Source organism: Drosophila subpulchrella, chromosome X (genome assembly GCF_014743375.2).
Source record: "Drosophila subpulchrella strain 33 F10 #4 breed RU33 chromosome X, RU_Dsub_v1.1 Primary Assembly, whole genome shotgun sequence".
Classification (NCBI taxonomy): Eukaryota; Metazoa; Arthropoda; class Insecta; order Diptera; family Drosophilidae; genus Drosophila; species Drosophila subpulchrella.
The window spans coordinates 17,987,130-18,271,330 of record NC_050613.1 but is presented as its reverse complement, the minus strand read 5'-3'; the positions used below and the strand labels follow the sequence as shown (position 1 = coordinate 18,271,330).

At 41.0% G+C, this 284,201-nt stretch overlaps 26 protein-coding genes, 2 long non-coding RNA genes and 6 other non-coding genes across 60 annotated transcripts; 19 read left to right on the top strand and 15 right to left on the bottom strand.

Annotated features, from left to right (window-relative positions):
* Positions 1-35,049: 35,049 nt before the first annotated feature.
* Trnas-aga lies at positions 35,050-35,131 on the bottom strand. The gene has a single exon. It is a non-coding gene; the product is annotated as a tRNA-Ser (tRNA).
* Positions 35,132-62,565: 27,434 nt separating this feature from the next.
* Positions 62,566-62,647, bottom strand: Trnas-cga. The gene has a single exon. It is a non-coding gene; the product is annotated as a tRNA-Ser (tRNA).
* A 503-nt stretch (positions 62,648-63,150) lies between these two features.
* On the bottom strand, positions 63,151-63,232 carry Trnas-cga. The gene has a single exon. It is a non-coding gene; the product is annotated as a tRNA-Ser (tRNA).
* Positions 63,233-63,535: 303 nt separating this feature from the next.
* Trnar-ucg lies at positions 63,536-63,608 on the bottom strand. The gene has a single exon. It is a non-coding gene; the product is annotated as a tRNA-Arg (tRNA).
* Positions 63,609-64,492: 884 nt separating this feature from the next.
* On the top strand, positions 64,493-64,574 carry Trnas-aga. Its single transcript has one exon. It is a non-coding gene; the product is annotated as a tRNA-Ser (tRNA).
* A 6,747-nt stretch (positions 64,575-71,321) lies between these two features.
* On the bottom strand, positions 71,322-71,403 carry Trnas-aga. Its single transcript has one exon. It is a non-coding gene; the product is annotated as a tRNA-Ser (tRNA).
* A 43,302-nt stretch (positions 71,404-114,705) lies between these two features.
* LOC119557557 (MICOS complex subunit Mic10) lies at positions 114,706-115,111 on the bottom strand. Its single transcript, XM_037870342.1, has one exon. It carries the CDS (start codon positions 115,020-115,022, stop codon positions 114,798-114,800), a length of 225 nt encoding a protein of 74 aa, XP_037726270.1. The 5' UTR covers positions 115,023-115,111; the 3' UTR covers positions 114,706-114,797.
* A 15,603-nt stretch (positions 115,112-130,714) lies between these two features.
* Positions 130,715-132,720, top strand: LOC119557750 (paternally-expressed gene 3 protein). The gene is given in 4 exon segments (XM_037870636.1): positions 130,715-130,766; positions 130,769-131,160; positions 131,254-132,003; positions 132,085-132,720. Coding segments are annotated over 4 exon segments (1,830 nt in total).
* Positions 132,721-134,838: 2,118 nt separating this feature from the next.
* Positions 134,839-135,812, top strand: LOC119557752 (cuticle protein 16.5). The gene is made up of 2 exons (XM_037870639.1): positions 134,839-134,897; positions 135,036-135,812. Exons 1-2 carry the CDS (start codon positions 134,895-134,897, stop codon positions 135,666-135,668), a joined length of 636 nt encoding a protein of 211 aa, XP_037726567.1. The 5' UTR covers positions 134,839-134,894; the 3' UTR covers positions 135,669-135,812.
* Positions 135,813-138,001: 2,189 nt separating this feature from the next.
* On the top strand, positions 138,002-139,027 carry LOC119557753 (basic proline-rich protein). The gene has a single exon (XM_037870640.1). The coding sequence runs from the start codon at positions 138,020-138,022 to the stop codon at positions 139,025-139,027; it is 1,008 nt and encodes a 335-aa protein (XP_037726568.1). The 5' UTR covers positions 138,002-138,019.
* Positions 139,028-142,721: 3,694 nt separating this feature from the next.
* LOC119555897 (extensin-3) lies at positions 142,722-144,989 on the top strand. The gene is made up of 4 exons (XM_037867563.1): positions 142,722-142,731; positions 142,788-142,804; positions 142,889-144,337; positions 144,419-144,989. The coding sequence occupies exons 1-4, from the start codon at positions 142,722-142,724 to the stop codon at positions 144,884-144,886; spliced, it is 1,944 nt and encodes a 647-aa protein (XP_037723491.1). The 3' UTR covers positions 144,887-144,989.
* A 1,477-nt stretch (positions 144,990-146,466) lies between these two features.
* Positions 146,467-147,703, top strand: LOC119557751 (cuticle protein). The gene is made up of 2 exons (XM_037870637.1): positions 146,467-146,486; positions 146,620-147,703. The coding sequence occupies exons 1-2, from the start codon at positions 146,484-146,486 to the stop codon at positions 147,694-147,696; spliced, it is 1,080 nt and encodes a 359-aa protein (XP_037726565.1). The 5' UTR covers positions 146,467-146,483; the 3' UTR covers positions 147,697-147,703.
* Positions 147,704-149,734: 2,031 nt separating this feature from the next.
* Positions 149,735-150,097, top strand: LOC119555896. The gene has a single exon (XM_037867562.1). It carries the CDS (start codon positions 149,735-149,737, stop codon positions 150,095-150,097), a length of 363 nt encoding a protein of 120 aa, XP_037723490.1.
* A 3,730-nt stretch (positions 150,098-153,827) lies between these two features.
* On the top strand, positions 153,828-155,024 carry LOC119555895 (putative protein TPRXL). The gene is made up of 3 exons (XM_037867561.1): positions 153,828-154,797; positions 154,846-154,869; positions 154,930-155,024. The coding sequence occupies exons 1-3, from the start codon at positions 153,828-153,830 to the stop codon at positions 155,022-155,024; spliced, it is 1,089 nt and encodes a 362-aa protein (XP_037723489.1).
* Positions 155,025-155,692: 668 nt separating this feature from the next.
* On the bottom strand, positions 155,693-156,854 carry LOC119557115 (prisilkin-39). The gene is made up of 2 exons (XM_037869694.1): positions 156,753-156,854; positions 155,693-156,224 (listed from the first exon to the last, which is right to left on the bottom strand). The coding sequence occupies exons 1-2, from the start codon at positions 156,852-156,854 to the stop codon at positions 155,853-155,855; spliced, it is 474 nt and encodes a 157-aa protein (XP_037725622.1). The 3' UTR covers positions 155,693-155,852.
* A 1,767-nt stretch (positions 156,855-158,621) lies between these two features.
* LOC119556229 (putative vitellogenin receptor) lies at positions 158,622-166,538 on the top strand. 2 transcript variants are annotated; one of them, XM_037868249.1, is made up of 6 exons: positions 158,622-159,129; positions 160,187-160,600; positions 161,033-163,582; positions 163,713-165,816; positions 165,881-166,141; positions 166,199-166,538. In XM_037868249.1, exons 1-6 carry the CDS (start codon positions 158,748-158,750, stop codon positions 166,356-166,358), a joined length of 5,871 nt encoding a protein of 1,956 aa, XP_037724177.1. In that variant the 5' UTR covers positions 158,622-158,747; the 3' UTR covers positions 166,359-166,538. The 2 variants fall into 2 exon arrangements, with proteins under 2 accessions (XP_037724177.1, XP_037724176.1); XM_037868248.1 differs by having other exon boundaries at positions 158,623-159,129; positions 163,713-166,141.
* Positions 166,539-168,078: 1,540 nt separating this feature from the next.
* Positions 168,079-168,814, top strand: LOC119557887 (protein CutA homolog). The gene has a single exon (XM_037870890.1). It carries the CDS (start codon positions 168,168-168,170, stop codon positions 168,762-168,764), a length of 597 nt encoding a protein of 198 aa, XP_037726818.1. The 5' UTR covers positions 168,079-168,167; the 3' UTR covers positions 168,765-168,814.
* Positions 168,815-169,476: 662 nt separating this feature from the next.
* Positions 169,477-197,098, top strand: LOC119557884 (pre-mRNA-splicing factor ATP-dependent RNA helicase PRP16). Of its 2 annotated transcripts, XM_037870885.1 has the most exons (5): positions 169,477-171,435; positions 171,694-171,887; positions 195,196-196,108; positions 196,178-196,319; positions 196,370-197,098. In XM_037870885.1, the coding sequence occupies exons 1-5, from the start codon at positions 169,626-169,628 to the stop codon at positions 196,965-196,967; spliced, it is 3,657 nt and encodes a 1,218-aa protein (XP_037726813.1). In that variant the 5' UTR covers positions 169,477-169,625; the 3' UTR covers positions 196,968-197,098. The 2 variants fall into 2 exon arrangements, with proteins under 2 accessions (XP_037726813.1, XP_037726814.1); XM_037870886.1 differs by lacking the exons at positions 169,477-171,435; positions 171,694-171,887 and adding an exon at positions 182,461-182,584.
* LOC119557886 lies at positions 172,513-181,053 on the bottom strand. Of its 3 annotated transcripts, none has more exons than XR_005220123.1 (4): positions 179,961-181,053; positions 175,642-175,820; positions 173,905-175,090; positions 172,513-173,853 (listed from the first exon to the last, which is right to left on the bottom strand). XR_005220123.1 is itself a non-coding variant. In XM_037870889.1 (4 exons), the coding sequence occupies exons 1-4, from the start codon at positions 180,604-180,606 to the stop codon at positions 174,141-174,143; spliced, it is 966 nt and encodes a 321-aa protein (XP_037726817.1). In that variant the 5' UTR covers positions 180,607-181,053; the 3' UTR covers positions 172,513-174,140. The 3 variants fall into 3 exon arrangements, 2 of the variants coding, with proteins under 2 accessions (XP_037726817.1, XP_037726816.1); XM_037870889.1 differs by having other exon boundaries at positions 172,513-174,176; positions 174,986-175,090; XM_037870888.1 differs by having other exon boundaries at positions 174,986-175,090.
* On the bottom strand, positions 185,265-186,584 carry LOC119557889. The gene is made up of 3 exons (XR_005220124.1): positions 186,522-186,584; positions 186,315-186,417; positions 185,265-185,625 (listed from the first exon to the last, which is right to left on the bottom strand). It is a non-coding gene; the product is annotated as an uncharacterized LOC119557889 (long non-coding RNA).
* Positions 197,009-198,907, bottom strand: LOC119557885 (multiple epidermal growth factor-like domains protein 11). The gene is made up of 2 exons (XM_037870887.1): positions 198,385-198,907; positions 197,009-197,644 (listed from the first exon to the last, which is right to left on the bottom strand). The coding sequence occupies exons 1-2, from the start codon at positions 198,848-198,850 to the stop codon at positions 197,073-197,075; spliced, it is 1,038 nt and encodes a 345-aa protein (XP_037726815.1). The 5' UTR covers positions 198,851-198,907; the 3' UTR covers positions 197,009-197,072.
* Positions 198,908-199,475: 568 nt separating this feature from the next.
* LOC119556187 (39S ribosomal protein L38, mitochondrial) lies at positions 199,476-201,156 on the top strand. The gene is made up of 5 exons (XM_037868130.1): positions 199,476-199,694; positions 199,751-199,906; positions 199,972-200,329; positions 200,389-200,687; positions 200,751-201,156. The coding sequence occupies exons 1-5, from the start codon at positions 199,544-199,546 to the stop codon at positions 201,035-201,037; spliced, it is 1,251 nt and encodes a 416-aa protein (XP_037724058.1). The 5' UTR covers positions 199,476-199,543; the 3' UTR covers positions 201,038-201,156.
* On the bottom strand, positions 201,072-209,252 carry LOC119556186 (inositol polyphosphate-4-phosphatase type I A). The gene is made up of 9 exons (XM_037868128.1): positions 208,950-209,252; positions 208,635-208,767; positions 208,358-208,516; positions 207,991-208,293; positions 206,911-207,447; positions 205,697-206,246; positions 203,951-205,265; positions 202,682-203,415; positions 201,072-201,595 (listed from the first exon to the last, which is right to left on the bottom strand). Exons 2-9 carry the CDS (start codon positions 208,753-208,755, stop codon positions 201,463-201,465), a joined length of 3,852 nt encoding a protein of 1,283 aa, XP_037724056.1. The 5' UTR covers positions 208,756-208,767; positions 208,950-209,252; the 3' UTR covers positions 201,072-201,462.
* Positions 209,253-210,002: 750 nt separating this feature from the next.
* LOC119557635 (F-box/LRR-repeat protein 4) lies at positions 210,003-212,806 on the bottom strand. Its single transcript, XM_037870469.1, has 10 exons — positions 212,473-212,806; positions 212,316-212,409; positions 212,025-212,229; positions 211,319-211,960; positions 211,151-211,260; positions 210,927-211,091; positions 210,701-210,866; positions 210,451-210,642; positions 210,314-210,377; positions 210,003-210,251 (listed from the first exon to the last, which is right to left on the bottom strand). The coding sequence occupies exons 1-10, from the start codon at positions 212,776-212,778 to the stop codon at positions 210,174-210,176; spliced, it is 2,022 nt and encodes a 673-aa protein (XP_037726397.1). The 5' UTR covers positions 212,779-212,806; the 3' UTR covers positions 210,003-210,173.
* A 1,191-nt stretch (positions 212,807-213,997) lies between these two features.
* LOC119556767 (tRNA-dihydrouridine(20) synthase [NAD(P)+]-like) lies at positions 213,998-215,818 on the top strand. Its single transcript, XM_037869193.1, has 3 exons — positions 213,998-214,269; positions 214,335-215,297; positions 215,361-215,818. The coding sequence occupies exons 1-3, from the start codon at positions 214,059-214,061 to the stop codon at positions 215,609-215,611; spliced, it is 1,425 nt and encodes a 474-aa protein (XP_037725121.1). The 5' UTR covers positions 213,998-214,058; the 3' UTR covers positions 215,612-215,818.
* A 399-nt stretch (positions 215,819-216,217) lies between these two features.
* On the bottom strand, positions 216,218-219,078 carry LOC119556766 (mRNA-capping enzyme). The gene is made up of 6 exons (XM_037869192.1): positions 218,688-219,078; positions 217,654-218,616; positions 217,449-217,587; positions 217,114-217,387; positions 216,843-217,039; positions 216,218-216,528 (listed from the first exon to the last, which is right to left on the bottom strand). The coding sequence occupies exons 1-6, from the start codon at positions 218,901-218,903 to the stop codon at positions 216,350-216,352; spliced, it is 1,968 nt and encodes a 655-aa protein (XP_037725120.1). The 5' UTR covers positions 218,904-219,078; the 3' UTR covers positions 216,218-216,349.
* A 1,293-nt stretch (positions 219,079-220,371) lies between these two features.
* LOC119558315 lies at positions 220,372-223,832 on the top strand. The gene is made up of 4 exons (XM_037871723.1): positions 220,372-220,760; positions 222,054-222,105; positions 222,997-223,142; positions 223,219-223,832. Exons 1-4 carry the CDS (start codon positions 220,554-220,556, stop codon positions 223,738-223,740), a joined length of 927 nt encoding a protein of 308 aa, XP_037727651.1. The 5' UTR covers positions 220,372-220,553; the 3' UTR covers positions 223,741-223,832.
* Positions 223,833-225,507: 1,675 nt separating this feature from the next.
* LOC119558313 (trichohyalin) lies at positions 225,508-239,706 on the top strand. Of its 5 annotated transcripts, none has more exons than XM_037871718.1 (11): positions 225,508-225,877; positions 225,951-226,122; positions 227,237-227,821; positions 227,902-228,008; positions 228,083-228,190; positions 228,531-234,203; positions 235,583-235,678; positions 235,750-236,075; positions 236,133-236,232; positions 236,633-236,908; positions 238,049-239,706. In XM_037871718.1, exons 1-11 carry the CDS (start codon positions 225,839-225,841, stop codon positions 239,303-239,305), a joined length of 8,739 nt encoding a protein of 2,912 aa, XP_037727646.1. In that variant the 5' UTR covers positions 225,508-225,838; the 3' UTR covers positions 239,306-239,706. The 5 variants fall into 5 exon arrangements, with proteins under 5 accessions (XP_037727646.1, XP_037727647.1, XP_037727648.1 ...); XM_037871720.1 differs by having other exon boundaries at positions 225,510-225,877; positions 239,416-239,705; XM_037871721.1 differs by lacking the exon at positions 238,049-239,706 and having other exon boundaries at positions 225,511-225,877; positions 236,133-236,439; positions 236,633-236,773.
* Positions 239,707-242,830: 3,124 nt separating this feature from the next.
* On the top strand, positions 242,831-247,293 carry LOC119558282 (tyrosine aminotransferase). Its single transcript, XM_037871657.1, has 4 exons — positions 242,831-243,498; positions 245,060-245,574; positions 246,108-246,401; positions 246,829-247,293. Exons 1-4 carry the CDS (start codon positions 243,162-243,164, stop codon positions 247,171-247,173), a joined length of 1,491 nt encoding a protein of 496 aa, XP_037727585.1. The 5' UTR covers positions 242,831-243,161; the 3' UTR covers positions 247,174-247,293.
* A 134-nt stretch (positions 247,294-247,427) lies between these two features.
* On the bottom strand, positions 247,428-249,168 carry LOC119558283 (plasminogen receptor (KT)). Its single transcript, XM_037871658.1, has 3 exons — positions 249,000-249,168; positions 248,697-248,937; positions 247,428-248,162 (listed from the first exon to the last, which is right to left on the bottom strand). Exons 1-3 carry the CDS (start codon positions 249,084-249,086, stop codon positions 248,029-248,031), a joined length of 462 nt encoding a protein of 153 aa, XP_037727586.1. The 5' UTR covers positions 249,087-249,168; the 3' UTR covers positions 247,428-248,028.
* A 113-nt stretch (positions 249,169-249,281) lies between these two features.
* Positions 249,282-264,601, top strand: LOC119558280 (sodium leak channel non-selective protein). Of its 2 annotated transcripts, none has more exons than XM_037871656.1 (16): positions 249,282-249,595; positions 250,977-252,291; positions 252,806-252,918; positions 252,983-253,093; positions 253,153-253,296; positions 253,368-254,897; positions 256,546-256,677; positions 256,775-257,113; positions 257,763-258,513; positions 259,227-259,526; positions 260,370-260,564; positions 260,699-260,885; positions 261,028-261,282; positions 261,756-262,029; positions 262,113-262,275; positions 262,855-264,601. In XM_037871656.1, exons 2-16 carry the CDS (start codon positions 251,023-251,025, stop codon positions 263,752-263,754), a joined length of 6,663 nt encoding a protein of 2,220 aa, XP_037727584.1. In that variant the 5' UTR covers positions 249,282-249,595; positions 250,977-251,022; the 3' UTR covers positions 263,755-264,601. The 2 variants fall into 2 exon arrangements, with proteins under 2 accessions (XP_037727584.1, XP_037727583.1); XM_037871655.1 differs by having other exon boundaries at positions 256,748-257,113.
* Positions 264,602-264,933: 332 nt separating this feature from the next.
* On the top strand, positions 264,934-273,182 carry LOC119556417 (mucin-2). Of its 15 annotated transcripts, none has more exons than XM_037868626.1 (2): positions 264,934-266,517; positions 267,451-273,182. In XM_037868626.1, the coding sequence occupies exons 1-2, from the start codon at positions 264,991-264,993 to the stop codon at positions 273,094-273,096; spliced, it is 7,173 nt and encodes a 2,390-aa protein (XP_037724554.1). In that variant the 5' UTR covers positions 264,934-264,990; the 3' UTR covers positions 273,097-273,182. The 15 variants fall into 15 exon arrangements, with proteins under 15 accessions (XP_037724554.1, XP_037724555.1, XP_037724553.1 ...); XM_037868627.1 differs by having other exon boundaries at positions 264,934-268,134; positions 269,467-273,182; XM_037868625.1 differs by having other exon boundaries at positions 264,934-268,551; positions 269,467-273,182.
* A 22-nt stretch (positions 273,183-273,204) lies between these two features.
* LOC119556418 (antigen 5 like allergen Cul n 1) lies at positions 273,205-274,771 on the bottom strand. The gene is made up of 2 exons (XM_037868630.1): positions 274,008-274,771; positions 273,205-273,626 (listed from the first exon to the last, which is right to left on the bottom strand). The coding sequence occupies exons 1-2, from the start codon at positions 274,739-274,741 to the stop codon at positions 273,323-273,325; spliced, it is 1,038 nt and encodes a 345-aa protein (XP_037724558.1). The 5' UTR covers positions 274,742-274,771; the 3' UTR covers positions 273,205-273,322.
* Positions 274,772-280,197: 5,426 nt separating this feature from the next.
* LOC119557126 lies at positions 280,198-281,829 on the top strand. 4 transcript variants are annotated; one of them, XR_005220045.1, is made up of 5 exons: positions 280,198-280,486; positions 280,537-280,638; positions 280,769-280,938; positions 281,000-281,133; positions 281,560-281,829. It is a non-coding gene; the product is annotated as an uncharacterized LOC119557126 (long non-coding RNA). The 4 variants fall into 4 exon arrangements; XR_005220043.1 differs by having other exon boundaries at positions 280,200-280,486; positions 280,701-280,938; positions 281,560-281,826; XR_005220044.1 differs by having other exon boundaries at positions 280,199-280,638; positions 281,560-281,827.
* The last annotated feature ends 2,372 nt before the right edge of the window (positions 281,830-284,201 follow it).

Genomic DNA, 284,201 nt, shown 5'->3' with positions numbered 1-284,201 from the left:
TGCGAATGCGACGCTTGCACTCGATTGGCCCAAAAACAATTGGCAGTCAGCTGCAAAAATACAACAACAAGAAGCGGAAAAAAATTCACTACTCGTCGATGTTGTTGTTGTCGCTGTTGTTGCTCTCTTGTTGTTGTTGTTGTTGTTTCGAGCTGCGTTCGGCAGCGAGGCAAACAAAAGCAACAACAACGTCACCACCGGAGCAAAAATCGCCCCTTTTGGCAAAAAACGCAGCAAAGGAAATGGGCAGCAACAACAACAGCAACAACAACACACACACACACAAAAAATGAAAAGAAAGAAAAACACAGAGAAACAAAAACAAACACACACACACACACAAAGACGGGCAACAACAACAAACATGCGACGAGTGCAACAGCAAGCGAACGAAAGAGAGGGAGAGAGCGCTAAGAGAGCGACAGAGAGAGCGAGACGGTGAGTGAGAGAGCGCATTGGGCATTTTGGACAGCGCAGTCGGCAGCGCAGCCGGCGTCCTTTGCGTTTCGTTTTGCTGCGTTTTGTGCGTCCCTTTGCCACCCACTAAGCCCACCGCCCACCGCCGCCCACCACGCCCCCTTAACCACTATGATTGCCCTTGCTTTCGGTCACGTGTCGTCGCAGTCCCAATCGCAGTCACACTTGCCGCACCAACTGCAGCCACTGCACTTTTCTCGCTGTGTAGTGCCGCCGAAACGGGACACTTCTCAGCTGACTTCCATTGGTGTGATGGGCTAAGAATTTGACCCTCTTCAAAAAGAAGTATTTGCATGTAGAATTCAACCACAAACTCATAGAGGTATCCCACTTCAAAATCGGAGTTCAAGAACTCACGTTATGGAATCTTGAAGTGCAGTTTTGGGTCACCTTTCTGAAAACCATATGAAATAGGGAAAAATCGAACATGAAAATGGGTCAAAATTTGGACCATCTTGGAAAAGGTATATTTGAGTGTAGATTTTTAGAGAACTTAAACACAAACTCATAGAGGTATCCCACTTCAAAATCGGAGTCCAATAACTCAAGTTATGGAGTCTTGACGTGCCATTTGGGGTCACCGTTCTGAAAACCATTGGAAAATCGAACATGTAAATGGGTTGAAATTTGGACCCTCTTTGAAAAGAAATATTTGAATGCAGATCATTAGAGAATTTAAACACAAACTCATAAAGGTATCCCACATCAAAATTGGAGTTCAAGAACTCAAGTTATGGAATCTTAAAGTGCCATTTTGGGTCACCATTCTGAATACCATTCGAAATTGCGAAAAATCGAACATGAAAATGGGTCAAAATTTGAACCCTCTTTGAAAAGAAATATTTGAATGCAGATCATTAGAGAATTTAAACACAAACTCATAGAGGTATCCCACTTCGAAATCGGAGTTCAAGAACTCAAGTTATGGAATCTTGAAGTGCCATTTTGGGTCACCGTTCTGAAAACCATTTGAAATAGGGAAAAATCGAACATGAAAATGGGTCAAAATTTGAACCCTCTTTGAAAAGAAATATTTGAATGCAGATCATTAGAGAATTTAAACACAAACTCATAGAGGTATCCCACTTCAAAATCGGAGTCCAATAACGCAAGTTATGGAATCTTGAAGTGCCATCTTGGGTCACCATTCTAAAAACCAGGAAAAAAATCGAACATGAAAATAGGTCAAAGCTTGGACCCTCTATGAAAAAAAAAATTTGAATGCAGATTATTAGAGAATTTAAACACAAACTCATTGAGGTATCCCACTTCGAAATCGGAGTCCAATAACGGAAGTTATGGAATTTTGAAGTGCCGTTTTGGGTCACCATTCTGAAAACCATTGAAAATTCGGACATGAAAATGGGTCAAAATTTGGACCCTCTTTGAAAAGAAATATTGGAATGCAGATCATTATAGAATTTAAACACAAACTCATAGAGGTATCCCACTTTAAAATCGGAGTCCAATAACTTAAGTTATGGATTATAGAAGTGCAGTTTTGGGACATCATACTGAAAACAGTTGGAAATAGGAAAAAACGACTATGAAAATGGGTCAAAATTAGGACCCTCTTTAAAAAGAAATATTTAAATGAAGATCATTAGAGAATTTAACCACAAACACCTTAAGGTATCCCAATCCAAAATCGGAGCCCAATAACCCAAGTTATGGATTTTAGAAATGTACGATCTTAACGATGTATGACATTCTATATTTTGCATTTATTAAGTGAAAATACTGATACATTTGTGTGAATATTCAAGATAAGGACGTTCTACTTAATAATCTGACCCACAACTGAAAGATGGAGACCCTTAAGCAACGAATACGGTTTCAGTCTTCTTTGAAAGAATTTCATACTCAGGGTATCTTAATATCCGCTGTGATTTTCTTTCTGCTAGATTTTTAGTTCCTTGTGCCCTGTTATCTGCCTTTCACTTCTCTTTCTTTTTGTTACTTATTTAGTTTTATGCAGGGGTATTTTTTCACCTTCCAGTTCTTATTTTTTTTTACGGCTACTCGGTGAAAAATATTTTTGTTTGCCTGCCAAAAAAATGCGCTCGATTTTTGTTGCCGTTGTTGGTGTATTTTATGTTGTCGCTGGTGTATTTCAAGCTCAGCTTGTTGCAGTTGTTGGTGTTTTTTGTTGGTGCCATTGTTGTTGGTCATTTTTGTTGTTGCTGTGTTGTCGGCATCGTTTGTTGTTGTTGTCGTCAATGACGTCGGTACAGGGAGAATAATCAGTGATAAGTTGCATAACATTTTTATTGGTATTTTAAAGGAAAGGGTTTTAAAAAAGTGTTGCATACTTATAGGAAGATTTTCTAAATAGAACGGTATTTAAACTTACTTAAGAAATAAATCTTCCTATCAACAGAAGGAAAAAAAATGTATGGAAGAGGATTTTTAATTTAAAGAGGGAAAACTTTATCTTAAATATAAAATGATTTGTTTTTGGTGTTCATTGATAAGTTTTATTAAATGTTTATTGGTGTCCAAAAACCAATGGTCTTAAAAAGAATGTTGCATACTTATATGTAGATGCTCTAAAAGGAGAGATATTAAGAGTTACTCAAGAAATAGATATTAATATCAACAGCAGATGGTAAAAAATGTATTGGTTGGAATTTTTAATTGAGTTTCAATAACTTTATCTTACATTTAAAATTATATATTTTAGGTTTTCGGAGATACAATTTTTCTATTTAATGTTATAACATGTTCAAGCACGTGTTATCTATACAGATTATAAGTTTAAGGATTATCCCTTAAGGACCGATGATAACTAACTCCAGCTCTTGATTATTTTGCTGCTTTTGTTTTACTACTACCTTTTTTCCCGCTGTGTAGCTCATTTTTTTGGCAGGGAGTCCTGCCAAGTTGGGGTATTTTTGCCGATAGTTGTTGGCGGGCCTTTGTTGCTGTTGCTGTTAGTTTTTTAGTATTATTGCCGTCGCCTCGCATCGCGTTGCATTGCGTCTTTTGCCACGTCGACAGCAGTTGATGTTGTTGCCTATAATGAATGCTGTGCTTTTGGCCCAACTTGCCGCCCACTAAAGAAATTTTTTTATTTCTAGTTTTTCTTCTTGTTTTTTTTTTGCCACAGATAGCAGACAAAGGGAGTGCAAGCGAAACGGCAATATAGAGGGAGACAACGTAAACACTTTTGACATTTTATTTTTCACTCCAGTTTGTGTGTTCCCAGAATGTGTGTGTGTGTGTGTGTGCATGTCCTTTGTTGCCACTTTAGTTGCGCTTTTCCAGCATTTTTTTTTTCCAGCGTATGTGTGTGTGTGTGTGTGTGATGTCACCCCAACGGCCTGCTTTCATTATTGACACGAAGTTTTCCCCGCTGCATTTTTCCGGGCGATGTGACCCTGTGCAAGTGATTAGCTTGGAGAATGTGCCAGGAAAAATTTCCATATACTTATGCATGAATATTATTGGGTAGATAGTATGTGAGCACGTCAAAATTAATCATCGTAATAAGGGAAGTTTTATGAGCTTAAAATAAAATCATGTTACTTTATTTTCTCTCTTACCATTCCACAGCCTTTAAACTTTATTAGCTTAATTTTAGTATTTTGTTAAAAAGCTAAATATTTATAATAGAACTGATAGCTATAATAAATTTAAATTAATTATTAGAACTAAGCAAGGGAGCTGTAAACATATGTTTTCTACTCAACTTAATTGTGTAGTGAAATGATATAAGGTTATATAAAGCAGTAATATATATTAAGTATATATGCCACCCATAAGTAATCCAATCTGGGATCTATTTTTAAAAATTACCCAACAGCATAGAGCTGACAGGAATATGTAAGACCGACAATTCACAAAGCCCCCTTTGTTTTTAGCCCATTCCCCTTGACAAGTGCGTTTTCTTGCAATGCATTTTCTTCATTTTTCAACCCCTCCTCAACCCCACCCCCCTGGGGCTTTCCCCCACAGAAGAAACACTTTTTCCCCGAAGTTTGTGCGACTTTCAAATGACTTTTTGGTGCGTCAGTTTAGTTGGGTGCCTTTTGTCTACACACACAGATATATATTTCTATATATATATCTGCTATTTGTTATGATAGCATCCATCCACCCCTCAGTTTGGTTTTTTTTGGCATAAAAAGTGTAATAAAATTGCAGACTCGGACAAAACTGAGATATGAAATTCGATTTACATGGGTATACTTTTAAGAACTTTTAAGGACTTTTATTAAATGTTTATTAAGTTTTATTTGATGTGGTTTTTTAAACAAAATAAAAGCCTTTTGGGGTAATGTAACAGTTTATGGGTAAGGATTTTCATAAGAAAAAGGTATATTTAGTATTTAAAGTTGCACTCAAAAAATACTGAATATTTAAAGTAGCAAGTTTTTCCTTGAATAGTTTGAGTTGTTCATTGACCATATTTTCCTTGTATTTATTTTTGCTGAACATCGTTTGGTTTTTGCATTCATTAGGGAAACAACTCATGTGTGAACGTTTCTAATTAAAAATGGCAAAAATATTCAGCAGGAAAAGAAGGGAGATAGGTGAAATCTATGGTGAAATGACTCCTATATCTTTGCCTTTTCTTGCCCCTAACTCTTTTTCCCATTTTTTTTTTGCTCAGTATCTTTTTGGCTGTGTGTGAGTAAATAAGCGAAACAAAATGTTGAGTGCTTGTAGAGGACGAAGTATAAAAAATGAAGCAATCAGTGCAGGAGCATATGAAGGGTTTTTTCAGTGGGTGGGGCTTATAGTTTCTGAAAAGGCAATCATAGGGATACTCGCTACACATCAATAAATGAAGGAGCCAAGTTTCGAACTCCCCCCATTTGTAGTTTCTGGTTTTTTTTTTGTTTTATATTTTTTGGTGCTTCGCTGCCTCTTCCAGCAATTTTTAATTTGTTTTTCTCTCTTTCTTTGGAATCGTCGCCTCTCTTTCCCTATATGAAACATGCCATCCATCTCGCTCTTTCTTTTGGGATAGTTTCAGCTGGTGCTGCTGTTTCTGTCTCACTATTTCTAATATTTTTTTTCTTTTTTCGTTTTTTTTTTTTCAATAATTTTTACGATTTGTTCGTGCTGCAAATTTTTTGCGGGGGGCCTCGAACCTCAGTGCCCCCCGTTTTGCATATGTGTTGGTGTGTGCAGGCCAATCTCTGGCAATACACCAGAGTGCCCCCCCTTTTTCGCCGCCCCTGTCCCCTTTGGATGCGATGTATGTGTTTATTGAAGCGTAGCCATTGATTGGCAGGACATCTGCACACGGCATTCATTTTGAAGAGTCGACTCCGCCAGCACCACCCATCCAAACGATCCAAAACCACCCGTACTACCCAAAACCACCCATCCCATTCGCTTTCCCCATCATTGATTGCCGGCTCTGACTTTTCCTTCAACCTTCTAGTGTTGCGTGCTTGTGTGCAAACAAGAGAAATTTATTTGTTTGCTTGCCAAATGATTTCCATTTGTTTAAATTAATTAATAGTTTTCAACGGGGCAATGTTTTTAAGGATTTCCTAGGAAACTGGGGCTTGGTAGCCATAACTAAGCTGATCCTTACGGTAAAGTTGTTCTAACTTAAGATATTTTTATATTACAAATGGAGGAATTAGGAAAATATCAAAATTAATACGTTTTCTTATAAGTTTTTAATATACAAAATTTTTACGGATAATGTATATTTCGTTATAGATTTTAATGCAGAATGAAACCCTTTAAAAATAATAATTAATTTGTTAAGCTAATTATTAAAATTCTAAGTAACCTATGACCATTTTCTGTATAATGACCTTAAGATTATTAGATTTACCTTTTTTTTATTTTTTAAAATTTGTTCCTATGTCTAGTTTAGATTTGATGATAAATTTGCATTACCCTTGGGTATTTTAAGGAAGAGAGGCTATTAATGGGAAAAATCTTATTTGCCCTATTTTGTATTTTAAATTTAGACAAAGATAAATTTGTACAAAATAAAGTAAAAATGATGTTATTTTAGGAGAAATATAAATAAGAACAAGTTTTCTACAACATATTTATAGAAAATATAAAAATAGGAGGGCATTACAAGAGCAATGGCACATTTATAAATTTCTTTTTACCACAGTTTCCTGTTCAAGTTTCCATCCTTAACTCACAATCAAAGTAAACCTTCCATTCATGAGAATATCCTTTTGAATCCATGATTGTGCTTAAAACTTTCTGAATCTCTTATTGCACCTTTGTGTGCCATTTACTTTGCCATTTTTCGCAAGCTCCTTTGCCGATTTGACCTTGAGCAGCTCGTGTTTAATTCATTTAATGCCCTCGTACAAGGCGATTCATGTGCTCACCTCAATGATCTGTCCCATAATCGGGATGAGCGTTTAAGAACCGCCCCCCGTCTTAACCCTCCACAGCCCCACCGACCCATTGCGACCTCTCTTCGTGGGTCTTTGGGTTCTTGTGTTTTGGCGTGGTGCAGAGAAATAAAGACGAAACGAGGGCATTATGGTATTATTTATGGCGAAAACTGCGCCACAGTCCGGATGCGGCAGTCACCCACTTGCCACCCAAAATTTCAACCTCCTTACTTTTCTTTTATTTTCCACCCCCTTTTCAACGTCTTGGGGTGCGTGCAGCGTTTTGGGGTAAAAGTAAAAGGAAATGCCAGTAAAATGTAATGTATTAAATTGTTTTGGTTGAAACCAAAGCATAAATATGAGATGGGTGAGAGGGCCAAGAGCACACACACGCACACACTTACAGCCACAGAGAAAAAATAAGGGAAGAACTACCCTTAGCCAGGCCAAAATGCGTTGCGGCAGGTCAGGGCAGCTCGGGAAAATGCGGTGGCTCCTTCGCTCCTTTAGCCGTTACTTCTCATTTTCGTGCTCTTACTTTACCTTATTTTCCATTTTCTTTTCGCCACGATTTTTATGTACGTTTCATTCTGGTTTTCTTTTATTTTTGGGGTAGGTCGCGTGGCAGGGTGGCCATCACTTTTAGCCCTTCGCCTTTTACCGTTCGCCTAATGGCAACGCAATTTCCGCCCGAAACTGTTTAAAAACTCTTCTACGCCTACGAACACGTAGCGTTTAGCACTGAGAAAATTTCTGGGGTACTACTTATAAAAAGAGCTTACTGGCTGGATTGTGTTAGCTCATATACTTATAGAGACTTGGTGGGAATAAAAAGTTTACATTACTTTTTTTGAGTATTTTTTTAAAAGCATTACAGGTAAATATAAAATCATAGCTTTATCAGTAGTCCAAATAAATCACAAGGCCTTTAAAACAATTCTAAAGGTGTCAAAAAGTATGCAACAGTTCTGAAGTATAACGTTCTATTTCTCACAGCATACTTCCAAGCACCTTCAAATTTGATTTTGTGGTTTTAAATAAATTAGTATACTTTTAATTTTGTTTGTTTTTATTTACATATATTTGTTAATAAAGTTTTTTAAAACATTTTGTTTTGCAAGTTTGAATTTGTTTTAAAATTATTTAAGTATTTTAGTTACCCTTATAAAATAATGTTAGTGACTAACACTTATTGTTTATTTTCTTTTGATTATTTTATTGATTTTATTTTCTTTTTTAACCTAATTTAAAAGGTGTCAAAAAGTATGCAAAAATTCAAAAATGCTTTTTTCTATTTTTCATAGCATACTTTTAGGCGCATTTAGAGGTGATTTAAATAAATTTGATGATCTATTTTGGACCTTTTATATTTATTACCAGGCTGTTTCTTAAAAAAAAAATAAATTTATTCAAATTTGTTTGTTGTTTTTAAAAATGAATTAATTAACTCTTACATTTACTAGTATTTTTGTGCTCAGTGCAGTCGGCGCCATTTTGTTTCTGGCACTGCAGCCCCGACAAGTTGCAAGATGCACGGCGCACAAAAACTCCCTTCGAACCTCGACCCTTGGACGCCCACCCAAACACCACCCACCCCCAATATATATACCCCCCCCTGCCGTTTCGATGTCGGGGTACAAATGACATGCATGCAATGCTCATTCCCATTCCCATTTCGCATTCCCATAGACCCGCGCCCAAAATGGTCGCCTCGCAAATGGCAGTTGCACTTGGAATCGAGCATGGGGAGAAAGGCAGCCGGGAAAAGCCAACCCACCACCCAACACCCACTGCAACACCCACCCACCCACAGTCGCACCACGTGCTTCTAACGGCGCCGGCAGTCGACGCCTACATGTCGGAAATGTTGGCATGTCGTTGTTGTATTTCTGCTCTAATATCCTTTATAGCAAAAGTGCTTGACGTAAATTGACTTGTTTTTACTTTTGACTTTTAAGGCGCCCCCCTGGACGAGCGCCCCATTACCCCCCCCCCCCCCCCCCCATTCCACGCCCTTGTTTGTTTGTTTGTTGTTGTTGTGGTTGCAATTTGGGTACACAGGATGTGCAGGATATACGGGGGATATATATGTGCAAGTATCCACACACACACACTCGGCGAACAGAAGAAAACGAGAACGAGGTGCACAGGAAGGCCGTTTAATATTTATTTTATCCATGTTGTCCCGATGAAGGACTGGCATTTTCCCTCTAAAAAAGTAGGGGGGGTGTAGTAAAGGGGGTGGTGAAAACAAGAGGGCGTATATAGGTGGAATTTTCCCCATTGCAGGTGCGAAAATATGCTGCAAATGGTTGCAAGCAGATGTGGATGAATACACGAGATGTGAGTGCTTTCATGGATGGATAATAAAAAATCAAGTACTTCAGGTACATTTTACAAGAGGAGATGTGGACCATCGAAATCCCTAACTCACTCATTTTTTGGGGCAGCTAGAAGGGACCCCATCCGAATGGAACTCTCAATTTTTAGTATATTTTTAGATTTTTAATTTAAATTAAATTTAAATACATGTGCGAAATAAAAACATAAGCCAAATGCCTTACTGGTCTAAGAAGTAATTTCTAAAAATTAACTGAACAACCTTAGGGAAAAGTTAATTACTTTCAACTAGCTGCAATTTGCAGATGATCTTAATTGAAGGCGCGCTTTAAACTCGCTGAGGAAATGCAACTTGAACATTTCGACACTTCCAACGCCATATGCACTGTATTTTTTAGTTTCCTTAGTTATAATTATTTAATTATAAATTAAATCTTAAGCAATTTATTAAGAATTCTTAAATTTTGGTATTTAAAGCTATTCATAAAATACCCGGCTTAAGTTAGTACTTAAACTTGTTGCAATATATATATATTTGAGCATTTATATAACCTACTCACTGTACTTAATAATAATATAATTATTTAATTTTGAATAGAACCTTAGGTATTTTTAGGTTTTAGATGGTATTTAAAACGATTGAAATGTATTCCTTTGAGCCTTTTTTAAACTGAGTTATCGTGCTTGAAACCTCTAACTTATAAAATAATTTACAATTCCCACAAACTTTTCTCATATTTTTCTTCCAGTGATCTGCTGCTGCAGTTGCTGTTACTGCTTGCAGTTTACACGTTTTAAGTTAACAACTGCAGCAACTGCCTATCGGCCGGCACCATCAATTGACCTTTCGCATTGGCCAGTCGTGCCCCTTGCCACGCCCCCTCGCCCCCCTCCGCCGCCTTTCATCGGGGATACCAAGTGCTCCAAATAAAATACGTTGCCCAAAGGCCAGTCCTAAGAGCCTAGTACCCAGATCCAAGTTCCAAGCCCCCCTTCGAATCGCAAGTCCAAGTGCAAGAGGCTTATCTTCTTAGCCGGCTGCCGACGTGCCGGGGAAAATCTTCGGGGCTGGGAAAATGCTGGGCTAGTTTTCCCCCCGGGCTGTCCCTCAGGTCCAGTCAGGTTTTCTCTGGATTTCCAGTCTTTAAGGAGCGTTCTTGCAAAAAGGCAATAAAGTTCGCATAAATTTACGCGCGAAATCAATCTGGTGGGTTGGAAATTAACCAAAAAGCAGGAAAACAAAAGGAGCTATGAACTCAAATGAATTGAATGCTCTTTAAAAAAAGGTTACCGATATATTGTTAATATAATACTTTTTTTTGTTATTACAAACTGAATGTAATAATGTTTTTAAGTCGACATATTATCAAACCATCGATATTTACCACCTAAAGTGAAATTATATTTTTTTTAATTAATTGGAATTAATAAATATATAAAAATGAAATGACTGTTTTGTAGTCATCATAAAAATTTTGAATTATGTCATCTTTGTTAAGAACTTTATAAATATGTAGGTCTATAGATATAATACTAGCAAAACCCAATTGAAATCTCCATAACCTTCTGGAAGGGCATAAAATGCTGAGAGTTGAAGTGGCTATATGTAGTTCCCCATCAAATCGCATTTTAATAGCCGGCATGGTCAGCGTTTTTCGCCTTACCCTTTGGCCCCTTAAGTGTGAAATTTAACCAGCTACCAAGAACGAGGCAGACGACTCAAGTTAAACCGAAGCTGAACAACGCAGCCCGGAAAATGGTCAGGAAAAATTAGGAAAACAAAGGAAAATCCTCCTGCGTGGCTGTCGGTAAATGCAGTGGCTCATAATGACTTGATGCGGCCAAAATGAAACTGATTTAATTAAGGATATGAAATGTTGTTTCGACATGGCCATATCGATATCATTAGCCGTTGTAAAAATGTGAGGTAACTAAGTAAGTAACTAAGGTGGCGAAAATAGTGAAGAAGTTTTCTATAGATATGACTTTTATTTGACCCTTTATACACAGAGGCAAAAACGATCATACAACAGTTTTGATTGAGCCTGTTATATTAAAAAAAAATACATTTTAAAAAGCTTTCCAATAACAATAATCTAATAAAATGCTATTTTTGAGTTTAGTAAATGTATTTAGCTTAATAAAATATTTTTATAAGTTAAAGATGTGTTCTTGTGTCCCTATTATTATTATGTACATGATTCCTTTGAGATTCTCCACCCATTTAACCTCCTTATTCTTCCTTAAAAACCATTAATAACAATTAATTTGTATTTATGGCTGGGCATTCGCGGCACACAGGGTGCCCACAGCAAAATGCAATTGCACAAGTAAATCCTTGTAATCCCCACATTAGTCTCCCCCCTTCCGCTTTTCCTACCCCCCTGTTTACCATCTTTCACTGGCATCTTATCCTCTCTCCTTGGTTTTTCCCCCTACCATTTTGGCTGCCCTTTTTTTTGGTCTTAGCAAATTACCTTCACAAGCCAAGGGAGGGGGTGTGGGAAAATGGGGGGCGGGGTGACAAACCACATGCGATTACCCTGACGAGGTGGGCAGTGGGTGGTGCAGGGGGTGGCTAACAAATCGCTGAAAATATGCGATGCGTGTGTCGTTGGTTGCGGAAAATGGAGCTGGAAACTGCACCAAGGTAATGCATACCCAAAATAACGAACAGTGGGCACTAGATAAAAAGAACACAATAAATAAAGTACAAGTAAAAATATATATAAATATTTTTTATAAATGTTCCTCTTTCATGTATTTGAAAAAAACTAAATTTCGTTTGGGAACTAGTTTCGACCTAAGGAAAAAACCATTTAAAATGTTAAAATATATTTATTAATGTTCATTTAAACTAGTAGAAGTTCTACAATTATTTGAATTTATTTTTAAAAATTTTCTTCCTAATTTATTTAGATGAAAAATTAAGATAACCCAAAGAATTAGTTTTGTAATAATGGAAAACCCATTTAAAATGTTTAAATATAGTAATGTGATTTCATTACAAAATTATTTTTTAAGAAAGTAATTTTTTTATAAACATAAGAATAGCTTTTGTTAAATATTTTTCACTGGCAACTTAATGTTTTAAATAATTATATTCACTGTGGAAATCGCGCATACGCCGTGTATACGTATAGGATCCCCTTTCTGAAAAAAGCTTGGCAAAAGGCGCCCCTAACACAAAAAAAAAGAAAAAAGATATAAGATGGCGGCGGGCAAACAAGTAAAAATCGCATGCAATTTGAAGAAAAATATGCGAGAAGTAAACTTTTGAAACGACGCATTTTTCCAGCTTTTCCGCCCCGCCCTGCAGCCGCCCTCCACCCCCCCTTTGATGCTCATCATAGCCATGAAATGTGCAAGTGCGTTAGCCCCAAAACCAATTTTCAGTAATGACTGCATTTTGCCGTCGTCTCAGCTATTTCCCCCTAGAAACAGCCACCACCCCCACGATGTTGTCGGTTTAAATGCACAAAAGCGCGCCAAAGGACATGCCAAGGACAAACGTTAGTTGAACCGGCAGAGTGGGCGGAAAATTCAGGGGGGTGGCGGTATGGCGCCTTGCGTAATTTGCTGCGGCAATGGCGGCAAAACACATCGCAAAATGGCGACAGATCCGAAAAGGGAGTCTACCACCCCCTTGGTCGCCCCCCCCCTTTTTCGCCTTTGCGGGTTTTACAATTTTAAGATTTATTTACGTGCTTCGGGGAGTTTTCCACCCGCACCACCCCCTTCGGGGCGGATAAATGCATGCGTTTGTTGGCCGAGACGCGCCAAAAAGTTTTTCCCCCGCTTTTCCCGAACGCCAGCTGCATACGAAATGGTTGTGGATGGCAACCCTGCCGCCGCTGCCCTCGCACTGCGACAGCCAGGGTTGGCATGTGCGTGTGTGCAAAAGTCAGCCTGTGACCTGTTTGTCCTCTAAAGTGAAATATTTTGCAGCAAGCGAAATGCAATTTTCTATGTGTTCTGCGGGCAGGATGTTGGGCAGAAAAAGCGTTAAATGGAAGCTGGGGGCGTGACACGAGGCAGAAATCGAGGGGAGTAAATCGGTAATTAAGAATTTATATTTATTTTATTAAATACCAAAAAAATACTCAAATAGTTTATTGATTTACAAGGTTAGTCATGCTTTGTTTTGAAAAACTTAACATACATTTTTACTGTGATTTTTGTGAGCTGTTATGGTTACTTTAGTGCATTTTTAATTTAAATCTGGTCTTAAACTGAATTACTTAATTGAACAACTATGTTTTTTTTTCAAATTATCATTAAAAAGAAGAAAGAAATATCTTCCTTAATTCCAAAAATATAATAATTATGCCGTTAGTGAGATTAAAAAATTGTAAAAATAGTAATTATCGTTTAATACTTTTTTTGAAATCACAAAAAGTTAGGATGGTGGATTCTTCCTTATCCGATAACATTGCCATCTCTATCGGCGTTATCCTGCTGAACTATCGGCCATTCGACCATTGCGTAAGATGTCGCTGGAGCGTCATTTAATGCGCCGCCAGTTGTCTTAGCAGTCGGCTTCAGTGGGTTAAGGGGGTTTTGGCCAGGGGCGGCGGGCTGACAGTAAGGGGAGCTGGAGACGTCGCTGGCATATTTCATTTTCCAGCTACTTTTTTGCCGCTTCATTTGACAGGGAAACCGGGGGAGCAAAAGGGGGCGGGGGAAGAGCTGCTCGGGGAGTGCAATGGGATCTCCATCATAATCTTGCGAATCCCCCCTTTGCCACACCCCTGGCCACTGCTCTAAAAACGCAGAATGTATTTGAAATGTTTCAGCATTGATAAATAGTTTTGCGCTGTCCTGCGGGGATGCAGTCAGCTCCATGGCTTTTCAACCCCCGAATTTTCCGGCCCTCTTGTGTGTGTGTGTGTGTGTGTGGGTTGACTTTCGAAATTAGGAAAATTAATGTGGGAAAATGCTGTGCCCCAAAGTGAAGCGAACGAGGCAACAAACGCATTTCATATATCACAACCGAAAAACGGAAAACGGCAGTGGGGAATTTATATCTGGCATTGATTTTCCACTGAGCTATTTCTTTTATTGAAATTTGCCGAAAGGAAGCCAAATAAAATCATAAATTCTGCCCCTTTTTTTGCTGGGCTCATATTTATGGTTGAGTTATTTTCACAATGGTAGTTTGAATGCGGAAATGGTAACGAGAAATAACAGGAAGAATATTTTTCAATCGAAGTTCCCATTTTATTTACTAGGCAAAAGCTTCTGACCATCGGTTATAGAATGTTAGGAAAATTTAAATATTGAAAATATCTAATAAGTGTTTTTATTATTTATTGGACTTAAATATCTAACTTGGGACAGTTTTTCGACAGAACAGAATACCCTTAAATATATTTTAGATAGTTATGATGTATTAATTTATTTTACTAAAAAGTATATAAAATTATTAAGGGTTTTACAGAAATTTTAAGGATTGTTAAAAGTCATTAATTATCACCTATATATAGCATACCTCAACGCCCCTTCGTCCCATTCAAATAATAACTACCTACAGCTATATATTTGTATATTAAGGTATATAAGTGTAGCCCCTGCTCTTAGGTCGATTAATATCTTTTTTGATGTCTGTGCAAACCGCATCCCTTCTTATTACCACAGACAGCTTACCATTTCCTTTGCCGACCGCTTGTCAAATGCAATAATAGCTCGCACCTCAACACCGATGGCAATAAAACAGTTAAAACCGGAAAAGGAGTTACAAGATATGTTTCAGGTTACTTGTTTGGCGAACAGAAAAATTGTAAGCAATTTGCACGCGAGGCGATAAAAATCATCTTAAACGCGCGATTAATGTCAATTTTATCAATAAAATTATAAATAAAGACATGAAAACGAGCCGAGTGCCGAGATAAGCGCGAATGAAATGCGAACGCCAGTCACAACAACCAGACACTAAGACACCAACAACAACAGCAACAACAGCAGCAACAACTGGTGCAACAACCACAACAACACAGGCAACAACACCGCCAAACAGCAGGCAAATTATGCAGTGTGTGGCACTGGCTCACGTTGCATGGAGCGCACCATCCGAAAGCCAAGAAAAGGGGATCAGGCTGGAAAAAATCGAACTATAAGATACCCTGAAAATATAGTATATTATATATAAGATACAATTTTAGTTTGAAAAATACTCATTTATAAAAAACAAAGATCTAATACATTATTGTAAAACATTAAATAATATATGTGAAGTCGTTTAAGCTTTAAAAATATTTATTAACTTAAATTTTCTTATTATTTTTTAATAGTTTCAAATTTTAGTATTATTATAAAATCGTTTTAGTCCTAAAAAAGCCAGATTTAGCATATTATTGTAAAATACTAGATACTGTTAGTATTTTTATAAAAGTTTCCAAGTTTTGGATTATTATAAAATTAATATTGTTTAAGTTAAGTTTTATAATTTAAAACAAATATTTTTCAACTCACATTTTCTTATTATATTTTTTAATTATTATAAAACAGGCTCTAACAAAATATTAAAGTATTTTTAATTTTATTAAACAATTTCAGATTTCCAAGCCAAACATGTACCGGTGTTATAACCTAAAGACTTTATAAAACCCATGTACCTTCCGAAAGGGTGTGGCAAAATAAAACGCAGCTGGGCCGGCTGCTGGCCTTAATCCTGGGGAGATTAGCCCGGTGAGAAAAGGGGGCGCTGACCAAAAGGGGGGCGGGGCACTGGAGGGCAGTTGATGCAAATGCGCAGCTGCCACATGCTCAACTCAGTTCGGTGGGTTTTTCGGTCCAGAAGCAGAATGCCAGTTGCATTGCGGGTGTTTGAGAGTCGGGAAAAGGGGCATTTGGGGCCGAAAAGTGATCGAGGAGAGTGCCCAAAGCGGCAATTCGGCTAAAATTTATTTCATTTCATTCAACATGCTTAGCACTGTAGGCACAGTGGGTTGATACGGACCCGCTTTTAAATACTACCAATCAAAAATTGTTTATCTCTAGAAACTAATTTATTTAAAATAAGGCTTACAATCTAATGTATCATTATTTTCAATTCGAAAATAGCTGTTACCAGGTTTAAACATTTTTTCTTCACATATGTATTCAATCCCAGAGATTAATATGTTAAACAAACTGTTTTAGGTTGAACAAAATTGTTCTTGCATAGATGGTTTTAATCTGAGGAATTTTAGAGTAAATTAAACTAGACCTAAGCCCTTTATATTTTTTTTGGTAACTTGTTTATTTGATTTTATTGTAATAAAATTGTTTATTTACATTACTCTTTTTCATATTTTTTGGCACACCTTTATGCCACTCTGGCCCACTGTGCCCCATTCGAGGCGTTCGCATTTCCCACGCCAACTGCCAAATGGGCGAGTTCAAAGCGTTTTGTGCACGGCCAAGATTCCGCTTCCAATTACACAAAAGATTGCTGAGAACTCACAAAAGCCGAACAGAATCCGAGTCGAGAGCTGGAGTCGAAGACCAATTTTCCAGCGAAATGTGCAACGTGTCAGCTGAGTGGGAAAACGAAACAAGAAGTGGTAAAAAAAAAATCGCGAAAATTGAAAACTGCTGCTCCAATTGCAGACCGATGACGTCATGGCCGGGGACAAGAAAAAAATAAAAAATAAAAAAAAATTGAGAAGGGGTGAGCCAGCCACTTGTTGCCAATTGAAAATTACACTCGCATGCCAAAATGCCTTTTTCCGATTCGTAATTTTCGCGATTTGCATAAACTGTGCGATTTCGGCCTCAAATTATGCCTACCCCTTCTGTTTTTTTTTTGTCTTTAGTTTCTTATTTTTTTATTTTTCCCTTTGTCGGCATGGCGTTTGTCGTCGTTGAAGCGCGCAAAATTTTCTTAATGAGCTACAAACAATGCTCGTAAAAAACGTCGAGCCCAAAAGCCGGTGTATGGCCAAATTAATCGCCGAGGAGCATGCGATGCTAATTTGTTATTGTTATGGTTATTGGTGTAACTAGTTTGTCGGAGGCAAAGACTCTGGGATTCCGATAGCAACTCCTTGTTTTTCACAGAATTTATAGAGTGTCCTGTAAGGGAAAAATTCGAAGAGGTGCAACAAAGGAGGTTTATAAACTTTCATGCAACCAAAAAAATATTCGGTTTGAATTTTGAATATACGCATTAGGCTTGGAGTTAATAACAAATTTGTGTAAATTCTAGAAAACATTTATTTCATTTTTGACTATTTGTTTTTATTTTAAATTGTTTGTGGGAGTAGGCAATGCTTTAAATTTAGGAATATCGCGGCAGTCCCCAATTTGAATTTTTTCGGTATTTATTTCCATGAATTAATTTCGTAAACTATTTTAAAATCACATGATATATTTAATAGAAACTAAAATAATAATAATTAATTTTGTAAGAATTTCAAATAATCCAATACAATTAAAACCCAATTAAATTTGAGTGGAACAATTGATCAGAAATCTCTTTTCGAGCACATAACCGCGAACTAAAAGATGTTCCTCCTGAAATGTGAGACCCTTTTGGGGATTCCGAGTCGCCACTCCGCCCATCGAAATGGGGTTTCCTTGGCCCTGGCAGCTCAACTGTAATTACACTTTACTAAATCAAAGTGATACCCCCCTTCCAATCGAGTTGACAATCGAAAAAAAGTAGAAAAAAAAGGCAGAAGCCAAAGATCAATGGAGCAAATGCCGCCAGGGGTACTGTGTTCCAAGGTGCGATCCCCCAAACTAGTGGCCACGTCAACTGCCACAAGGAAATTGCAACTGGCAACTTGCAACCGGCAACGTGCAACTTGCAACTTGCAATGGGCAGCAGCAAATTAAAAGCGCTGCGCGGGGCGATGGGCTGGCATATTGAAATAAGATCAATATCGCGGTGAGCAGCGCGTAGTTGCGTTTAAAAATATAACTACGATTGTTCCTGCCAACAGCAGCAGCAGCAGCAGCAGCAGCAGCAGCAACTTGCAACAGCAGCAACTCGCAACAGCAACTTGCAACAGCAACAACTGTCAAACAAGCAACAAGACATATTACGGGCGCGGGCAGAGAACTTGGCCCAGACATCGACCCTCGAGACTCATTTACAACTGACCGAATGAAAGCGCTCAAGTATCGCAGCATCCCGGTATCCAAGTATCTGAGTATCTGAGTATCTAAGTATCTATCTTGCTGCCGGCGTGTGTGTGCTTGTGTGTGTGTGTGTGTGTTCAACACTTTGCGCCAAATCGATTGTCCTGCCCCGAACAGATGTTGAGCATGGGATCTTCGGAAAGTGTTCCTTCCGCCCATTTCCCAGCGATGGTGCAGCCAGAATGTATCTTTTCTCAGGATACACTCATTTTTAAAGTTTAATAAAAATATTGCTACCTTTTTTTACCCATTTTTATGGCAGATAGGGAATCAGTAAATATCTTACTTCAAGAAACTAAATTTTTAAGTCTAATTCAATATTTCTTTGTTTTTTGGCTAACTTTATGGAAAAGGGTGAACCAATACTGTAATTTTAAAATCAATAACTAGACTCATTGTTTTTAAATTTTAATATAACTTACCTGCTCAACATTTTATTATAATTTTCAGAAATAGAGAATAGATAATTTGAATGACTTCTTTTCTATAAACATCTAAATGTTTGGTGGTTCGTAGTAAAACTATGTATATCTTACCGTTTTGAGTTGCATTCCTATAAGAGCTTTCATTTTCTAACAATCTACTTAAAAGTCTTTCATTGTTCTCATGATAAATTATTTTGTTTATTTTTTGTGAACTCTGACTTTTTGAAGTCTGGCAAAAAGGTGACCCAAAACTGAATTTCTAGATATGATATCTTTACCAATCGGATCCGATTTTCAAGTGGAGTACCCCCAACAATTTGTTTCCTAATAATATATTTTATTTTTTCTTACTTTTTCTTATGATATTTATTTATTTGTATTTTTTATATTATTTATTTTTTATGAAATTAAAATAAAAATCGTATACCATAACTGACTAAAACTACAATATACATCTAGCTTGAAATCCCCTAAAAGATCGGTGCTTCCGTAAAATGTTAACTCTGTGGCTTGGGATCGCTTTTTCTGTTGTTGTTGTTTTGTTTACTGGGGTTCTGCTTTTATATATTTTTTTTATTTTTGTTTTGTTGACTGTGTTTGCTGCCGCTTCAGAGGAAACCGCCGCCAACGCTGCTACCATAAAAACAATTGCTGTTGTTGCTGTTGCTGCCGTTGCTGTTGTTGGTACGCAATTTAAATGGAATTTCTGCTACTGGGCCCACGAACGTTGATCGCCATAAATAATCGCGCAGTGGCCGCAGCTTCAGTTCCTGCCTCAACTTTGGACTTTCAGCAGCAGGCAGCATCAATGGTGGCGGTGTCGCAGCAACAACTGCAACAACAGGAGCAACAGCAACTGCAGCAGCAGCAGCAACATCGGTGCAACAACCACATGAACAACGAGCAACTGCAACGGCGACCGCATCTCAGATCGCGCGATAAGGTAATTGGACTATTATGTCAAAAAGTATTTGGCGTTTAAGAAATATGGCCTGGCATTTGACATTTCGGCAGCCAGTAGTCGCAGTCGCCTGTGTATATACATATATATTCCCCCGTCTCACAAGCCCAAGCAATTCGAACTGCAATTGCCACAAGAACAAAAGGTGCACATTAAAAACTGTTTCGATATCGAGATTGCATTGATCTTGGCTGTCGAGGGTTAAGGGGGGCCCGGTAAAGGCAACGCATTGTCACCAGTCGTTGGCTGAAAAGTGTTAAGGGGTCCCAACGATCTGGGTCCCCGAAATGATCAAAGCCAATGTGCGTGGTCATGTAATTGATTACGCTGCGATCTTGAATGGGAATCGCAATTGGGTTCGGGATTGGGATCGAAATCGAAATCGACTGGATGGAGATGGAAATTGCATGGGGGGATGATCGCATGGAGATCCTACCAAGATTAATCATTAAATCTGAAGAATGGTGCGATGATCAATGGAGTCCGATTGTTTAGGTCTCTAATCGGTGTACGCTGCATCGGGGTATTAAAATGATTTATCTCTGGACTTATGTGACATGATTTATATGCACTTTGATGGAATTAGGTAACTAGGAAAGTAGATATATTTATGACATAATGAAAACAGGTAACGAAAGTATTTATTAAGCAATGAATAAATAATACATTTATAAAATACTAAAATATAAAATATTGGACATATATTTTGATATAATAATATAATATGTACTAAATTGAAATATTAGAAAACAGGTAAAGAAAGTATTTATTTAATAAATAAACAATACATATAAAAAATACTGAAATATGAATTATTAAAAATATATTTTAGTATAATAATGTAATATGTATTAAGTATTAAATATTAGATAATCTTAACTTATCAGACACTTTTCAACATTTTTAATATTGTTGGTTTTTTGAAAAACATTTTTTCTAGCACTGATTTCATGATAAGATCATATAACACTATAGGCTTTACATCATCTATATAAGCATATATGTAAAAAGCTATCCACTCGAAACTAAGAATCAAAGCACATCGCAATCCACTTAAATAAAACTAGTAATCAATTTAGCATTCTAATGATTATATAAATAAGGAACTATTTTTCTAACACTGATTTCATCGTAGGATTAAGGGACACTTCAGGCTTTATATCATCTATATATATAACCATAAAACTATCCACTCGAAGCTAATAATCAAGGCACATCGCAATCCACTTAAATAAAACTAGTAATTAACTTAGCATTATAAACATAATATAAATAGGTTTTTCTCTATTGTTTGCATGCGTGGAAAATGCAATAATAAAATACTACTGCTCACTTACTATAATTTAGATATTTAAATGCTACTTGAAAATCCTTTTTATAATTTGCTAAAGTGATGTTCATTACTTGTTCTTTTTTGCGTATAATTGTATGGGATATCAGAGGCATTAAAATGCCTCGCCTGGCCATTTAATTAAGCAGGGGTAAGCTGAATGGGCCAAATTGAACATCTCCAAAGGAGAGAGGGGGATATGGGATATGGTATATGGGATATGGCTATGAGAACAAGATGAATTACCTTTTGCCACTGCACGTGAAACTGACACGCCAAGGTGTGTGTGTGTGTGGACTTAGGGACCGGGGGGATCCACAAAAACCCTTTTTTTTCGAGAAGAGGGGTTCCGGCCATCGTGCCACACATGGCTTTCAACACGTTTTTGGCCATTTCTGCTGCCGCTGCTGCTGTTGTTGCAACTTCTGCGTGACGACTGCAGCGACGACCGAATGATGGCTTAATTCATTTGCTCGCCCGGATCGCCCAAAATGCATTTTTAATTTAATTTCATGAGGGAAAGGAAATTAAATTGAATTATTTACTCTGCCGCGCAACAAAAAAGTAAAGAAAAAAAATAAAATATAAAGAGGAGAAACATCGCGGCAGCGAATCCATTAAAATTAGTTTCAATATGGCCGGTACGCTTTCGATTTGGATTAAGTGCAAGTGGCCGGGTCTCAAGCCCCTTTGAAGGCCCAACTACCCCTACCCTTTTAATTGCCCACCTCAATTATGATAAATAGAAGTTGCTCTTGGCGAAGCCCAACTCTAGTTTTGCATAATATTCTTTTTCGCTATCCGGAGTTGCCGCCGCCGCGGATTATACGCAAATCGTCATTGTTGCCCCGGCTAATTTTCATATTTTTCCCCCTTTTTTGGTTTTTTCGTTTTCATGCATTTAATTGGATTTGCAGTCGGAGTCTTTTAACTGACTGCGATTACATTCTAATTATGAAAAATGCTTAATAACCAAATGATACAAGGCGGAATGAACAAGAGGAACTTTCAGGGAAAAGAGACAGACAGGTGGGAGAACCTTGGGATTACAACTCGAAAATACCGTTCCCTGAATGCATTTTTGAGCTATTGTATCTTTTATCTTTTAGGTAACTATTTTTTTTATAATCACGTTTACTACTTCTTCTTTAGAAGCTGTATAACATATATTTAGTCGTTTTGTTGTTATCAAATTAATTTCAATTTCCAAGGTCATTAAAAATAAATACCTTTTGGAGTATAAAATGCAAAAATATCCATTGTAATACTTAACAATCGCTTGTTTATTTTTTAAATTTCGTTTAAGTCAATCAAATATCTTAATAAGATTAATTTTCAAGCTATAATTACTTGGAGGTATTGTATAAATATATTTTAGTCTTATTGAAGTATACATTTGGGATCCATTCAAAGCTTTACAATTATTTTAGAATTCATTTTAAGTATTTAATTTTTGCCTAAGCCTTTTATATTTTTAAAAATTAATGAGGTATTTCCCTGATTTTATTGCAAGTATTAACCCCTAATTAATTAATTTATATAATCTTAGTTATTTGTTGAATGATCTTAGTATTTAGTTATTTTTCAAATGCAGTCTGTATAAAATATGCCCATATTCTTTCTATGACTCATTTAAACATCCATTTAGGCCCAATTATGTGTATAATATATTTTTCAGTTAATTACGTAATTTGCAATCGCTTTTTCTATTCAGAGGAATTTCCACTTTTGAGAGTTGTCAAAGTCGCGGCTTGTTTGCATATGCCGTTGGATTGTTGTCGCCTTTTATGAACTCAACGTTTTCCTTTGTACCTGTGGTGGAAAACCACAATTGGCCGTTGGGAAAAGCCGCGTGTGTGCTTTATGCATTTGGCCAGCTTGACGTGTTGTTGCCCAAATGCGCATATCAAACATCAAACATCAAAATGTGCAACATTTCAACGTCTTTGGCCGCGACTTCAACTTCAACTGCAACTTCCACAGCGACTGCAGAGTTGTGTCAAAGATTTGAATATCGCAACATTTGTGTCATAGCGAATGAAATGATTTTTCGGCAAAGCGTTTTCCCCATTTTCCAATCGAGTGGCCCCCAAAATGTTGCCGCAACATGTTGCCGGCGATCACCTGTCCAAAAGACACAAAAATGACAAGCAAAAAGTCATTGACAAAAAGCAAATAGAATTGATTGAGTTTCTTAAACGTGGCAAACTATACACTAAACAATAGTTTGCAGAAAATGTATAAATTCTTTGACGTTTTCTATGTAAATATTATTTATTATTTATTCTTAAAAGTAAAAAGAGCATAGTCTTTAAGTAAACTTTACATGGTTTGCATGCCGAAAATGTGTATATTGTTTTACGAATGTATTAATATATATGTATATATTTAATGGGTTCCTAAATACATTTTATTTTTGGGAAAGATTTCCCCAATTTATTTATAGGAAATTGATTGCATGATCGCCCTTTCAACAATCCAAAAACAAATAAAAAGGTTTATAAAAAAGATTTGCTAAATCAAACTAATTTAATTTCATAGAAGTCTGTAATGAAATAAATTAATTAAATTTCTCAATGACTCTTGCTGGCTTTTTATCGCATTTAAAAAAATGCAATAAATTAATTTAATCAAATTGCTTAATGACTCCCAGTGGCTTTTCATTACGGTTAGTGTATGCACACGACGATTTCCAATTGCGCCATTTGACAGACAGACAAAAAAGCTAAGAATTCGGACAATGGAGACGATGACAACGCAGCAGCAACAGCGCAGCAGCAACATCAATTGCTGCAACAGCAATGCGGACATCGATGTGCGTGCCTGACCAAAAAAAAAAAATAAAAAAGAAATATCAGAAAAAAAGACTCTCCACTCTGCTCGATTCTGCAGTTCGCTTTAATTGAAAGATGTCAATTTGCAAACGCACAAAGTGCGTTGCGCAACAAAAACAACCGCGGCAACAACCTCAACAACTGCACATAACAACTGCAGCGGCCACAAACAACGAATGGGGAAAACAACAAACAACAAACGAGGCGATCTGCGGGCTCCAAATAAATTTCAGCCAAATTGCCAACGTCAGCGACGCTATCAGCGGCATTTATCAGTTGGCTTTAAACTCTCAAGTACACAGATGAGCTTAAATGCACTGGGAGAAAATGTTTTAAGGCAAATTAGGTGTACTTCAAATATTTCTGTGAAAGTTTAGGTTTTTTAGAATGCACTTCTAGTAGTTTTAAGTTATTTATTTTGCAATTTAAAAATTAGTTTTCAGTTGGGCAACATTTTTGGAAGTGCTCTTATCTTATAACTAAAATAATTTTGAATTTGTTGTTCTTATTTATATAGGAATTAAGACTATGTTATATTAACAATAGGGTTTCCTTTCCTAAAGTAACTTTTATTTTATAGAGCATACTTTTTGGCAACTTTTCAAATAATATAAAATCACAAATCCTTATTACAACATACGGAATGTTTTATTTTTAATTTATTTATTTTTTATATAGCACCCTGATAATCTTTAAAATAAAAACTTAATCTTATAAATATTTTTTAGAGTGCACCTTTGTGTGCGTGTGTTTCTGTATAGGCTGCATGCTTTATCGCAATATTTAATTGGCAAAATATGCGTCTAAACGCACATAAATTGCATTGCTAACGCGTTTGTACCATCTCCCCTCTCGCTCCCACCGGTCTACCTCTCTCCCTCTCTCTTCCTCTCGCACACGACATCATCTGCTGGAGCCTCTTCTTCTTCTTATTTTTCTTTTGGCCACCGCACGCCAATTACCCCCAACAATAGCAACAACAACATAAACAACATCCACACGCAATGTCAAGGCATTTCACTCAACTGTTGCTGCTGTTGTAATTACAGTGCAGCCTCGGAAAGTGTGATATTTCATCTAATGACCAATGTTTTTGATTCAATTTTAATTAATATACTTTTACCTTAAATAATGTACTTATGTATCAAGTTAAGAACTATTTTAAAATATTAATTTTATCCATAAATTCATTTAAAAAAAAATATTTTAATTTTAACTAATAATAGACAATCTGTTTCCTAACCAATTTTTTATTTCCAACTACAACACTATCAAAATCCATCCAGCTAAAAAGTTGTTAACAATATTTTTCATTAAATTCATTAATAAACTTATGAAATTGTTGTATATTGTAATAGGTTGGTAAATATATAAATTTATAAATACATTTTATTTAGAAGACTTAAAAGAAAACGACACCTATAAGCTCCAAGTATTAAATACCTATTAACCACATTTTTCGTTAGGTTGTTAATATTTAATAATTTATTGGTAAGATCATTTTAAATGGTTTATTTTTCCAAGGACTACTGTACTTATATCGCAGGTTCTTGTGCTGCTTTGACTACTGCTGCTCCTTCAGCAATTTTATCTGTTGCAGTTGTCGCTGATGTTGCTGCTGTGCTGCTGCTGCTGTATTGCTGCTGCAGCGGCAATTGCTGTGCGGTTTGCTATAGCGACATCGGTTTGTATTAGTCTTGGACTCCTCAGATGGAGGTGACGGCGATGCGAGTCTGCAGAATTGCTGAGCTGCACTAACCTGCCGCAAAATGTCACAATTCTCCAGGCCCAATCTTTGAGCCTTGCTTACACTTAAAAATAGGACGAAATTCAAATTTACTAAATCGACGAATGTTATGCAAATTTCGGTCAAAATAAATTGCTTAAGAAGGAATCTTGTACATAAAACCAGAACTAAAAAATGTTTTCAAAACATTTTTTTTTTAAATAAATTTGTAAAAACGAAAGAATCTTTATTTTATAAAGGTATCACTTATAGTGAGTTCAAAATAAAATTAATTTCTTTTTATTATTATTATTATTTTTTTTATTTAAAAAGTGAATGATTCAACAAAGAAAGAAACTCAATTTAACGAAGTTCCTTATTTTGATTTTAGAATTATTGGGTTGCTTAAAAATAAATGTTTTTTAAAACTTATTTAATTTTAATCTCTTTAAAAGTTTGTTAAGTAAGGAATATCTTTTGGCCAAAAAAAGGAGTAAATAAATTAATGATGTGCGTTACTGAAAGTATACTTAATAGTTTAGGTAACATAAATGTTACAGCTACCAAACATATTGTTTTTAATATATGTATATAGATAGCTAGCTTCCATTGCAATTTTGTGGTCAAGGACGTATTGTTGCAGTGTATTGGTGGATTGGACCACTGACCACTTAGAAGTGGAGGCCTGTTTTCGGCCTTTGTGGCTTGTTAAATTGTCGCAAAGTTATGAGTCGGGCAGGAAACTCAATTGCGGTCACTTCGATGGGTTCTTTCTGGTTTTCCGAGGGCGGGGATCGATTGACATGTACTGGAGAGCTGGCTTAAAGCAACCTTGAATGTGCCGAAACATATTTTTATAAACTTTATATATCGCTCGGTGAACTTGCCCCGAAAACTTTTAACCAGCACAACGACCTTCGGTTAAAGTTGCGGAAAATCCACAATCCCCCCCCCCCTGCCGAGTGTCTGTGTGGGTGGGAAAACTTTGTCTTAAAGTTCAAACTGGAGCAAAAACTATTTGCCCCAAATGCGGCGGCCACAATGCATTCCTCCTTCTCGGATCTCTAAAGCAAAACACATAGATACCTATGTGCATTTACGGGGGTACATAGTATAAAGCATGCACTCGGTCTGGAGTCTGAGTGTGTATATAACTCTTTTTTATTTGAATGCCAGCGCATTGCCAGACATTGCACAGTGGTCCACTGGTAGATGGTAAGTGCTTTAAATTAGGGGTTTCCATTAAGAGATTCAAAAATTTCTTAATAACTCACAGAAACCTTACAAAAAGTAATATGATTGTAGTTATAGGCACTCAAATAATTATATAAACTAATATTCAATTTAAATGATAAAAAAAGCCAACTAAAAAAATAATTAATTTAAAAAGATTTTCTTGTTGAAATTTAATAGCCTTTATTTTTACTAATACAATAATATTAAATTACATGAAAGAAACTTTTAGAAATATGCTTGGAAATATTTATATATTTAAATTTTTGTCGAAAAAATGAGATTCGGATTTTAGTCAAAAATACGATTTTTCTTTACGGTTTTGTAATCGTAGTTTAGCCAAATTAAGGCGTACAGCTAAAAGACCGACTGTATTGAGCAGCTTTCTAAAAATGCTAACGATCCCCATCACGTTTAGGAACATTTATTTTTTGACCAATTTTCACTTTTTTTAAGGGGTTACATCATCCTTTTTTGCGAAAAATGGCAAAAATTAAAAATTTCCAGGTTTGAATGCCAATAGATTGGAAATTAAACTACGAGTCCAACGAGATATGGCGTTCCTTATTTGGACCTTTATTTTTAATATAGCATCCAAAAAACTACATTTTTAAGGCGTTAAAATGGGATTCAGATCTTAGTCAAAAATACTCATTTTTCTTGCGGTTTTTTAATCGTAGTTCGGCCAAATCAAGGAGTACAGCAAAAAGACCGACTGTTTTGAACAGCTTGCTAGATATATTTACGATCCTCATCATTTAAGGAGAAATTTATTTTTTGACCAATTTTCACTTTTTTTAAGGGGTTACATCATCCATTTTTGCGAAAAATGGCAAAAATTAAAAATTTCCAGGCTTGAATGCCAATGGATTGGAAATTAAACAACGAGCTCAACGAGGTATGACATTCCTCGTTCTGACCATTACTTTCATTATACCAGCCAAAAAACTGACTTTTTAGGGCGAAAAAATGCGATTCGGACTTTAGTCAAAAAAATTAATATTGTAATAAATGTCAGGGTGTTAAAATATATTATGTATCTATTTTATAATTAACAAATAGTATTTTTTTAAATAGACTTTTCCGGGCAGTTTTCCCACTGTTCGTCAGCGACGTCGCAGCTGTTTTCGCGAGCAACTTGAGCAACGTCCTTGGCCATTCTCCTGCTTGCACTTAAGCCTTTCTCTCGCCGCCCCACAAATCTCCCGCCAACCCCCTGCCCCACCCCCATTTTCACCACCCACCGCTGCCGCCCAACTTTTCCTCTTTTTCCTGCTGCTGCTGCTGTTGTTGTTGTTGTTATTGTTGTTGGCTTGTCTGGCGTTGTCTGAAAAGTTTTCCATATTTTTAGTGCCAGCGAACCAGTGAGAGAGAGCGAGAAAGAGATAGTGAGAGCGAGACACACAGATAGAGTTTTCCAGTTTCCCACTTTGCAATAAGTTTCAAACTTAAATAAGGATAATAAAATGCTGTCGACTGCAGCAGCTTCCTGTGACTCTCTGTGTGTGTGTGTGTGTGTGTGTGTGTATGGATGTCTCATTTGTTCGCTTAGGTACACCCCAACCCACCACCCACCACCCACCGCCACCCACTTTTGCCAACCCCCTAAGCCAACGTCCTTGGGTTTGTCTGCTCGCTGTCTGCTCTTCCTGCGAAGCAACAACAACACCATTGCCGTAGAAAGAAGAACAAGGACTTTTCCCAGCAACCTTGCCATTGCCACTCCCACCCAACCCACCACCACCCAACCGCCCACCGCCCACCATCGCTCCCACGCCCCCTTTTCGCCGCATGATTCACTCGTGAACAACTTTTTAACATAATGAAATCAAATAAAATGTAGGTAGAAAGCTGATGCAGCCAAAGACACCCCATACACACATTCCTATATATCCCATAGATACATTTATATATACACATATAGATATATATATATAACTTGTGCGAGTTGGGGAGAATAACAAAATATATATTCCAGTTGTCTGCGGCTTTAGCTGCTTATTCTGTGGAACACTTTCGCTTTCCTTGGGAGCAGCGGAAAATAATGCAGTCGCAGCTACAGATACAAATACCGATAAAGCTGCGGATACGGATAAAGATACTTAAGTTACTTAAGATACTTCTTCCGGTGTCACCACTTAAACTAAGCGGTTATTGGAGTACATTTATCAACTTTTCAACATATCCTCTTTAAGATGTGGGCACCTGAGTAATCTTATTTATTAGATGTGGTGATGTAAGTTTTAACAAAACCGGAAGACCATTAGCTTTTTAAGACTATGTCAATTTCCATAAAATAATAATTTGGTTCTATCATAGAAATATATTCCATATTATAATGAAGTCGATCCTAAATATTTTTAATTATACAAAAACATAAGCAACTCTACCAAATTTTGCTTGCAAAAGCCAATGGTTTTTCTAGAAAATTTAAGGTCTTCTAGTTTTTTCAACACAATGTCATGGAATTGTATTTAATTATTATAATCAAGTCAATTTTGGAATTAAGCATTTTTGAAAGAAAAGTAAAATATTACAATAAATATACAAAATTCATTTCTAGTTTCTCTATCAAATCAGGTAAAATGTTATAATAAATATCAAATATTATATAGAATACTACAATATTAAGTATAGTTTACAATTAATTGTTACTTTTGAATCTTCAAATTTTCCAATTTCTTGCACAAAAGTGACCAGGAATTTCCCATCCAGATAAAATATTATTTATTTCCTTTTAAATCTTAAAATAACAATATACTGCGCCCTACCAAATTCCTATTACAAATCTTTGTTTTCGGGAAACAACAGACGTTGGCCCTCCGGTCGTATATTATTTTCCAGCATGTGAGTACCATTTTCCCCGCCGCTTGTCCTGCTGAATGGCTCCAATTGAGCCCAAATACAAAGGCGACTCATTTCAGTTCATTTCGATTCGTCTCTGTCCAATTCAATCTTGTCCCTCTTTTCACTGCAATTTAAATATTTTCTAACAATTTGCCCATCCCAATTGCGAAATGAAAATTAGTAAAACAAAAAGAGTGGACAAAAAAAAAGAAGTGAATGTAGAAAGGGGAATCCTGCTGCTCATTTTGGCAAACAGCCTCTGGCAGCTGCCTCAGTTTTCCCTTAGCTTTTCCCGCTTTTCCCCCGACACAATGACAATTGCAGAGCAACTGTTACAGTTGCCCCACCTTCGGACCCCAATTTTCATTTCAACCATTCGGAAACTGCCTCATTTGTGTATGATTTTCTGCTTCAAATGAGCTCGTCTTCGGCATTTATCAGCCGATTTTTTAGATTGGGAAAGCTTTCAATATATGTTGTGGGGTATTTTCTTAAAGTATTATATCAAATGAATCTATGTTTTGTATTTTATTTAAGAGATCACAGTTAAGCTTAACAAACACATATAAAATTCCACTGTTTTTAATACAAAAGATAAAATTATGTGACTTCAAAAACAATGAAATAAAAATCAGCATCTAATATGATAATATTTTTGGTATTTTTCTGATTTCCGATAAAAAATATATCTAAATGTAAGTTTAAATTAAGTTACAGGTACAATTTAGTTTATATTATTCTTTAACTGAAATTCAAACCTTGTTACGGTAGAATCGAAAGATTCTAATATATTTGCTGTTTAAAATGTAACATATTTAAGTTTAAATATCTAAAAATATATTTTTAGTTCGGTTTGATTTTGGCATTTAAAATGTTGTTTAAAAGAAACTTGTTCTTTGTTTCTATATTTTATATCCCTGACTTTTCAGCTTCCAGTTGCGTGCGTCCTGCTTTAAGCTTGACTTGGCCAACTCCCTGTGACCCCTGCCACGCCCCTCCGGCGACCCCGCCCCGACCCGCTGCATCTCCCCTCTCTCCCCTCCCACCTACCCACCGCCCACTCATCCTGCGCTTCATTTCGTGCGCTGTCGTCCATCAGTGAAATAAAAATGTCACTCCCATTGCAATCCATCACGTGACAAATGTCCCTCTGCCGCACTCTGCTTCTTCCTCTTCTGCTTCGGGCGTAATAGCGCCGAAAAAAGGAGCAGTGCCAGGATCGGAAAATACAGAGAAAAAAAATACTGAACTTTTAAGGCAACTATAAAATTTTGTATTTCAAAATCCATGTTGTAATGAATACTTTATAAAGGAATTGTCATACCAATGGTTTAAATTTTTGTTAATAATATAGATATAACTTACAAAATATATAAAATATCATATTGCTTTGTCACAATATTTTCAAAACGAATATCAGAATAAAGTCCATTTTATAATAATAATACGAATATTGCTAGTTATTTTCCGAGTTCTTATCTTAGTAAGTATAAAATATATGAGGCTCTCTATGGAAATCCGGTCATCCAAAACTGAACTTTGAATAGGGTTGCCACCCTATAATTACTAAAAGTTTTTCGGCCTTAAGTCTTTGAGAGGCTACAACTTTTAAAAGAGTGAACCGATTTTCTAAGATCCAATTTTGCAATACATATTTAACTTATGGAATTTATAAAATCTGTCCTTAATAAGTTGGAAATATATCTATAAACTAGTAAACCGAGATAATATTCAGTATTACTCAATTGAAATTGATATTTAACAATGCAATCTCAATTGTTCTCAGTGCAGTGGGCGGAGTGGGAGTGGCAGGCGGCCAAAAGCCAAAGCCAAGCCCAGTGAATGACGTGACATGGCGAAAAACTTTTGGTTCGCCAGCAACACGCAGTGGGCGTGCGGCGGTGGGCGTGGCACACACACACACCCGCACTGCCTTTTTTTTTGTATTTTACCCATTTTTTCGCAATCTTTTTTTATATTCCTTACTCTTTTCTGGTATGTTATTTTTATGCGCCTTAGTCTGAGTTTGTCTTTTGCCTCGCTCCTTTTCTTCTTCGTTTTTTATTGTAGATTGCATCCAAAATTTATGTTGTGTGTATGTGTGTGTGCGGGGCGGAAAATGGGGGCGGTGGTGTGGGTAAAGTGGGTGGTGGGGCGGTGCAGGACTTGGCCAAAATGGCCGCTCCAAGTCGATTATTTATAAGCACTGACAGCGTCGCGTCAACTTGATGATAAACTATGTTTGCCGCGGCGTCCTAATTGAAAATAATGTTAGTCTGCCCACCGCCCAGCGAACCACCCACCAGCCACCCCTCCCCCCTTTTTCACCACCCCCCCAAAAGTGCACTCAAAAAATTGTGGGTTTAAATTGGTTCTTTAAATCTGAGAATTGAAGCATTTTCCTAAAATCTATAATCTATTTTAAATTGTTAAAAAAAATCAAAAACATTAACGTGTATTTTGCAAATATTTTTTTTAGCATTTAAATGTAAACTTAAATAAACTGTAAACTAAAATATTTTCTCACGCTTAAATAGGGCTAATTTTGGTGTGTTAGAAATGTATTCAAAAATAAAATATAATAGATATTTTAATTGTAATTTACTGACGCAACGGTTTTACAATTTCCTTTAAAATTACTTAAACGTTAAGTATACCGATTATAAAATAAATAAATACTACAAAAAGTATTCTTCGATTTCTAATTTTCTTTGAAAAATTTTCATAAAAAAGATAAATAAAAAAGAAAGTATTTGGTTGAAATCTGAGACACCTAGGTTTAAGTAAAATTTTGATAAAAGGCAACAATACGTACATATGATTCATAAGCTTTGAAGAACATAGTTTTTTTTAATGTATTTAATTAATAAAATATGTAATATAAATTTGTATAAAATATAAATTATTTTTTTTAAGCTCTATATTTTTCTAAAATAAATATGGATTTTTTCCGGTGTGATTGCAAAAACTTTTGGCCGGAGGAGCTGTAGGCGCACTGGACGTATACGCAATGTCACGTAGGTGGTGGGCGGGCCAGAAAAGAGACAGCCGTCCAAAAAGGGGGGGAGGGAGTGCGGGGGGGCGGCAAAACAGGGGTGGTGAAGAAAAAATGGCGCAGCCCCCGAAAAATTGCAATCAACTGCAAAATTGCCGACGTAAACGATGGCCAAAAAAGAAAAAGTACAACAAGAATTTTATATCGTCGGGGGTGAAAGGGAAAGGGGGGCGGGGGGAGGGGTGGAAAAATCGAAACTGGCAAGGACCAAGGAAAAGCGAAGGAAAACTGCAGCCAGCAGCTGCCAGGACACGTACATCCAACAAGCGTTGGAGAAGCCTGACGCTGATGGAGTCAGGAGCCAAAAACGATGTTTGCCCCACCCCCTTTTCGCCCCTATTTGGCCGCCCCTCCCCCTTTGCCAACCCGCCCCCCACCCCCCACCCCTCACCCCACCTGACTGCGTTTTTACTTCCTTTGCATTTTTTTTGTGTGTGTGTGTGTGTTGTTTTTTGCGCCAAGCCCGTCGTAAAAACAAACTGAACTGAAAAGCAGCCCAAGGAAGCAGCCAAAAGGAAAGCAACCTCCCGACCCCTCTCCTAAAGTTGCATCTCCTGGGAAATTCAGGGGGGGGGGGGGTGGAGCAGAGGCGCAGGGGGAGGGGGCGCAGGTGGGGCTGAGGCCCAAGGAGCTCCAGCAAAAGGCCAAGGAAGCAACGGAATTTAGTGGTTCGTTGTGTGAATTTCGACATGCCCTTGTTTTCCAATGCGTTCGATTGGGAAAACTTATTTTAATTTAAGGAGTCTAAAAATAATGTTAAAAAATGTTAGATATTAAAATTTAGATATTAAATTATAGGTATTAGATTTTAAACATTTAGAAAAAGTATTGAGCACAATCGTAAATTGCCTTATAATCATGGAAATATTTAAGCAGTTTGTGATAAGCGTCCTTTGATGATAGGTAATTCGTTGTAGAATTGGAATATAAATATTAAGACAAAATATTATGGCAATATTTTTATTTTTTCAACTATAGCGTATTAACTATTACCAGTTGTCTTATGGAAATATTATAAGGCATCTAATGGGATTTTTAGTATTAAGGATGAAATTGGACGGATTATTTGGAAACCTATAAGATATGTATTGTCAATTAAAGACTATAAAGATACCATTGAAAACTAGAGGTTGTTAATTTTTAAAAGTTTTTCAGCTATCCCGCTAAAACTAAAATGCTTTATATTCCGTAGAACTTAAAATAATCAATTATGTTCGGATTTTCGGTGGAAATGGTATTGATGTTCCTTAGGATTCTAGCCGGACTCAAAAAGATTTCTATAACACCCTACCCCCGATATCATATGATTATAAAAAACAATTATAAAAAACTATGAAATTGGAACCTTTTTATATATAAATTACATTTTCAAAATAACTATTATCATTTTTAAAACCCCTTCTTTAATTTTCCTTTCAGCTTCCTGGCCAGCCGCATTAACCCTTGATGGACTGCGTGCCTGTTAGAGTAAAGTACACACACAGAAAAACAGGCAGAAATTCCATTAATTTTTGTCCTTCTTATCGCTCGGTGGCTCAGTGGGTCGCCTATTGGAGGGGGTGGGCCGCCGCCACCACTGATTTTCCCGCTTTTCCCCATTTTCCGCCCACTTGCCGCCCACTGCAATCTTTCGTTTTCAGGGTTCCCTGCGTGCCGCTGTGCAGCAGCTTTGGCTTAGCAGCGTCACGTGCTGCAGCGCAAACTTAACGCATTTCCGTGCCCAAGGAGATGCACCACCCCCCAGCCACCCACAGCCACCCACTGCCACCCAAAACCACTCAACCACCCACTGGAGGAATGGGGGGAGGGGCGTGCTCAAGGGCCTTATTGATGGCAGCAGCGACATGGCTGCGAAAATTTATTGAAGCGTTAAGTTGCTGCCTTCGGAGACTCGGTTTAGTTTTCCCCCAAATCACTCCGATTTTCCTATCGAACCCCCAATCCCCCCACCCTCCCGCATCGCCACTTGGCAGGTATGAAATGCTCTTTTGCATGACCCCTGACCCCCCAACTGCACCGCGCCTTCGAGTGGTTTTCAGTGTACACTCGTCCAGCTGCTGGTCAATACACGAAAAATGCATTACGACTGTGTAATTCCATTTAATTAGTTGCCCCAAACAAAGCCAGCAGAGATAGGAAAGTAAAAACCAAAAAACCATAAAATGGGGGCAAATGGGAGTTTAAAGAGGGTCTTTAGATCTTAAAATACAATAATATTTAAACAGAAAATAGTAAAAACAAATGTTAAAATATGTTCATTATTGAAAAAAAACCTTAATAACATTAATTAACAAAAGGTTAAGTAAGCTTAGTATCTTAGAAAATATATATTATTAATATTTCTTAAAAAAAAATTGAATACAATTCGCAGCCGGTAGGATTCGAACCTACGCTCCCAGAGGGAATCTGATTTCTAGTCAGACGCCTTAACCACTCGGCCACGACTGCTCTATGTTTTGGCCAAATTCCATTTAGGCCATGACATTTTAGCCAGATTACTATTTAATTGTCTATTTATAGATAAATCTGTTTATATTTGACCATAACAATTTTTGCGATGAGTTTCTCAAGGGGTTTTATATAGATAAGATTATACAATCAATATTTTTAAAGAAACTTTAAGGTTAGACACAGGAAATGTTTTATAGATTACTTATTTTATAAATAAAATAAAAAAAGTTAAGCAACAAAAAAAATACATATAAAAATATTTGTCAATGAGTTTTTATTCCAACACAATATATAAACGATTATAAATAAATATTACTCATACGCAATGTTGGCACACGGAAAAATATGTATTTCATTGGAAAGTTTAAGAATAAAAAATTATCTAAAAGTTTTGATTAATAATGGTTTTTGATTTAATTTTTAAAAATAGGTAATGCTTATATTATATTTATCCAAGTTGCTACCTTTTTATCACAGTGCTATCGTCGACTTGTAACTGCAACAAAGAGGCCAAAAGCAAACTCTACTCCATTTTCAACGCTTTCCCTGACGTTTGCCCGGCCAATCAATGTTCGATTTATCCATAATTTATTTATTTTAGTCGCTCTCATGAATATTTCCCCTCGAATGCAACGGATGGATGCCACATTCCTGGGCAGTTATACAATTTTGCATTGGCAGGCGATTTTCCATCGCCATCGGCTGGGGGAAAATGTTTACTCGCCGACTCTTCATGTCTATTAGGGCAAATTAATTGTCTATTTATTTTTTGTTTACTGCCGCCTGCCATCAAAATAATTCGACATTTAACATGGCAGGTAAGCTGGCAGCCTTTTCCTTTTTTTTTTTGGAGTGCAGGCACATGACGATCCAAATCGAATCGAAAACCACTTGAAAGCAAACAAGTAGCTCCCCAGCGTTGTTGTGCCATTAAAAATGAATTAAAGATAAGTTTTGGGGACGGTAGACCTTTGTTTTGGCGATGGGCGCCATTTTGTTTGGCTGCATTATCGATGAGGCGCCAAATTGATTCCAAGTGCAGTTACGTGCATGTAATTTGGCTGGCGAAGGGTTGACTTTGAACTCAAGGGGAGGGGGTATGCGGGAAAACTCAGATCTAAAGACAATTTTAGAATTTTTAAAGAAGAATTGGAGTTATGGTTTTAAAAAGAGGTTATCATTTATAGAGGTTTTAAAAAAACTATTTGCGAAAACGCCCTCATGTATGCAACATATTTTTTACAAGAAAATATATTGACCCTATTGTCAAAAGGTGCGTATACTAATTTTTTTTATACCTACAATATTTTAGCTAAGCTTTAAATTAGTTTTAGTATTTTAGTTTACTTATTCTTAATTTTATTTTAGTGTATACTTAATTTGTGTGAATTTTAAATACCTTTGTGTGTCATATCTTATGGTCAAACATTTGATAATAACCTTTTCTCTATGAAAGGAGATTTGCTTGCAACATTTGGTGTTGCATCAACAAATCAAAGAGCTCAAGAATTGCAGCTTAAGAGCGGCTAACAAAGAGAGTCCCGCTTGAGTGCGAAATAAGAGTGCAAATTGTCCAGCCGCGAGAGCTTAAACTGCAACCGAAGTTCCACTCAAACGTCGCAGCGAGCAGCGCAGTCGGCGTTGCAGCTCAAAGAGAAACACAGAGAGAGAGAGGTGCAAGTCGGAAAAGCCAAAGTCAGAGAAAAGCGAGCTCAGTTTACACTTTGAGTGCAACGTGAAAGAGGAAGTGAGTGCATGTTGCAGGGAAAATGCGAGTAGAAAATGTTAGAAGAGAACCCGAGTGAAATAGGCGTTTTGGAAAAAGAATAGGAAAAGTGTGGGTTAAGATAAAAGGTAAGTAAAGGTTAAAGGAAACTATGACTTAAAAAATAAGTGTGGGTTAAAATAGGTAACTCTTGGAAGAACCTAAGTATTATAATATATTATATTTTAAAAAATTTTCAAGCTTAACTAAGAAAATTTTCTAAGAAAAACTAGGGCTGAAGAGGATTTATGTTTAAAAATAAAGTAAGGGTTATAATAACCAAAGCATTTTGTTTCGAATACTCACTAGTTGGTTTCCAGGGAGTTCCAGGAGAATGTAAGTTTAAGTCAAGATTTAAGAATAATATTAACAATGACAATGATATTTTGAGAACTTATTGAAAAAAACAAACGGGTTAAAGTATAACCGTTAACTAGAAGATTATTTCAAAAGTAAGGTTAAGGAATATGTGAAAAAATTAACTAGAAGTTAAATTTTAAAGTAAGGTTAAAGAATGTGGTTAAGAATTCAGGCCTGCGAAGAAATGAATACGAGACCTATGAAAATCTAAGAAAAATGAGAGTCTTGAGATGAGATTGAGGGCTAGCCCAGGAGTGTAAGTTCTTGACCAGAAGAGAAAGTTAATAGTAAGGATTTGGAGAATAGAGGCTGGTGAAGAATTGAGTGCAAGTAGTTAGGGAGAAGAACGAGAGTACCTTCGGAAAGTAAGAGACTGGCGAGTGCAATTGCAAAAGCGGAAGAGAGTTGGCCTGCGTTTGAGTGCATGGCTGACCAGCTGTTTGTTTGTGTGGGCGTAGAGAAAGGGGGGGTGGGTAGGTGGGTGGCCGTTGGGGGAAGGGGGGCTTGTAAAGTTGTTGAGTGTACGATTTTTGGCAGCGACGTTGACTGCGAAGCCGGCAGAGCGGCAGAGGCATTGAGCCGGCGCACGTGGCCACGAAACTTCGACAACGTTCGACGTTGCAATGGGTGTTAGTCCCTCGCAAAACCCCCCACCCCCTCTTGATACTGCGCCCCTGCAATGCCCAACGACCCCCCCCCCCCCTCACCCCTCCCCCCGCACGCATTCGCAGCCGCAGTTGAGCCCACTGGCCACGCCTACGCAGCGGAGGCGGTGGAGGCGCTGGTTGGGATTGGTGCGCCGAACTGGACACTGCCACAGAAATACGGCACCTCCTCGCTCTTCTCCCACCCAATTCTACAGCACCCCCCTTCTTGCACTTCTCTTCCCCTTCCCCTTCCCCTTCCTCTTCGGGCTTTTTCGGACATGGCGCGTAAAAAGGCGCTGCTGCCGTCGACGTTGGCGTCGACCTTTCCTGTAAAAATTTTTGGGGATTATTGATGCGAGGCGCACCGAAAAGAAGAAGAAGAAGAAGAAAAAGAAGAATAGGGGGTGAAAATAGGGTTAGAAGAGAGGTGTTGGAGAGAGAGAGTTTTTCGGGGGAGACAGGGGTGCCAGAGAGTTTGGGGGAGAGGCGAGAAAGAGGGGCTTAGAAGGGGGCAGAAAGAGAGTTAGGGGTTGGGGGTGGGTGGTTATTAGTGGGGAGTTAGTGTAGAGCGAAAGGGTGCAACGTAACGGTAGGGGTGAGCGGAGACATAAAGAAAGAAAGTGAGGGGTGGGCAGAAGAAGAGACGATAACGGGGGGAATGGGAATGGGAAAAAAATAAAACGTGACCGAGAGGGAGGCTATAAAAGGAGGGTTAAAAAGAAAGCCGAAAGCGGGAGAAAGCAACCGTGGGGTGTAAAACTACTGTTATTTTTCGTTTCTCCCCCGTTTTTGTGTCTTCTCTCCTCTTTGTCCGTGGGCAAGCGCAAAAAGCAAATGAAAAATATTAAAAACTATTGATGAAGCACATTCGAAAGAGAGGCAAATACCGGGCAGAAAGAGAGGGCCTGCTGAGACCCAGAGAGAGAGATGGCATGCATGCGTGTGTGTGTTTGTGTGTGAGTGTGCGGGTGGACATAACGGCATAAATGAGGCTTTAAGCTTGTTAACAGCCAACGCTGGCAGCGCTGCCGACGTCGCAGTCGTAAAAGTTTTTAGTATAAGTTACGAAAACTAATCGTGTGTGGGAGCGAGAGGCAGCGAGGGGTCAGGGGTCAGGGGGTGGGCGAGAGCGAGAGCGAGAGGGGATGATGACCCCACCAAAGTTAATATGCAATTTTTCGCGACCATTTCCCCTTTCACATATTTTGCGGGTTAATTACTCCGAGTTTTCGGTGAACGGTATTTTTTGAGGGTGGACCAAAATGTGGGGTTGGGTAAACAAGGGAATTAACCAAAGTGAAAGTTATTCACATTATTAGGAGGGATTTACGGTCAGTAAGCAAATATATGCTTGTTAAATAAATTAAATTTTAATAGAGGTAGATAGTATTCTACTAAGACCTCATAAACGCTTAAAATATATTTTTATAAAGAAATAATTGGCAATTACATTAATATTATGAAGCAATAAATTAATAATTGGTAAAAACGGAATGGTTAAAAATTCAATGAATGTAGTTTGAATATTAAGTTCGAGATGATCATAACTATACCTATAAGGTATTTTTAAAATTGTAATTTCTAACAGGAAAATATATTTAAATTTTTCCAAAGATCAAAAATAAAATCACATTTCTATAAAATGAGTTAGTTTAGCATGTATGATTTAAATTCCAATTTAAATAAAATATTATTCATATGAATACGCTTATGAATGATATTTGGATTTAAATATTGCCAGAATGTGTAATGTGGAATGGAATGGAAATAAAGGAAAATATCCTTGGTTAAAGTTTCGATTTCCCCGCCCGTCACGCATTCATTGGCAGGACGAATCAATTTCGCCCGCCTGGCGGAACTTACCTGGCCGAGCACAACTGTACCTGGGCACGTCTGTATCGAATCCATTGGCGCGCTCGTCGCGACATGGCAATCGCTCTAAACAAACACAAAATGCAATAAATTCCGAAGCGCCAGCCAGGTGTGAGGTGTGTGGGGCTATCGATTATGGGCCCAAAAATCCGCATTCGCAGACGGACAAAGGAGCAAAAAAGCAGGACCCACCGGGTTTTGCATGTGTGGCCCCGGACATTCAGCCAACACACACGGCCAATAGATATACGCATTGATATAGTTCCGTCCGGGGAATCCCAGACGATCCGGGACTGGGCGGAGTGGCCAACCAGGCAACCTGGCCAACCCGTCGACTCCGGCTGCCGAGAAACCCGAATCCGAATCCACATCCGAATCCGAGTCCGAAACGAACCCAAAAAGGTCTGAAATGGCCCTCTACCCCCCAGTTTTTTCCTTTTGTTAATTAAGTTTCGTTTGTTTTGCAAGAGCCCTCAGACCGCACCGTTGTCGTATTTGAACTTTTGGCCAGGATACGCCAGGATGAGCACGAAAATACGCACACCGAAAGGAAAAAGTTTGAAAAATTTAAATGTATCAAATAATTACAGTCAATTAAGCATAAAAGTCCTAACATATCATCATATTTTAAACTTTTCTAACTGCCTTAAAATAAAGTGTTCTGATAATGTATTTTCATATATAAACTCTTTTTTTGTGTTTAATAACTATCGATATAATATAATCGATATAATCGATTCTTTTTTATTTAAATACCGATACAAAAAGTGTTGCATACCTAAAGGCGTTTGGCTTAAAATAATTTTGTTTAAATATAAAATAAAATGTAATTTTAAAGCAAAAACCTTAAGACTAGACAACTAGAAAATATAGTAATTTACATTAAATATAGCTAATTCATAGAAGTTATTTAAGAACTTTATTTATCTCATTATTAGAATATTCAAATATAATTTTCAAAACTTTCCAGTGCATGTAGGGTGAAGAGAATTAGAGAAAATGTGGCCATGTGAAGCAGGTAAATGAGATTTTATTTTATTTGAGGCTGCGCCATGCGGGTGTTCAGTTTATTTTGAATGCTTCGGCTTTGGTCAGGTCCATTATGCTTGAATCCCTATTTCGAGCAGCTGAGAAAACTGTAGATAATTTTCCAACCAAGTTAGGATCAACTGCTAGATCTGAAGATCCCCACGGGCAGGCGACTCACTCCAAAAACTATTGATTTTTACCAATAAAACAGAAGGTATACGAGGGGAGAAGCGAAGGGAAAGAGGAACGGAGGTTACTTTAATTAATAACTTGTCAGTGTGCAAATGACATGGGAGGAAGCTACCAACTTAGCGCCCTTGGGCCAAGCAATCTGAGCCAAGTTGACGGGGGCCAACTGCAGCTCCATTTTCTCCACTCGGGCCAACATCTCAAGTTGGTTGGCGTTTTGCGAGGGGGGTTGGGGGGGGGGAATATCTGGTGGTAATAGCGTAATAGAGCAAAATAGAGCCAAACTTGGCGATTTAATTCATGGCTCCCATTCGAACTTGACTCGATTCAGTTGTGTTTCTGCGGAAGATACAAATCATATTGTTTGGCATGCGGCCCTAGTTTTTGTATTTACTTTTTCTCCACCCCATACACAAAGAAAATTTTTACTTTTAGATAATACAACAAGACTGCAGTTATAATAAATATTTTAATTTGGAATTTTGCTTAAGAAATTTGTCAGCATTCATAATATTGCATTTTCGTGTTAGACTAAATTTTAATTTTATTAAAAAATATTTTAAGCAATAAGAACGTTAAAATGTAGTATATTAAATTCAAAATGTAGTATTCAAAGAACATTATATTCAATATATTGGGTGGGCAAGAAAGTCATGTCGTTTTTTTTAGTAATCGTTTTTAATCTAATTTATTTACGACTAATCGAGCACCAGGGTCACACTTTTTAGTATCGTTTTAAAGCTTATTGTCTTAGGTACTATCGACGAAAATTTGGTAATTATTCGATAACATTTGTGGAAGCTATAGCAAATTAAACATGGAGGACCAAAGTGAGCATTTTCGGCATATTTTGCTTTTTTACTTCCGAAAAGGAAAAAAAGCGGTCGAAGCTCGCGAAAAATTGTGCGAAGTGTATGGTAAAGATGCCATGAGTGATCGCCAATGTCAGCGCTGGTTTGCCAAATTCAGGCTTGGAGATTTTGGAGTTAAAGACGCCCCACGTTCTGGTCGACCATCGGCCGTTTTTGACGAACAAATTCAGGCTTTGCTGGATGAAAACCGGCGCTATTCAACGCGGGAGATGTCAGAGAAGCTCAGTGTGTCGCATACAACGGTTGAAAACCATTTGAAGAAACTTGGCTACGTAAGCAAGCTCGATGTTTGGGTTCCGCATAACTTAAAGGAAATTCACCTAACTAAGCGTATCAACATCTGCTATTCTCTGCTGCAACGGATTAAAAACGATCCTTTTTTGAAGCGGATCATTACTGGCGACGAAAAGTGGGTTGTTTACAATAATGTCCAACGAAAAAGATCATGGAGCAAGAAAGATGAGCCAGCCCAAGCCACATCAAAGGCCGATATCCATCAGAGGAAAGTTATGCTGTCTGTTTGGTGGAATTGGAAGGGTGTAGTGCACTTTGAGCTGCTGGGACGGAATGAAACCATCAATTCAGATGTGTACTGTCGCCAGCTATCCAATTTGGCGGAAAAAATTAAAGAAAAGGAGCCGGCACTAGCTAATCGCAAGGGTATAGTCTTTCACCATGACAACGCTAGGCCCCACACATCTTTGGTCACTCGGCAAAAATTAACGGAGCTGAATTGGGAAGTGCTACCACATCCACCTTATAGTCCGGACTTAGCACCTTCAGATTACCATTTGTTTCGCTCTCTTCAAAACTCTTTGAATGGTAAAAACTTTGATTCAGATGAGGCTGTCGAAAACCACTTGTCTCGATTCTTTGCTGGAAAAGACCAAAAGTTCTTCGAGCGCGGAATTATGCAGCTGCCCGAGAGATGGTCATTAGTGGTCGAACAAAACGGCCAATACATAATTGATTAATTATAAGTCCTGATATAAATAAATCATCTTTGAAAATATTGAAAAAAAACGACATGACTTTCTTGCCAACCCAATATAAATATAAATATATTAAAGCAATGTAAAAAATATCTAATCAAAAAAATTCATTTTAAAACCAAAGCTTAATTTTCATAAATTAACTATAGGTAACTAAGTATAATATTTCCATGCTTTAAAATAATAAAAACATTAAGGGATAAAAATCATGTCGGAAAAATAAAATCTTTGGGTACAAAACGTTTTCTATATTTCTAATGCATTTCTTTAAACACCTTTCATTCTTCCAGGTATTTTCCTCATCTTCTTTGCCACTTGACCACAGAATTCTCATCTTCTTTTGGCCACTCTGGACGACGTTGTCGAACTTCATCACTTTAAGGTCAAGCAGATGAAGCGGAAAAATAAAACGGAGCATAATAAAATAAAATAAGATAAATAAAAGTGGCGAGTATGGACGCCCCCGCTTTTGAATCCACGTCACAGTGGCCAGCTCCATCTCCCTGAATTTTAGCCATCTCCATGCAGCCATGTTGACCTAATTTTTTAACCCTCTGTCGTTTGTTTGTCTGTCCGTTTGTTTGCGCAAAATGGGTTAAAACTTTTCCCCCCGCTTCCTTGGTATGTGTGTGTGTGTAGCTTTGGGGCTGGCTGACTGGGGTTAAGTTAAGTAAGGCAAACTTAACCGGCTCCGCATCCCCCGTCCTCTTTCGACCCCCACGCAAAATGTCACACAATGACGCAGCGTTAAAATGGCAGTCGCAGTAAATGCGAAATGCGGAGGGGGGAGGGGGGAGGGGGGCTAAAAGAATGTCAGCATCTCTCAAGGATCTACGATCCCCCACTTCCATCCGGGAATATTTCCCCCTTTTTCTGGTTCTGACTTTGGCGTGACAAATGCATGGGGCCAATGTGCAATGTAATAGAAAAAGTTAAATTAGACGCACTGACGTCGTGGGTTTCGGTTTTCCGAATCGGGTCAGTGTACCCAATATTCTCAAGTCAAATTAACACAATCAATTGTTTTAGTTTAAAATGTAATTAATTAGGAATAGTCGTATATTCTTTGTGAATTTTTCCAGTGACCGAAAACATTTATTATTTGCGATTTCTATTTTTTGGCATTTCCATTTACAATTTTTACTGATTTTTTCGCACTTTGTAGACAAGTTTTTGAAGACTGGAATTAAAAGTGTGTTTTATTCTTTAGTACTTCAGAAATAACACTCTAAGATACAAATTATTTTTGTCCACAGAATTTTTCATTCTGTAAGGATTTATTTTTGTTTTAACTCATCTATTTGGATTTTTCATTTTATATATAATTTTCCTTAATTTGCTAGATTTATTTTATATATTCATATTATTTTATTAGTTGTTTTATATATATCATATTTTTTAAATAATAAAAATCGAAGCAAACATTACTTTTATTGCTATTTCCAACACACAGTACCTCAGTTTTTAATTCTACCCACCCTAACTATCAGAAATATTCTTTTCTGCCGTTCAGGATTGTATTTGACAGAAAAATGGTATGGGTCTGGGTTTGGGATGTTATTTGCGACAATGGGGAGTCGTCTGCGTAGTGCGTCAATCGTATGACCCGCTTTCAAGATCTAGCAACAGTTGTTATATATTTCCAGTTGAAACTACGCTATAGTTTAAGGATAGCCAAAAAGCAGCTGTTATAATTAATCTAATCCCTCGCAACCTTTCACTATCCTTGTTTATTTTCCTTTTGCCCTCCAGCAGCATTTGTTACGTCACTCATTACGTCATCGAGTGCATTCTTCATTTTGGCTCAACATGAAAAAGAAAAAAAAACAATCCAGACAATCTGGACTTCTCCTCCCAGCGAAAATACAAAACCTTCATCATCATCCCCAGCTCCAGTGCCATGTTCATCTGCGGACCCCATCATCATCATCATAATCGCGATTAAATTGCAATTTTTCTCACTTAAAGAACGTAATTCGCTCCGAGCCAACAATAATGACGGCCAAGTTAATGTTTTGCTTACCACATTCATTTCAACTCGCAGCAACTTTGGACACGGAATGAAAACAAAATAGGAGTGAATAGAACGGAATGGCAGTGAAGTCAGGGGCGTTCTCCTGACGGTGGTCAGGGGAGGGGGGGTTTCTTCAGGGGGAAGCTCCGATGTGGGAAGGTGCGGAACATAATTAATAACTCAATCCAAGCGGAAACCCTAAGACAGGCATTCAGTGCAGTTTAGTTCAGCTCAGTGGAGTTGGAGTTGCACTTGATTCTGTTGCTTGGGTACTGAGAAAAAACTTATGGAGATTCGGAGATTAAAGATCGTTGGATAGAAGGAAACTTTGACAAGATATCCATGAATCAAATTAAAATCAAAACATGAAGGGTGATTAGTAGGTAACCATGTTTAATCAACAAATATGATATGATAGATTATTAAATGATATATGATTATTATAAAAGATATATTGTAATATATAATATAATATAATATAATATTATATTATATTATATTATATTATATTATATATTATAGTTCCAGAAATATATATATTTTCATTGTTGTTCACTTGTTTAAATCTTTACGTTACAGATTGCTTAAATATTTATGTTGGTATGGCTTGGTTTTCGTCAAATTTTTCTGAGTTGTATTAGACTTTGACTCGGGAACTGTGTGGCTTAAAGTTTCTAAGACCTAGATATGGGTTCTTCAGCTCCTTAAGCTTGTAAAAATTCCCATTAGATCTAATATTTTCTGCGTGTAACCATATAGCTTGATGGCTGTGTGTTTCGTGGCCGATGTCTGTGGTTGTTCGCACTCTGCGTTTATGAAGTGCGTGATCGACTGGGCGTTAGGGATGGGGAAGACCTGTAGTCCTCGTGAGCGGTCACGAGATAATGGCCACAAGACCCACGCACACGCCGAGGGGGCAATTAAATGCATAGAGGCAAGACAGCTTGAAAAGGCGGAAGCGTCACCGTTCTTGACGCACTCATTGCGGCCACAAACCCGTGATTATATGGTAGTACCATCTTACTATTACCATTACCAGGCCCTATATCTTGGCAAAACAAAAAAAACAACCAAACCCCCTGTAATTAGCACTAGAAGACACAGAGAGAGAGAGAGTGCGTCTAACGTGGGGACGTATGTGCATTGCGCACTGTACCTGGTACAGTAAGCACTCGATGCACTCGCCCCAAGGCCGTGGGCGTTTTCGGGTAGGCGTGTTTGATTGTTCAATCATAAGCGGCTGGCCATAATCACAGTGCTCCCAACTGCTCTGTTTGCCTTGGCAATTAGCCGGGATTCCATACACCCCACTCCCTTCTCCAAGATAGTGCAGATTATTGGGATCTTAAATGGGGTCCATTTGGCGGGGGCTGATCTTGATAAACGGCCGATGGATGGTCTTATAATGGATCTCACCGCGGGCAATACGAGCAGAAAAAAACGCACAAATGATATGTATGTTTCAAGTGGGGCTATTATGGAAGGTTAAATTATGAAATTAAAAAGAAGTACTTAAACAACGATAAGAAGATTAAATATAGGGGTTAGGATATTTGGTTTAATACTGTAATACAATTCAATTCTTAAATATAAATCGAAATTGGAATTATTCTGCTTGATTTCCTTGAAAACTTGATCTTTAATAGAGTTACCAATTCTGGCTTGAAAAATAAGCCCAGAAAATATCAGAATACCGGAATATTTTTAAAAATAAAAATAAAATATAGGTAAAATATTGGATCAGTTAGTATTAGGATATAATGATAGCCTATACCTAAAAAGGGCTAAAGGCTCTAGTTTAAAAAGTACAAGTAGATTTTTTTAACATATGAAAAAAGGAGGAAAAACTGTTTTAGATCAGATATTATTAACATTTTATGATTACCAATATATTTTTAATTATTTTAGTGGAATGGAACTATGCATAAACGTTTTTCTAATAATACAAATTAATTTGTTCATACCATCTCCTTTCCTAGGCTATAATTAAAGTGAAGAATTATTATAATTTCACTTTTGCTGTGGCATAAAAGAAAGGGTTGCCATAAATATCAAGTGTAAAGTGGCAGGCAGCTGTCGCCAGCGAGTTCCCCCGATTGATTGAGTCGCCTGGTTGCCGCAAATTATATCGGTAAAAACTGAAATGCCGCGACCGCTGGCACTTCCACGGAAAATGCCGAAGAAATGCACTTCCAATAGCCACCTATATGTGCATATTTCTTTATGTTTATGTCTACACGTCTATATGTCCGTATGTAGATGAGCATTTAACGCGCCGCTTGCATGTGAAACGAACAAGTTGCTGCTGGGACCTCCAGCTGCACCTGCAATGCATTTAATTGCTGTTAGAACTTGGCCACAGAACTTGGCCATAACGGGTGATCTGCCCCTCGGAGCCCGGGCTCCCCCATCCCCTTTTCCTCGTATCCCCCCGATGATGATGAATTGCATTTTGCACACTTTAATTGGATGAATGTGTAATTAAGTTGTGTGCCAGTTCATAAATTGAATGCAGCTCCAGCTCGCAGATCTCGCAGAAATGCAAACTGCAAACTGCAAACTGAGAACTGAGAAAACTGCCAACCTTTTTTTTTTCTTTCATTTTTTTTGCCCGTCTGAAGCCGGGTTTCGGCCACAATTTCCGTGAAATCTTCAAATCAAACAAGACACATGCGTTGCGCATGCGCATTGTCCACTGCCATCTGCACCACGGCAACACAGCCACGCAAGTCCTGCCGGCACACTGAGCGAAATAGTTGCGAGTTCTTGGCCTTGGTTGGGCTGTTTAATACTGGTAAACTTTTTTGGGTATTAAAAGCAACCTCTAAATTTATCACTAAGTCAAACCTTAAAGTCTTTGGCTCATTTGAAGTCATTATAAAAGACTATGATTATTATCATTGTCTTTCATGATATTCTATTGAGCTTTATTGTTAAATACCATAACATAACATTGTAAAATGTCTTCAAGTTTAAATACTATTTTTATGGTTCTAAGGTTTGGTTAGGAATTTTAATATAAGTCGTTTGAAATTGGATAACTTTCATTAAAAATATATATATTCTTTTAATAATCATACAATTTCTTAAACAGCTTTTAATTTAAATGCGCGAATCGCTGATAATAATTGTTATTAAGAAATAATACTACTAAACTAATTCTAATTTATTTTATTTTTAAATTTTATCTTGCAAATATGTTTTTAATTATAATTATGGAATTTACATTTATCCCCGCAGAAAAAAGACCTTAAGGAATCCAACTTTATTTCTTAAAGTACCAGAAATGGTTAAGTTTTTTGACATATGAATGTTATTTATAGATCCTGACACTTAAGTCCTTATTCCTCGTAAGACCCTAACTTTTTTTTCAGTGTCAAGAAGAGGTGACCCTGGCAGAGGGGCTGATCGGAGGGGACTCCTTGGGCCACCTTGCTGGCTGTTCGCTGCTCACTGAGCCATCGTCATCGTCGCGTTCAACTTCGTGTTCATTAACGCTTTGCCCATTAAACTTGAGGACTGGTTCCTGACCCCTCCAGACCTCCAGACCTCCAGTCTCCTGACTCCTGCCTCCTGCCGCCTGCCCCCCGCAAGGCGTCCTGCTCGTCACCCGGCTCCAGTGCTTTTCGGAAAGCGTTTAATCGCATTTACATAGATTAGGCAGAATTTGTGTGAAATTGAAACTGAGCGAATGCAAAAAAAAAGTGAAGGAGCAACAGAAATAAATAAATAAGAGGCGTGCAAAGTGCGAAGATTACAGGAACCCAGGTAATTCCTGATAGACAGACGAACACCTGAGTGGCGATTCAGGATAAAAGACTAAAAGCAGTTAACCGAAAAAAGATACAAGCCAAGAAAAATAACGATAATATTTTTGGACAAGCAGGAAAATAATATTATGTTTAATTACAGATGAATCTAGTATTTATATCTATTTATTAATATTTATAATAAATATTTTTATGTTCATACTCTTTATATTTGAAGTATATATTTGTCATTCAAAATTTTATTTAATATGGATATTTTTAATTTTTTTGTGGATTCGCGAAATTCTCTTTTAAGCTTACCTAATATTTCTAAAATTACTCGAGCAAAAATAAATAAAATAAGTAAATTATATGAGGCTCAACCTTCAAACCTTGTATCTTTTTAGCCTAATAAGACACAATAATGTTCCAAAAAGTTAAAGATACAAATGGTAGCACATTTTGGGAATCTTTGATGGACTAGATATAAATACTTATATAAACAGTGAGCTACTTTTCGATGGTGCAACTACTCAGGTCCTATCAGTCCATTTTTTTTCTTTGGCCGCTGCTTACTTTCTTGTGCATTTCGTTCTGGCGTCCTTTATATTTTGGCATTATTTCTTTTTTTCGACTGCCTTTTTTTTATCACAACCCAAATTTCTTCATCAATTAAGAACATCAACGAGTTGCAGGGAAGGGGCGGGGGAAAAGCAGCATCGAACCAGAACAAAGAGTGGAAAAACAAGCCAAGGAATGGGCCAAGAAATGGGGGGGTGTGGGGTCTGGGTGGAAAATGGCGTCTATGCCTGTCCATACTTGTTATTATCCTTCGAGTCGAGGACGCTGACACTTTTTCGTCATTACTGTTAAAAGCGTTAAGGCAAAGGACGTAGCGAACCCAACAAACAACAAAATGAAAAGAGTTTTATCAGGCAAAATAAAAGGAAAGCAGCCAGAAAAAAGGCGACGGAGGAAAATAACTAAAAAAAATAAAGGAAAACTGCAAGGAGCTGGCATAAAATCTCTGTAGGATCGCGGGGCGGAGGGCGGAGAGGGGAGGGGCGGGGCCGGGCAGGATGTTTTGTTGGCCAGGGTGCCAAAAATTGAGGTTATCGCTGAGCAACGGCAGGACGTTGAGGACGAGAAAAAGAGGCTCACTGGGAAAAATACAGGAATCTTATAATAAATATAATATAAATTATTCAGAACATTATCAATACTATATGGATTTTTAAAAACTTAAGTCTACAGCTTTGAAACCTGAAGATAACATTGATTTTATTGCTTGGTATCAAAAAGAATGTTATATTTTCATATTTCATACGTTTTTAAGAGAGAGTTTTGGATTGGATCTTTTGTATATTTTAAATCAACTTTTATTTAAATAATATTAAAGGTAAGTGTATTGTGGCATGAATTGATATTCAAACAAGCTCTATTTTATTATAAATACTATAATATTTTGGCTTTTTCAGTTCATATATTTATAGATTTATCTATAGTACTAGAAATTACATACCTACAATGAACTATTGTTTAGTGTGTTATTTAATTATTAAAAGAAAATACAAGAAAATAGCTTTTTTTAAATAAAGGCTAAAAATAAAATGGTAACCAAAGAAGTTTTGTTAGGACTAGATAGCTTTAGAATTTCTGGTATTTCAGTTACTATTTAACCAGGTTTGTCTATAGAACTTTAAATTACAAATGTGCAAGGAACTATTTATTTTAGTTTAATATATTTTCTCTGGTAATAATATTTTTCTCACATTTTAAAAATAAAGCAGGAAATAATTTTGTTTTTGGCCGTGCCTCAAGAAGAGCCGGCCCAAGGAGTTGATGGTGCCTCCCTGCATACGGGACTGAAATGCCAAGGCGCGTGGGTCGGCATGTCCTTCATCAGGCTCATCAGGACATGCAGACGGAGGGACAGGGCAGTGAGGGGACTGAGGGACAGAGGGACTCCAGCTGCATCGGGATTCTGGTCGTCCTCGTCTGGTGAGCTCTGTATACCATGGCATCATTCCATCGTCCTGCGTGCTGCACGCGTCGTTGCGCTTAAATGCCAAAATGCAGCCCCCACTGCCATCCCAATTTTTCCTTATTTCTGGACCCCCAAACCCACTGATTACCGTTTTTCCAGGCACTACCCACTCCATCTTGAAATCCCCTCGCCGCCAACACACACACACATCTTACAACGCAAAGCGAGTGACATTTTCCGATGGTACGGCAGGGGTATAAACTTTTTGTGTTAAATTTGCCAATTTTGGGATGGGGAGTACCAAAAACAGCCACAGGAATTTATAATGATTATACATCCCTAAAAAGTATACATAAACTAAACTTCTATAACCAAAAAGCTAAATGCAAAGATGAAAAAAATGTTATTAAAGACAAATTATATATTAAGCAATAAATATTACAAAAATAAATTAATTATAATAAAATGGTGTTTATAATTTAACAGTATTTTGACAATAAAGCTGTACCAATAAATTCTTTTTTAAGTATTAATATTAAACTAGCGAAATATTTAATACTATTAAGAATTTTGGCAATATTATGATTTAATCTTTGAAGTATTGAAATCTACAGTGTTAAGACCGCAATAGTCAAACACTTATAAAATAAAATATATTTTGGCAAAATCTATTACAAATATTTATTATAAGCTTTGGAAGATTCACCAAATTATAGGTAATAAATAATATATAAATAGGCAAACGGCATCGGCAAGTTGTGCATTTATTTCGTTAAAGCTTGGCTTCTATTCGTCTTATTTTTGTGGGAGGACGTAAAGTTTTTCCCAAGTTTTGGCAGAGATTGATGAATTTTGATGATGTTTACGCGCAAAAGGAGAATTTTTCTTCAGCTGTATTTGTAGGTCTTCCACTCCCCCTCATTGTTTTTTTCCTTCTTATTTTTTAAGGAGTTTTGTAGCTGCAGCGGCATCCTTGAAATAACCTTAATCCCCCGGCACGAGGGGCAAAATGAATGATGTTCTATGGGAGGCGAATGGAGATGGGGGGGGGAATCCAGGACCCTCGATGTTGTTTTTGGTGTCAGCGGCCTGCATTCCTTGAGCTGCCAACCCAACCCCCTTTATATATTTCAAGGATATCGTTTCATTTTTTACCCCACATTTTCGTCTTCGGTGTCGTCGTTAGATTTTCATTTTCATTGCAATTTCATTTGGTTGCCGCACGAAACGCAACGCAAAGTGGCCGGGACCCTTTGCAGTTATGCAGCCCCCGCACTGCCACGACCCCCCTTTCACGCCACCCCTGTGTGTCCTTCGGTGCGTGTGCATTGCAAGGACGCATATTAATATCCTTACTTAGCTGCATGAAATGTGCTTAGCACGTTTCCACACTTTCCATCGCCGCCCCTCTATTTTCCTCCCCTGTCACTTGAATAGGTGAAAGGGGTGCGTTGAAGGGGGGGTGCCAAAAGGGGGGCCAGAGCTACCCCTTTTATCTGGGGGACCCAAGAAGCTGCAGGAATTTCCTTCTTTCATTCCCAAAGGGGCGAAACGGAAAGGCCTTGGATTTATTAAAGCGATTCAAAGATGTTTTCGAATTCGAAAGGACTCCAAATGTATTTTAAATGTATTTAAATTTAACCCGGAAATGTCAGTAATAACTGTTGATAAATTTTACGGAAAAGAGTTTTAATAAAATTGAATAAATAAATAATAATATTTACAAGAGACTGTATCTTTTTGTCTTGAATAAATTTAAAGATTGAAAGAAAACTCAGTTAATCTTAAAGGGTTGTGTAGAGAAAGAGTATCTATTAAAAAATAAATATTAAATAATACTAAATTTAAGGTGATGTATTTAATTGTCTTTAATTTGCTTAAAGTTTTTTAAAAAATTCAGTATAACTAAAAGATAAAAAAGTTGGTTTAAAATATCAAATCTATATATTGTAAGCTCTATATTATACAATTAAATTGGAGTGAAAGTGTAAGGTGCAACACAACTAAATTGAAAACTAATTAAAAGTGGAAAATTGGGCCAGGAGTGTCATTCAGATGTTAAAGGAAAATAATCAGGAAAATAAACATTTAAATGTTAAAGGAAAATAAACAGGGTAATGATAAGAAGGATTGGTTTAGAAAATCACAAAATTCGCAATATAAACTTTGGATGGCCGAGCAAGTACATCGAGTGCTGCGTAGGCGAGGCCGAGCAATTAGTTCCATTACGACTTCCGGCCGGCGAGGTCCTGCCGTCCATTCTCGCAGGAACCCAAAGGAATATCGCTCATACCACATGTGGCACGGGGACGCCAATGGCAATCGATGAGAGGCTGCACCATGCAAGAAGGGCAACACAAAGACGACGTTTATGCAACAGTCATTCGCTGAAAATGGCAGGCCAGCGGGAAACAACACAGAGTGGGTGGGGGAAAATGGCAGGGCGGAAAAGCGGAAAAAAACGTCGCTGGAAATGGCATGAAAATGAAAACCTACCGAGCTGCAAGTGGATGCTTTCTGTGTGTGCACTTTGATGCTCTTATTGCGTTTGCCAGCCACACACACACACACACACACATAACACACAGCAAATCAAATGAAACACCAAAACACAGACAAGGGAAAAGCGGAGTAGGAAAAGCGGGAAGAAATTGAGTGCCGCCCATGCAATTTGCAGTTATTGCCCCAAAGCATCGCAGCAGCACAAAAACCCCCACTCGGAAAAAAAAGGGACCCCCCTTTGGCAGAGGCTTTCATTTCGTCAGGATGGAAATGTGGATTCCTCTCTACTTTTTTTTTTACTTCTTTTTTCTATGCCAGCATTGCCAAAAAATCTCCAACCGGACGCAGTTGGTCAGCTAAACCCCTTTTCCCCCCACTCACACACACACACACACACAGGAATATATGCACGCTGGAAAAGTGCAAAAGAAAATGTAAATGAAAAGAGCGTGTGTTTTGCGGGGGGTTGGGAAAAATGGGTAAAAGCAGAGTGAAACACACGAAACAAAAAGAAAGAAACTAATTCGATTAATCATCAGGCCAAAAGGCAGCAGCAGGCAAAAGGCATCCTGCCAGCCAGACAACAACATGGAAAAGCGGAGGCAAAAAATAAGGAAAACTAAATGGAAAGGACCCGGGCACACACACACACACAGATACAGATACTCACAGATACATGTGCAGCCCATTGCAGCTGAACGTCGACAATTGTTGTTGTTTTTGCTGCTGCCGCTGCTGTTGATGACTGACTATAACACCCAGCCACCCACCACCCACCCACCACCCTCCTATTTTCCCGATTCCCGACAAGCCGAAAAAAAATGAAGGGAGTCGGAAAATGAAGAGATGGGCTTTGGGTGGACAGCAATCAGGAACACAGGAAGTCGCATCGATGGAACGCGGAAAATACTCTTACTGGAAAATATATACAATTGCATTTGCAGATACAATTCATAGATATTTGATACCAAAAATGATTTAAAAATATGCCAGTTCTTTGAAATGGAGCCAATCTATGATATAGTTATTTTTGAGACTGATTTAAAAGCTTGTCCTTAAGTAATTTTTATTATTATATTAAACCACATATCGATCTATATTTTATCTCAAGTAATTAATCTCTTATTTATTTAAACACTAGGTAAAGCATATATTAGTATAACAAGTTTTTAACGAATTTGTATACTTTCATTTTAATTTAGTAATCCTTATCAATGGGACTTCCATTTTTAGGAATTAAATAGTTCCTTTAAAAAAATGCACATATATTCCTTCATCTTTCAAAATATGCGAAGTCTGTCAAGTTGTCTTTGTACGCAAGTAATTATATTTTTTATAATAACCCATTCAAATTAATATTTTTTTTAAATCATTAATCGCTTAATTTGTTTTATATTTATTTTTATTTTAATATTAGATAAGTTATGTATTAGAGTGCAGAGCAAAATAAATAAATGTATATTAAATATTATTATATTATAAAAAGTTAAATAATCTTAAAATAGGTGGTATATTTTTTATTATAATAATTAATTAATTGTTTTGTCCTGCATTTGGAAATTTAAACAGTTCCATTCGCACTGTGCCAACTCGATGACCAATTGTTCGTACCCCTTGGCTGCAGCAATTCCCTCTTTTGAGTGCTTCTGGGTGTCCTGGTTGATGCGAAGGCGTTGCTACTGACGCAGCACCACTCCCCTGCCCCCCTTCCCACTACACCCCTGCAATTGCTGCACCACTGGGTGGCCCGGCCTGGCCTAAGCCGCCCCCTCCCGGCCACCCCGCCCCCGGGGAACTCCACCGACGCCACTGTACTGACTCCCAGCCATGCGGATTCAACCCAAACGACGCATGCACAGAGCCATCATTCGAGTGGCATGTGTGTGCCAGTGGCGTGGCAGGGGTTTCCAGGGGGTTCAGCGGGTGCTGGGGCTCCCCCCGGATGTCAGTGTTTGAACTGACCAATCTGCAGGCATATATTGCAATAGGCGCAAGCTGCAGGGTGCAGGGCGCACAGTGCGTATGCGCAATGCCGGAATATCTGAAAGCCTGGAGTCAGGTGAAAATGCTGAGACTGGAGATGAAAAACAAAAACACAACTATACCACTTTTTAGGAGGCCTTCAAAACTATTATATAAGCTATTATTAGGCCTAAATTTGTTTCCTTAAAACATTAAAAATCATAGCTTTTAGGTAGTTAGTACTAGTTAATAGACATTATATTTAATTTAAAATATTTGTATGCATTTTTTTAAATTTATAAAATTCGTAGAGATAAGATAAACTATATGCTAGGTATTTCTAAATTTTATTTACCTTATCCTTCATTTAGTTAAATTAAATAACAAAAAAAGTATTTTAGTTTTTTGTAGAGTTGTGCAACTCTTAACAACTTAAATATTAGGAGTTTCACAACACAATAGTTCAGTTTTCATTACCAAAATAATACAGATATTACGTATAAAACCTCCTCCCCTAGTAAAGTGTAATATTGATGGACCACTCAAGTAAAACCCATTCACTTGACCAGTCCATAGGCTTTTTTCCCTGTGTGTTGGCAGATATTTGGAGCTAGTTGGGGAGCTGAAAGATGGGGGCTGGGGCCATGCAATTAGTCTAATTGCTAAGCATGCCAGCCGGGCTATTTCCATTTGCATTCCCGTCCAAATCTGGCCAAGACAGATCGAAGAGGCAGCAGGCAAACTGGCGCTAATCGTTCAAACGAAATCAGCAACAATTCATTTGCACAACAAGCGCCCAGCCAGAGTTCCATTTTCAGAAACCGTGGTCCAGAACCCAGAACCCAGAGCCCAGAACCCACTACCCAGTATCCAGTATCCAGTATCCACTATCCAGTATCCAATATACAGTACCTCAAACCCCAGGACCAAGTCCAACTGGCAGATTATCTTAATTCACGTTGTGGGAGACTAATGAGTGCAAACCGTCGAGGAAGTGGGAGAATATCCAGCGAAAACAAACGTGAGGCCTTTCTCTCAATCTCAAGCTCGGCAGACGCCTCTCATTTTGGATGTGGGTTGTATTTGGGTTTGGTCTTGGGTCTTGGAATGGGATTTCGGACTAAGTTGCGGATCCATCGGACGTTCATCCATCGTGCCACTTCAACATGCGTGCGTTCGGCGGTTTTGAGTGGAGCAGTTGTACTCGAATGTCTTGTGGAAGCTGCGTCTTTAATTGAATTAGTGGGACCAGTCAGCCAAGCCACGCTCCCTCTCCAAACACTGAACGAAATTAGGGGATATTTCCAAAAATAAAATAGATTCATATTTCAAACGGAATGTAACCAACTATAGGTTCATAAGAAAACCAAATTTTTCCAGCTTCATAGTGATGCCAAAAAAAGACATTAAAAAAATCTTAAATTACTAAATCAATTAAAATAAATTAAGCTTAAGATGCGCCTATTTATGTCATCTTCATCAACATTATTTAAACAAATGAATTTCAATACAAATAATACATTTAATTATTGTATAATACATTTAAATTGATCTAATAAAATATATTATAGAATATAATGTAATACTATAATACAATTTAATAATATAGTATAAAATATATTATTTAATCATAAGCAAACGAAAAAAATATTTGTACAGATATTTTTAATGTAATGAAATCAATTATAAAGTAGCGGATATTTTTTTAACATTTCATTTTAAATGCTACTACATTGGTTTCGAATTTCTTTCATATAATTAATTAAACAATTAGGGTTTTACACAAACAATGGCAGGAAATGTTTTAAAAATGATATCACATAAAATCCGACGTCTATTAATAACTTATTATTTATTAATTTATTTTTGGCGGCGTTACAATATTATTTTCCCAAAGTAAGTTACCTTTTTATATCACCTTTAATAACATACTTTCTTTGAGTGCAGGCTGGTCCCCAACTCTCGGCGATCTGTGCGTTTCAAAATCGCATTAATTGTGCGCGAGTTCCCGAACTCGAACGCGATTGCCGGGCGATTCTGGTGATTCTGGTGATTCCCCTTAACCCGCCGATGGCCCGGCTTCCCTGGTTCCCGGGATCCCTGGGTTCCTGGTTTTCTGGGGCCTTATCTGGGCGAACGCGTTGTGCGTTGCTTGTGACGCCTTGTGTCGCTTTTAATTAAGCATAAATTTCATCACACAAGATACGAGTTGCAGTTGAAAGGGGCACGCAGTGGGCTCTTTCTTTTTATTTTTTGTATTTCTTGTTGCCTTTGGTTTTTTGTTTTTATTGATGTTGCAGCAACATGCAGAGCGGTTGAGGCAGCTGTTTCCCAAGGAGATGCCCAAGAGATCCCGGGGGAGACATTATGACAGCCGCCTAATTGATTGAGCCATTTCACTGCTGCCCCGAAAAGTTTGCGTCTTGCAGGGGAAAGCGGCAACTTTCTTTGGGGGCCCCCATCGTTTGTCAACCGTCCACACACAGATTGCACAGCTGCCGGAGTTGGCCAAGACAAATGGAGCGCCATTACAGTTGGCCAGGAGCAGGTCCCAAGTACCAAGTGCCAGGAACCAGGAACCAGAAACCAAGAGTCAAAGCCAAGAACCCTTGGCCACGAGCCACATCCTGCGGTCAGCCAGCGAGTGAAGCAGTTCCCCCAGCGGGCTATTATCATCATCGGTCAAGTCATCGGGAATAAATCCTATTTTTTATACAAATATATTGCTTAATTATAAGTTTAGTTACCAATAGTGGCAGCAAGGTCAGCCAAAACTGCAATCAAAGAGCCCACACTTCTGCTTTAAATACCCACTTAACTGAACTTATGTACATTTTTTTGTTCAATGAAATACTTTGGAATTTTAAAGAAGACTTGCAAATGTCTATCCCGACATCAAAATGTAAGCCTTAAAATATATGTAACTATCTATTTATTTTTTTCAGAATATTAACGTAATGTAAGCCTTAAAATATATGTAAATATCTATTTATTTTTTTCAGAATATTAACGTTTCCTATCCATACTTCATTCTTAAATAAGTTTGCTTTTTAAAAAATCATGCATATACCATGACTTTAAGAATTAAGCCTTTAAAATCATATTTTTAGATTTTTCCTTTTAATACCTCATCATTAAACATATTTGCTTTTTAAATAAAATCATGCAGAGGCTTAACCCTTGTTAAAAATAAAAGTCTTTAATTTTGTCTGCGCTGTCCTATCTGCTAACCTATCATAAAATCGTTTTGCTTGATGATGGTCAATTCTTGTATGAATGGTTTGTTATGAAATCATATATGTAAGTATAAGTGAGAATTTAAAAATCTATTTATCTACTCAAAAATATTATAGCCTAAATATGAATGTTACTATCTATTATAATGTTCTTATTTTTAACGTTTTCCACTCTTTCCTATCAATACCTCTTAGCACAAGTCATTTTGAGTCGGTAGTTCAAGCTTATCTTTATTTAAAAGGCAGGACTTCCGCCTCCGCATATAATATCCACGTATCGAACGGCTCTTTAAAAGCACCTCCCACTTCCGCTTTTGCTTTTGGTAACTGACGAAACGTGGGTCATTGACTTGGCCAAAAGCTTTTGTTTGGTTATTGCTTTTGTTATTACAACGGCCCACACATGCCCGTCATCCATGGGCCACTTTTTCTTCTGCCATTCTTATTTCGGCTCGTTTTTTTCAGGGCTTGATAAGAGCGACAGACGCTGCCCATCCCGACCACCTGACAAACACCTGTCTGGCCCAGGTCCTGGTCCTCATCCCGATCCTCATCCTCATACCCATACCCATACCCATCTCCATCCTGTTTCTGTTCCTGTTCATGGCTCCTGCGGCCTAGCCTGTTATGTTCTGATTTTTTGCCATCATCGTTTGAAATCGTATCGCATTTTTTTAAAGGATATTGTTTCAAATAATTCAAATTGTAAACACACTCTGCGAAAAAGTATATATTAAATATAGAAAGGATTGGGTTTTATATACTAAAACACCTTTAAGTTGTGTTGAAAATATGGGATTAAGAGCTATGCGGATTTAAGTTATTTTCTTTTTCCTTTTTCTTAGAAAAGTTTTTTTGGAAAGACAATTTTAAGAAAAGCCCATTCAACAAATTAAATTAAAGATTCTTTATTTGACCCATTTCCTTTTTTGGATATCCTGTTAAAAAGTTTCTCGTGAAAAACTTTAAAAAACTTCCCTGGCGATTTTAAAAATTAATAATAGTTTTTTATTTAATTTAAAATTGTTTTTATATACCTTTTATTTTATTTTTTGATTTACTATGAGAATAGAAATTAAGACATTTAAAGAATCTTAAAAAAACAGGCCAATTAACAAATTCAAAAAATGTTTTATAGAGTTTTGTTAATGCTAAACATTGCCGACTTAAGAAATTTCTCTGTTTTAAAATTATGTTTATTGTTATTTTTAGATATTATTATGTTATATTATATGTACATATATTAGTATTACAATAATAGTATCACGTCACATTTATGAAAAATATTTTTGTTTAGTGCAGGATTGGCTCACACTGCGCTTCAGTTAATGTTTGCGCCAATATTTTGCGGGCAGGTGGTTTCTGGTGGGGGTTTGCCAGGGAGGGGCTCCACCAGGGGCGGGGAGCAGAGGGGGCGGGGGTTAGGAGGTCCGTTCCGACGGTCTGGCCTGGTCAGCGTGCGGAGGCGCCTCCATCGGTCGCCGGTGCCAGCGTCGTCGTCAGTGTGTCCAGTGGAGCGTGATGTCGTCTGACATTTACGGATATATGTACATGGACAGCCGATTACTCACATAGGGAACGATCCAGGGGGGGGCGTTTTGGTGGATTGGGAGGGGGGTTGGTTCGCGAATGCGGACATTGCTTTCGGACCCCCTGGCCCAGTCCATCCTCCGCCGGTTTGTGCCTCGTTTTATGTATTCCCGTATTTGCGTTTCCTCTTCTGGTTTTTTATTTTGGCTGCTATATGCGGCTCCTCCTCGAAAATATAGAGGATAACACGGAGAGAAAAAAAACGAGTAAACTTTGCAAAAATTTTGTTAACGTAAAAAAGTCTCTTTGTTCTTGTTTTTTGGTAAATGGCAGAAGGTGAGAATGGGAGGCTTAGGTGGGTGGTAGTGTTCCACAAAAATATGCTAGCCATTTGCTTGCTCTTTTGTAGCTCTCAATCTCTTGATAGGAAGTTACTTCCCTACATTGATGGGTTCGATTGAGTATTATCTATCGATGGGGGTCTGGGTTATCTTGGGTAGATCTCTGGAATATAATTTTTAAAGTTAGGCTTAACTTAGAACTGGCTTTACTTCATATATTATTTATTTCATTTCATTATATTTATAGGTCTCAGTTTAATTGAAGACTTCCAAAATGTTTACTATGGTACATCAGTACTTTCCAAATTGCTACAAAAATAAGATAATATCTATAATATTACTTATTAGATCTATTATTTCAGAGTATTCTCAATATCGTTTCGGCCCCGTAAGTGACTCCTTCAGTAGTTCCGGCTTTTGCTCGTCGGTTTTGGGGACTCAGACAGCCCCCCGGGCGGCATCCAAGCCCCCACCCTCTTTTGGCCATAACCTCTGTGATGTATCGTCAATATTTTGTACCTTTATCAAAATTAAATTCCGGCCAGGAACGTGTGCCTACACGAGTGGCTCTTTCTGGGATTTCTGTTGTGTGTTTTGAATTTTGCATGTCTGATGTCTGGTCCTCCGACAGAAATGGTTGATTCCGCAGGGGGGTTGGCATATCGTTGCTGTTTCACTTTAATTGTGAATCGCAGTGAAGTCAGTGAATTCAGCAAGTTCCGGGGGATTTCGAAACGTGGGCCTATCAGCGATTGGGGTGCAGACGTAATACCTGAAAGATGGATGGATGGATGGATGGGTGGCTGAGTCCCCCTTGCGATTTGGTGCAAACTGCAACCCCATTGCAACGCACGGGAATAACAAAGGCCCAGAGTGCCTGATGGATGTCGGTCCTTTTGGTCCTTTTGGTACTCAGTCCTTGGTCCTTTTGGTCCTGATCCCGTTGCCATCCGTATGTGTGTGGTTGGGCTTCAGTTTCGAGTGGGTGGTTGGGTTGCTGGGTGGATGGGTGAGTGGGTGTTAACGGCTCATCGATATGAGGCACTGTTGGCCACAACCAATCGCAGCGCGAATGCAGCGCTGCAAAAAAACGCAGCTACAGTGCTGACCAAAAGGCTACGCCCATGTGCCCGCCCCCTTCGCCGGCGATTTGCATGCGTCGCATTCGCCCAGCCACCCCCTTTAACCCTTCGCCGGTGCAGGGGGTTGCTTATGTGCCAGCCTTTGCCGCGTGTGCACGTTAATTACTCCGCAGTGGTCTCGTTCTCACTTCCTTTCCCACCCCTCTAAGCCATCTCGCTCTATCTCTATGTGTTGTGTTCATCAATTTGCCATCGATTGCAAAAAGTGAAGTCTCAATCAGTGACAAAAGCAGCAGCTAAAAAAAATGCACAATGACAGTAATAAAACCTGCGAATACCCTGTGGATCCTCTAAAAATTATGTACAGTATTTAGTTAGATCTATAAATTTTGTAAGAACCCAAGTTAGGGTCAGGAACCTTATAAATATGTACATATGTTTAAAAAGAAAACCTTATTTTGTTTAATATTTTGTAACAGTAGTTTTGTTAAATAATACAATGTACTTAATGTTTTAATCCTGAAATGTTTTAAAACCTCCAAATGTTACCTTGATATTATACTAACACAAATTCATTGATCAAAAGTTCGGTTGAAGAACCATTATAACTTAATTACAAATATTAAAATAAATGATTTACTCTTGACATACTTTATTTTCTAACATAACATATCAAAATCAGCTCATGATGCCCTCTCAGAAAAAGTTCCTCATCGCGGACGTAAACCAATCTCAGATCGAACCTTATATGGTATATACGCGCTGGTCAGCCTAGTCGGAAACTAAAAATAGAGCGGGCCAGCAACAGCGCGGTGTGAGTGAGAGAGGGCGACTGCCGCCCCACCAACAATATGTTTCATATGCACCAATGTCGTGGGCATTTACTACCATTTTTTCGCCTCCTTTTTTCTGCACCTCCCCAAACTATATTTTCAGACCACCCAGAAAATGCCAAACGAACCCCATCAACCATTTCCATCCATAATAATTGAATTGGAAAAAACCAAAAAGGGGGGGTGATGGGGACGCGGTCTGTTGGTTGGTTTAACGCTACGCGACCACAGGAAAATTGTAATTAAACAGGATATGATGTTGGTTAAGGTCCAGGCCATCAATGAGTGGGTGTGTGGCTGGATGTGATGGCTGAATAAACTTGTTGTCTCCTAATTGGGAAACCGCTGGGGCAGCTCGAGAAACAAAACCCGTACTGACGGTCTTTAATTTGTCATCAGGCTTAAATGAAGCGCGAAAAAATATGAGAATTAATTGAGAGAGGTGGTGTGGCAAAAATAAACTTCTATTCGCAGCCGGTAGGATTCGAACCTACGCTCCCAGAGGGAATCTGATTTCGAGTCAGACGCCTTAACCACTCGGCCACGACTGCTTGGTGAAATGCGCAAGAATACGTCTTCAGAACAGCATTGCAGATCAATAAAAATCGGTTAAATATCAGGGGTATTTCCCTAACCGTTTATGATATTCATTAACTTATATCAGCATACTCAAATCAATGAACTAACCAACTTTTTTGAAAGGAAATATATTTAAAATACTTTAAATACCATTTATATTGGATATTGGATTTTATAATGAATAATATAATATATTATGAGCACCACTTGTTTTTACAAATAAAAGCCAACTAGATCTTCAAAAAAATTCCGGAACTAAATTTGATGTTGGAAAATATTTTATTTATTAATATTTATATATTTTTAAATATTAAACATTCAACCATTTATCTAGTATGCATTAAATGTAATATTTTGTTAAAACCTTTGGGCTTTAGTGAAATATTCTATAGCAATAATCAAACTTCCTCAAAATTCAACTTTTCCCCAAAATAATAAATCCCTGATTACGTTTTTCATTAAAAAAAATCCTTTTCGCAGCCGGTAGGATTCGAACCTACGCTCCCAGAGGGAATCTGATTTCGAGTCAGACGCCTTAACCACTCGGCCACGACTGCTTCTTGTTCTTATTGGTGCCAAAAGACCTTCTTATCCTTCGAATGTGACTTGGCCAAAGTCACGGAAATGGCACATTTTTATTGAAATTAAAATTTTAAGGAACTTCCTAACAAAAAACATATGAGATTATATGTAGTATTATAAAAGGAGTGACATAAGTAAATTAAATGGCTTGCAGTTTTCGGTGGTAAACTGCTTATGCCCATACTATTTCATCCACTGCTTCAATGCCGCTTTTAAGAATAAAATATATGTTTATTAACAATATTAATTTGTTAAAAAACAAAAAAAAATCGATTTTCCGACCGTGACAGGACTCGAACCTGCAATCTTCGGATCCGAAGTCCGACGCCTTATCCATTAGGCCACACGGTCAGTTGTTTCAACGTGGCTTAACTTGTCAACAAAAGCAGCCAGCTAAGTTCTTAGTCGAGCTCAAAGGATGTGAAAGGAGGTAAGGGAAATATGCCAAGTCAGACTTCAAAAAGACTCCCCCAATGAATGGCAAATATATCGCTAGTTTTTTGCACAATTAAACCACAAACTATGAGGCGATTTACGCATTCTCATGCGTCACACTCGCACGCACTGTTTTAATTCACGAAATAGAGCGAGAGGGAGATACTTCTTAAACTAAAGTCTTTTAAGTGCTGACATATGACTCAAATCGAGGGAAGTGGGGAAAACACATGCGGACTAACTCGATTTGTTTTATGCAATGCCAAACAAAGCCATTTCAACTGTGAAGAAAAAATGTTGAACGGATAATAATGAGGGAACAAGTGTAACGTGATTTAAAAGGAAAATGTATAAAGTTAAAAGTTTAATTAAAAATATTTTCCTTAAAAGTTCCTCAAATATTTTTAGCACCTACAAATTTTTTAATTATGTGAAATGAGTATTTCTAAAAGCAACCTCTGGGCTTGTTATTTATTTGCATGTTTTTCACATACACAACGCTAATAATGCGTATAAGAATTCGAAAAAGAGGGAGATGGGGCGAGGAAGTGTAGGGGATAGAGGGAGAAAGAAAGTTCAACAGGGTTGATAGGAGGAGAAATACAGATAATGTCGAATAACAATTTAGCTAACTATTCAAATCATTTAAGCATTCGGACTTCAACGTACATATAAACAAGTATTCACAAAATCACGAGATTTCATCACTGTGATTTATTCACTCAGTTTGGTCTATAAATAGAGATAGGGGAGGGGGTCCAAGCGAATTAGGGGATCTAAGTGGCAGCTTTCTTCACCAAGCAGTCGTGGCCGAGCGGTTAAGGCGTCTGACTAGAAATCAGATTCCCTCTGGGAGCGTAGGTTCGAATCCTACCGACTGCGGTTCGGAAGATTTTTTTTTAGCTTTGTTTATATTTGTAGAGAGAAGAAATACGCACGTTGAAGTTATGCCATCGTTAAAAACACATATTTCATAAGATCGCGCGGAAATTACTATCCTGTACGGAAAGTAGCAGAGACGGAGAAGAGTCCGAAGAAGCCACAAAGTCTATAGCCTCCTTGATTCTCTGATCCCTTATTGTATCGGTGAAAATGAAATCGGTTTAATCTTCTAAGCATTCAGTGGTTCTGCAGGAAAAATGTACAAGATAATTATTAAAACAAAACGTCAATTTATAATCACAGTCGCGTTACCTGTGTTACCTTTATGCTTTAAGCGGTAAAATATGCGTCAGCAGCGGGAACATTTTCATAAATTGTGTTAAACATGAAAGTACTAATGGCAGCAAAATGACAAGCCAACTTAGTTAAAAACATATTTATCGGTTTTTTAATCGTTGTTCAGCCAAATCAAGCCGTACAGCTAAAAGAAAAAAAGTTTTTCAGATTAAAATGCCCATTGATTCCAAATTAAACAACGAGCTCAACGAGTTATGACATTCCATTCCTCATTCTGACTTATACTTTTGTTATGGCAGCCAAAAAGCTGAATTTTTTTTGGCGAAAAAAAGGGTTCAAATTTTTGTCAAAAATAAGAGATTCAGATTTTTGTCAAAAATGCGACATTTTTTTTCGGTTTTTTGATCGTAGTTCAGCCAAATCAAGGCGTACAGCTAAAAGACCGACTGTTTTGAGCAGCTTGCTAAATATGCTAATGATCCCTATCACTTTAAGGAAAATTTATTTTTTGGCCAATTTTCGCTTTTTTTGTAAGGGGTTACATCATCTTTTTTTGCGAAAAATGGCAAAAATGGAAAATTTTCAGGTTAGAATGCCAATCGATTGGAAATTAAACAACGAGCTCAATGAGGTATGACATTCCTCATTCTGACTTATACTTTTGTTATGGCAGCCAAAAAATGGATTTTTTAGGGCGAAAAAATGGCTTCAGATTTTCGTCAAAAATACGAGATTCAGAATTTTGTAAAAAATTAGACATTTTTTTCGGTTTTTCCATCGTAGTTTACCCAAATCAAGTCGTACAGCAAAAAAACCGACTGTTTTGAGCAGCTTGCTAAATATGCTAACGATCCCCATCACTTTAAGGAAAATGTATTTTTTGACCAATTTTCGCATTTTTTGTAAGGGGTTACATCATCTTTTTTTGCGAAAAATGTCAAAAATTAAATATTTTCAGGTTAGAATGCCAATCGATTGGAAATGAAACAGTGAGCTCAACGAGGTATGACATTCCTCATTCTGACTTATATTTTTGTTATGGCAGCCAAAAAACGGATTTTTTATGGAAAAAAGGGGTTTACATTTTTGTCAAATATACGAAATTCAGATTTTTGTCAAAAACGCGACATTTATTTCGGGTTTTCCATCGTAGTTTAGCCAAATCAAGTCGAACAGCAAAAAGACCGACTGTTTTGAGCAGCTTGCTAAATATGCTAACGATCCCCATCACTTCAAGGAAAATGTATTTTTTGGCCAATTTTCGCATTTTTTGTAAGGGGTTACATCATCTTTTTTTGCGAAAAATGGCAAAAATAAAAAATTTTCAGGTTAGAATGCCAATAGATTGGAAATAAAGCGACGAGCTCAACGAGGTATGACATTCCTCATTCTGACTTATATTTTTGTTATGGCAGCCAAAAGACTGAATTTTTTTGGGGAAAAAATGGGTTTACATTTTTGTCAACAATACGAGATTCAGATTTTTGTCAAAATGCGACATTTTTTTTCGGTTTTTCCATCGTAGTTCAGCCAAATTATGACGTACAGCTAAAAGACCGAATGTTTTGAGCAGCTTGCTTAATATGCTAACGATCCCCATCACTTCAAGGAAAATTTATTTTTTGACCAATTTTTCCATATTTTGTACATCACTTTTATGCGAAAAATGGCTAAATTTAAAAATTTTCAGGTTAGAATATCAATCGATTGGAAATTAAACAACGAGCTCAACGAGGTATGGCATTCCTCATTCTGACTTATATTTTTGTTATGGCAGCCAAAAGACTGATTTTTTTTGGGATAAAAGGGATTCCATTTTTTCAAAAATACGAGATTCAGATTTTTGTCAAAAATGCTACATTTTTTTCAGTTTTTCCATCGTAGTTCAGCCAAATCAAGGCGTACAGCTAAAAGACCGACTGTTTTGAGCAGCTTGCTTAATATGCTAACGACCCTCATCACTTTAAGGAAAATTTATTTTTTGGCCAATTTTCGCATTTTTTTTAAGGGGTTACATCATCTTTTTTTGCGAAAAATGGCAAAAATTAAATATTTTCAGGTTAGAGTGCCAATCGATTGGAAATGAAACAGCGAGCTCAACAAGGTATGGCATTCCTCGTTCGGACCAGTACTTTAATTATCGCAGCCAAAATACGGACTTTTTAGGGCGAAAAAATGGGATTCAGATTTTGTCAAAAATACGATTTTTATTTTCGGGTTTTCAATCGTTGTTTAGCCAAATCAAAGCATACAGCTAAAATACCGACTGCTTTGAGCAGCTTGCTAAAAATGCTAATAATCCCCATCAATTTCAGGAATATTTATTTTTTTGACCAATTTTCGTATTTTTTATAAGTATTAAAATGGAAAAAAATTAAATATTTCCAGGTTTTTATAGAACAAATGTTTATCTGCAAAGCGTTGCAAACCCGATACCCAACGCCTGAGTCTCTTCCAAAGGTCTCCAGCCGAATCGAGATTTGCGCAAAAACACAGGCCGCACAACGTCTAAATCAGAGGTGAGGTCAGGTGGTTGTGGGACAGGTGTAGAGCAGGCCGCCAGACAGATAGCCCATTCCCTCCGTATCTTGCCATCGCCGAAGGACAGACAGTTTATTTCATATCTCGGGGAATATATTCGGGCTTAATAATTAATTTTTGGCGAGCCTCTGGCGCCGTGTCCTTTTCGCAGGAGCACAGAGGCCTTGTTGAGCACAACCGGCGACATCCGTTTCAGATTTGGATCTCCACACCGCTCCTTCTGGGCGGCCAGCTTTGGTTTTTGTTGGTAGCTGATTAGCCGCACTTAGTGGAACGGCATTAGGCCACTTGACGAAATTAAAGGGATACTCCTGTCGCCGTCGTCCTGCCAGCGAGGCAGAGGTCCTCGGGCGGTCGTGTGTAACGGCGACAGCTGCTAAGACGTGCAAAATAAACAGAAATTCCTACCGAAAATATAATCCGGAAGCAGCCACATAATGACAAACGCTGTGTGCAAGCGAGAGAGCAGGACAGTGGGCGTCTGAGTTAGAGAGAGAGGGGGATAATAGGGGAGGAGATCCAGGACGAGACAGACAAAATGCCTTGTTCCAGCTCGAGCCGAAAAGAGGAAAAGGATTATAAAATACGACAGAAAAAAGAGTGCTAAGTTCAGCTCATCGAAGTATCAAGCACACTCTATAAATGAGATAATATTACAAAAAATACTGACAATTTGAAAATATTTTGAAATATATTACAATACAGTTCCATTTCTAGAAAGTCAATATTGATTTCAATAACATTTTTTGACTGAATATCTTATAATATAATAAATGTATGATTGTATCCATAACTTCCGTTTTAAAAGACACAGAATTTTCCTTATCTTTTCAGTATTTTTAAAAATACCTCTAGATAGGGTATAAAGGATATAAGCTTAAAAAGAAAACATTGACTCGGGGCGATGGGCCAGCAACATCGACAGCGGCGTCATTTGGCGTGCATAGAAACCGTTAGTCCGGCCCTCAACAAAATACAAGTAAATATATCCAAAAAAAAAGACCCGACCGAATGTTTGTACTTTAAATGACATTCCGCAGTAAATTTCACGTTTATAGCCGGCACACAACAAATAAATATCAAGCGTTCAGCGGCGCTGCAAGGGCTGCCAAACAATTGAAAGTGGACGAAAAACGAAACGGATGAGGGAATCCTGCTGTCGTCCTGCTGCCACCGGCAGGATCAGCTCCGACCAGCAAAACAATAAAAAATGATTGCACAAAATAATAAAATAGCGGCGGAGGACAAAGGCAGCCCTTCTCGGCGCTTCTCATAAATTGAAATGAGTGAGAGCCATCGTCATAGGATGCCAGCAATTCGGAGCTCATGCCGAAACGGTTATAAATCCACAATATGTGCTATAAAAAAACACAAAAGTCTAGGCTTAAGGGGTGAATAAAAAACATCAGACTCTTCGGACTATAAGGAAAGTTACTTAGTTCTCTTTGAAAATAAAATTTAAATAAATACTAAAAAAAATACTGAATATTAAAAGATGAATATAACCACTATTGGCTGTAGGAATTCTTTCCCACCCATGGACACATGCCTCCGCAATAACTCTGTGGGCCCCTGGGAGTCAGGGTGGGGCAATCAACTAGTCGGTTACCCAGACCCAAGTCCTGAGACGAACGTATCAGCGGCACTTCATCTTGATTGACATGCGCATTGAGAGCGTTGACATAATGATGGACAGACCTGATCGCCGACTGGGCTGCGTTGCTTGATGTGGCCGCGGGATCCGGACTGGCCCCAGTCCTTAGCCCCAAAACTGGGAACTGGTAGTCGGCGCTTGGAGTTGGCCACACCGGCCGATATGCGTAATGAGAGGAGCCCAGTCGCGATAGCGGTGATTGCGGCCTTTAAGATTTTCCACAATATCAATTTTCATTGTTTCGAGGTCCGCAAATCCCCAGATTGCCGCCCCATGGCTTTGTCACTCACGATCTGTTCTCGATCGGTGCGATCTGCACTATCTGCGATGACATAAATAGACGCCAATTAAATGGTCCCTTGATGGGACACGTTTTTTTGGTCCTTACACTCTGGAAAAGTTTACCAAAGTTGGGGGTCTTTTGACCTTATGATTATACCTTTATACCTTATGATTAAGAGGTGATATTACCAGAAATATATTATATCTTTAATAATCACATTCTTAATTGATGAAGACTTATTTCAGCTGAAATACTTGTGATTTTTTCCAGTTTTGTATGGTTCTTAGCTGATTTAATCAAACTTAAATAGGTAAACCATTGTGTTTATCATATTAAATTATGTGTGCATTGAAAAATATATATTTTTGAGCTTGCTGTCCTTTTTGTTGTTGTTTATTTCGAGAACCGGAATTGAGGCAGCCACAAAGTAACAGCAAAACGGAAATAATTTTACAATAAATTATATCAAAACGAGTCGCACACCCACAGCCACGCAAATATGACACAGAAAGTTATCGGTGGTGGGGGAGGGACGAGGAGGGGGCGGCCAGGACGAGAGCGGGACAGAACCAGTTTCTTGAAACTTTGCGAGACATAACGGCGTCTGCCAAAAAGGAAGCAGACAAAGTCCAACAACAGCCACCGAGGCCAAAAGCCACAGTCGTGGGCGGGCAAAAGAGGGGGGCGTGGCAAGCCGAAATGCACGGAGGGAGGACCCTCGAGAACTTTTGTGGCGACAATTTCCCCGATTTTCCATACCCTAAATGAATTGGGCATTCCACCATCGAAGGATTATAAAATAAATATAATATAATATGATATGATATCATATGATTTGACATGATATGATTTCATATTATTTAATATATGATATGATATATGTATGATATGATATATAATATAAGATATGATATATGTATGATATGATATATAATATGATATGTGATATGATATGATATGATATGATATGATGTGAAAGAATATTAAAAAGATCTGTTCAAAAGTATAGCCAACAAGTTAAGGTTGTGCAAAATAAGAATTACTGGCCTAAGTTATATGCAATTAAATTATGATCATCTGTCTCAAAAAAAAATAATTCTTATAGAGACCATAATATAATATTAATCAAAAATATAAGACCTGTAAATTATTCCATTGTTAAGAACTGGACAATATTTTTAGGAACAAACCTTAAGTAGATTAAAATTTGTTTCCCTTTTTTATTTCCTATCCATCGACTTGAATTGAAAATAAATATTTAAAAATGTTTCCCAGAGAAAAGTCAGTCCTAAGGGTATTCGGTTAAAGTTTTGTTAGGCAAACCAATATTTTCATGCTTACTTCATTCTGTTTTTGTGGCATTCGGCCTAAAATGCCGAGACCTGTCGAAAACTTTTTCATCGACTTGCCGGAATTGTGAGTGGGTGCCAAGGTAAGAGTTTGCTCCTCGCTTATCGTCAACTGGCAGGAACATTTTTTGTTATACTTAACTTTATTTCATTCTTATTTTTCGTATCGAGTATCGAAGGATTTGATATGGGAGGGAACAACCAGAAAGAGATTTTACTTTAAGGCCCCGGAGGATTTTTATACAAATATAGTATTGTTGTAGATACTATATTTGTATAATTGGCTGGTATTCAGGAAATGGGAAGAGATAGATACTCTAATATCAATAGATAGTTTTTGAGCTGTTCCAAATTGTCGCGAATTAGAAAGAGAAAGAATCAAATAATGTGTAAATAAAAATTAGGGAATTATCATAATTCCATTAATCTACTTTTACCCTGCTGGGAACTGAACTCGGAACTACCGATTAATAAACGGGCAACTCAACCACTGGGCTATGCTATATCATAGAAAACTTGAATATGTTTGGCTCAAGATGAAGCTCCCCGATTTATAAATAGCTTTAAAAGATTTATAGTAAATGTTGGTTTTTATTAAATATTAAAAAAGAAATTCTTCTGATCGCAGTCGGTAGGATTCGAACCTACGCTCCCAGAGGGAATCTGATTTCTAGTCAGACGCCTTAACCGCTCGGCCACGACTGCTTGATGAGGGGGTTCCGCAATTGGAATCTCAAGAGGTGGAAAAAAGCGAACCTGCCTATTCAGATACCATTCGAGAGATACATATTTAAGTAAATTATGTAAATATTATTATGTATTCAGCTTTCGTGTTTGGTAAGGGTATTGTTCAACTCGATTTCTCTTAATAAAACTACTCATAGAGCGGTGCTAGTATATGTCAACATTATTATAAAATATTGTTGATCCAATGGTTCAATAAACCACCAGAGATTTGGTAATATCTTTGAAAATCGATCATTACTATCTATTGTAAATAGATAGATCTAACTTTAGTATTTTTATTAGTCATCAGAGAATTTCGTAGTTTCTTTTATAGGTGTCTAGCCTGATTTTGAAACAACCTTCCACGTCTCAACAAATTTAATTCTAATTTATTGGTTTGCCATTAAGGCGGGATCGTAAACCGAGTCCGCTCCCCCACCGCCCCCCTTGTTTGCCCCACCCTTCAGCTGTCTTTCGATGTCTGGTGCTTTGTCAGATTTTCTTATTGCGTGCTCTTAATGACACGGCTCCAATTAAAGCGGCGCACATTGTCAAAACAGCCGCCAACGAATTGAAATCAAGACGGGGCCCCACAACAACAACAACGACAACAAACATCGGGGAACTGGCGCAAGTTGAAAGCTTCAATTTACCACCCATTGTGCCTTATGGCAACTCTGGCAGATCTTTGGCAGACCCAAAGACAGAAAGGAGACCACGGCGCATGCGCCCAGTTCCTGTTTTTATTTTTGAACGCCGCCCGCCATCCGAACCCCCAAAAATGTCCCTCAATTGTGGGATATGCAAAGAGAGAGCACCTGTTGCGGGGTCTTGAGGGGATTTAGCTATAGGGATTGATGCACTAATAAAAAAAGGTACGCTCAATTAATCTTATTTGAATATAGTTTAAATTCTTTAAAAAAATTTGAAAAATGTGAAATTACGTTAGAACTTACGAAAATCTTGAAAACTTGTTAGATTATAATTATAATACAATAATATAAGTTTAATTTAGTTATAAGTTCATACAAATAAATAGAGTGAGAAATATATAAAGCAACATATACAAAACGATACTAGATTTACTTATATATATATAAAGGGTGTGAAAAATATAAAGTCATATAAAAACAAATACCAGATATCCAAGAAGTATCTTTAAGATACAGGGTCATTTCTTAGTTTTATAAACTGTGCCATAATATATAAAAAATCAATAAATAAATATTTAAAATCCTAAAAAGAAATCTTTAAAAATTAGCTCACCCAATTTAGATTTCCTCAGTAGTTTCCATTTTTGCGTCCAGTGTATCAGGGAGTGGGGAGCGGGGTGCTGAGTTGGTGGCGCGTGGGTTAAGCAAATTTCTTGATTTACGTTTTGCGGTGGCCAGTTGACAGGCAACGCGAACCCCGAAAACACCAGAAACACCAAAGTCTCGATGTCCCGAGGCCCCGAAACTGAGACAGCGGTTCCCCTTGATCTGGATTTGGCCATGGATGAGGTTTTTGTGGATCCGTTTATGGGTTACGATACATACACATATAGTATATATGCGACGACCCCTGTTACAAATTTTACAGCTAAGCAAATCGCTGGAATTAATTGCCGGGCGATAAGCAGGTGCCCCTTCAACATTCAATTAAGTTGTTTGCCGTGGATTGCAGGTGCAAGATGTAACCCTAATCCCTTTTTACCTTTTGCTACCCGCGGAGGAGGTGCGAAATCCATGGCGCACGGCAGCCGAAAAATGCCAAACACTCGGTGCTCTCGGCCCCTTCGCGAAAAACGGTGTCCGTTACTCAGGCATATCCCCATAAATCGAGGGCCGCCGGATCCCCCTGTGTATTATATTTTGTTTTTTGCCTGAAATCCAGGACTGCCAAACTGGCAGCTGCCCCTTGCCACTGAGGTAGTCGCATTACCGGCATATCGCCCCGGGGCCACGCAATTTATGGATGCGATTAGGTTGGGGGAACAACACGCGTCCCCTGAACCCGGCACTACACTATGCACCATATATATCCATCGCTGGGGCTCTTAACATTCCCCGATATCATCCGTGGCACATACCAGGTCATTCCCCTCGTTATTACATCACTTTTTTGTCAGCATAAATCGATTTATTGGGCATCCCTTCGCAGCGAGTGCTGCCCTCAAATTGCTGACTTTTCAGCATAAATTTGTGTTAACTCATTTCACGCAAAATGGTTGATAAGCTACCTATTTATAATTTTATATTAAAATATGTTCCGTTCCTTCAGTAAATTCTATACACTTCATTAATCTAATATTCTTTATGTAACCATTTATTTTTGATTTGTTTAAAGGTAGTGCCATTAAAAAGAATACCTTCATTTTCTTTACACACTTGTAATATTCGCAGGATATTAATTACTAACTTTACAGAATTTTTTATATTCTAAAAATATTTTTAAGCTATCTTATTAGGGGTTTTATATTTTTCTTAAATTATTTTTCCGGAACAAGAGATTTAAACCCATATCCTTTCTCTTTCCACTTGTTTGACTTTCGCATTTTTGCACCCAGACTGCCTTATCTTATCTGCATTTGTATATCTAATCTTGGGGCCTAATTTGTGTTCATTTTATCACCCTGCTGGCCTAGCAAATCATCTTCGCAGATTCCTCGCCCACAGGCTGCGCTTCAGCGTTTTCCCTCAATTTTCCTGCCTTTTTCCCAGACTTTTCACCCCCTTCTCTGGCCAACGATCTGTTTATTGGAGGCATCGACTGCCAGAATGTCAAATGCACGCAACACCAGCCAAATGCCATTAGCTTCTCCCCGAGTTTCGCCCACTTTCCGCTGGCCAACTCCACACGGCCTTTCTCTTTCTCAATCTCCATTTCTATCTCTTTCTCTGTCCCCATCTGCCATCTCTTTCTCGCGCTGTATGGCCCATTACGCTGTCCATTTGAGTGGTCATTATAGTAAATTTGATTTGGACTTGGCTGCCTTGCTCAAGCTGGAACACTTGGCCCGTCTGCATCCTCACTGAAAAAACTTCTAAGGATTTTAATCCATCGATCGTTATATTTTATGGGTCCCTCCTGAACATTTTCAAGAAGAATTTGCTCTCAAAAATATGGGATGATTTAAGCAGAATTGTAAATTTCCTCGGCAATGTAAATTACAAAGTTTTATTGACAAATTCTAAATGAATTAAAAAAATTAATAAATGAAAAGGATTCGTAAATTTGACTTTAAATATAAAATATTTAAGTTCAGAAAGATTATAGAATAAAACCTAGAATAAATTTTGAAGTTCAATTTATTAGATATATAATCAATTAGAGGAAATAAAAATAATTTAAAATACCTCAGTTCACATTAAAAAGCCTTAAAAAATAAAAATAGTTCTAACTGCAGATATGCACTTGTCTTACCACTTTAGCCCGCATTTCTCGCAGTGTAGAACAGCCTGGGCCACATCATCAATAGCCAAGTGACACAGCAGGAGTGGCCAGGGGGGGCAAGGGGGAGCAGGGGCGCCGGACGACACACTAAGAAGGGGGCAGCTGAAATATCGAACACGTAGTTAATCAATCCATTGGTGGTCCGAAAACACGACGCGCCAGCAATTACTGTTAACTGGATTGTTGCTGTTACCATTCCTCAGCCTGCTGTACGCACTTTTCACCATGGGCGGCGACGGGGGCGGAAGGGGACGGAAGGGGTTGCCCCGGCGAATGGAATTGCCAACTGGCAACGTGGGCGGCAACATCTCTCACAGTTGGCAACATTCTATTTTCCAATTCTTCCGCAGACTTGAAGCCCCTTTTATTTTCCCCAATCTGCAATTAAAACGGTTTCTGGGCCACATTTAATCGATGACAAACGATTTCTTTGAAGTAATTACATTGTCATTACATTTAAAAGGCTATACTTTAGATGAAAGCTACAGAAAATAGTAAAGATTTAGGGAGTATGAAAGATCAAATAATTAAAATTTGTTATGGAAGGATTTCAAAAAATATTTTATTGATCTAAAGGACTCTTTATTAGCTTAATAAATTATATCTTTTTTAGGGACTATTATATCTAGAAACTAAGATATAAGTTCTGCAAAAAGCATCTAGTTCTCCCTCGACATTTAAACACATGTATCTCATGGCTTGCCCTGCGATTAGATTAGTTATGCCTGGCTAAGCAAAGACGCGGATTCCGATTCCGATCCAAGAGATCCAAGAGGCGGCAGCTTGAAAAGGAAAGTGGGCGTGGCCAGGTGCATGGCATAATTGCCGGGCGGGGGGCGGGGTAAATACAGGGGGAGGTGGATACACTTTGCATACCCTCACACACACACATAAGCCTTTGACTGCTTTCTTGTCGCGTTTCGCATAATTACGCGCAAAGCTCAATTCTAGACTTAATTAAAATTATTAATACCAGAGGCGGCCCAATGGGGGGCTTAGGGTGGGGTGAGGGGCTTGCTAGAGACGGCCATGAAGGCGCGCAGAAAATGCGTTCAGGCGGCCGGAACTAATAATGCCGTACATGCAAAGCGGCTACTCAAAAGGAGATGACACCGTGAGGCGATATCGTGCTAGAGATGACACTGTTGATGAGAAAAATAAATCTATTATCATTTTGGAATAGAAAAGATGAAAGCCAAATGATCTTCGCCCTGTTAAAAAACATTCTGAGTTATTAAAGATTTTTTTTTTAACTTACCTTATTTAGAAAACTTACTTCACTTAACAAAATTTTTTTTAAAATCCACTCTGTTTTATAGTTTGAAGAAAAAAATCTCTATTATCTAAAAATTTGTAAAATTCACAGTGAATATATTTTTATTCTGTGAAAAAATTTTTTAAGCATATATGTCTTTATTTAACCTTCAATTGTTTGAAATATTTTAGCCCGGTCCAATTTCTTTCTAACCGTTTTGAAATGTGGCTTTATTTCAGTCCCTGTTTATCTAAGATATAATATCTAAAGTAGCAATTATTTCTCACATCAATTCTTATCTACCATTGTGATTTATTATAAGTAATTAAAAAATTGATACACTTTATTTTTTAAAATATTTAAATTAGGTAGAAACTGCTTTCAAACCTTTTGAAATGGCGTTATGATCTATGAGATAATATTTTCATGATAGTTCTAAAGTCTTGGTGTTTAGTATTTAGACTCAAGGGTAATTAAAAACTCTCACTCCATTGAGGCAAATTTTAAATCGAACTCCCGCAGTTACCCCTAGAAAGACCCTTTCAACCCAGACATACCGTCTTCAAGCCTTTCTTTCCAGTCTTCTGCAGATCGTTCTTCCGACTGCCTCTCTTCCGGCGAGAGTGGCTCCGGTGGCGAATTCTTCTGACTTGTTGCCGCAGTGCTGCAAGTTGCAACTTGCGAGTTGCAGGTTGCAGGTTGCAACCGGCAATCAGCACGCAATTGCGAAATGTTTTGCCTAATAGAATCCCATGTGCGCATCGCATCGCATCGCCTCGACTCGACTCGCATGCAAATTGCGAACAATTATTCGAAGCGGCAGCGCCAAATAGGAAATATTTCAATGGCGAACAATTTAGCATTTTCATATTTTCGCGGTGGGGCAGCTACATATCTTTTTAATAGAAATAATTGCCGGCCAGTGCACATGGAAAGTGGCCAAGATTCGCACCTGGCCACGTACTCGTATTTTGCGAAAATCGCATCGAGATGTTCGCACTTCGTAATTTGTGCCCGTGTCGCCCCATAAATTTGATGCCCAATTATTGAAATTGCATTAGATGTGCGTAATTGCCCGGCAACATTCACTTGCTGCGCGAAAAAAGATAAAAAATATGGTTGAAAATGGACCCTGGCAACATCGAGTTGCTTGTCCAATTAACACTTATGTCATCAGGATGGGTTGTTGAGGATCGTTGGAAAGTGGGATTTTCGCCTTATTTACTGCCTGATAATTGCGTTTATTTTGCACCACCGCTGAGTGGGCGTGGCTCATGGTCCACGTCCAAAGCCGATTGGAATGCGTTCTGCAACCAGCAGTTAGCCACATTCACTCGACTGCAATTTTCTGGCAAACGGAAGTGTCGTGCGGTGTTTACAAAGTCTTATGAATGATGTCTGGGGAAAATGGCTTAGATTATCGGATTTTTCAAGAGTATTAGCTTTTATTCTTACAAATCTAATGATTTTTGGATATAATATGACAGCAGTTCAGTTAAACATATACAAAAATTTGTTTTTAAAGAAGATCTTAAGATCATAGAGTCTTGATAGGAATACCAATTTTGTTTTCATGATGGGGTTCTTTTTTAACCAGTTTTATACATAAATTTAAAATATTGAAAACACAACCTTTTAGAAAATGTTTTCTTTGCTTTAAGAATTCAGTGTTACGAAAGTGAAATAAATTTTATTTCCATGATTGATGACTGTTCTTGATTTAATGTTCTTAGAAGATTTTCCCAAAACTAGACCTTTCAGAGCCTAGTTCAGAGTTCCACCGTCAGGTGGCGTTCGCCCAGTCTTCCCAATGAAAAAGAAAAGAACTCGAGCTTGTTTATTCATTAGGTTCTGCGGAAAAACGTGTTTAATTTGTGACAAAACGAAGCGAAATCTCCCGACAACGTTGGCCCGCTGGGCTACTGACTCATATCAGTATCGGTGGCATCTTCGACTCAACCTCGGTGGAGAACCAGCCTCCAATGGGCTTCATCCACGGTGGGGCAATAAAAATTTATGAAGCCAGCCAAGGAGAGAGGACAGGGTTCAAGCTTAACCCATTACAGGCCAATGATCGTAATAAACGGGCCTGTCTGATGGAGAAAAACAAAAAAGCGAAAAGCTACTTACCAGAGTGATTTCCTTGGATGGTTTTTAAATAATACTTATAAAGCCGATTTGTTTTAATCCTTTCTTATTTTTTTTTATTAATCTGTTAGGATGAACATGGTTCATTTTTTATAAAGCAGCAAAACATTATAATATATTAAAGAGAATAAAATTTAAGATGTTTTTGGCGTTGTCTCAAGAGATACAAGATATATGGGTTCTATGTTATAAAAATGTAACATTTAGAGACCTTTGTATCTTAATTACAGTTTATAAAATTTTTTTAAACTGTTCTCCTTTTTTCTAGGCAGATTGAATTTTCTGAACATTTTTTCAGTTAGTTAGGTATGTTTTCTGATGCTCACATATGAATCTCAAAGGGTTAAGACTGCGGAGGGGGTGTTTTTGGATCTTCCTCGATGGTGCGTACAACTGCGTCAACTTGTGATGCTGCTAAATTAATAAGAATCGGGCGCATGCATTGGGAACTCGTTTCTCAACCAGGCTGGGACACCTCCGCCCCCAAGCCCCAACCCCCCCAGCCAGCGGGTTCGGCGCCCCTGGTTTGAGCCCGATTCGACTGAGCCTTGGCAGATGTCACGACGCGCATTGTCAAACAAGCCCGAAAAAAATCCAAGCCAGGCGAACAACAAAAGCAAACAGACAACAAAAATACAACAAAAGTGGAGAGCCCCAAACACACACACCAAACACACACCACACACACACAAGCTGAAAAACAAACGCAAAGTTTGCAACATTTTTTCGCTTGGCAGCCACCAAATTGTAACATAAATAGACTGGCAAAAGTTAGTTAGTGGAGTTGTGGTACACCTTAAAAAAAGTTGTTACAAATTAGTGTTAACGGATTGAGTTAATGGGTTATATTTTATTTATGTTCTCAATATGATATTCCAATCATTGATGTTAATTTATATATGTACAAGTAATCCTTTATTTTAAAAATTCGTAATTTATAAAGAAAATGTTTATAGACTTTTAAATTTCGGTTGATATATCCATCTAGTATTTAAATGTTCAAAAATTGCTTTAGAGAATGTTTTCAAATATGTTTTAACCAAAATGTGTACCATGATTTTAATTAAATGGATTAAAAATGTATATAAAAATATGTTAAAATAAATTGTTTACTCAAAAAATTGACCAAAATATTACTTTTTTCCTTTTTGATATTTCCAAATAATAGTTAAATGTAAAACAATGCTTTAAAATATTATTTTGAAATATGTTTCACTTTTTTCCCCCTCTGTGGATGAGTACTCACTTCTAGGGATAAGGAATAGTGCCAGGGACATGGGTGCGGGTGGTGGCAAAAAGGGGGGCTGGCGGTCGAAGGGGGGTCTCCTCCAAATGCTGCTGCACATGCGCAACTGCAACAGCAACTGCAACAACTGAAACAGCAACGTCAACGAGAAAAGTTCAACATGGCTTGTCGGTCTTTGTGGCGACCATGAAAAACGTGACATTTTTATGTTGCAAACTTTAAATCTTTCATATCAGAAAATGAAATGTTGCAATGCAATTGACTGCAACAGCAACAGCAGCACCAACAACAACAACAACAACCACGTTGGCATTTTCAGCAACAACAACAACAACAACAACCATTCATGTGCACATGTTTTTCTCAGTTCTTTGGTATTTGTTTGTCTTTTTTGGATTGGGATTTGGGTTTGCTGCAGGTTTTGCATTCTGCTCGAGCCTCATTCGAATTAAGTTAACAAAAGACAATTGTCAGTACTTTCCATCTCATTTTCAATGGAGATGGAAAAAAATAATTGAAGAAAGGTGGTTCGGTGCTTGGTTGTTACAATAGATTTGTTTTTAGTATATTTAGGTATTTTTTTGTGGGTTTTGGATTATTGTAATGCTTTTGTGGAATGTACGTTTGACTAATATACTGATTTCAATAGTAGCTTGCTTATTAAAAATATTAGCTATATATTTGAGCTAAAACAAAAATAATTATCTATTATTAAAAATATTATTTAATTTTCAAATGGAATATAGTATTTTTTATTATTTGGTATATTTTTGGTATTATTTAAATAGAATTGCCTAAAAAATAATTTATTCCTTTTCAAGTTAGATAACGTTTGTCTAATAGACATTTCTGTAAAGTAGATAGTCCTTTTAAAATACCAAAAACAAGTAATTTTAAAACCAACCCACCTGAGTATCTGTATCTCAAAGTCATACGGACTTGTGAAACCAAAGCTAATTATTACACGAAGCTTTGGGATTAAATGACAGAAATGAAGGGAACACATCTTCCTTTGAGCTGTTATTAGTGGAACTGGCCAAATGCAAGGGGAAAACGAAAGATGCTTAAATCAAAGGTAAAGAGGGGATAAAGCTGGATCGAAACTACATTTTCCGCTCACCTTCATCAACTTGCTGCATTGATTAGCAATTCAATGCAGATGGAAAACCATGGAGTGGGAAACTGTGTGGGTTCAATTCGGTTTTTTCGCTGCGTTTTCGGCTCTGTTGGAGACATTTAATTTGTGCTAGGGTTTTTTGTTTATTGCGGTACATGCATGCATATATATATATATATATATATATACCATACAGCATACATACCCAACCGATTCGATATTTTTCGGGGACTATATCCCATATCCTCCCCGAGCTGTTCGATTTTGGTTGGTCAGCGCGCATCGACACGCATCTATATCCATATCCATATGCATATGCAGTGGGTGTACGGGTACTACGGATACACATACGCCCCGTTGGCCCACCAACGCTGCTGATTTTTGTCGTATTTTCCTTTTTAATTACAAAAGGAAACAAGAAGGATGCAGCACTGTTTTCTCGCTCTCTATATGTAGGGGTATATATACATTTTCCGGTGGGTGGGTGGTATTCTTTTTATTTTTTTTTTGTTTTTGGTAGGTTACTGCTAGTTTTTGGGTGGTTTCTGCTCCTCTGCAGTGGCAATAATTCGATTAGTGCTCGTGTCTATTTTCAGCCTCCTCTTGCCGTCCATTTTTTTATCCCGGCCCTCGTTTTCCCCTATTTTTTTCTTATTTTTTCATTTTTTTTTTTTACTTTGCTGTATGTGAGCTTGCTGCGCCCAACAGTTTTTCCAGCTTTTCTGCTTGTTTTGCCATTTTTCCACCCATATTTCGCCAGCGCTGTTGTTTGTTTTGTATGCCTTTGTTGCCGGCAAGGATGTTGCATGCTGCGCTGCAGGACTCTATCGAAGCGAGGACACCCGCGCCTGGACATTGGTCATCATTCATCAAAGTGAAATGTTGATTTAGTGCCCCGAGCTGATGCCACCAAAAAAAAGAGGCGAAAAAAATACAACAGAACGTTGCAAAAATGGGCAGGCACCACCAATGGATGTTGCATCTCCCTGTGTGTTTTTTTTTTGTTTTTTTAGGGTGGCCCAGGGTGGCTTAGGGTGGCTCAGGGTGGCTGAGCCTGGTGGCGCCATTTTGTTGCCCGCTGCCGTTGTTGTTGCAGCATGTGATGAATTGGTGCTGTTTATTCGACTGCAAACATAACCAGCATGTGCAGCTGGGGGCGACAAAGGCGGCAAAGGCAGGGGGCGTGGCCGTGGGTGGCCAGGCGGTTTAGCTGCTTCTTGTTATGCTTTTTGATTAGCAGCGAACAGCAAAAAAATGGCACAAGAAATGGCAGAACCTGGAGCAGATGAAGAACGAGAAGAAAGCAAAATTAAAATTTCCCAGGACATGTGTGTGTGTGTGCTTGTGCCTTGATGTAAAAAATATTCAAACGTTTTAATCAGTCGACTGGGAAATGATCTTTGGAAAACGTAAGTTATGGAAAATAACAAGGAAAATGGGAATGTATTTGATTTGATTTGATTTTAAATAGACATTTTCAATGTTCCATATGTTAGGGATTAAATAGAAGGCCTAAAAATATAATATCCTACTTTAAATACAAGCACATAGTATACAAAACTGAATAATCTAAAGAAAAAAAAAGAAATCAATTAACATACATAATTATAATTAAAATAACTATAAAGAAAATATTTTAATTTGATTATTAGGATTATAACAGGGACTTGATGTGATCATTTAAGTTTTGTTATACTAAAAATTTAAAAAAAGTATAGGAAAGCGATATAATATAATCTAACAAAAACAACAAACATTTTAAGATATATATATAGAATTTTTTTAAATATTGTAGGGAAACATCCAGGGTATTTATATAAATACATTATAGATAATATATATTATAGATAAGAAATATATATATATTAAAGCCTTTTTCAAATATTACAGTCCAGTTTCCAGTAAATATATGGCAATTTAAAGGCAATGAAGTACCAATTTACCTTGGATTATATTCTTTTCGACCTTATAAATAGAACAAATGGACCCTGGTTCGCATACCCTGCCCATCTGCCCCTATATAGGGTATGGAAATTGCACTTTTTTCGCAATGCAACATTTTTTCCCTCCGTTTTCATTTTCATCCTTCCTTTGTCCTTTTTTTTCGGTGTCCTGTTTTCCGAGCGAGTGCGGGCTCCTTCGCCGGCCAATCAGATCGGCGGGGGCGGCCGCATGCGTGGGCGTGGCAATGCAGGGCCGATATCGAGCTATAGGTGCCGCAGATGTTGGACCCACTCCATGAGGTTCTTTGGCCACATACGATACGAGGGTAAAACAAATATCAAAAAAAAAAAAATGCTAACCGATGACGAGATGTTGGACACATTTACATAGGGCAAAAAAGAGGGGGGGATTTTCGGAGGACCTTTTGACAAGCTCTCTGGCATATTGATTGAACGCTGCCCGCATCCAGGTGAAGTCCGCCTTTTTCGGATTTTTCACGGATTTTCCTTGTTACTTGTCCATGGCGAGTTCCTTTTAATTAACGCTAATTCCAATTACATATATCGCTGATTTTGTTGTTTGATTTCGCCAGGTCAGAGATTGTCCCAGGAAATTTAACAGATTTTGGTTACCTATCCTAAATCGTAGATTGTAATCGGTAAGATACTCAATTAGAAATCCCTCAGAAACTTGATTTTTTATCATATTAGTAAGGGAGCCTTTTTAATTTTGCATTTTCATATTATTTTATTCGCTTTTCAGATAGTTTTGGGCGCCATAAACTTGAGGATCGCTGGGGATCGGCGTGCAATGCGAATGACATTCGTTGCACTATTTTCCCACTCCCCCAGTTTTATTTTATTATTTTTTTGTTGAGCTGCTCTTCTTCGCGTTGTTGTTATGCATTCCAATGGCACTGGGGATCGTCGAAAAATGCGCAGATTTTCGTTCAGCAAAGGAAAGGGGGTGGGGGGGTTGGTCAGGGGCGTAGTGGGAGTGCGGGCGGCGGGGGGCGGACAAAAAGCGCAGGCGGGTGGGCGCCGTTGGCCCCATCGCGAGAGCCAAGAACGTAAAGCATAATAAAAAGTCGTGCCTTACGTGCAGCAGTTGGGAACCCCCCCATTGTAACCCCCCTCTTCGGTCACCCCAACGCCCCTCCCACTTTGCCCACCACCCCCCTCATTCCACCCACTGCGACCTGGAAGCAGTCGTTCCATAGGGTATCATGGGTATCTCTATTTTACGTTTATTATGACGTTTATTCTGGACATCTTTGGTATTTTTTTATATTTAATAATACTGAAAAAGGTGTCTAAAAGTATGCTATGAAATATGGAAATAAGGAACATTGTCTTTTAGTATATAGTTATCAACATTTTAAATACATCCAAAAATATTGCAAAAGCATTCTTCAACTCTAGTACTTGTAGGTTGGTTTTTTGTTATTTAACCAATAAATTAGTTTTTAAAGATTAAAGATTATACATATAAAAATAATTGAATTTAAGGAATATTTTTTGTAAACTAATATACTAGTGTAGTTATCAACATTATAAGGACATCTAAAAATATTGCAAAAGCATTCTTCAACTCTAGTACTTGTAGGTTGGTTTTTTGTTATTTAACCAAATAAATTAGTTATTAAGGACTATTATACATATAAAAATAATAGAATTTAAGGAATATTTTTTGTAAACTAATATTTTAATATTTTTTTGTAAAACGTACCTGTAATTTTAATTAAGTAATTTCTAATCTTTTGATATCTGAAGATATTTTAATAATATTTTTCATAGGTATTTCGAAGTCTTTCTCCTTTCGCTTTAATTTCTTCTATGATGCACTCTTTGCTGTTGCACTTTTTTTCGGTTGCCTAAGCAAAACATTTTTAGTGGCCATGGCCAGAATCCCCTACTGCCCCCGCCCCTGCCCCCTGCCACCCCCTCTGCGATTTGCTGTTTTCCGTTTTTTATGAGCGTCTTAAGGGCACGCACGATTTTTGTGATTTTTGCGTGGCGCGTTTCACCGCGGCAATGGGCCTGGTTCTCAGTTGCAGTCTGAATCGTTTCGGCCCGACTTGGCCGGGAAAAAAAAGGGGGAAAGAGACGAACCCCTCCCGCCCCGCCCATGTGCGTTATGTGGCACTGATTACCGTTGGCTGTTTCGCGAGCAAAAGGTCAGCAAAAGCGCAGTTTGGGCCATGAAAATGTTTCCTGGGCATCGCTTCGAACGCTTCGAAAATTGAATTTAATTTATTTCGCAGTCGACGCTGGCAGCAAAATGATTATGATGATGGCAGCGGATCGAGAGACTTTAATTAACCGAAATGCTTATAGCTTATAGTTTGCATCTCATTTCTACGTATTTTCTACGATTTTTTGTTTGTGTTAATGCAAAAACTGTGTTGGGTTCGGTCAGTTCACAGTTTTTTTTCTCTATTTCCCTCAGCTCCCTGGTGACCACCCTTTGTGGGTGGTGCAGGAGGTTTTTAAGGCAGGTCCTTGTAACATTTACTTGTTATTCTAACAAATTCGACATTCGACAGCAGCACAAAAGTATGGCCAAAGGAATTGGTTTCAAAGCAGTCGCAGAACCCACTGAATGCTCTTTTGGTAATTTATTTTGTAATGTTATAACATCATTTATAATTATATAACGGTATAACATACTTATAAAACATTTTATTAATTCAGTGTTAAATATAATTTTTATGAGTTTGAATGCTTAGCTCATACATATGTTAATTATTTAAAAAATAAAGGTATACGAACAAAATAAAATACATTATTTTACATTCTTATATTGTTGAATATTAAATATTTTATTTTGGTATTCTTATAAGGTTACTTAAGTGGACTTTCAACTAATTGAAGACCCATAGCACCAACTTTTGCTTTAATAAGCTTAATAAAGGAAACATATCAAGGTTTTTGAGTAAAGTTGTAGTATTTCTTGGTCGAAATAAAGGCCGTAATCCCCTGTAATGCAACGTATATACACCTGCTGGGAGCAGAGTAGCTAAGAAGGTTTGGGATCTGTTTTTGGGTGGGCGGCAGGTGGGCGGAGTGTGTGTGAAAAGTGGGTGGAATGTGTGTGTGGATGGGCCGTTTCAGTGTCGGTATCTGGGGGCTATACGACAGTACAGCAAATGTGAATTTAGTTGCCACCAAAACTGCAATAAGCTGGCTGAAGGGGAGCCAAAGGGCTGGCGAGGGGCATTGGCAGGAGGACTCCGAACAGGACAACGTCATTGCAGTCATTCGGTTGCCCCTACCTCGCACAGCTTTTCCCCTTTCCTCTCATTTTCAACGACACAGAAAAAAAGAAATAGAATAAAATACATAAATTTCTTAACCCAAAAACTAGGATCTTAAAATTCACGAAAACATCTCAGGTTTGGTATTTTTAAGATCCTAAACAAAAGTTTTCCATCGAAACTAAATACTAAATACGTTCTACATAAATAGTATATAAATACCATATAAATACTGTTAAATACCATACAAATGGTATATAAATACTATACAAATACTAAATATATACTATATTAACAGTATTTACATTATTAAGGAATAGTAAGAAACTAGTTTATTAAATATTTATTACTCTTAATTTATTCACTTAAGTTCTAGAATTTTTCATAGTGAGCAGGCATTGTTGGTCCTTTGAGCATTCTTGTAATCCTGTCAGAGCACGTGTGTGTCCCTCTTTACGCCCCCCAAAACCCAGGCATTTTCTCACTAAAAAAGCGAGCTGGAGTCCTTGCATTTTATTTTCGTTTATCATTTATTTACTACTCAATTTTTCTACTACTTTAGTCGCGTTGCTCTTCGGGGGAAAGGGGGTGGCGAGATGGTGGGGTGGCCGTGTGGCTGGGTGGGTGGTGCAAGGTGGGTGGTGCGGCCCAAGTTTATTTCGTATGCCAAGTAACGGCAGCTCAGTGCAGCTGTTGTTGCACGCGACTTTATCCTTCAAATGTCCTTGCGTGCGTTGCAAACGCCGACGACCATTTTACGTGCCACGGCTCCGGCTCCAGCCCCTCTGATCCCCTTTTAGTGCGCCACCCCCTGTGCAACCGACCCCAGCCCCCCCTGAACCCGCTGGCCTGTGGATTTTAATGGCTGCAGCAGCCCTCGGGCAGTCCCCGCAGTGTGCAGTGCATCCACATCCTTGCATTCGTGATGCGGCCGGCTTTGCTCACCGCCCCCTCGTGCCCTTTGTCCCACATCCCCTTAAATGCACAGGAAAAAAATATGTAACCTTTTTGACCAAGAAATTGGAATACAAAAATTAAAAAAACAACAAGAGCTTAGTGGGAAGGTTCCTTCAATTTATTTTATTGGGTTTAAGCTTTATAAATGAGCTTACTAACCGAAAAAATTTGTATCATTTGATCAAAAGCTTAAAAAATATTCATGCATTCAGTATTTATTGAAAAAGAAATACTAATTTTTTTCACATCAATAGTGTATACGACTAGGTGCAAACTTTTCCCTTTTTCTCCATATCAATAATAAGCAATAAAATGGAAAAAATCTTTAAATTTGTAATCAAGTTTATTTCTTAAAGTATATTTTATTAAGTATATTTCATGATGTATATTTCCTGTAGCATGTTTTTTAAGTATATTTAATGAAGTATTTTTAGAAAGTATATTTGAAATGTATACTTTATGTTGTACCTACATTTTATTAAGTATATTTTATCTAGTATTTTTTCTAGAGAATATTTTATTAAGTATACTTCATTTAAAATATATTAATAAGTATATCTTATGAAGTATTTTATGCAATGTATATTTTAGGTACAGGTATTTTATTTTATTAAATACCTATATTTTATAAAATATTTTGTGTTATTATGTTCGATTCAATTCTCCCTGTGCTGGCTCCTCGTCGCCATTTTAATTTTGCCTGCTGCACAACGTCGAATTTTCTAATCTTGTGCGGACTACGGCTCCCCAGTTGCTGCCTCGTCCTGTTCCTGCTGCAGCTCCTTGTGCTCCTTGTGGCTCCGCTTGTTTGTTGCTCTTGGTTCGGGGGTCGCAGCATTTTGGCGCCAGAGGTCGTTTAAAGGACTTTTGCCGCAGGCCTTCTGCTCCCTCCCATTTCCGCCCCTATCCCCTCCTCGTTCCGCTGCATGTGCGTGGCTCTCCCTCGTCCTTCGTCCTTGGTCCTTCGCCCTCCGCCCAAGATGGATGACGTGTCAGTGGGAATTGATGATGCTGGGGCTGGCCAGAAAACAAAAATGGCGGCTTCCTGCAGGAGCACTTCCCCTACCCCTCCTCCTCCGCTACCCCCTCCTCGGCTCGGCCACGAGGCGTATGAGTGATGCAGCTCTGGCATCCAATCCCAATCCCAATCCTCCTGGCCACGATGTCACCCACAGCCAATAGCCGGGCGAAAATGGAAAGCGGAGCTGGCAGGTCCCAAATGGAAGGGGTTTCAATTAATCGTTAGAGTTTTAGGATACCAAATCGATCCAGAAAAAATAAATTTATAGGAAAAAATAATATTATAAAGCTAAAAAGATTTTTATTTTCCTGTAAATGCCATTATACACTACAATTTAAGCCAACGTGTTAATTAAATGTTAAGAAAATCTAAAAAATGCAAACAGTAAAATGTAGAACATTTTTCATTTGAAATTTTATATTGATGTTATATGAATATATGATAATACTTCTAAATGTTCACATGTCAACAGTTATTTTAAAAAGGTTAAAGATTCAATCATATTTTAAAATATAAATTGATGATAATGATTATTGATGTTAAAGTGATAACATGCTTAAACTATTTTTTCTTAGTTTTTAGGCATTTAAAATGTCTCTGTTATGAGAAAACATTAGTTAAAGAATTTTGAGCTTGACAAGGCCCTTTAAAATCGCAACTCCAGCGTTGAACAGAGCTGAGAATCTGTCAGAAGAGGTTGACAGGCCCGGGTCATCAGGCAGGCCATCCCAACCTCCACAGCTCCAGAGCTCTTGAGCTACGCCAAACTTTATGGCCGGGAAAACAATTTGACGATCGCCTAGACTGCCACAAAACTGAACAGCAAGACTTTGGCCGGCCACAAAATCCAATCACAAATTGCCAGCGTCGTTCAATGTTGTTGTCGTGGTCATGGGCACAGCAACAACAGCAACAGCAACAACATGCAACATCGCTGCACAGCGACAACATGCGGCAAGATGTGCCAAAAGCCAAAAGCTTTTTTGGCCAACTCGCTGGTCCGATTCGATTTCCCACTCGAGAGCCCGCCCGTTGTTCCTCGTCCTGTCCAATGTTGTTGTTGGACTCGCCATGGTGCCATCGTGTTGCTCCGGGGACAAAGCAGCAACTGCAGCTGCAACAACAGCAACAGCAACGGCAACGGCAACCTGCGATCATGGGGCTCATGTTGCGCGCGCGTTTCCACTCACCTGGCGAGATTTGTGCCAGCAGACAAGTGCGACATGATGTTATGTGTCAACAGCTTAATTCGCAGCGAGACGAGAGAAAAGTCGGGATCGGAACGGGCTTTGTCCATTCCCTGGATGTATATATATTCTTATATATATATATATATATATATGGGGATAGAGGGAATCAGGAACGCGTCGTTGTCGCCCCGTTGTCCGATCCCAATCTGAGTCCCAGCAAACCGAAACAAATCCGAATTGCCAGCCCCGAAACGCACACAATTATTTATTATGCTCCGCAACTCGAGGTGTCACCTCAGTCTCAGTCTCAGTCCCATTCTCAGTCCTATTCTCAGCCGCATCCCCAATCCCATCCTCTTTCTCCGGAGAAACGGGGAAATAGTGAGACAGGGACATGGAACCGAGTGCACTACATGGAGTTCTCTGCGAGGTGACACTCCAGTCAGCTGGACAATGACAAGTTGGCCCAGGAAGTCTGCGGCCAGACTGACCTCATTGAAGGTGACCCAAAACGTGGCATTAAATTACCTTTACTTACGAAAAATAAAATAGAGTCTTTAAATCCTTTCCAAAGATTGTACATTGTTTATTTATTTGGTTCATTTTATTTCCTTATTTTTGAGATGATACAATTGTTAACAAAACTAAGTATAATAAGAAATCCTATAGTACTGTCCATAAATTTACTATACTAATATAAATGTTATAAATGTTATGTTAAGCACAGAGAGAACAAATCATTACCCATATTTCGTAAGCTTTTTAATAAAGTTGTCTTAAGATAGTTTCGACTTAAATTACATTCTCCAATCTCATTTACAACCATAAGAAATCAGTCTTTTGGCTGGCATAATGCAACTACCAGCCCGAATGAGGAATATTATACCTCGTTGAGCTCGCAATTAAAATTCCAATCGACTGGCGTTTAAACCTAGAAATTTTTTTATTTTTCCCATTTATCGCAAAAAAACATGATGTAACCCCTTATGAAAAATGAGAAAATTGGTCAAAAAATAAATATTCCTTAAAGTGATGGGGATCGTTAGCATTTTTAGCAAGCTGCTCAAAACAGTCGGTCTTTTAGCTGTACGACTTGATTTGGCTAAACTATGATTGAAAAACCGGAAAGAAAAATAGTATTTTTGACAAAATCAAAAAAAAAAAAAGTCCGTTTCTTGGCTGGTATAATGAAAGTAATGGTCAGAACGAGGAATGTCATACCTCGTTGAGCTCGTGGTTTAATTTCCAATTTATTGGCATTCTAACCTGAAAACTTGTAGTTTTTGCCATTTTTCGCAAAAAAACATGATGTAACCCCTTAAAAAAATGAAAAATTCGATCAAAAAATAAAGTTCCCAGAAAGTGATGGGGATTGTTAGCATAGGTTGTCAGCTGCTCAAAACGGTAGGTCTCTTAGCTGTACGCCTTGATTTGGTCAAACTACGATGGAAAAACTGCGAAAAAGTGTGTCGTTTTTCACTAAAATCCGAACCCTCATTTACAGCCATAAGAACATTTATATTTAACTGAACCTGTATTATTTAATTTTTTTTGTATTTACTTCTGTCAAGCTCAACAAATAGACTATTAAACAAGTAGTAAGTAAATATATCTATAGAAATAATGGCTTAAAGTCCCATTCCTCTCCGATTTCAGACCTCGCAGAGGAAGTCATCATCTTGCCTATGATCTCTGGATCCTTCCTTTCCCATTTTCCCCAACTTCTACCCATTTCACCATCTTTCCATCCAAATCGCCATCCTTCCTGTCAATTGCCTAATTAGTTGGCAACATTTTTCCCACGCCCACGCAACTCGAACTGCCGAGAAGGCACTTGTCTCCCACAAATCGCAATGATCTATGGCCAGAAAGAGAGGGCCATTGGCGGTGCGAAAGAGACCGAGAGCGTGCGGCAGACAGAGATGGGGATAGGTCATGGACGGACCAAATTTGGCAGCTGGGGAAAAAGGAGGCAAGACATCAACATCGAGCCAATTGCTGGGGAAATCAAAGCACGCTACTTTTTGGCCAAAATGATCGGGGGACGGGGTAGGGGGCAGGGGGGAAGACAAGACAGAAGACTGCGCGAGAAGAAAAGAGAAGATCCGTGAAGAGCGGAGCTTCGCGGAGAGCCAACAATAAAACTCATAAATCAAATAAGACAAAAGACTCGAGGCGAACGCAGGACACGAAAAACGAAAGCTGGCGTGCGTCGCTCGCTGCCACTCCCCCCAGTCTCCTGCACTGAGAGAAAATCTGGGGAACATATGGAATATTCCTTATAAATAATGTATTACTTGTAAAGCGGTTATAATAAAGGAAAATACATTTTTTTTAACCAAAAACATAATATAAATTCCTTTTTGTAGTCAAAATTTTATGTTCTAACATTTCTGTAAGTCAAAAAAATAGTATTCAGATTAAAAAAATTTATTGAAATTGTATACTAATATTTAAAGGGTTCATAAAGATTTTTCTGAAATTGTTTTTAAGGATTTTAGTAGATTAAAGGGGAAAAAAAGCCTTAAAAGTAAACAAATTGTGTATCAAAGTGGACACTTCTTTTCAAGATTTTTTGTATCTGATTTTTTTTCTAAGTGTACTTCCCCTGAGAAGGGTGAACGAAGGGCGGCGGCGGAGGGGGCGTGTACAACGCAATATTGAGCCACGAACTGCGAACAATGGGAGCAAATAACTGGCAGGCATTTCGCAGTCTCAGTCGCAGTTGCACTCGCGATCCTAGTCCACATCCACATCTATGTACATCCACAACCAAATCCGAGACGAGGTAACGCTGGCGAAGAAGACAACATAGACGTAGACATAGACATGGACATAGATGGTCTCCAGATGAGTCTCCCAGCGATGAAACACGAAGCGGAGGAGCAACATCCATCGAGCACCGACCACCGACCACCGAAGCAGCAACAGTTGCTCCGAGTAGTCAGCGATTTTCAAGGTAAGACAAACACCCAGGCGAGGGGTATGGGACTGACATGGCCAAAACGGCGATGGGGAGCCCGATCAATCGAACCTCACGAACTCTGGATACACTTGAGATGGCCTGGCGGGGGAGGAGTACTTTTGAGTTCTGGGCTCTGGACAGCTACCGATATCGCTCTGGTAATTTTCAATTGATGCTGGAACTCTAGATTTTTTTGGGTTAAGAACAATATCCCTTAGTTTTATTGATCACAAATGTTATATATTACCAACCCATATGGGCTAGGAAGTAAAATATTATTATATTGAATTATATTTTATTATTTACATTACCTTTATAAAGTTTAGTAGAACAAATACATTTTAGATTAACTGGAAAAACCAAGATATTTATAGAATATTTTTTTTAACTTAAACTAAAAATACCACTATAGAGTGCCATATCTAGAATTTTTCAGGAGAGATCTATTAGTTTTTTGTAAGATACACTCTCTTTAAAATTTAATTTAAGATGTATTTTTTCTCTTATCACATTTTCTGTGCTTTATCATATGAATTTCTGATCTCTCTCCTTTTTTTCCACATCTGTGTTTTTTAATGGCATATTTGGCAGTGATCTTTAAAATTACTACAAAAAATCACTTGGATTAATTACCGTCGTTAGCATGTTCTCTAGAAGCAAGGACTAAGCTGGATTTTTCGCAATATACCAAAGCTAATATGATATTTCAGTGACCCTCTGCCAGTTTAGAGAGCAAAAGTCACCAAAATGATGCACAAGTGTCGCCCCAGAACCCAGAGAAAGATCGAGGGCAGAGCACTATGGGAATGGGACTTGGGCTGGGAATGGGAGTGGGAGTGGGGGCTACGGATCGGAATCGGAATCGGTCTCGAAGGCAGGGTCTTGGGGGGCGGGGAGGAGGGTCCCCAGTCAAGGGCACTGGCACCGGCTGCGATTGCGATTCCAACTGGCCAGCGACAAGATGAATTTCCAGCGTATTTCGCTTTGTTACTTTTTGGTTTCATTTCGGTCATGGGACCCAGCTAGATATATATATATATATATATAGTAAATATATAGAAAGATTTTTTTGGGCGCTTCGTTACACAAAATCACGAAGCGGATCGTGCACGACTATTTTGCGTGAGCTGAGAGCATGATCAGCACTCGACTTGGGTCCTTTAGTTGGCCCATGCAGCTGCGACCCGTTTGCCCAGCTTCGACTTCGATTCCCCCCAAAAACCTCAAGACCCCAGAATCCCCTAGACCCCTTCACCCTCGATATATACCCCCGATATACCCAGCGATTCACACTCCCTCGCCGGACTGGCACCTTTTGGGCTTTTGACAGTTTAAAGACCAGAAATAGCAAAAACGAGAGCCACCAAATTGGTTCTGTAATTTGAACTGCTGAGGATTTCGGGTCGCCAACCTGGCACACGTCCAAAAAGGGGCAGGGGATGGACTACCCACCTTATTAAGTCAAAAATATTTAAATAAACTTGGGAGTGTGTGAAACAAGAAGGTGCTAAACAGGTGAAGTGTTCCCTTCAATGAATATTAAAAAGTTTACTGTAGTGAATATTAGGAGGAGAAACAAAATATTTCAAATTGGATAAAACATACAGTTCATGGAATCTGAGTACCCCTACTTATTGTCGATAAAAATATAAAAATTTGGAAAATTTAAAACAATATAGAAGTCCAAATAAATAGAATTTCTTTTGTTTTAGCAATTTATATGTATATGTATCTCAGTAATTTCTATAATAATTATTTTAGTGGTTATTATTATCACACATTTTGTATTAACTCTAAATCCTATTCCTCTTGTATGGCTTGTATCAAAACTCAAAAATTTTTCTATTCACTAGCGAATCAGCGCGGTTAAAGAAAATAAAAAAAAACTTTGATGTTTCCGTACTTTGAGACATTTTCAGAGACTGGAAAACTGTAATCTCTGCCTCTAAGTTCCCCAGTTAAAATACCCAACGCTTTGTTTTATTTCTCACGCCTTGAACTTGACCAGTGGCTTTGACCTTTCGCTGACACAGAGAGCCCAGAGTCCCGAATTCAGTCGGGCTAATAAAAATAGCATTATGTTGCAGTTGCAGATGCAATGGATGTTGCTGATGTTGCTGCTGCTGTTGCTGCTGCTGCTGCAACAACAACTTGACACGACGACACAAGTGGCAGGCAGCGCAGTCGGCGCCGGCAGAGTTAATGAACATAAGAAATTCGTTTACATTTTTGCCATTTGTGCGAATTAGAGACAGGGCGACAAGGCAACTGTGCTCCTGCACTTTTATTACAGCCAACTAACTAGGAAACAACAGTGGCAACAACAACGACCCGAACAACCTGCGCTTGTCAACGGAATTTCAGCTACCAACATCCAATTCTCTTGACTTTTTTTGGCTTAGTGTGACCATAGCAATTAGTGGGTTCATAAAGAAACTTTGAAAATACTATAGTCTGGTATGGTATCATTATTATTATAAATTTAAAGTTGTTGTAGTTATTTTATTTATATATCCTTTTAATCCTGATTTTTGTTTAGGTTCTTGGAAAGATATAAGAAAAAGAGTTTAGTTCAGTGTGGCCATAGTTCAAAAAGTTAAGACAAAATTAGACAATTTTGATCAAATTCCTAACTAAGAAAGTATTCTAATGATATTATGATTACCAAATATTTTAATTGAATTGCAAGACTTGTAGAATGATTGCCCAATCAAATAGGCAGTTTATACTCCAAAGAAGAGCTCAGTTAACTTTGATAAATATTTTCAAATGAGCAGATTCAAGTGGCACTTCAGTTTACAGAGCAGAAGTATATTTAAAAATTTTTCACCCTCCTTCGACTGAGCTTTCCCTTCGGATTGTGGCCACCCAAAATCGAAGTGCCCTTTTCGGGCCCACCTCCACACCCAGTTCAGATGGGTTTTGAGCCCGTACATCGATATGTGGGCACTGTATGGTGGAAAGGAGAAACGGGAAACGAGATACAAAAAATTAGAAACCTTGCGCCTGTCCTGACTGCAAAAATGCTGACTGAGGCAGAAGAACAAAGGCGGATTCTGCCAGGAGATGTCGGCAGGTGCCGAAATGGGGCTCCGAGGGCGGGGGTTGGCGGTGGCGAGGCTCCACTGTATGTGCAAGTGTTTTCCAGTTGATGTAACATTACTTTGAAATCTTTTGCCAGGCAGCCAAATGAAAAGCAAAGAGAAGATGTTTGCCGCAGCCCAAAAGAAGCAAAAGCCCAGATCGGCCAGCAAGGGACTCCCAGGCGATTAACCCACTAAGTGCGGCCTTTAAACCGCTGAGTGCCTAATTGACTTTCAAATAACATGTTTGTTATTCATTTCATTTTTAATGTTTGGTATTTGTTATCATAAGTATAAAAGATGTAATAAAATGTATTATTTAAAGAGCTACTGTCTTAATAATCTTATGTAGTATCTTACAAAGTATTATTTTATATGGTATGTAAAGTATCAATAAAATAAGTTTTACCACGGACATATATATAAAAAAACGTATCTAAAAATATTATAAAATGTCTAAATATTCTATAACTTATCTAAACTACTATACTAACACTAAATTCATTTATTTTCAGAATCAATTATTTTAAAAATTGTAAATTGTAGCCTTTTCAGTGTGGTTAATGGGTTAAGAGGGGGCTTCGAATGGGGTTTTTCAGGGGGGTGTTCCAGCGGTTGAGACAACGGATATGGATACTCGGCTTAATTTCACCAGCGCTCTGTTGGTCAACTGGCCAAACAAAGTTTGCCTTCTTTTTTCTGGCCTTCAAGTGGGTTGGGGGTGGGGGGTTATTGGGCACTTGGGGGTCAAGGGGGCGGCCGAGAAAGGGGTGTGGCCGGGGGAGGCCGTGGCGATGCACGCGAAACGCTTCGCTGGACAATGAACAAGCGAAATTAGAGAATGTAAACAGCGAATTTTATCCTGTTCGCTGCCTTGCCAACACCAGCAGCCCCAATAACAACACTTTGGCGCACACCAGAGGTCAACTCAATAGCAGTGATAGCTAAGCATCGGATTATATGCAAAACAGTATTCTTAACATTCGAATCTGAGCGAACTTTGACCAGATACAATGATTTTTCAAGCTAAAAAATAATTATGAATTAAAAAAAATTTACTTATTAAACTAAGCCTGGAATCGAATAATTTGGATTTGTGTAAATTATCTTTAAACAAGAAAGGAAGTTAGCTTCGGCAAGCCGAAGCTTATATACCCTTGCAGCTATAATTATTAAATTTAATAACACAAAAAATGATATTCCCAATAGTATGAGATAATATGTCACAAAACACCGAAGCTATAATTTGTTTCATATTATTTTCCTACCAATTTTCCGATCGTTCCTATGGCAGCTATATGATATAGTCGTCCGATTTCGATAAAATTAAATTCGAAACTCAGAACTAATTAAAAAATGTTATTTCCAAGCGTAGGAGGTTATATGTTAAAAAACACCGAAGCTATAATTTGTTTCATATTATTTTCCTACCAATTTTGCGATCGTTCCTATGGCAGCTATATGACATAGTCGTCCGATTTTGATAAAATTTAATTCGAAATTCAGAACTAATTAAAAAATGTTATTTCCAAGCGTTGGAGGTTATATGTTGAAAAACACCGAAGCTATAATTTTTTTCATATTATTTTTCCACAAATTTTCCGATCGTTCCTATGGCAGCTATATGATATAGTCGTCCGATTTCGATAAAATTTAATTCAAAATTCAAAATTATTTAAAAATTGTTATTTCCAAGCTTAGGAGTTTATATGCTAAAAAACACCAAAGATATAATTTTTTTTCATTTTTTTGTCCGATTATTCCTATGGGAGCTATAAGATATAGTTGTCCGATCCGGCTGGTTCCGACTTATATACTACCTGCAAAAGATATAAGACTTTTGGGAAAGTTTCAGCTCGATAGCTTTAAAACTGAGAGACTAGTTTGCGTAGAAACGGACGGACAGACGGACAGACGGACAGACGGACAGACGGACAGACGGACAGACGGACAGACGGACAGACGGACATGGCTAGATCGACTCGTCTAGTCATGCTGATCAAGAATATATATAATTTATGGGGTCGGAAACGTCTCCTTCACTGCGTTGCAAACTTCTGACTGAAATCAATATACCCTCTGCAAGGGTATAAAAATGAATTATGGGATTTTATTGAATGCAAAAAGATAAAATCTGGATCTCTCTTTAATAAAGTCTTATTATTTTTATATAGACATACAAAAAGTATAGGGTATCGAACACTGAACATGATCAAAGTTGACTTCTTTGCTTAGGTATTTTTTTTTTTGTATAAAGATGCACTGTAGATTTATCTTAAATTATAAATAAATATTTAAATTTGAAGTCCCAAAATAAAGCTTGTAAAAAACATCATAAATAAATAATATTTTTGAAGATAAACCCTCGCGACCTCTGCTGTTGTTATGTGTGCAACAACAAGATGAACAGAGCTCCAATGAAACGTGGACCATTTTTCTTTGTCCTGAGCCTGGGGACCTGTCCTTTTCGAGGAGATGGACGGCGGGTGAAAGAGAGGGGACTACGAGGAGTGAGGGAGACGGCGGACGGGGAAGACAGCAACAACGGCGCCAGTTGACACGTCTTTTTCCTTTGACAAACATTTAAACAGGCGCTGCGGCCAGCAACAAAAACAATTACAAGCAATTCAAGTTCCACCTTAACCTTCGACTTAACCTCGACCATAAAAACACAAAAAGAACAACAACAAATGACGTTCTCTGACGTCATAACAGTAAATTAGCAGGTACATTGAAAGTGGGCTGGGTATGTTGTGCGTGGGGTAATCCTATTCCAAGGGAAATACGTTCCTATTCTGGTTAAATCGTGCCTTTCCCAGATTGTTTTGTTTGATTTTAGAGAGGTAAACCAGTGGCTTAATCCGCTTTTCTGATTATTATTTGTGTCTTAAAAATGCATATGCTGTTGATAAAATTAGAGTGCAATAAAATATAAGTTAAAGAAACATATCCTAATTAAAGATACGTTCCAAAGATATGACAAAAACCATCCCTATAAAGGGTACTGTCCAAAGATAATATACCAATTATATGTGCCTTAAAAAGCAATAAATTAAAACAAGGAAGAACGCTATAGTCGAGTACCTCGACTATCAGATACCCGTTACTCAGCTAAAGGGACCAAAGGGAAATGGAGATATGCAAGCAGCAAAGCGAGATTTAAATGCGCCACCTACCGGCGGAAGACAGATTTAAGCATTGTGGGCGTTAGGGTAGCCGTGGCAAATTTTTTTTTGGATCAATCGATAGGCATTGACGAGACCAATACATTTCAGTTAAAATTTTTAATCTAGCATAAAAATTGTGGGCGCCACAGGCTTGGGCGGTTTGTGGGCGTTAGAGTGGGCGTGGCATATTCGCATAACAAACTTGCGCTGCGTACAAGGCTACGGAATCTAAATCTGAAATCCCAATACTCTATCTTTGATAGTTTCCGAGATATCCGCGTTCATATTTACGATTTTTTGAAGTTTGTAGGCGGTTTGTGGGCGTTAAAGTGGGCGTGGCAAACTTTTTTTTGGGTCAATCGATAGGTATTGATGAGAACAATTCATTTCAGTTTAAATTTTTACTCTAGCATCAAAACTGTAGAAGCCACAGTTTTGGGCGGTTTGTGGGCGTTAGAGTGGGCGTGGCACTCTACTGAAACAAACTTGCGCTGCGTAAGAAGCTCAGGAATCTGCTCGCCAAATCTCAATAGCCTAGCTCTCATAGTTTCCAAGATCTCAGCGTTCATCCGGACAGACGGACAGACGGACAGACGGACAGACGGACAGACGGACAGACGGACAGACGGACATGGCTAGATCGACTCGGCTAGTGATCCTGATCAAGAATATATATACTTTATGGGGTCGGAAACGCTTCCTTCTGCCTGTTACATACTTTCCGACGAATCTAGTATACCCTTTTACTCTACGAGTAACGGGTATAAAAAGATATCCATATAAAAGATACTTTCCAAATATACCAAAAAAAATACACCCTTATAAAAATACTTTCAAAAGATACGGAAAAAGACAACCTTATAAAGAATGGTTTCCAAAGATACTATACCAATAATATGTTCCTTAAAAACGTATATGCTGCTAATAAAATTAGAATACCTTAAAGAAAATAATTCTAAAAAAAATATAACCTTGTTAAACATATTTTTCCATGATACCAATACCAAGGCCACCTTAAGACGTAGATAGAATGGCCAAAAATATTAATTACATACTATATATATACATATATACGATTGCGTATGTGTATCTCCATAGACCATTTAGCCCTTTGAGGATGGGGAATATTTTCTTTGGGACTGTGTGTTTATAGAAATCCCTGACTAGACATAAAATCCAGCCAGCATGTATATAGAGCGAGCGGCAGACAGGACCAAATAACGAAACCATTTCGGGCACTTTCTGGTGGCAAATCAAGTGGGGACGGGGGTGGGTGAGGAGCAGGCCATTGTTGGCGGTTGCCCCACCACCCACCTTGCACCACCCACTCATCTGTCCGCATTACGTCTAACGGTTTGTCGGTCTGCTGCCGCTTCATCAATTCAGTCCATGTCCAACCAACAGAAACAAAACAGGAGTGGCCCAAAGGATCGGAGATTCCAGATTGGGGAATGGAGAATGGAGATGGAGGGCGGACGACATTTCCACATTTCCATTTGAATAATTTAGACATTTTCGTTGATGAATAACCGAAAGCACATTGATAGATATTCGCTCTACCACTCCATCTCCATCTCCAACTCCCCATCCATTCGACCTGTACAAGACCATATATATCCATATCCCCTATACACACACACGACTGTCTATCTGTCTGGAGTCAAGTGGCAGAAGGGTTTGGGGATTGGGACTCGAATACTATCCCCACATTCGATATACCTACGCCTTTGTGTCCAACTCCTTGTTTTCCCGTTTCGGTCAAATTTCGGGCTTTAAGCAATCTCCAAATGAATTTCGGAGGCAACTATTTAAAGGCCAGACGGTCCTGCTTTCAATTAATATTCAGTTATTGAGTTTATAGAACGGAAATTATTTTATGCCAGCTAGTGAATCCCGAATTTCGGTGCCAAGATCAAAATTAACTAGAAAATGTTATTAATATTCTGTTATAAGTTGGATTAGTTAGATAGATTGAAAATTAAGTTGATAAATATCTCACATAAAAATCATTCTTATTCAGTTACCTGATTTATGAACTCGCATTTAATGCCTGCTTTAATTTCACACTTGCAGTTCCAGCCTTCTTTAGGAACAGCACTTCATTTTACACTCTTTCCACCTTTTTTAACCACGATGGATTTATGAGACATTGTCTTGTTGAACAACTGCATTCGGCAAATTGTGGCCCACTTGATTGTGAAATATGCATGTTAGTGTCCAGATCGGTTAAGTTGGTAAATTAGTGAGGGAAGTTACAGGTTCTTGGGAATCCAATGTTCTGGGTGGGGTGTTCGGCTTGTAATGAGCCAGTGCTAATTAATTTGTATAATGTGCTGACTGAGAGACGACTACTGATAAGTGGCCATAAACATACGAAGGCATATGTATAAGCCGAGAGCCCCGAGATCCCCCTCGACGCCACTGACCACTAGCCCTACCTTTTCAGAGCTACAGACAGAAAAAAATTCTTTAAAATATAACAATAAACATAAAATAATACTTATTAAATATGTGAGAATATATATACATAGTAAATGTTTTTTAAGAGTTTTTAGTTTCCATTTTGTAATAACTAACCTGTTATAAAAAATTTAATATCATAAAAAATTCAGCTCATTATTAAAATCAAATAGTACCTACTTACTACTCACTTAAATAAATATATTTATTATATTATATATACATATTATATACATATCAGTTTATTATACTATTTCATTTTTGTATTTTCATTTAATCATATACAAAAATATTTAATAAGTATAATGTCGTGTTGCATTTATTTCCAGTGTGGCGGCCAATTAATTAGAGGACCTTAACACCCGACTGCCCCTCGAGGTTCGCGTGGTGCGAAGAGTAAAACGTTTATAGTGCGTGTAATCAGCTCTTAACTATAATTTATAAAACTGCATTTCTTGCACCCGTCGAGCCCCCAGCCCCTCACTCCAATGGAGTTAGTTCGCAGTTTAACGCGAAAAATGGGGGAAAATAACGCATCGGCACGACGGAAGCAATAAACTTCTGTATAATTAAATAAAATTAAATTAAAAATGTTAATGAGCTCCGGCTCAGCTGGCAGAAAGAGGAGCAGTGAGCAGTGAGCAGTAGAAAAGGAGAGCAGCACTCACCTCACTCTATAATCATCATGGGCAGCTCTTGGGATCCGAACGCACCGCTTCCCGGGGCCTCCAAAGCCCCCTTCCCCAAAAACCCCAGCTCCCCAGTAAACAATTTAGCGTGTCTCTTCATATTATATCATTAAAATTAATACGAGTTTGGCGTGCCGCAAGATATTCACTTTGGGCCCGCTGTCAAAGTGCGTCTACCAATGCGATCCATTGGCCCACTCCACTCGACTACTTACAGTATACCCCATTTTGGCCGCTGCGTGTCGCCTAACTAATGGCAGAGACTGTGGCCAAATCGCTGATTGCACCAGACAACAATCGGATTAACACGCCAATTATTCAAACCCAAATTGAAATAGGTAGGGGATTCTGTAATCATGTTTAATCAAAGTTAAATAATATAATGCTCACTTAATATTTATTTAAGCGAAAGTAAAGTTTAGGAAAGAAATACTTGCTATAACTATATTGGGGCAAGCTTAAATGCTTATACCCGGATAATTAATCATTTAAATATTTAATACTTTACTTATAGTTTCCTTCACTCCCTGCCATATCTCAAGCCACACTAAGCTCGAATAAAGCCATGATCGTCAGTTATGCAAATCAGAAACTGTCCACAGCTTCCCTTTCCATCCTCCATGGGTTTTTCACCTGGCGGGCATTGTTGTGGTTACCTTTTTCTTATATTTTTTCCTTCTTCTGGCCTAACACGACACTGACAAATGTTAATCCATTAAGGCCCTGTCAATGGGAAAATCTGTCACAACAGCAAAGGAATCGGAGGGGGCTTAGCCATGGCAAAGCGTATTAGTTACGGGTCCTGAGAGTGCATCTTAATTGGTGCAAGGTGCACTGCCTTACCCCCCAGCCCATTCAAATTTTTTACGTTCTTGCTGCACACGAAAAAAATATAGAACCTAGAAATAACATTTGGGTTCTATTATTAGGAGGAATTACTTAGCTAGAGACAGTTTTTTATTTATTTTCCCTCAATATATTATGATTAAAGTTACTAGCAATTGATAATATTAATAAGAATTTAAACTTTCGGAAAAAAAACTTAAGATAGTACAGAAAAATTCCTAAAACATTCATGGTCACAAGATATTACAAGCATTTTTCAATATTTTAAATGTTTAAGGGCTTTAACTTCTTTAAAACATGGAATACCTTTATGAATTATCCCAGTTTAATAGATCCAAATGCTTTCCAATACGCTCCACCTAAATGTATTATCTCATTTTAACAGATCCCAAATAATATTTTCTTTCCGTGTGCGGTATTTACAGAGACAAATGCGAATGCTAAACTTGGCCAACAACAAATTGGCAATCAGGCCGCTTTCCATCGCTTTGCCCACTGGGCAGGTGTTGGACAACTTAATGCGAAAAGGCGAAAAGAAGTGAGGTTGGTTCGGTTTGGTGAGGGGGGCAGGGGCTGCGTAGAGCGCGTGCCGTGTAAAATTTTTTAAGTGCCTGCTCATTAATCGTAATCGTCTGAGGCCCTGACCCCTTCTGCTCAGCCTGTGTCTCTGCTTGGAGCTCTAGTCCAGCTCCTTTGACGGCTGCCGCTCCTGTTTCCCAACGGCCATGTTCTCGAAAACGCCTAAATGGGGTATTTCAATTCGCCTAAGTTTCAAAAACTTTTTTTTTTAAATTAAGATTAAAATGTATCAAATTATAAATACAAATCATGGATGGGAATATCCTGGTATATAAATTATAATGAGTCGTTCCTTAAACATGTTAAAAGGATTTGCTGTAAACGCGAATTCTTTAGATCCGCATGCAAAATAGAATTATCCGCTAGCTTTACCATTTGTAACATTTTTTTATGAACTTTTTTAAATTTTAATAAATATAAAGACAAAGTTTGAAGCGCATTGCCCTTAAGTTGTACCACTAAGACAAAAATGGCACAATTTTTAAATGTAGGACTTAAATTAAAATATACTATGCCCTTCCAAACTGGTTCTGCGATATAATTTCCCTGATAAATTTAGCGAAAGTGGATTCGGGAATGGGGTCTTAAGTTTCTTGGCTGAGCTTAAGCCTGATATTTCTGCCCGTTCGGATCGCCAGTTGACAAAAATGGGGCCTGGGGTGGAGGCACCTTGTCTAATTGCGAACTGGATAAACACCAGGCTGCCAGCTACGCCTCTTTGCCATTTGTCAGCGTTCGTTTTTAGGTGTAAATATGTTAATGAGTGTGAGTAATTTCCTAGAATTTCCTGCCACTAGTCGATTGTCGATAGGCGATAGGCGGGCGCAGGTCTTAATTGGAATTGGAATTGCCGGGTGGCGTATGACGTATGCCGGCGATTAATTTCGCTCTGTGCGTAATCAAGTCGAAAATTTATTGAAGTTGCAATAATTGCGCCTGCGGCGATGGAATTGTAGGCATCGCCACCATTGGCGCCAGAGGGTTAAGGGGCCGTGAAGGGGTTAACGCAGGAGGCGATGCTCATTAGAAAAGCTTGAAAAGCTTTCGCCTGCGTGCGTTTGATTTGAGCCGCAGACGATGACGATAGAGCTTCATACACTGTCCGAAATCGGGATGAAAGGTTCAATAAATGAGTAATTAATATACCCAAAAAAAGAGTAAGCTTTATGGTAAGAATAAAATATATTTGATATCTGATAAATTAGGAGGTTTACCTTTATTTGGGAAAAAACTAGACCTCGCCATTAAATTCTAGTAAATATTTCAAAGACTTTGTTTTTCACAGTGCCTCACTTCGCACTGCTTAGTCCTCCGTTAAACACCGTCAGGCGTTTAGGAACCCCCCTTTTCCCCGCCTGTGGTTTCGGCTGAAGCGGGAGGTTTTTTGGGGGGGATAAAAGTCATGTTTCATGCATGAATTGTAGCATAACTTTTGTTGTTCTTGTGCAATCGAGTCAAGTGGCACACAGTCGCGCTAAAATATGCCGCATTTTGTGTTTGGGGCTTTCAATCAGGATCAGAAGACCCCCCTTTAACCCCGTCAAAGTGACGCCCCTTTACACCACAGCCACCACAATACGCACTTGTGTGCTAGTACTGATTGCCAAGGAACTTTAATTGGGATATAATCCTTTAAGTCTCGAAGTACAATTAATATTAAGTTTATGGCAATTGATAATAGTTTTGCAAACTCTATTTAAAAAAAGAATATTCTTAATAAGCTAATGATCGAAAGAATAATGTTACTTATCAATTTTAAAAAGGCTGGAAATAAGTATCATTATAAATGTTGTTTTAAATATATATAAAATATAATAGTATAGTAAAAACCTTAACTATGATATTAAGACTTTCGCATTCAATGGAAAAAATAAACCTCCAAAGCCAAGGTCCCCTTTCCATTATGTATTTTTCTTTTTTTTTTCGGTTAAGCTAGGTCAGTGATGCATTTCCAATAGCCCGGGGGCCAGCAGTTTGTCTGGACTTCCCCTCCCGATTTCCAAACCTGGCGTTAAATTTATTACACAAAAAAGGGGACCCAAAAAAGAAAATAAGAACCCAGACCCTCACAAGTAGGAATTAAAACAATTGCATGCTTTGCATAATTTCTGTAAACAAAGTGGCGGCTCAAGAATGGCAAAAAATAAGGGGTTTGGGGGTCAAGGGGTGGGGAGTTCTTAAGGGAGTTCCTTGGGGGAGGATTACCTTAAGCTGCCAAGAAACGCGCGAAAATGCGAATTAATCCACAGCCTGACTTTTGCTTTGTTTAAGCTTCGCTGATTTGGATTTTAGCCACTCGAACTCGGCTCCCCCGATTTCCCCCCTTTCCCCCTTTAGAGTCTCGCTATCGATTTACCAAATCAGCTAAGCCCCCATCCGCAGCAACTGAAAATCCACGAGGCCCTCTCCCTTGACTCTGTCAGTTATTCAATTTTTGCCATTTTATCGCTTCAACATGGAAAACCTTTTAAAATCACACACTGCGAGAAAGGAGCAGAACTTCGGGAGGTGGGGATGGCTTGTGAATGGGGGAGCACACTGATAAATATACTTACATATTTTGAAACTTTATCAAATTTGATTTTAATAGAAGTTTTTAAAATTTGTTTTTGATTTTTGGGTATTTAAAGGGAAAAGTACTCTTTTTGTTGCTGTATTTCAATCGTAGCTTAGTCAAATAGAGGAGTACAGCTAACAGACCGACTGTTTTAAGCAACTTTCTTCCTATATTAACGATCCCCATCCATTTCCGGACAATTTATTTTTTGACCAATTTTCGGATTTTTTATAAGGGGTAACATCTATTTTTGCTAAAAATGGCAAAAATGAAAAATTTTCAGATTTGAATGCCAATGGATTGGAAATTGATCAACGAGCTCAACGAGGTATGACATTCCTCGTTCTGACCATTACTTTCATTATAACAGCCAAAATACTGCTTTTTTAGGTCGAAAAAATGGGACTCGGATTTGGTCCTAAATACGATTTTTCTTACTGGTTTTTCAATTGTTGTTTAGCCAAATCAAGACGTACAGCTAAAAGACCGACTGTTTTGAGCAGCTTGCTAAAAATGCTAACGATCTCCATCACTTTAAGGAATATTTATTTTTTTAACAATTTTCGTATTTTTTATAAGTTACATCGTCTATTTTTGCAAAAAATGGCAAAAATTAAAAAATTTCAGGTTTGAATGCCAATGGATTGCAAATTAAACAACGAGTTCATCAAGGTATGACATTCCTCGTTCTGACTATTACTTTCATTATACCAGCCAAAAAACGGACTTTTTGGGCGAAGAAATAGAATTCAGATTTTTGTCAAAAATTCGACATTTTTTGTCGGTTTTTCCAGCGTAGTTCAGCCAAATCAAGGCGTACAGCTAAAAGACCGACTGTTTTGAGCAGCTTGCTAAAAGTGCTAACGATCCCCACCACTTTAAGAAATATTTATTTTTTGACCATTGACCTCATCTTTTTTTGCAAGAAATGGCAAAAATGAAAAATTTTCAGGTTTGAATGCCAATGGATTGGAAATTAAGTTACGAGCTCAATGAGGTGTGGCACTCATAATTCTTACATCTATTAGCCGTTTGCCAGCCAAAAATCTCCTTTTTAATAGGTTTTTCCGTTGTAGTTTAGCCAAATCATTATTGAAATGTATAGAGGAATTTCTTTCAGTGCAAGCACACATGGCCTGTCAGTGGGTGGCTGTGTGGGCTGAGCCCCTTATCAACTGTTATCGATAGGCCTGGTGAGCCAGTAACTGAAACCAAATCCGCAGCCGAAACTAAGCCAGGAAGTAAGACTTGGCCAGAAGTTGGGGCCAAAGGCCTTCCGCCTGCCACAACACACACTTACACACACTCACACACATGTGTATTTACACACGCTGGCAGCACACACACTGTGACAACTATAATTGGCTATAAAACATTTTGGAGGGCCGTTGACTGACATTTCAATAGACTGAAGAACTGGCTAAAAAGCCAACCGACGAAACCAAAAATGTTGCGATCTGGGAACGAGGATGGTGGAAAAAAAACCGGGAAATACCAACAGCGGAAAATAGAAGCAGGGAAAATCTTATAGGGAGGTGTACAACATTTGTGACTTCCCAATAAAGTTTTCTGCATATATTACGATTTTATCCAATGTTTTTGATGCTGGTAAAATGTAAGATTTCTGTTTTTGGGAATTTAGTAAATCACTTCCTAAAGAATGCTTCCGTATACATTTTTTTGGTAACATATCGCGCATTGTATTCCTTTCCAAAACATCCTAGAACATCTTACTCAACTTATGTATGTTCATACTTGGCCCAAACTCTGTTCACAGCCACCTAAATGGTTGTTCCTGTGCAAAGGACGCGCTCTGTCACGCACCCCAAAAAGCTATAGTCCAGCCCCTCCTCAAATTGCCCCCTCTACTGCCATGCCGCAACTCTAATTTCCCATTGATGCACTATCATTTGGTTAAAACTTTTCAATTAAATGTTAATTATGCGAAATTGACATTGACCATTATGACAGGTTACGGGTAGTTTTGATACCCCCTTGAGATACCCCCCTTCACCCCTGGACACACCGCCACTGGCCTCTTGAAAACTGCAAATTTAATTTAATTGCATTTCATACGCCCATTTGGCTGCCACTTTGAGGTTCCTCGCGTTGCTGTCTGTGCAACACTTGACTTATTTAGGCACCGAAACACCGAGAAAGAGACGGCGACACGTCGTCGAGAAAAAGAGAAAGAGACGGAAGGAGGAGGACCCCTGTTCGGTTTTTTGTTTGGGCGCAAAATTTTAATTGCCTTGCAACTGGCAACTGGCAACGGAAAACTGAAAACTGGCATCTTGCAACGCGCTCGGTCTAAATTTGGTTACCTCTCTTTTTTTTTTTTGCTTTTTTCAACGAAAAAGCGGCTTGTTTTAAGCGTTTTGCCGCTGCGCTTCGCTGGTCATCTAAAGAAATGAAAAAACAAATTATTTGGGTATAACAGAAAAATAAAAGAAAAAAGGTCAGTGAGGATAAGGCTATGTTTACAAAGCTTATTATATTAATAGTCATCATTTTTTGTAGGCCTATATGTAAAATCAATATTTTAACAGCCAATTTGAAGTGATTTTGAATTCGTTAAAAATATTTTTATAAGATCATAATTCATTTTAGCCTTAATAAAGTTTGGGTTTTATACAACAAATTTTAAACGGTCAATAAGAACGTTTAATCATCATATTATATATATCATAAACTTATCATTAAAAAATATTCATTTTAATTTAATTTCATAAGCTAATATCACCAAAGAATTTACTAAAAGTAAAACATTTAATTTAAGAATTATTTGCAGCAGTTCAGAAGGCGCAAACAAAGAGGCCCGAATGCAGAGCCCCAAACGCAGCAAATTGCGTCTGAAAAAGGTGCGACAATTTAGACGTTGTCGGGGTCACCAATTAAATAGGATGCTTGGGTCCTTGCCACTGTCATTTCCAATTCCCATTCACATTCCCCGCCCATTTAACCCGATTGTCACTTGATGCAATAAATTGAAATTGACCAAAAGCGTGCGGCAATGTGCAATGTGCTGTGTGCTGTGTGCTGTGTGCAACTTGCAACTCGCAACGTGCAACGTGCGACGCGTATCTTGTTGCAACTCCGCTGCAAGTGTCGCTCGTTTCGTTTCGTTTTCTTTTTTTTTTTGCTGCCGGGAATTCGGTTTCGGTTTCGAACTCGCTCTCAGTCGCTTTTTTTGGGGCTTGGCTTGACAATAAATGTCAACACTTGGTGGCCGCTAATTTATTTGCGCGCCCGATGCGTTCACCACATGAGGTGCTTTCCCATGGGGGCCCGCGGGTCGGGTCACCAATAGGTCCATCGATTCAGGGATGGCAAGAGTTTTGGGTTTGCAGATGATCAAGGAGACTAAGAATCTTTGCCCATCAGAAATTGATTTAAAATATCCAACAATATGCTTTAAAATAGTTAATTGCTTATCCATTTTTGGGATAACTCATTCTAAGATTCATATGACTTGCAAAAAGGTGACCCAGATCTGCACTTTCAAGTTCCATAACATGCTCAATCATACCTCTAAGAGTTTTTTATCTAAATTTATAATAATCTAATCATTGAACGTTGGTTGCTTGATTGCGTGATTTTTTCTACCCTTAGTTTTATTTTCAAAGGGAATATTACCAAATAGGCATATAATATGGTATATTATGTTATTTGTGTAAAGCTTACTACCAATTATAAACAACTTTCTAATAATAATTAAAAACCATGGAAACTGTGGGTTTTCAGCTCTACATGTTAAATTCCATAAGTAATTTATTCATCTTAAGTCTTAAGTATCTACTTAAAGATACATATTTACATAGTTTTATTTCTGTTTAATATTTTATTATATGTTTCGGATTTTACAAGAAAGCATATGATATTTTGGGTCAGTTGTATACATGGCTTACATTTTTCATATCCCTTTCTTATAAAGAGGGCTTCTTTCACTCCAATTCGTTTGGAGAGTACGACCATCTTCATCTTCAGACGAGACACGAGCACACATTAAACACTCGCATGTCTGACATTAAAGCAAAGAGCAGAAAGAGGGTGTTGTGCGTCTCTTTCCCTTCGCCCTCTGGCCGTCTCTTTCGCACACCAGCTTGCCGTCTCTTTCCCTGGAGTTTCGCCCACCTTTATGACGAAGGCCAAACAAGTTGAGGTAGGTTAATTTTATTGGCCAAATAAGTGGGTATCAAATTTAATGGACAACATCGCAGTGAAACAAAGGAAGGGACTGGGGTTTTTAACTTTGGATTGGGGCTTGAGTTTGGGTTTTGAGGATGTAGAGCCATCTGGAAAGTGGAAAGTGGGTGAGGGGCGGGAAACGCGCAGTGCATAGAGCGTAAAAATGAGCCAAAATAAATAAGAAAGCCGCAAACGGAGCGGCGAAGAAGTGGAAAAACTTTTTTCGCAGAAAGAGACAACAAGGGGGCGATAGAAAGAGACGGAGAGTGTGAAGTTGACGGCCCTTTGATTGATTGGTTGGCAGCGGAAGCGTGACGTCACAGACAGCACAGACAGAACGCTAAATGATGGCATAGATTTTCACAAGTTGGAAAATCAAAAAAAAACCCCAACGAATAAAAATTTCTAGTCTTGATAGTAAAAGATTGTATTTTAAATATTATACCTTTTATGTTTTAAAAACATATTTGAACATATTGTTGTTGTAATTATAAAGTGGCTTAAGTTTTTTTTTAAACTCATTTGAGGTATCTAAGACCCAATTTTGGTATAAAAATCCAAATTGCATTCGATACCAACTTATGATAGAAATGCCCAAGTGCTGTGATTTTCTGACTGCAATTGCAGCTGAAATTTGTTGGCCATATGTTTGTGCATTGGGAATTACCTTAACCTACTTCCCACCCCCTTTGGCAGCGCCTTTCACCCACTTCCCCCACTGATTGCAGGCCAATTGCCTTTGGACCTGGCTCAATGTTGGTTTACTTTAGTTCAGTTTAGTTTATATAGTTTGGCTTGAGTTTGGTTTTGGTTTGCCTCGGTTTGCTTTGCTGTGCTTCCACATCCACTTCCATCTACTAACAAGCCGCCTCACGAAATTCTTCCGCAATTTTCACATAACTCAACGGGTGGAGAAGGGGGAAGGGGGGGGAACGGGGAGGTTGGCAATTTTCACGCTGATTTCTCCTCAGGTTTTCCACTCTGCGTATCAGGATCGTGTGATCTGGCCCCTCGGAGACGCATGATCACGTTGGGCTTACGCATCATTTAATGGGTTCGTGAAGAGTGAACTTGCAGCAACGACTTGTTGATGGAAGAGCCAAGTTGCAAGTTCCGAGCGAGAGGGATTTGGGCTCTGGAAGACGAGGACGAGGGCACCGGCACCCACCAACTGGGCATACAACTTTATCACTTGCCCACAAAATATCTTCAATTGGTTCCATTAAACTTAAGCTGCGATCCCTGAGCACGTTTCTGCCTCGGCTCCATGACTGCCACCTAGCCCCCTGCTCATCCACTCAAAAGTGCACTCCAAAAAAGGGGGTTCTCCAGAAAAACCAAAGGGTTAAATAAAAATTAATTCGAGTAAATGGATCATAATATAGGCTTAAACTAGAAACATACCAAATTCTAATAACAAGTAAATTTTATCCCAAAAAAACAAATTAGCTTTTGGTATAATTACCTTGTAGTGATTATGTAGATATTTCTTATACCTAAGATTTCTCAGTATTTATATATCGACAAAACTGTTCATTCAAAATTATAACTAAATTAAATCTTAAAAATAAAAAAGGTCTTTTAGTATAATCATTTTGTACTGATAAGATATTTGATTGTCATAAGATTTCTTAATAACTATATTTTTTGGGTGATTTTATTTTCACATAAGTCTGTTTTTAAGCGCTATTCAAAACACTTCAGTATTTTTTTTATTTCTTTGGGTATTAAGTTAATGTTATGGGTTATAGAGCTTTCTGTGTTATACTGCTTAGGTATTTTTTGAAAACGTTTCAAAAATACCAAAATACTACCATTGTATTAAAAATAATTTTTCGTATATGGACTATATTCAGTATATACCAAATGAGTATCAAAACATTGAAAGCTGTTTTTTATTTTGAATACCAACTTTGTAGGTTTCTTTTAAATAATTTAAGAACCTGCTACTAAAACTGACCCAATCTCAGCTAATTATTTCCCTTGGCCAACTTAAGCTGGTATTTTTTCCCAGTGCACCTGGTGCGGCTTCCTTCGTGCGTTGCCATCATCATCGTCATCGTCATCCACATGGCCGCCTGGCCATGGTCGTGCCCAAAATTAACCTGACCAGGGCATGATCATGAGGAGCTGCGGCTGCGGCAGTTGGAAAGCAAAAAAAGGAACGCAGTCCGAGGCTCGCTATAAATTCTATTGGCGTATCTATCTACACTATTTCTAATTTGGGACTCCCCGCCCGTGGAAGCAAAAAAGCGTGGGGGGGGCTTTTGTGGGATCTCTGCTGGATTAGCTCGCAGCTCGGTTTGGCCAATTTAAGTTTAAGTGCTTTGGTAACAGTTTCGCGCTTTCGAAACTTGAGTCGTGATTTATTTTCCGCTCGACCTCGGCCTCCTCCGCCGGTGGAATGCCGCCTGCTCCTCGATGATTCTCCTCCGCGTTCTGTGGGTTTTCCTCAAGTGCCGTTTTTCACGCCACGACACGCAATCGCCGCGGCCCGGGTAAATTAGGAAAATTGATCTAAATTTTCTTGGGAACCTTTGCCATTCCGAATTGCAGCGGCCAAGGGCCGGTCATCAGGCATATGCTCACCGATCTTCTAAGGGTTTTACAGAAAAAAAAAAACAAAGAAATACTCCTGCTGCTGCTCATCACCATCATCACCATTTTTGACCAATTAAAATTCAATAAAAATTCAGGCAATTCCTGCGAAAATGAACTCGGCCAAGTCGGTGTGCGCTGTGGTCTTATCACAAAATTGCGAATCTCCAAATCGGGGGCATGACTAGGAGCAATCAGTACAAGTTCCATGTAAACAGTATCGGCATCAGGGAGCCGGGGAACTGGCAACAAGTCCCAGTTAAAAATCTTTGCCGGGTCAGCGACAAAGTCAAGTGCAAGTCGCAGTCAAAAGCTCCAAGCGGGCGGCTCCTTCGGCTGGACTACACTCGGCGAAAAGGGCTTGGCTTCAGCTTGCACTAAATGCTGCACTGAAAAATATACATCCGACAATTTACAAAAAATAATGGTTAAGTTATTGTACCTAAAGCTAATTAAGATACTTTAGGTATCCAAAGGTTTTTTTAGAGAATTGATTTGAACCCTTTAAATAGGAAATGCTTATTAAGCTTTAATTATTTTCGCATTTTGTCTAGAAAATAATAGTTACTATTTATTTAAAATTTTAATTTAATTTTATTTTATTTTATTAAACAGAAACTGCTTTTCTCCCAGTGTACCAGTAGCCAAGGAAGCAATGGTGCAGTGCAGCAGTGTGGCATGCAACCTGAACTTGCAGCTCGTTTGGTCGTCACATAATCTGCTCCAAATCAAAATTGCTTATTAAACGTGGAGAGCGCGAGAGCTTCGAGTCCCAAGGAATGGTTTTGGCCACTTGGTCTAGGCCTCAGTTTTTGTGGGATGGTTCTTAGCCGGGGATTGGCTGTGGCCAGATCTGGTCATATGCGATCTGAGGAACTAGTTCGAAGGAAAATTTAGCAAGAAAACTGCTAATATGAGCTATTTAAACATATAAGTTAAGTTTTACTAAATAAAAATACTTACAAGTATTTAAATTTTTAATATATTGTACAACCATTGGTCCAACAACTTTTTATATTTCTGTAAAGTCCTTAAGAAAATCGCAAAATCATTAGCCCATTTAACCTGTTTTTATATTATTAAGTTTATTTTTAGACGTTTAATTATTTGCTAGATGTATATTTATTCTAAAGTCTGGGGCTCACAAAACAGTGAACCGAATTGATCATCTCAGCTGGAGACTGCGTAGCTGCCAAAACGAATCTGTCGCCGAATCGGATATCGTGTATATCGTATATATGGCCAGGGCAGTGGAAAAGGTGGAAAAGGAACCGCGAAGAAAAATTGCTGCCGAATTCTGAACTGCGGCGAGTGGAAGCCACAAGAATCCACAATCCAGTATCCAGAATACAGAATACAGAGTTCGACTCGATCACGATTGCCACTCGAATCGAGGATCGGGGTTGGAGCATAGAGGATAGAGGATCGGGAATCGGGATTTTAGAATGGGGAATAGGGAATGGGGAATGGAGGGACAGGGACCCACAGAGGCAATGGGTCTTCGACTATCTTGATGGGCATGGGATGCGATGCGATGCGGCGCTACAGGCTCAACTGAGCTGGATTGAGCATTGATCGACGATGACGATGTCGACAGGAACAGTGCTGCCAATTCAGCCTAGCATTCAATAAGGAAATTTTAAACATTCATGGTTGTAATAAGAAAATAATATTTATAAATTTTATTACATGTACTAATGAATTAAATTTCCTTAAGATGCTTTATTCAATAATAAATTTTCAATTGAAGAGAATACAAGTATAGTTACCAAAGAAATAATTTTTAATTTTTAACTAAATGTTTCTTAGCCATGTTGTTTTAAAATTTATTTTCTTATATCTATTCACTGACAAATAAAATATTGCTCACTTGAATAGTAATTATACATTTTTTATTTCACTAAAATATTTTATATATTTTTGCAAATTACTTTCCAGCTACCTTTGGCAGCACTGAAAAAATGCCTGCGAACGGGTCTCGAGGGGGGACAACGTGCAAAGCTGCCAATGAACCAAATCCAGCCTCTGGCCGCGGATCTATCTCAATTTCTACATTTGACCTCTGAACCGTAATGGATTTTGTATATATTATAATTGCCGACCGTGCTACACAATCTCCTCCGGTTTTTTGACTGCAGTTTTCCGCCAGGCGATCGCCCGATTGCCTCGGAAGCAGACTGAATTCGAAGCGCTGCCCTCGACTATATCTTGGCAAATGGATCGCGAATAGCGATCTTTCCGAGAAGAAAGCAAGTGCAGAGAGCCGCGGAGTGGAGGGCAGGGGGAATTCCGGTGGACTTGTCGCATTAGCACCAGCCCGCAACGGGATAAGGCGATATATTGGACCCTTGAACGATCTCAGGATCGGTGAACATGAAAGAGCGCCTTAAAATGACCAAAAAATAGGTGTCGAATGCCATCGCTGATTGGCATATATCACTTGTTCCAGATCGCAAAGTGATCATGATTAGAGTGTCCTAAGGCTACGTTAAAGGGGCTGAGTATCTTTCTTTCTCTTCTGAGTTTCATATGATATTACCACACCATTAGCCCCATTAAAAAACTTAATTTTTATCGAGTTACTTTACTCCAATCGTTCCACATTCCAAATCAACGCAAGAGAGTAAACCGTATTTGTGCATCCGTAAAATCCATTGTCCAATTGCTTGCGATCACTTCTGTTGGTCGAACTTCACATCGTTGAGCTCCTTCTCACAGCCCCGATATGCCATGCCCACGCCGAATCCAGTGCCCAGCCAGACGGGCCAAATGCGCCGCCGGAAGAAGAGCAGGGTGACCACGGACCCGATCACCAGACCTCCAAAGCCCTTCACCAGGGAGTCGGACAGACAGCGGTTGAGGTTCTCGCGCAACCTATCTTCGGGGGCCGTCGACATGTCCACTGCTGCCTATGGGTAATTTATCAATTTTTTATTTTTGCTGCCAGGTAATACGACAATAACCAAATCGAATTGACGAGAACAGAAATATCAGTGAGCACTGGGATTGAAACTAATTGAAATTAGAAAATTGAAAGGCACCCATAGAACATAAAGCCTACTATATTGGTTGTCAAAACATCACATAAAGCCTTTTGGAATTCTCCAGAAAATTCCTTTCAAAAAGCCACGCAAGAAGCTAAAATCCACAGCAAAAACCTCGCAAAAAACCAAGCAAAAATTACCTTATTAACTAATTTCGCAGAGCTAAGCTTTATATATAGTTACTTAGCATCTATCGTGCATAGTTTCACAAAAAGGACAGCTCAATCCAGTTAAGTCTGAGTCACGGTGGAACTAATTTTGTGCCCATTTCTACTTAAACTCCTGTTGCCACATTAACAGCTCAGATGGCCAAATGCTGCATTATAGTTCCCCTTTGAGGCCCTGCGGCCACTTAACCTTGTTCAAGCAGCTCAGCCCAGCTCAGCATAAATCGATCACGATCGATTTCTGCCAAAATAGATAATAATCGATACACACTCTCCAGCTCAATCTTCGGCCACCTTATCGATCTATATGGGCATGCAACATGCGAGTTCCAATCCCATTTTCAATCCCAGTTACCAAACACACAAAAAAACATTTTGTCTTACTTTAATAGTTAAACGCATTTACAAAATATTTTGAAAAACCTTTTACTTACTGAAAATACAAAAAAGTCTTAAATAAAAAAAGGAATTTATTTAGACATATGTAAGAATACAATAAACAATTGTATTTATCTGAGTGCACCTTAACTTGCACCTACAATCAACCATTCGAGTTTAGCCTCGACTTTGGATTTGGCTTTGGTTATATGGTTAGCTGGGTAATCATGTCAGCATAAGGCAGAATACCGCAACATTGTTTTTATCGATATGGCCCAAACACTGGGTAAATGGGGGAAAAAATAGGGAAGTGATGGAAGTTCCTCCAATATCAAGGTATATTTCTTAATAGAGGGTAGGAATATACCAAGGAATTTAAGGAAGGGGTATAAGATCCATCTATATATATTTTAGAAATTCTTGAAGACCCTTTAACATAAATATAAAAAAGCTAATGCAATAATAATAATAAAATATGAGTAGTCACAAATGATATAGTTAAAACTAATTTTTGTTATCATTCTATATACATCAGTCCATAAAAGTTGCTCTTATTGATTGATAAATCGTTTTCCCTATCAGTATTATTTACTTTCATGGAGTAGCGTATCCCCGCTTCGTAGGCCCGCCCAACTTGCAACTCCCACCGAAAACCAACTCGAGTCCCGCCGACTGCTTGGGAAAACAGCGCCGGCGACCGTGTTGACGTGTTAAGTGCTTTTGGCCAAGAGATGGCCCCGAAAAAAGCCGAAAAAAAAGTGCAGCAATTGGAAAAAAGACGGCTAAAACTCCGTCTGCTCTTCCACTTGCCTGGGCTTAGGCTATAATTTCAGCTCACCGCCCACCATTTTTTCCGAGGCGTTTGGGGGCGCAACGGAGCTTAACTCGAAAATTGCAAATTCGGGTGTTCAATCGAGTCAAATCCTTTTCTATTACCAACTCAGCCGCTGCGCAGCGCTCTGTGTTTAAAGAAATTGTCGGCCTCATGAGCAATTTAATGCCTGATTTGCCATTGCCTTTGCTTTTGCCTTTCCTTGGTGCGATTTCTTGGGCCACATGGGTGTTTCCTCCTCTTTTGGGTGTTGGCACAGTTTTTCACCCGAGGATCTGCGAGAATATCCCCACTGAAACAAGGAGTTAATTGTTTAATTAACATTAATTACATTTAAAATTTCTTAATAAAGTACATGCATACTATATATATTATGTATATTTGATTCGCATTAAAATGGAATGAGATACATATATTTAAAATTGAATAAAAAAGGAATACATTAATTTTTAACAATTAAGATATATTTTTGGTATAATAGTATCAGTTGAAAATCTCTCCCTAATTATTATTATTTCTGTTAATTCAAAATAAAATCATTCAGTTTTAATTCAACAATTTTAGCCAGCTTATATACTAAATTTTTAAGCAGAAAACCCCTTAATTTCATCGAATATCCGTTGGTCAGTTGGTCCTCAGCAAATTGGCCAAACTACTCAAGATCATAATGAAGACATTTATGGACCCGCGAACGGATTCAATTGTGCGGCATTCAACAATTTTTGCAATCAATGCGAATCGAACTAGGAACGGGAATAATGCGATGGCCCCAGGGCACTGGGCGCATCTGTGTGTACACCTGCAGTCAGAAAAATAGCAGTGTTCCTTTTAAAAATATTTATAAAAGACTTTACGAATCCAAATAAATATATATTTGCATTTTATGCAATACACTTATTTATCTAAACTTACGTTGCTTAAATTTTGTTTTACCTTAATAGAATCTAAATTGAAAAAAAAACTTTTTCAAAACATGTTCAAAGTTACATAAGAAGAAGATATGTTCTTGATTATTACACATCTTTGGGCTTTTAATGAATATATTATATGACATATTCTTTACTTCCTTTTTTAAAAATATTTTAGTATTCTAAACTATTAAAATATATTATGAGCAAGTATTTATTAACAAGAATTAAATTAAAAAAATATTACTAGTAAGTATTCATTACAAAAAATTAAGTTTATAAAATATTATTATCAAGTATATATTAATACAAATTAAATTTATTTAAATATATATATGGAATATGTAATATTATAATAATTTGTAATGTTCATAATATATTTTACTCTAGGTAATGCTTAAAAAATATTTTTAAAATATTTTTTAAGACCTACAGTCCCCTTTTTTATTTATTTGACCCCACCTGTAGGCCAATGTGTGTGCGTTGGGTGGGTGTCCCCATAGAAGATCGTGCTGCCCAAGATCGGGGCTGGGGAAAAAGGAAAAGGGGGCAGGGGCAGGGGCCTCCGCACAGAACAACTCAATGAGGCACATGCAAGTCAAAACATCGGACCCCAGTCTGGACCTGGAACTCAGTCTGGGCTTGGGTTTGGGGATGGGTTTGGGTTTGGGTTTGGGTCCAGGCCCGAGCCCGCTGGCCATATGGTTGCCCGCTCTCATCAATTCCGACTCGGGGGCCTTGGCCCGGCCTGTTCTTTATTTTTTTTGAGCCAGGCATCTGAGTTTGGTCCACGCTGGCTGGGCTCATTATAGATGCAGCGCCGATTTGTTTTGTTGTCCCCCCATTTGACTTTGAATTGATAGCATCAGGCAGCATCCAACATCCAACATCCAGCATACAGCATCCAAACTCCGGCCTTCCTCCGGCGGCTGCTGCTCAGCTTCAGTTTTCCCTCTCCAGCTGGATTTTCCTTTTCGCCTGCCTTTAAGATATATAAATGTATTTGAACAATTGAGTGTGCTGCGCATGCGCTTGCCCAGTGCAAATATTTTAGATTCGCATAAACTTTGCATAGTTTTTGGCCCGACTTCCCGCGTCCATTTCTCTGATTTTCCTCTACGCCTGCACAGTGGGCGGATCTGGGGGAACTATATCATTTAATTGGTTTGAGATTCAGAAAGTCAAATGAAAATCAGATTGTGAAGGTTAACAAACTGAACAGCTAACGATAAATTTAAGAAAACTATTGCTTAAGATCGGTGTTTTATATTCAGAAACGATTTTGATTTGGATTATTGAAGTAGGGATTCTGAAAGATTGTAGTATGTATATTTAAAATAAAAAAAATTTAGTTCTAATACATTTATTATGTTTAATAAGGTAACGTTTTCTTAAGGCCAGTATTTTTAAAATAGTTTTTAATTTAGTTATGGATTACAATATTGTGTAATTATTTATTTTCGAGTATTTATATTTTGTATAGACACAAATTATAAGATATAAAATGCTGTATTTTAATTAAATTTTACCAAAAAGGTTTTTTTTTCACCACAACATGTAATAAAATAATTAAAATATGTAATAAACGTGTAATAAAGACATCATGTTATAAAGAATCACTGTTCCTTTTAAAATTTGTAGCACTATTCAATGAGATAATAAACTTAAACAAGACGCAATTTAGTTTTGAGCAAAGCAAATAAAGTATTTAGGCGATTCGCATTCGCGCCCACTGTTTTTATGACTGCGTGTGCCGAGAGTGGTTCACGCACTCTTTGCACTCACTGTGGCTGCAGTTGTTCCTGTTCCCGTTCCCGTTCCCGTTCCCGATCTCGTTCCCCTGTCCGTTTGCGTTGTCTTCACTGTGGTGCGGTGCCTTGGGCTGTTTAGCTGCGCATTTTTATTTAACATATCATTTAAAATTCATGTAAAACACATGTAGCTGGGCTGCGGGCTGCTTTGCATACGGTGGGCATAAAGTACGAGCCGGCGGACAAAGTGGACAAACGGACAGTTACAGTGGAAAAAATAAGTAAGAAAATTTCTTTAAAAAAACTTTAAAATTTTTAGTCACTTAAAAACATAACTATATTCCAAAAAACATAAGTGTTCATACTCTTTAAAATTATAATATATAAAATACTTTATAGAGGATTTAATAATATAAGGATAATAACCAATTATAATCTAAAGGTTAACAAAAGTATTTAAATTAAGATGCTTGCTACCATAATGTACATCTATTTAGACTCCTTTTCACATTTTAATACCCCTTTGCAGCACTTATCTTTTTTAACAAGCTAAAAGAATATTTATCTTTAATTTTTGAATTTAAATATAACACAACAGTTAGCTTAATTATCAACTTTGGAATGCATTTTCGGATTATACTGATCCTTGGGTTAAAAAAATCATTGCATACCTACAGGCGACAACTTCTAGCGATTATCAAGGAAAATTGAATTAAGAAATACAAAATAATATATTATAACTTACTATAATAATTTGTAAAGCGTTTTTAATACAGTGCCTTAAAATCTCGATGATTCTTTTTCTCAGTGTACCGACGGATGGACCGTAGGACAGTGCAACGGACACATCACACCCAAGCGCCAGGAGGGATCGGTTGGGGGAAGGGGGAAATGGGGGTGCAGGTAGGTCTACCCAGCGAATTCATAAGCAAAAGGCCAGTATCTGAAGTCGCATATCTGGATAGGCGAGGATATAGAGCTATGGGTTCCTGGGCTCCTTGGTTCCTTGGCCGCGATGAAGATGTCGCTTGTTGCATGCTGCATTTAATTTGTAAACAAAGTCTTTAGTTTATGACTTGAAGTTTTATTTTAGCATATCTAGGCTCCTCCCGCTAGCATTTTGTTGGAAAATTTGTAAACAATTCGGAATTCCAGAACGCATCATTGCCAAGGCAATTTGCATATATATGTATGCAGGGTGCCCCGAACCGAACTGAGAGATCTGGGCAGTGGAATCTGGTATGGGTATGGGTATGGGGGGTATACCAGCGATATCAGCTATTTCGGAGTCCGGACAGAAGCCATTGTTAAAGGCCTGGAGGTTGACCTTTTGGCCCCCTCCGCCGTTAGCCCTGGCAGCCGTAACAAATCAGCAATGACGTGTCCCGACACTAAATGCAATTTATAACACTTTTTTTCCCCCGGCTTTTACCGCTTTTAGCCCGGCTTGGCTTGTCTTGTCTTGGCCCGGGCTGCTTCTTCCTGCGAAGATTGTCAAACAACTTGACTTAAAGGCAACTTAACGAGCAGCCCCCCGATGAACGATGAACGACGAACGACAACTTCATCATGGGGTCGACGTGGTCTCCTCAGCTCCCCAGCTCGTCAGCTCCTCGGATGCTGTCATCAGCATCAACACACGATGGACTCGCGGTCTCATGGACACCCAGAGCCAAGGACGGACCCCGAAAAAAGCCATCAAAAGCGTTCAGCCAGCGAACTTAAAATGCAGCCAGAAGGAGGTGTTTTGGCGGAGAAAGAGGCTTTCACCCAAAGAGTCTCCCTAACCCTTCGAATGCTCTTTATAAGATCAATTTTAGAAAACTAAAAATTATAAATGTCATTTGATATTACATTAAATTAAATAAAGCAATGTAAAAGAATATTTTCAAAACTTGCCTTAGGGTTGTAAAGTAATTTAAAAAAACCCACCGAGCTATTATCATTTAACTATACACACAAATTTGAAAGATCATACATTTTTCTTACGGAATAGATCTTAAATTGTAATGTGATAATAATCTAGATCAAGCATCCGTTCTTTCCCTATAAGGGATATATTTTGGTTTCCGTTGATATCAGCCGATTATTGCTGGATTATATGTAGGGTATATATGGTATCTTCCCACACCCCTTGTATTCCCTTTCGCAAGGCCTCCCATGACAGCGAACTGCACTTGTCTGGAGCTCGGTTTTTATGAACGCTTGGGCTTTAAAATAAAACTACCGCGACTTTCTCTACTCTTCCCCGTCATTTCACCTCTCACCCCAGCTTTCTCTCCCAAGCACATGAATAATGCAAATGCCCGAGAATGCGAGAGGAGTTCAAATATCCACCCAAAAAAAGAGAAGATATAGCCTTCAAACACACATAAACAGTTAGAAAAAAAAACATCTTAATAAATTTATTATTATTAACATTTTAATTTGTTGTTATTGAAATCAATACAATAATTTCATATTAAATATACTGTTTAGGAACTTTTTTTCTAGTATATTTATTTAATATTCTATTTATGTCGTTTAAATTAAAAAACAAAAAAATATTAAGTTAAAGGATCCAGAAAGAAAACAAAATATTCCAAATTCATAAAGAATTCGCTGCTTTACATCAATGGTAAAACAGCGAATTCTTTATGACTTCGGTATATTTTTTCTTCTTCTTACTACAACAATAGTAAAACAGCGAATTCTTTATGAATTTGGTATATTTTTTCTTCTTCTTACTACAACAATAGTAAAACAGCGAATTCTTTATGAATTTGGTATATTTTTTCTTCTTCTTACTACAACAATAGTAAAACAGCGAATTCTTTATGAATTTGGTATATTTTTTCATTCTTTCTTTTACTTTAATAGCTTAACAGCGAATTCCTTATGATTTGGGTATATATTTTTTTCTTTCTTTCTTTCTTTTACATCATTAGTAAAACAGCGAATTCTTTATGAATTTGGTATATTTTTTCTTTACTTTTATTGGTGATATTTTTTCTCGGTGTAGTCGCAGCTGGGCTAAATGCGCCATAACTCGCCAACACCCACACACTGGCACTGTGACACTAACAGGGACACACACAGGACACAACCCACACAAGGACATCGCATCTCATCTAATATGACCGCCCGTCACTCATTAAGCCGTCGCTGTCGTCCGCTCTTTATTGTTGTTTATATTCCTATATAGAAAATGTTCGTAGCCGGCGGTTATCAGGGCCCAGGAAATTGCGATTTTTCATTTCAGTATTTTGCTTTTTATTTTCGGGGAAAATAGAAAACGGAGGAGGGGTATGGGTATGGGTGGGGATGGGCGATATGAGCGCATCAAATTTTGTCAAATTTTTCGTTGCTGTTCTTGCATTATTTTAGCAAAATAATTAACACGAACCATCCATCCATCCATCAGTCAGGCAGTCAGTCTGATGATCCTGGCCTCGTCCTTCGTCCGATTCAGAGATGTCAGTTTTGGCGGATTTATATAGGCTCTAAGGGTTTTTAAAATGTCGGAAAAAGTAATAAAACTATTTTACTTTCACTTAAAGTGCGGAATTTTTATTTTGTTTTAAATAATCTACATTTTATGCTAAATATGATAGTCATCCTTCTTAACCAACGAAAATCCCCATAAAATAATATAAGTAGTATCAATAGTAATTAAAAGGAACTATGTAATATATAACTAAATAATAATATAATAAGGTTTTATAACTCTTCACAAACCTATAATATTTTTCTGTCAATTCCGAACAATTAAAATATGATATTAAATTACTAGTTCCGTATTTTAACCCTCTTATTTGTACCCCAAATTATGGCAGCACTGTTTATGGTCCTCTCATCCTGTCCCTGTGCCTTGAGGCATTTATTTATGGTCCTTCCTAAGCAGCCGCATTATATGCAACATTTTGTCGCCTTGTGATTATTTTCGGCATTTCCCCGGAAAAGTGGGCGCTGTGGCGGGATGGATGGGAGGCGTGGCAACTGCACCTCATTTCACTTGATTGCTTTGGGCTCGAGGCTTTTGCCAAGTTGATTTTTCATTTGTTCCTGTCGCCGTTTACAGCCATCATCATCATCATCTCAGGGCTTGTCTTGTCTCCAGATGAGATGGGATTGGATGGTTTGAGATAAGATAAGACGAGATGAGTTGGGGAGGGCGGCCACATGTGCACGTAATATTTTAGTGTCCTTTTACTTATGCACCACCCACAACCGCACTATTCCCCCTTTGTCCCTTTGATATTTGCTTAATTTTTAATGGGCCAGCCCGCAAGTAGGCAGCCATATTTTTCTTTTACAACCCAGCCACTTGGCTTAATTGAAAGGCGGTGTTCTTCCAAGATCCCCAGTCCCAGAAAAGTCATTTAGTTTAGTGCTTAAATAGATGGCAAACTCTGAGAGACGGACCTCAATAACAGATTACCTACTTTTAGGCAGAATTTCGAAAGCAGCTAAGAAAAATTATGCCAACTTATGGGCTGCTCATAAAAATAAAACTGGTTTTTCTTTTGTTTTGTTATACAACGCTTTAAATAAGCAAAGCAAACACTGCTTCCATTAATATTTATAATATTATTATTATATAGATAAGTTCATTTAAATATGCACTTCCTTGATAATCAAAAAAACATGGTCAAGTATTGAGTTTATCAATTAAAAATAAACATTGAGTTTATCAATTAAAAATAAACTATTTGTCAGTTACAAAATGCTTTACCTAATTTAATTTTAAAATACCTATTGTCAAATCTAATTAATGGAATTATTAACTATTAATACTATGGATATTAATTCATTTAAATGTAGTGTAACCTAAAACCACAAACACGGTTTCCAACTGGGAAAACAACGACAACATGGCTTTAAATTGGATCCGCTCTACATCCAAATCCAATTATATCATGAAATCACATTTAATTATTCAAAAGTCACGGAGGTTTTTCAAGAATTTCTTCAGAAAACAAATTGATTACCATCGTGTCTTACTCGAAAATGATTTAATTAAAATAAAATTATGCTAATAACTGATGGCACAAGAACGCGGACTTATGGAGGTTACTTCAATGGGATTCCCCTCACGAAAACGAGTGACCGACGAAGACTGAGCCGTCTTAATAAATCATAATGATAAATACTTGGCGATTTTTTAAATGTGTGAACACAAGTGTCGGAAAAAGGTAGGGAAACAAAAGCATATTTTCTTTATCGAAGAGTAAATGCTCTTGGGATTTTATTAAATAGCAAAACAAAACACATTAAATGTAAACACATTTTTTCTCTTCTTTTAAAACAGAAATATTTGTTACATAAATAATAAGCAATTTTTAAATAAATTAGAATTATTGAATAAATATAATAAGATGAGTTAAAGGAAGAAGAATAGGAATAGGAAATAATATAAATAATAAATATTATAAATACTAGGTAAACATATTTGATAAATAAAAACAATGACCGACAAATATTAGTTTTGCTATGGATGGTAAGCAGGCCCGAACTTATTCAGTCATCTATGACTACTTACACATTTCAATGGCATTTTGCAGAGCTCAGCCCCGAGCTAATAAGCTATTTTTGCGGTTTTGAAAAAACAAAGAGATGAAAAATCCCCGCAATTACCAAGTTAGAAAATCAATAAGCCCCTATATCATTTTCATAAATGATTGCAATCAAATTTATTATAGAACAACAGATGGGATTTTGATACTTTTGCTTTGGTTTCCCACAACTGCCAATCATTTACCCATTGGTCTCACCCAATTGCGCAGATATCTGAGTAGTGATCGTAAAATGATTTGACAAATTGAATGACATTTCGCGACACAATCACCGATGACAGCAGAAATGTCACTAATTATGCCAATCAGAGGGGATCTGATCGCACTACTCGCGAAAACTTGATTTTGTAATTGCTGGCGAATTACGCGATCGCAAAAGTGGTTTTTAGCCCCATAACTAGTTTTGGGGTCCAGTTTCAAGATCCCCCCTTTCGCACTCTTAGTTTATGGAAGATGTCACGATGATGGCTTTATTATGCGGGCAAATCAAACATATATCTTCGGCAAAGAAAGAAGCTTCTTTGTTCGAAGTGCACAACAATTGTGGCTTAATTTCGCTTTCAATGCAATTTTAATTAGCACGCTTTGGTCGTAAAGCAACCACCTTCGATCGTCTGATCTCAGCAGACGACTTCCTTTGATTGCCCTTCACTTTCGCGGATTATGGTCGTAAAACAATGATTAAAAATTTAATTCCATTTCGTTTCGCACTTGCCGAGAAGGTCAGGGTCTGCGATCCAAATTTAACCATAACATTTCTGCCGAGTAATCAAACAAGTAATAAGATCTCCGTCAGCCTTTCCATCGATCGATGTCGTTTTTGACGAATTAACGCTGGTGATGAACAAATCCCCTTGATATTTAGAAAATTAATTAAGTGGCATCCCAAAACATCAGCTCAACTGTGAATGATATTTTCTGTTTTGTTTTGCTGTGCTTCAGCACATTTTCCGCACTTTAAGCAGGTGCAGGTATAAAAAATCTCAACAAATTCCGAGCGTCGTTCTATGCGCTTCTCAAAGTGTTTACCTGGCGAATTAAGCTGTGAAACTGTTTGTGTTTTGGCAAAAAACTAGAAATTTATGGAACAAATAAGCCAGAGCCAATGCGGTTTACATTCATGCTGATCTAACATTGAGTTTTAAACATATATTTGCAATGCCTCAGATAATGCTGGAATTTGACAAACAGACGCGCAACTTGAGTTGAGACGCGAATTATGAATGCTAATGTAAGGGCGCAGTCGCCACTTGAAATATGTTTGATTCGATAAACTAAATATTTTTAAAAGATTTTAACACCCATTTTTCATGATAACTTAAAAAAAAACTGTTCCTAATACGAAAGTACACCTCTTTAAAAATGTTTAAAATTAAAAAATCATATCTTAAAGCAGATCGGAAACGTATCATTTAAATATGTAAGATTAGCAGGTTTATGAGTAAAAAAGACAGACATGCAGAATTCCTACATATAATAAACATTTTTCACATTGAAGTGCTGACATATTCGCCATAAAATAAGCTAATTATTCAATTAACATCATATGTGCCTAAAAAGACCAGCTATAAGATTAATGTTCTTTCCCACATATAAAATGGCAATACCAACTTATGATTTATGGAAGAAGATTCTGATGCGGGGTCATACCCACCCACGTCTGAAGATCTCCAGTGGGGAATTGCCCAAGAGCAGCTAAAAATGCAAATATCGTTTAGACGGGCTTTGCAAAATCCTAAACAGAAATGCAATTTGGCAAACGTTATTTAAGAGCTCACCGTGCTTGTCTTATTTAAGCTTCGTTTTCTCATAACGACCGCTGGCGACTCAAACTCAAGACGTGGCCAAAATACATGCCAAATAAGTGTGTACAGCAGGCTTGAGTGTCTCAAAAAGGGGGTTTCGAGGTGTAAAAGGGGGCCAGCCTCTGTTCGCATGTTGTTGCTGTTGGGCCAAACAATTTGTCGCTTTTGACGCTGGTTCCGCAATTGTTTTATGGCCGCTGCCGAGGGCCGAGACCCCGGGCAAACATTAGCCATCCCCAAACAAGCGAACTGCACAAATATTTGCAAAGCCCGGCGGCTACCAGAGAAGAATCAACTATATCAGAGTTGAAACCGAAAGTGTGAGGAACATATACCATGCACTGAGACAAAAATTAACACTTCTAAATCTTTACACTGAAGATATGGATTGTGGAAGTGCACTTATAGGTTCCCGTTCTGAAGCCAATGAAAATACGGTAAAATCAATTAGATTAAAATTTTGCCCCTTTTTGAAATGAAATATTTAAATGTAGATTATTAGAGAATTAAAACACAAACTCATAGAGGTATCTCACGTCAAAATCAGAGCCCAATAACTCAAGTTATGGAATTTTGAAGTGCAGCTTAGAGTCACCATTCTGAAAACCATTGGAAATACGAAAAAATCGAACATGAAAATGGGTATAAATTTCGACCCTCTCGGAAAACAAATGTTCAAATGTAGATCATTATAGAATTTAAACACAAACTCATAGAGGTATCCCACTTCAAAATCGGAGTTAAAGAACTCAAGTTATGGAATCTTGAAGTGCAGTTTTGGGTCACCATTCTGAAATAGGGAAAAATACAAGCATGAAAATGGGCCAAAATTTGGACCCTCTTTGAAAAGAAATACTTGAATGCAGATCATTAGAGAATTTAAACACAAACTCATAGAGGTATCCCACTTCAAAATCGGAGTCCTAGAACTCAAGTTATAGAATCTTGAAGTGCCGCTTTGGGTCACCATTCTGAAACCATTTGAAATAGTGGAAAATCGAACATGAAAATGGGTCAAAATTTGGACCCTCTTTGAAAAGAAATATTTGAATGCAGATCATTACAGAATTTAAACACAAACTCATTGAGGTATCCCACTTCAAAATCGGAGTTCAATAACTTAAGTTATGGATTTAAAATAAGTGGTTTTGGATCACTATTCTGAAAACCTTTGGAAATAAGGAAAAATCGAATATGAAAATGGGTTAAAATTTTGACCCTCTTTGAAAAGAAGTATTCGAATGTAGATTACTAGAAAATTCGAACACGTACTCATAAAGGTATCCCACATCAAAATCGGAGTCCAATAACTCAAGTTATGGAATCTTGAAGTGCAGTTTTGGTCACCATTCTGAAAACCATGGGAAATACGGAAAAATCGAACATGAAAATGGGTTCAAATTTGGACCCTCTTAGAAAATGAATATTTAAATGTGGATTATTAGAGAATTTACACACAAACTCATAGAGGTATCCTACTTCAAAATCGGAGTCCAATAACTCAAGTATAGAAATGCAAGAGTCTATAAAAATAATACATGAATATATTTTCAATGAAATACATTTTTCCTGAACGACAAATTTGTTAACAATCTTGTAAAATGTTCTTCATTGAATAAATATTCTAGAAAGACTTAAAACATATCTATTTTGTATGTTTAATTCACGTTTCTTTTATATTTTGAAGAAATGGGGGGCGTTTGATTTTTTCTCTCTCTGCAAGTCTAAAGCAAAAATAATTTAGGGCTAAGCTCCCATCTAAGATCCACACCTCTGTTAAGTCACCAACAAGTTTGACACACAAATGCACAATCAATATCAATAAATGCACACTTGTTCAAACTTGATCTATTGTTTGGCAACAAAAGAGAAAGAATAAAAACAAATATAGGTATATATTTAAACATATACTTAAAATCGAACCATTATTATAAATCTTTTGTCGCTCAACCTGATTTTTGGACAGGCTCTGACATTTGTTTTACATAAAGGCCATAAATATAGTTAAAGCTTATATTTTATTGTGTTCTTGTATTTTAATTACACCACTCAAAGCATAAATTTTCATAATTAATACAAAGCAAAGTCATAAAAAAAATATAAAAACTGGAGTCAAGTCTGTCTTCTTTCGGGCCTACTGATGATGATGTTCGAAACGAGTTTCGATGCTCCGAACCGAGTCGCCGAAGAATCTTCGCCACTTCGAGTGAGTCACACTTTTTACGACCTGAGCAGACAGTCAAGTTGGCCTGAAAATATTGGCCAGTTCTACAAATTTGCATGCTCTAAAAATATATTTCCAGATATTTTAAAGTCAAAAGGCGGACGTCACAGGGATGCAAATTTGTAAATATATTACCGACCATAACAAAGATGTGCATAATTAACTGAATAAATTTGTAAAAATAACAAAAGAAATGGAAGAAGCCGGCTAAAAAAGTTATGCTTTTTTACATTAATTAAAATAAGAAACATTAATTAAGGAACTTTATGGGTAATCATATTTTTAACAAAAAAACCAAACTTGTTGTATAAATTATATGAGAGCTTGGAAAGTTTATTTTTACAGAAATACATTCTTTGAAGGAATTATAATATGCTTTGTCATTACAATATTTAGCATATATTTAATAAAAATCAAACTAATAAAAAAGCGGTTTAATTATTAACATAGGAATGCGAAATTAGTGCTATTAAATAATTATTTTATAATTTCTAGCCACTCAAATATCCAAATTTTTGATGAATAATTTCTTAATTTATTGATGGTACTTATAATAACTTCCATAATGAGTTAAATAATTAAATATAACCAATTATGAACATTTGAAAAGCGCCACCGCTAAGATGTCCATTAATTATTCAATAGATATTTATTTTGTCATTTTTCATACAATTAAGTTATAAGCTCTATTGACGGACCATCTATTTTCATCTTTTTGACAAAACACATCAATAAAAAAAACCGATTTGGCATAAACGAGTTTTGAATGGTACCTCCCAGTTCAATGTTCCGTGATTATTCTAGAGTTTTGGCAGAGAACTTATAAACCAGCAACTATTGAACACCCTTTCCTTTTCCTTCGGTTATTATTAATGTACTCCACTTTTGATCATTTTGTTTCTTCAACATTATGAAAATCAGTTAATTTATTAAGTTAAGCTAATTTCACCAAATGATAACCATAAAATCAGCTCAACTATCTTTTAAGCGAATAAATTAATCCATAAAATGTAAGCAGCAACTTTATATAAAGGTTATTTTTATAATACATTCAGCATGGTTGCCAAAGTTGGCGTAACTAATTCGAAACTGGATATATTTAGTTGGCACACTGAATCACTTAAAGCTGAAGTTAATTGATACCTTTATGGCTTTATTATTTGGCTTTTGCGGGGTATGCAACGAGTCCGTTCTCGTGCCGTAAAAAGCCAAAAGTAGTTAAATTTCGATCGAGCACGGCTTAATAGGCAACATCTATGCAAGTTTAAGCATCAATCGATTGATTTCCCCAAGCCCAATTAGCAGACTCATTGGCAGATCTAAGACTCTTGGCCAAAGACTTGAAACTGGTTGTCGAAGCAAGCCGATTATGACACCCGGCTGAGCTTGCCAGGCGCTAATCAGTAACTCCATTTAGCGAGCCATCGAAAGGATGGACTCGTACACATAAAAAAAATAGTGAAGTAATTTACAATAAAATGTAATGGCATCTAAATCATAATTAAAATATATAAATAAATTTAAATAATGGTTTTTGAATTCAGAACCATCACCATTGTAACAGAGATCCACATTTTTGTATGGAACCATTACATTTATATCAATCAATACATTTCATACAAAATAAACATTTTTCTCTCTGTGTTTAAGCCAGACGACAGTTTAATTGACGGAAAGGCCAAGGCGGTCCGACCCGCAGAGGTTCTAATCAAGTTGATAGGATAGCCACTTTTGTTATGTTACCCATGCAAATTTGCAACCCAAAATAAAAATTGGAAAAAACAGGCAGATGGGCAGACAGAAGTTTAGTAGGAACCAAATCAAGCGGGTATCAAAACAAAACTCCAATTAGCATAGGCCCATAATCTTTTGTGGGTATAAAAACCTGAAACGTCCCTCTTCAGATCAACAGATTCAGTCCAAACATGGTAAGTTTCGGTTCTAGGGGGAATCACCTCCACCTCCACGCCTCTTTCCCTCTTATCCCTATCTACTTTTCATGACCTGCTTGCAGAAGTTTTACGTCATCGCTTTGGCCTTTGTCGGCATCGCCGCCGCTGACGTCAGTCACCTTAAGATGGGCCTATCCGCCGATGGAGGCTATGGACTCTCCACCTCTTCATCTTCATCCTTCTCGTATTCATCTTCCTCGGAGGTAGCGCCAGGTGGTGATTCCAGCTCTTACCAACCCGCTGAATACACTCACGAGCATTTGAAGTCGGCTGAGGTCAGCCCTGGAGGTGATGCTAGTTCCTACCAACCCGCTGAATATACTCACGCCCATCTCAAGGCTGCTGAGGTTGTTCCTGGTGGCGAATCGAGCTCTTACCAACCCGCTGAATACACTCCCGAGCACTTGAAGGCTGCTGAAGTGGTCCATGGTAGCGATGCTAGCTCCTACCAAACTGCTGAATACACGCCTGCTTATCTTAAGCAGTCCTCATCCTCCGCTGTAGCAGGTGAGGTGGTCCCTGGTAGCGAATCGAGCTCCTACCAACCCGCTGAATACACACCCGAGCATTTGAAGTCTACTGATGTGGTTCCTGGTGCCGATTCGAGCTCTTACCAACCCGCTGAATACACTTCCGAGCACTTGAAGTCTGCTGAAGTGGTTCCTAGTGGAGACGTTAGCTCCTACCAATCCGCTGAATACACTTCCGAGCACTTGAAATCTGGTAAATTTGCTTCTGGTGACGATGCTAGCTCCTACCAACCCGCTGAATACGCTTCCGAGCACTTAAAAGCCGCTGAGGTTGCTCCTGGCAGCGATTCGGGCGCCTACCAACCCGCTGAATATACTTCCGCCCATCTCAAGGCTGCTGAGGTTGTTCCTGGTGGCGATTCGAGCTCCTACCAACCCGCTGAATACACACCTACCTTTCTTAAGCAGTCTTCCCCCGCTTCTGTTGCCGCTGAGGTTGTTCCTGGTGGCGATGCCAGCTCCTACCAGCCCGCTGAATACACACCCTTTCATCTTAAGGCATCCGTTCCAGCAGCGGTTGAAGTTGATACTTATGCACCAGAGCCCGCTGCTATTGGAGCTGATACCTACACCCCGGCTGACCAAGATGCTCACTACAAGTATGTCCAGGAGCAGCAGCAGGAGCAGGAGCAAGAGGCTGTTGTTCCCGGGGGAGATTCTAGCTCTTACCAGCCCGCTGAATACACTCCTGCCTATCTTAAGCAGACCTCTTCTGCCGCCGTTGTTGCAGAGGTTGCTCCTGGTAGCGATTCGAGCTTCTACCAGCCCGCTGAATACCTTAAGCAGTCCTCTTCAGCCGCTGTTGTTGCTGAGGCTGCTCCTGGAGGCGTTGCTACCTCCTACCAACCCGCTGAATACACTCCCGTTCATCTCAAGGCTTCCGTTCCAGCAGCAATTGGAGCTGATACTTATGTACCAGTACCCGCTGCTATTGGCACTGATACCTACACCCCGGAGAAGTTTATCCCCCAGGCTGATCAGGAAGTCCACTACAAGTACGTCCAGGAGCAGCATGAGCAGGAGCAGGAGCAGGAGGCGGTTGTTCCCGGTGAAGATTCTAGCTCTTACCAGCCCGCTGAATACACGCCTGCTTACCTGAAGCAGTCCGTTGTTGCTTCCGCTGTTTCTGGAGCTTCGGTCCAGAGCGGTTACGTTCAGAACCAGGTCTCGTCCGTCGTCCACGGATCGGATGTCAGTAGCTATCAGCCTGCCCATTTGATCGCCGCCTATGTCAAGGGACAGGCACCAGCCGCCATTGGAGGCAACACCATCACACCTGCTCATCTGTACGAGGAGCCCGCCTCGAATGGCATCGAGGAGTTCAATCCCGAGACCCACGAGCCCGAGGCCATTGGTGCCGACACCATCACTCCTGCCCATCTGCAGGCCACCTACTCGAAGGCCGGCCAGGAGACCCAGTACGCCTCCAACGGAGGTTATGTTTACTAAGTTTAAGTACTAAGAGCCCCAGAGTCTATTATAATTATCTTTAAATACATATATTTTTTTTAACAAGGTAACTACTTTTATGTAAATTATTCTGGGGGTTACACCTTATGATTTAGACCTATAACTCTTTAGACAGGTTTACTAATTACCGGAATTATAGGGCTTTCATTTAAGGAACTGATACCCTTATTCACTTGGCAAGGTATCCTCAGCCACATTGATGATATTAAGTTTCCTTATAACTGTTTCGAAATACCTGTTTTGGGATCATCATTTACCGATTGTAGTTCTCGGAATGGTCATCACTTCAGTTTCCCCAACTGCAGTCCATTAACTCTTAAGCTTACCTCAACTTGTCGTCATGCTTGGCGTTGGCTGCCAGTTCAGTTTTGATTAACGTCTACACTGAAAGATTAATTCAGCATATAAAGGTAATTCAGCATGGGAAATCTATGTATATAAAAATGGATTTTTAACACCATAGAAAGGAATAAATTTCCGATAGTAAGCTTAGAGATATGATCTGTAAGCTATTTATGCTGTGTAGCTACAAAGTTGTTAATGGATTGGCTTAGGAATGATTTATTTAGTGAGTATAAATTTACCGCTTGAAGGTGTTGATATCAAAATCCAGAATTTATTGTTAAATAATGGGGATTGATTTTTGTCGGTGCACGTGCCTTAATGATCACTGCATTTCAAGTTCAGGGGCAACTTGCGGACGCAAGATGTGGCAGCGAGTAAAAGTTGTTGCTTATTATGTAAAGCCGGCTCGGGAACTCGTAACTCTCCGTGGGCTCTGTTCTCAAGGCCGTCTTCTGCCGGCTTCTCAGATGGGCTTACCTACATACTTACGCATGGGTTTATGGCTTTTTAGAAAGTGCGAGTGTGGATCTGTTTCCGAAAGCACGACATTCTGGGGGCCATCAATCCAGACGAGTGTCTGCGGCGAGGCCAGATCTGGAAATGGATCTCTTTCTGGGGATCGGCCCATTTCTGTGGTTAACCACCGAAATGTGGCTAAAACGAGAAATGGTTGCGTGGCCTATAATGTGTTAAATTGAATGTTAATTAGCGGGACCGCTTAGTCTTTTTTAGTTTTGTCGCCACACCCCCGAAAGCCCCCCGCTAATAAGCTCGATTGAAGACCCCACGAAAGGTGTCCCAAAGTAGTTCACCCGCCGAAACCCGTTGCGTCGATGGAAAAATAGAGTATTGTAAATGAGCCAAACCCGTTTTGCGTGTGCGATTTCGTTCGGTTTTATGTTAAATTTAAGTTTTTATGTGATTTTCCGTTTGGTAGTTTTGCTTTAAATATTTTAAACCACCGCCCAGATTAGGGTTGCCATTTTAGCCATTTTATTGCCAAATGCCATAAAGCAATGCGGGTGGAGGGAGTGACTAATAGTAATTAATTATTGCTTGCTACAAACAAAGTGCTGATTATTATAACTAGCTATTTTGCCACATGCATATTTAAAATGTTGCCAAATTTGTGTGATTTTTAAGTAGGGTCGAAAGGTCAAAGGGGCGTATACATAATTTACTTTGCAAAATTTTTACCAATGTTTTTTATATTTTTGTTTTTTAATAATAATAATACATACAACCTTACATATTTTTCACATATATAATATTTACCTAAACCAAAATTTAAATTTAAATTTAATAATGTAAAAACTTTTTTTTTTTTAAGTAGGTTGGTTATTTTCATTATTTCATATAATTTTTTAAATGGATTGTTTGCACAGTATATTATACATTATATTGCTAGCAATGGTATCACCTACATTTTTTATCGTTTCATTTATGTTACATTTATTTAAAACTATTTTCTAACCTTAGAGAATTTAAAAATTTGTTATGAAACATATTTAAATTGTCTCTGAGCCTCAGGCAGCTCTGCCTGCTGTTTGCTTGAATTAATGGTGCCTACTTCTGCGACCGCTTCATCTTGGTCCGCTGGTGGCTTCAACCCCCTCCTCCTCCCCATTACCAACCCCATCTTCCTCTTCCTCGGCGGCTGCGACTGCAGCTTGGCCCGCTACGAACCGGGGCTTTTCTTCGGACCGGCCGGCCGCTATAAATTGAAAGCCCGCTCTAGGGACCGGCATCAGTCGCAGCCTCTAGCTCATCCAGCACAGTCGCATCCAAAACCACAAGCCAAAATCAAAATGGTCAGTGAAGGATTACAAGTTGTATTGCTAATACAAGAAAAAAACATTTATAAACAAAAAAAAAAATTTTTTTTTTATTTTTTTAAATATCTTGTGATTTGTAATGTGTTAATGTGAAAAGTGTTATCCTACTTGCAGAAATTCCTCATTGCCTTCGCCCTGTTCGCCTGCGTGGCCGCCGACGTGAGCCACCTGAGCAACGAGTACCTGCCGCCCCTCCAGAACTCGTACGCCGCCCCCTCGGTGAGCTACTCCGCCCCTGCTGTCCAGCAGTCGTACTCCGCCCCTGCCATCCAGCAGTCGTACTCCGCCCCCAGCAGCGAGTACCTGCCCCCCGTGCAGAGCTACTCCGCTCCTGCTGTCCAGAGGACCTACGCTGCCCCCTCGGTCAGCTATTCCGCTCCTGCCGTCCAGAGGACCTACTCCGCACCCTCGGTCAGCTATTCCGCTCCTGCTCCCTCCGTCAGCTACTCGGCCCCCTCTGTGAGCTACTCCGCCCCTGCCCCATCGGTTAGCTACTCGGCCCCCTCGGTCAGCTATTCCGCTCCTGCTGTCCAGCAGTCGTATGTCGCTCCCGCCGTCAGCTACTCCGCCCCTGCCGTCCAGCAGACCTACTCGGCCCCCTCGGTCAGCTACTCCGCCCCTGCTGTCCAGCAGTCGTACGCCGCCCCTGCCGTCAGCTATGCCGCCCCCTCGGTGAGCTACTCCGCCCCCTCCGTGGATGTGGGCACCCAGTACGCCTCCAACGGCGGCTACGTCTACAGGAAGTAAGGGACTCGAGATCAGAGGCCTGCAACTGAATTCGAAACAGTGTAAATACCAACATACTGCCCCCCACTCACCATCAATTTTTTTTTGTATTGTAAACTCTGTTAACAATGAAAATTAAAAAAAAAACACAATAATCCAAAGAAATATGGTTTTTAAATGGGGTTCAGGATTGAAAAGGAGGGCGACTACCACCAAACAAATACTAACCAAATAAAGATATTATATTACCTAATCAAACTATTTCACAGAATCAAAACCCTCTACAGAAATTGAAAAAATATATGTGGGAAAGAGATCCTAAGGTTGGGATGGTATGTAAGTTGGGACAGAAAGTGTTCTTAAAAACTACAAACCTCTCCCCTATGTATAGAATATAATAGAAATAAACAAAAATGTTTCATATTTTTATATACAAATATACAAAAATATTGATACTATTCATATCAACTTTATGCATATTATTCATATCAAACGAGGGATTGCTGATCCGCTACCAGGTAAAACTTCAGTTCTTAGCTTTAAAATTGTGGACGCTACAGACTTATAATATTTGTGGACTCTTGAGTGTGTCAAATCTTAACTTCTTAGTTCTTATAGTTTCCAAAATCTCAGCGTTTAACTAGCATGTCTTCATCGAATAGACTACAATTCCTGACCAAAAATATATATAATATACCTACTTGTATATACTTTATATGGCTTTCTTTTAACTGTTAAATACTTTTTAATAAATTCAGTACACCCTTATACTATGCGATTAACGGGTATAAAAATGCTTGATATCACACATATTGAATTGATAATAATTAATATAGATTTGACATTTTGATTGACACATAACACTGAAATACCTGTTTCGATCGATATTTTTGGTATTTTCTAATGTCAGGATTCGGCAGGGTCATTTTAGTTATATTTCAGAACGGGTAACAGTTGCCCCAACGACTTGAAAATTTTCAAATCTTTCCTTTTTATGTATCCTTTATCAGAAAATAAATTTTTCCATATCGGGCGACTGTAACCTATAGGTTGAATAAAAACAATGTGATCACATATTCCTATGGGTGGATGTTTTAAAGACATTAGCCAATATTATGTTAAGTATTTTGTATATAAAGTATTTTAGTATCATTTGTGTAATACATTTTGCAAGGGTAAAACTTTGACTTGCCGAATGTTTCGCTTTGATTTTATTTTGCTTGCCAATGTAATTTAAATACACAACTGGATCTTTCGACAATGCCTAAAAAATAAAAGGAAATACTTAGGTAAATGCAAATATCGAAATTAAAATCTGCATAAGTCTATAAATGTAAGGAACTTCCTACTTAGTCACATCAAACCAGAAACATTAAATCATTGCTTAGAATAGCTAAGTTCTTTGGCTAACTTAAACAAAAACCAGTAAAACAAGAACATATACTTTCGAGCCGCATCAATGACTAATGTATAATGTATCAATATTTGATTGTTCTATAAGTTGTGTTCTATGATGCATTCAGCTTGTTCATCTTATTCAATTCAGCGAATTCAGGTTGTAGACACGCACTAACAACACTGACATTTTTTAGTTATTGAGCTAAGAAATGTAACGTAAAGCTTTGGCTGTGCTTTTTATAAACACCTTAGAGCTTTGATTAAACTTGGAAGTTGTTACTAACTTTTTGAAGCTTTACTGTTAATTTTAAGTCTTTAAATTAAATAAAGCTTATAATTTGATAGTTTATTTTAAAAGCTTTTCAATCAATAAGAATTTTTCAACACTTGAACGCTTATAACTATATCAAAGGCCATGTATAAGGCACAATTGCCAGTAAATATATTAAAGATTTTAAATAATATATGATGAAGACAATTGTTAAGCCTTTTTCGTAAGAAGTTTGGTATCTAGGAATAAATATGTTTTCGGTGCTTTTCTTGTACTTAATGAACACTGTTTTTGGCTGTAACGATGTCATCTATTTTCGTCTATTTTCCTATTTGTTTTTAAGTAGGTTCATGGGTTCATCATTCATCAAATGTAACCTGTAAACAATATTTCCTCGATTTCTTTCGCACCTATGCTAAATTTAGCATTTGATATCGGTGTTACTTTATGTAAAACTAATTTATTTTTATAGTTCAGTTTTGGCAGTTCCCCTCGCACCTTCGATCTACAGATCCGCGACTATTTATGGAACCTTTGTGATGATGCAAGGCAATTTCCGTTCGCCGAATGGGAAAGTGAAATGAGCCCGGTCGCGATTTATATAATATGCTGATATGATGTCTTATAAGTGCCGTCTTCGAGGCCCGTGGCCACATAGTTTCCGTCGCCGTGGAAGCTCCCAGAGATAAAGCCGGACCTCGAGATGATGCAGCCAGGGGCCGTTCTACTGTTCATACTTCTCCCCCTCATAAGCGGGGATGTGAGTCACCTGTCCAAGGATTACATACCGCCCAGGGCGGAACAAGATGCACCATCCACACGGTCCGATGATGATGGTCAGGAGATCCAAAAGGATCCATCTGGATTCTATCCATCGAATGGGTTGCCCCTGCCGCCAGGTTACGCCATTCCCACAGGCAGTAATGTTCCACCACCGCCTGTCCAGCCGCCAAACTTCCCCCTGCCCATCTACCCACCGTTCTTTGGGTTCGGTGGAGGTCCTGGCGAACAGGGAGTGGGTCCAGGAATCGGTCCAGTGCCCTCGGCCTATCCCAATGGAGGAACCTTCCCGGTGGGTCCACCGAATGCGGCCTACCAATTGCCTCCGGGTGCAGCTTATCCCAACGGTGGAGCCTCATTTGGACCTCAGGGACCAGGTTTTCCTCCACAAGGAGCTGGTTTTCCTCCACAGGGAACCGGTTTTGCCCCACAGGGAGGAGGTTTCCAGCCGCAGGGAGGTTTTCCCCCACAAGGACCACCCTTCTCACCACAGCCAGGACCTTTTGGACCTCAGGGACCTCCCTTCGGAAATGCTTTCCCTGGAGCTGGCTTTCCACCACCGCAGGGAGGATCATTCCCACCACAAGGAGGACCCTTCCCACCGCCAGGAACTCCATACCCACCTGAATTCCTGACCAACCAGGGACTTCCCTCGCCCAATCCCCAAGGTCCCTTCCAGGGACTCTATCCCAATGGGTTTAATGTACCCGTGGGCTTCGGCGGACCTGTGCCCGGTCAGAATCCATATCAGCAGTTTGGCCCCGGATTCGGAGGACCCGCTCCGCCGGGCTACTCCGATGAGGCGGCAAAGGAGCAGTCCAAGGAGGGCGAAAGGAAAGTAGTGGCGCCTCCGCTGGCAGATGATCCCAAAAGCGGGGCGGACACCGTCTATGCAACAAATGGCGGCTATGTCTACCAGAGGGCCAAGTAACCCCTGGGTTTTATAGCCTCCCATTTGAGGGATATAGTAGTGCATCACCCATGTTCATTATAAATTATCATCCATTTTTTGTTTCGTATTTTTCCGTTTGCGTTTTTATTTATTTATTTGCTTTGGGGCCATAAACCCGCGGACAGTCAAAACGTTTGTCTTTATGCTAATCGAAATCGAAGTCGATGTCTTCGCCAAACTGACTGATATCCATAAACGAGACAATCTATCGTCGTGATTGATACAAATAAACATATGTTTTATGCAAACCCCAAGTGGCCACAAATCTGTTCCATAAATTATGTTGTCTTGAAAAGTCGGGACAAGGCGATAAAAGCCTGAGTAAAAAAAAAACTTGATTAGTGGGTTGGCTGTGAATCAAAAGCCTAGTCCTAGGGTAATTACACACACTTTATTTATGACCTTTTGGCTGCATCCCTAAAAGTTTATTGAACTTTTGACGTTTGACGTCCATATTGGGAAAGAACTAAGTAAAGATCAATGATATAAAATCATATGTCTGTCAATCAATCAATTTTATAAATTTATAGAGATATAAGGGAATGTAAAAAGATACCCACCATATTATTAATACCGGCTAAAATGGTTCTATAAAAAAAATTTGATTATATACCTGACCAAATATACTAGCTTTAGCTTAAATTTAAGATGTTTCCAGAAAAAATGTTGGATAATATGACTGTCAAAATTTATAAACTCATAGTTTTTGTCAATAACAGAAAAGATACAAAAGGTTTATTTAATATGTTTTAATATTTTTAATCTTTCAACATATAACATCTTATAAGCAAATCAAAATAGGTGTATCTTGCTAAAATCTTGTAACCTTTTTGTTATGCCAAATAAACACCCAGTTTCATAATCAATTAATTATCTGGCTTTCAACAAAAATGAGTTCTATTCTCAGAGGTTTATTACAAATTGACGTCATAGAAGAGCGTAGAAAAGAAGTAGAAAATAAAGCTGACCTCTAAAGGGGCGAACATAATCGATTTAAGTTAATAATATTTTATGTTATGTCTGCAAAATTCAAAGAATCGCCTGAGTTATACTTATATTCTCGGTTGTTTGTTTGGCCAAACTAGTTTCTGACGTCAAAGAGTTTCCCTTGAGAACATTTATGATAATTAATTCCTTTTCTAGCTTGGGATTTAAATAGGGGATCTTTCCATCGCTATAATCGAGACCTATTCAATTCCCATGTTTGGGCATTGATTTCAATAGATATTCAAAGTCCTAACAAAAAAACGATTTAGGCTTGAAACGACTCGAATTGATTTCTATTCATCTTTTTTTTTATATCTTCACTGAATTATTTATATTTGGCATTTGGTGGTGTTGTTGCTTGGGATTCGGTAAACACATTTAAAAGCTTTTATGCCATGTTTTTATGGGTTTGGAAGACTCTGCAAAAAGAAGAAAATAACTATTGCTCTTTTGTCCGGAACGAAGGTGGGAGATCTTTTGTCAGCTCTTTAGACATGGTATATCATCTTACATCAGTTGGGGATTTACATATGTGACCAAAGTAGTACTTATTTTTAATGATTATAATCCTGTTTTTAGTATTTATTGTTTTGGTATTTATTGTTATTATCCCTTTTTTAATAAGATCTCTATTAAAAGTAAAAATATTGTATATATATATGTTATTATTATTTTATTAGATCAAATATCAGATGTTGTTCGAACTGCTTAGGCAAATAATAAATTTAAAAAATGCTTTCCTTTGGTATTTTAATAAAGATAAATGTGGATCTGTGATTTAAAATTCCGTAAAGCGTTTTGCTGCTTTTAAACGTAAACCATTGTGGGTTTTATGCAAATCTAGCTCGGTTTTCGGCATATCCATTTGGCATTTTGTTGCAATTTTCGCCGGACCCCGCTTGAATATTCATCGCCGACGTGAGCTATGTTTTCGGATATAGAGGTTGTTCGCACAGCAATTAGTCATAATTAAGCCACACTGTGCCCGCGGTTGTCAGGGGCCCTCAACTAGACATTTTCTTTTGTGGACCTTGTTTTCAATTTGTCACTTTTGTGGGCCTTTTGTGAGGCGCGTGCGTTCAGGTGCAGAAGTTCGCATTTAAATTCGGCCTCCGAAGATCCGTATTAACTGGCATTATTATTAGATTGTATTATCTACGAATGCCTCGAATGTAAGCCCTTAACATGCTTATCATAATCTGCGACACACGCCTACGAGATGCATATAAAATCAAATATCCATATCCATATCCAAATCGAACAATCGGTGGCCCCTGATTACCAATAACTTATGGCCCATTGAAAACGTCCGAAGGTTGGACACATATCTGCCACCGAGTGAGATCGAGTGAGTTGGGAAATCGGCCTAACCGATTAGCATCTTCTCATAAATTTCAACCCGAGGGCTAAGACAATGGTCGAAAGTGTTGGTGTGTGAAAAATTTTAGGTGCTTTTTGGGAGAATGTGGCTTCTGGTTAGCCAACCCCTTCCAATAAATTAAATTTCTTTACTTTGTTAGACCTATGCTAAATAGACTAAAAATTAACCATACCCAAATTCATATGTTCACCTACAAAATATTAATAATTGTATTTAAAATGGTTTTATTTTCTGTGCGCACCCTAAGGTCTCTGGTAAATTTTAAAATATTATTTTATAGTATTTCCAGCACTGTATATTTTTCTCAATAAAAATTATGCTAAACCAATATTATCTTTATTCAAAGGGACTGACATACTTATTTAAATTTCTTTATCTTTACTAAAGATCAATGAGTTTCTTGTTTTATTTTTATTTACAGGCATGTTAGATAACCATGGGCATATTTTAAATATTTTTGAGCACTAGAAAATATTGGTATTTTTTTCGTGATTTTTTTTTTAAACTCAAGCAATGCATCTTATATCACCTGCTGAAGATAAAGTCAATGCACTCAAGTTGAAGTGCCTAAGGTGTCAATTGGACAGTTGGACACAATTCAAGCAAACTCGCGATTGATAAATATTTGAACAATTTTCGCATACACATTTGATTTTTCAAACTTTGTTTTTGACTTGCATGCACTGAAAGAAATAAGCTAAGCATAAATATTTATATAAAATCCACATACATGTACCTACTTAAAATAATATATTTAAGCAGAATGCACTTAAGATCATGTTTAGTCTAGCCTTTATAGAATAGATTTAATTTACAAAGCCAACATTTTATTCATTTTTATATTAAATTATGTTTATATTGCCAAAACATTTTAAAATAAATCAAAAAATAAGTATATATGTTTGATTCAGACTAGTGCATCTTTTAATGGACTTTCAATTTTAAGTTTATATCATTTCTCTAAGCATATTTATATTGTATCCATGCGGATTTTCCAGGCTGAAACTATACAAAAATTGGAGTCCTCAGAAAAATTAAAAATACACATTAAAATTTAGTGTGTAACCGTCCTCAGCCCATTTGGGCTGTTTGTTATCAAACTGAGTCTTTGAGTCGTGCTTTTGGCCATTTAATAATCCGCACCAAAATGAGATGTGTTTTGCATGATTTCATTGTTGGCCATCTGCATTAGCATTCCCCCCCGCTCCGTGGCGTTTTGGCCATCTGGCATTTGGTATCGCACCAATTAAGGGGAGAGCTGCCAACTGCCAACTGGCAACTATAAATGCAGACGGGGTCTCCAAGATGGTCATCAGTTAATCGGTTACGTTCGCTCGGTGCACCTCTAGTCCCCTCTGTGTGTTTTTTCAGTGACCCCAGTGAAGATGGTAAGTGGCCATCTCATTACACTTTTTTTTTCAAGTGCTTACCCAAGTGATATGTGATGATATGATTTCTTTCTCCCGCCCCAGAAACCCTTTGCCTTCATCGTTCTGGCTGCCCTCAGCTTGGCCGTGGTCGATGGACGTCCCGGTGCCAATGGCTATCTGCCACCTCTGCCCCTCAAGGAGGTGTCCGCTGCGCCCAGCTTCCAGCAGGTGGTGCAGCCACAGATTCAGCATCAGATCCAGCAACAGATCCAGTCGCAGGTCCATGTTCAGCCGCAAATTCAGGCCCATGTGGAGTCCATCAAGGCCTCTATCCCACTGGCCAGCTTCACCATCCACTCCGGCGGACAGCAGCATTACCAGAGTGCTCCGGCTCCGGTTCCGGTTTCGATCCCTGCCCCTGCTCCTTCTCCGGTTTCAATCCCTGCCCCTGTTCCTGCTCCCTTGGAGATCCCACAGCCAGCTCCACAGGTGATCTACGAGCCACCCAAGCCCATTGTGGCCACCCAGACGGCGGTGAGGAACGCCTATCTGCCACCCACTCCCATCCAGCAGTTTGTGCCCGCTCCGGAGCCAGTGGTTGAGACTGTTGCACCACAGCAGGAGGCAATCACTAACACTTATTCGGCACCTGCTCCTGCTCCTCCACCAGTTCCCATTGCAGTGCCAGTTCCTGCTATCCATGAACAGCATCAGGTGGTGCACCAGACTTACTCCGTTCCGGCTCCTGCTCCAGTGGTTCAACAAACATACTCTGCTGCGGCCCCTACCCCAGTGGTTCAGGAACAACACTACAGTGCTCCAGCTCCAGTGGTTCAGGAACAGTTCTACAGTGCTCCGGCTCCTGCGGTTCAGCAGTCTTACTACGCTCCAGTGGCTCAGCAGACTTACACCGCTCCCTCTCCAGTGGTTCAGGAACAGTCTTACTCTGCTCCCGCTCCTGTTGCTCAGCAGACCTACTCCTATCCAGCTCCAGTGGTTCAGCAGGCTCCTGTCATTCAGCAAGCCCCAGTGGTTCAGGAAGTGGTTCAACAGGCTCCAGTGGTTCAACAGACTTACAGCGCCCCGGCTCCAGTGGTACAGGAAGTGGTTCATCAGGCGCCAGTGGTTCAACAGACCTACAGTGCTCCTGCTCCTGTGGCCCAGGAAGTGGTTCAGCAGGCACCAGTCGTTCAACAGACCTACAGCGCTCCTGCTCCAGTGGTACAGGAAGTGGTTCAGCATGCTCCAGTGGTTCAACAGACCTACAGCGCTCCTGCCCCTGTGGTTCACCATGCTCCAGTGGTTCAACAGACCTACAGCGCTCCTGCTCCAGTGGTACAGGAAGTGGTTCACCAGGCTCCAGTGGTTCAACAGACCTACAGTGCTCCTGCTCCTGTGGCCCAGGAAGTGGTTCATCAGGCGCCAGTGGCTCAGCAGACCTACTCCTATCCAGCTCCAGTGGTTCAGCAGGCTCCTGTCATTCAGCAAGCCCCAGTGGTTCAGGAAGTGGTTCAGCAGGCTCCAGTGGTTCAACAGACCTACAGTGCTCCTGCTCCTGTGGTTCAGCAGACTTACGCTGCTCCCACTCCAGTGGTTCAGCAGGCCATTCAGCAAGCCCCTGTGATTCAGCAGGCTCCTGTGGTCCAGGAAGTGGTTCATCAGGCGCCAGTGGCTCAGCAAACTTACTCCGCTCCTGCTCCCGTTTCGATCCCTGAACCGGTTCAGCAGATTGTGCAGCAGCAGCAATACAATGGCTACTCCTACCAGGCTCCTCAGCCCGTGTCCATTCCTGCTCCAGCTCCGGTTCAGCTGTCTCTTCCTGCTCCTCCTCCCACTCCAGTGCAGCTGCAGCAATCCTTTGTGCCAGCACCACCCGCCCCCCTTCCCGTCCAGCAGCCATCCCAACCCATTGTACAGTACAACCCACCGGCGGTGCAACAGCAGGTGACCTACACCCAGTCCGCTCCCGCTCCTGCTCCAGTTCCAGTTCCAGTTCCCATCGTTCAGAAGACTGAGATCGTGTCCGCTCCAGTTCCAGTTCCAGCTCCCGTGGAGATCGGAACGACCTATGCCGCCAACGGGGGCTACCTGTACAAGTAGGATGCCCGTGAACGGACCCCAGCGGAGGTCCGAACTCGCATCGAGTTGTGGATCGAACGTTAATCGCTGATCGGTTCATCTGAACTTAGTGTTACGTAGCCAATTTCTAGCACATTTTTTTATCGTTATACAATTTTTGTTACGTTTTTGTTAATCAATAAACTGTTTTTGTTATATGAACAAAAAGATGTATGCCTTCATTTGAATATTTTATGGAGAAGGAAGTCGTGAAGCATTCGAATGGCAGTGGGTATAATAAATTTATCTCAGTTAGCTGACACATTTAGCAGGACTTTGGGATTGGGAAACTGGTTTCTAAATTAGGTTTCATATGTATTCCATTTAAAGTACCATTTAATAAACATAAATAGTAGAGAATGGAAAGACTTTAAAGTAAAATATTTTTAGTTGGATTATACGAAGTGCTATTTCATACCATGACAAATAAATCTCACATATCTATTACCAATCCTAAAAATTCCAGTACTTATCGTAAAACTCCATCTTCTAATGTGTGTCTTGAGTTATGGCAATTTCGCAAAACGGTAAGCAACCAAATTATAAATCACCCAAGGCGGTTTTTTGATATAATAAATTATAAAGAAGATACATTATCTTTTAATAGCTAAATTGAATTTCTAAGCTAATGATATTTATTGATGTTGCGGTGAAGTATAAATTAAGAGTGATTGTTAGGTTCAGTAGACTCCAGTGAGAGTTCAATAAAGATATTAATTAAAATGGGTGGGGATGGCCCATAAAACTGACTATCACTAGATATAATGTCCTGATCTTAAAAATATATGTATAACCAAGAAATGATTAGATTTTGCTCAATTTATTAGGAATTTTCTATATTATATATAAAATTATGATATAATTTTATATAAAAGATATGATATGATATAAGATTTTGTACTATACTTTTAAAAGATCTCAAGGATGTTAAAAACTTCGGGAGATTCCCAACAAGCGGACACTGCGATACCGTAAAGTTTCCCGACATGTAAGCCATTGTTTTCCAGGTAAAACCCCACTAATGATTAATGGACTTACTGTTCAGAACTCGGTCGGTATTGCTCTTCTTGGGGGCCTTTTGTCTGGACTGTAGCTTTGATGGATGAGCAAGTGACGGAACCGACTTATGAATGGAGTTCAATAACGAGTTTTGCCATTTCTCATGTATAGCATTTCTTCCACTTTATCAACATCATCTCCATCTCCGATTCGCGAACAAAATTGGAATCAGATTCATATTCGGAATGAGAAAGAAACATAATCAAAATAAGAATAGGAATCGAAATCAGAATCAGAATCAGCAGGGGAGTGAAACGGGGTAAAAGTAGGAATATTATGGGCGACTAATGAGCTCCGCGGACGAAATGCTTCATTATTATGGCTCTTTTATTTTCGATTGGCGGGTTTTTGGGGTATAGACGATATAGTTTGTGTGGCTTTGCGGTGTGCGTTTGTTCTGGTTTTCGTAGCGCCTTTTGACATTCGTGTATCAAGTTGGCCAGACATTTTTGGCGACTATAAATAAGTGGCTTGTTTGTGGAGAAGGTACTAGTGTTCTCACAACTTCGGTCCCAGCAACATGGTAAGCTCTAGCTTCCAGGGAGATCCTGTGCCAGGGTTATCTAAAAAAAATACTTCTAAATACATCGGATGAGATTGATATATCTTATATGACTATGTCATTATAATCTTATATCATTATCTTTTTTTTTTAGAAATTCTTCGCCATCCTTTCGCTTGCCCTTCTGGCTGTGGCCTCGGCCGATGTCAGCCACCTGGCCAACACCTACCTGCCTCCCCACTCGGCTGCTGCCTCCACCAGCTACGAGTCCTACCAGGCTGCTCCCGCCGAGGAGACCTACGAGGCTCCCGCCGCCGTCGCCGCCGCCTCCTCCACCTACGAGACCGAGTCCTACTCCGCCCCAGCTGCCTCCTACAACAGCGAGTCCTATGCCGCCCCAGCTGCCTCCTCTTACTCCGCTCCAGCTGCCTCCTACAACAGCGAGTCCTATGCCGCTCCAGCTGCCTCTTATAACAGCGAGTCCTATGCCGCTCCAGCTGCCGCCGCCACCGCTGAGACCGCCTCCTATGCCGCCGAGACCGCCGCCGAGGAGACCTACGAGGAGCCCGCCGCCAGCTACGTTGCCCCAGCTGTGGTGAAGAGCTACTCCGCTCCAGCTGTGTCCAGCTACACCCAGACCTACACCGCCCCCGCTGTGGTCAAGACCTACTCGGCTCCAGCTGTGTCCAGCTACTCTGCTCCCGCTGTGGTCAAGACCTATTCCGCTCCAGCTGTGTCCACCTACACCGCTCCTGCTGTTGTGAAGACCTACTCCGCCCCAGCTGTGTCCAGCTACACCCAGGCCTACACCGCTCCCGCCGTGGTCAAGACCTACTCCGCCCCGGCTGTGACCAAGACCTACACCGCTCCTGCCGTGGTCAAGACCTACACCGCTCCAGTGGTGACCAAGTCTTACTCCGCTCCAGTGGTGACCAAGTCCTACACCGCTCCCGTGGTGGCCAAGACCTACACTGCTCCCGCTGTTGTGAAGACCTACTCCGCTCCAGCTGTGTCCACCTACACCGCTCCCGTGGTGACTAAGACCTACACCGCTCCTGCCGTGGTCAAGACCTACTCCGCCCCAGCTGTGTCCACCTACACCGCTCCAGCTGTGGTCAAGACCTACTCCGCCCCGGCTGTGTCCAGCTACTCTGCTCCCGCTGTGGTCAGCAGCTACTCCTCCGGATCCTCGGGCACCGTCTACGGCTCCAACGGTGGATACGTCTACTAAAGACTGCATCCCAAAAAATAAACAAAACGAATCTAATCATACGATGAAACCTTTTTTTTTCTTACAATAAATCGAATGTAATGTGCTAAAACAAACAAAGAGGCTTTTATTTGGTTCTATAAAAAATTCTTGCATAATTTCTGAATATCACAAATTATTTATAACCCAAAACCTGGAACCTTGTGGTTGAATATTAAGTTTGTTTGGTTTTTTTTCTAATCAATATCAAGTTATGTTCTTAATTTAAAGCATTAGTCACAAAAGCAAGCTTGGAGTGTTTTTATAAGAGAGGGGATCTTAAGACTATACAATGTATGGTATTTCTATTTTTAACATTTATTAAATTATATATTTATAAGGTTTCGTTTTTTTAAAATTGTTTCCTACACAGAGAAAATTCCAACGTTCTCATCTAAGTTGAAAATGTTCTTAAAAATATAACGACATTTTTAAATTGAAAATTTTTTTATTAAGCTCGAATCAAGTTGAATTGACGGTGTTTGCATAGTATATCTCAACAAATAAACTATCAGTCCAGTCAGTAGTGTATACTTATTAAAAAGTTGTTTAATAAACTCAATCTAACTTTTCACTTCTCATTATTTCGTTTCAATACTCGGTTTTTAAGAACGAATGTTCTCAATTCAAGAACAATGTTCTTGGATATTTCTCTCTGTGTAGGCTCCTGACTAATCCTAGTATGTTCTGATAGAATCTTAACATTTTTGTGGTTTGGCCAGTTCTAAGATGTTAGTCATATTGGTTACTTACTTAATTTAGCATATACATACATAAATGAGATCCGGGAACGAACAAAAATATGTCTTATGTTCTTCAAAGACAACAACTTTTATTATGAATCGCAGATCTTATTTTGCTTTGGGCACCAATTTATTTTTAATTCAATAATAGCTTAGCTATCCTCAGGATTTTTTAATTTCTTCTTAAAAAATGTAAGACATTTAGATACATAAGTATTACAAATATTATTTGACAATTCCAAATTCCATCCATTTTTGCACTCGCACTTTACTAATAATTTGATAAAATTTAAAACCTGGTTTTAAAAAATCCTTTAAAAAACCACTATACTGTATATAGATAGTTGTTATGCATACAATTTGGGCAATCAAAATTTATAGCACAGCTTCCATCTGTCTCACAGTTAAATTTAAGTTTTAATGTGATTTTGTTGAGAAAAAGCGCATAACCATTAACCAAAAGCAGATTTCGCCTCCTTTAATTCCAATAAAAAGGTCATAAAATCGCAACATCGCAGCCAATTAAACAGTCAATGGTCCCGAAAACTTTTAAGTCATTTCGCCAAGTCTTTTGGCCAAGCAAACCCAAGAAAATGTGCTAGAAAAATGCTATACATATCGAAAACCATTGCGATAAAGACTCAAACGGAACAGATTAAGAAGCAATAAATACGTATATCGAGCAAAATGATAAATAAATACGTCTAGCAAACATTTATTTGCCATTAAAAGCAGAGCTTATTAATTATACGGATCCGAAGCCAAAATCGTGCAACTGGCAACGTGAATTTATGCCTGTCGTCGGGCGAGACCCACTCTATACTCTATACCCTATAGCCCATACGGATATATGTGAATATATATGCCCATGTGGCGAATTGTATGTCCGAATTTGCATTTTTTGTTTGCTTTTTTTTCCACTGCCTTGGCCGTTTCTCTTGTGAATGGACCAAAGTGGCGTGTGTGCATTATATACACCCCGATATTTGTGTGCCAATATATATAAGCATGCATATATTGAGTGCGAAATCGAAATCGGGTTAATGTCCAAAAACTTGTTATGCCCAAAGCGAGCAGGGAAAAAAAAGAAGATATTGCCAGCGGGCAAAACAATCGAAAGGCGATGAGCTCGCCAAGAATCCAGGCCATTATTCCTTGCCGAGTTCCATCCGAGAATCCCAGCTGAGGATATAAAAGAATGCCGCCAGGCGGTTCGGAAATGCATTACGTTTTAGGCCCTTGCAGGAATCGGAATTTAAAATCGCACTTTTGCTGTCATGTCCAGAAGTATTATCGTATTTACCCTGGCATTGCTGGTTTCTACTGGCGCCCAACCAGTGAGCCACAGGGAAATGGAATCTCTGACCACGATTACCACCAGGCGACCCAATCTCGTCATCGAGGAGATGGAACCCATGAGGTATCACTTCGTCACCGAGCATCGACCCACTTCACTGGGGCAGAACTACTATCTGAAACCGGGACAACTAGTGGGATCCGTGGATCTGGACTCGGACATCCTTCAGGTGCGACACGACCAGGATAATGGCAAGCCGGTATCCAGCAAGCACAACATCCTATTTGTGGCCTACGCTAAGGAACCTGTCGGAAAACCTGGCTCCGAAACCAATAATTATTAAAGAAATTATGGTATAATAATAAAACTTAAAAGATTACATTCACATTTTTAAAGACACTTTGAAAATTAAAATAAATCTGATGTTAGTACAGTTTGCAAAAGAACTTCTTCTATATTATGAACCTTGTTGCATTCATATACATACACAGAGAGAATTCTGATGTTCTAATCACTGAGTTCAGAATGTTCTTAACAAGAGAACGAAATATTTGAAGATGAAAATGTTTTTTAGTGCTTAGATCAAGATGAATTGGCGGAAGTGTATACTTAAAGAAAAGTTGTTAAGTTAACTCAATTTAACTTTTCTCTTCTCACCATTTCGTTCGAATATTTAGATAATTGATACCAAAATAAACTTACACGGTTTTTAAGAACGATTGTTCTCAAATCAAGAACAATGTACTTGAATATTTCTCTCAGTGTCGTTAAGCTTTACATAAGTTTCCGTTACAGAGCCACAAGAAGTAAGGTCTTATGGGGTTTTTAAGTGTTATTAATCACATTTTGATATCATAATAAACCTATATCATTGTCGTATGATACCCAAATATTTCATATTAATATATACACAACACGAATTCAAGAAAAAATGAACTTCATATATCAATTTCCTTGACCTTAGCACTCACTCTCAAAAAAAAACATATTATAGCAAGCATTCTTAAATATTTAACACCAAAAACCATATCACATATTTCTTTCCTGTCTCCGAATAGAATTCCGACAACCTGAACTTCATCAAACTAATTTCCAGACCAAAATGAACTCCAACAAGAAAGGAAGTTAGCTTCGGCAAGCCGAAGCTTATATACCCTTGCAGCTATAATTATTAAATTTAAAAACACAAAAAATGATATTCCCAATAGTATAAGATAATATGTCAAAAAACACCGAAGCTATAATTTGTTTCATATTATTTTCCTACCAATTTTCCGATCGTTCCTATGGCAGCTATATGATATAGTCATCCGATTTTGATAAAATTAAATTCGAAACTCAGAACTAATTAAAAAATGTTATTTCCAAGCGTAGGAGGTTATATGTTAAAAAACACCGAAGCTATAATTTGTTTCATATTATTTTCCTACCAATTTTTCGATCGTTCCTATGGAAGCTATATGACATAGTCGTCCGATTTTGCTAAAATTTAATTCAAAATTCAGAACTAATTAAAAAATGTTATTTCCAAGCGTTGGAGGTTATATGTTGAAAAACACCGAAGCTATAATTTTTTTCATATTATTTTTCCACAAATTTTCCGATCGTTCCTATGGCAGCTATATGATATAGTCGTCCGATTTCGATAAAATTTAATTCAAAATTCAAAATTATTTAAAAATTGTTATTTCAAAGCTTAGGAGTTTATATGCTAAAAAACACCAAAGATATAATTTTTTTTCATTTTTTTGTCCGATTATTCCTATGGGAGCTATAAGATATAGTTGTCCGATCCGGCTGGTTCCGACTTATATACTACCTGCAAAAGATATAAGACTTTTGGGAAAGTTTCAGCTCGATAGCTTTAAAACTGAGAGACTAGTTTGCGTAGAAACGGACGGACAGACGGACAGACGGACAGACGGACAGACGGACAGACGGACAGACGGACATGGCTAGATCGACTCGTCTAGTCATGCTGATCAAGAATATATATACTTTATGGGGTCGGAAATGTCCCCTTCACTGCGTTGCAAACTTCTGACTGAAATCAATATACCCTCTGCAAGGGTATAAAAAGAATTCACACTGACTATTCATCCTATTCAAGTACGCAACTCAAGAGCCAGCATTTAATTACTATGTTTTTTATTATCTTGTTTTACTCTAAGAGAAACGGGTATGATAGCTTTAAGAAAGAGGTTATTCAGGTATTTAAAAAATATAACAAAAATGTTTCTTAAATTAGAATTTAGAAATTATAATATTATTGTCAATACATTGTTATTTATGACATAGAAAGACAAGTGAAGACATTTTCTCATATTTGCATACTATATTTCATTCCTCAAAGTCGTATTAAAATGACTTTTTGGATAAAAAACATACAGGTAGTAAATTAAGTGCTTATGATAGCAATTTAGCATCTTTAGCAGTTATGGCGATAAATCCCCCCCACTGACTGCGACAATTTTATGCAAATTACATGACCATATAGACCTACAAGGGTATTTTTAACATCCACAATCATCGTATCACCATGTTTTCTTTTTGTTTTGAGCGATTTTTTGTTTGTTGTTAATTCCTCTTCTCGTAGCATTTTGTTTTTAATTATATAAACGCACGCAAAAGACATAAACACTTGGGTACAAGGAAAAAGGTGCCTGACCATCAAGCCCGATTTGTGTGGATTATAATTAATGTGTGTGGGGTGAGTAATCGTGGCTTGAAGAAGCGGGCTCTCATTGCATGGGGGCTCTTTATCCGCAGTATGCTATGCGAAATTCAAACTTCGAATCCAATACCATCCAATTCGATGCCCCTTTCTCTAAAAACTGAAGGTGTCGAACGCTTTTCGGCTTGGATTAGCTGGGATTGGATTACCTCTAACCACGAAGCCGCGAACTTCTCACCCGCGGCACGGCGCATCATTAATTACCCCGGCGACTTCCGAAATGGACAGGGCTAAAAATAAACGGTCAAATAAATAGAGTCTACGACATCCTCCAATCGCGCTATTCTTCATTAGCACTAGTCAACAGGGTGCGGAATTTAGATATATTACAAACCAATTGGGAAAGTCCTATAATCCTATAAGGGAATATCTAACAAGTAACTACAATGAACTTTCTTAAGTTCAGATTAAGAGTCTTAAATTAAATATTAGGGGATATTTTTATTTTAACAATTACTGTTTATATAATCTTGGAGCTTATTTCATATCATATAAGGAAAGGCCTATACAGAGAAAATTCTGACGTTCTCATCTGAGTTGAAAATGTTCTTAAAAATAGAACAACATTTTTTAAGTTGAAAATATTTTTACTTTGCTCGAATCAAAGTTGTTAAATAAACTCAATTTAACTTTTCTCTTCTCACCATTTCGTTCTAATAATGAGAACATTGATACCAAAATGTACTTAGATGGTTTTTTAAGAACGAATGTTCTGAATTCAAGAACAATGTACTTGAATAACTCTCTCTAAATAGATCTATATACAAAATATGATAATCTTTTTATATAGTTTACTATTTAATTATAATTAATAATAATATAATGATGTAATCAAATGTTTGCAATATAATAATTTCTTATCATTCCTTTGGCAGATTCCTAAAACAAATATAATATAATAAGTTAATCTTTTAACAAATCGACAAAATCGTAAATATTTATTTTTTGAAGATCGTGGGAAATGTATAATTTGTTTCCATATTAGTACAACCAAAATAAGAAAATAAACAGAATAGTCGGGAAGTATTATTTCGGAACCTTTGTCTTGAAGGCGAGTGCCAGTAGCCTCCGAAACTACGATCATCAGCAACGCCAAAAACTCTTGCCGCCCCATTCCATTGCGTTCTAATGGTATTGCTTTATTTTTTGCGCTTCACCTCTCTTTTTTTTTTGTCTATTTTGTGTGTGCTTCTTTGGGGGATTGGAAGATTTGTACCCACCTGCACACCTATGGTTCTCCTATAAAAGTGTTGGATCGCGGCTGCTGCGGCATCAGTTCCACTTCCCAACGAGCTGGAACAGCAGCTAGAAAAGCTTTAATACCAAGAATCCAATTAAGATGGTAAGTTTTCTATATATACCCATATATCCCGGATTACTTTGGGGACTCACACGCTTTATCTTATCTTTGCAGCGCTCCTTCGCTTTTGTGGTCTTCACCTTGGCCTCTGTGGGATTGGTCACCCCGCTGAGCAACTCCTACCTGCCACCGAAAGTGGGTGCCCAAAGTGGGTACAGTGCAGCGGCCTCCAGTTCCTCGGGATCTTATGCAGCTCCGGCGGCCTCCTATGCCCGTAGAGGTCACTCTGTGGCGGCTCCATCCAGGCAGTACCTAGCCCCAGCTGCATCATCTGCATCCCATGGTAGCTACAGCTCGGCTGGCTCCTCCTACTCCGCTCCAGCTGTATCCCATGGATCCTACTCCGCTCCAGCTGTATCCCATGGATCCTACTCCTCTCCAGCCGTATCCCAAGGATCCTACTCCTCTGCCTCCCGTACCAGTTACTCCGCTCCCGTGGCCACTCCCTCCAGGCAGTACTTGGCTCCGTCGGTAGTTTCCCATGGCAGTTACTCCTCTCCCGTGGTTTCCCACAAGAGCTACTCCGCTCCAGCCGCATCCCATGGATCGTACTCCTCGGCAGGATCCTCTCATGGCTCCTATTCGGCACCTTCGTCTTCTTACAGCTCTAGTTCCTATTCCGCACCAGCTGCCTCCCACACCAGCTACTCCGCTCCTGTGGCAGCTCCTTCCAGGCAATATCTGGCTCCAGTTGCCAGCTACAGCTCCGCCGGATCGTCCTACGCCAGTGCTCCAGCTGCAGCCAGCTCCCATGGATCCTATGCCGCTCCAGCAGTCTCCAGGAAGAGCTATGCCGCCCCAGCCGTCTCCCATGTGAGCTACTCGGCGGGTTCCAGCCAAGGATCTGGCTACGCCGGCAGCCAGGGATCTAGCCATGGATATGGATCTGGACCTAGCCATGGATATGGATCTGGAGCTAGCCAAGGATATGCATCTGGATCCAGCCATGGTTATGGATCTGGAGCTAGCCAAGGATATGCATCTGGAGCCAGCCAAGGATATGGATCTGGATCTAGCCATGGTTATGCATCTGGAGCTAGCCAAGGATATGGATCTGGATCCGGCCACGGATCGCTTCAAGGATCTGGCCTGCGATCTGGATCCAGCTTCGCATCGGGACACAAATCGGGTTCCTACGCTTCCAATGGAGGCTACCAGTACCGCCTGAAGCATTAATAGGATCTCTCTCTTTGAAACTAAAAACGATTCAATTATATTTTGTACCTACCATTTTTTTTATCAATAGAAATAAAGCTTATGATGCATGAATGAAAAAATGTTGAATTTCTTTAAAAGTAAATATAAAAGAAATGTATTTCTTAAGAAAATATTTAAAGATATTTCTACACTTAACAAAAAAATGCGAAGCAATATTTAATCATCGGTCATTTAACATAATATATACCAAAGAAAAAAAAATTATGGAACCCATAACACTTGGTTTAGTAGGTTTTAAGTATAAAAGTTTAAAAGTATAACTTTAAATTCGTTTACTTAACGTAAATGGAATACTATTATAAGACAAATATTATTAACTAAACACCTTCAGAAGAAATATGGTTTTAATTTTTTTACATAACTCTCAAAACATTTAAGGCCCAACAAAATCTGAAACAAATTTACAAAATTAATAGTTTGTGATAAGAATTAGATTCGGGTTTTTAAATTTTGAAAAACAAGTTATTTATTTCAACCTCAGATCTCATAACTTGTATAATATAACTGAAGAATTGGGATAGGGATTCGATCCTCTTGAATCCCATAGGATCTGTTAATTTAACGATCCTATACAATAAATTCCCTTCTATAGATAATCCCACACTAAATGAACAAACTGCATAATATATGTTAGTCAGTGTAAACTTTATACTATAAAGCAATAGAAAATATTAATAGCCATAAATTGCACAAAAAAATTGCTTAGCCAAGGCAAAAAAAAAATATGATACAGGAATATAGTTGTCCGCTTGCTCCATTGCTGCTGGTCCTCCAGGGATGGGATGCCTAGTAGACGTAGCCGCCGTTGCTGCCGTACTTGGTGTCCAGGCCATTGTAGCCGGAGTAGCCGGAGTATCCGGAGTAGCCGGAGTAGCCCGTGTCCGCGGGCAAATAGGTGCGAGATGGTGTATTATAGGTGGTGTACTGCGGCACCGCGTAGCTCTTGTAGCCGGAGGAGAGGATCGGGGAGGCGTAGCTGCCGCTGCCCGAGTAATATCCGGATCCGCTGGAGTACGACGGATAGGAGGAGTAGCCGGAGGAGTAGCCGCCGGAATAACCACCGCTCAAGGGTGGCAGATAGCTGCGCGACAAGTGGGACACATCGCCGGCACAGAAGGCCAATGAGGCGGCCAAAATAGTAAAGATGGTCAAGGAGTTCTGGAAGGAGAAAATCAAATTAATCATGGGTTTTAAAGAAAGAAGCATAAGTTTGATTCCTAAATTTCATTAGAATATTTTTCATTGCATACTTTTATACACCTCAATAAATGGTTTTCATTTAAAATCAAATTTTTGCCTTAAAAATTGCTCATAAAATCATAATTAGACTTAAAACAAATCTAATTTTGTTTCTTTTTTCAAAAATCTAAATTTAAATTGTTGAAAATTTGATTTAAAAAAAAATTACAAAAGATCCGAATCTATTCTTATATTCTATTCTAATATCAAAACTTTGGTAGTTTATCCAAAGACTTAAAATATAATAAGACTTCTAAAATTTTAAAATGAATATTACAAAAATATATTTTAAGTAATGGATGTTCCAAACTTGTGTGTAGTGTTGTACATTTTTCGACATTTTTAGAATTTGTTCCATTTCAATCTTTTTCCCTTAAAATGTTTTTAAGGCTTATGGTTTTTTTTAAATTTGTTGAAATAATATTTATTCCTGTTGCGTTCACTTACCATTTTGAGAATGGTTTTTGATAAGTTTTTTTTGGTTCTCGAAAGGATTGGGAGCTGTGTATGCACCGAGTGGAAGCCGACGATCAACTGTTGCTGATCCATGGGCCGGCTCTAGTTTTTATACGCTTCTAACCACGAATCGCGATGTGCACCCCAGATACTTTACAACTGATTTTAACGCCTTGGCGCGGACATGTCGGCGGACAGGGCCCATTAGTCATCGGGTAGCAGGCAACCGGCAACCGGACAGAAGACCAGAGACTGTAGACTCCATAGAGTCTCCATACAGTCCCAGCAGATCCGAAAAGTTCGTCATGTTCGCTTGTCAGCGCAGCTCGTTCGATATCCCACGACTCATCCGGCAGAGAAGCCCCCAAATTGTCTGGCCGTGGAAAAACCACGTTCGCCTTATAGAGTGCATGCACACGGAGAAATTTTTAGTTTTCAAATATGCACCTTTCTTATTTCAAGGAAGCTGTAATACAAATATAGGTACATTAGGGTGATCCCAAAAAATGCAATATTCATACTATATGAAGTATTTTGAGATGTATTCCAAATCGTATATATTTTATTTAAAGTGTGTACTCGAAAACTAATAAATTTAATTTAAGAATCAACATTTCCTTAAAATTAATCATTCGACATGTATGTATCATCCAAGGAAAAACATTGTCGTTTTATTTGTTTTTTTTCGTCAGGAATTTTAGCGCAATTTTTTTTGCTTTTGATCTTAGGTAAATATACGCAAAAGTAAGAAAAAAAAATTTTTTTCAACTATAAACATTTCCTTGCAAATCAGGACCGTTCCAATTTCAAATATTTCAAAAACCAATGGCATTTCTCCCAGTGTACTCCCAGTTTTGGGTTTGGCATTGCGTTAGTTTTTTTTTTACGACTGCGGCACGCCCCCTACGGCGTGTGAAGTCGCTGACGAACTCGCACCCGCTCCTTTCCTTAATTATACAATTTGTGAGTGCTCTTCTGGTTTCTAAGCAATTCGGATTTTGTCTCTGATTTTTTATGACATTTGGCGGTTGAGTCGAGACGGCCAAAGCGCTTTGGTCTTGTTTATATGTCGTCGCTCATAAATCTCGCGGCATAACCGTTATTAATTGTTGCAATGGGTCATCCAAATGGGCAGATGTTTCTGTTTCAGTTTGAGACCCGCGGATTCCCACTGCAGCAATTTGGCCCGAGATTTCTCGACACCGCTGACATCATGGTCAGCCAATTAATCACTCTGTATTTGGTGCAATCCTTTTGCGATATTCAACAGAGCAGTGATTTTATATTTGATGTTTGGGTTTTTTAAAATTTAAATTGATAGTGCGCGGTTTGTTTGGGCGTTGCCACCCAGTTAAGGTATTTGACTTACACTTCGAAAAATAATGTCATTCTGAAACGAAGTACTCGAAAAATTGTGTGATTTTTCTGTGCCAAAAGTAGCGTCTGTCCCCACTGTTACTAAAATAAATAAGAAATTTTACTCGTTTTGGTAAATTTTCGTGTAATTTTTAACTTGATACACCCCTTATCAATTAACTAAAACTAAACTACTATTTCCAATACTAATTTTACAGTATTCAATGGTAAAAGTGTGAATATTATATTAAGTTAATTCTGAGATTTTTTTTAACGCGTTTGTTGTTAGAATAACATTGTTAAACATTCTTTGAAATTTTTTTTTGTTTTATTAAATAATTTCCAAATATCGTTTATATTTGAGTTCAAAACCATGTACAAGTACACCCTTTTTCCCGCCCAATGCTTTTTGGTGCATTTCCGTCGGGTGCCTCCGGTCACACTGGGATAACGGTGCTTTTCCAGCTCCCGTCCCATGACCTGATCCGTTGGAACCGAACGGTTTTCTCGTTCAATTCGCTTTCGGCTTTCCAAGCTGCAAGCCATACTTTCCTGTTCCCGTTTCCAGTTTTAATACATTTCCCCCGTTCTAAGTGTTAATTGTCGATTAAGTTGTGCGTTTTGTGTTGAATGTGCCAGCCGGAGCACCAGGTGCCCCCCAGCGAGCGAAGGAAGCGGGCACAGAGCCCGAAGATGACCACCAGCCGGCGAGGATTCGACCTAACCTCGCAGACACGCGCTAGCCATTCCAGTTTCGCAAATTTGCAACAGAAGGCAAAGGATCAAACACACAATGGATTCGCTTCCCGGCGAACTGTTGAGCGCCACCTGGCCATCCCGGTGCTCCTGGTCCTGGGCCTTTGCGGTGCTGCTGCTGCCGGCACGCCGGGATCAGCGGACACGCGGTGCGATGCGGGACAATTCCAGTGCAGAGACGGCGGCTGCATCTTACAGGCGAAGATGTGCGACGGACGCGGAGACTGCAAGGACGGCACGGATGAAATGGACTGCGGTGAGCGGGGGGTTGGACTTGGACTCCAAGTAGTAAGGGAGCCCCATCCTTCTATTGCTCCTATGGGAGGTAGTTTTCTCCTTTCTAATAAGTCATCCTAGTGAGATCTCAAGTCCCCAAGTTCATACTTATAAAGTACACCAGGAAGCTATTAATATTTTGCCTCATTATACCTTTCTGGTTACGATTTATATCCAGGTTTAACAAAAGTAAAAAGAGTTCCCCCCTTAAACGAAGTATTGAATCCCCACCTGATCTTAACACCATGTGAAAGGGAATGTATATAGTTTTCCCCCATCCAATAAGGTTTCATTTGTTCCCCCGAAACTATCCCAGCGACATATTGAATTTCCAAGTTTATATATGGTATATCAGGAAGCTATTAGCATTTTCCACATCATACCCTTCTGGTAGGGGATCTAATAATCCGGTTTTAATAAGCTAAAGAGTTCCCCCTAAAACGAAGTCTTGAATTCGCAACTGATCTTAACAGGGATCTGAAAAGGGAACTCAAAGTTCATCAGTTTATATGTTGGGCACTATTTATAGGTTAGGATTACCGAATGGTTCATTAAAAATATATACTTATAGAAAGCATTTGTATAGTAAGGAGCTATTTTGCCTTAAAAAACATATTTTTTAAATGCCAAGATTCCTGTAAAATGACACACAAAATAGAGTTATTCTAAAAAACATTATATTAAAATGTTTATTTTAAATAATTTTATAAAGCTATATATTCTGTTATAAATAATGAATTTAAAAGAAAATATAAAACCCTGTTTCGAACCCATTTTTTTATAGGTGGTGTCCCAAAAATCTTTTCGGGCGAAATTAGGGCAATAAGTACGTAAGCATTAATATAAGTTTCACCCAAATCTCGCCTAAAGAAGTTTTAGCGATACCCCTATAATACGCATTTTAAAGGGTAATATCTTTTGGTTTTTTTTTGGATAGATTATATAAAAAGTTGTATTTACTTATTATTTAATTTTGATTTTATTTATAATAATATATAATTCAATGTAATATTTTCTGTTCCCTATTCCTTACCCAGACTATCGACTGTGCCGAGCGCCACATTGGTTCCCGTGTGCCCAGCCACACGGAGCCTGCCTGGCAGCGGAACTAATGTGCAACGGCATCGACAACTGTCCCGGCGGCGAGGACGAGCTCAACTGCCCGGTGCGCCCAGGATTCCGATTGTGGGACTCCAGCAGGCGCATGCGCAACTGCAGCGAGCACGAGTTCACGTGCCAGCAGGATCGCACCTGCATTCCGGCTGACTTCATGTGCGACGGCCGAGCGGACTGTGTGGACAGGTCGGACGAGGTGGACGGATGCGAGCAGGCGAAGGCCACCTGCTCCTCCACGGGCCACCTCTGCGCCAACGGACGATGCCTGCGGCGGAAGAACTGGGTCTGCGATGGCGTCGACGACTGCGGCGATGGAAGCGATGAAAGGGGATGCGGTGAGTCACAATCTTAGCTTATATCTATCTACCTTTCCTAAAAAAAACTTCAGTCCTATATATGGATCATATAAACCCAATCTTCTTGGACCATTCAGTAGTGGTTTAAATACATATGTATCTTAACTACTTCATACAAATAAATTTATGATAGAAATTAATAAATTATTAAATGGATCGCTTAAAAATTGTAACATATTACTTCATCCTATACATAGGACCATATGTATATGGCAGTATGTTTATATTATAATTTTCCATCTGGGCATGTTAAATATATATTTTAATTTCTTGACTTGACACAAATTTGAACTTTATTTTTTTAATGTATTACGAATATAATATTACTATAATAATAAGTATAGAAGTCTTATATGTAAATCCCAAAATGAAATGTGACTTAATCTTTTAGCAACCTCCTCTTCCTTTCAGAGGACATTTGCCAACCCCAGATGGGCAAATTCCTGTGCCGGAATCGTGAAACCTGCCTGCTACTGAGCGAAGTGTGCGATGGCCACAGCGACTGTTCCGACGGAAGCGACGAATCTGACCTTTGTCACTCCAAGCCAAATTGCGAGGCGAAGAAGTGTCCGCCGGGGGCCAAGTGCCACATGATGCCCACCGGAGAAGCCGAGTGCCACTGCCCGGCGGGTTTTCAGATGGCCAAGTTCCAGGGAAAATGCGAGGACATTGACGAGTGCCAGGAGCGAGATGATCTGTGCAGCCAGGGATGCGAGAACACCTCGGGAGGCTATCGATGCGTATGCGATCCAGGTTACCTGCTAGCCAAGGATAATCGCACGTGCCGCGCCATCGTCCATGCCTCCGAGGATCAGCAGCCCCTCCTGCTGTACACCACCCAGATGACCATTATGGGAATGCACCTGCACGAGGACAACGTACGAAACCACATCTACCCGGTGGCTGGGAATCTCACCAAAGTGATTGGCGTGGCCTACGATGGCAGTCACATCTACTGGACCAACATCCAGAACGAGGCGGAGAGCATTGTGAAGGCAAACGCCGATGGATCGCAAGCTGAGATCCTGTTGACCTCTGGTCTGGATGCACCAGAAGACCTGGCCGTGGACTGGCTAACTCAGAACATCTACTTCTCGGACAACATAATGCGGCACATAGCCGTGTGCTCGAACGATGGTATCAACTGTGTCGTCCTGATCACCCAGGATGTGCATCAGCCGCGTTCCCTGGCCGTGTGGCCACAGCGGGGTCTGATGTTCTGGACGGATTGGGGCGAGAAGCCCATGATAGGTCGTGCCTCCATGGATGGCAGCCGTTCGCGGGCCATTGTGAGCGACAATATCCATTGGCCCAACGGCATTGTGTTGGATATGCACCAACAGAGGATCTACTGGGTGGATGCCAAGCTTGGAAGTGTCCAGACGGTGCGACCCGATGGCACTGGCCGGCGTACTGTGCTGGACGGGATGCTGAAGCATCCCTATGGCCTGGCCATATTCGAGGATCAGCTATATTGGTCGGATTGGGCCACAAAGAGCGTGCATGCCTGCCACAAGTTCTCCGGCAAGGGTCATCGCATCCTGGCCAAGGACCGCACCATTTACGCCGTGCACATCTATCATCCGGCCAAGCAGCCGAACTCCACCCACGGCTGTGAGAATGCCAGATGCTCGCATCTCTGCCTTCTTGCCGAACCCGAAGCTGGCGGTCATAGTTGCGCCTGTCCGGATGGAATGCGCTTGGCTCCGGATCAGCATCGCTGCATGCTGATGGAGAAGCGCCAGCGGCTGTTCGTGGGACTGGGACAGGTGCTCCTGGAGTTCGAGCACACCGCCTTTGGACGCCATCAGATCAGCAAGACGTACACACTGCCCTGCGTCATCAACGAAATGGTCTACAACCGGATCAATGGCAGCCTCATAATAGCGGACAATGACCAGCGATTGATTTTGGAGTTCCAGCCGGAGCAGCACGAGACCAGCGTCCTGGTCCGCTCTAGTCTGGGCAATGTGAGTGCCCTGGCCTTCGACCATCTTAGCCGGAATCTCTACTGGGCGGATGTGGAGCGCGGTGTGATAGAGGTGCTCTCCCTGCAGACGCGCCAACGTGCGCTCATCCGCTTCTTTCCGGGCCAGGAGTGGCCCATTGGCCTGAGTGTCATGCCCACGGAGGGCTATCTGTATGTGGTGCTCAAGGCGCGGCGGCACAGCCACATCGATAGGATACCGCTGAGCGGCAAGGGCGAGCAGGTTCATGTCTTTGAAGACGATCTGGGAGATGATGACATCCGGTTGGCCGCTGACTATGAGACCCAGACGCTCTTCTGGTCGGACAGCGACCTGGGCAGGATTAGCTTCTCAAACTACGCACAGCCGGAAAGCCAAATGTTCCGTGGCAAACTGAGGCGTCCCTACAGCCTGGCTTTGGTGCACCACGATCTGTTCTGGAGCGAGATGGGCTCGCCGCGGATCTTCTGGACGCACAAGAGCAACATGGGGCCGCGAAAGATGATAGACATCATGGGGAGCAGTGATCCCGACGCCATCGTGCCATTTGCACCCATCGTTGCACCCAGGAAAATCCCGCTGGCATCCAGTTCACCCATGGGCCGGGATTCGCATCCCTGCCAGCAGCAAAATGGCGGCTGTTCGCATATCTGCGTGGGCGAGGGACCCTACCACTCGATCTGTTTGTGTCCGGCCGGATTCGTTTACCGGGATGCCGGCAATCGTACCTGCGTAGAGGCCCTGGACTGCGAGTTCCGCTGCCACAGCGGCGAGTGCCTCACCTTAAACCATCGGTGCAACGGACGGCGCGACTGTGTGGACAACTCGGATGAAATGGACTGCGACGAGCAGCACCGCAAGAAGCCGAAGGTGATGTGCTCTCCCGCGCAGTTCGCCTGCCACAATGGGGAGCAGTGCATCGCCATGGACCGGCGCTGCGACGATCGTAAGGATTGCCACGACCAGTCGGATGAGCAGCACTGCGAGAAGTTCGGTAAGCGAATATGGAACGGTAGACCCAAAAGTCAGTCTATCTATCTATCAGGGGTATACTGTAGTTTTCTGAAATGAAATCACAATCTAATAATGAGTCCAACTAAATCCCTATTATATTCCCTTTACAGACAAGACCAAGAAGTGTCATGTCCACCAGCACGCCTGCGACAATGGCAAGTGCGTGGACTCGAGCCTGGTCTGCGATGGCACCAATGACTGCGGCGACAACTCCGATGAGGCCACGTGCGAGACAACCTCGCGATGCGAACCAGGCATGTTCCAGTGCGGCAGCGGATCCTGCATCGCGGGCAGCTGGGAGTGCGACGGACGGATCGACTGCAGCGACGGATCGGATGAGCACGACAAGTGTGCCCAACGGAGCTGTCCGCCGGACATGCACCGCTGCCAGCTGGGCCAGTGCCTGGACAGGAGTCTGGTGTGCGATGGCCACAACGACTGTGGCGATCGATCGGACGAACTGAACTGTGAAATGGATACGTCCACGGTGAACATATCCTGCCAGGAGGACCAGTACCAGTGCACGAGTAATCTAAAGATCTGTCTGCCATCTGCTGTGCGCTGCAATGGCACCACCGAGTGTCCCCGTGGCGAGGATGAGGCCGATTGCGGGGATGTGTGCAGCATCTACGAGTTCAAGTGCCGCTCCGGACGGCAGTGCATCCGGCGGGAGTTCCGTTGCGATGGTCAGAGGGACTGCGGCGACGGCAGCGATGAGTTGAGCTGCGACCAGGAGAAGGGCAACCACAACCAAAGTCAGATACACGCCTGGAGCACATCGAGCAGGGCCTGCCGGCCACATCTCTTCGACTGCCAGGATGGCGAGTGTGTGGACATGTCGCGGGTGTGCAACAAGTTCGCTGACTGTGCCAACGGACATGACGAGGGTCCTAAATGCGCCACGGCCTGCCGATCCTCTTCGGGACGCCCGGTGTGCCAGCACAAGTGCCGAGCCTCGCCCGCCGGCGCCGTTTGCTCCTGCTTCGATGGCTATCGCCTGGACGCGGACCAAAAGAGTTGCTTGGACATTGACGAGTGCCAGGAGCAGCAGCCGTGTGCCCAGCTGTGCGAGAACACCATGGGCGGCTATCAGTGCCAGTGCCATGCGGACTTTATGCTCCGCCAGGATCGGGTCAGCTGCAAGAGCCTTCAGTCTGGCGCCACCCTGCTCTTTAGCACCTTTAACGAAGTGCGGAATCTGAGCGAACAGCCCGTAATGCTCAGTGTTGCCTGGTCAGCGAATGATTCAAGGATCACCGGCTTTGATGTGGACATGCATCGGCAAATGGGTTACTTTTCCACCGAGGATGAGGGCATTATCTACCAGATCGATCTACGGAGCAGGGTCGTAGTGCGGGCCTTGGGTCTGCCGACACCCACGAAGCTCTCCCTGGATTGGGCCACCGGCAATGTCTACGTGCTGAGCGGAGCCCAGGAGATCCACGCGTGCAGCTTCGAGGGACGCATGTGCAGCAGGATAGTGCGCGTGAAGAGCCCCAAACATCTCAAGCACCTCGCTGTGGATGGCTACAGTGCCAAGATCTTTTACATAGCCATACGCACCCAAGGCTTTGGCCAGACGAACTCGGAGATCCACACGGCCAGGCTGGATGGCAGTCACAAGGATATGCTGCTGCGGAAGAGCGAGAGCTTTATGGTGGCCCTTACTACCGATCCGCATCAGCAGTTGTTGTACTTTGTGGACCTGCACTCACGCACGCTGGAGAGGATTAGCTATCGGACGAGATCGGGACCAATACGAAGACCGGAGATCATGCTGCAGAAGTCCAATGCCTTGATGCAACCCTCTGGGCTGAGTTTGTACGAAAATAATGTGTTTATCGTGAACCTCGGCTCCGTGGAAGCGGTGCAGTGTGCCCTCTACGGATCCCGGATCTGCCACAAGATACCCCTGAATGTGCTGAACGCCCAGGACATTGTGGTGGCCGGCAAGTCCCGGCAGCCCCAGCCGTCGTCGCATCCCTGCGAGCATGCCCACTGCCACGGGCTATGCCTGCAGGCCAACTACGGATACGAGTGCATGTGCGGCAACCGACTGGCGGCCGAGGGCGAACGGTGTCCCCATGGATCCGGCAACGAGGTGGTCCTGGCGGGATCGCCCAACAGCCTGGAACTGGAGCAGGAGCAGGCTGGCAACCACTGGCTGATGGCGCTCCTCGTGCTGGCCGCCGGATCGTTGGTCGCCGGACTCGGGTACATGTACTATGAGTACCGGAAACGCGGCCACAAGGATCTCAATATTAACCTGCATTTCCAGAATCCGCTGGCGACGCTCGGCGGCACCAAAACATTCCTGGAGCACGAACGCGCCGAATCCGGAGTCGGATTCACCCCGGAACCGGGCCCAGGATCAACCACGAGCACGGGACCCAGCAGCCCTTGTAGCAACGACACGACCACCACCACCAGCACCTCGTCCACGTTTAGCATGCCGAATCCTTTCCAGAGATTGCTCCGATCGAGGCAAGCGGCGTCCAACGATCCGATGGCTCAAGAATTGCTTCTCGAGAGCCCCAGGGTGAGTAGCGCCGTCATATGATTATTGTATGATGATTACCCTACCTCCGATCAACAGGAAATCAACCTACACGCGCTGGACGGAGGGCGGCAAGGAGGCGGAGGCCATGGGCAGGTGCCCAACATCCTGGTGGCACACATGGACGACGAAGCATCCGCACAATTCGGGGGAAGTCGGCCAAGCAATGATGCGAATGCACGACTTGTATCGTAAATGAGGTGAAAGTCCATCCGGAGGAATTCCTCCACCGCCCAACCGCTTGTTATGATGTTAAGTTTGGTTATAACTCAATGTATTTATTCTCGTGTTTTAATGTTAGTCGGTGATTGGTGTTTATTAAGATGATTTGTTCACATTCCTTTTTCAAAATTACTAAATCATAAAAACTAAACAAAGAGATGCGCGTTTTTACTTGGGACTATGTTGCGTCAAAAATTTCTGGAAAATTTATTTTTTTGCCATTTTTCGCCCTAAAAAATCCGTTTTTAGGCTGCCATAACAAAAATAAAAGTCAGAATGAGGAATGTCATACCTCATTGAGCTCGTTGCTTAATTTCCAATCGATTGGCATTCTAACCTGAAAATTGTTCATTTTTGCCACTTTTCGCAAAAAAAGATGATGTAACGCCTTACAAAAAAAGCGAAAATTGGCCAAAAAATAAATTTTCCTTAAAGTGATGAGGATCGTTAGCATATTTAGCAAGCTGCTCAAAACAGTCGGTCTTTTAGCTGTACAACTTGATTTGGCTAAACTACGATGGAAAAACCGAAAAAAAAATTCGCATTTTTGACAAAAATCTGAATCTCGTATTTTTGACGAAAATCTGAAGCCATTTTTCGCCAGAAAAAATCCGTATTTTGGCTGCCATAACAAAAATATAAGTCAGAATGAGGAATGTCATATCTCGTAGAGCTCGTTGCTTAATTTCCAATCGATTGGCATTCTAACCTGAAAATTTTTCATTTTTGCCAATTTTCGCAAAAAAAGATGATGTAACCCCTTACAAAAAATGCGAAAATTGGGCAAAAAATAAATTTTCCTTTAAGTGATGGGGATCGTTAGCATATTTAGCAAGCTGCTCAAAACAGTCGGTCTTTTTGCTGTACGACTTGATTTGGGTAAACTACGATGGAAAAACCGAAAAAAATGTCTCATTTTTGACAAAAATCTGAATCTCGTAATTTTGACGAAAATCTGATGTCATTTTTCGCCATAAAAATTTAGTTTTTTGGCTGCCATAACAAAAATATAAGTCAGAATGAGGAATGTCATACCTCATTGAGCTCGTTGCTTAATTTCCAATCGATTGGCATTCTAACCTGAAAATTTTTCAATTATGCCATTTTTCGCAAAAAAAGATGATGTTACCCCTTACAAAAAAAGCGAAAATTGGCCAAAAAATAAATTCTCCTTAAAGTGATAGGGATCGTTAGCATATTTAGCAAGCTGCTCAAAACAGTCGGTCTTTTTGCTGTACGACTTGATTTGGGTAAACTACGATGGAAAAACAGAAAAAAAATGTTTAATTTTTGACAATAATCTGAATCTCGTACTTTTGACGAAAATCTAAAGCCATTTTTTCGCCCTAAAAAATATAAGTTAGAATGAGGAACGCCATACCTCGTTTAGCTCGTAGTTTTATTTCCAATCCAATGGCATTTAAGCCTGGACATTTTTTAAGTTAGCTATTTTTGGCTAAATAATAAGGAAAAATTATTTCTTAAAATCGTAGGCATTATTACCTTAACTACGTTACGGTTTAAGGAAATATTTTTACCATATTTAGAATATATTTTATGTATAAGGTTGGTATCTAGATTATCAGTTAACTTTGTTCAAACACAAAATCACATCGTGCAAAGCGGCCCTAGAGTTTAAGGACTCATTTGCATTCCTACCATTTGGCTTGAAAGTAGCTAGCACTCGGCTCGGACAGTCTGGCAACGCCAAAGCTTGACACACGTCGCCTTTTGTTATTTTATTGCATTCTTATTGCAATTTTCGTTTTTGTGCCGTACAAAGTGCATGTTGATGCAATATCGTATCTGCCCAAGGTTCTTGGCCTTTCGCTGGTCGTTGGTGCGCAACCTGTTGATCGCGGCCAGCGTCACGACCGCCGCCGCCGTCACAATCCGTCCGGCGTTCGCCGCGAGCAGTTCAGCCCAGTGCACCACCGTTGGCCGCCGGGAAGGGTGCTCCTCCGCCGCCTCCTCCTCGAATTCCAGTGCCAACATGGGTGACCAGACACCAGCCACCGCGTCCGCGTCAGTGGAATCCTACCAGGCGGGCAGCAGCTCGGTGGCCTTTGTGACCACGCCGGATCGGGAGTCGGCCAGGAAGCTGGCCCGCAGCATCATCGACCAGAAACTGGCCGCCTGCGTCAACATTGTGCCCAACATCGAGTCCATCTACATGTGGGAGGGCAAGGTCACCGAGGACAACGAGTACCTAATGATGGTCAAGACGCGCACCAATCGCATCGACGAGCTGAGCAAGTTCGTCCGCGAGAATCATCCGTACAGCGTCGCCGAGGTCATTTCGTTGCCCATCCAGAACGGCAATCCGCCGTATCTGGACTGGATTGCCCAGTCGGTGCCGGAGAAGGGGGGCAGGCAAGACTAAAATGAATCTTAAGGCATTTAAATGTGAATAAACCTTCACTAAGAGCATTATGTTTTCATGTTTTTTGAATGCTTCCAAGGGCGCCAACTATTGGCGTTGCCACATGGGCTTAATTTAAACACACTAATTATTTCAGCAGTCTGGCAGCTTATAGTTCACTACTGAAAAACTTAACGCAGAACTTGCAAAGTTTATTGACTTTATTTATTTTTATTAAAATATGATAATGTTTGACTCTTCTGTTATTAAAAAAAGAAATTTAAATAATAAAAACCAAAGAATCTGTAAGTTGCCTTACTGCCATCAGTCCAAAAATTATAAACAATGCAAAAAATAAAATGCCAAGAAAAAATATACCTGAATTTTTGAAGACGTATGTATAACCAATCACAATATAAACACATCATAACATAAGCAATTATTCGCTTTTAGTCCGTGGTGCTTATAATACACATATCTAAATTTAAAAATAGCGAATTTAAATTTTAAATATCTTCATCTAGCGAGCCCAGTCCACCGCAAGGCACTTGAAAATACTAGAGGTCCAGCAGTTAGCCTAAAACTGAGTTATGTTTTCATTAATTATTATTTTTGCATTTTATAAAAAGTTAATAAAAACTTTCCCAAACCTAACTTTTTCGTGGCACTACAACGGCTACTTCTAGCTATGGTATAGCCAAAGTGGCAGCACAGCCGTCCATCGATTTCCAGCAGGGTGGCATCGCCATCGATCAGCTGTGAGCAACGCCAACGCGAATGAATCGTTTTTGCGGCAACGCGGAAAACTTGCGAAAAAGCCAACTTGGAGCACTAGGAGCAGCCTAGGACCAGCCCACTAAGCCACTTGGCCAGCGGAACAGGATGTCCGACGACGACGAGGCCGGCGTTCACCGGTTGGAGGGCACCGCCGGCCAGGAGACGCGCGGCGGCCTGGTCATCCGGAAGCCCAAGGACGCGGCCGAAACAAAGGGCAGCGGTGGCTTCAAGGTGCCGCAGGGCTCGCTCCTGGGCCTGGACAAGCTGGCGGCCAAGCGACGCGCCGAGAAGGAGCGCTCAGAGCGGCTCATCTCCTTCCAGGACAGCGAGTACGACGATGCCACCGGCGGTGGATCCACGCCCCAGGCAGCCACCGCATCCGGTGGTTCCAGCGAGTTTGCCTTCAAGAAGCCGGACACCAAGAGCTTCGAGAAGCTGCGTGGCCAACTGCGCGAGCAAAAGGACGAGACGCCCACGCACACCGGCGGCGTTTCCGAGAAGGCACGCGAACGACTGCGCGAGCACATTCAGCGCGACAAGGAGCGCGGTCGCCAGGCCAACTCCACCTACATATCGGAGGGCAGGGACAGGGATCGCGATCGAGATCGACGCCGGGATCGGGAGAGAGAGCGGGATCGCGATCGCGACCGGCGTCGCCAGAGGGACAGAGGAAGGGAACGCGATCGGCACCGCAGCCGCGACCGGGAACGCTCCGTGTCCGAGCGCAGTGTGCACACGCCGCGGGAGCCGGGCACACCGGGCGGCAGTGGCGGCGTGTCCAACAGCTCCTGGGACGACGAGGACGGCGAGGGCGGGCATCGCAAGTCGGACTGGGACATGCCCACGCCCAGGTCACGTCATGGCAGCCAATCGCGTGAGTGGTCCGTGCGCAGCGGTGCCAGCCGGCGTCACCAGGGACGGCAGGATGACACTGCCCGCCCAACGCCAGCGCATCGCTACAATCAGTGGGCCCACGACCGCAAACGCAGTGGGGCCACGCCCTGGGGCGAGGATCCGGAGTCGCAGGACCTCTGGGAGGAGGAGCAGCGGCGGCTGGACCGCGAGTGGTACAACATTGACGAGGGCTACGACGACGAGAACAATCCCTTTGGCGGCGCCAATTCCGAGTACTTCCGCAAGCGCGAGGAGCAGCTGGAGCAGAAGCGAACAAAGAGAATCAGCGCCCAGCAGCGGCAGAACAATCGGGACAACGAGCTGTGGGAGCGCAACCGCATGCTCACCTCGGGCGTGGTCACATCGATCAGCGTCAACGACGACTTCGATGAGGAGGCGCTGGAGCGGGTCCACCTGCTGGTGCACCACATCATACCACCGTTCCTCGACGGCCGCATTGTGTTCACCAAGCAGCCGGAGCCGGTGGTGCCCGTCAAGGATCCCACTTCGGATATGGCACTGCTGGCGCGGAAGGGCAGCGCCCTGGTGCGCACATATCGGGAGCAAAAGGAGCGTCGAAAGGCGCAGAAGAAGCACTGGGAGCTGGGCGGCACCAAGTTGGGCAACATCATGGGTGTCCAGCGGCCGCAGGACGACGAGGATGCCCGCTTCGACAAGGACAACGACACGGCCGACTATCGCAAGGACCAGAAGTTCGCCGACCACATGCGCGACCAGGATGTGGGCGGCAAGAGTGACTTCTCGCGCAAGAAGACCATTTCGGAGCAGCGCCGCTTCCTGCCCGTCTTTGCCTCGCGCCAGGAGCTGCTCAACGTGATTCGCGAGAACTCGGTCATCATCATTGTGGGCGAGACAGGCAGCGGCAAGACCACGCAACTCACACAGTATCTGCACGAGGACGGCTACAGCCAGCGGGGCATGATCGGTTGCACACAGCCGCGTCGAGTGGCCGCCATGTCGGTGGCCAAGCGCGTCTCCGACGAGATGGACACCCAGCTGGGTAGGCAAACTAGATTCAGCAACTGTTTAGATTAGTTTTGAAGGCGTTTACAAGCCTTATTTAAATCCGCAACTAGATAACTTATTACATTTCCATTACAATGCTAGGGATCCCTTTGATCCCTGTTTCTATACCAAGTCATTTGTTTTCCAAGATTTATGTTAATGATTTTTGTTTGTAAAATTGTATTTTGTTTAACAATTAGCTAGGTTGTTCATCTGGCATTGTCCTAATAATCCTAATTACTTTGTTTTCCAGGCGAGGACGTGGGCTACGCCATCCGATTCGAGGACTGCACCTCGGAGCGCACGGTCATCAAGTACATGACGGATGGTATCCTGCTGCGAGAGAGTCTGCGCGATCCGGAACTGGACAGCTACGCGGCCATCATAATGGACGAGGCCCACGAGCGGTCCCTCTCCACGGACGTGCTCTTCGGACTGCTGCGAGAGGTGAGTTGCTGACCACCAAGTGCTCCACATTGTCAATGCTCGGGAAAACAAGAATATAGTTGTCTGAATTAGATAAAATTCTAAACGTCCCACGAAAATTAAGATACGGTAGACTGATTACTGATAAAAAACTTGATCTTTATACATATATGAAATAAGGCCAATGGAAAGGTTTCGAGTAAAGCACGTAACATCCATTGTTATTATTAAATTTAAAGCATTTTTAGTAAGAAGACAATTTTTTTTTTTTTTAATATAATGTTAGCCTACAAAAATTGATTTTCTTTCATACTCTTTATAAATCATTCTTTTACTTTATTTTTTGCCTTAAATTGGCATGCGGTTATCTTCATAAAGTAGAGAAAAGTATACCGCCAGGTTTGATAAAGACTAAACAATTAATATTGAAGGTGATACTTTTATCTATTTGATTATAAGAGGTATACTATCGTTAGCAATGTCAAGGTGTGTACCGAAGTATCATTTAATAATTTTGAAGCGATCAATTTAATAGCTCGTTAAAGTATTATTCGAGCACTACGTAACCAAAAAAAATTAGGTTGAATATTTACCTGTTTTGTAGATTTCATATTCCCAAACAAATAAATCTCAAAAACTTGCCAAATATTGTTTAATCCGTTGGTAAACATTTAATAATAATATCAATATAAAGCATTTTACAAACGTTTCATATTCAAATTTCCTCACATTGTCGAAATGTATATAAGACTACCATAAATATTTTATAAATTGCTTAAAAAAGACAAAACTTAAACAAAATAAGTAATAATGTATATATAGCTTACGAACTAGCGTTCTTTACTTTTATATTTCCTTTTTTTTTGTAATGTAATTTTGTAAATTTTGTATCTTTCTTGATTACGTATGCAAGAGTCCGTATCCGTACAGTGCGTCCAGTTTTCAGTTTCCCTATGTACAAAAATATTTTCCGGCAAAACTGCATCTGCATCTGCCATTTTTGCTTAGGTATTCCATTTTTCTTTTCTAATTTTCGGTTCGGAGTCGTCGTCTTCGGTCGCGTAGAGCTAAATAGCTAAATACATAACGAAACATTTCGAATGTTTTGATTGTTTTACAATGCTATAAATTATTATGCTTGCTACGTAGAGTGTTCGCTTGATTTTAGCCCCATTTTTATAGGTTGGGGATATCTTCGGGTATCTCTTAACTACGCTTAAATAACGAAGAAAACAATAAATGTTGCCTTGCATGTATGCTTGCCATTTTCACAATGTATATAAATATATAATAATGTATACGTATTTAATCACATGGAAAAACAAAAAATTAGGACAAAAAAAAAAACAAACAAATATTTAATAAGTCTTTTCGAATTTCACAGTGTGTGTGTGTCTCTCTCTCTCGTTCTGTGTCATATACACAATGGTAAATACAAAAGTATTCTGATAAATTGTAGCTCCAGTTGCAACAGCTCTACAAACTTGGGCGGGAGTGTAGTGTGTTCTTGTGACGTATGAATTTAGGCCATGTTTCTTGCTTTGCTCAGCTTCGCCCTGCCTTTATTTTTGATTTTAATCTTATACAAATTTCCTCAATTTTTTTTATTTAATACTGCCAAAAAAGCCCTCGCCCTGATCTAAATTTTCTTGGCTATCTCTGCACTTAATACGTATATTTGCATTTGGTTTTTTTCCACTGCCCTTGGCGTTCTTAAGCCATAAATTATCTTATCATCCGAATTTGCTTTAATACTTGTTTGCTGTATAAAATCGTTCTGTGGTTTCTACGCTCTAGCAGTAGGCAAGCTATTTCATATATATATATAGTTATATATATCCATATATATAAATCGTTATGGGGAAAATGAAGAAGGTAACTAGTTAGCTTGTTACTTTGAGTGGGAATGGCATTTCTGCCGATTATTGAGCACCAACAGCATGCCCGCATTCATGCCCACGCTGCCCCATTTCACGCACTCCGACATCTGCAATATAGATTCACTTGTAAGACACTGGGTACAAACAGAAATACATACGTCTCGGTTCTGGGCGATGAAGGCCTGGCCCTGGGATTAAAGTGCCGGAAGAAGATAACAAACAACAAGGAGGTGTGCTGTATGCTGTGTGTGTGGCGCCCATGGGCCCATGGGCCCGCTTCCGATCTTCACTTTCGCCAACAGTTCGTTTGTTTCGCTTTTTTCACACGCCCAATCCGCCAGATAATCCAGTTCACCCAGACTTTAAGCTTGTTTTTTCATTTGAATACAAGAACTCAACGTATGTGGGACTTTGAAGCCGGAAAATCTAACTGAAAGTGGTTGAGAAAAGAAAGTCAAGCAAAGTCTCTCTTGACGAAATCGAAAATCAAAAATCAGGCCCATGTTTTTTTTTGGTTGCACATCATAAAACATCAACATTAAATGGGCAGTTTGCAGTCTCACAGAAATATATAAATAATATATACATATATAATAACTATATATATGCGTAATACACAAAGTAATGCTTTCGGTACTGTAGAAAGATGATCGCTTTTTATCATACAAAATGTTCTGGGAATGGGTGGATGCATTTTGGAGTTTCTACTGGTTAAATTGTGGAAATTCTCGGGGTTAGCATCTCTTTTTTTTTTGTTTTGTTTTTTTGGCGAATATATATATATATATATGAGCAAAGCAAGCATGATTCAGAATGATGATGGTTATATATCTTGTGTGGCCCTAGAAAAGTTAATGGTTCTTTTTTTCTGGTTTCCTCAGTACGTTTTTAGTCCATGCATTATTCTGAGTGTATGGTTTTGGTCAGTGTATGGTTTGTGTGTGTGTGTGTTTTTGTGTTTTTACATAGCTTTTTTTTTTAGGTTTTTCATTCGTTTCATTTGCTGTTTGCTGCTGCAACTACAACAATCAATGCATGTGGGTGGTAGTGGGGATCGGGAAAAGGAGGCGGTTGCTGAGGGGGAGTGGCAAATTTTGGTTTCTGTGTCGGCTTTTCATTAGCATTTCTTTTCAATTTCTTAAGTTCTTGCTCTGGGCCTTTCGCTTTTCGCCTTTCGCCGGCTGGCTCCGCTTATCAATTGATCAGGTGCAGGAGCACGTGATTGGCACTCGTCGTTACCTGTCGCTTCCGCAGATCCTGCTGACGACTTCCGTAGCGGCACCAGTACACGAAGTGCTTGTTGTTGTTCCACAAACTCTGCTTGGCCTTGCGCGCCACCGACACCTGTGGGAATTCCAAGTGGGTTAATCATTTTATTCGTTATTTTAAGAATAAAGATTTTAAACAAAATTAAAAAAAAAAACAATTTTTAGATAGAATTCCCTTCATAACAATAATTTATATCTTCATTTTTGTATTATGATTTAAAGCACATTTCCAACCTGAAGAAACTACATTGTTCCAAAGCAGAAATTTAACTCCATGATAAAAATTAACATGACACTGAGAAATCGGAACATGACATTCAGAAAACGGACCTACAACTCTTAATTACTTTTAGCATATCTAAAGTAAATAAATTAAATAGAAAACCTATTAAGTTAGTTTTATTGTAATAGGTCACTTTTCTACACATAAACTTTTTCAGATTAATTTAGGGATAAAACAACCAAAAATATTTTTAACATGGAGTTACATTTTCTTTTACTAACCTTTCAAAAAAAAATTTACTTTTAAAATTATTTAAGAAAACAATCTAATAACTCTACTATTTTGAAACCAAATAATATTATTTACTTATTAAAATCATTTCTATATTGTAAATATTCACCCACCTGATTGCGAATGTCCTTCTCGTTGTGGGGGACCTTCTCCTTGTCGGCAAAGTTGTTGATGCGCAGCTCCCATCCATGGTTCCAAATATCCGCCAGTTGCATCTTGATTAGTTTGTATGTGCCATTCTCACGTATTTTCACAGAAAATATCTCAATGGTCTCGGGCTTGGGTTTATTGTCTGCAATCGAATCAGACCAGAGAAATAAAATTAGACTGTGTGCATATTTCCATTAACATCAATCTAGGCAATTTCGAATTGTTTCCCTGGCAATCTACCAGAACCCCACGAACAGGTGCATCTGCATCCCAATGCAATGTTTGTAAACAAAAATTGTGGAATTCAATTCAGTTAATAATAATATCAATTGATTTTGATTATTGATCATCGATTGATAGATTTTGCACAGAACCGCCAGGAATGATGATAAACTGTGCGGTACAAGGTGAAAATGTGTGGGATTTACTGGCAAATGCCTATAGATAATTTGTAGTTAGGGAATTTTTCTTATAAATAAGGTAATATTGTTTGGATAATACATCTCAAACAATGGTATTTTTGATATTTTTAGTACCAAGATCCCAGAAACACTTGGAATTCCGCGTATTATATACCTTATCTCGTAATACTTGGCGCTTTTGGGAACTCTTCATTCGGAAACCTAATGACATAATAGCAATCACAGGCAACCAGGATGATCATGAGGTGCTTAAAGTGTTGATTGCACAATTCGTTATGGCAATGGCGAATTAACTGCCATGCAATAATTAGCACTCCTTAGTATTTAACACTCGGCCGCCTCTGCTTCTTCCTGCTCTAATGGCATTTTTCGGCTTAATACATGTTGACGTTCATTTGTTGCCATGTCCATCCAATTTGCGGCCTTTCAAATTGTTTAGAGCCTTTGGTGGGTGGCTGACTGAGTGAGTTGTTCGATTGTTGTGGCAGTATTTTTGAAAGTGAGTTCCCATAATTCCCATTATCTCACTAATTACATTCCATTAGAGACGGGCAGACTTTTTTGGGGCTTTAGACTTAGAGCAAAAAAAATCTAAATGCATTTCTCAGTGAGCTCACCTCAACGTTAATCTAATTAATGCCTTTTTATAATATTCCCCATAATACCTAAAATGTTTATATAATATACAAAAAGAGGGGTTAAAATATGATATAAAACGATTATAATATTCTTCATAATATTAAAAGTGATTTTTTCATAGACTTTATAAATCTTAACTTTGAAATATCATACGAAAAAACGTTTATATTTCGATTTTTACCGAAAGAGATGATACATTTTTAGTAATACAAAGCAAATATAAAGGTTTTATAGCATTAAATGATCACTTTATAAAAAGATTCTACTCGTAAACCGCTCTGTTTGGTGCAAAAAAGCCGTGTCACCTGAGTGCCCCTCAATATATTAACGGATTTAATGCATATTTGATTTTCTCCAACGCTTTCTAATGCAAGATAATCAATCAAACTTGATACCGCCCGTCAGATGCGAAAGGGTGGGCGGGATGTGAGGTAATGGGCGTGTGTGCTGTCACATGTACGTGTCCATGGAGCCATAGTAAAAATATAGTGGATAAGCACGCATGCGCAAGGCCCACCGATTTCCACGGCTTCGTAGCCCCCAGATTTGCCCCATCCACTCGTTGGCTATTTAGCTCTTAGGGGGCCGTACATGGTAATCGCACAAGTGCGGGTAATTTGCCTTTGGACAATAATCAGTGGCTGGCCAATAGAGCCATGGAAACCGATTAGCGCCATGCATTCTGGGGTCTTATTGATTGGACGGGTCTTTCGCTGCACTGCACTGAGCCCTTTTGTCGCCCAGAAGAGCTCCCATTATCACGAATATTTGCATATGCACATATTTGCCACATACAAATCAGGTTAAAATAATGGAGCTGAGGCACGAACATTGTCTTCGAGGCGAATCAAAAGTGTGTCGCCTAGCAACTTAAGTTACCAGACCCATTACAATGGAATCAATCAACTTTTACTATCTATCATTGTCTTTTTTTCAGGGTAAACAATATTTTTGGGTTATTTGTAGGTATAGAATTAGATATTTTTAACATCTTATATATCTTTAAATTTATAAACGGATCAAATATAATATTTTAAGCTTATATAATTATAAATTACTATTTTTGGATAATAATGTTAGTGTTCAATAATATACATATAAGATATGTTCAATATATATGTTCAATAATGATAAGATCATCTACATATATTTCTAATCAAGTGAATTCATTCAAATAGTTATTACTATATGATCAGATCCAACGAATTAATTGATCTCTCATAAGCTAGTGCTATTTGCGTGACCCATGCTGTGGCGTATATGTGCAAATGCACCACACTCTTCCGCTCTCTTTGCCGCACGTGTGGTGGGTTATTGGCCGGCACACGAGATGCAACAGTCGTGTGGGCGTGGTGAGTTATGTGGCTGTGCAGCGAAGCTCACCACGCGCCACCCAGCTCACACACACACACACACAGTGGAGACCCGTCTGCGCAACCATTATCATAATCAAAATCTCTTGCTTTTCACTTCTCTGCTTTCCTTCCCGGTTTGTTGTTGTTTTTAGCCACTTATCACTGTAGCTCACAGTGGTTGCTTTTAGTGCACAGTGCCCACTGTACAGTGGGAAATGTGCGTGACTCGAGGCACATGATGCAAAAGTCAGCCCCTCATTTGCTGTGTTTACTTTTTGTCTACTCTTCTTTTTTTTTTTGTTTGGTTTATTTATTATTTACTTCTCTTTCGTTCGCTTTTTCGTTTTCTTTTGTTTTTTGAACTTCGGTTTTGGTTTTTTTTTTACCTAAAAGTTTGGAATGTTCTAGCAGCTGTCGGCGCAGCATAGTGAATGCCCTCTGCCGACGCCGACTGCGCTGCCAGCGTCGCATTTGATAAGCTGCTTGTTGTTTTTGTTGCTGGATTCTCTTTGCGATTAGATAAAAATGTATATGTATGTGTGTGTGTTAGCCATTCTAGTGCGCATGTGTGTGATGTTTGTTTATTGAATGACATTCTACAATTCTACAATAATCCCCACATTCACCCAAAAACCCTTAGATTAGTTTAATGACTCTCTGACGTCCGAAGTTTAGTGATTAATCATCAACTAAAAAGTTTGCCAGGTATTCTGCCGCCAGTTTGCATCCTTTTGTGGGATAAACCACAGTGGAACCTCAATAAGTTAAACACTTTCATATATCTAACGCAAAGTACAATAAACTCTGAGCAAACAATGCAGGAAATTAAATCTTAAATGCTAAATAGGGCAGGCAAATATTATGGGGAACTTTTTAGGGGACTTAAATAAAACCCCATATAAACTTCTGGGAGATTACCAAATTATTCCATAACTTCAAAGCGCATTTGTCAACAATAATACAAGATAACAAACCCCAAAATCACAAAAAGTAATTCACATAGAAATATTTAATCCCAGTAACACTTGCTGCTTATAAAAATGCATGTGATCAAGAAGTTTGAACCACGTATGTACGTCTATTTGCTCTTTTTGCACATAATGATTTAAAAAAAAACAAAGTAATACAGATTGTATATGTATTTAGATAATAGATAAGACTATTAGAGTCACTATATTCGGATTTCGTCAGAATAAATAAGCGTAAGCGTTTTTACCCCTTTCTTTGTTATCTTCTCAATTAAAAAACTGTTTTTACTTGCCCTTACCTCAACTTAAAACAGAAGCTTCGTGTCTAGGGAAAAATTTATCAGGTATTGTTTCCTTAAAAACTTCAATCATTCTTAAACCATTTTTGAATTAAAAAAAAAGTTTATGATGATAGTATGAAGCCACTCTTTAGCAAACATTTTCTGTCAGAGTTCTACTCTACCTCAATGCAGAAATTTTTTTTATTTTCTGAAAAGTTAAAAACAACTTTTTTTTAAAATCATTTGAACTTAATTTTGTATCTATGTATGTATTGAGCTCTAGTTTTTTTAGTTGTATTAATATTATTAACTTATCAAATGTATATAGATATGAGAAGTGTACATAACCAATAAACCTGGGCTGTCTCTTTAATACAATTTTTTTTATTTAGTTTAGGATTCTTTCTAGGGACAATCACAAAATTTTATTTTTTTTTTATATTATGATGAAAATATAATTTTTGCAACGCATTATTTACTGATCCAAAAAAAAAAATGTATAAGTGGGAATATGCGATTTAACTCTTGCTTATTTTTCTCTCAGTGTTTATCGGGATGGTTTTCCTACTATTCTAGAATTTTGTTTGTTTTTTTTGTGTATGCACCACTGCACTCACCTTTGGCCACCTTGCAGAGTACGATGCCGTACCAGGAGGCGACTGGCGTCTCGTTCTCGTCCTGGGTCTCCAGGAAGCTGCTACCGTTGCGCGGGATGACCAGCCGCTGTGGGTGGGATTGGGATTGGTTTTGCTTTTGGGCTTGGTTTGGTGGGGTCAGGGTCAGGGGCTGGGCGGTGAGGGGGCAGTCGAGCTCCTCGAGGGCGTCGACGTCGATGTCGGCATCGCCGGAGGCGGCTGCTGCGGCCGCTGCGGCAGCACTGGCCGCAGCCGCCTCTGCTGCGGCGCTGCTGCGGATCTCTACAACGAAGCCGCACTCGACGACGGCGCAGAAGATGCGCTGCTCCTCGGGCTTGAACCACTTGGATTCGCGCAGCTTCTGGACGGCCACGCTGCTGCCGAAGGTGGCGCCCACAATGCCACCGCCGGCGACCTTCTGGTGGGCGGTGGGCGGCATCAGCCGGTGGGCGGTGGGGTTCTGGTGCTGCTGCAGTGGCGGTGGCCAGTTGGAGGTGGGCGAGCTGGGCGCCGACTGGGAGTAGCCGCCGCCGCCGCCGCCGGTAGGTGGCGCCACAGCCGGCTGATTGTTGTGGCCCTGCAGTGGCCACCATTTCAGCGAGCTCACAAAGCTGTTCGAACGGTTCATTGTGGGCGTGGGCGTGGGCGTGGACGTGGGTGGGCGTGGGCCCCCAACTTTCACTCGAAAAAAATTGAAATGCACTTTTCCGCGCGTTTTCCGGAAAAAACCTCTTTCTTATATCCCTCTGAGTGTGTGGTTTTTCACTCTATTTTGTATTTTTTTCGGTTTTATTTAATTTTTTTGGCATTCGCTCCAGTTCTCTCTGTTTATTTACGCTTCGATTTGCTTCTTTTTCTGGTTTATGTTTCTGTTTCTGTGTTTTTTTTTCAGTTTTTTCAGTTTCTTTTTCAGTTTGCCACACTGCACGAAGTTCGAGTTGTTTCGGTTTGGGTTTGGATTGGGGTTTTGGTTTGGGTTGCTGTTGCTGTTTCTGGCTTTTCGTGTTTTTCGCTGCTGCCTTTCAGGTATTTCGCCTTATCCGCTCGTCGGTTTGCTTTTTACAAATACCAATGTTTTCGGGCCAGCCGCTTTATATGGCTCTGCCCGACCTCTGCCGCCGCTCTGCCGACTTCTCTCTCGCGGTGCGCCCAAGCCCTCTCCCCGGCTCTCTTGCCATGTTAGCTAACAGCGGGAGAGAGCCCGCTGCAATGTTGGGGCACTTAACAGCACAGTGGTCGAATTCAAAAAGTATTTAAAAATATATCTCCAATATTGACCGCACATGTTAGAAAATAATTAGATAATAAAATTAATTAAGATAAATGCTGTTCCAAAATACAGTATTTTATATCGAACCCTAAGGGGTATTTTCTCGTCCGCATGGTACATTTAAAGTCGGACTAAAACCTATGGGAACTTAGAGTTTAAAGTGGTCTTTAAGTTTGACATGCAGACGAGATAACGGCCCTAAGTGTAATAATTATGAAGCCCTAAAATGACTGAATTTATACAATAAAAGTAGTTAAAGAAATAGGTGTGGAAGAAAAAAAAATTTCTTATGAGATTGAAAATACTAATTATTCCCAAATGTACTTCAAAAATAATTTGATAATTATTTAATCATTCATAAATATATATTTGATATAATTTTAACTCACTAATTTGTATGTGTAATATTAGAAACACATATCGAACACATATCAAAATTTCAGTTTTGCCAAGGGCAACAACCACTGTTCACTGCAATAACCTATTCGCATTACAGGCCATCGAAGACGGTGAAAAAACATGAAATTCGTGTTTACAGCGCCACCTTATTAAAGTCTTCTTTAACACAAATTGTAAATAAACCAGCATGGATCAGTTTTGCAATACTAAAATGGCAAAGCTACTCAAAAAGCTTGCTATAAGCCATATATTTTCCTGGAAATCTAAAAACTACATTAAAAATGTTTCAATGCTATCATTTTAAAAAGCTTTTTTTTTTCAAAGAGAAAAGATTTACACACTTTTATGCAAAACATGTACTTGCATTAATATCAAGAAAACTATGTAAAAACGTACTGCAACCCATGAAAAAACGAGTAAACAGTTCTCAATGCTGTTTATTTCAACCGCAACTGTATGTTTATTGCAAATTTTGCGAATAATAAAATAACATAAGTGCAAATAGTAATGAAATGCAGACTGCCGAGGGGAGAGACTCGGTCTAAAGATAAATAAACGGAGAGCGAGATTATTTATAACCGAAGCCGGTTTATTTCGGAGAGAAATCTCGTTTGGGGAGCGAGAGAGCTCTCGCCTTTCAGACCATGGTGAGTTTGGGCTCTTTGCCATGCACAGCACACCGCACATTATCCACACAATTATCTATTCCACGGCGATTAGGCTCATGTTTCGATCCTTGTTGGGATCGTGGGGGCTATATCCTCCCCGATTCGCTTGCCACCGATTTATTATTTATGGTATCCGATTGTAATCGTTATTAGTTGGGTTTTTCTTCATATTTTGTTGTCGTTTTTCGCTAACGTCGCAGTTGATAGTCACGAACCGAACCCCAATTCGAGTGCCCATGGAACCGATTCGCCAATACGTCACAGACCAGGTAAATTGATTGATGTGAGTGGGGGTTTATTGCCTGTTTGCTAATGGTTTGTTTTTTTGACTCGATTCGACATTGGTTTTGGGCAGATCCCGAGTTGCGGGATCTAAGATGGGCCATGTGATCGACCACGGGCAGCAGTCGATAATTGAGAACCTGCCGTTCTTCTTACACTGAAAAAAATTTCGATCAATATGACCCTCTTTAAACAGTAACAGTCGGAGTAAAAATGTTATTGGATCTCCAGCATATCATATAACGAAATACAACTTGAAAAACTTTGGGACCTCAGGTCGGTTTTGCCCCACCCTTCCGCGTAGATAGCTCCCTTCGTTCCTAAACATATACAATTCTGTATTTCTTCTAGTAAAACTTCCAATCCTAAATTTTTAGTCATATTTTCTAAACAAAATTTATATTTTATATTTTTCTTCCGGCTTCTGTAATCTACATAGCTTTTCAAAATATAGTTGTTTCATATATTCGAACAATATTCCTTTAATTTAGCCATATGTCAGGCAATAAATTGATTTTCCTTGAGAAATTGCTGAGAACCGAGTAAAATGATTGATACAACAAAATTGCGAATTTCGGAGCGCCTAAAAATAAAATTGCGGGCTTCGAAAATGGGAGCACGAATGATTTTCGTATTTATAGCAACGCTAGAATATTTCGACTGTGCAAATATTTAATAGTGATTTGCTTGGTTGGTCATTTTAAATTGCCCTTTACTATTTCCAATTTCCAATTTACAAATTGAAATTCAATTCAGTAAACATTTTCTACGAATTTCAGGGATTAACAAACTTTATTCGGGAAATGCAAATTGAAGAGCCCATCTCATTTCTAAAGCAATTGTACCCTCTTGTAAACAAAACATAATTACCTTGAATTTTCCGCAGTAATTAAACCCTGAAAGAGTCAACAAACCACGCACATTAGTTAACGAGCTTTTCCCCAACCCAAGTTCTCTGGTTTTTCCTCTATTTGCAATTGCAAACAATGCAGTGCATCACAACAGGCTAATCGTATTATCAGATGGCCAAAGACCTTATGCCCTCACCAACTATTGAGGCCCTTAAGTAGTACATACATAAATAATGTATAACTGCTGCACAAAAGAGAAAATGTGGAATTGCTATACCCATTAAACGAATAGTAAGATGGGTATATTGTATTCCTGCGATCTTACAGGACTTAACAAATATATTTAACCATAAGTTTCAATAGAAATTATTTACCTGATATTATAAAAAAAATAATCGATTCTGATCATTTTTAAAAAAGGTATACATGCTTGCATTTATAATATCGCGCCTTTAGGTAGGCAAACTTTTTTGATAATACGATAATAATTGGGTATATTGTATCCCTGCGATCTTACAAGTCTTAACAACTATTCTTTCCAATAAGCTTAAATTGAAATTATTTACCTGATGTTAAAAAAATTTATCGAATCTGATTTTTTTTAGAAAAGTTACCATACATGGTTGCAATTATTATATCATGCCTTAAGGTAGGCAACCTTTTAGATAATAATAATAATACATATATCATATACCAAGTTATCATAGTTTGGGATTGAGAAGATCCTAGTTTATTTATAGACTAATAATACAAATACAAGGCATGCCTTTTTCTCTGTGTAATACTACAGTCCTTTACTACAAATCGCCGCATCCCATGGATCGATATCGTAGAGGCCGGGGAAAGCGACGAGTTTAAAACTTTTCGTAGTGACGTAGTCCCCAAGTTTGATATCTCGAGAGTGCGATTCTGTTTTTTTTCCGTATATTTTTGGGTGCTTTTTCTCGTAGAATGCGAGTACGAGTGCGTGTGTGCGTTGTCACGTACGGCGAAATCCGAATCGGTTCCATTCGACTTTGGGTTCCGAGGGGAGGGAAGAGCACTCGACTAATTTGACCCAATGCCGCTGCTGCCAAAGCTTTTAAACTGGGCCAAAACAGCCAGCTGAGGCAACAGAATCGGAAAATGTTTTGGGTCAGCTCTTTTTCACATACTTTTGCCATTTTCTTACCCATTATTATTATGTATCTGCAAGATACATGGTAAATAAGGCAAGTAGATGGTAATAATATGTGTTAAAGGCATTACAACTTCTTTGCCAAGCAGTACAATCAGAATTTAATTATTTTGTATCCATTTGCCAACTAGAATTTTATCACACAAGGCTATCAACTGCCTTTATTATGACTACCAAACAAACAAGTTTGAAAGATTTCGTGATAATGAGTAATTATTATATGCCTGCTAAAAATATGAATGAAATCTGTTCTATGTTTAGCACAGCTATCTTTAAAATGTTTGCCCAAGAACTTATCATTCGTTGCTATTTAATCTAGATCGTCGATGTGGAAGTAGTTTTAGAGCTTTGCTCTTTGGTTATAAAGATTTTCTTGATAATTTTCATTGATAAAACTTTGAAGGCGAATTCAATTTTCTTTAAGAACCTTGAGTTTGCTAAGCTTTTACCTAAAATATACCATATATAGTATGGATATTGAAGATTGAAAAAGATACAAGATAGAAAAGAAAGGGTTACTTAAAATTCTGCTACTTCTGTTTTGAGATCCTAAAGATGTTATTATTATTATTTCAGTTTAAGTGGCTTATATTTGAGAGCATCTTAAGTTCGAATTGGAGGCCTTAGTTTTGTTTTTCGTGTTTTGTTTTCGGCTCAAGTTTTTTATCTACTCTTTTTACAGTCGGCGTCTTGCGGCTGACGGCTAAAAATAGATTTTGCAACTCGCTGTTTTTGTTGGTGGCTGCTTGCTGCTGTTGTTGTTGATTTTTCTCCATATCTATTTATAGTTTTAACCTTGGCTGTCGACGGAAAACGTCGTGGAGAATCGCAAAGTGGGAGTGGAGGGGGGTGGCAGGTGGCAAAAAAGGGGGTGGATGGTCCGCACTGTTGTTGTCTATTGACGGAATGCTCTGAGCTTCTAATTAGCGAAGCCGGTCCAGTTCACCACCCCCTGGCCCACTAACCCAACATATTTACAGTCGTGGTCAAGATAATAGAACTATATTGAAGGAAAAAAAAAATCGTATTAAAAAATATATATTATTTAGTTTACAATTTTGTATAATAGTTGTTATTTATTATTCGTATTTTTAAGTTTGACAGCAAAATACTTGGGTTTTGGAGAACTTATAGGGGGTGTTCCAAAACCGACCTCCTACTCAAAATACAAACCTGGGTCGCTTTCGCTAACAATTTGTGCTACCCATTAATATTATAACTATCTTATTTTTATTATTTTTATAGTTTTGACACAGAAAAATGCATGGTTCTTGAATAGATTTTAAAGGTATATAAGGTATATTTTGGGGTTCAGATGATCACTTCAAAATTTTTCTTATTCAAAATTCTTTTTAAAATATTGCTATCATAAGCATAACAATTTTGTTTTCTCTATATAGTTAACAAATGGTTAGTAACACTTTAACCAGGGTCGCCTTTGCCCCAAAATACATATACCAAATAATGGTACCCACTAAACCTTACAATATCCGATACTCTTTAAAATATTTACTCAAAAATGTCATGTTAAAAGTTCACGAACTTGTTGAGTGCTGCCACTTAATCGTAAATTGCAATGTATATTCTCTAGTGCTGGGTGGGTGCTATTATTTTGACCGCTGCTGTGTCCCCCCTGCCAACCACTTGCAGTTCCTCTAATTGCGATGCAATTTGCTTATATTTATGTACCTTGCAGTCTTGTTTTGTTCTTCTCGTTGCAAATTGCGCAATCAAATTGAAAGCACTGCACGTTAGGCGCATGTGTGTGTAGGTCAGTGCCTCATAGAACTTACTATTTTGGCAAAAAATAAAAAATATTCCTAATTAAAATAAAAAATTCAATAGCAGGAATATGTATATTAAACAAATGATATAAGAGAGATATTTAAGCTTTACCATGATTTTTTTTTATTATTTCTTTAGTTTTTATTATTACTTTTACTTAAGATGAGTGCTAAACGTGACTGTTTTTCACAATCTCGTACTTGAAGTTTAAGTACTATTTTTTAGTGAGATTATATAAGATTGCTTAAAGTTTTTCTTGCCGTGTCACGAACATCGAACCTATTTGTATTTACAAATTCGAAAGAGTATTTAGGGGACGTCACGTTTTTCTCTGTCATGTGAATATTTGCCCTGGCTTTCTGTAATTTATTTTAAGAATTTGTGTGCTGGTTTTCAATATTCAAGTACTTATTTTGAGTATTATGTACTTATTTTAAGTATAATTTGATAAGATTACAGTTAGTCATATGGGGGCTGACTTGGCATTTTCTGTGTGTGTTGAATGGCAGAGTATTTATTTTCGAAAGAGTATTTACCAAACTGCCTTACAATTTGTTTATATTTATACAAAGTTGCGCTTTTTTCTGGCGGCTGGCATGTTGTTCGAAAAATAAGAGAACAAGAAATAGCCACCTGAGCTGACTGAACCACCTGTATTTGTTTACCTTTTGTGGGGCTCCCATTGTTGTTGCTGCAAATGCACGGGGCTTCCGAATCGGGTTGCATAAATAATAATTATTATTAAAAAGAAAAAAAATGTATGAATGAAAATCGAATAAATTAAGAAATTAGTCGGGAGCTTAGACCCGGTGACAAATGGAAGTCGCGTACGTGCGCCAATCTATCCATCTACTTAGGAATCCGCTCACTTATTCAGCCAAACTCACAGATACCACATATCTACTATCTAAATTCATAAATACATATAGTTATTTGCATGTGGAGTATCGCCTCGGCAGCCAAACTCGTTTCGTTTGGGGACTTAAAGGCTTCGTTTTGCGCATTTTACCGGCAAATGCCTTCGCAATCTGGTAATATCCAGACTTTGAGCTCCAGCCAGACCTCAGACATCCGTTTCGCCCACTCTATTCTTCTATACTTTACCCCATTTCGTTCTTATATTAGTTTACTTTCTTTTGTTTTGACTCCCCTGACTACACAGACGAAAATCGTAGCCATATGGACTATGAACGTCTAGGGTATTTCTATATAATGGACACCGGATACACCCAAATTACTGAAAATACCTTTTGAAATAAAGTATTTAAGTACATTTGTAAACATTATTCAATATTAATTTCCAATAGAAAGACAGAAACCTGTTGTTACATTGTAACATTGTATACACAAATGCAAACTGGATTGCTGAGTTTAATATTAAAAGCTGGTTTACCTCCTTCAATTTTTCGTAAAATTTATATTTACCAACTAAACCTAAAGAAACTAAACAAAGAGTTTATGAAATGGGTTTCGTGGGTCTTATTACTATAAATAATTTTATTATGATATATGTATGTACAATGTACATTGCAGATATATGTAAATAAGTAAAACTAATATTTAATGCTAAACTATATTTCCACTACAAAGTTTTGGGGCTTGAAGATATGTAGGGTAGAAAATTCTTTTCAATATTTAGATACAAACCATGTCTGAATTTTTAACCATTTTTCATTCCATCATATCCCTTAAGTTTTAAGACCTCTTAAAATTTCAGTGAGAGATCATAGAACTTGGGTGACATTTTTCCCCGTGTGTTCCTGTGGTGGGCGGTAGGTTTTTTTCATGGGTGATTGGATGGTTGGCTGGCGCTTTCAGAGGGCGACAATCCAAAGTTCAAGCCCGCGACCCTCTGATGGATATACATAGATGGATGTAAACAAACCGGAGTGGGAAAACTACCCATGAGGGGACAAAAGAATCGAAGGAAAAGGAAGGTATGTTGGGGATGTTAATGGTGATGGTGGTGGGGATGGTGATGGGGATGGGGATGAAGGTACCGGCGAACACTTTCAATTGAGTGCCTGTCTAGTTCGTCTGTCAACGTGAACAACAACGGCATTCACAATGCCCCAGGTCAAAGCTTGAAAGCTTATTTGATAAAAATACAGCATTCTTTGCACCCAACTGGAATTCCATTCAAGATGTCAAAAGACAAACAATAAGTGGAGGAAAAGTATGGACTTGGGAGAAGGAAGCGTTTCCAAAGCCTATAAAGTATACATATATCTTATATATATCATCATATATCAACTGCTCTTTATTGGAACTACAGCTTTAAAGTGTTTTAAAAATGTTATTACATATATACTTATGTATTTGGAATCCTATGGATAACCGATATATTAGCTCATGATCCGGCCACTTGTGGATCTAAGTACATATGTTCATATAAACATACAATGGTATTATGGGATTTTGGGCTCTCAAGCCCCCGCCCCCTCTCCACCCCCTCTGGCCAACCACTGACAGCATTCGTCGACGCATTTTTTTTTTCTTTGATGGCTATTTTCAGACATTTTATAGTCATGCAAACGAGACACGAGCACAAAAACAAAGTGAAATAAAAGACAATACAGACAGATAAATGAAAATATGCTAAAAAGAGTTGTTTTTGTTGTCGGTTATTTTAACAGCAGGGGCGCTTCCTGGTGAAATGCGAGGGGGGTATTTTAAAGGGGACTTTCGTATGGCGGAAGGACCTGCTCAACAGATGTACAAAAAACAATCGAATAATAAAAAAACAAAGTCCCTCATAAGAACAGAATCCTACAACATTTTTTAATACTATAGTATCATCCATCTGATATTCAAGTATGATCCATAATCACATATGATTCAAGTAACATCCACACATAATTCACAAAGGATCCACAATCAACTCAAGAATGATACATAATTTATTTTAATGTTTCTTTAAATAAATTCAAGTTAAGATTCATAGTTGTTTCAGATATCATGCATGTATGATCCAAATTCTTGTTGCGCATGATCCATATTTGAATCAAATATGATTTATTATAAATTTGGGTATGATCTAGAATAGATTCAAACATGATCCATAAATTATTTGAGTATGATCCATAATTGATTAATGTAAAATTCTTAAATCATTTCTTTAAAATCTTAAATCATTTCTTTCTTTCAAAAGATATCCATTATTCATTTAATGGTTTCGAGTTAGGATCGATAATTGGTTAGGTATTATGCATATAATATTTAAGTATGATCCATGGTCTATTTATTTATGGTTCTTTATAGATTTATAGATCGCTTGTTGGTTTTTTTTAAAGTACTTCTTAAAAACGAATGTTTCCAAAACTAAAAATGTTTTTCTAAGATCATCATAATTCTCAAGTTGAATATCGAAATGTGCATATTTTTATCAAATTTGTGAATTTAATTTTTTATGAGTGTAAAAATAAACTATATTTTTTAATTCGCCGGCCGCCTCTTGCTCTCTCTCTTTCGCTCTCTTTCCCCGAAGACTCTCTCTGCGGCAATCTCTCTGGTTTCTCTCGCTGGTTGCAGTGTATTCACCTTCGCCATCTGCAAATTGAAGAAAAGTTTGTTTATTTATTTTATTTTTCTGTTATTTTTCATTTATTGCACATATGTTTGTTTGTGTTTATGTGCACAACTTGTTGGTGGTGCCAAAATAAAAAAAAAATGCAAAAGTTCGTGACTGTTTTGATGTTTTTTCATTGAAATTTGTTGACTTGCAAATCGTTTGGCAGTTTTTGAATTTTTGCTTTCTTTTTTTTCTCTGGCGAATCTTTGCTTGTTTTGTTTACATCGTGCGATTCGCTCGGTTTATTTGTTTTGCTCGTAGTTTTTTGCCAAAATGCCATAAATTGCTCTCTACTACGTCACACACAATCGTGTGCAAATTGTTGTTGCCGCCACACCTCCAAAAGCCAAAGGCAACAACAACAACAAAGGAACTTGGAAACTCACCACACTGCAAAACTCGGTTCTCTCTTTTGTCGATTCTGCTGGTTCGGCTCCCTCTCTCTCTCTCTCTTTTGCTCTCAATTCCTCACTCAGGACTTTTCTTCACTCCCCTTTTTCCCCCCTTTCATCACCCACTTTCCCAATTTTTTTGCTCTTAAAATCTGCCATTTTTAATAGCTTTTTTAGCTGACTTTTTTTTAGAAGAATTTTACGACCTGAGCAGATTGCCATATTCGTTAAAAGGGTTTTCAGACGGTGAAAGATCACAAAAGATAGAAATACATATGTGTAATCGTTTTTGGTTTAAAGCTGCTCTATAAGTTCTTTTAATTGAAAGTACTTTAAGATTGTGAAATACAAAAGAATTATAAATGTTGTAATGTTATAATTATAATGAGATGGTTTCGAATAATTATTTAAAAATGCATCTTTGGTATTTTCTCAGGACCGGTTTGTTATTATATTTTATAAATGTGCATTATATTATCTTAATTTTGTTTTTATATCAGTCAAACTAAAAGGTTTTCCATCTTAGTCTTAAGTTACCAAAATTATAAAATCATATTAAAGAGTACTGAAAAGATATGCCTATGTATAAAGTTGTTAGATGGAAATATCTGACTATCCATATGTATTCGCACATTGTACACCCATCCGTATCGAGTGTATCTTTCAAGTCTCGCCGGGATCAGTGGAACTGAGGTTCATCAGACTCGCATAACTCACGCGCCACCCACCAAATCCCACCATTCACCGTCCACCGTCCACCTCCCACCATCCACCATCCCAATGTTCAAATTCGCATCCAGCAACCTCGAGAAAAACGTTTTTGCCTCAATGCAAACGCTCGGTAAATTGCATCTGCGGCATTTTTAATTACCAACATACAAACGCTTCGTAAATTTGTAATTTATATACCACGTTTTTTTTATTTTATTTTGCCACGCATAGAAAAAGATATATACACACGATTGTGTTGGCGCCAGGAAAACGTTTGCCGGAATTTCGACAAGGTTGCTGTTTTCGGTTTTGGGGGCTAGTCCCGGGATTTCTGGGAGGTCAAAAAGTCTGATAATTATTATAATACATTATTTATCAGATGAGATCGCTTTCAAAAATCTAGATAGTACTGAGAGCACAATATCCTTTTAATGGATGCACATTCCTCTAGAATTCACTAGATTTTATTTATTTCGGCAATCATTTTTGAGATCTTATGCTCAAATGCTTGTGAAAGCACAATATCCTTTTAATGGATGCACATTCCTCTAGAATTCACGAAATTTTATTTATTTCGGCAATCTTTTTTGGGATCTTATGCTTAAATGCTTGTCTAGATGCCGATGTTTTTGTAGATGCAAATGGATTGTTGTCATCGTGGCGACTTTTTGGCAAGGTGCCTGTGAAAAATAAAATTATTTAAATTAAATTCGTGGCATTTTTGATTGGCAAAAGTGCATGCAATTTCCTGCTCAATATCACACAGGCAAATATATAAATATATTTTCAATCCCCATATTGATGTGTTCTTTCCGCAGCTTTTGTTTTTATTGTTGTGGCTCTGTTTTCATGTTGATTAAATGGCAATCGAGAATATTTAAGGGCATTATCTGCTCGAATTATATTTCGTTTTCTCGCCAGCTTCCTGTTTCTATAATAAGATCATGTGCAAATGAGCCAGATATGAAATTGCGGGTCTTGTTTACCCGTGTGATTGATAGCCCTGCACCTTATTAGGAAAAAAGTGCATTCGATTCGATTGTTCTAATAGAAACCCAAGAAACCTAAACCTGAGTGGTCTTATCGGGATCTAAAACTGTCGAGCGCACACTAATGCCCACAAATGTAGGTGGCGCTCTAGCTGATATTATTTTACGACTTCGATCGAATTAGTCCCCAATATCAGTTGGTCTACGAGTACAATGTTCCACTCATGCAGATATAGTATAAAGCTCGTGATCTTAGTCAGTGCGGAATGGTTAGTCACGGCTGATGCGACTGATGAAATAATGCCTAAGACCCGGGCAAATGAGCCGTAACCCCCCCTACATCATCTGGTACTAAAACTCAAAAGAAACGGAAAGTTCCCTCGGTGTACGTGCATTTTTATATTATTTGCACTCCTATCAGCTGGCCTAAATCGCATATTAATACGAAAGTACATATAGTTTAACTTGGTTGAATATTTTACAATGTGTTATATACCTATTCAGACCTGATTAGCGGGTGGGTTCGTAAAACACATGACCACAGAGACGTTAGTTTAATCAGCGACCTTGAGATAGTGATTGGGAAGTGAGATAAAAGACAATTAAACGGCGTTGTCCGGAAATAAGGACTTTTAGATAGTGGAATTGGTGAAAATAGAAGTGCAGTTAAATGGTCTTGTAAAAGGTATTCGTTATCTTTCAGAAAATCAAGAAACTTTTAGGAAGTTATAAAACCGGTAACTCCCGTAAAAGAATATACTACTTAAAACTGCGTAGAACAAGCATCTGATTTCATTTATTATCATGATACTATTTTTAAGTTGATCATACCTAGCAATTTTGATAGGATTATTTTATAATATCAATATGATTCCCCTTCAAGTTTCTTTATCAATATGACTGAATGACCAGTGTGTACCGATGGGATTGTTTGTTTCCCTCATTATGGTATTGCGATTGAGGTTATACTATGATGATTTATATCCGTGCAATATCTTTTGAAGAATTTCGCCTATATTGCCAAATGAGCGATAAGCATGCATGTATGCATTGTATGTTTATCGGTTATCGCACTGGCTATCGTAATGACCGTAAACGCCCACCTGACGTCATCTGCTGAGATAGTGAGATAGTGAAACCGATGCACGATTGCGTTAGTCTGTTACTTTTACCACTAACTTCTCTCCGAATACCTCTTCTATAGTCCCCATCCGGCAGCATCATAAATAAACCACCTCTTATTTGCACATACATATGTGAGCGAATCATATGCAAGTAGATAAGCTGCATAATAAACCGCATTACGAGTGGGTTGTAAAATGTGGACCTGTGGGTGGTGGGTGCTTGGACAAGGCGGGCAATGCGAAAGTTCTTCTAGTGCGCAGTTTGCTTGGCACCAGCTTGCATGGCATTTGATTTCAGATTGGATTGCAAGCGCCATTATTGGATATAGATATGGGATGAGGTCATATATTCTGATTCCGAAACGGTTGGGTTTGTGTGGACATTGTAGTATATTGCTAGTCTTAGGTGGTAATCCCACAATAAAGGTTTTCGCGATGATAATTTATGCCTAAGGGCGACCACCTTTCGCATACTCCATTCCCACGCTTGTTATTTCTGCAAACAGGTCTACTTAAACTGATATCCCAACGAAAATAACCCTTTTCAAGTACAATTCAAACTTAAATAATACCTATTCTTAAAAAAAGATTTTATAACATTTAACTCAGATGTCATATAATATCATTATTGCTCCCTCATTATTATAGCTCAGCTTTCAACCGATTCGCTTGGGTTTCTTGGGTATTTCTTTAAAAGCGCCTACGTGTGTGTTGTCACGTCCGCCTTGAATTCACCTCGTCTCATCTTACCGCCCCTGAAAGCGTATTCCCCAACCCATAAAAAACAAAATCCACCACGAGCCGAGATGAACCCGAAGTTTATCAGCCCGAAGAGTCTCTCTTTTTTGTCACCCATCCTTTGTGAGTGGTGAGTTTTTAGTTGTGGAGGCAGGACTCGCGAATCGAAATAGCGAGAACAGGGATTTCGTACCCAGTACTTGTAAAGTCGGGGGAGATATTGTTTTAATATAACCTTTAAAAAATTCCAATATTTTTTATCCTTAAATACCTAATATCATAAAGATCTCTATAGATGTCCTTTTGTATTCATAGTCAAGCTTTATTCACATATTTTTCTAAACCCAATTATAATTCCATATATATTCACAGCTATAATGACCAGTGTTAAGATTTTTATTTTGCCTCCCCTATCTCCATGGTATAATAAATCATAGGATATCTTTTAGTTGAGCTTTATGCAGTTTTAAGGACACCTAGTCAGTGAGACGCCTTGACCCACTGCAGGGTCAACGACTGCAGAACACAGCTGGATGGGATGTGGGTCATATTTGTAACCGTTAGCCGCCTTTCAAGACCCCCGTTGCTCCATCAGAAAAGTCCCATGCCGAGCAAACGTCATTAATCCCCTCTTTCAGTTATGTTTTACTCAAAAACAGTGGGCCCTTAAACTTAAAAATAAAAAAATGTTTTCAATAAGAAAAAACCTTGCTTTAAACTGTAACACTTAACTACTTAAGTACTCGGAACTTTTGGGGATTTAGCACGGAACGTAAACTGTTATTCAATACCTCTTATATAATAAATTATTTGACAGATCATGAATGTTTAAAAATTTTTGTAATTCACCAATTGGGTTAAAATATTTTTAAATTAATTTTTTTTTAGTTTTCCTTATTAAAATGTTAATAATAAGTATTATTTTCAATATACATACATATAACTTAAATTGGATAAATACGTTTTATTTCTGATTATTTTTATAAAATTGAAAATATAATACATTTATAAAATGTTTTTATAATAATACATAAATATTGGTTATATTCAGTATTATGTTTGAACATTTAAAAAATATTATTTGTAGTTTTCAAAAAATTATCATCCGATATACATATAAGCTATTTATACGTCTTATTAGAATCAAAAAACTTATTTTATAATCTGGGTTTTGAAAATAATGATCCTTTATTTTGAGATTGGTCTTTAATATCCCTTTTTATAGAGCATATCTAACCGAAGGCAACCTCTCCTTTTCAGATTGTGGCCCGGCGACATGACCTGAAGCTGATCGTGACCTCCGCCACGATGGACTCGAGCAAGTTCGCCACCTTCTTCGGCAACGTGCCCACGTTCACCATACCGGGACGCACCTTTCCCGTGGACGTGATGTTCAGCAAGAATACCTGCGAGGATTACGTGGAGTCGGCGGTGAAGCAGGCGCTGCAGGTCCACCTGACGCCCAACGAGGGCGACATGCTGATCTTCATGCCCGGCCAGGAGGACATCGAGGTGACGTGCGAGGTGCTCGAGGAGCGGCTGGCGGAGATTGAGAATGCTCCAGTGCTGAGTATCCTGCCCATATACTCCCAACTGCCATCCGATCTGCAGGCCAAGATCTTCCAGAAGTCGGGCGATGGGGTGCGCAAGTGTGTGGTGGCCACGAATATAGCGGAGACCTCGCTGACCGTCGATGGCATCATCTACGTCATCGATTCCGGCTACTGCAAGCTGAAGGTCTACAATCCGCGCATCGGCATGGACGCCCTGCAGATCTATCCCATCTCGCAGGCCAATGCCAACCAGCGGAGTGGTCGAGCCGGACGCACAGGACCCGGTCAGGCATTCCGGCTGTATACGCAGCGCCAGTACAAGGACGAGCTGCTGGCCCTCACCGTGCCGGAGATTCAGCGCACCAATCTGGCCAACACGGTGCTGCTGCTCAAGTCGCTGGGCGTTGTCGATCTGCTGCAGTTCCACTTCATGGATCCGCCGCCCCAGGACAACATCCTCAACTCGCTGTACCAGCTGTGGATCCTGGGAGCCCTTGACCACACCGGTGCCCTGACCACGCTGGGCCGGCAGATGGCCGAGTTCCCACTGGATCCGCCCCAGTGCCAGATGCTCATCGTGGCCTGTCGCATCGGCTGCAGTGCCGAGGTGCTGATTATAGGTATGGGATCTAGGTTAAAGGGGGGTTAACTATAAAAGCAAACTATATATGTTACCCATTCTCTTATAGTTTCCATGCTGTCCGTGCCCTCGATTTTCTATCGACCCAAGGGACGTGAGGAGGAGGCGGATGGAGTACGCGAGAAGTTCCAAGTGCCCGAGTCGGACCATTTGACCTACCTCAATGTCTATCAGCAGTGGCGCCAGAACAAGTAGGTCAATCCCCGCTAGAAATGAGCCTTACTAATTCTTTCACCCACAGCTACAGCTCGTCGTGGTGCAACGAGCACTTCATCCACATCAAGGCGATGCGGAAGGTGCGCGAGGTGCGGCAGCAGCTGAAGGACATCATGACGCAGCAGAACCTGAACGTGAAGAGCTGCGGCACCGACTGGGACATTGTGCGCAAGTGCATCTGCTCGGCGTACTTCTACCAGGCGGCCCGGCTCAAGGGCATCGGGGAGTATGTGAATCTGCGCACGGGCATGCCCTGCCATTTGCATCCCACATCCGCGCTCTACGGACTGGGCACCACGCCCGATTATGTGGTCTACCACGAACTGATCATGACCGCCAAGGAGTATATGCAGTGTGCCACCGCCGTCGATGGCTATTGGCTAGCCGAGCTGGGTCCCATGTTCTTTTCCGTCAAGGAGTCCGGTCGCAGCGGGCGGGAGAAGAAGAAACAGGCAGCCGAGCATCTGAAGGAGATGGAGGAGCAGATGCTGAAGGCCCAGCACGAGATGGAGGAGCGCAAGCAGCAGGCGGCCGAAAGGGAGGAGCAACTGGCCGCCAAGCAGGAGATCGCCACACCGGGTAATGCCACGCCACGTCGCACGCCTGCCAGGATTGGCCTTTGAGCAGCTGACTGATCCCGGCCAGAATTCATCTGTGTAAAACGTTCGTTCTTTCGTTCGTTCTATTCATTTAGGTTCAACAAGTTTTTTTTGCTATACATATATACCCTAATAAAGAATCATTATAAACTGAAGACAGAGAAGGGCTAAGGCGCCCGCTAGTTGAGGATACATGGCGCCATTCTCCGCAAAGACGCACTTGTTGTCCTCCAGTCGATGGGTCGAACTGCAGGTGCACTCGCCCCATTTGCAGACCATGGGATCGGGTGCGGGTGCGGATGCAGATGCCGTGGCATTTGCCTGCTGCATGGGCTTAATCCGGCACTCGCCGTCGTGGTGACAGAGTGCTCCGAAGGGCACTATGGGCTCGCAGGAGATCCGCTCCCGATTGCTGTTCTCCTCGGGGTACTCCACCTCATTGGACACCTCGTTGACTACCCTTTTGGGGTAGTACTGCGGTCCGCAGACGCACTGGTGATCCAGGCACCGGCCGCCGGCTCCCAGGTTGATCTTGCACGGCGAACTGTGCTCGCAGCTGTCGCCAAAGGCGGATCCCGCGATGCACTTGGTCATGTTGTGGTTGTGCACGAAGTTCTCGGCACAGCCGCACTTGCCCAACTCGGTGAGGCAAATGGAGGCTCCGCAGCTGCCGCAGTGCTTGTCCATGGTGCATCTGGATTCTGCGGAGATGGATAAATTTAAATTACAAAAGGAAAACATTTTCAAACAAAAAATATTATATCGGGAAATATTTTTTTGCGCTATATGAACTTTATATATTGGGAATAACTGCTAAAGTAACCCCCCTATATAAAAAAAAATTACAGAATACTTCTTTAAAGATTACGTAAATTTTAAAAAATACTACATTTCTAATTATAGATTAGTGTTGGAAATCATTGGCTATTTCGTGTTCTAGAACTTAAAAACCTTGGAAAAAGTAGACATTTCTGAAATTAAAATCCAATATTATAGAGCGATTTGGAATAAAGTAGGTTTCTATTAGGTGTTTGAACTACTAATGATATATTTTTTTAATGTACATAAGATTCTCGCAGTGAACATTCTATTTCTTATCTGTACCTTTGCAATTTCTATAACCTTGGCCTTACATTGATAATTTGTAAATGGGTTAAGTTAGATTCACGACTCTTGATGATTCATCTGCTTCAGGGAATTTTTAAAAATAATATCGTTACAATGTATTGTAGATTAAGACTTTAAATTAACTTTCAAGTAGTTTACTCGGGATATAAAAAATGTATAAATTAACTTTAAAGTTTTTTGGCCAGATTATAATATATGTATATAAATAATCTTTAAGTTTTTTGGTGGGGATATAAAAAAATCATATTATATAAAAATTCCCTGGGAACTTAGTTCTTCTATTAATTGAGATGATTTCTCTCAGTGTACTCACGCAATACAGCCAGACAGTGTCCCTCGTGGAGCTCAAAGTGGGTGGGGCAGAGGCACAGGCCGCCGGAGCAGGTGCTGAAGCGATCCGCCAACTGGCACTGCCGCGGGAACTCACAGGCGCCGCCCAGCGAGACAACCTTAGGTAGGCAGCGCCTGCGGTCCTCGCTGGGCACATGGCCCTCGGAGCAGAGGCACTGATCCCACTTGGTGTGGCACAGGGCGTTGGGCATGAGGCAGGGACAGGGGCCGCCCACGATGTTGGTCAGCTTCTCCTCCAGCGGCTCACAGGGCACCCGCTGCCCGGTGCCACGTGCCGTGCAGATGCACGCCATGTCCAGGCACCGAGCCCGCTCGAACTGGACGCACTGTGCGTCCGAGCTGCAGGACAGCTCCAGCAGGTCCTCCGCCCGGCCAGCTGCCGGGAATCCGGCCAGCAGCATCAGGATCCAGCTGTGCATCACCTGCATTTTAATTCACTTCGGTGGACGCACGTTTCCCAACTGCAGTGGAATCAAACCGTTACTCGGGGACCATTGGAAAGCTCGGCTGGAAAATGTCATGTCTATCGATCGATCATCGGATTAGATCACATCAGTGCTGCCTTTTTGTCCTTTTTCCACACAGATCTCTTTCTTTATAAAGGGTAAACACCCCCAGTCCTTAAACTTATTTAGGATATCACTGGATGGGAGTTAAGACTCCCCTATACCATAGTTTAATAAAATAATGATAAGCTTATGATTTTATTTATCATTTATATAAATAAATAAATAAAATAATGATATTTAGAGCTGATTACGAGATACTAGGACACACCACTATAAAATTATAAAAGTATGCCACTTAAAAAATAAAATATATAGTCAAGTTAAGACCTAAAGAATGGCATTAAAAAACATTACCAAATTTTTAAAAGAAAAATAAGCTTGCTTATGAATTTGTATAATTATGCTTAGCAATTTATATTTTACTTCATTGTTTTTAAATTCAACATCTTGAATACCTTTTTAAAACCCGATATTTTTTCCTCTACCGTTAAAAGCTCATTGAGAGATAATCGATAGATAGCAGCTGACTGGCGGTCTGGCAACACTCCGTCGTTGGTCTGGCAGCCCTGAAAAAGGCAAAAAATAAAAACGCGGAGCAAATTACAAAACACCATGTCGTTCAGTAATTTGTTAATGAAAAGCGGCCTGAATCCGGGCGTGCGTGGTGCCCAGGCCGGCGTCCTGGTGGCCGCCACCCGGCAAGGGCACACCATCCGCGGCAAGGCGCCCGGCGTTGCCCGTTCCCTGGAACAGCGGGTGCGAGGTATGTAGGTTGATGTAACCACTTTGGCTCACCTTTTCACCGGCTTCTGCCCGCAGAGGAGACGGCCACGGATCCGGAGGTGGTGGCCCGCATCAACATTGGCTTTCCGCAGCTAAAGGAGTCGCGCTCGGCACAGCTGAAGAAGCGGCTGGAGCACCTGAAGGCCCAGCGGACCAGCAAGCAACTGGAGCAGCTGGCGCGCAGCAACAAGCGTGAGTAGCTATGCCGGGAATCATTGGAAACAGCTGCTCATTATGTTCCTCCGCCCTCACCCCAGTGATCATCGACCTGGAGCAGGTGCAGCGCACCTATGTGAAGACCACCGGGCAGCACGATCTCCGCCTGCTGGCCGATCACTACGGCATCTTCGAGCACCTCTTCGGCAGCGCCTACTTTGTGCCCCGCGTGCCGCTCAGCATAAGCTACCAGCTGGAAGGCGACAGCCTGGCCCCCGTCTACAATGGCAACGTGATCAAGCCGGCGGAGGCGGCCAAGGCGCCGCAGATCAGCTTCGAGGGCCAGCTGGATCCCATCACGGGTCAACCCGCCGGCCAGGACACTTTCTGGACTCTGGTGGCCAGCAATCCCGATGCGCACTATACAAATGGCAAGGCCGAGTGCCTGCATTGGTTCATGTAAGATTAGTACGCTGCCATGATGACTTCTTAATCCTGATTTCCTTCCCTTTTTGCAGTGCCAACATACCCAATGGCAAGGTGAGCGATGGTGAGGTGCTCGCCGAGTATCTGCCACCGTTCCCGCCACGCGGCTTGGGCTACCAGCGCATGGTCTTTGTGCTCTACAAGCAGCAGGCGCGCCTGGATCTCGGCTCCTATCAGCTGGCCACTGGCGACTACAGCAACCTGGAGAAGCGCACCTTCAGCACCCTGGACTTTTATCGCCAGCACCAGGAGCAGCTCACGCCCGCTGGCCTGGCCTTCTATCAGACCAACTGGGATGAGTCGTTGACGCAGTTCTACCACGATGTCTTGAGTGAGTTGGGATGTGAGATGCATCAAGAGGATCTTATACTTATAATGTACATCCATCATGCAGAGCGCAAGGAGCCCGTCTATGAGTACGACTTCCCGAAGCCATACCTGGCCGACCAGAAGTTCTTCCCGCTGAAGCAGCCCTTCAATCTGTACATGGACAAGCACCGCGACCAGAAGCAGGTCAACAAGGAATACCTGGAGCGCAAGCTGGCCAAAACACATCCCTTCGAGGGACCGGAGCAGCCTCTCCGCTTCCCCAACGCCCATCCCATACGCGATGTACCCTCGTGGCTGAAGACCGAGATCAGGAAACAGCGTCTGGGCACCGGTCGGGTGCAGGACTATTAGGGGATACCGAATGCTGTTAAGTTTGTGTGTGTAATAGTGGTTAACAAGTTCGTTTTTTATTCACTGGAAGTACATGAGTCGCTAAAGTACACGGTTGCCTCATCTGCAAACTACAACTACTTGGATATAGCCTAAATAAATATGGGAAGGGGACGTACTATGGAATCGTGTGATGCTTTAACAATTGTCCGGAAGATTCTCCTTTAATGTGCTAATTTAATTAGTTACCTATTCGCTTGTTTTTTGCTTGCCTCGCACAAAATTGGTTAAATTGTTTTGTTTTGTATTTTTGGCACTGTTTTATACGTTTTGTTTTGTTTTCCTCTGCTGATATACATAATATGTATCGCTGTTAAGTTGTCCTGCTTGTGTCTATTCGTTAAGTACTTCAGTTGGACATTCGAAAGGGGATCCCCAGTGGATCCTTAAGTCTGCGCCTTGCCGTAGCTGCCAACTGGCGGCCTGTACATGGCCGGCAGAAAGGAGACCTGAGTTCGATTGAAGGCATACTTTCGCTTCCCAATATTCTTGAGTACGTTGTCCATCCGCGTGCCCTCGCTGGAATGAAATTGAAGAAAGGGATACATTGTTTTACATATACGAGCTCATTTTTAGGGCAAAAAATGGGATTCAGATCATTGCCAAAAAACGATTTTTCTTTGCGTTTTTTAATCGTAGTTTGCCAAATCAAGTCGTAGAACTAAAAAAACGACTGTTTTGAGCAGCTTGCTAAAATTGCTAACAATCCCCATCACTTTAAGAAAAATTTATTTTTTTACCAATTTTCTCATTTTTTGCGAAAAATGGAAAAAATAAAAAAATGTCAGGTTATAATGCCAATGGATTGGAAATTAAACGAGCACAGCGAGGTATGACATTCCTCGTTCTGGCTTTTATTTTTATTATGGCAGTCAAAAAACGGAATTTTTAGGACGAAAAAATGGGGTCAGATTCTCACAAAGATACGAGATTTAGATTTTCGTCGAAAACACGACTTTTTTTCAGGTTTTTCAGTCGTAGTTTAACTAGATCAAGTCGTACAGCTAAAAGACCGACTGTTTTGAACAGCTTGCTAAAAATACTAACGATCCCCATCACTTTTAGGAATATTTATTTTTTGACCAATTTTCTCATTTTTTGTAAGGGGTTACATCATCTTTTTTTGCGAAAAATGGCAAAAATGAAAAATGTTCAGGTTAGAATGCCAATCGATTGGGAATTAAACAACGAGCTTAACGACGTATGACATTCCTCATTCTGACCTATATTTTTGTTATGGCAGTCAAAACATTGATTTTTTAGGGCAAAAAAATGGGATTTAGATCTTTGCAAAAAAACGATTTTTCTTTGTGGTTTTTAAATCGTAGTTTAGGCAAATTAAGGCAGCTTGCTACATACATAAAATTAATTTGTTGACCAATTTTCACTTTTTTATACGTTTTCCTTTGAAAATAAAAAACTGGCCTAAAGGGGTTAGAGGAAAAGGAATCGTCTTGAAACCTATTTTTCAATAGGTATACATTGAACCCTATTATTGTCACGCGAATTCTTTAGTCCCCTGCTGGTTTCAAAACCTAGCTACATCGAGGGCTTAATACATTGAAATAAAAGAAAGGGATAAATAAATCCCATTCCCAAACTCACCTCCGCATGGTGCTGAGAGCGTAGGGCACATGCTTGGCCGGCAACTGGAACTCGCGCACCAGGACGCGACACTGCTCCAGGGTCACCGCCATTCCGGTGCGATCCTTGGCGCTCTTGCAGGAGGTGAACCGCAGGCCGTCCATCAGCCGGCAGGCGTCCTCGGCCAGGTGCAGGATCTTCACGTTCTTGGAGACATTGGCCCGCAGCTGCTGCTCCATGAAGCCGAGCAGCGACTGCAGCGACTCGCCGGCGTCCACGGAGCCGAGTCCCAGCTTCCGATACCGACCAAAGTACTGGCTCAAGCGCAGATAGTTGTCCCAGTTGGACCGATGCTGCTCCTTCGTCTGACCCAGGGTCTCAGCGAAGCTGGCCTTCTCATTGATGCCGATGTTGAAGAAGACGGGCGTGATCTTGAACGAGATGGAGGTGCCGTTGCCGGGCAGCGAGTGCTCCGGCACTGGGAGCTGCACCTCCAGTGCCTGCCGCGATCCGGTGATCCGGGGCATGGGCGCCAGAGCCGCATCACCCTGGGCACGCACCAGCTGAAAGCTGACTGCGGACAGGTCCTCGATGGCGATGCACATGTCGCTCCACATGTCCGCCTCGTTCCCGTACAGCGTCAGCAGTCCCTCGAAGTAGGCCAGCGGACCCAGGTCACGGAGCATCACCAGGTAGCCCATGTCCAGCTCGCTGCCCCACAGCCGGAGCATCAGGGAGCTGACCAGAGCGGTTAGCTGAAAATAACAAGGAGAGCGGTGTGTAAGTAAAAAATCAATATAACGCGAATTCTTTAGTCCTATGTTGATTTGATTTCGGAACCGTAAAGACCCTGATTATATGGATTTCAATAAATCATATGATTACGATGTGAACTATGGTTAAATGTAAATTAATATAAAATGATGCTTAAAATAATACCACGCGAATTCTTCAGTCTCATGTTGATTTTCAAATCAACTGAAAATCAAAATTACACTGAAAGTAATCGAATTTTGTTAGACTTATTGACCTTATAAAATATGTACATTGTTTTTAGATTGGGATATTGAAGAAGTTTTAAGTCAGTAAGCCATACAATTATATAAAAAGGTTCAAAATAGTAATCACATCCTTTTTTATCTAAGACAATTCTTGGCAAAAAAGCTTTTAAAAATGCCGCGAATTCTTCAGTTCCCTGCTGCATTTGCATACTTAAGACGTCCTGCATTTAGATTTGGGGTATTGAATCCCAAATCTTTTTCCACAAACATTTGTCAATTTAATCCTTACCGCCTGGGAGAAGCAGACGTCCCTGCGGTACATGATGCTCGCCTGGATCCTGTTGCAGCGCATGTCCTGCTGCAGCCGCTGAACCGAGTGCATCAGCCGAGCAGTCTTCAGGAGGCGATCCATGGCGTGGCGCAGCTTGCGCATGCTGGGCCGCAGCTCCGCCGCCCAGTCCGTGGTCATCGAGAGATTCAGGCCGTCGGTGAACTTGTTGCCCTTCTTGACGGGCACGGACACAGCTCCGGAACTGAATCCACACACTGCCGCCGAGGGCTTGAGATCCAGTTCGAGATTCGGGGCCTGCTTGGCGGCTACCGGAGCGGCGATCACGTCCGGCGCCTGTTGCGGAGCCACCGCGAATCCCTCCCGCTTGATCGGCACCTTGGGATGACGCAGCCGGATGGCAGGACTGTCGCAGCGGCCGCAGAAGAACTTCAGCTTGCTGACCAGGCACATCACGCTCGCCTCGATGTTAAGCTGGGTGAGATCCAGGGGCTCCGGCTCCTCCGTGGGCCGGTAGTAGTTGGCCGACGGCGACGAGCTCATCAGCTTTGTGTCCAGAAAGCCTGCCGGCGGCTGGTGATGCTGATGCCGCTGCGCCCGCCGCCCGATCTCGTCCAGATCGATTAGCTGCAGCACGGATGGAGCAGCTGGCGGATCTGGCACATGGGCGGAAGTGGTGGCCTCTGGAGGAGATTGCGAGTGCCAGGCCAGCGGCAGTGACTGATATGTGGCCTCCTCCTCTTCGGCCTGGCGAGGATTCCCGCCCTGCTCCAGGCTGCGCAGGTGATCGTTGTAGCACTTGACCACATGCTGCAGCGAATCGATGGCCCGGATGTCCAGCGAGCTGGAGGGAGAGCTATTGCTCGGATGCCAGCTGTTCGAACGCATCAGTGGCGGCTGTCCACGTGGCCAGAGATCCGGTGGAGCCACCACCGGCGTGGCAAAGTCCTCCAGCTCTGGCGACTTCAGCTCCAAGGCCGTCAGTTGCTGCGTGATCTTGCGGAACGGCGACATCGGCTCCATCAGCACATTCTCCGGCTCCTCGATGATGCGATGGCGCTCGATGAAGGCCACCGCCTCCTCCACAATGCTCGGCTCCCAGATGTTGAGCAGCGTGCGCGTGCGGGTCACCATCTGGTTGCACAGTGGCATCATGTCCTTGGAGCTGCGCCGGCTGGCCAACTGGAGGAGCTGCGACATCAGCTCGACGATCTCCTTGCGCAGCTGCTTGGTGGCCTGCACGGCATCGTTGGCCGCCTGCACCTTGCACGCGTTGCTCTGCTCCAGCTTCCAGGACTTGCTCTCCTGCAGGAGCCTAAAGGGAAGGAATTATATTATTAGGGATCACTCTTATTACATTGCTAAGTTATAAAAAATATGAAACTCCTATGAAATCGTTCTTATTTCCACGCGAATTCTTGAGATTCCGGCTGATTAGAAAATCTATCTCTAAACCTGAACTGCTACACTGAAAGTAATAGAATTTACTTAAAGATGTTGAATATTATCAATACTCTGTAAACAATAAAATAACAAAATTCAGTTGGAAATAATATTTACGGACTTTTTATCCAAATTAGAGCTAAGTTCTTGGCAATAAAAACATTTCTATAATTAACTTTCTTATAAAATCCGAATAATTCCCACGCGAATTCTTTAGTTCCCTGCTGATTTTGAAACCTTTCTCTAAAACTAAACTTAATTTTTAGAGATCACTCATATGTAAGCATATCGTCCACCACTCACTTGATGAGGCCACCGCACTTGCGACCCTTGGCATCGTGGCGCGTAAAGGCACCCACGGTGACCACGTCCAGGAGACCACGTCGCTGCATCGTGTCGTTCTGGGCCCACATCCGCTGCACATGCAAGTTGACCGGCAGGAACTCCAGCGCCTCGTCGGCCTTCGCCGAGGAGCGCTTGAAGGCGACGCCGTCGCGGGCCAGCTGCTGGATATTCTGCTTGGCCTGCGAGTAGTCCTTGAGCAGGCGCAGATGCTCCTCGAGCAGGTTCATCTGCCGCCAGCGCCACTCGCCGCTCAGCTCGCCCATTCCCGAGATCTCCTGCAGCAGCTCCTTCTCGCGCTGGATCCATATGGAGAGCAGCTGCTGGGGCAGCTGGCAGCACAGGCGGGACTCCAGCAGCGTCTCCTGGACACTGATGTCGGCGCCCAGGGAGGAGTTCAGCCGGTAGGTGCGCAGGCGAGGATTGGAGCACACCCGCTGCAGGCCACACTGCTGGGGCACAAACAGCCGGACTCCCAGCTTCGGCGGCAGCGACTGGGTGCGACGATGGGCTGGGGATCAAAGATTGAGGTACATTTAGTCGATATTTCTCAGGGATCTTAATTAAATAAGATGTTTATTATTATAAAACAGAGCTCAATAACTACATGAAAATGATCCCCTGAAGGAAGTGTATAGTGTTAAAAGTATAAAATATATTTTAAACACATGTATTAGTGGTTCAGAGAATTCCCTGCTATTCACATTTGTATTTTTTACTTTGATAGAGCTTTGATAGTAATTGAGTCTTTTACATAGCTGAAGAATTCGCGGAATATTTAAAAATGTTAATAATTCATAGTTATCAAATATATATCATATATGTATCCCATCACTTGGTTCAATGGAACTTTATTTACATTAGTATTTAAAGTACTAAGAATAAATTCACTAAACTGAAGAATTCGCGGGGATTGATTATAGAATTTAAATATAGCATCAAATAGATACTTGTTTTAATGATTCCGATTATTCCCTGTGACTCACATCAGTAATTATTAATTCAATCAAGCAATGATTGAGTTTCAGTGCTGTTTTGATTTAAGAATCTGAAGAATTCGCGGTGGTTAATTATATGAACTTTGATTATTTCATCACCAGATACCAGACGTAGGTGTTCCAAAACCCAATATAGGACCCTAGATCGAACTTATCTATAGCTTCTTTGCTTCTCACCTCGCCTGCTGCTTGTGGTGGCTCCAGCGGCGGCTGTCCCTGATCCCGATCCCGATCCCTTTCCGTCGAAGAGCTGCGTGCTGGAGCGCGGCGGTCCGTTCCCCGACTGGCCGGGCTCCACGGCGGCATCCGGTGACCAGGAGGCCAGCGTGATGAAGCCGCACTCACCGCGCGGCGAGGTGAGCGGCAGGCGCAGCCGGCTGGTGTCCTGGATGACGCCCAGGGCCACCTCGGCGTGGCCCAGCGGCAGGGCGGTGAGCGTCAGCCGTTCGCGGACATCGAAGACGCTGAAGCGCAGCCGTGTGCCGGCCGAGAAGCCGGCGCTGCGCTGGAAGCGCATGGTGCACAGAAACTGCGGACTGCGTGTGCGCTCCTGCAGCTCGGTGCGGGCATGCTCCCGCCACAGGCAATCCTCTCCAGCCGCCGGCAGCAGTGAGCACACGACCTGTGGGTTCGGCGCTCGCCCCAGCGTGTCCAAAGGCAGGCTATCACAGGAGAGGGCCGTCTCGCAAATGGGCAGCTCCGAGAGATCCAGTTCTGAAAGTGCAAAATAGAGAGTACACCGGGTGAGATCATGGGCGAGGAGGGCGGTAGATTCGGGTACAGCTAAAGCGGTGGGTATCAAATAACAAACAACAGTCAATTCCGTTTAGATTCATTAGCAAAACAAAGTTTATTCCAAGAATAAATTCATATTTTTTCAGTTGCATCACATGGATTAAATTCCACCTCCAATTCCCCGGGGATTACACACATAAAAGTACAACAAATAAGGCATCACCTCCGTTTAGGATTAGATTAATAATAATAATGTATGCAGAATGTTTTGTTTTCTCTTGTTTTTTTTTGGCAAGCGAAGCGCTTTTGGTTGCCCAAAATGGAATCGAATGGCTATAAACCGGATGTTTGTGTAGATGTACATTGGGTGCATGGAAGTGAGCGAGAGGATTGGATGAGGTTGGGAGTGCTGGTGCGGATGGGTCTAATATGTGGACATAACATAACTAAAAACAGTAACGAAATCCGCGCCTCCTGATGGTTGGGTGTTTTTGTTTTGGGGTTAGAACTGTATAAGATCACCTTCAAACGGCGCCGCCTCCTCCGTGGGCACGGCAGTGGACTCCTCCGCCGGCGGGCAGCTGTGCAGCTGCAGCTGCTCCTGGACCTGCTGCTCCAGGGGCATGCCCAGGTCAATGTGATTGCCCATTGTACTGGCGGTTCCAGCAACGTTCGTCTGGCGACTCTGGGCTACGATTTGCTCCTTCAGCTGGCGGATGAGCAGGTTCAGCCTCTCGCTGGAGGCCTGTTCGATGCACTGCACCCAGGCCAGGCGTTCGGCCGACGTGCGGGCAATGAAACGCTCCGACGAGCTGTCCTTGAAGTCTGTCAATCGAATAGGGTACAGAAAATCAATTAACTAGAAGGCTATTTAGGGCTAACCACTCACCTAGATCGAACACATAGCCCTCGGGCTCGGGCTCCTCATTCTGGATGCGCGGACAACAGTTCTCCAGCACCAGGAGGCCGGCCACCGCTGACTTGGGGTCCTTATCCTTGAGGTAGAACAGTAAATTGCCACGCAGTTTACACCAACGTTCAACTCTGACTGTGGGCGGTAGAATATACATATGTATGGAGTGTGCATAAGCCAGGTGCCTGGTGGGGAATGCAGGTGGTGCGGTGGTGCCTGGTGGGGATTGCAGGTGGCTACAGGGGGGGCTTACCTTCGCTGGAGCGCCACAGGAAGCCCTCCTGGCGGTCGGTGATGATGAGCAGGCCCTCCTTGTCGAATCGCGTTGCTGGATTGCTGGCCAGGGAGTTCAGTTCCAGCTTGTTAAAGCGCATGGCTACGGGTCACTGGATGAGGGGGATATACAAAGTGGTTAGGTGGAGGCCCACTCGATTAGCAAGCTCCAAAGATGGACGGTCACGCCCGCACATCAATAATTCACCGCAATTACACGGCACGGTGTACGTGCCCAGTGGGCGTGGCCCGGATGGGCTGATGGGCTGCTGGCCAGGCACACACAGATACACACCTCCTGCTCCTGCGCCGCCTCCTCCTCCTCCTTTTTTGCCCTTTTGGTCCTGCGACCTCGATATTGTTGTTGTTGTTCTTGCTGCTGCTGCTGCACAGCTGGCGGCGATTCCCCCACTCCTGGAGCTGGCTCATCCGTCGCTCCCCGGGGAGTCACTTGCTCCGCTCCGCGCTTAGATCTGGCTGATTACTAGTTAGTAATTACGAACTGATTAAATTTAGTTTGGCAATTGATAAGCGCAAGCGAAGCTTCTTATTGGAAAATAAATTCTGCTGTTCTGCCACAGCCAGTGTTGTGAAGCGCTGGAAGTGCTAGAGGTGGCCAACACTCCTTCGTGAGTATCGAATGGAAAGTATCGTTAATCGTTTGAATTTCAAATTTTCTATTCAAAAAGGTAATTACTTTGCTTTTAGAAGAATTAAAGAAAGCAATTATTTCAAGACATTTTCATAAAGTTTAAAAAACTTAAAATTTTGTTAGAAAATTTCTTATATTGAAGATAAGTTGATTTAATTTGGAATAGGATTTTTAAAAATTGTAAATGCCGTTTAATTTATTAATAAAATCCTAAAATACCAGGCAGATAACTCAGCATTGACTTTTCACATGATTTCTTGCTTCGTATTAACTAATTATCCAATTTTACCTTGTATTGGATAGCATTTTAAAAATAATTTTAAAAAAATTTCATAAATCTTAGAAAACTTTATAACATATTTTAGAAAATTCTATTAAATTAAATACAAAAATGTATGGGAGGGCTTAGAACAAGGCTCTATACTCCAAAAATCACAAAAAAAAAAATATCCTTGATTTTTTAAATTAAAATCAAGTTCGCATTTCTAGCTTTAAAAAATTATAATTCTAAAATTGAGATAAATAAGAAATGGTTTATTATAGAGGCCAATTCACAAACATCGCAGTCTAAACATCCTTGATGGTCTGCAATTCCTCAAGAACTCGCTCAATTCCTATATTTAACTTTAAGCTTTGTAGCATTTACATTCCCATTATAACCATCCAACAACTATTAATACTAAAAAACACTCTTAATTCAGCATTTAATTATGTGATGAAAAAATCGCCAAGTTTAATATAAAATGTTTCATATTTATAACAGCATATAGATAACATTTTACTACAAACGGAGAGAGAGTGCCACACATAGGATCAAAAGGTACTCTCATCATGGTACCACAGTATTCCCACAAGGTCCTTATTCTTCTATTCAATCAATTCACGACGATGACTCATCTTGATGTCCACGTTAAAACGACGCGACCATTTCGCCAGCAATGCGTACTGAAAAAAGGACGACAAGAATTAGATATAAATGGAAAGTGGGATGGTTTGGGTACACCCACATCCATCAAATTATCGCAGAAATTCACGTCGAGCAATTCAAGCTTGGGACAGCGAACCAGAATGCTGAAATGAAATCAAATGTTGACAAATCATTATATAAATCTTTAAGAATACAATATACAACAATGAAACCCACTCATAAATACGTTCATGCGTGATGTTTGGAATGCCCATGAGGTCCAGTTGCTCCAGATTTGCGCCCAGCTGGGAAATATGAATGAGATCGCGCTCGGTGATTCCCCGCACAGCCGACAGAAAGAGCTTCTTCAGCTTGGGGCAGTTGGACAGCAGCTGGAGCAGGCCATCCCCCAGCGATGCCTCCCTTAGGCTGAAATAAGACTTAATTGATTAGGACACATTATCATTTTTAAACAAGCACCACCTACCACCAGCCCAAGTCGACCTCCTCCAACTGATGCAGGCTCGCCAGCGACTGCAGTCCCCTGGCTGACAGAAAATGAGCCTTCCACAGATCCAGAGTGATGAGCTGAGTGTTGTAGGTGGCCAGATGGTCGGCCACATTGTCCATGCTCACCGAGACACCACAGAATGCTAGACGAAAATGTAACATATTTAAAAGTTAGACAAATCAGTTTAAACTTGTGAGCCTACCAAGATTCAGGTGCTTCAATTTGCGATTGCCCTCGAGCATGCTGAGCAGCAGTTCCGTTTCAAAGGCCGTTTGGCAGAGATCGAGTCGCTCCAGATTCTTGAGGTTGGCCAGACAGGAGAAGTTTAGCAGCGGCGGATCAGTGGGGCAGTTGCGCAGGCTCAACTCTGAAAGTTAATGATATTACTCAGACATTTACTCCCCGTAAGTATTGAGCAAAACGCACCTATTAGGTTATCACAGACTATGCCCACGTTCTCAATGCAGCTGCCATTGAGAAATCTACAGGAGTGCAGCCGCAGGTGGGTAAGATTATCGCCGCGTTGGGTCAGGAATCTGCAATGGGTTTAATGGTTTAGGTTTATATCAAAAGTAACATTTCCCTGACACCCACTTTTTGAACTCGGTGGGCGAGACCGTGTTGAATACGCCGCACCAGGACAGATCCAGCTTGCGCAGCATGGTGGCACGACGGGCCAGCGTGCAGAGCAGCTCGGAGTTGGCCAGGTGCCAGTAGGGCTTCAGGCTGATCTCGGCGTAGAGCAGCGGATGCGTGGAGATGTCGTAGAAGGTGCGCGACACCTGACCCACGCGGAACAGGGACTTGAGGTCCAGGTAGCTGAGTATGCGCAGAAGGATTTCGAAGGGCAAATCCGTGAGGGAGACTGATGAAGGCGCCTCTCCGCCAACGCCGCCATCCTCCAGGCTATTCTCCTTGAGAAACTGGCTCAGATCGTTGGTGATAAACTCCTGCAGCTTGGTGGCCCCATCTTGATCACACTTGGGCTGGAACTTCAGTGTGCGCAGCTTGCAACTAATGGGTCCGCCACTGCCATCGGGGTTTGGATGATCGACGGGGGGATTGGCAGCCTCCGGTGGCGGGGACAAGTGGACGAGCAGCTGCCTGTGCAGATGCTCCGAACGCCGCTTGGCCAGAAGGGTGCGCGGTTGGTCTACGGTGCGACCGCACAGCATGATGGCATCAATGGCCGTGTAGTAGTTGAGTTGGCTGTGATTGAAGTCGACGCGCAGTGTCCTGCCAAATGGATGTGGGTTCATAAGTAAAACAGAAGTATTTAATAACCAGATGGCTGTCTCACTTCGTCACCATCGTGGTCTTTTTCAGCGGCGGACGAAAGCAACGCGAGTTAAAAACTGGCCGTTCCAGATCGCCATCCGCGGCATCCCACAAACAGGTCCATTTCTTGGTCAGGCCATAGGACCAGATACGAACGACGGCACCAGGATTAAAGGTCTCAAAGATGGCCACGCCCGTCGGCACCACAAACTCCTCGAAGTACACAACTGGTGGGGATGAAATGCGATGCATTTGGTTAGTTTAGACTGTGTTACCCAAGCTAGTATAAGAATAATCTGACTGGTAACCTCACCAACATAGTCCTGCGTCGGCAGCTTGGACAGATTCTGGGGCTGAATCTCCCGCGTGGCCGACGGAGCGCGCTGCCACCAGTCGCCGTAGGTGCGCTGCGGGCGAGAGTTGAAGAGGAACCCTGAACAGTTGGCTCTGCATGGGCCGGGTGGACTCACCATGGGAAAGGTCTCCGGATAGTCGCCGTACTCGGGATACTTGGCTGGCCTGCCAATCAGATTGGCCGCCGTATACGAGATGCTATAGTCGATGCCATACTGCGAGCTGTAATCGAGCACGCCGAGGACATACTGCTCCACATAGTAGCCCTGCTCGGACGGGTCGGACTGCGCCGGCTCCTTGGACTTGATCCTGAACTCGACGGGGTCATCCGCCTCGGCCTCTGGCTCCGCCTCCGCCTCGGCTGGGCTCGAGTCCGTGTCGCTGGACTCGCCAGGTTCGCTGCCATTGGCCATCAGGGACATGGCTGCCAGCGCCAGCTGCCGTGGACGTTGGCCGTAGGTGAGCCTCAGCGTGTCGATCGCCTGCAGGCAGCGCCCGAGTCCCACTTCCCCACCGGCGTACCAGGTCGGGCGATGCGCATAACCGAACCAGAGTCGCTGGGTTGGCCGCAGGTGCCACAGAAGCCGCAGATAACGCTCCCCGAAGATTCCCGCCTCTCTGCTGCCGGTTGCTGCGGTGGTCCTGCGCCTGGGATCGCCTTGTGTGAGGACCTCGACCTCCTGGTTGTGGTCACGTTGCTGGGCCAGACCTTAATGGCTAGTGGTTCCCGGGGTTTTTCGTCGTTCTGCGCGGTCGCTAATCCAATTAATGGCCAGTTTGCGGAGTCCTCTTTGGGTTCCAGCTTTCTCCGCGCCTCGCTTTTGGCCCGCTTTTCGCTGTCCGCCGACCTCTGACCTCTGCTGCACTGGGGTGCTTATGCTGGCTGGTGATTTCCGCTTGGATTGCCGCTTACTCAGCTTAAGGCATACAAGACTTACAGCACTTTTTAAACACAAATTAAAAGAGTTTGTTTTTGTTAAAAACCTGCGTCTAACCTATCGCTATCGATAGCCCTGTGGCCAAACATATATTGCTATCGATAACCGCGCGACACCCTGTGGCCAAATTCGCTAGCGCTTCGATAACGCTGCCAGGGCTGCGACGTTGTGGCCAAAAAATGTAATTATAATAATATTTAAAAAATCAAAATTTCGTATTCACGGTTTTAATTGATGTTTACATAAACTTATAATTTGTTCCATTGAAAAATGTAATGTGTGGGAAGTGTATGTTTATTTACGTTTGAAAGTTAGTGCAAATATGAGCGATGATATTGCTATTTTTTTATTATTATTTTTAAGCGGAGCATTTAAAATTTTTTTTTTAACATTTGTAATTACAGTTTTCATAAAGTTAAAGTTAAAGTTAAATATTTTTAAACAGGGAGGGAGCAAACATCCTTGTAAAATTCACTATAATTTCTAACTGATTTGTATATATAATATGTGTATAATTTGTAATTGAAGATATTACAAATATAGTTTCTATATTTTAAGATTTTTAAAATAAAACTCTTAGTGATAGGGTATCCTTTAATAAGGAACACATTTAACTTTTACAAATTCCAACGAAATGCTTGAAAATCGTGCGTTGCATGATGGCCGACGGCTGGTCGTGCCGTGCAGAGGCGGCCCTGCAGCACCGTGCACAGGCCCCCCAACTCAACGGTGTGCAACAGCTGAATCCAGCCGATTTCCAATCCATGCTGCGACTGCCGCTCCAGGTTCTTAGGAAGTGCTCCAGCATGAAGACGCGCCCGCGGCTGGACTATCGCAACAAGCTCATCCTGGCGCCCATGGTGCGCGTGGGTACGCTGCCCATGCGCCTGCTGGCCTTGGAAATGGGTGCGGACATCGTTTACACGGAGGAACTGGTGGATCTCAAGCTGATCAAGAGCATTCGCAGGCCCAACCGTAAGTGGATCACGCTCTCAGGAAGTAGCCCAAAACCCAGTCTAACCCTGCTTCATCCCCCCCAGCTGCCTTGGGCACTGTGGACTTTGTGGATCCCTCGGACGGAACAATCGTCTTCCGCACCTGCGCCCAGGAAACCTCCCGTTTGGTCCTCCAAATGGGCACCAGCGATGCCGAACGCGCCTTGGCCGTGGGCCAGCTGCTGCAGCGCGACATCTCCGGGCTGGACATCAACATGGGCTGCCCCAAGGAGTTCTCCATCAAGGGCGGCATGGGCGCCGCTCTGCTCTCCGATCCCGACAAGGCGGCCCTCATACTGCGCACCCTGTGCTCCGGCCTGGACATTCCGGTCACCTGCAAGATCCGCATCCTGCCGGACGTGGAGGGAACCATCGATCTGGTCCAGAAACTGGCCGCCACGGGCGTTGCAGCCATTGCTATACATGCCAGGACGCGGGACGAGCGACCCCAGCATCCCGCCCATCCCGAAGTCCTGCGTGCCGTGGCCCAGGCCGTGGACATACCGATTATAGCGAATGGTGGTTCGAAGAGCATGCACTGCTACGAGGATCTGCGGAAGTTCCAGCTGGAATGCGGTGCCACCAGCGTGATGGTGGCCCGGGCAGCCCAGATCAATGTGAGCATCTTCCGGCAGGAGGGACCGCTGCCCATGGATGAGCTGATTGAGAAGTACCTGCGCCTGTGCGTCGACTACGACAATGCGCCGCACAACGCCAAGTACTGTGTGCAGAGCATCCTGCGCGAGCTGCAGGAGACGCCGCGCGGCAAACGCTTCCTGCAGTGCCAGACGCTGCAGCAGATCTGCGAGATCTGGCAGCTGGGCGACTACTGCCGGCGGAAGCAGCGGGAACTGAAGACGCTAGGCAACTCGGGACGGGCGGAGGTTGAGCCGCCGGAGGCGCAGGCCAAGCGACAGAAGCTGGAGGAGGCGGCTACCTTGATCACGGACGAGTACGCCGGCGTCATTTGCCGGAACATGCCCTTCCTGCGCTCCACCTATCCAAGTGGTAAACCTTCCGCGAAAGCTATGACTCCATGGACTCCCTAACTTTTACTTTCCCTCCCCACAGATAACCATCTGCCGAAGACACAGCTGTACGTTCATGCTGGAAGGGTGGGCAAATCCCCGCCAGCCTACGAGACGCAGCAGTGCGACAAACTGTTCCGCTCCATTTGCACCTACGATGGGCAGCGCTTCAGCAGCTCCTTCTGGGAGAAGAACAAGAAGCAGGCGGAGCAGGGAGCCGCCCTGGTGGCCCTCCTCCATCTGGGCCAGCTGGAGGCGGAGGTTCTCCGCGACAATGGCAGCCTACTCAACTGAGCAGCATCTATTGCTCATCCATGTAAATGACACCCACTCGGCTATGAATGAACCTCTTTTTGCTTGATTATTGCATTGCCTTAAGTGTTGAAAGTGCTTGAATTCTTGTGTTACTTTGACTACATCCGTTGGGTTCACACATTGTATATTTTTTAAATATTAAAAAACGGAAATAAAGTTATGACTATGAACTACTTACAAAAGCAATACAGTATGTGTAGATACTATGGGTTTGAATATGTATCTAAATGTAAGCTAAGTTGCCATATTCGTTATTTTACGAGGGATTTTAAATACATATATTGTTATGCTGTTTCAATCCGCGAATTCTTCAGGAAAAGCTGAAACTTTTGGGATCTAACATGACCAGAAAGTACAGTTTAATCTCACAATTATACCGAAAACAGCGAATTCTTCAGAGTTTTCGAGACCGAATCATATAAGTCGATCTGTTAGATGTGTCCCATTAATAGAAACTATATTGTTTCATGCTGAAGTCAATTCTGGATAGTTAACTAATTTAACTAAATGGAATACTCTCTTAATACTACTCTTAGCAAGCGTCTTTGAAGTCCAACTAATCCAACAATCATATAACTCAAACAGTTTTTCGGCCAACTCAGAGTTGAGTGTAATTCTCGATTTGAAATATATTTATTAGGGGCTGTTTAATTTCCTAGTGTCGGGTTCAATGGTGAGATGAGAGATGAGGCGTGAGGTGCTGCTAGCTGCATACGCTTAGTGGGGCCGGCGCTGTCCCTGCGGTGCGCCATGGTGGTGTTGTCCATGGCCATGGGGATGGGGATGGGCATTTTGCGGCGGCGGCATCATGGCATGGTCATCACGAAACCCGTAGTTCGCGACGTAGTTTAGTAGATAATCCTTAGTTATGGGCTGCTTTATGCTCTCCACAACAGCTGAAATAGTAAATGCAATTACAATTAAATATATCTCAAAATCAGAATAATAAGAAAAGGAAAGCAGCCAAGATCAATTGTTTTCATTTTGAGAATTTGTTTTCTCACTTATTTAAGAAGAAACGTTCTTGAAATTAAGATGAAAGATGAAATTACTCTAGTGTTTTTCGAGATGAAGAGATTTTGAAATGGATATAAGATCAGTTTCGAAATGAATTTTTCTTGACCAAGATCATATGCTCTAAATTATTCGGAAAAAACGTTCTTGAAATCAAGACGAAAGTACTCTTAAGAGTGTTTTTAAGCATACTCACAGCGGGCTGTGTTGAAGCTGTTGGGATGCTTCTTGTCTGTTCGCTCGCGCATAAACTCCCAGTTGCCATACTGATTCATGGTGCACTCGACGATCCTGTTGTCCAAGTCTCTGATCTCCTTTGTCAGCTTTTGCATGCGTCCGAAGGGTGCATCGTGACCACCCACATAGAGAAAGCCCACCTTCTTCGTGAGCAGGCTGTGTAAATGGAAGGGAGCGCAAGCCAAGGATTAGTTGTGCCCATTGAAAACAGCTCTTCTCTCAGAACTCACCCCTCGCCGCGCTCCGTTATGATCTTGAGCCGAAAGTCCACCGAGTTGAGCTCGTGCGGCTTCCACTTGAAGACGTCCGAGCAAACGCCGGCCGTGTACGGCTGCTGGGATGGCTGGAAGATGAGGCCATCCGGCTCGTGGGCCAGCGTCCGGGAGAACTTCTCGCCCAGCAGACGGGCGGACATCCAAATGTCCCAGAAATCCTTGCCGCGCACACTGAACGCCTGCAGTCGCTGGTTGATAATGCCATGCTTCATGCCCAGAATGCGGGGACCTGCAGTGGCAATCGAACGTTAAGGTGTGAAAGTTAAACCGTGAATGGGCAACCCACTCACCTATAACCTCCTTCTTGATGTAGTCCAGTCGGTTGGGATAGAACGGCTCGTCCCGCACATCGCGATGCGAAAGACGCACAATGTCGTAGACGAGGTAGCGCGGCGTTACGGTCTCGCCGATCTTGTCTATCACCATCTCCTGCAGGGCAAGGGAAAGTAAGACAAGCGATTAGATAAACTCCAACATTCGACTATCACGGCTTACCCCATCGAGGAGCGTGCCATCGAGGTGGTCGTTCAGGTTCTTGCCGTCCACAAATGCCACGTTCTCCACCTGGAAACAGGAGTGATTGCGATCGAAGAAGTAGACCTCATCCCGGCCATCGATGAGCATCATGTAGCGTGTGCCGTCCGCCTTCCACGACACTCGGTAGGGTATCTCGCTGAGCCGTTTGATGTTGTTCCTGTCCATGGACACGGGCTGCGAGCCCGGGAAGCCGTTCTTGTTCCACTGGCACCAGTCCTGCACCTTTCGCTGCAAATCGCCCAGCCGCGGCTGGTCGCTCACTTGCCGCACACCCGGCACTCCGGCCATAAAGGCGGCATTCTTGATGACCATCTCGCGGCGACGCTTCTTCCTCGGCTGTCCATCGGACGTGGAGGCGTCTCCATCGCCCTCCGCCTCCTCACCCTCCAGCTCCTCGGCGTCCTCCTCCTGCTCTCCGGCGCCCTGCTGCGACGTGGACGTGGAGCTGTTGTCATCAAAGTGCCGCTTCCGGCTGTCCGTGGCCGAGCCATCGCCATTGCTGTCGTCATAGTCCAGACACCAGTTGGGCTGCTCCGGGGCCGCAGGGGCGTCCTCCTCGTCCTCGTACCGCTTGTACAGCTCATTGATGTAGTCCTGCTTGTAGATGCCCGGCGGTCGGGCACTGGCAAAGACAGCCAGCGCTGCCTCCACAGAGCAATCCAGTCGCTCCACCATATAGGAGACGATTAGGAAGCCGGTGCGGTTGAAGCCATGCGTGCAGTGCACGGCAATGACATCGAAGGGTCGCTCGTTGATAAAGTTGTCCACAATCTCGATGAAGCTGTGCGTCTGCTCCGGCGAGGGCGTCTCGCCGTGCCCGCGGCACTGCAGCTTGATGTACTGGGCGCCGCGCTCCTCCACCGTGGATCGATCGTAGAAGCGTTTCGTGTTGGTCAGGTCCACCCAGAGGCCCAGTTTCAGCTGGAGGGTATGGGCAGAGATGCAGGTTGGCAACTACACATGTCATGGCAAATGACATTCCAGATACATACCTTGAGCGTCTTGCAGTAGTCGAAGAGCATCTCGGGGCGAAAGGTGCACTCGATGGGCATCTTGTCCTGGAAGCTCTGGCTGAGCGGCGTCTTGAAGGCCAGGAATCGCTCGGCGATGATCGAGTCGCTCTTGCGCGGACAATACAGCCAGCGGTTGGGCAGTGGCCCGGAGCCGCGCTCCCTGTCCCTGTCCCGATCCCGATGAGATTGGGCCATGGTGGCTGCGCTCCTGCTCCTGCTGCTGCCTCTGCTGGATGCTGACGACGACGACGACGGGCGCGAGTTGCGTTCCGATCCCGGTGATCTGCTTCAGGGGCGTCGCGGTGGGGGGATTTCTGCCTGGATTCGGAGATGATGCCCGTGCCTATCGAACTGTCCAGCTGTCAAGCGATACCGATATCGATATCGATGGCTCGCTAATGGGGCTCGTTGTGGAGTATCGATGGCCCTCGACCAATATCGATGTACGCTGCGCCGCGCATTGGTTTAGGTGGCTCGTATGGGGTAGTCCCCAAAAAGCGTTTATTTTCAAATCTTTCACAAAACTTTTCACATAAGTTGAAATGTTACATACAGCTACAAAAAGGTTTAAAATCGTTGCATTATATTGACGTACAAAACAAGGCCAACTTCTTATTTTTGGTATGGCCTAATGTGTTAAAGGAAAAAATAATAATAATAATAAATAAAAATTTAATAAATATGAAGGCGTTTTCTTAAACAAAATTGGCATGCTATGTTCATGAAAATATTCTTACTTGGTTTCATCGCGAAGTTCGTAAAACCGCGAATTCTTCAGCGGAACACTTTTTCAATGAATCTTTTGCAACGTAACTGAATACCCCAATTCTAACACATTTTTATCGGTTAATTTGTTTTTTAAAGTATTAATGTGTATACAAAAATTATACATTTAAATAACTTAAATTCCCATTAAAAAATAAAGATAAAAGAAAATCTAAATGAAATGCAGAATCCCGAATATATCGTTTACTGCCAGCGTTGCCAGAGTTTATTTGTAAGTCTTCAAAAATAGTCGTTATTTTGTGTAATCAAAAAAAATATACTAAACACTGCCAGCGATGCCAGAGTTTCTTTATTAAAAATTCAAAAATAGTCGTTCACTGCCAGCGTTGCCAGAGTTTATTCTTAAATATTCAAAAATAGTCGTTATATTATGTAATCAAAAAAATACTAAACCGTGCCAGCGCTGCCAGAGTTTCTTTATCAAAGATTCAAAAATAGTCGTTATTTTTTATCTATTTAACAAAAAATTCTAAAATAGCTTCCATCTTTTTAGGATGTAATTTATATTAAAAAAATAGGTATTTATTTTATATTGATTGGTCTTACCGCTAGCTTATATCGACAATCGATTTCAAAAATGCACACGAACTGCAGAATTGCTGCGAGACTTTTGCATAAAAATAAACAATTTAATTGCTGCATATTTCTGTCGGTGTGTATACGCATCAATGCGATATGAACTTGGGGCGCACCAAACACACATATGCACATTCGGCTGAAGAATTATTTACTGCAGTGTAAATAAACAACAAAACCAGCCGTATTGTTTTTGGGTTCGATTCGAAATTCGAATACTTAACAACAATTGTTCGGCGGCGGGCACGAAGTCGAAAATCGAGGAGACGAGGTGGTTTCTGCCCAAAACCATGCCATTTTGCTCCTCACTCGATTCCTGATCGCTGGCCGGGCGCGATCTCCATTCCAATTGTATTGTTTTCCAACCAAAAAAATTATTATTAATCGATTTTCCATTTGAATTCGCTGACTCGATCGTTTTGCGGCCCAATAAAATTAAAACCGTAAACTCGTAAGCCATTTATTCCGCCGTAAAGTTTCTCGATGGCCGCCGCGAAAGCCCCAAATCGCCAGTCGGAGCCGAAATTCCCGGTGGCGATGCCGCGAGGAGCGGTCTCGGTGAATCCCAATCCGGCAGTGCCCAAATCGCCGGACGGAATCACCGCACTGGCCAGGAAGAGCATTACGTCCATGTCGGACGAGGAGATCATCCAGGAGAACCTCAACGAGATCCTCGAACTCAAGTCGCGCGTAAGTTCGTTTTTTACCGGTGTTTTCCAAAAGTGCACTTTCGAAATCTCCCCAATTTTCTAAGCCTTCAAAATGTTGAAAAAATTCGAGATTCCGGAAATACTTTATAGTAGTACAGTGATTAAATATCCCTAATAGTGAAAAAATTCCCTAATATCGAAAAACATCCAATTTTTGGCGAAAAATAAGTGCATAAATTTCCCTGATGTTGAAAAATTTCTCTAATGTTGAAAAACATTCCTATTTGAAAAAAAAATCGATAAAACTTTTAATATTACGAAGATTTTGGGAAAAAAGATAATATTACGGACTTCATAGTTCTAATATGACACTAAAACGGTTGAAAAACCCAATCTAAAAATTGCCATCAAGGACTTTATTCCAGTGCTTCAATTTTTTTCTGTGTTTGTGACTCATCGGAAACACCTTGATTTACGGGCACGTCATTACGGATGACTTGGACTCCATGTTCTCCTAAAATTCACACGACGCCATCGTTTGTGGCGCCGTCATTACCAGCAGAATGTGTTAGACATAAAACCCGAAATGTTCCTATAGTTTCGCCTTAGATCTTTTGCACCTACAGTGGATATTAGATCAGAAAATGATACTGAAAATTCAAAATAACATATATAAATTTATTGAGAATCAAAAATAACTTTAAAAATATTCCTTTTACCATGTCTATTAAAAAACAATTTTATAAAATCAAACCATAAGTTTTGCTTCTGGTCAGATCACCTTAGTGAAATCCACACATCTCGCAGATACACAAAATCTCTAGACGTAAATCACGCTATTTTATGAAGTGTAAGATAATCAAACTTATATTAGGGTTCTCTTTTCGAATTCCTGTGTGCAATTAAAATTATTTTAATGGACAAGATGGTGATTCTAAACAGTGTAGGAATAGGAAAAGCCAAGGTCTAACTATTCGTTTGATTTTTATGCATTGAAGACTCGTTAAAATTGTGCCCGAATACTTTTTTAAAAGATCATAATTCCAATTAATCGATTTAGATTTGAATATTTTTGGAGTGATTTTTGTGTTGTTGTTGTTTTTTATATATCAATATCCACTGTAGAGTCTGTAGTTGCGAGTCCATTGTTTTTCTCTTGTGTATAAGCGTCTATATGCATGGAACGTGGAAATTGTAAACAATTGTTTTATGGCATCACTCACAAAAACAGAAAGAGAGGAACACCTAGAGCCCTGAAAATTCTTTTTCTGATTATGATTCTGCGAATGCAACCAGGGATGACTCAATTCTCACATTTGATGTCCTTTTCCAGGAGGAACGAAAAGCCAATGGACGCCTAGTGGCTGTCATCGTCTGTTTTTTGGGTATGTGAAGGGGTTTCGGGATAAGTCGAACTTTTCTAACACAAATTCACAGATAAAAACAATTTATGATGAAAAAGCGAGGGAAATTCAAGAGTTCATATTCCATTGATATATTTTCCGCTGTGATTTTAATCCTTCGTGGCTTATATTATTTTATTTAATTTAATATGAATGATGATTTTAATATGTATATGTATACATATATCTAATATTTTTATATCAAGGTAAAAAATATTAGATATATGTATACATATATGGTCATACTTATTATGTCAATAGAAAAAAACATTCATATTAAAACCATCTTTCATATTAAATAATATAAAATAATATAAGCCATATTACACCTTTTATTTGTATATAATTTAAATATTTAATACCTAATTTGTAATTCAATATGCAGATATTTTGTTATACTATTTCCTTTTTTTTTCAATGTGTATATGGTTTCACAATATCCATTTATTTCCTTTTACTAGACTTTCTGCATGTTAAACTAAAAGCAGGTCTAAAACTCAAAGTTACCACTTGTCTTCTAGGTTTAAATCCTACTTTAAGTTTTAACATTCGTAAGAGAAGTTGATCCTAAGATTATATAAATATATTTTCGAAATGGCTTTATGAACTAATTTAAAACTTATCAAAAACCAACTTTATTTAAAATAAAATGATGATGGTAGATTTAAAGTTAAGCTGGAAAGGCCTTCTTTTCCCTTTTATTTTATAGCATTTTTATCGCATCGCATTTGTAGATGTGTACCTTAAATTTAAATCATTTAAATTTTTTAAGGGAGATTTGTGGGAAACCCCTCTTTTGGTGTTAGCAAAGTGCGACTGTAACCCTGACTGGTAAATCCAAGACCCACCTCTCAACAGATCCCCATTCCACAGTGCTCTTCCTGGCCGTCTACCACGCCTGCGTCCGGAAGTCGGAGAACTCGCTGGCCGGCGTCCTTGTCCCGGCGGGCATCATGCTCTCCTACGGCGCCTGGGTGGCCGTCCTGGCCAAAAGGGACAAGCACCGGCGGGCCATGTTTGTAGGACACACATTGCTTGCACTTGCGGCGAGCCAAGCGAGCTGAGTTCACCCAGAGATGCTCTTCCATTTTGCAGGAGCGGCACATCGAGGAGGTGGCCCTGAAGAACAAGATCGAGCTGGAGGAGAAGCATGCCCGCCATGCCAAGCACTCGCATTCGCACCCGCATCATGGTCATGGTCATGGTCATGGCCACTCTGGCACGGATTCCACGGGCAGTGCCTCCAGCACATTGCACTATGTGAACGAACTGCTCCCGAATGGGGAGCACCGCAAGAAGCAGCGACGCCATCGGCACAAGGATCGCTCCGGCGATCGGGAGGATCACCAGCAGAGCCTGGAGGTTGGCGTCCATCGAGGGACGCCCAAGAGGCCCAGCTTCCGGCAGAAGCTCTTCGGCCAGACCATCGCCCATGTGAAGCTGGTTGAGGCCCAGAGCGACAGCACGGACTCGGCGGGCGGTCCAGGTCCGGGTTCAAAACCACCCAGGGGTACGAGTTCGAAACCCACTCACCACAATCCCAATTCCAATCCCAATCCCGGCGAGAAACGCCCGCGGCTACAGCCGCAAGTGGTGCGAGTCAGTTCGGTGCCATAAGTGAGATATATGGGTACCTTTGGCTCGGGGGTCGCCGAGGGGCTGGCCTCGCTATTGTATCGAATAAATAAATGTATTATAAAAAATATAAACAGGAAACTCGCCTTTATAAATAGACGGCAATCAAAGGAAGGAAACGATCCGATCTCCGTTTCGAAATCAATGCTAAATACGTGAGAATTGTATTGTGCAAACAGTTCCGACCATCTGGCTTTGGGTGGAGATGTTTCGATATTTTGATTCAGTTCGACTTGGTTATTATTGTTTCATTTATCCCTTCATTAAACAAATTTTTTTATTTACCCATACCTTTAAAAAAAATTTGTTTTTTTCCGAATGATCGGTTTTCCTTATAATGTTTCTAGGGCAATAGTATTGCTGTATATTTAAATTACCACATTATTATTCTGTAAGGTCAAGCATTTTTCCTGTCCCACTCAGAGCATTTTCAAAACAAAGGTCGGTTTCGCCCCATCTTTCTTCCCTTTTATGATTTCAGGGGCAATCATTTTATTGCATATTTTATTTACCACGAAATTTTCCTGCTTCCTCAATGGAAAATATTACAAATGTTTAAATCACCTTCAAAGGAATACACATAGTGGGTTTCCATTGTTTGAGGGAATTAATGGTGGCGTTATATTTAATGATCAGCACTATCCCTAGACGTTCGTGTGCGTGCTTCCAGACACGGAGTGGGCGCTAATTCCGGGCACATTGTTTTCGGTCATCGGATTGTTATTACAGTTTAATAGCTTACATGTGGTGGACCACACTCTGCCGCTGGGGGCCCCGAATTTAGGAATTCCCCCAGAACCAGAAGCACTCGCTTGTTTACACGGCGTGCCTTTCGGTGCCGCCGACTATGTTTGAACTGAAAATAACATAAAAGTAGCTAAGTTAATAAAACATTTTCTAACAACCTTTTCTAATTTTAACTTAAAATTTTAAGGTTACTTTTTATAAAAGCCATCTGTAAGGGATATGTTAAGATTTTTAAATTTTTCAAACATGTGTCTATAGTTTCCATGATGGTATAGAGTGAAAGGCAATTAGTTGGTAAAGGACTTGGTTAAATTTATTCTTTTTTACAATTATAATAAAAACATTAACATAAATACATTAAGTATTTAAAAAGCATTATTTTTTATTTTTTATAATACGTCCATTTTCTTTACAGATATAAAATGTATATTTTGTGGCCTTATGAGACTGTTATTAGTTGTAATGATTTTACCCATAAATGTACTAATTCAAATTCATCCATGATAAAAAAAATACCTAATTTATTTAAGTACTTACAGTTTTACAAAATATTAGACTTGAAACATTTGATTCTAGTTTTGCGCCCTACATTTAAAATCGATTGCATTCACGTTACTTTAATTTACTGCAGTGGAATGCCCCCAACGTGACCAACAAAAGTCCTGATACTTATATCGATAGAATTCCAGGACATAATTTTGTTAGAAAATCACCGTATCCTAACATTTCTGTTATGCTTGTCGATAGCCGTATTTTCTTACGTTTTCTGGCACTTACGTTTATTGATGGCGATAGCGATAGCAGTGAAATAATAAATATTTATTTTTAATTACGCACTTACGTTTCCGACACTTACGTAGCTAATAGCGATAACAGCGATAAGTCAGGTGAAAAAATATCTCGATATAAATATTTATTTATATACGAAAAGTATCGATTTGGTTACATTTCTCCCATCCCTAGCGTCGGCTTTTGAATATAAAACAAACGACGCGCCGAAAGTAATTGTTATTTGTTCCCCGTGCCCCGTGTTTTTTTTTTCGCATCTAGTAGTCCTTGTGCCCGTCGAACGGAAGTGTCAAACCCACCAGTGCCAGTCGCCCCAGTTGTGTAGTCAGTAGGAGCATAGGATTCCACATTTCCACACAGGACAGACCCGTTTGCTGCTCTCTGCCCGGCAAACACAAAAATTTAGTGAATATTTTCTACACTTTTTTTTTCGGTTGTGTTTTCTTTTTTAATTTGATAAAGTCACGTTGTGCCGACCGGTATTGTAATTCGGCTCGGTTTTCGTTGTTCGTCGGGGGTCTGGTGACCTTGCGCGACCCGCACCATGGACCTGCGCAGCTGGCGTAAGGTCCTCATCCAGTGGGTAAGTAGTGGCGATGCCGAGATCCTCCGGGTTCTAACCCGATACCATCCTCTAACGCGATTCCCCCACGCAGGTGATAGAGTGTCGCTTCATCGAACACAACTTTATCACACTGGAGCAGTCGGACATCGATGCCTTCTTCTCGATCTACGTGCAAAAGGCCCAGGTGGCGCCGGTGGAGGAGGAGGACGCGCTGCCGGCCCAGCCCGAGGAGCACCGCTCCCCCCTGCAGAACTTCCTGAGAGGTGAGTCCTCTGGTATTTTGCATTTCCAGCCCGAAATAGTTTGGCATGTCATGCCTCCTGAAAAAACAGGGTTGTCATCCTTCATCATAGGGGATTCTATTTTTTCAAAGTCATTGTTGTCCAAATGTCATGAGTCTGCATTCCAAGACACCTTTGATATAGGAACTTTTATAAAGAAAATAAAATAGGCACCTACCAGAGTCGATGGTTATAGACCTGATTATATGAGAATTTCACTTAATTGTCAACAGAACTAGTGGAAATTGTGGTATTCAAGGACTAATGGTTATTTTATACCATTTCAGTACTTCCAGGTTATATATGTAGACTCATATCTAGAGTTTCCCTTTTTAAAGAAATTTCTTTTGTGCCTTGAAAAGGTTTTGGGTATACATAGGAACCTTGTATAGACACTATCCGAGTTGATATTTATGTTATAGAACTGATTATATGAGAATTTCACTTTGTTGTCAACAGAACTAGTTGAAATATTAGTATTCAAGGACTAATGGTCATTGTATATTATTTCAGTAATGCCAGGGTATATAAACTCATATCTAGATCAGATAAAAAGGTTTTGGATATAGGAACATTCATGGGGAAAAGGCAGGACATTGTTGTTTAAGTTATAGAACTGATTAAATGAGTATTTTTTTATTTTCAATAAAACTAGTTGAAATATTATATATTATATTATATTATTCAAGGGCATATCTTTATTTTATGCCATTTTAGCCAAATCTTGTATTGTGATTATTAATACCATTTAGATACGTACACATATCAAATCCCCTTTTTAATTTGGTTATTTTCTTAAGGTTTTGGGGTTTTCAAAGGATTTTCTCTCTTGCATTTTACTTTATTTCAATTCATTGTCAATAAACTAGTTGAAATAGCAGGATTATTCAGAATTAATGGCCATTTCACACAATTTTAGTGATATCTTAGATTATTATAAGAACTGCAAGGGTGTGAACCCTTCTCAAGTCCCCTTTTAACCCAGTTCCTTTGGCACCTTGAAAATGTTTTGGGATTTTCCAAGGATTTTCCTTCCCTAACCCATTTTATGATTAAAACTAGCCAACTAATGATACACATTTTTATTCAAACGCAGATCATTATCCAGAGTTCAGTGCCCATATAGATGGCCGTGGACAACTCGTGACCGCGGACTACTTGTACGTCTACACGCTGCTCCTGCATTACTCCTGCGTGAAGCAGCCCAGCGTGTTCATCCACAGCATCTGCAAGAAGCTGCCGGAGCTAGTGCAGACCTGCATCGCCAACTTCTTCGGCCAGACGTTGGAGCAGCAGTTGACGCGCCAATTTCTCCGCCAGTCTATGAGCAATGTGGCTGTGACTTTCCGCCAGGGCGTCGAGATCAGCCCCAATCGTCCGAGCTGCGGCCCCATGAGTCCCGAACAGGCCATTGACACCACACCGGGCACAGCCTCGTCCACATCCGCATCGCCTCGGCCGCCGAGCAGCACGCCACAGATCCGTCATCGCGATCGCAAGCGCCTCCAGATGTCCGCCAACGAGATGCCAGCTCCGCCCACACCCAGGAGCGAGCTGCTGGAGCAGCGTACCCGGGAGCTGCGCGGTGTTCGGGCCCAGCTGGAGGTGTTGTCCTACGAGAAGACCGTGCTCGAGGAGCAGCAAGCGGAGAAGGAGGACCTGATTAAATCGCTAAGCAAAGGTAGGAATGCCTCATAGATCTTGTGGCTTGCAGCCCTTTGATAATTAAATATTATATATTATTAATTTTTCCCATTTCAGAAAACATAATGGCCAAGAGTCAACTGGCCAAGCTCAAGAACGCCGTCCAGAATGGTGAGAATGCCGACGATTCCGTGACGGACAACGTGCCAAATGAGTTCGATCATGTAGGTAGTAGACCACCAGATGGTCACAGGTAGCAGGTGCCATAAACCAATAATAAAACTTTACCTTATTTCAGCTGAAGCGGAGCCTGATGAAGGAAATCAGCCAAAAGGAGGCCATTATCGCCGAGACCAACGATAAGCTACAGGATTTGCGCGCCGAAAAATCCGAGCTGGTCGAGGAGGTAAGCTACCTGTCTGATTTTATGGGGGCATTACACAAAAGAACTAAATCCGCCGAATTTTGTGTGAATATCGGCGAAAAACTAGTAACCTTAGGGTTGGAACTGTACACACGTTTGGTATTTGTTAAATTAATATTTTTGAACTCACATTTAATGAATATTCATATGATTATTTTTGTATTTAATTTTAACAAATTAAAGCTAGTAGGTATATAATTCTAAAATTAATATTGGCGAGAAAGGGAGCTGTTTTAAATTCAAAGTACCTAATATCTACCTAAAATTCCCTAAATATATATTTATATTGATACTCATATAATTTGTTTTTCTTCTTGAATAGCTTAAAGCGTCCGGGGACAAACTTCTCGCGTGCGTGGACAGAATCCGGGAGCTGGAACAGCGCCTGGAGGAATCCATCCTGATTGTATCTTCCAGAGAAGATACAATCATCTGCTTGGAGCGCGACAAGCAGGAGCTGGATCGTTGTCTACAGGAAGCGCGCGAGGAGTTACACAACCGACGTGAGGTTCTAAATGCGTCCTCGGACTTGCTCAACTGTTCCCTGTCCGCGAACACCACGCCCGAGAATCTGGGCAGCTCTGTGGTCGACAAGCAGCTGCGCGAGAAGGAGCACGAAAACGCCGAGCTGAGGGAAGAGCTGCAGAAGCAGAACGCAATCTTGCTGGAGTTAAGCGAGAGTGTGGCTTGCTTCGTCGAGAAGCACAGCATCGAGCCTGACCCGCTGGCAGACGAGAAGTCCCCATTAGTGTTGTCCAGCATTTATATGATCGAGTTGACATTTGCGGCGGAGGTGGCCAAGAACGCCCGACTACAGAAGCAGTGCGACAGTCAGACCAAGGATTTCGACGATCTTCACTCGAGGTTCCAGTGGTCAGTCGAATCTCTGGAGAAACAGAGAGAACAGTTGGACGAGGCCAGGGCCAGGATTGATGAGCTTGAGGAGGAACTTGGAGAAGCAAGTCGGAGTCATGCCAGAAAGATTCGTCAAATGCAGGAGGATCACGATCACGACATTAACGTGTACCGCTTGGAGAACAAGAAGATAATTAAACTCAACGATAAGCTCAATGAGATGGTGGCCAAGGGAGACGCACATCTGGCCGAGATCAAGGAGCAGCTGGGCGAGAAAGAGCGTCAGATAGACGATTTGGGTGCTCAAATCTTGGATCTGCACGAGCGGAACGAGTCGCTCGGAAATAGGATCACCCTGATCGATGAGGAGCGAAGCAGCGAGGCAAGCCGTTCGGAGAAGGAGCTGCGCTGTCATACGTACTTGCGTGACAAGTATAACCATTGTCGAAGCCAGCTTAAGGATAGGATCGAGGACATGGATAAGTTGACCCACCAACTGGATGCGTCTGACTGGGAGAGCGCGTGTCAACGCGTGCTCCAGTTGCAGTCTGAATGCGAATCTCTCATGATGACAATGGAATCGCTAAATACGAACATAAAGACAAGGGCGGATGAGGTGCAGCGTCTCACCAGCCAACGGGATGAGCTTAATATCCAAAACGATTTTCTGAACCAGCAGTACGGCAAGTTAAAGGAGGATTCAGACTATTTTCTGGGCCGCATCTCTAGCCTCTTAAGGGCCGAAAACTCTGTGACCTCTCTGACATCCTCCATCGACTCGACAACGGACGAAATTGGCAAGCGATTCCGTGAAATTGAATCGTTGGTCGAGCAGCACATGAAATCGTTTGATGAGTCTGAGGCGAGGGTGAATAGTTTGAATGATGAGTTGGCAGATCTTCAGCGACGCATTGCAGAGCTTACCAATGAGAACGAGACACTGGTTGCCCAGAAGGTCCAAGAAGTGGACCAACTGGGTGAAGAAATTGAAAAACGGAATGACTTGATTAAAAAACAGAATGACGAGATCGCCCCTCTCGCCAAAAAGGTTGGCCTGTTAGAAAAGGCTCTGAAAAAAACTCAGGACAAGTTGGCGAAGGCTCTTGTGATGTCACAAAGCTTAAGTACGGCAGCCATCAATTCTATTGCCGCCATTGAGCCTCGTCTTTTGAAATTGGGTTCAATCTCCACTTATGCGGGATGCACTGATTCAAAAGACCCCGCGCAATTCCAATCTTGGATGACCCAGTTTGTAGACATCTATGACCAAATGGATGCCAGTCGCCAGACTCTGGAGGACCGCTGCGGTGAGGCCTCGAGGAAAATGGATACGCTTAGCAAGGCCAAGAAGCGACTGGAGGAGCAGGTGCAGCAACTGCAGAATAAGTCGACCAACGATCAGATCCCTATGCTAAAGCAACTCAACGAAACCATCAACAACCTGGAGCTGGTGAACGACAAGCTGACCAAGGACAACATTAAGCTTCATGACATGAATCTGGAGTTGGGTGAGAGTCTAATGAAGTCCCACAAGGAGGTGGAACGTCGCGCAACCAAATACGTCCAGCTGGAGGCTGCGGATAGGCGGAAGGCCAGCGATCTGCAAGATTGCCGAAAGAAGCAAGATGAACAGAGAGCGGAACTGAAGTCCATGCAGGAAAAAATGGCCGCGTTAAAGGAAACGTATGAGAAACAGATTGAAGAACTGAAAGCTAACTGTGAACAGCGGTCCAAGGACGTTGAGAAAGAGGTGGATGGAAGTCACGACTTGCAGGTAAACCTAAAGGAAAGTGAGGACAAGGTATCAAAACTAGTGGAAGAGCACAAGCAACTGTTGAAGAGCACGAAAGATGAGCACGAAAAGCGTTGCAAAGAGCTCGAGAAGCAGTTGGCCGAAAAGGATGAAGAGCAGTCAAAGTTGAAGGCTTTGGAAGCAGAATGTCAAAAGCGCTGCCAAGACATCGAGAAGCAGCTGTCCGAGAAGGAGTCCCAGTCCTCGGAGTTGGTCAAAGAGCACGAAGAAGAAGTTAAGACAATCAAAGCGGAGCTGGAGGAGGCTCGCTACCAGGAGAAGGAGATGCGCCTAAAGGACAAAGAGCTGCGCGAGACCATAGAGACCCACAAGCAACTCTTAAGAGAAGCTACTTCCGATTTACAGGATTCTCGCCTTCAGGAGCAGAGCATGCGCCAAACTATGGAGACCCACAAGCAACTAATGATGGAATCGGGTCCCAGCGAGGAGGTCCTCATTTTGCGTAACAAGCTGCAGGAGGAAGAGAAGCTTACGAAAGAGCTCAAAGCAAAGCTGGAGAAGCAAGGAGGCAGCGAGGAGCTTCTCAGCTTGCGCAATAAGCTCCAGGAGGAGGAGAAGCTTAGGAATGAGCTCAGGGTAAAGGTAGAGAAGCTGGAATCCAGCGAGGAGCTTGTCAGTTTGCGTAATAAGCTCCAGGAAGAGGAGAAGCTTACGAATGAGCTCAGGGCAAAGGTAGAGAACCGAGAATCCAGCGAAGAACTTCTCAGCTTGCGCAATAAGGTCCAGGCGGAAGAGAAGCTTACGAATGAGCTCAGGGCACAGCTGGAGAACCGAGAATCCAGCGAGGAGCTGCTCAGCTTGCGCAATAAGCTCCAGGCGGAAGAGATGCTTACGAGTGAGCTCAGGACACAGCTGGAGAATCGAGAATCTAGCGAGGAGCTGCTCAGCTTGCGCAATAAGCTTCAGGCGGAAGAGAAGCTTACCAACCAACTAAGAGCAGAGCTGCAGGAGCAACGACCCAGCGAGGAGCTTCTCAGTTTGCGTAATAAGCTGAAGGAAGAAGAGAAACTTACGAATGAGCTCAGGGCACAGCTGGAGAATAGAGAATCCAGCGAGGAGCTGCTCAGCTTGCGCAATAAGCTCCAGGAGGAAGAGAAGCTTACGAACCAACTGAGAGCAGAACTGGAACAGCGAGGATCCAGCGAGGAGCTTCTCAGTTTGCGTAATAAGCTCCAGGAGGAAGAGAAACTTACAAATCAGCTCAAGGCGCAGCTAGAGAAGCGAGGATCTAACAAGGAGCTTGTCAGCTTGCGTAATAAGCTTCAGGACGAAGAAAAGCTTACTAAGCAGCTCAGGACAATGCTAGAGAAGAGAGAATCCAGTAAGGAGCTTGTTAGTTTGCGTAATAAGCTCCAAGAGGAAGAGAAGGTTACTAAGCAGCTCAGGGTGAAGCTAGAGAAGCAACGTAAAGAGTTGAGTAAGGCCAAGGCGGACCTGGAAGACTTGAAAAGCGCCGAGAAGGATTTACACAGTCTACAAACCAAACTTAAGGACGAAGAGAAGCTTACTCATCATCTTAAGGAGGAGTTGAGCTCAGCTAAGGTCCAACTCGGAGGCGATGCAAGCAGTACGACTGAACTAAGAAAACTGTACGACAACTCCAAGGAGGAGCTGATCAGTTTGCGTAACAAGCTCGAGAACGAAGCGAAGCTTATGGATCAGATGAAAATGTTGCTAGACAAGCAACACAAAGATCTGGCCAAGGCCAAGGAGCAGCTCAAGAGCGCCGAGAGCTCCAAGGAGGAACTGCTGGCTCTCCAAAGCAAACTTCAGCATGAACAGAAACTTACGGATCAGCTTAAGGAGGAGCTGAGCAAGGCCAAGGCCGAACTCGCAAGCAATGCAAATAGAACGACGGAACTTAATAAATTGTATCAGAGCTCCAAGCAGGAACTGCTCAGTCTACAAACCAAACTTCACGACGAACAGAAACTTACGGATCATCTAAGGGATCAGCTTAAAGACGAACTGGATAAATTGTGTGGCAGCTCCAAGGAGGATCTGCTCAGTTTACAAACTCAGCTCCAGAACGAAGAGAAGATCAGGAATCTGATCAAGAAGAAGCTGGTCGAGAAAGAGGAAGAGCTAAAAGCGACCAAGTCGCAACTTGAAAGCAATGCAAATCGCTCCAAGGAGGAGATGCTCAGCTTGCGTAATAAGCTCCAGGGCCAGGAGAATCTAAGTCATCAGCTCAATGCCGAGCTGGCCAAGCAGCAGGAGCTGCTCAGCACAGCCAATGCCCAACTCAAAAGCTACGCAGATCTGCAAGCGTTGTACGACGTCTCCAAGGATGAGTTGGTAAGGCTTTGGAATATGATTCAAACGGAGCAACAGCTTTCGAAGCAGCTCAGAGCAGAGCTGAAGGCTCAGGCCGATGCTCACCAGAAGGAAGTGGATGGTTTGAAACTAGAAAGGGATTCCATACTGTGTGAGATCCAAGTGGTTAAGCAGCGAATGGTGAAGGCCGAGCGCGAGTACCAGGTCAGTCTGGCCACCCTGGAGGACCAAATTGAAACGTTGGAGGAGCGCCAGAAACAGGCGGGACCAGAGTGTGCCGCTGCCAACGACCGGATCAAAGAGCTGGATTCAAGTTGCAAAGCCAAGGAGGAATATATCGACGATTTGAGGGATCAGCTCTTGCAGGCCGAGCTCATGTACGATCGCCTGGAGCTAGCGAATAGCTGCCAAGATGGGGAGGTGCAAGAACGAAACCGACAGCTGGCAAAGAAAGATGAAGAGATGGCTGAATTGCGCAATTGCGCTGAGCGTAACCAGAAGCAGGGGCAGCAGGATATGGTAGAGTTGCAGCAACGTTTGGATAGCGAGATGGTCAAACGCCAAAAGGCCGAGGAACAGTTGGCCGCAGCCAGCGGACGACTAACCGATCTTGTCCAGGAATTGGACGGCACACGACTCGTCCACGATGCCTGTCAATTCGAGCTGGAGGAGAAGACGCGCGAGGTTGAAACCATTCGTGCCGAGTCGACGGAGCGCATCCGTTCCTATAAGGAGCGCCTGGACGCCCTATCACAGCAGCTGGCCCAATGCAAGGAAGACCTGGCCGAGCTGAGATCGGCCAACGAGAGCCGATCGCAGAGTCCAAAAGATCTTGGTGCCACCTACAGCAAGGCGGATGCCCCGGAAGCGGACTCCAATCTCGGCCAGCTGCACCAGGAGGCGGTGCGAAACAGCAAGCTTGCGCTGGACTGCCAGATCCTGCAGGCCAAGTATCGCGACGCCAAGGATGAGATCCAGCGCTGCGAGCAGAAGATCAAGGACCAGCGTCTCGAGATGGAGGGCAAGTTGGACAAGATGAAGACCAAGATGGTAAGTCGTTTTTAGTCCTAAAACCGAATTCGGTTGGTGGCATGGACATATCCTTATCCAATAAAAAGTGATTACATCCCAGAAACCATGCCATTTTAGACCTGCCGTTGGATTTTTTTTTTTGCCTGTGCATGTTTTTTACGTTGTTTGTTGTTTTGCTGTACTAACTTGTCCAGAATTAGGGGGTGGTGGTGGTTTCCTTGTGTATGTGCTCTTACAGGTCCTCTAAATTCACCGGAGTTTCGGTTAAAATTGATCGAGAGATGGATGCTTAGCTATAAGGTATACTTATATACATCGATCTAGTCATGTCCTTTCTTCATCTTTAAACAAATTTATAAAAAGCTAGGGCTTCTTTGACTATAGACGGAACATAAGGAATATCCTATAGCAGCTATAGAGCTTAGAGAACTTGGGGAACTCTCATATTTGTCAAAGAATATAATAAATTTAAAGAGCTTAGGTCAGGATATTTATTCGATTCTCGTATTAAAATTTGAAATCATAATAGAAGGCATATCCACAATTGCAGAGTTGTAGCTTTATTTAACCGAACTGTCACACCATGGAATTAAAAAGCATATATCTTTCCTTCCTCTCTCCATTCACTCCTTCAAAAAAAAAAAAAACACCAATCAAACATCCTCCATTTCCAATCCCAATCCCGGAACCCCAAAAATATCCCATAAACCCCCATGCCAACCAAAAGACCCAGACATATCTGTCGGTCGACCCGAGGACTGTTGGCCGCCTTACGAGGGTCTCAAGAGGCACAGATGCGAGACGTGGGGCAGAAGTGGCAGCTGAAGAACAAGCGGTACCAATGGCAGGACAAATATTGGTCAGGCGCATTGGCGACGAGCCGGTAGAGGTCGGGAACGTTTACAACGAACCGGTAGAGGTCGCGAACCCTGACAACGAACCGGCAGAGGTCCGAAACAATGAGATCCCGCGCCGTTACGTATACCAATGCACCCGATCCCTGTTATTCCTGGTCGGCCTGAACGCCTTATTTTTAGCTGGACTTCTCTTGACTCTGCATATGAACGACACAGAGATCGATATCGTTTTTCATAGCCCAACGGAGTTCTAGACTGACAAATGTAGATTTTGTTATTAGCTATTTACATGTTGTTATATACTTATGTACCTACTTTGAATATATATATCTGATAAATTTCCACAATGCCTCGGCATTGCCCAAAATGTTTTTTGTTTGTTTTGTTTGTTGTTTATTGTTTATTTGTTATCCTCGCTGTACTCACTGCTGTCTCACTTGCTCGCCCCCCGAAACCCGAACCCAAAATATACACTGCCCTAACTTGTCCACGTTCACCCACACGCCACACGCACCCGGACATTTGACACACCATCCGCAGCGCTCCTTGTACACGGCGGAGGTGACCCGCATGAAGGAGAAGCAGGAACGGGATGCGGCCAAGAGTGCGTCCGAGATGGAGGCCCTCACAGCCCAGGTAAATATGCGCTCTTCTAGTCTTCAATCCATTGGAGTTGTGATACTAATTCTTGCATCTCTTTTGTGTAGAACGCCAAGTACGAAGAGCACACGCGCAAGCTGTCCAACCAGATTGTCCGGCTGAACGAGAAAATCCTGGAGCAACAGAAGCAGCATGCCATCATCAGCACCAAGTTGCGCCATCTGCAGATGCAGCCAGTGTGCGAGGCGAGGCCCACCACTGCCACGATAACCGTTTCCTCCAGCTCATCGACGGCGGCCACCGAGGATTGGCAGCCCTTCAAGCGGCCCAGTGCCCCGTCCTCCAACCTGGCCATGGAGGATGAGGAGGGCGAGGTGTTCAACAACACCTACCTGACGGACCTCAAACTGGGACGTGTGCCCGCGGACATGACGTAAGCGATGGTCTTTGATCTGTTACCCCGAAATTAATATATTTATCGTTTGTGCAGGGCTGAGGAGCTGATCTATAGGAACTCGCTGCAGCCGCCACACCTGAAGAGCACTTATGCCGCCCAGTATGATCTGGGCAGCCAGGACGAAGATCTTAAAGTAAGCGTTAGCAGTAGCCCGACCTCCGGCGGCAGAGTCACCGGCAATAGTAGCAGCAGCAACAGCAGCAGCAGCAGTAGCAGCAGGACCAGACACGGCTCGAGCGGCACACCCTTGCGGGCCCAGCACGCAGCCATGAAAGCAAAGTTTGCCCGCATGATGCGCCGGCAGTAGAACCATTTAACCCATCCCCTACCAAGACACCGAGTGAGCTTTTGTCCCAGTAAAGTGTCCGTGCCGTTCTGTCTTGAAATTGCTGTGGTTGTTTACGTTCTTGTCTTGTCCTTACTACATGTCCTGTTTAATATATATGAGTGTCAAGCTAACACAGTTGCTGTCCAAGGCCCCGTATGTCTTATATATCAATCTTAAGGGTTATTTGTTTTATCACCTTTTGCAGGACGGACCACACAGTCTGGATGACAGCATGAGTGCCCTGCTGAGCTCCTCGAGCACTGGGACGCGCAAGAAGTCCATGGGCACCCATTACAAGCGGCCGGGACCGCCCACGCCGAGCAAGAACGGTGGCAGGTTGTCCTTTGGCAGTTCGGAGCCGCCGCGCGAGATCCTGCGGGAGTTCGGCGACCACCACAACAACACCTCCAAGACGCCGGCGCGCTTTAAGTTCCTCACGCAGCGCTTCAGCGTGGGCAGCAGCGGTTTGCCCCGGGATGAGGTGAGTGCGGACCATGGAGTCCATGGCTAGTGTGCAGTAGATTTGTGCTTTTCAATGTTTTGGTTGTTTTGTGGATGTAGTGCTTGTGTGACACTGAACTTAAGGGGACTCATTTAGGCTCTCTGATTGGTTTTTAAAATAATTGGAATATTTGTAATGATATATGGTCGAAAAAACAATAGTTATATCTTAATTGGAAATATTGTAGGAATGTCAAGGCAAAAACTGATGGGAAAATGTTTGTTGTAATTTACATTTTGTATTACGTTTACTTAGCAAACGAACATTTGGATTTTATTATAACTAGACGTTGCATTTTATGTAAAATCGTTTTCTTAAAATGAAATTTTCAGACATTCGATTGATTAAAAAATGATTTCATAAAGTCATAAATCATAAAATATAATCCCAATCTAATTTTGGTTTTGTATAAAAAATTAGTAATTCGACTGAAAATATTTAAGAAATCGAATTCACATAAAATCGCACATCTAGTTATGATAAAGTGTCTATGTTATCTGGCATAAAAGGAAGTAGGAATGTTTTAAGGAACATGAACATCAGAAAAAATATTCCTAAAGATGCTTCCCTACTTCTCTCTTTAAAAAATTTGTAAAAGGTATACAAAAAAGTGGGAATATATTTGGGAATAATGTTTCTAATCATTGGAAAAGAATATTCAGTTCACTTTTTAGGGAAACTCCCCCCATTTTTTCTTTAAACAAGTCGTAAAGGTATACAAAATATTTTTTTTGAAATCTACTTGTAATTGACTTTATGGGTAAACTTACCTACTCCTTCCCTTAAAAAATCTTTAAAAGTATAAAAATGTAGGAATATTTTTAGGAAAATGTTTAGGAACTGTTAAAAAGAATAGGGGAAACTCTCATACTCCTTTCTCTAAAAAAGTCGTAAACGGTTTGGAAACTTGTTTTTTAAATAGAGAGTGTTCAGTGTCATCGAAAATTGTCTTATACTTGAGCTGTAGCTTGGATAGTCCAAATCCTTAGTTTAGTGCCATAGGGCATTTTGAGTGCCCTAGTGCTTTGTCCATGTGTCGTCTTCGTGCGCGTGTTGTTGTCGTCCTCGTCCTTTGTGTGGCTCCACTGCAGCCGGCAACTGACCTGGCCTCTCCCACAGCTGCCGCGTCGCAAGCGGCCGAATCTTCTGACCGGAATACAGCGCCGTAGGCTGCGCCAGGCGGTGGGTTTGTTTTGTACATCAACGCCCCGCAAGAGCCGCTCCTACTACGATCAGCAGCGTCTGATCCGCGCCAGCGATGCGGACACATCGGAGGCGCAAGTCGAAGTAGAGGAGGAGGAAGAGGAGGAGATGGTAATGGAGGCAGAGGAGGAGCGCCCAGAGGATCAGGCTGAGCAGCAGGGCACTCCGCACTTGTCCACTGCAGCGCTGTTGGCCCTGACCAAGGGCAACACCCGCCGCCTGACTGGCCAAATGAAGCAACGGAAGGGCCGCGTTTCCCTCTGCATACACGGCAACATTTTCGCCAAGAGCCGTACCGCGGCGGCGTTGAAGGTGTCCCATCAGGTGGTGTCCGGAAAGCGGGTTCTGCTGCGTCGAAAGTTGCGCCAGGAGCGGTTGGGCCGCTTCGATCAGGCCCGCCACCTGGACCAGGTCTCCTTCGCCAAGTCGCCCGATTCCGCCGACAATAACAACTACAGTCTGCACAATCGCAATGAGGAGCAGCAGCAGCAGCAGCTCCTGATGGGCCGGACGGTGGTGCTGGGTGGCAAGAGGCCAAGGAGTCCTGTCGTGTCCACCACTTTCAACGTGGAGCAGCACAGCGAGACCTGGCAGCTGCAGCAGCAGTTCGAGTCCGAGAACCTGGCCACCTGGGCCATGGAGAATGACCAGAGTGCCTTGGACGAGACCCAGGAGGTCTGGCATTTCGAGCAGCTGTGCCAGGAGACGGAGTCCACGGCTCCCTTCCAACTGCAGCCGCTTAACTATGAGCCAGCCGTTGAACCAGCGCCGGCGGAACTGAAGCTACCGCAATTGGTCAGCTCGTGCAGCAACATCACCGATGCCAGTTGCACCACCAACATGACCAGCACCTCATCCCGGCGATCCACCTGCACCGTCTACTCGATGGGCAGCGTGCACATGCAGCCGATGCCGCAGATCAATATCACCTATGTCCAGCCCACGGGCTCCCAGCTGGCCAGGTCCATGCACAACCGCTCGCTGCCGGCTCAGTGCAGGCGAATCCTGTGCCGCCTTAGCTTCGGCGAGCGGGTGATCGTGGGCTTGATCCTGCTGGCCATCGTGGGGCTGTGCTGCCTGCAGCTGGAGAACAGGACGGTGCTGGTCCTCACCGCCGTGCTGGCCGCCATGGGCCTGCTTCTCCTCACCGTTTCGTTTGCCGGTCGCCATTAGAAACGCCACAATAAAAACCAGAAACCAAAGCAATGGAAATCGCACAGATTTCGCTTAGCCATGTGTAATGCCCATCGTTATGTGTGTACTCATCTCTTGTCCATTTACAGAACTCGCCGCCCAAGCGCCGTCTCAGCAACATGTTCAAGCGCAAGTAGCTGCCGTCGCAGTATTATCTACTCATTTTCCGATCCAGATCCACATCCAGATCCAGTCTCCGCTGCGTCCACCTGATTATCACAAATACTTTTCGGATTCAATTGGGAAATCTTCATTTATTATTGGAATTAAGCTTTTTTTTTCTGCCTCAGTTAAACCCTTTCTGGATATAAAAATCTATGTTTATTATATGTTTAAATGGTACCATATCAAGAAGAACATCAGATGAAAAATAAAATTTTATGTACATATTCAAAGATTGTGCAGTTTTCAATGCGGAAAAATGTGTTCTGCTCATTGAGCGAAAGAAATCTGGCTTTATTGGTAGTTATCTTGGAAATGATCATTTATTCGGGGGTGGGATTGTAATTTGACTAATTTCTAGATCAGCTAGTGGAACGACTGGCGCCATCCAGTTAGAAAAATCTGTTTAACCAATTTTAAAGCATTATATTTACATGTTATTCGGGAATTCATTTTTAAAAGAAAATAATAATTAAAAAATATAAAGAGAAATAATCCATTATTAAAAAAAAAGTTAAATATTAAAAAAGGCTAAGAATGTTTTTAAAGATATTTAAATACCTGATCTATATTACATGTACTTGTAAAAAAAATGTATAGGGTGTTTTCTAGGGAAGTTCTGGCTCACAAAAACCTGACTACAACTATAAATGCCTTTATATAGGTCAGATAAGTAGGATATTTCGTAATGATGGGTCTTAATCAGAGGGAGGCCGGTACTATAACGCTTAAGAGATTGTTTTTAAGTTGGGGGCCGTGAAAACGGTCCGAAGAAAGAAGTTCGAGAAAACCTGCTCCGGCCAAGGTGAGCAGGAGGCTCGCTCCACCGATCTGTTGAGAGGCCCGATCGACTGACTTACCCACTGACTAACCTGACTCTGATAAATCGGGGACTGTTATGATGCAATGGCAAGGCTTGCGCGAAAAACATATTTTTGTTTATCGCGATATAAAAGGCCAATTAAGTGCCGGGCACAACAACAACAGCTTTGACTAATCACAGTTAAAGGCAAAACAAATATTTAGAACATTGTAAATAAAAAGAATATTTACATAATAGTCAGGGATACCCAATAACAAACAATATTTGCCACTGTAAGCATGGTTGAAAACAAAAACACAAAGACGTTTAGCAATGGTTTGTTGGGGGTCTTGTAAGGTATGCTGATAAGTTTGGTCAGGGAGTTAGGATAAGTTTAGTCAATGGAAAAATAGGTAAGAATCAGATACTAAAAAAGAAGAAAATATGAACAATAGGATATCCTTTTATATATATATATTTATATATATACCATTTTTTCTTTAGATTTTATAACAGTTTTATAGGTTTTAACAGGTTTATAAGGTTTTAATAAAATTCACTGCATTATCCATAATCAGATTAAAATAAAATGACTCAAGGCTGACTCATAGTCCCTAAAATAAATTATCTGATTAAAACTAAATGTATACTCGCATAGTATCGTTAATTTTCTATTTTTGATTTAAAGAACAAAATAAAAGTTTAAAATATAAAAATAACTTTGTCATTCCCCCACTTTTTGATTTAAATAACCACATTCGTGAGACTAAGTCAAAATAAATCGTAATATACGGCTCAATATTGATCAGTTCTATTTATCAAGTTGTATTCTCATTCGTTTCTAAATTTCTTCTTTTGTGAATGTCCATTTTTGTGGCTTTAACTCTTGTTTCTGATTTTTTGCGACGCAGTTTGGAACTGCAACGGATTCCTGTCCGGGCGTCAGATCCAAAATTACCGGGATCCCCGCTTCGCAAATCCCTAAAAATGCGTTGTCATCGTCAACAGGTGCCAGTTAATCTAGCTGATCTAGTTGATCGGGTTCAGATATAGATATAGCTATATACTCTTATGCATATTCGATTATGCAAATCGGTGCGATTACATCAATGGACTTGAATAGCTCAGTGAATTCCACGTTTGTCCAGATGTGCATCTGGTAAAAGTATTTTTCAGGTATCTGTCACATTTTAATATGAATCATTATTATTATAAGTTTTTAATAAAGAATTAGAATTTAGATGTTTGGTTTGGTTCTTTATTTTAAAGTTATGATTATATAATTTTTATATTCTTTATATTAAAATATATATATTATATAATGTGTCATAACAAGATATTTATAATCCTCCAAATCAAAAAGTACCCCTTTCCTCATTTTATTATTTTTGCATTAACCCGTGTTTGCCAATTTAAACACGGATGTTTATAACACTGGTGGATGTTACAAGTAAAGAGTTCAAAGAAACTCACATTAATATATTATTTACGCGTAAATTTGTGAATGAAAGCAGCCATTATCTTTTGGGTAAATAACTTGTCGCTATCAACCAGACTTAAGAGATTTTTTGTTATTTCTAAAGAATAATCATATATTTAACAAAGATGATCCTTATTTATGATCTGCAAATAAAGAAGTGTGCCCTATGTGAAAATGCCATATTAATCTCTATTTAAGGTTTAAATAAAAAAGGGAAAAGTAATATGCTAAGGTAGAGAACTCATTTAAATTTGCTTATAAAATACCTTTAAATGTTATGTAAGTATTTGATCCTATCAGTTTTATAACAGAATCAGGATATATGTATTTATGTACTTGTTCTACTTGAATTTAAATCTTTATCATCATCTCTCTTAGAATTATAAATAATCATATTGATCGAATTAAACCAAAGCTCAAGTTTGATTTAATCTCACAGGACATTTATGAAAGTTCCTAAAATATTTGATAAATTGAAAACAGCATTTTTCCGATTGAAATAGTGTCTAGCCAGATGGTTCGGATCGATGACCGCTAAGATCGCAGAACCGGGAACTATATGCCTTGGATATTGGATGGGTGGTTGGTTAGTGGGTTGATGGGTTTGCTGTTTTCAATGGGCGGGGGCGAAATCTATCCATCAGCCCTCGACCCCCCGATATGCATTAATGGTTTTGGTTGGCTGGTGCTTGGATTTGGCCCAAGACGTTATAGACAACTTTGGCGCATTTAAATGATTCGATGCGATGCGGCTGTTGTTGTTTATATCAAATCAAATCGAATCGAACTAAAATCTGGTTCCGAGTCGGGCCAGGCATTATATGAATATGATTTCGAGGCGGCGGGTATTCAAATCAGTCCGGCGCCCCATAGTTGTTGTTATTTCTTTTCTTTCGATCGGCCCTCTCGGCTCGATCCGAAGCCAAAGTCAGGCGCGTGCTATCCGGCCGATGTGAGTGTGTGGGCTATATACCTATACCTATACCCATAGCCAGACCCAGACCCAGACCCAGATATATATATATAGAGAGCCTATATGACAGCGGCTAAGCGGGGCCCGCCAGAGGCGATAAAAGCCCCAAGATATCTCCGAAGTAGATCAGTTTAGTTCAGAATTCGCAATAGTCCCAAGCCAGACATTCAAACGGTTCGACTTTGAAGACCCCCATCGAAGACCCTTAATCGCAGAACCTCCATCGAAGAACCTCTAGCCACGACAGAGATCCTAATGCTCGTCTGGAACGATAAACAGGATACCAACTTTACATTCATTTGAGCAGAGTGCTCCAATTGCCAGGAGTCGGACCGGAGACACCGTTGAATTTGGAATTTTTGTTTGATTTTTTTTTGGGTTTTTTGGTATTCGTTTTTTTTTGTAAGGGCCGGTGATAATGCCCAGCAGTGTTGCCAACGAGAGTCAGTTCCGATTCCAGAGCAGTCGCAGTCGGGCCAGCTGTCCGAGCCGGAGTCCCAGTGACTCCCCGGACACCCCGCAGTCGGTCGCGGTTACTCCCAACTGCGATGTGGTGGACCAGGCGCTGGCCGAGCTCCAGCTGCAGTCGCAGGACCTAAAGGCGTCCACCAGTAGCAGCAGCAGCAGTGGACGCTCCGGATGGAAGATCAAGGGCTCCAAGTTGTCCCTAAACACGCACAATCGCATCCGGAACATTGTCGAGTCGCTGAAGATCAAGCCGAATCCGGAGAAGCCCATGATACCGCTGTCCATTGGTGAGTAAAATGATCTTCCCTTGAGATCCCTATTTTTAAAGAAGCCATCTTTGCCATTATTAAGTTAAGCATATTTACAAACGTTGAATAACAACCAAGACGGTTGGAATTTGTGTTGATGAAACCATATCATATTATATGATATATTAAATTACTATAATTTCTTCTTAAGAAGCCCTATTTTGATTGGCTTTTTTTCGTATTTTGCTATATTTATATATTATTTCATCAAGATTAGACTAGGTTGCCTTAAAAAATCTTTAAATATTGTTAGTTATTAAGGATAGGTTGCTTTATCGCCTAAAAATAGGTGTATCTCAGAATTTTTACTATGATTGCATAAAAACATAACTTTTTGGAGACTTCCTAGTTCAGGTAAACCAAAACTAATTTTGTCTAATCATCCCAAAACTTTTTAAGTATTTCGGCTAATATATGCTGTACTACATATATTTTCTTAGAATTTTCTATAGATCGAACCACATCAACTATCACTAATTTACACATTCTGCATTATGCATCGAATTCTGAGAAAAGCTAATATTGAGGTGCAACGAATTCAATGACTATAAATTATATCTAAAATTCTCAGAAAAACTATCTTTTCGATGCTATAGGTAAATTATACCTGAACTAATGGAATTATATTTCAGTAGTTAGTGCGAACTATCCAGTTTCGTGGGGAACCTGCTCCTCATTTTACCATATCCCCATAACATCTCTGACGTTTGGGCTACAAGTTGTCGGACTCATTTGAATATTTTGGATGTGTGATCTCGTTTGCTTTTGCCGAATTTTTATTTTTCATTTTTGGCAGCTGACTCGGCAGAAACTTATAAACTAGTTTTGCACAAAAATGAACGCCGAAATGAATGCGGTGCCATTGTGAAAAAAAGTGATGCATATGTTGTACACACCCACAAAATCGAGCCAATCAGAGATCGGTGCATTTAGCGCGAAATATCCTCGTATTCCTCAGAGGAATTCGGGTTTTCGGTCTTAGGAAATTTACAGAAATATATTATGCATTTCGTCGACCGGCGAGAGTTTCTAAATTCTTGCTAAAATATGCCAAATACCAGATATATAAAGTCTGTAAAGCTGTTGTTGTTTCGATTGTTGTTCTTGTTTTTATTTATATTTGTTGTTTTTTTTAGTAATATCATATTATTTTTGTAGCCAGGCACGCGCACTGTATTTGTGTGTTGAGGGATATTTGCATAAAATGTAGTTCCACCTGTTTGGCGGAGTCGAGAATAGAACTCGGGATCCGCGCCAGAAAATTCTGCCGCTTGTTTATCCATCGGAATCGGGAATCGAAACTAGGCGGAAACGAACGAGTTAGCCATTGACCCAATGCAATCTGTGAATCGAGTGCGAAGTCACATGATTTTTACTTTTAACACCACTGACTGACCCATAAGATGAGATAACAAATCAAAAAATATCCTAACCTTAGGGATTATCATGAGATATTAGTCAAAATTTCTTAATAATATATTGTTTAGTATTTTTAAATTGTATTAAAATGTTTATAATCCTCTATCCCTTCCCATCCCAGGTGATCCCACAACCTTTGGCAACCTGAAGGCCGCCGATGAGACAATGAAGGCGGTGTTGCATTCGCTGGAGAGCGGCAAGTACAATGGATATGCCCACACCCAGGGTCACGAGGTCGCACGCAAGGCGGTGGCCAAGTACAGTGCCCACCAGCGCCCCGAAGAGGAGATCGATCCCAACGACATATTGCTCTGCAGCGGCTGCTCCTCGGCCCTGGAGTACTGCATCCTGGCGCTGGCCGATCGCGGCCAGAACATCCTGGTGCCGCGACCCGGCTTCTGTCTGTACCACACCCTGGCCGAGGGTCTGGACATCGAGGTGCGCTACTACGACCTGTTGCCCGATCAGCAGTGGCGCGCCGATCTCGTCCAGCTGGAGAGCCTGATCGACGAGAACACCGCCGCCCTGTTGGTCAACAATCCGAGCAATCCCTGCGGCAGTGTCTTCGATGAGAGCCACCTGCGCCAGCTGATCGCCATCTGCGAACGCCACTATCTGCCCATCATCGCCGATGAGGTGAGTGACCGAAGGGGAACCCATAAAAATGGCCAGGCACTATCTAGCCACAGGTTGTTGGCCTTAAGTTTGGGATAACTTAATGGGTTTTTAATTTAAATACTATATTTTTTTAAAATATTTTTAAGTCCCAACAAGAAATATCAACAATATCATTATATTAATTTAAATACTACATCTAAAGAAGTTTCAAATCCTAACAAGAACAATCATAATAATGGAGCACATTGAACAGTAGTTCTTTTTAAATACTACATTTTAAAAATATATTTTCAAATCTTTATAAGAAGTATCAAAAATAGATTCATTAAAAATACTATATAAAAAATAGGTCAAATCCTTAAATCCAAAAAATTATGCAATCCAATCAAGAAATATCAATAATGGGGTTTTATTAAAATATTATATTTTTATTAAGTATTTGAAGTTCTATCAAGAAATATCCAAAGCTTACATTATATTAAACATTTTATAAAGATATTTGTATTCGATATTACTGTTTCGTAGTTAATAAAGTACTGATTCTTCCGCAGATCTACGAGCACTTTGTGTTCCCTGGCTCCAAACACTTGGCTGTGAGCAGCCTGACTACCGAGGTTCCAGTTTTTTCCTGCGGCGGATTGACCAAGCGCTTCCTAGTTCCCGGATGGCGAATGGGTTGGATCATCGTGCACGACCGGAAGCAGCGTCTGGGCGATGCCGTCAGAGGTCTGAAGAACATGTGTGGTCGCATCCTGGGTTCAAACACCATTATCCAGGGTGCATTGCCTGAAATCCTGACCAAAACACCACAGTCTTATTTTGACGGCGTAATTGATGTGCTTCACGTAAGGCGATTTAAATTATTCATAAAATCTTGCATTTTCTAGACATTTTTGTAGATTAATTTTTAAAATTTGTATAACAATGTTGCTAAAATGATGGTATAAAAACAAACAGTTTTTGTAAATCAAAAGTAACTTTATTTAAATAATTATTTAAAGGAAATCCTTTCAACAATGTACCTACAATACAGCCAAAAATGTTATTTTTAAAATAACAAAATTTTAGTAGAAGTTCAAGCCGTTTTTTAAACTCCTTTTCATAATTTTTTTTATGTTTTATTCACTAAAGCAATTTAAAATAATTTTTTTTAAGAATAATCATTTTCTTTAATGATTCTTGGTGTGTAAAATATGATTTCGATAGATACTTCGAACATTTTTTATTCTTTAGCTCTATTAACCTAAACATCCCCACTTTTCTATCCCACAGTCGAATGCCACACTGGCCTACAAGATGCTGAAGCAGGTGCGCGGCCTTAACCCCGTGATGCCCAATGGGGCCATGTACATGATGATCGGCGTGAGCATCGAGCGCTTCCCGGCCTTCAAGGACGACACCCACTTTGTCCAGGAGCTGGTCAACGAGCAGAGCGTCTTCTGTCTGCCGGGCAGCTGCTTCGAGTACCCGGGATACGTGAGGATCGTGCTCACGGTGCCCGGGGCGATGATCGAGGAGGCCTGCTCCAGGATTGCCGAGTTCTGTGAACGCCACTTCAAGAAGGACTCGCGCGCCTTTATCGAGCACCGACTGCTGGACGAGGATCTCGCCTTTTGAGCTGGGAGCAAAACATTTATTAGACATTCTAGACTACAATTTTTATCAAGTGTACATAAGTATGCATATATGCATGCATGTATGTATATAATATATATATATCAATCATTAACTATCCAATATAAGGAGTATTGTCTCAAAAAATTGCTGGAAAAGTGAAGCGCGTCCCGCCTTCCAGAGCGAGCGAGTGAGTACACACACAGATAGACAGAAAGAGAGAGGGCAAGTTAACTGCGGTTAAGTAAATGGTCGTTATCGAGGAGGTCTGAATATAAATATATATAATATAAATATATATGGGCCTATATTTGAGCTATCTGGCGCTGTAGGCTGGCTGGGGTTCTGTGCAGGGTGTTAAATTTGGAAAAAATACCGCTCCTTAGGAGCTTTATGATATGGTGTTTTCGAATTAAGGGCATTGATTGTTATTAAATAATTTAACTTATAAATCGCTGTAAACTAAAAAATACGATGTGAAATGCTAAAGTTATGGGTGGCAGATCTTTTATAATTCGATAACTGATTTGTGCTGTCCTAGGTTGTTCATCTTGCTTTTGAGTCGTTTTAATATGAAAAAGTGTTGGTAAACGTAGTTTTAGGTTCAAACAAGTGCTGTTAAGTGTTATTTAATGGTCCCTACAGTTCAGCATTCTGCAATGTTGATGCTTAAAAATATTCAATCCTAGCTAAGGGCTCTTCAAACTCCTGAAACTGTGTGTGAATGTGATTTGCTAATTTTGTTTCTGATTTTTTGACTGAATCCTATTGATTGTGATGGGTGTTTTTTATGGGGACCTGAGCACTAGAACCCAATCCCGCCTACAGACTAACGGGGAGAGGGGCAGCCTTTTGCCTCTACATGTGGTGAGGATGCATTTTCCTATCCATTTCGGTCTCCACGCGGGCCTCATCGATTCCCGCGACTGTGGGCAGGCCGCCTGGCCAGTGGAGCAGCTCCTGCTCGTGCTCCATGATCATGTTGGCCTCCGCTGTAATGGAATAGAATTGATAAAATATAGTTGGGGAAGTTGATTTTATATAGTTCGAAAACCAAATGGGTTAAAATATTTATAACAGATAGAACTCATTTTAAACTGATTGTATATAGATGAGGAATATCGTATTAACTATAATCTTTTCAATTTCCACTTATTGATTGTTAATCATATAGGGGTGCTCTTCTATGTAAAACTGATTTACAGATTAATATAATGTTACCCATTAAAGTATACTGTTTGGATGTTAAACAAATTTAAATATGTTATAAGTGATTTAAGCCCTCTATTGTTAACTGTAGTGATTTCAAAATCCTATTGGTTTCTGTTGCGATTTCTTGTTAATTACCTAGGAATCACCTAGTAATACCTTATGTGTGTTATAAAGTGATTTTATTTTAAAATATATGATAAATCCTATTAACAGATTCTGTTCCAATGATAAAGGGAATATTTCTTTTTAAGTGATTTAAAAACCCTATAGATTTCGGTGGTGGATTGATTTCTGCAGATTTGATTTAGACCCACCTTGGATGCGGTGCAGCTTGCTGCCGTAGGCCCAGTCCGTATAGTATCCCATCACGAAGGTGAGCGGCAGGAGAGGAGCCAGCGCGGACACCCGCTTGACCCGCTGGTAGTAGCTGGCGCAGCCGTACAGGGCACTCACGTAGAAACCACTCAGCCAGTAGAAGAGCTCCCGGTGCTGGGCAATGGCCAGGGCCTGTTCCCGCTGCTTGATCTGATAGTGCATCTGGATCCAGCGCTCCATCTGCGAGTGGTCGGTTCAGATTCCAAGGGGGGATTATATAAAGCACTGGGCGAAGGACTCACCTTGAGCTCCTGGCACTTGCGGTAGCTGGGATCATCGTGCTCCGGATAGCCACTACCGGAGGTCTTGCACGAGGCCGTGGCACCCATTTCGATGCGATTGCTGCTCGGAATTGTTGGAATCTCCTGGTCCACTGGTCGGCCACTCCGGAGTTGCGAAGTTGCCACCCCGGCGAAAGGCCCCAATCGACCCGTATCACTGCGCAGGCGTCGTAACTTTTTTGGGGGTTGGATGTTCCAGAGACCCAAAGAGCCAGCCTTAAATGACGGCCCCGAGGAACTGTCACTTTAGTTGGCTGACTGGAGCACTGCCTGACTAACAGACTGAGTGGCCGTAACTCCCAGTCCCCGCGCGTCCGTAAGAGGAAGAAAACCCCCATTTACGAAGACCTCGGCGCGTGTTTGGTATCCAAAAAAAAAAAAGAAAAAAAAGAAAAATAGGGTTTTCTATCTGAAAAACCGGAAAGTGCGGCTACCAAAGGCCACAATATGAGTGCTTCAGCAATCCATTGATGTGCCCACTGTGATACAAATCGCGCGAACTCCGCTCTCCTCCGCCACCAAAATTAAAAACCACCTACCGCACCACCAGGCGAAAAGTGAGTAGACGTCCATGATGAGTAAGGCTAAAAAGCCGAGAAGTGCAGGGAAAAATGCCTTCACATGAAGCGAGGTGATTGCCATTGAGATTTGGATAGGAATTGGGACTTTGGATACGGCTGCGTTGGTAATGACAATAGATTTGCGATTGGGGATGGGATGAGATGGTATTGGAAGGTATGAATAGAATGCCATGTATATAGTACATATATGTACGCATATACGGCGAGAAGTGGTTGCTCTCGGGGGTTGCAAGTGCCAGTCTTTGATCCACACCGAAATAAATGTTGATGCCTTCGAAGATTCATTCAAGGCGTTACAGTAGAACATTCCATCAGTTTTATTTCACATAATAAAATTTAAGAAGATACAATTTCTTTAACCATTGTTATCTGCTAGATCTAGGACCACCTTTTTGCCATTCATGAGTAGGGATTAAAAACACTATAAAATAGGCTATATTATCTTATAAATATCAACCTTCTTAGAATATGATATGAACTTTATTATGATAACAAAGCTTAAAGTAATTGTTCAGGTACTTATTAGGTACTTCGTATTATCTAATATTTTCTCACGGTGCATTCAGGGAATGTGTGAGTGGGCTTGAGTGGTGCACCTTCAGCCCACCTTGGCAGCTGTTCGAATGTAAATATTGACACAGGTCTTCGCTCTAATTGCCGCCTATATATATGTAGTTGGATGAGGTGATCCATAAAATGTGGGAGTGCAAATTAATCGCTCATAATGGTCGATGTTTGGATATCAAGCGTACTTGGCACAAGTAAAAAATTCGGGCATTTCATGATTCCACTTAAATATGAATCTTAAAATGTATGTTATTAATGAAATCGTACCCTTTTCGAAACTCTCTTAGTTATAATTTGAAAGTTAGATGTTCGATTTTTGTTTATGTTTTTAAAATAAGTATTAAGAAATAATTTCTTGATAATGAAATATGATATTTAGAGGGAGACTCTTAAAAAGCTCTGGCATATATAAGCATTCAAAAGAACGTCCTTCTTTGTATTTCTAATACTTTTAATTAATACACTCTTCAAATAAATCGTAGTAAGTCCCTTAATTTAAAAGTAAATTTAATCATTTTTATTTAACACATGTAATCTAATAAAGGATTTAAGCTTTAATTAAAAACATGAAATTATTTTTTATTTAAATTTAAAATGATCAAAGTAAATTAGACTAATATTGAATAAATATATTCAAATTTGATTTAATTATTTTCAAATTCAATCATGGAATTCAAAATGCTTATAATATTAAATACAACATTTGGAATTCCATTCCGTATCCCCTTTTTTTTATCAGTGTATGTACTATATTTGGTGTATCCTAATTTATTTATCTTCTTTTCCACAGCGAACATAAACTATCGACCGTTCCAGGGTCAGGATGCGCCGCTTGAATGATTGACCGTCTACAGATTCGTCGCTTGGGTGCAGCTGCTAGAAACAAACGCGCAGGAGGCGGAGGTGGCGCAGGAGGAGCGGGAGGAGCAGGAGCAGGAGGAGCGGGAGGAGGAGGAGCGGGAGGAGGAGGAGGAGGAGGAGGAGCAGCGGGATCGGGAGCGGCAACTGGAGCGGTAGCGACCCCAGCCAGCGGCACGGGCGGCCACCACCAGCAGCACCACCACCATTCGCTTCCGTACTCCACGAGCGGCATCAACACGCCGGCGACGGCCAGCACCAGTTCCTCCAGCGGCAACAGCTTGACGCCGCAACAGCAACAGCAGCAGCAGCAGCACCACCACCAGCCCCACCACGGGCACCACTTCGGCCACCACCAGCATTCGCTCCACCATCCGCCCCACCACCATCCGCACCCGCATCCGCATCCCCACTCCCATTCCAATCCCCACCAGCATACGCATCCCCATCTGCGCCATTCGCAGCCCGCGTCCGCCAGCCAGTTCAGCTTCAATCCATCGCCGGGCAGCAGTCCTGGCAACGGACTGGGTCTGGGCGCTCGCCAGGATGCGGCCAGTGCGCTTAATAGCCCGACGACCATTGTGAACTCCGGCAGCGGCAGCGGCGGTGGCAGCAGCGTCGCCTTCGGGATGCAGCCGCAGCAGCAGCAGCAGCAGTCCCTGGCCGGCGGAGGAGGCGGTGGCTCCTCGACCACGGCAGCCCCATCCTCGGGCGCTGGTCACAACAATGGAGCCGGTGCCGCAGCCGGACTGGGATCAGCAGTTGGCGGCGGCGGCGGTGGCGGTGGTGGTCTCAATCTGCTTGGCGGACTGGGCGGAATCGGTGGCATGGGCGGCGGAGCAGCTGCAGCCGGAATGGGCATCTGCGGAGGGATCAGCAGCACCGTGGGCAGTGCCGCCATCACCGGAGTACCGCCCATTGGACTGGGCATCGCCACCGGCATTGGCAACAAGATCATGCTCGGGAGGAAGCAGAGCCTCAAGGGCGGCGAACCCTTCCTGGCGGACTATGGGCCGGAGGAGTCGCTCAACGAGAGCGCCGACATCGAGTGGGTGAACAAGCTGTGGGTGCGCCGCCTGATGCGCCTCTGTGCCCTCGTCTCGCTGACCTCCGTATCGCTGAACACGCCCAAGACCTTCGAGCGGTATCCCTCGCTGCAGTTCATCACCTTCGCCTCGGACACGGCCGTCACGCTGCTCTTCACCGCCGAGATGATCGCCAAGATGCATATCCGGGGTGTGCTGCATGTGAGTACGGTGCACTCAGGGAAAAACCTAAAGTTCCTAATACTAAATTCATTTTGATGGCAAAGAGGGCTGGGTTCAAATACCACTGCTGCCCATTAAACTTTTTTTTTTTTAAATGTATTATTATAAAATCAAAAATCATTATAAATTACTAGCTTGAAATAAATCAATAGTCCAGGGTTCAAGTACCACTAGTGCACAATAAACTTTTTTTTATAATTGTTTATAATATTTATCAATATATTCTACACATTTTGCTTCCATTATATGAAATGAATTAAATTAAGTAGTATGAGATAAAGTATAAGGTCAGGGTTCAAGTACCAGTGCTGCCCAAAACACTTTTTTATAATTTGACAAAAATCATAAAATCAGAAATCACCATAAATGTAATACTAATCATACAAACATATTTTAGAATCATTTTACATAGTTAAAATATTATAAAAAATCATTCCTTAAAATCAAATCGACGAAAGTCTTGATCTATTACCTATATTATACTCGTTCACAGGGTGAGGTGCCTTATCTGAAAGATCACTGGTGCCAGTTTGATGCTTCGATGGTTAGTTTTCTGTGGATCTCGATCATTCTGCAAATCTTTGAGGTGCTCGAGATAGTTCCCAAGTGAGTATTTTTTCACAATTAATATCGAATCAGTTATATAAATATATAAATTCTTCCATCCTAGGTTTTCCTACTTGTCTATTATGAGAGCTCCTCGACCGTTGATCATGATTCGCTTCCTACGAGTCTTCCTTAAATTTAGTATGCCAAAAAGTCGGATCAATCAAATCTTCAAGTGAGTATCTGGGGGATTTTTTTCAAGCGCTTTTATAATTCAAAAATTTTCCTATACAGACGTTCGAGCCAGCAAATCTACAATGTGACACTGTTCTTCCTTTTCTTCATGTCCCTGTATGGGTTGCTTGGGGTTCAGTTCTTTGGCGAACTGAAAAATCACTGTGTGATGAATAACACGGAATACGATCACCTGCAAAGACCGTGAGTAAATAAATGAATACGAATTTAAATTAAAGAAGGTTAAGAACTTGAAAAATATCAAATATATTTAGTGTTCTGACGATCAATTCGCTGGCCATTCCGGACACCTTCTGCTCGATGGATCCCGACTCCGGCTACCAGTGCTCGCCGGGAATGGTCTGCATGAAGATGGACTTCCTCAGCAGCTATGTGATCGGGTTCAATGGTTTTGAGGACATTGCGACGAGCATCTTCACAGTTTATCAGGCAGCCTCGCAGGAGGGTTGGGTGTTCATCATGTACAGGGCAATAGATTCGCTGCCGGCCTGGCGTGCCGCCTTCTACTTCAGCACAATGATCTTCTTCCTGGCGTGGCTGGTGAAGAACGTCTTCATAGCGGTGATCACGGAGACCTTCAACGAGATCCGTGTGCAGTTCCAACAGATGTGGGGTGCTCGCGGTCACATCCAGAAGACCGCAGCCTCGCAGATCCTCAGTGGCAACGATTCCGGCTGGCGACTGGTGACCATCGATGATAATAAGCACGGCGGTTTGGCACCGGAAACATGCCATGCCATCCTGCGATCGCCGTACTTCCGCATGCTGGTGATGAGCGTGATCCTGGCCAATGGCATTGTGACCGCCACGATGACCTTCAAGCACGATGGTCGGCCGAGGGATGTGTTCTACGAGCGTTACTACTACATCGAGCTGGTCTTCACCTGCCTGCTCGACCTGGAAACGCTCTTCAAGATCTATTGTCTGGGCTGGCGTGGCTACTACAAGCACTCCATACACAAATTCGAACTACTTTTGGCCGCCGGAACCACCCTGCACATCGTACCGATGTTCTATCCCTCGGGATTGACCTACTTCCAGGTGCTGCGGGTGGTGCGACTGATCAAGGCCTCACCGATGCTGGAGGGATTCGTCTATAAGATCTTCGGACCGGGGAAAAAACTCGGATCACTGATCATCTTCACCATGTGCCTGCTGATCATCAGCTCGAGCATCTCGATGCAGCTCTTCTGCTTCCTGTGCGACTTCACCAAGTTCGAGTCCTTCCCGGAGGCCTTCATGAGCATGTTCCAGATCCTCACGCAGGAGGCCTGGGTGGAGGTCATGGACGAGACAATGATCCGGACCAGCAAGACCCTCACACCGCTGGTTGCTGTATATTTTATCCTGTACCATCTGTTCGTCACCCTCATCGTGCTCAGTCTGTTCGTGGCGGTGATCTTGGATAATTTGGAGCTGGACGAGGACATCAAGAAGCTGAAGCAGCTCAAGTTCCGCGAACAGAGCGCCGAGATCAAGGAGACACTGCCATTTCGTCTGCGCATCTTCGAGAAGTTTCCCGACTCGCCGCAGATGACCATCCTGCACCGCATCCCCAACGACTTTATGCTGCCCAAGGTGCGCGAGAGCTTCATGAAGCACTTCGTCATCGAGCTGGAGACGGAGGACTCGCTGGTCGAGAACTGCAAGCGACCCATGTCCGAGTGCTGGGAGTCCAACGTGGTCTTCCGCAAGCAGAAGCCCGTAAGGATCATGAACAAGACGGCCAAGGTCCGGGCAGCCGGCAGTAGTCTTCGGAAGTTGGCCATCACGCACATCATCAAGTGAGTTAAAGGGTGTAGCAATCCCATGTTTTCAAGACACCCCTATGTTGAATATCCTGAGCCCTCTATAACTGTGTATCACATTTTGTTTTTACCTAAAATAGCCCTTCGAAATTTAGGTATTTTCTTTTTTTTAAGAGTTAAAAATCAAAAATGTTTATTTTCAATTTTAAAATAATGCAAAAATTGGTCAAAACATTAAATTTTTGACAAAAATGTGAACACATTTTTTCGCCTTAAAAATTCAGTTTTTTGGTTGCCATAACAAAAATATACGTCAGAATGAGGAATGCCATACCTCGTTGAGCTCGTTGTTTAATTCCCAATCAATTGGCATTCTTACCTGAAAATTTTTGATTTTTGCCATTTTTCGCAAAAATAGAGGATGACCCCTTACAAAAAATGAGAAAATTGGTCAAAAAATAATAATAAAAAAAGAAATTTCCTAAAAGTGATAAGGATCGTTAGCATATTTAGCAAGCTGTTCAAAACAGTCGGTCTTTTAGTTGTACGCCTTGATTTGGCTGAACTACGATGAAAAAACCGAAAAAAAATGTCGCATTTTTGGCAAAAATCTGAATCACGTTTTTTTGTCGAAAATCGGAACCCTTTTTTCGCCATAAAAATTCAGTTTTTTGGCTGCCATAACAAAAATATAAGTCAGAATGAGGAATTTCATACCTCGTTGAGCTCGTTGTTTAATTTCAAATCTTTTGTCATTCTAACCTGAAAATGTTTCATTTTTACTATTTTTCGCAAAAAAAGATGATGATTACAAAAAATGAGAAAATTGGTCAAAAATTAATAAAAAAATTTTTTCCTAAAAGTGATGAGGATCGTTAGCATATTTAGCAAGCTGTTCAAAACAGTCGGTCTTTTAGTTGTACGCCTTGATTTGGCTGAACTACGATGAAAAAACCGAAAAAAAATGTCGCATTTTTGGCAAAAATCTGAATCTCGTATTTTTGACAAAAATTCGAACCCATTTTTTTGCCTTAAAAATTCAGATTTTTGGTTGCCATAACAAAAATATAAGTCAGAATGAGGAATGCCATACCTCGTTGAGCTCGATGTTTAATTTTCAATCAATTGGCATTCTTACCTGAAAATTTTTAATTTTTGCCATTTTTCGCAAAAAAAGATGATGTAACCCCTTACAAAAAATGAAATAATTGGTCAAAAAATAAATTTTCATAAAAGTGATGAGGATCGTTAGCATATTTAGCAGGCTGCTCAAAACAGTCGGTCCTTTAGCTGTACGCCTTGATTTGGCTGAACTACGATGAAAAAACCGAAAAAAATGTCGCATTTTTGGCAAAAATCTGAATCACGTATTTTTGACAAAAATTGGAGCCCTTTTTTTCGCCTTAAAATTTCAGTTTTTTTGTTGCCATAACAAAAATATAAGTCAGAATGAGGAATGCCGTACCATTCTTACCTGAAAATTGTTCATTTTTGCCATTTTTCGCAAAAAAGCTTTGTAACCCCTACAAAAAACGCGAAAATTGGTCAAAAAATAAATTTAAATTTAAGCGATTTTGCAATAAATTTTTTTTTTGTAATTTTAAAATATTTTTTCCAAAATATTGCATTGAGTATTTTTAAGAGGAGCTACGTTAATGCCTGAAATTTGCCAAATCCCCCTTAGCGATAGCAACAACCAGCGCCTGATGCTGGGCGACTCCGCGATGCTGCCCGTGGTGGGGACGAAGGGCGGCGGTGGGCTGAAGTCGCAGGGCACCATCACCCACTCGAAGCCGTGGCGCGTGGACCAGAAGAAGTGAGTAGCTGGGCCCTGCCCCACCGAGGCGGCGCGACCCGTTTGATGTGTGTCCACTACCAATCCGCAGGTTCGGCTCCCGCTCCATCCGTCGCAGCGTGCGCTCCGGTTCCATCAAGCTGAAGCAGACGTACGAGCACCTGATGGAGAACGGCGACATAGCGGCGGCTCCAAGGGCGAACTCCGGACGGGCCCGACCCCACGACCTGGACATCAAGCTGCTGCAGGCGAAGCGGCAGCAGGCGGAGATGCGACGCAACCAGCGGGAGGAGGATCTGCGCGAGAATCACCCGTTCTTCGACACGCCGCTCTTTCTGGTGCCGCGCGAGAGTCGCTTCCGGAAGATTTGCCAGAAGATCGTGCACGCGCGCTACGATGCCCGTCTCAAGGACCCGCTGACCGGCAAGGAGCGCAAGGTCCAGTACAAGAGCCTGCAGTAAGTGGAGTCTCCGGTGTCCAAGGGAGTATTAGATCTGCACATTTTCCATTTACCCGATGTTTTCGCGTTTTTTTTCAACCTTTTCTTTATTAAATACCATTTTTTGGTAACATTGGATAATGAAATGACATAACAATAGTCAGGATAAGCCAATAACACTATGATATAAAAGTTCCCACTGGAAATCGAACCTGGGTCTCTTAAAACGCAGTCCTAGTTTCAGAGAGAATAGATATATTTTTTTGCTCATTACTCCTCATAAAATTATTATTTATGTAAAATCTCTTTAGAAAGGGGTTTTCACCCCATTATCCGAAAAAGGATAGTATACTTTATAATATAGATGGGTTTCCAAACATTTTAGTAACCATCATCTTGTGAAATTTTTTTTTTTTCACAAAAAATGATAACATATCTAAACAATATAGTAATAATCCCGATAAGCTAATAACACAGTAAAATCAGTGTAATAAGACACCACAACAGTGGGTATTAAACCTGGTCCACTTAAAATGGAGTCCTAAGTAGTGTAAAAACCCTATAAAGAATGTATTTACCCCATTGGGAAATACAGAGCAGTACACTTTACATAGGCACTACGAATATCCCCAAATTTAATCGAAAAACCCCTTTGAATCCTTTGCAGCAACTTCCTCGGGCTGGTCACGTATCTAGACTGGGTAATGATCTTCGCCACCACGCTCTCGTGCATCTCGATGATGTTCGAGACACCCAATTACCGGGTGATGGATCATCCGACGCTGCAGATCGCCGAGTATGGGTTCGTTATTTTCATGAGCCTTGAGCTGGCGCTGAAGATCCTGGCCGATGGCCTGTTCTTCACGCCGAAGGCTTACATCAAGGACGTGGCCGCCGCCCTGGATGTGTTCATCTATGTGGTGTCCACCTCGTTCTTGTGCTGGATGCCCCTGAATATACCAACCAACTCGGCGGCCCAGCTCCTGATGATCCTGCGATGCGTGCGGCCGCTGCGAATCTTCACCCTGGTGCCGCACATGCGGAAGGTGGTCTACGAGCTGTGCCGGGGCTTCAAGGAGATCCTGCTCGTATCCACGCTGCTCATCCTCCTGATGTTCATCTTCGCCAGCTACGGTGTTCAGTTGTACGGTGGTCGTTTGGCCCGTTGCAACGATCCGACAATCTCGAGAAGGGAGGACTGCGTCGGTGTGTTTATGCGACGGGTTTTCGTGACGAAAATGAAGCTTACTCCGGGTCCGGATGAGTCCTATCCGGCGATGCTGGTGCCACGGGTGTGGGCCAATCCGCGGCGATTCAACTTCGATAATATCGGGGACGCCATGCTGACGCTCTTCGAGGTGCTGTCCTTCAAGGGCTGGCTGGATGTGCGCGATGTCCTGATCAAGGCCGTGGGTCCGGTGAGTTCACAGGTTCCTTTGGTATTAATAGGGGGCCAAATAGTGCATCTTAGAAAATTTGGAGAACCTATAGTGATCGAAAATATTTCGCAGGGCTTGTCAGAAACACACAGTAGTTCTCTTCTATTGTAAAATTATTTATAATGATCAACGCCGATAATATTAACAAAATCTATAAAATATCCTTGCTGAAGTATAGTACTTGGAACACTAAATTAGATATCTGTTCAAAATGTATTAGCCTCATTTTATAAAAAATAATAATTTTCTGACTTTTTATAAAAGAATCGAATATTTAATAATTAATATGGTATGTTGATTTTCCACATATTTCTCTGTAATTCTTTTTGGACCCTTGATCATTATATAACCCTTTTATCCTTAAACTGGAGATAAAATGATATATTTTCGTTAATTTTTTAACATAACCTTGGAGAATTTAATATTGAATGATTAAAATGGCATGTTGGTCTTCCAAATTCTTCTCTGAAATTCTATATTTTAATTATTCTTATGGACCCTTGATCATTGATATAATCCATTTTCCCTTAAAATCCCTTTGATCTTTGATATAATCTTGTTCTCCTTAGAATGAAAAATTGAAGAAGGAATGATAAGAAGTGTACATTAGTGCTCCACATTCTTTCCCCTATAACCTTTTTTATATTTTTTTTGATCCTTTGATCTTCGATCTAATACCTTTTTCTTTACAGGTGCATGCAGTCTATATCCACATCTATATATTCTTGGGCTGCATGATCGGCTTGACGTTGTTCGTGGGCGTGGTCATTGCTAATTACTCGGAGAACAAGGGAACGGCTCTGCTGACCGTCGACCAGAGGCGTTGGTGTGACCTCAAGAAGCGTCTGAAAATCGCCCAGCCGCTCCACCTGCCGCCCAGACCCGATGGCCGGAAGATCCGAGCCTTCACCTACGACATCACCCAGCACATCATCTTCAAGCGGGTCATCGCGGTGGTGGTGCTGATCAACAGTATGCTGCTCTCCATCACGGTTTGTACCGGGGCTTTCAGGGGTTAAACGGAGCACGAAGTAACTGCATGAATCTATAAAATGTATCCCTAACTGTATCCCTTAGAAAGGTCTAGCTTCAGATTGATCATTTCAACAATTTCATTAAGGATAATATTCACATAGTGAGCCAAAAAAAACATGACGACAAAGAAAAGGGGTTCAAAAGTCATTAAAATAGCTAAATTAAATATTGTAGTAGAGGGAATTTGTAATGTATTATTTAATGGTAATATATTGGTATTTTTTTCTTTCGCCACTGTATTATTTCATTTTTAAAATATTCGAAATACTATTCAATTCCACATCAAAATGGGTTTGCCAGAAGTTCAGATATATATTCATTTGGTAGCAAATAGTATGTTCTAGTTTATGATATAATAATAATCTTGTGAAAAGTGTAAATCATTTGTGTATTATAACGACAAATTTAAAATTAGATGGGCATACTTTCGAGATACATTCGGTGATATAAGTAGGCCGCCACAAAATATGCTTTTGACTTTCATAAATAACCGCTCTAGGCCCAAAGTCATAATAACTGCATGCCAGCACGTTTGTACAAATGCATATAGCTATATATAGAAAAAGGTGGTCAATGACCCACTGAAATCCGAAATAACTAGCAATAATGCCAATAACCGAAAAACAAAAACAAAAAAGCATAGCAAGATAATGAATGTATGGAGTTATGAATTGGAACAGTAGTATGTAACTGCGTAGCTTAGAGCTTAGAGATTACAGATTAGAGGTTAGCCTCGGAGCTCCCGACTTGGAGCGGTATACTCTATCGTCATAGTCTCTTGTCTCAATTGTCTACTGCAGTGGATCAAGGGAGAGGTGCATACGGAACGCCTGGTGATCGTCAGTGCGGTATTGACCTTTGTCTTTGTGGTTGAGGTGGTGATGAAGAACATTGCCTTTACACCGCGCGGCTATTGGCAATCTAGGCGCAATCGCTATGACCTACTCGTCACCGTTGCTGGTGTGATTTGGATTATATTGCAGACCATTCTGCGGGTAAGTTGTCACTGCTGTTGTTGTCCAATCAAAAAAAAAACACCCACCCAACCAACCACAACCATACAACCCAAGAACCTAAAAACCATCAGTACACCACTGAACACTGACCTCTGACCTCTAATCTCTGACAGAACGATCTGTCCTACTTCTTCGGCTTCATGGTGGTCATCCTGCGCTTCTTCACCATCACCGGCAAGCACACCACACTGAAGATGCTCATGTTGACCGTGGGCGTGTCTGTATGCAAGTCCTTCTTCATTATCTTTGGCATGTTTCTGCTAGTCTTCTTCTATGCGCTGGCCGGGACCATTCTCTTCGGTGAGCTGGGTTCCAAAAAAAAAAAAAAAAAAAAAAAAAAAATATTACAAGTGTTATAAATAAAGAGTGTACCAGAGCCAGACCCCCGAAACCCAACCGCCCGTCCCTACTGACCTCTCCACCCGGCTGATTCTCGTTTCAGGCACGGTCAAGTACGGCGAGGGCATCGGTCGGCGAGCCAACTTCGGGTCACCCGTCACCGGGGTGGCCATGCTCTTCAGGATCGTCACCGGCGAGGATTGGAACAAGATCATGCACGACTGCATGGTCCAGCCGCCGTACTGCACCCTGGGCAACAACTACTGGGAGACGGACTGCGGCAACTTCACCGCCAGCCTAATCTACTTCTGCACCTTCTACGTGATCATCACGTACATAGTGCTCAACTTGCTTGTGGGTAGGTCTCCCTAGGAATTGTCTGGCTACTTGGAACGTTCTATGAGTAACCAAAGTTTTGTAACAACTACGTAATTATTAGGAAAATTGCATCATTATCATTACGTAAATAAAAAAGTTTTAAGTAATTTTATTGTAGAATTCAATAAAGATATCCATTTCTTTTATAAGACCTATAAGACCTACCAAAAATAATATTTATAAATTGAGTTTTAAAGAAAATCTCTGCTAATCAAGTTCTAATTTTGAATTCTTTTATATCGACGAATTCTTCAGACATTACCAAAACTTTTTATACCAGAAATCTTATCTAAAATCTATACCATACATATCATTTATAAATCCTAAGTACCTAGTCGTCGGGTTATATGTGAGTTCATTTGTATAACAGCCGATTTCCAATGATACTTGAAATAAGAAGTGATTTTATGATGCTATATCACAATTTCCAATGAAATTCTTCTCTTTCTGCAGCTATTATCATGGAGAACTTTTCCCTCTTCTATTCGAATGAAGAGGATGCCCTGCTTTCGTATGCGGATATACGCAATTTCCAGAACACCTGGAACATTGTGGACATCCATCAGCGAGGAGTGATACCCGTGCGGCGGGTGAAGTTCATTCTGCGCCTGCTGAAGGGACGACTCGAGTGCGATCCGCAGAAGGATCGCCTCCTGTTCAAGTACATGTGCTATGAGCTGGACAAGCTGCACAACGGCGAGGATGTGACCTTCCACGATGTGATCAAGTGGGTGATCTTTAATTGTTAATTGTCCATAGTGGATAGATTTTAGCCGTATTAATATCCCACCCATCTCAAATCCATTTCAGCATGCTGAGCTACCGCTCCGTGGACATTCGAAAGGCGCTGCAGCTGGAGGAGCTGTTGGCGCGCGAGGAGTTCGAGTACCTGGTTGAGGAGGAGGTGGCCAAGATGACCATCCGCACCTGGCTGGAGGGGTGCCTTAAGAAGATTCGGGCCCAAAATGCTAGCGTACGTCTTCAAAATTTTCAGTTACATTTACCTTATAAAGTTATACCTTCAAAGTAATCCATATGTAGATTTTCAAGTGCTGACTTTTTAAATTATTTTTTATTTAATGTCGAAAAATGTGTCAGTGCTTTAAAACACTCTTTTCCGATTTTTCAAAATATCTCAAAATAGTTAAAATAAAATATTTTTGTTTTGAATTAAGGCTTGTATATAATATTTAAATTAATATTGCCGTACAGGGGCTCTGGTAACTGAAGTCCTTCGGTCTGTATTATAAAATATTATGTTCCAATTTAAAAATATAATACAGTTTCATATTAGAATATTTTATTTATTACCCATAACTTAAATAGTTCAAAACTGGTTCCGTTTTTAAGAAACTTGGGCATAACTTAAGTCAGTTAGCTGTAAAAATGGCATGTAAATAAAAAATATGTCTAAAGTGTATTTTTTGTGTTCCTAATAAAACATTAAGATTGTTTAATTTTATTTTATTGATTTATTTTATTTATTTTTTAAAAACTACAATTTAAAATTCTTAATAACTTACAACCTTTTATTGTTTCTATATCATTGCAGAAGCAGCAGAACTCGCTGATTGCCGGCCTGCGGGCCACCAACGAGCAGCCCGTGATGCGGCCGAATGTCCAGGAGGACAAGGCTCCTCTGGGCGTGGCGGACAAGTCGGCGATCAACACGATCAGTGGGGCGGTGGCTGGGACCTGTCCGCCCACCAGTGACGCCTTCTCGCCGACCTTCAGCTCAACGGAGAACGAGGAGAAGGATGGCAGTAGCAGTGCGATGGTGCAGTTGCCTCACCCTGAGCCACCACTAACCGGAACCGGAAGTTCGGCGACGGTAGCGGCAGTTCCGGCAGTCCAGACCGCCGCCGCTCGTCACGTGATGGCGGTGGGCAAGCGGGGCTATGCCCTGAATCGTTCCGATTCCACGGGCAGCTCGGCGGGCAGGAAATTCCTGGCTCCTACCTCCAGTGATCCGCAGCAGCGCTCGACGCTGAGCGACAAGGAGCGGCTGCACATCAGCAGTCAGCAGCGGAAGAAGAACTCGATGACCACGCTGCCACATGCGGGTCAACTGGGTCAGTTGGCCAAGCAGCGGGGTGGAGGCGGCGGCGGCGGCGGCGGTGGTGGAGAGGCTAGCAAATCCTCCAGCTTCTTTGCCCAGCTGAACAGCGAGATTGGCCAGTTCCATTATCCGACAATAAACGCAGCAGCCGCCGCCGCTGCTCTCCATGGCTATGGGCATGGACATGGTCAGCACCAGCAGCATCATCACCATGGCGGCGGCGGAGTAGGAGGAGGAGGTGCCCTGGGCAGTCCGTCGGCCATGATGAGCCAAATGATTGGGGGCAGCGGGAAGTTGCTGCCGTTTAATAACCAGGCGAATGCCGTCTACGAGGTCCACGACTGGTGGCAGGAGCAGGTTCTTTGTCCACAGACCAGCGATGACGAGATCTAGCAAAGGCCCAAGCGGAGAGCGGGAGGAGGAGCCAGGTTGGGAGGAGCATCTGGAGGAGCAGTAACGATAGCTGGATCCCCGCGAGGATGGCCCAAAGCCGGAAGCCGGAAGTGCCGCAGAGGTGGTGGAGCTGGAGCCTATTAAACATTATCAACAACTAGTGGCCTAGAACTTTTTTGTATATGCCTAATAAGTGTAAATGTATCGGCCTCACAATTAACGGTTAACAATTCTTAACGAGTATATAGATATATTAGCTATAGTTTAGCACTGGGTAAAAATGAAACAAAAACAAACGAGAAAACCCAAACAGAAAAAAACAAGGGCAACCATTAGTTTTACGTTTTGTTGTTGTTTGCGTGCTAGATGGTAAATATGATCAGTCAGTCGGTAACTTTGTTATAGCTTAAATATATATATAAAGAAATATATATTATATATATGTGTAATGAGTATATTGCATATGAATTGCATATGTCTTATGTATAGTGCAAATTTATAAGCGCGCTGCCTCACCAAATGGAGCATTGAAATTCGTAAGTTGCGTAAAACGATTAAGTAGCTAACGAATATATAGGAATGCCAAACAAAATAAATCTCCATCTTACCGATTCGAACTAGCCAAGTTTATACCAAATAGTAGATGTAGAAAGAAGACACGAAATAATACACACACACAAAACCAGACACCAAATAGAAAGAGATGCCTATTAAGATATTTTGAGATTAGCCAAAAAAGAACTCAGCACAAATTAATATTAAAGTTATTACTACGAGTATAGCCGATGCCCCATTCAATGCGACCTCCCCCTTCCGAAGTGAAGCGTAATAAAAATCGTTGAAATTGCAGAACGTTTTAAAAAAAACCCTCTTGGCTGCGTAATGAATGAATGGGTTTGGGGAACGTGCGCCCTCAGGGGCTTCAACTACGTCGCTCCGGTTCGATAATCTTGGGCTTACGCTTATGCCAACCTTATGGAACAGGTGCGTGCCAAGGGGCGGAGCAGTGCTTCCGTTCCCGCTGCCGGAACGATCGAGCTTTCGGTCGACGTCCGGAATTCAAATTCTTGCACAGACTAGGGACCCGATTCCGCCAACGCGGCCACGGCTTAAATATGCCCTTGGGAGGGCTCAAAAGCTCAGTACCGAGGGTGTCGCACGGGTGTTCACAGCACTTTGACCCGCCCACAAAAAGGACACAATCCAAGGACAGCCAGGCAGCAGCACGTTGACAAGATGCAACTGTTCGTAATCTGCCTGCTGGTGGCCACCACGGCCGCATTCACAATGTTCGGCCCGCACATCCGCATCGTGCCTGGCCAAAAGCCCAACGAGATAGTCCTTCAATTTCGCAATCCGTGCAACAATAAAACCAGCACCACGACCCTAAAGCCGCCACCACCTGCGTGTCCAGATCATCCCACCACGCCAGCCTGTGAGCACCGCATTACCAGTCCGGCTCCCACGAAGCCTCCATGCCCTCATGCCACCACCACTCCGCACAATTGTGGGGGCGACACGACGAGTTCAAGTAGGGCCACCACTCCCAAGCCAACATTGCAAACGACTATAGGGACAACCTTCAAGACGACGACATTGAAGCCCACTGAAGGGACAACGGTCATACCGACCACTCTTAAACCCACAGAGTCAACGACAGGGAAGACCACAGAGAAGACTTCTCCCAAACCAACAACTCTGACGCCGACTGAGCCTACGACTCTGAAACCCACAGAAGGAACAACGGCCAAGCCGACAACTCTAAAACCAACTGAGCCAACGACAGTGAAGACCACAGAGAAGACGTCTGCCAAACCGACAACTCTGAAACCCACTGAGCCCACGACTCCGAAGCCCACTGAAGGAACAACGGCAAAACCAACAACTCTGAAACCAACAGCGGCAACGACAGTAAAGACCACAGAGAAGACGTCCGCGAAACCGACAACTCTGAAACCCACTGAGCCCACGACTCTGAAGCCAACTGAAGGAACAACGGCCAAACCAACAACTCTGAAACCAACAGAGGCAACGACAGTAAAGACCACAGAGCCCACGACAACTCTTAAACCAACAACTCTGAAACCAACAGAGGCAACGACAGTAAAGACCACAGAGAAGACATCCGCGAAACCGACAACTCTGAAACCCATTGAGCCCACGACTCTGAAGCCAACTGAAGGAACAACGGCCAAACCAACAACTCTGAAACCAACTGAAGGAACAACGGCCAAGCCAACAACTCTGAAAACAACAGAGGCAACGACAGTAAAGACCACAGAGAAGACATCCGCGAAACCGACAACTCTGAAACCCACTGAGCCCACGACTCTGAAACCCACTGAAGAAACAACGGCCAAACAAACAACTCAGAAACCAACTGAAAGAACAACGGCCAAGCCAACAACTCTGAAAACAACAGAGGCAACGACAGTAAAGACCACAGAGCCCACGACAACTCTTAAACCAACAACTCTGAAGCCAACAGAGGCAACGACAGTAAAGACCACAGAGAAGACGTCCGCGAAACCGACAACTCTGAAACCCATTGAGCCCACGACTCTGAAGCCAACTGAAGGAACAACGGCCAAACCAACAACTCTGAAACCAACAGAGGCAACGACAGTAAAGACCACAGAGCCCACGACAACTCTTGAACCAACAACTCTTGAACCAACAACTCTGAAACCAACAGAGGCAACGACAGTAAAGACCACAGAGCCCACGACAACTCTTAAACCAACAACTCTGAAACCAACAGAGGCAACGACAGTAAAGACCACAGAGAAGACGTCCGCGAAACCGACAACTCTGAAACCCACTGAGCCCACGACTCTGAAGCCAACTGAAGGAACAACGGCCAAACCAACAACTCTGAAACCAACTGAAGGAACAACGGCCAAACCAACTACTCTGAAACCAACAGAGGCATCGACAGTAAAGACCACAGAGCCCACGACAACTCTTAAACCAACAACTCTGAAACCAACAGAGGCAACGACAGTAAAGACCACAGAGAAGACGTCCGCGAAACCGACAACTCTGAAACCCACTGAGCCCACGACTCTGAAGCCAACTGAAGGAACAACGGCCAAACCAACAACTCTGAAACCAACAGAGGCAACGACAGTAAAGACCACAGAGCCCACGACAACTCTTAAACCAACAACTCTGAAACCAACAGAGGCAACGACAGTAAAGACCACAGAGAAGACGTCCGCGAAACCGACAACTCTGAAACCCACTGAGCCCACGACGCTGAAGCCAACTGAAGGAACAACGGCCAAGCCAACAACTCTGAAACCAACAGAGGCAACAACAGTAAAGACCACAGAGCCCACGACAACTCTTAAACCAACAACTCTGAAACCAACAGAGGCAACGACAGTAAAGACCACAGAGAAGACGTCCGCGAAACCGACAACTCTGAAACCCACTGAGCCCACGACGCTGAAGCCAACTGAAGGAACAACGGCCAAGCCAACAACTCTGAAACCAACAGAGGCAACAACAGTAAAGACCACAGAGCCCACGACAACTCTTAAACCAACAACTCTGAAACCAACAGAGGCAACGACAGTAAAGACCACAGAGAAGACGTCCGCGAAACCGACAACTCTGAAACCCACTGAGCCCACGACGCTGAAGCCAACTGAAGGAACAACGGCCAAGCCAACAACTCTGAAAACAACAGAGGCAACGACAGTAAAGACCACAGAGAAGACGTCCGCGAAACCGACAACTCTGAAACCCACTGAGCCCACGACTCTGAAGCCAACTGAAGGAACAACGGCCAAACCAACAACTCTGAAACCAACTGAAGGAACAACGGCCAAGCCAACAACTCTGAAACCAACAGAGGCAACGACAGTAAAGACCACAGAGCCCACGACAACTCTTAAACCAACAACTCTGAAACCAACAGAGGCAACGACAGTAAAGACCACAGAGCCCACGACAACTCTGAAACCAACAACTCTGAAACCAACAGAGGCAACGACAGTAAAGACCACAGAGCCCACGACAACTCTTAAGCCAACAACTCTGAAACCAACAGAGGCAACGACAGTAAAGACCACAGAGAAGACATCCGCGAAACCGACAACTCTGAAACCCACTGGGCCCACGACTCTGAAGCCAACTGAAGGAACATCGGCCAAACCAACAACTCTGAAACCAACAGAGGCAACAACAGTAAAGACCACAGAGCCCACGACAACTATAAAACCAACAACTCTGAAACCAACAGAGGCAACGACAGTAAAGACCACAGAGCCCACGACAACTATAAAACCAACAACTCTGAAACCCACTGAGCCCACGACGCTGAAGCCAACTGAAGGAACAACGGCCAAGCCAACAACTCTGAAAACAACAGAGGCAACGACAGTAAAGACCACAGAGAAGACGTCCGCGAAACCGACAACTCTGAAACCCACTGAGCCCACGACTCTGAAGCCAACTGAAGGAACAACGGCCAAACCAACAACTCTGAAACCAACTGAAGGAACAACGGCCAAACCAACAACTCTGAAAACAACAGAGGCAACGACAGTAAGGACCACAGAGAAGACGTCCGCGAAACCGACAACTCTGAAACCCACTGAGCCCACTACTCTGAAGCCAACTGAAGGAACAACGGCCAAACCAACAACTCTGAAACCAACAGAAGCAACGACAGTAAAGACCACAGAGAAGACGTCCGCGAAACCGACAACTCTGAAACCCACTGAGTCCTCGACTCTGAAGCCAACTGAAGGAACAACGGCCAAGCCAACAACTCTGAAACCAACAGAGGCAACGACAGTAAAGACCACAGAGAAGACGTCCGCGAAACCGACAACTCTGAAACCCACTGAGTCCTCGACTCTGAAGCCAACTGAAGGAACAACGGCCAAGCCAACAACTCTGAAACCAACAGAGGCAACGACAGTAAAGACCACAGAGAAGACGTCCGCGAAACCGACAACTCTGAAACCCACTGAGCCCACGACTCTGAAGCCAACTGAAGGAACAACGGCCAAACCAACAACTCTGAAACCAACTGAAGGAACAACGGCCAAGCCAACAACTCTGAAACCAACAGAGGCAACGACAGTAAAGACCACAGAGAAGACGTCCGCGAAACCGACAACTCTGAAACCCACTGAGTCCTCGACTCTGAAGCCAACTGAAGGAACAACGGCCAAGCCAACAACTCTGAAACCAACAGAGGCAACGACAGTAAAGACCACAGAGAAGACGTCCGCGAAACCGACAACTCTGAAACCCACTGAGCCCACGACTCTGAAGCCAACTGAAGGAACAACGGCCAAACCAACAACTCTGAAACCAACTGAAGGAACAACGGCCAAGCCAACAACTCTGAAACCAACAGAGGCAACGACAGTAAAGACCACAGAGAAGACGTCCGCGAAACCGACAACTCTGAAACCCACTGAGCCCACGACTCTGAAGCCAACTGAAGGAACAACGGCCAAACCAACAACTCTGAAACCAACTGAAGGAACAACGGCCAAACCAACTACTCTGAAACCAACAGAGGCAACGACAGTAAAGACCACAGAGCCCACGACAACTCTTAAACCAACAACTCTGAAACCAACAGAGGCAACGACAGTAAAGACCACAGAGACCACGACAACTCTGAAACCAACAGAGGCAACGACAGTAAAGACCACAGAGCCCACGACAACTCTGAAACCAACAGAGGCAACGACAGTAAAGACCACAGAGAAGACGTCCGCGAAACCGACAACTCTGAAACCCACTGAGCCCACGACTCTGAAGCCAACTGAAGGAACAACGGCCAAACCAACAACTCTGAAACCAACTGAAGGAACAACGGCCAAACCAACTACTCTGAAACCAACAGAGGCAACGACAGTAAAGACCACAGAGCCCACGACAACTCTTAAACCAACAACTCTGAATCCAACAGAGGCAACGACAGTAAAGACCACAGAGAAGACGTCCGCGAAACCGACAACTCTGAAACCCACTGAGCCCACGACTCTGAAGCCAACTGAAGGAACAACGGCCAAACCAACAACTCTGAAACCAACTGAAGGAACAACGGCCAAACCCACTACTCTGAAACCAACAGAGGCATCGACAGTAAAGACCACAGAGCCCACGACAACTCTTAAACCAACAACTCTGAAACCAACAGAGGCAACGACAGTAAAGACCACAGAGAAGACGTCCGCGAAACCGACAACTCTGAAACCCACTGAGCCCACGACGCTGAAGCCAACTGAAGGAACAACGGCCAAGCCAACAACTCTGAAACCAACAGAGGCAACAACAGTAAAGACCACAGAGCCCACGACAACTCTTAAACCAACAACTCTGAAACCAACAGAGGCAACAACAGTAAAGACCACAGAGCCCACGACAACTCTTAAACAAACAACTCTGAAACCAACAGAGGCAACAACAGTAAAGACCACAGAGCCCACGACAACTCTTAAACCAACAACTCTGAAACCAACAGAGGCAACGACAGTAAAGACCACAGAGACCACGACAACTCTGAAACCAACAGAGGCAACGACAGTAAAGACCACAGAGCCCACGACAACTCTGAAACCAACAGAGGCAACGACAGTAAAGACCACAGAGAAGACGTCCGCGAAACCGACAACTCTGAAACCCACTGGGCCCACGACTCTGAAGCCAACTGAAGGAACAACGGCCAAACCAACAACTCTGAAACCAACAGAGGCAACAACAGTAAAGACCACAGAGCCCACGACAACTCTTAAACCAACAACTCTGAAACCAACAGAGGCAACAACAGTAAAGACCACAGAGCCCACGACAACTCTTAAACCAACAACTCTGAAACCAACAGAGGCAACGACAGTAAAGACCACAGAGAAGACGTCCGCGAAACCGACAACTCTGAAACCCACTGAGCCCACGACTCTGAAGCCAACTGAAGGAACAACGGCCAAACCAACAACTCTGAAACCAACTGAAGGAACAACGGCCAAACCAACTACTCTGAAACCAACAGAGGCATCGACAGTAAAGACCACAGAGCCCACGACAACTCTTAAACCAACAACTCTGAAACCAACAGAGGCAACGACAGTAAAGACCACAGAGAAGACGTCCGCGAAACCGACAACTCTAAAACCCACTGAGCCCACGACTCTGAAGCCAACTGAAGGAACAACGGCCAAACCAACAACTCTGAAACCAACAGAGGCAACGACAGTAAAGACCACAGAGCCCACGACAACTCTTAAACCAACAACTCTGAAACCAACAGAGGCAACGACAGTAAAGACCACAGAGAAGACGTCCGCGAAACCGACAACTCTGAAACCCACTGAGCCCACGACTCTGAAGCCAACTGAAGGAACAACGGCCAAACCAACAACTCTGAAACCAACAGAGGCAACGACAGTTAAGACCACAGAGCCCACGACAACTCTTAAACCAACAACTCTGAAACCAATAGAGGCAACGACAGTAAAGACCACAGAGACCACGACAACTCTGAAACCAACAGAGGCTACGACAGTAAAGACCACAGAGAAGACGTCCGCGAAACCGACAACTCTGAAACCCACTGAGCCCACGACTCTGAAGCCAACTGAAGGAACAACGGCCAAGCCAACAACTCTGAATCCAACAGAGGCAACAACAGTAAAGACCACAGAGCCCACGACAACTCTTAAACCAACAACTCTGAAACCAACAGAGGCAACGACAGTAAAGACCACAGAGAAGACGTCCGCGAAACCGACAACTCTGAAACCCACTGAGCCCACGACTCTGAAGCCAACTGAAGGAACAACGGCCAAGCCAACAACTCTGAAACCAACAGAGGCAACAACAGTAAAGACCACAGAGCCCACGACAACTCTTAAACCAACAACTCTGAAACCAACAGAGGCAACGACAGTAAAGACCACAGAGACCACGACAACTCTGAAACCAACAGAGGCTACGACAGTAAAGACCACAGAGAAGACGTCCGCGAAACCGACAACTCTGAAACCCACTGAGCCCACGACTCTGAAGCCAACTGAAGGAACAACGGCCAAGCCAACAACTCTGAATCCAACAGAGCCAACGACAGTAAAGACCACAGAGACCACGACAACTCTGAAACCAACAGAGGCAACGACAGTAAAGACCACAGAGCCCACGACAACTCTGAAACCAACAGAGGCAACGACAGTAAAGACCACAGAGAAGACGTCCGCGAAACCGACAACTCTGAAACCCACTGAGCCCACGACTCTGAAGCCAACTGAAGGAACAACGGCCGAGCCAACAACTCTGAAACCAACTGAAGGAACAACGGCCAAACCAACAACTCTGAAACCAACAGAGGCAACGACAGTTAAGACCACAGAGCCCACGACAACTCTGAAACCAACAACTCTGAAACCAACAGAGGCAACGACAGTAAAGACCACAGAGACCACGACAACTCTGAAACCAACAACTCTGAAGCCAACAGAGGCTACGACAGTAAAGACCACAGAGAAGACGTCCGCGAAACCGACAACTCTGAAACCCACTGAGCCCACGACTCTGAAGCCAACTGAAGGAACAACGGCCAAACCAACAACTCTGAAACCAACTGAAGGAACAACGGCCAAACCAACAACTCTGAAACCAACAGAGGCAACGACAGTTAAGACCACAGAGCCCACATCAACTCTTAAACCAACAACTCTGAAACCAACAGAGGCAACGACAGTAAAGACCACAGAGACCACGACAACTCTGAAACCAACAACTCTGAAACCAACAGAGGCTACGACAGTAAAGACCACAAAGCAGACGTCCGCGAAACCGACAACTTTAAAACCCACTGAGCCCACGACTCTGAAGCCAACTGAAGGAACAACGGCCAAGCCAACAACTCTGAATCCAACAGAGCCAACGACAGTAAAGACCACAGAGACCACGACAACTCTGAAACCAACAGAGGCAACGACAGTAAAGACCACAGAGCCCACGACAACTCTGAAACCAACAGAGGCAACGACAGTAAAGACCACAGAGAAGACGTCTGCAGAACCTACAACTCTGAATCCTTCTGAGCCAACAACAGGTAAGACGACAGAGCAAACATTTGTCGAACCGACAACTTTGAAACCCACTGAACCCACGACTCTTAAGCCAACTGAAGGAACAACGGTCAAACTTACAACTCTGAAACCCACTAAGCGAACGTCTCTGAAGCCCACTAAGCGTACAAAGACGAAGAAGACAACCATTGCGACTACTACGACCACCGCAACTCTTCCTCCGTTTAATATCTTTGATGTGATAACTGAAGCGGCATTAACAGCTGCGGCTGATGTTTTGTAAAAGGCTCGAAACACTAATTGCATTAAGCTTGTTTAAGTCTTAATCAAATTCTAATAATAATAAACAATATTCTAATAAACACTCAACCATAGTTAGCACAAAATTATATTAATATTTTTAGAAGATTTTTAATTGCTTAAACACTAGCAAAAAAATGTATGTTATGTAACTTATGCCAGGTAAGTGACTACGAGTATTATTTCCTTATCCTATTGATTGATTCGTTTCACAGGGGTATATTATTGTCCAGGGTGTTATCGTCCTCGGCGCTTTCCTCGCTCTCAACATCGTTCGTAGGGTCCCGCCAATCGCACAGGCCGGGGAACTTCTCGCTGATCCGGTGCTGGGGGCACTTGGAACCCGCCGGACCCGATTGGTAAATGGGTTCCTCTAATATGTTGTTGTAGTCATAGTTGCACGTCAGCATGAACTGGAAGCGATTGGAATTGGGTTCCAGGAAGCGGATAGCAGCGCAGCCCACCCGACTCACTCGATCCGAGACCATAAGGGTGAAATGTCCAATCTTCTTGCTGTGGGTCAAAAATATTCAGATTAAAAGATAACTCTTATAGACAACTCTGTCAACGAAAGTTCTTACTAGAGTATATTTACTCTACTAACAATGCTAAAGTTATTTTCAGAAATACTTTACTGCTGTACCCAAACCCATTAAAGTAATGCTGACAATGCTATATAAACATAAAAATATTTAGTAGCAGGGTAATCATTACGCAAGTGAATCTGCTTATATAAGAAGTGTTTGAAAAAGCTGTTCTATTAGTAAATGACAAAAACTCTAATGCGAATAATAAATCTAAAATATGTAGTGGTAACTGCATTTATCGTGTAATGTATTCGGTTTTAATTACGTTTTTCAAGATTTCTTATTTATGTGGATGGGATTAACTTACCCCTGCGGATGTCGGCGATAGCTATCGATGAAGCTCTGGTCGGCATCCTGGTACTCGCGGAACCAGTTGATCACAAAGGACTTCATGCGCCGCGAATGCGACTTGAACTCGCGTCCAATCCAAAAGTAACCGATGTTCTGACCGCTGAACTTGAAGCGCGGCGTATTGCGGCACTTGTCGTGGGCGAATTGGCAGCGTTTGGCATGCAGGGCTGCCATTTGCTCCAGTTCGTTGTCCCAGCGCAGGAGCGGCATGTGGGCGGCACTTTGATAGCCCTCGAGTTTTCCGCTGGCGATCTTTGATCTGGCCAAATTGTGCATGTCCAGCAGGAGTTGGCGGCGCCGATCGCTCATATCCAGGAGCTTGGGCTCCGGTCCACAGGCGGGGGAAAAGCTGCCATCGTTGCCGCAAGCGGTATGTGGTTCATTAACCACGTGCGTTCCATTGTACAGCTCACATAATTCCGGCACACAATAGCCGGCTGTGGGGTGTGTAGCCGCTCTGGGCAGTAGAGTCCTCGTGGGCGGTGCAGCCTTGGTTGGTGGTGGTGGCTTGGTAGGCGGTGGTGCCCTGGTTGGCGGTGGTGCCCTGGCTGGCGGTGGAGCTCTAGTAGGTGGTGGTGCCCTGGTGGTCACAGCTCCCGTTAAACCTCCTTGACAATCCAAAATCAAAAGGAGCACTGCAGGCGCCCAAAGAACGGCGGCCACGCTGCACTTGCTCAACAATCTCGGCATCTTGACGGTCAACACGCTACTGATTGGAGGTAGAGCAGCACTTTGGGTTTATGAATGGATCTCTGGCTAAACCATCGACGAGCTCGGCTGGCGTCGCTGCTTTTCCCACATCTTGGGGTTGGGCAGCGCTGCGGGGCCTCACAACTGGTTCTCATTAGAAAGAAATTAGCCATGGGAATTAGTGGAGCTTTAACATGAGGACATCGGATCTGGCCATTCTTAGAATATTATCTTAATCACAATTTTAATAGTCTTCGGTGTGATTAGGTGGAAATTAGCTATTGAAATAAGTCATTAATAGAAGGGAACCTTTAAACTTAAGATATTCACAAGTCGAACATCGAATTTGATGTTTTTTCTATCACAATAATTTTATCTAAAATTATATATATCTGAAATTCAGGCTTTACTACTTGATATCAAATATAATATCATATTGAAACATTAAATACATTTTGAATTTTATATTTCATATAATCCCAATATTTTTAAGATAAGATATTATTAAGATTATTATTATTATATGTTTATGATAAGAAGTTCCTTAATATCCTCAGGTTTGTTGAGAGCAAGTAATTAAAAGTTACTTACGATAGTATTTTTTTTTTTTCCAGTGAAGATTGGGTTTTTTAGGAACTGGACACCCTGTGCGCAACACTCTTCCCCATCTAGCTTCCCTAATTGCACCACTAGATCACTCGTACATATAACACCCCTACAGCACCCCCATATCACCGCCGAACCGAATCAAACTGAACCGATTCGAACCGATCATCCGTGGTGAACCGGTTTGGCGTCGGCCCAACGCTCCGGGCGTCGATGGTTGGGGTAAGTCTGTGTATAAGTCTGGGTCTGGCCCCCCTGTAAGTGGTATAATCAGTTACCGCCGGCAAGTGTGGGAAAAATGCTCGCTTCAAGGCAATTGCCGATAAGTAGCCGAGCCGGGGAATTATTATTGACTTTCCGCACAGTTTTACAAAACTACTAACCCGGCTAAGAGCCGTTAACACAACACAAACAACTGTCGTAAACCCAAAAAAAAAGAAAAAATAAAACAGCACAACAAATGTACAGAACGCAGAAAAATACAGAGATTAAAGAAACGTAGACAGAAACGTGCCTCACACCTAATCGGCGTTAATTAAAATAACAATGCTTCGACAGCTGAAGCTTCGCACTAAAAAAACTAACAAAAGCAAAATGCGAGTTATGCAAAAAACCGGGAACGCCAATAATACCAAAAAAATAAAACAACTTATGATTATGACTCGGACCGTTGTGACGTCGAATGGCCATCCCCGATAGAGCAAAAAATAATGGTCCCAGACGTTTATTGGTTCTGGATCTGAGTCTGGGTCAATTTTTTTTATATTGGTTTTATAAATCCATAAACGACATCCAATTCATTTCAGCTTAGGAAATTACGATTTCTTAAATTTACTTGGTAAAAATAACAATTCAGATCCGTATCCTAATAAAAATAAAAGTGTCTGAAAGGGTATTGTCCACCTGAGCTACCATGAAACACAAAATATGTTCTATGTAATTTGTCACGTGCCATATTATGGGATCGTAAAGTATCTTATTTTGAAATATTTTTCGCTTGAATCTGTGTACCAGGCTATTTGAGTTTTCAGACCATTGGTTAAAAAATCTAGATTCAGCTTTTTTTTTTTGTTGGTCAATTGCGATGCTTTATTGGCTCTATAACATCACCGAGTTTCATTATGCAAATTATAAAATATACTTTCTTCGTATTGAAATACTCTTAATTATATTCTGCCCCAATTTTCTCAATAATCATTGATTCTTGAAATTGTTGATTCTTGAAAAGGTGACTCAACAAGTCTTGGGTTTTATTGGCTGACTCAATTGAAGTTCTCCTTATAAAATTGGTAAAATATACTTTCTTCGTATTGAAATACTTTTAGTTATATTCTGCACCAATTTTCCCATTAATCATTGATTCTTGAAATTTATGCGTCACTCTCATAGATAATTTGATTTTTCAATTAAAGTGCCACTTGCAATTTCCATTCAACAAGTCTTGGGTTTTATTGGCTGACTCAATTGAAGTTCTCCCGCATATATGATTAGCAAGATATGATTATGAATGATTTGTGCGCTTCTATCGGGCCGCAACCGCAATAGTTGTTATATGGTTGCTTTACGATCTCTGCTGGTCTCCAGACCTGTACTCGTATTTCGTCGACAGCATCTCTCAACGGCTGTTGTAATTAAAGATCTCTTGGCATCACACTATCATCAGATAGATCAGTCAAATTCAAAGTCAAAGTTAAAGTTGGAGAAGTTCGCGTGTTTTGGTAAGGGACGAACGCGCGGCGCATATATATAATTTGCATAGAAAATGATTAATCACGCAGCGATTAATTGCCACCGACGTCAACGCTGCAGTTGTTAAGTAAAAACAATAAATTTAGCAGCGACTAAACATAAATTACGCTGAAAATGTGTACGAAAATACATTTGGGGACGGGCAGAACCGCTCGGCGTTATGATTGGCAGCATAATTACCATATGTCTGGCTGCCCAGCGACCGCTGCACTTCCTCATTCTGTAATTACACCAATTGCGGCAGTACATCACGTTAAGCGTGACGCCACCTGACCTCAGGGTCGCCGATAATCATATTGGAATGCCAGATCTATATCTATATCTACATCTATGGATGTGTCGCCAAACAAGAAGTGTTTGTGGCGGAAGTGCAGGCACAATTGATTGTCCAAGAAAGGGGTGAAGATTTTTAATGGGTTCCAAAAGATAAAGAGGTTCCACCATTTCAATCTGAAGTCTGATATGACAGGCCTCTAATAAGATAAGATTTATTACTTTAAAGATTATAGATTTTTATATCCATTTTTATCTTAGTTATGACTATGTTTTCGAAGGCTTGCATAAGTGTTCCCACAATATCTAAAGCTATCTATATTTTAAAGCTCATAATGCTAATAGATTTAATTCCTTAAAATTTTATTATAAAGTGTATCATTATTACTATATTAAATATTATTATATCTTTATTGTTATAGTTGTTAAATTTTCAACACATTTTTATGACCCTATTATTAATTGCAAAATTCTTTTTAATGCTAAGAGGTGACCCAAATCTGTATTTCTGGAGACCATAACGTAATCAATTGAGTTCCGAAAAATCTAAATGTTATACTTCTATAAGCCTATGGTAGTTTTTTTTATAATATTTTATTTTAGCAATGTTTTATTATGTTTTCCTAAAGAGTTCTTAGTTCTTAGTGGCGTTTAATCAAAGTCATCTTGTTTCGAGCCTAAGTTAACCGGCCTTAATCGGTGCACGGCCACACAACGATTGCGTCACAGCTTCTGGGTGGCTTTCTAATGTCCGGCGATGAAGGCTCCCATCATAATTAGCATATTTCGCCCAGTGTCTTTTGGCCTGGCCAGCGGTGATCTCTTTGTGTCCGTGTGATTGTGTGATTGTGTGAGCCACATAATTGCTGGCAACAGAACGTGACGTTTGCAGTGGCGACTTCGTGTCGTGGGTTGTTCGGCTGTTGGGTTGTTGGGTTGTTGGGTTGTTACCTTGGCAATTAGTTGGTCGAATCTGCCAAGACATAATTACACGATGCAGCTCCCCTAAATCTACGGAACTTTGGTCCCTTTCATCTGTGTGTGCTTTGTTTACATTTCGGTAGTTTACCGTTTTAATTAAGGGGAATTATCAAAAACGTTCCTTGTGTTTTTGCCAACCAGATGTTCTTCTTGGCGTTACCCCTTTTAAAATTGTTGAAAAAATTGGGTAAATATTGCTAAATTATTTATTTTATAAAGTCTGTAATAATTATCCAAAAATAGAGCCATTTAGATAATTATCCCAAAGGTTTTATAGTGCATAAAGCACACATTTGAAGGTTGAAATGCCAGCTATGGCCTTATGACACTGGCTTGATTTTTGATCAACTGACTAGATTTAATTCAAAAATTCATAGCTACCTAAACATGAACTATATATAAATCCTTAATTAAATTATTGTTCAGTTGTACTCCCTTTTATTTTAACGTTGCCACGAATCTAAAATAAGTCCAGTCTTTAGTCAAAAATCATGGAAGTGCCATAATGCCTTAAGATTAAAACTATTAAGAAAATTAAATAGATATTTTAAAATTGTTTATAAAATAATATATATGATTAATATAATTATCAATTCAAATCTGTAATATTTTTCAATAAAATAGTTATATTATAATGCTTTTGTTTTTGATGATTTGTAGTACATAAAGCATAGATTTAACGGTCAAAGTACCAGTTAAGGCCATATGATACTAGCTTAATTTTTTTACCAACTGACTAGATTTCTTTCAGAAATTCATGGCAACCTTAATATGATTAAAATCGAATTTAATAATCAAATCGTTATTAAGTTGTTGCCACTTTAATCTCTTGGTTGTCACGATTTTCCTAATTAAATTGTTCTAGTGTCATAAGGTCTTAAGAATGTGCCATAAAATGTATATTATATTTTTTAGAAACTGAGATTTCTTTTGTATTATTTTGTAGACTTTTGATCTAATTATAATATTTTATAACGAAATCACACTTGTTGGATCCTGAAATTGTAATCTAATTTTGGGATGAGAATTCGAGAGCATTGTGATATTTTTGGATGCTATTTCCGGCTTGTGTCTTGGCTTGTAATATTGCATTTTTCCGAAAGTGGTTTGCTGGCTTTTCCCGCCTTTCCCCTGGTAAATCGTTGCTGTTGTCCGATGCCATTACTATTGTCAGCCAGTTGTCAGGTGTTGGCAGTGGGCTAGCTGCATTTCATTTTCATTTTCATTTCATTTTATTAAATTTAATTTTCGGCTTTGTCTCTCCGGCCATGTGTGCGTGTGTGTGTGTATCTGCACTAATTAAATTCATGGTGAAATTTTTCTAATTAAAAGTTTACTAATGAAATTTATGCAGCTGCTGTTGCCAATGCTGCTGTCTGCTTTTGCGTGGGAGTGTATGTGTTTGGGTTGGTCGAAAGCCCAAAAGTCGCGCTTTCAATTAAAAATCGCCACGAACGGTCGGGATTTTGCGTAGATTGGAAGGAGGGTGGGATTGGGGGATTTTACACACGGACAGCTGGCCAGCTTGATGTGCTCGTATTAGATTTGTATTAAATTGCATTTTTGTGGTTATTATTTATTTCATTGCATTTCGCAGCACTTTCACGTCTCACATCAGCCTGACTGCATATTTATTTATTTTATTTTTTTTTTATCTTACTTATTTTATTTATTCGCGTAAACAACTGCGTGGGCAAGTTAATGCAATCAAATGTGGCATAATTAAAAACTAATATCGATTGGATTGAAGGAAGGGAATTTTTGGGGTGTTCTTGTGGGTTTGTTTATCAACTACATGTAAATAAATGAGCAGGCCTTGATTAAGTTGATTATATAGATATTATTTACACATTGTCATTATCCCCAGGCCATTCAAACAAACAGTACTCTTATTTTATTCGGTGCAACATTTTCTCAACGAGGCTGATTCATTTCGATTGGAATAATGCCTCCATATAATATTGCTAGAAAGCGAAGCAGGTCGCCAGACACTGATAGTGACATCATGGATCAGCCCCCAATAAAACGAGCTAAGCTCTTCGGAGATCTGGAAGTAGAGAAGAGGTCTTTCGATTCGGTCTTACAAACGAACAAGGCTACCTATAAATCGCCGGATGAAACACCTAACCAATCCGAGTAAATATTTATTCTACATGGTATAAGAAAAAAATAATCATCTTCCTTAGCCTAATGATTGAAAGAAGAACATTGAGATTAATAGATCATTTATTGGGCTGGAAGTTGAGTTAACTGATATAAAATGGCACACTCTTTGGATAAAAAAATTGGTAAGGTCTGGAAATTTCAAATGCATAATGATAAATATTTATAAGATACAATTTGGAAACAGATTATTATATGAAAACTTATCCTTAAAATCCTTGATGGGTGTAAAAAAATTCGATTTGGCGTTTGCAGTGTTTATAGTTGGAAGTTAATATCCTTGATGGACCTCAAGGCAAGCGGTATATGTAAGACCGGAGTAATTTTGATCCGTCTCAAACTGGCGATCAAAAATATAATATTTTTTGGCATCAAAATTGAATTAGTATATATATATTGATACAGTCTTTGGATAAGAAAATTAGGTAGGTACTCAATATATACCTATAATTTGCAAACAGATTATAATATAATATCTTAAATTAGATTTGGCATCTAAACTGGGCTGACGAATATCCAATTATTCGTTTTCATAGTTGTATATCATTATCATGAATACCTTGGACCGGAGTGCGTTTTCGACAAGTGCGGAGTGTCCTTCTTGAAGACGGGAGTATTAGGTAATTACATGCACACGAGGCAACTCAATTACGGAAGCGTTTTGCGCCATGTGGCGGCTGCCAAGAATTTCATTTGGTTGCCAAGTCACGTGATGTGCAACAGCAGCAGCCGCTTGTGGGTAACGTTATGTTGGGGGTCGGGGGTCGGGGTTCAGGGGTCAAACGCTGACCCGACACAATGATAAACTGCGTGCCGCAATATGAGGCACCACAGCCGCAGAACTTTTGGCCAAGTGCTGCGCGTAGGAGAACCGGCCTGCCGCTAATTTATGTCCTCCTTCCTGGCCCTTTCGCCCCCCCCTTAAAAGATGGATCCTGGCCGATGGCCAGAGTCCTTCGGATGGACTCGCCAGTGTTTAACATGCGCCGACTGCCCTTCTAGTTTTCCCTCCATTTTCTCAATTTCTTCTTTTTTTTTTTCGGCAGCGACATGGTCAACTGGCACATGCCATTCCCAGCGGCACGCTCCGGGGGCATCAATATTCCCGACGCTGGACGCGCATGGCCACCTCCGGAGGGGCATGGCAATCGCAGGACCACCGAGGCTCCCAAGACACAGAGATGCACTGGGGGAAAAGACGCCACCGCAGCGGTTCCAGCCCAATTCAAGAGGTAAATGACAGTGCTACAAGTTCGGCCCTCAAGTCATGTTGTTCTTCAGTTCAACTTATAAATTGGCATTTAAATGGAAAAATAAATTGTAAATTGAAAACAATTAGCCCGACTTTTTTACAGTTTATAAACTATATATTATATTTATTTTTAATAAAACTAGAGGTTTGCGCTTTGAAATACGTACAATTGTCTATGCATAATTTTTTGAAATTTCAGTTAAATATAAAAATGATTCAATGTTATATTATAATACATAGTTATAGCCATTCAATAAATGTGATAAGACAAGATATTAAAAACATTTGTCTACAACTTCTACTTGCTGATTTTTGGGATATAATAAAAAAAGTTGACATATACCGAAATCATTTAGGTTAGGGATATGTAAACCATTTAATTATGCTAAAATATGCAGCTTCGGAAAAATCTACGTTATGTAAATCAAATCTGTAAGCAATTTAAAATAGTTTTAGACTGTTTATTTACAATGTCAAACTGTGTTGGTATTTTCTCTTTAAAAAATAACCCTTTTGCCCTGTAGTTTTCTGTCAGTGTGCCGTGGCCAATACAATACAGGCACAAAGACAGGAGCCAAGGCTAAAACACAGTCAAAATATTGACACGACTTGCTCTTGGCCGAGCTCTTTGTTGCGCTTTATTGACACTGCCCAAGGACGTGCATCGTATCCGTATCCGTATCCTCCTGCCCTCCGCATCCTGCCCATCCCCGCCATCCCCGCCATCCCTGCTTGCCACTTTGTGCCTTCTGTCTGCCGACTTCCTTTTAATCTCGTTCCCAAATTGGCCGATTTTAAAGACATTTGCCTTGCTTCGAATGGCTTGCATTTTGAAATTCGTTTACTTCAATAATGCCAAATAATGGCTGAGATTTCGTTGGCCGATTTATATGTATTTTCCACCGGCTGGCTGGCTGGCTGGCTGGCTCCTTTTCCCTTTTCCCGAAGACACGCTCGCTTTCTCACGTATGTGGTTGGTTTTTTTGAAATATCGCTGGTATTTGTTTTGTATTTTGTATTTCTCATTTTCCCTTTATTTATGCTCGTTTCGTTTTGTATTTTTTTTGGATTTTCCTTAGGTTGGCTTTTGTCTTTGCCGCATTCGAGAAAAAGGAGCGTGTTTGGCTTAGGCGATTTGCACGGCTTCGAACTAATGCAAAACGGTCTTTCGTTTGTGGGTGAAAACTCAAAGATAGAATCTGCGCAATCATTGCAAACGTAGTGCAAACTTTCAAGTCTTAGAGGGACCAATCTAAGCTGAAATAAAAAGAAGTACCAAATAACTATTTATTTTTGACCAATTTACGGCTTTTTTTGCGAGAAATGTGAAAAGTTAAAAATGTCCAGGTTTGAATGCCAATGGATTGGAAATTAAGCAACGAGCTCAACGAGGTATGACATTCTACGATCTGACGTATATTTTCTTTATAGCAGCAAAAAAACTGAATTTTTAATGCGAAAAATGGACTTACGATATTTGTCAAAACTACGAAATTCAGATTTTAGTCAAAAATACGATTTTTTTTCCAGTTTTTCAATCGTAGTTTAGTCAAATCAAGGCATACAGCTAAAAGACCGACTGCTTTGAACAGCTTGCTACCCATGCTAACGATTCCAATCACTTTAAGGAAAATTTATTTTTTGGCCAATTTTCGCATTTTTTGTAAGGGGTTACATCATCTTTTTTTGCGAAAAATGGCAAAAATGAAAAATTTTCAGGTTAGAATGTGAATTGATTGGAAATTAAACTACGAGCTCAACGAGGCATGACATTCCTCATTCAGACTTATATTTTTATTATGGCAGCAAAAAAAACTGAGTTTTTAGGGAAAAAAATGGGGGTCAGATTTTTCTCAAAAACACGAGATTCAGATTTTAGTCAAAAACGCGATTTTTCTTTCTGGATTTTCAATCGTAGTTTAGCCAAATCAAGTCGTACAGCTAAAAGACCGACTGTTTTGAACAGCTTGCTAAAAATACTAACGATCCCCATCACTTTTAGGAAAATTTATTTTTTGACAAATTTTCTCATTTTTTGTAAGGGGTTACATCATCTTTTTTTGCGAAAAATGGCAAAAATAAAAAATTTTCAGGTTAGAATGCCAATCGATTAGAAATTAAACTACGAGCTCAACGAGGTATGACATTCCTCATTCTGACTTATATTTTTGTTATGGCAGCCAAAAAACGAAATTTTTAGGGCGAAAAAAATGCGAAATTTTTTTTCGGGTTTTCTATCGTAGTTTAGCCAAATCAAGTCGTACAGCAAAAAGACCGACTGTTTTGAGCAGCTTGCTAAATATGCTAACGATCCCCATCATTTTAAGGAAAATTTATTTTTGGCCAATTTTGCCATTTTTTGTAAGGCATCGTCTGTTTTTGCGAAAAATCTGAAAAGTTAAAAATTTCAAGGTTTGAATGCCAATGGATTGGAAA

Coding starts and splice junctions, on each gene's coding strand:
- LOC119556187 (XM_037868130.1), top strand. CDS start 199,544: ATGTCGTTCAGTAATTTGTTAATGAAAAGCGGCCTGAATCCGGGCGTG. Junction 199,695..199,750: donor CCTGGAACAGCGGGTGCGAG/GTATGTAGGTTG, acceptor TTCTGCCCGCAG/AGGAGACGGCCACGGATCCG. Junction 200,330..200,388: donor GAGTGCCTGCATTGGTTCAT/GTAAGATTAGTA, acceptor CCCTTTTTGCAG/TGCCAACATACCCAATGGCA.
- LOC119556418 (XM_037868630.1), bottom strand. CDS start 274,741: ATGCCGAGATTGTTGAGCAAGTGCAGCGTGGCCGCCGTTCTTTGGGCG. Junction 273,627..274,007: donor TATCGCCGACATCCGCAGGG/GTAAGTTAATCC, acceptor TTTGACCCACAG/CAAGAAGATTGGACATTTCA.
- LOC119557557 (XM_037870342.1), bottom strand. CDS start 115,022: ATGTCGACGGCCCCCGAAGATAGGTTGCGCGAGAACCTCAACCGCTGT.
- LOC119555896 (XM_037867562.1), top strand. CDS start 149,735: ATGTCCAGAAGTATTATCGTATTTACCCTGGCATTGCTGGTTTCTACT.
- LOC119557886 (XM_037870888.1), bottom strand. CDS start 180,606: ATGAACCGTTCGAACAGCTTTGTGAGCTCGCTGAAATGGTGGCCACTG. Junction 175,821..179,960: donor ACTCTGCAAGGTGGCCAAAG/GTGAGTGCAGTG, acceptor ATTCGATTGCAG/ACAATAAACCCAAGCCCGAG. Junction 175,091..175,641: donor AGAAGGACATTCGCAATCAG/GTGGGTGAATAT, acceptor GAATTCCCACAG/GTGTCGGTGGCGCGCAAGGC.
- LOC119558283 (XM_037871658.1), bottom strand. CDS start 249,086: ATGGGTGCCACGGCCTCGTGCAAGACCTCCGGTAGTGGCTATCCGGAG. Junction 248,938..248,999: donor GCAAGTGCCAGGAGCTCAAG/GTGAGTCCTTCG, acceptor GACCACTCGCAG/ATGGAGCGCTGGATCCAGAT. Junction 248,163..248,696: donor CAAGCTGCACCGCATCCAAG/GTGGGTCTAAAT, acceptor ATTCCATTACAG/CGGAGGCCAACATGATCATG.
- LOC119555895 (XM_037867561.1), top strand. CDS start 153,828: ATGGTAAGTTTTCTATATATACCCATATATCCCGGATTACTTTGGGGA. Junction 154,798..154,845: donor TGCATCTGGATCCAGCCATG/GTTATGGATCTG, acceptor GAGCCAGCCAAG/GATATGGATCTGGATCTAGC. Junction 154,870..154,929: donor TGGATCTGGATCTAGCCATG/GTTATGCATCTG, acceptor GATCGCTTCAAG/GATCTGGCCTGCGATCTGGA.
- LOC119557115 (XM_037869694.1), bottom strand. CDS start 156,854: ATGGATCAGCAACAGTTGATCGTCGGCTTCCACTCGGTGCATACACAG. Junction 156,225..156,752: donor CAAAAACCATTCTCAAAATG/GTAAGTGAACGC, acceptor TTCTCCTTCCAG/AACTCCTTGACCATCTTTAC.
- LOC119556767 (XM_037869193.1), top strand. CDS start 214,059: ATGCTGCGACTGCCGCTCCAGGTTCTTAGGAAGTGCTCCAGCATGAAG. Junction 214,270..214,334: donor GAGCATTCGCAGGCCCAACC/GTAAGTGGATCA, acceptor CATCCCCCCCAG/CTGCCTTGGGCACTGTGGAC. Junction 215,298..215,360: donor GCGCTCCACCTATCCAAGTG/GTAAACCTTCCG, acceptor CCCTCCCCACAG/ATAACCATCTGCCGAAGACA.
- LOC119555897 (XM_037867563.1), top strand. Junction 144,338..144,418: donor AACAGACCTACAGTGCTCCT/GCTCCTGTGGTT, acceptor GTGATTCAGCAG/GCTCCTGTGGTCCAGGAAGT.
- LOC119557884 (XM_037870885.1), top strand. CDS start 169,626: ATGTCCGACGACGACGAGGCCGGCGTTCACCGGTTGGAGGGCACCGCC. Junction 171,888..195,195: donor TCTTCGGACTGCTGCGAGAG/GTGAGTTGCTGA, acceptor TCTCCTTTTCAG/ATTGTGGCCCGGCGACATGA. Junction 196,320..196,369: donor CAGCAGTGGCGCCAGAACAA/GTAGGTCAATCC, acceptor TTTCACCCACAG/CTACAGCTCGTCGTGGTGCA.
- LOC119556186 (XM_037868128.1), bottom strand. CDS start 208,755: ATGCGCTTTAACAAGCTGGAACTGAACTCCCTGGCCAGCAATCCAGCA. Junction 207,448..207,990: donor GGAGGCGGCGCCGTTTGAAG/GTGATCTTATAC, acceptor TTGCACTTTCAG/AACTGGATCTCTCGGAGCTG. Junction 206,247..206,910: donor CACCACAAGCAGCAGGCGAG/GTGAGAAGCAAA, acceptor TTTGATCCCCAG/CCCATCGTCGCACCCAGTCG.
- LOC119556417 (XM_037868614.1), top strand. CDS start 264,991: ATGCAACTGTTCGTAATCTGCCTGCTGGTGGCCACCACGGCCGCATTC.
- LOC119558315 (XM_037871723.1), top strand. CDS start 220,554: ATGGCCGCCGCGAAAGCCCCAAATCGCCAGTCGGAGCCGAAATTCCCG. Junction 222,106..222,996: donor TGTCATCGTCTGTTTTTTGG/GTATGTGAAGGG, acceptor CCCATTCCACAG/TGCTCTTCCTGGCCGTCTAC. Junction 223,143..223,218: donor AGCACCGGCGGGCCATGTTT/GTAGGACACACA, acceptor TCCATTTTGCAG/GAGCGGCACATCGAGGAGGT.
- LOC119556229 (XM_037868248.1), top strand. CDS start 158,748: ATGTGCCAGCCGGAGCACCAGGTGCCCCCCAGCGAGCGAAGGAAGCGG. Junction 159,130..160,186: donor CACGGATGAAATGGACTGCG/GTGAGCGGGGGG, acceptor TTCCTTACCCAG/ACTATCGACTGTGCCGAGCG. Junction 160,601..161,032: donor AAGCGATGAAAGGGGATGCG/GTGAGTCACAAT, acceptor TCTTCCTTTCAG/AGGACATTTGCCAACCCCAG.
- LOC119558313 (XM_037871718.1), top strand. CDS start 225,839: ATGGACCTGCGCAGCTGGCGTAAGGTCCTCATCCAGTGG. Junction 225,878..225,950: donor GTAAGGTCCTCATCCAGTGG/GTAAGTAGTGGC, acceptor TCCCCCACGCAG/GTGATAGAGTGTCGCTTCAT. Junction 226,123..227,236: donor CCTGCAGAACTTCCTGAGAG/GTGAGTCCTCTG, acceptor ATTCAAACGCAG/ATCATTATCCAGAGTTCAGT.
- LOC119558282 (XM_037871657.1), top strand. CDS start 243,162: ATGCCCAGCAGTGTTGCCAACGAGAGTCAGTTCCGATTCCAGAGCAGT. Junction 243,499..245,059: donor CATGATACCGCTGTCCATTG/GTGAGTAAAATG, acceptor TTCCCATCCCAG/GTGATCCCACAACCTTTGGC. Junction 246,402..246,828: donor GCGTAATTGATGTGCTTCAC/GTAAGGCGATTT, acceptor TCTATCCCACAG/TCGAATGCCACACTGGCCTA.
- LOC119557635 (XM_037870469.1), bottom strand. CDS start 212,778: ATGTCCCTGATGGCCAATGGCAGCGAACCTGGCGAGTCCAGCGACACG. Junction 212,410..212,472: donor ATCCGGAGACCTTTCCCATG/GTGAGTCCACCC, acceptor TCTCGCCCGCAG/CGCACCTACGGCGACTGGTG. Junction 211,092..211,150: donor AGTCTGTGATAACCTAATAG/GTGCGTTTTGCT, acceptor ATTAACTTTCAG/AGTTGAGCCTGCGCAACTGC.
- LOC119556766 (XM_037869192.1), bottom strand. CDS start 218,903: ATGGCCCAATCTCATCGGGATCGGGACAGGGACAGGGAGCGCGGCTCC. Junction 217,588..217,653: donor ATGGCACGCTCCTCGATGGG/GTAAGCCGTGAT, acceptor CTTGCCCTGCAG/GAGATGGTGATAGACAAGAT. Junction 217,040..217,113: donor ATAACGGAGCGCGGCGAGGG/GTGAGTTCTGAG, acceptor CCATTTACACAG/CCTGCTCACGAAGAAGGTGG.
- LOC119557885 (XM_037870887.1), bottom strand. CDS start 198,850: ATGCAGGTGATGCACAGCTGGATCCTGATGCTGCTGGCCGGATTCCCG. Junction 197,645..198,384: donor ACACTGTCTGGCTGTATTGC/GTGAGTACACTG, acceptor CCATCTCCGCAG/AATCCAGATGCACCATGGAC.
- LOC119557887 (XM_037870890.1), top strand. CDS start 168,168: ATGTTGATGCAATATCGTATCTGCCCAAGGTTCTTGGCCTTTCGCTGG.
- LOC119557753 (XM_037870640.1), top strand. CDS start 138,020: ATGATGCAGCCAGGGGCCGTTCTACTGTTCATACTTCTCCCCCTCATA.
- LOC119558280 (XM_037871655.1), top strand. CDS start 251,023: ATGATTGACCGTCTACAGATTCGTCGCTTGGGTGCAGCTGCTAGAAAC. Junction 253,297..253,367: donor TACGATCACCTGCAAAGACC/GTGAGTAAATAA, acceptor AAATATATTTAG/TGTTCTGACGATCAATTCGC. Junction 260,886..261,027: donor GGCCGGGACCATTCTCTTCG/GTGAGCTGGGTT, acceptor TTCTCGTTTCAG/GCACGGTCAAGTACGGCGAG.